This window comes from Cygnus atratus, chromosome Z (assembly GCF_013377495.2).
Source record: "Cygnus atratus isolate AKBS03 ecotype Queensland, Australia chromosome Z, CAtr_DNAZoo_HiC_assembly, whole genome shotgun sequence".
In the NCBI taxonomy this organism is placed as follows: domain Eukaryota; kingdom Metazoa; phylum Chordata; class Aves; order Anseriformes; family Anatidae; genus Cygnus; species Cygnus atratus.
In genome coordinates, this window is record NC_066396.1 from 2692810 (window position 1) to 2977051 (window position 284242).

The 284242-nt window shown below is 53.0% G+C and overlaps 1 protein-coding gene across 26 annotated transcripts; it reads right to left on the reverse strand.

Moving 5' to 3' along the window:
* Positions 1-6531: 6531 nt before the first annotated feature.
* Positions 6532-144831, reverse strand: CTIF (cap binding complex dependent translation initiation factor). 26 transcript variants are annotated; one of them, XM_035559909.2, is made up of 15 exons: positions 144726-144778; positions 138442-138661; positions 134359-134595; positions 115477-115689; positions 111550-111633; positions 100463-100603; positions 95871-95944; positions 95051-95155; positions 92483-92558; positions 66974-67050; positions 44229-44670; positions 42122-42451; positions 24211-24366; positions 11945-11998; positions 6532-10494 (listed from the first exon to the last, which is right to left on the reverse strand). In XM_035559909.2, the coding sequence occupies exons 4-15, from the start codon at positions 115654-115656 to the stop codon at positions 10279-10281; spliced, it is 1935 nt and encodes a 644-aa protein (XP_035415802.1). In that variant the 5' UTR covers positions 115657-115689; positions 134359-134595; positions 138442-138661; positions 144726-144778; the 3' UTR covers positions 6532-10278. The 26 variants fall into 26 exon arrangements, with proteins under 26 accessions (XP_035415802.1, XP_050572130.1, XP_050572134.1 ...); XM_050716173.1 differs by lacking the exon at positions 138442-138661 and having other exon boundaries at positions 100481-100603; positions 144726-144812; XM_050716177.1 differs by lacking the exon at positions 138442-138661 and having other exon boundaries at positions 42122-42421; positions 100481-100603; positions 144726-144795.
* Positions 144832-284242: the final 139411 nt, after the last annotated feature.

A 284242-nucleotide genomic window follows, 5' to 3' on the forward strand; every position in this document is an offset into this window, starting at 1 on the left:
GCCATATCCCCTGCCCACCACTAAGGCCAGGGCGTGCTGCTTGCCACTGCCCCATAAAATGACCTTTGGCACAAACCTTTGGCAGCTCTGCAGTCCCGTTTCCAGACCAGCCACTGCTCTGGGACCCTGTTCTGCACCCAGCTCTGCTCGCAGCACAGGCAGGATCTGGGTGCGGGCCCCTCAGCCACCAAAAAACGGGCAAATAAATCCAGGATTTCCCTGGCAGAGGGGAAAGGGGGGATCTGGGTGAGCAGGCAGGCAGTGGGATGCAGGCGGGAATTCCCTGTGGGATGCAGGTTGCTGTGCCGACCCCACACCACAATCCCCCCTCCACATCTGCACGGGGGCTTCTGGCCCTGCCGGGGGGCAGCCGTCGTCTTACCTCCTTCCTCCACCTTGTCTGCTTCCAGGAGGAATCAGGGTGGAATTGCATGTCTCAGGAGCGGGGCTGGGCGGCTCGAAATGGAGCAGGGGCTCCCTGGGGGCTCCCAGCCTGCCCACAAAGCCGCCTGGGAAGCAGCTCCGCGATCCTACCCGGCACCTCGCAGGCGAAACAAAGCAGCGAGGGACACGAGGACCTGGGATGACCCCGCTGGGCAATGCCTGCAAGCTGCAGTTCCTTGGAGGGGGAGCGGCATGAGAAAGTGGGTCAGGGCTGGAAAGGGAGCGAGGGACCTGTCCCACACCACCCCGAGTCTGCAGGGCGAGGTGGCCACCCGTGGGTGGGCGATGCAGGCACGGGGCATGCCCCTCGCGGGACCGTGGAGGCACACGGGATGGGGCGTGCACCATGGCTCTGCGGGGGCAAACCTGACACCGGTCACCCTCATCCCACGCACCAGCGATCCCACACAGCAGCGTTGCAAAGTGCTCCCCCGGTGAGCCCCAGGGCTGAGGTGGGGCTGGGGTTTGTCACGCAGAGGGTGGCAGCAGGGGACAGAGGCCACCGGCTGTCCTCCGGAGACCCCGGCTGAGCGCCCTGCGGCGGTGCCCGGCCGTCTGGGCTCCCTTCCAGCCTCGTCATGGGACTCCCAGCAAATCCCCCGGGGCAATCCGATCCGCGGGGCGCCGGCACCTATCGCCCTGGCACCGCGGGTTTTCCGTGGTTCAAGGTGCCAAAGTTCATTGATAACGGGGCCGGCACCTGGGGCGCGCCGTGGGGTTGTGCCACCACCCCTCGAGGGACGGCACGGGGTGGCTGGAGAGGTGGGGCAGAGACACGGCGCTAGGGGCATGAGGGCACTCTGCATCCTCCGCATAAAATACTGAGTCCTGCTGCCGTAATGGGTCAGGAAAAAGAAATGACCCTCATGACACATCCTATGGAAATGAAAGAGGTTATATCGCTGCTAGTGGATGCTAGCAGTTTTTGTTTCAGGCAGCAGTCAGACTTGATGATGAAACTCTGTCTGAAGCCTCACGGAGACAAATTACACGTTTCCCAGTAGTCCTTGAATGGCTATCAAATGTGTCATAGTTAGGAGCCGGCCTAGAGGGACTTTTTCTCCAGTAGCTCCCATTCCAGGAAATGAGTCTGCCCCGTGCATTCTCTAAATTTGTCAGTGATCTTGGAGGCATCTTTGTTAAAATTAGAGCGCTTTGCTAAGGTTTCTAATAGCCCTTGAGTAATCGAGGAGGTGAGACAGCCAGGCGGTGAAGCCTCACGTCCGGTCCCAGAAGAGAAGACCGGCTGGGTGGGAAGTGCCGGGAGCAATCCCATTGCACCGGGGGCAATGCCTCGCTGGCCAGCCCTCCGACGGGGCTGGCAGGGAAACCCCCACCTGCAGCACGAGGCATTCGAGCACTATCCACCAAAAAAACACCAGAACCTCTCCACTTTTCCCCTTTGCCCTCCCTGGGCTGGGCCAGATGCAGGCTGAGCTTGGGGTGGGATGGGGAAGGGCTGGGAAGCCCCAGAGCAGATGTCCAACGTGAAACAAATGTGTGTTCGAGCCACCACATCACCGTCCCAGGCTGGCCTGGAGATGGCTTCACAGATGTGGCACATCAGCGCTCATTGTATTAGGTTTGCTTTGGATTTGAAGGCACAGGGAGATGGGCTGCTTGTCTTTTGTGCATTGAAAGGGAGAAGGGTGCCAGGGAGATGCGTGGCTGAGGTGCTGCAGGGCTGCTCTCTCCAGGGCTCTGAGGTCTGGTCGAGTGCCACTGGATGGAAATGCTGCGAGGAGAGCTTCTCCCATGACCCTCCAGCATTTCCCTGCGGACGAGGCTGCCAACGCCAGCAAACTCACAGAAAGAAGTTAAAAAAAATCCAGTGCCCCCCCCTTGCCTCTCTCCCCATGAACTCCTTTGACCTTGGAAAAACCAAAGCAAAACAGGGCCGGGTTCAGACTCAGTTCACGTTGTAGATAAAGTTCAGCCTACTTCTAATTCTGTCCCGGCGGTTCCCACCAGAAAGCAGGCTCCGGCACGGCGCTGTGTGGGACAGACAGTCCTGGGGCTGGCTCCCCTCTGCCAGCACCCCCTGTCCCCAAAACCCCACCACCAGACAGGGCGCCCAGAGGGGACAGCAAGCATACTGGCCACCCACGGGAGCATCTCCTTCACGTGGGGCTGATTGTCCCCCGCTGTGTCCAGCGGGGCCACCCTGGGCTGTGCCAGGTCTCCAGGAGACACCTTGGTCAGATGTGCCTTCGCCCAGCCTCCCTGTTTTTTTGTTTTTTTTTTCTTTTTTTTTTTTCCTTGCTCCATTTGGTCCAGCACCGTGGGGACAAATAGGTGGAGAGGAGGGGACACAAACCCAGCACGCCCCAGGCAAGGTGTTTGCACCAGCAGCAAGCATTAAAATGGGAGAAAGCTCTTGTGCAGGGTGCTAAAATGGAAATATAGGGACCAGGGATGGTATCTTGTCCCCCCAAAAGAGCATGGGTGTGGGGACTGGCACAGGGCAGCTCGTGGTCCCCGAGATGTCCTTGGCTGGGGAAAGGGACAGCAGGAGCTGTGGTGGCCAAATGTGCCATCACGGAGCTGGGAGGGGACAGGTTCATGCTGTTTGGAAACACGGGGCAGAGCAAATAAGGATTTAAGTTACAGGACAGGGAGCAAACGGGGTATAAACGGGTAAATGGGGCTGAAAAGTCAAACCTAAGGGTTATTTAGGATTAGCACCTGCGAGACCCGTAAGCCCCGGCAGCACCGCTTGTAAAAGTGCTCACAGAAGCAGCAGAGGGGCAGTTTTGGATAAGGAACATACAGAATAAACATACATTTGGATAAAGGACATACAGTGTGTCTGTGCAGCGACGACAAAAACAGCAACCATGAGGCAACCTCCACATGCTACGCAGCCACTCTCCCAAATGCTTTTCCCTGCCTCCCCAAAAATAAGACTGCATTGATCTCAGGAAATCGTCCCAAAACCTGATTTTCCAACGGTACCAAGCATGCTGCGTGCTTGTGCTCCACAAGAACTGCAGCCCAGGCCTGCGAGCCGGGGTTTGATTTCTTGCAATCGCTGTAAAACACAGCCCTGGGGACAGAAGTTACCTTAGCTGTAAAACAATACGCGAGCTGTGTTTCACAACCTTTGCTGTCTTTCTCTCCCCAGAGCAATATTTTAGAGCATTTGCCCTCAAACCAGTTTTTCATAACACAACACGTGTAATTACCAGCAGACAGGTTTTTGTAACCCATCTCCTGACACACCTTTAATCCTCTCTGCCCCCCGCCCCCTCCTCCTCCAACCTCTGCTTTACCAAAATGGGGCTCTTGCAGGCTCGCTTTTTGAGCTCAAAATCTACAAATCTCAAAAAAGCGATCTCAGAAGTGCAGTCTGAGCTGGCAGGGAGCACTTCTCACTAATTTTGGGTAACCGCTGGGACGTGCAGGGCATGGACGGACAGCAGGAGATCCCCCCTCCTGCGGGGGAGGATTCGGGGGATGTTATCGAGGCAGGGGTGGGGAGTGCTGGTCGGGATCAGGCCGTGCTCCCGGTGCCCCTTTCACGGAGCAGAAACATTTCCCGGGAACGCTCGATGGGAAGTTATTGAAAAGGTCTGTGCTAATAAAGTGAAAACACTTTGTTTAAATGTTATTGCTACAGCAACACAACATACATTGAAACGAGGCGCTTTGTTTGGTGAAAAACTCGGACGATTTAGGACAGAATGGAATTTGGAAATCTCGGCATTTCTCTTGAGAGGGACTGCGCATTTTTTCCCCATGAGCGCTGTGGCATGGCTGCAAGCGGTGCTAAGGAGCGAGCCGGCTCTCACCCGGCGCTCTGCGAGGCACCCGCTCAGCACGCAACCCGCCGAGACCCTGCCCCCGTGCTCATGCTCAGCTGCGAGGACAACCATCGCAGCTCTCCGGGAGCCCTTTGCATCTCCAAAAATGTTTAAATCATTAAATCACATCCCTGGGATGGGATATTAATTTTTTTTTTTATTTTATTTTTATTTTTATTTTATTTTTAATTTTTTTTTTCAGAAGTTAAGCTCTAGGCATTAATTCAGAAAAGTCCCGTGGGCTGGGATAGACACGAAGCCTGGCTCAGTAGTCACATTTAGGTAGCCACACAAGGCTTTGTAACTGGTGAGCAACAGTGTAGGGTCCAAAAGGAAGAGGGCATACAGCCTAGTGGTGTGTGTTATTGTTGTGCAGGGGCCGTACAGCCTGGCGGTGTGTGTTGCTGTTGCACCCTTGTTCTTTTTGTTGCACCTTTAGGGCATGGTCCTTCATATATGGCAAAAACACTCCTCGTGCCCAAATTGCCGAAAACCATCAGGAAGCTGCCCCAAACTTCCCCCCCACCGATCAGGGTGACTTTTGCAAGGCTCTGCGTGCCTGCACCCCAGGCGAGGTTGCACACCCACGCACGTGGGTGCGTCGGGACGCCCCGGCACCACGCACATGGGGAGCCGCACGTGCAGACGTGGTGCCTGCGCTGGCCCCAAAGCCCTCAACAAAACCCTATTTTCTGCAGGCTTTAAGACAAGGCTGGCATGGCCGAGCTCAGCAGGTTTGAGCCCAGCCACAGCGGGGATGCTGCTGTGGTCCCCACCGGCTCCCAAGGCTCCACACACCCCAATTCCGACGCAAAAAAAATGCCGGTCACAGCTCCGTCTCTGTTACCGAAGCTGAAGCAAGCTGCTAACAAACGCAGCCCCGGAGAAGGGTTTAATTACAAAGGCAGCGACTGCGGCTGTCCCACCCTGCCGGCTAATGGCCTGTTTTTACTTTTGCCAAAGCAATAATCATTTAAGCTACATTTCAGCTCACAAACACGGCAGCAGCACCATTATGTTAAGTGTGAACTCGCTTTGTCACTTAGATGGGATTTGTCTTTGTTATCCATTTTGCCACTAGCACGAGCATTTAAAAACTCCACTCATTACTCAGTATTAGAAGTAGAGCTGCTGGAAGAGGAAAACATCCCTGTTATTTTGCAGGTTTGCCATGCTTTAGGAAAGCAAAGCAAACTTGCTGTGATTCATGGGGTTTCTTTATTTGCTGCTGCCTGGGTTTTTGGCAGCCGCGAGGAATTCACAGAAATATTCCTGCGTCTCGAAAGCTTCAGGCCCGCAGCAATGACCACCAGTCTGCTCCCAAGCCTCCTGTTTGCTGCATGCTGTTGTCTCACCGAAGACACCCTGGCGGCCCAGGGCCTGGCTCTGCTTTTGGCTCGGCTGCCCTGAGCTGAAGCTGGTCAGGATGCTGCAGCGGCAGCGAGCACAGACCTGGTCATTGCTTCCCCCTGCACCACCCTCAGAAAAACCCAACGCAGACCAGTTTGCAGAAGGGCCGAGCAGGCTTTGCATCACCTTCCCCATGAGGACACTCAACTCAGTATCACTTTACACCTGTGGATGGGAAAACAACAGCAAAAATGATTATTTTTTTTTTGCTAGCTGTGCTCCTGACGAGGGACCGCGCTGCTGCAGACGTGCTGGTACAGGAGACGAGCCCCGGCCAGCGGCGGGACCCACCTCCTCCCACCCGCTCCTCTATTTATTCTGCAGCCCGGCCGTGCTGCAGCGAGCTGCGAGCACACACGCACGGTCACGTACGGCCTTTCGCAAGAGACAGCAGGCTTCTCCAGCAGCAGTAACTGGAGCACCTGCAATTTTCTGGCCGTAGCCCGGGAGCCCGATGACACAAACCACTCACCTCGAGTGACCTGCGGCTCCCTGGGCGAACACTCGCATTTCAATTAGCTGAAAACCCTCTCTAATTGACTCCGGCTAGGCTGAGACGGGTTTTCCAGGGGAGACTGCTTAGAAAAACCACAGGTTTACATTTTTTTAGTTTCTTTTTCTTAGCAGGTTGCATCGAGTAAAAGACGGAGTGGTCTGCTCCGAGCCATGATGCACCGCGGGGTCAGTCCCATCCCTGGTGCTGCGCGGTGCTGAGTCACCAAATGGAGCTGCAGGATCAGACCCAGGGGCTCCGTTTCGAAGCAGACACCACAAATGTTTTTTTTTCTCCCTTCATCCTTTGTTCCAAGCTAAGCAAAAGTCCCCCCAGACCACCAAAACTGACTGCATGTACCGACGAAGAGATGGGGAAACGTCAAGCTTTAAACATTTATTACTCAGATGATGCGTTTTATAGCATACAGTGGGTTTGGATGTTCTATAAACAAGACTGAATTGCCACAAAGAGTTATTAGCTCCCTTGTTTTAACAGTCTCTGAAATGCTGAAAACGATGAGTTTTTGTTTTCTCTAGTATGAAGATCTAGTCTTTATTCTCCCCAAAACCTTTCTCCTTTTTTTTTTTTTTTAAGCACTTAGTTTAACAAACATGATTAAATTAAAAACGTTGCTTTTTCAAATGCAAATAAATACATTAAAAAATGAATTGCTAGCATTAAATCCATGTTCTGCAGGACACCATAGCCCCGTTGGCCATCAACAGGACTTCGCAACCCTTAGAGTTGTTTCTCCTGAAAAATACTGCAAGTATCACCGGGACTGGCTAACAGCTAACACCAAGAAGAGCAAAATTTGTGTAAAGCCATAAAATACCCAGCGGGGAAATAAAAATCGTATTTCAGATTTTGAGAGACTTCCAAGTGAGGGATGTTATAAAAATAAGCAGGAAAATAAATCATAAGTTATTCTGACAAGTTTTCCTTCAAAGCCATCAATCATGCCAAGAATAGATACTAATTAATCTCCTTCGGGGGAAGAGGGGAACCAGGCAAATCGCTTACTTTGCCTTTTTTCCCCCATTCTCATTTCACCTCCGTACAAAGGAGACTTCTCCATACAGGAGGGGGTCAAATCCCTCATGGGGAAACCAAGCAGGCCGCTTTGTGGGCAGCCAAAGCCTCCAGTTTGGCAATGATTTGGCTGGGAAGCGGGGAACCGGGTGCTGGGAGCTCCGTGGGGAGCAGAGCCGGTGGCTCCGGGCATCACCACGTCCTTACACCAGCCCCAGGTTTGGCCTGACACGGATTTGGCCAAAGGAGGGTGTTCTGTCCCCAAAATGCACTGCTGCCCCCACCCCTCCACATTGCCTCGCCGGTGGCATCTTCCCTTCCAAATACCATGGGCTTCCCACCGAGGGACTGCAGGGATGCCAGTGGCAGCACGTAATTCCGGGGGAAAAAAATACTTTTTTGGTCAACATCTAGATTCTCACGCACCAACAGAGCGACTGACGTACCGAGTTACCAAGCGGTGAGTGGCTGGATGAACGGACCCTAATGGCGGAGACAGACGACAGACATTAAAAAAGACAGATTTCACAGGAAAGCTATTCCACGGGAGAAATCCCAGTGATGGAGGGCAAAGCCACAGGCCGAAGCTCCTCCGGGCTTTTCTGTTTTTCTTTTTATTTTTCTTCTTTTGCTGCGTTCAGAGAACAGGCCCCAAGGGATGCGGAGCGGGATGCGGGGAGGCTCTTCTGGTATTCAAAAAAAAAAAAAACCCAGCAAAGCTTTTCCTCCGTTCTTCTCCCCAAAGCCTGACAGAGCAGCAGCACCTCCCTAGCCCCCGCTACCTCATTAATGCTTCCGACCGGTGGGGCCTAATTTACACCGATCGACCGCATGCAGCTCGCACATCAGAGGCTGTCACGACACTAAAGGCCCCTTGACAAATTGTCCTCACCACGGGTAATTTCACTCCGTTTGCTCAATTTAAGCCCTTGCTCCCCCTCCACTCCCCACACGCCTCTTGGCCAGGGCCAAGGCTGCTCCGGGGCTGCTGGCGGCGACTTTCCGGGCTCACACCGACATTCACGCCTCCACTCCCTGTGGGGCTGGGAAGGCCAAGAGCAAGGGCACGGCCCTGCTGTCCGACACTGACAGGCCTGATGCAGTCCCTCTTCTTGCTGACACCTCTCGGCCTCTCTGCTCTTCTGTGGCAGTGCTAACATGGCTGCCGGGCCTACATCCCCAGCCCAGGGATTGGCCTGTGCAGACATGGGCCGCTGAAGCTCCTCTTTCCAGTTCCTTTCCTCGTGCTCCACGTGTGGATTAGAAAATGTACCCACAGACAACCTCACGAAAAGTTCAAGTTGTGCCGAACCACACGGCCAGGACGCTCAGCTCCTGAACACGTGCACGGGGAAGCCTCCTGCCCCTCGTACGCAGGCCTGCAGCTCCCTAAGGCACCCGAGATCGGGATGGTAGCGCAGGGTTGGGGCTTCCTCTGCTTCTCTCCCACCTCACCAAAATGAGCAGTCAGGGATTTCATGTGGACATCATCGGCAGAGAAGAGAACTAGGAAACACCGAGTCCTAACGCCTGCTGGTCGCCACTCACTTGCCATCCATACTCAGGACACTTCCAGCTCCGCGGGGCAAATGCCTCCCCAAATCCACCATCATCTCCCCATCTCTCCCATCTCCCCATCTCTCCCTTCTCTCCACCTCTCCCTTCCCCCCATCTCTCCCTTCTCCCCATCTCTCCCACCTCCCATCTCTCCCACCTCCCATCTCTCCCACCTCCCCAGCACCATCCCAGACACCCAGCATTCAGCAAAGTGGGGTCCCCCCGCTCCCCGCCTCGCCCTGCTCCCTCCGAACACGTCACCCTGCGCTCGGGGACACGGCACCACTTACACCAACCAGGGCACACAGCTGCCCCTGTACAATGCACACCTACAAATACTGGATTGGAAATGCAGCCAGTTAGAAGCCAGGCTCAAAACCTGTATTTTTGGCTCTTCATCGTTTTCCTCTTCTTTTTTCCCTCCTTTTTTGCCATGCACTTCTTGTCTTCTCTCTACTGGTTTCCCAGGAAGAACATCAAGTCTTCATTTCTCCATTGCCCTGTACATTACTAGGCCCAACTACAATGGGCCTGGTTTTCAAACCTATTATTACAACCATGACAGTAATTACAATAAAGCACTCTTTCAACGGAAACAAAAAAAATTACAAAAAAATAAATGGGTTATAGTTTAGTGGATGGGGGATGCGGTGGCTTTACCAGCCAGAGCAAGCAGCCCCAGAATCCCGTGTTTCTTGGAGCTCCCAGCTCAGGGCACACATTTTTCAGTTAATCTGCGAGGTTACTGGCAAGACAACTGTGGCTATGTTACTTCTACAGTGGCTTTTGGGCTCCTTAAAAATCCTCCTCCTACTTCAGCATCTTCACGTAAACCATTTGTGAGCTCGCAGGAAGGCGTCACTTCCACGTCTCCGCGCTGATCGCAATTGTCCGTTCACAATAAAATAAAATAGAATAAAATACAAATGACCAAGAAAAACAAAACCCAGTGCAAATAAGAAAGCCATCCTGCTCGCCGGTTGGTGTCCGAAGGGGCGGCGAGTAGACGGAGGGGAGGTGGGGGAGCAGAAAGTCGAAGACAAGAGGAGGAGCGGGGGGAAATAACGAAAGCTCCGCTTGACAAAAGCCGTCAATTATGAGCGTCTGGTGTAGTGTGTGTCGCGCTTTGTCCTCCCGGGACATCTGCTGCGTGCTGTCTCCTGCCAGTTGGCCAGGGCAAGCCCGGAGGACGGTGTGAAAACAATACTAGCCCCCACTCGGGCTCGCTTTTCCAACTCGCTGTCTTCTTTCTAAAGCCAAACAATAACCCGGCGGGATGCACTGCTGCTGGAGCAATGATTTCATAAAAGAAACCCTAAAACAAAAACACGGCAGGGAAGAGGGGTGGCACTTGGCGACACAGCTGAAAAGAAACATGCTTCTCCCTCCCCACCCCACGAACATATTCTCAAGCATGCTGGGGTTTGTCTGCTTAGGTATTTAAATCAGAAAGGCGCTCGCCGGGCCGCGAGAGCCGGATCCCGCTAAGGTGCATGTCGCCTTCTCGCCCCTTCCCACCCCTCCCTGCCCTGTCCCTCAGGCTGTCAGTTTTTGGATTGTCTTGTTGTAGTACTGCGTGATGGTGGGCGTCAGCGGGTTCCAGTTGTTGGCGTGCAGCTCGATGACCTCCAGCAGGAGGGACCGCGTCAGCATGGACTCGGAGGGGCACAGCATCTTGTCGCGGGCGATGGCCAGCAGCTCCGTCATCATCTCGGGCAGCTGCTCCTCCAGCAGCCGGCCAGTGCTCTGCAGCTGTCGGGACAGAGGGGTCACAGGCGGCACGTTAAAGCGCGAGCTGCCGCCACGGCTTGTGCTACCGTTGTGTTTCGGGGCGGGGGGTGGGTGAGGGTTGGGGGGCAGCCAGGAGGGGAGGAAAGCTGCTCGGCACCGCCGAAAATGTGATGCTGGCAGGAGGGCAGCGGGACGCGAGCTGCAGGTGCTGCCGTGTCACAGCTTGCGGGCATGCACCGAGCCGACTCCAACAGCAGCGAGGCAGTATTTACACAGTAGGGCTGTTTTCCAAAAATATGCAATATGCAGCCTGCTCTTTTTTTTTTTTTTTTTTTCCCCCACATTTCACACTCCCCCAGCTTTCCCCCAGCCGGGCGATGCTGTGATGCTGCTGTTGGTGAGCTCCCCGATGCTGCCCAGAGCTGCGCGCTACGGGCGAGGATTTCGAAAGCGCTCGCGCTGGGCTGCCGTAGGAGTGAGTGGTTCAGCTCCCACTGACTTCAAAGGCGGCAGCACCGGGTGCTTTTGAAAAATCCCACCTAAAAATCAAGCTATTGTCAAAACAAAGTGCGCGCTGTGATGTGGTATCCCTGCCTTTTACCTGCTCCCTCATTTACGCGCTGATTCACAGCTGTCAGTGACTCCCAGTCATTAATCTGACTAAGCAGGGCTCTCCTGCATGCATAACAAATCCTGCCTGCCCTTTGCACAGCGCCTGGGTCTGCATTTCCACCCGTCGCACCTCTTTTCCAAGGATGGCCAAGTGCTTTTAAAGCAGAGTAAGCCCCAGAAAACCCCACCTCAGAGCAGAGAGCATGAGGTCTCCATCACGCGAGGCTCGCGAGGCATCAGGGATTTAACGGAGAGTTCTCAGAAGTCCTGACCTTAAAAATGCAAACTCTCCTCTTCAGCCGCCTGCCGCTTTGCTGAATTTCAACCATCCAGCTGCAATTTTGCAGCCTACTTCAACCTCTCTCTGCAAGGCAAGCATCAGTCCCCACGGGCCAATCACTTCCAAAAAGCGAAGCTAATGAAACTTTGTAATTCCACCCGTGCTATATTTGTACCAACGTTTCTCTGCAAAGCTTTCTGAGCACACCAAGCCTCTCTGCGGGAGCCACTGCCACTGCATGAGCAAAGGCAGCGTGATGGAGCCTTTGCTCCAATACAGGTGGTTTTGTGCTTAAAAATACCGCAGGGTGACATCTGAAGGGATCTGGAAGAGATTCAGAGGAACCGGGACGATAGGAATTAGTTTTGTGGTGGGACCCCAGTGAGCAAATTTGGTTGCATCCATTCACAGGCATTGGAAGCACAGAGACAGAGCCTCCTCTCTTATCCCATGGTGCTGTCTTTTGTATTTGGGTGTAACGCAGCTAGGTGACATGGCTCTGGGTTTGGGCACATGCACAGCCAAGGACAGAAGGGGCAGAGCAACGAGGAGGGGCCGGTGCCATCAGAGCTTCCCTACCTCCATGGAGCAGCAAAGCACGGCGTCCTCCTTCACGTCCTGAGATTGCAACAACTGCAAGAGAGAGGAGAGAGGGGGTGAGTGGAAATGCGCGACCTCCTCCTCCTCCCGCTGGACCTTTTAGATTAACAACTTTCGGGATACATTAGTTTAACAATGCTTTTTTTCGTCCCCCCGGCAGGCAATGAGAAAATGCACTCGTTCCACGTACGCGGCCAGGAAACACAGCCCTCGGATGACCGTACCCAGGCAGCAGAGCAGCGTTTTGGGAGGGCAGGGCAGTGCTGGGCTCCTGCCCAAGGGCTGCCCGCCCACGGCCAAGCCTCCCCGTCCCACTGGGACAGTCTCCCAACAGCCACAAAATCACCCGATGGCAGAGTGCTAACGTCCGGCGCGCTGTAATTAATACGGCTCCTTCCAGGCTGATTATATACGGTTGCAAGCACAATGGTTCCAGTGAAACTGTTGTGTCTCAGGTGTAAAATTTTCTTCTGGAGCAATGCTGCTTGCTGAGAGCACGGGATTTTCCCCGGTCCCTTCTCACTCTCTCTGTCTGAGGTCTCAAAGCAGTGAAGGAGGATCTCCACCCACATTTTGGCATATTGTTGGCTATGTTTTTAGCTGCTTCCCCACTTCAGGAACCAACTCCAGGCCCTGCTCTGCTTTCTGTGAGCTTTGCATTGCAAAGACAAGCTTGTAGGCTCAAGCAGCTTTCAAGATAAAGCCCAAACGGTGCCGTAAGGTCTGACCATGATGGTGTGGGATGAGGGAAGATGCCTGTGCAGCTCCCAGTCTACCAGTTCCTTGCTGTGTTTTGACATCTTCCTGGGGCTGCTACCTCGCTCTCCCCTCTTGTTTCAGACCTGGTGCATGCGGTGAGGGGGCAGCGTCCACCTGGCAATGGCAAAGTGCAGGAGCTCAGCCTGTCCGACCCCACAAAACCAGGGGCCACGAGCAAAACCACACGTATTTTTGCATAACATGCTTCTTTGTTGTCATCTTTGCTTTATGACTTTGTCGTGCGCACGAAGACGCCGTTTCAGGCTTTCTGCTCGAACCACAGGAGATAAAGCATGGTTGTTTGGGTTGTTTTCCAAGCAGATAAAAGCTGGGATTCTCAGCCAGCCAATGCAGGGAGCTGGGGCGTTGTGAACAACGCGCTATCGCGAGGCGGCCGATAAAATCACAGGTGCTGGCATGCACTGGACGCATGCACTAAACGTGCAGAAAATGGAGAAAAATTGGGAAAACTGACTTCACTGTGTCTGAAATTCATCACGGAAAGGCATACTTGGGAAAAGCGGCTGGACTAATTACAGCTGCCCATGCACAACACGGCTCAGTGTAACTGGATTTGTTCCGAAGTCACACTTCTTGGTTAACACCGCAGCTCTGCTGCTCAGCCTTAATTGTCTCTCCTTCCCACTCATTTTTTCCTCTTTCCTTTCCTTTACAAATAAACGCCAATTTGTTTACAGGCCCACAACCACTGGAAAAAGCTAGGAAAAAAGAGGTAATTCAAGGAATTAACATCGGTCTCAAAGTTTTGCCTTCACGCTCTTCTGCTTTCTGCAGACAGCAGTTTGTTTGCTTTGAAGCCGATGTTTACGGCATCTGCCTGAGCATGTGGTCCCGTCGGTTTTATCTCGCGTTAGCCAAAGGTCCAGCCAGCGCTTTGAATACAGGCAGCAGTTCCCCCAAGTTTATCTTCCCGCTGAGTTGTTTGGAAAAAGTTAGTTAAGCCCAAGCCGCATGCTCCAAGATAAGTTCTCACAAACAGTTCACAGATACTTCTCAAAAAAACATGAGATTACTTTAAACCCAACAAAAAATATATATATTTCAACCAGGGACAAATATAAACAGGCAGTAGCCCAAAAACATGCTGCTGGGGTGTTTTAATGGAGACTGGCTTGTGAGCGTGGAACAGAGCAGGGCTGCAAGTTAACACTCACTCATCTCTCCTAATTTTGGTATTTGCTAGTGAAGCACATAGCATGAAAATTAAAGCAAGAAATGTGGAGTTAAAGAAAGCTAACAGGAAGAAGACTGAAGAAACTGATGCTCTCCTCCCATGGCTTCATGCAGACATACTCAGTTTGCAAACTGGGGGAAGATTTTCTAACTGCTGAGGCAATTAGGAAGGTCCCATTGTGGTCTGATTCCCGTCCTTCCTCTGCCACGTTCTCCTCGTGTGGCCCTGGTCTGCCCTGGTGGGACGTGGCCAGGAGAAGCTGCAGCTTCACTTGGGCTTTCCTTGCCCCAGCTTCCCAGCCCCGGAGCTGGGACACTCTTGCCTGCTTCAAAAAGTGGTCGTGTGGGTGAATATGTCAAAGACCGTCCAAGGTGCAGTGATTTGGCTAAAGGGCATATTTGCCTTATCTACCTGTGGCCGAAAGGAGACTGCAGCCAGATGTCACTCCCCGTCCTGCCGGGATGTCCCTGGGACAGCCAGGTCACAGCGGCAGGGCTGTGCCAGGACGGGCACTCCTCAGCTACCAGGGACACCACGGCCCTGCAGTCCCGGCTTTTGCATGCTCAAAACCCTGCAGTTGTAATCTGATTTACATTTACTTAATATATCTTAACATAAACAGGCTGTACCTATTAACTTAGCGCTCCCACATCGGAATTATTATTTATTTAAGTATTTATAGCCGCTCCTCCCTGCTGCGGAGATGTGCCCGTGCCCCACCAGGTCTCTCTCCAGCAGGTTCCCACACCTTTCACAGAGTCACAGAATCATCTGGGTTGGAAGGGACCTCCAAGATCACCGAGTCCAACCTCTGACCTAACAAATCTTTGGCAATCTTTCGCCCCAGCTGCCCAGCGCGGGCGAGGGAGGTGGGGAAGGAGCGCGAGGCAGAGGCAGCGCAGGTGAGCGCTGCTCACACTGCTCGGCTCAGCCTGTAATCATCCCCCCGAGGCTCGGGCTGGCTGCGAGAAAACTTCCCTTTGCTCTCCAGCCGGTTCCCCGTATCGGGCGAGCGAAAGAAGCAGTTCCTGCTGGAAAGCAGACAAAGAGTCTGCTCGATTTCCTAAGAGCGGAGGCTGCATGCCAGAATCTGCCCGGCCAGTCATATAATACCCAGCCTCGGTTGCGAAAGGCTTCTCACTTCTGTTGCTGGTGCCGGACTAACAGCTTTGCAGACATCCCTGCGGAGGGAGGGCTCCCGCTCCCGAATTTCTGCGTCCCGCTGGGCGATGGGTGCTAAATGTCTTCATGAAAATAAACCTGAGGGGCTGTTCCCGGGACTGCGGGGGGTAGCAGGGGGATGAGGATTGCACGGGGCGCAGGGTGTTCTTCCCCCAGTTCCTTCCTCTGCTGCACTCCTGAGGGAGATGAGTCTTTGCAAAGGGATGTCCCACGGGATGGGTACGCAACAGTGCTCGAGGGGGCAAAGAGGCCCCAAAACTGCAGCTGGGCTTCGCCACAGAGGCCTGGCTTGCTCCCTCCAAACAGCAATGGACTCGCACGCAGTCAGTGCAGACCCCCAGGAGCAAGCCACGCTCCCCAGTTACACATACCGCAGTTATTTGGGTTCATTACCAACTTTCTCCAAAGACGGACAGGGCCGTGGAGAGGCTGCAGCACTGACGTGGCTCTCCCACGCCGCAAGCAGGACGGAGAACCTGCCCTGCAGTCCCCGCTTATTGCCAAACCACGCAGGCTGGATCGTGCTCTGCAGCTCTCCCCACCGGGAAGGGCAGTGGGAGCAGCCGAACGTGTACGCTGCCCCCCACAGCTGCAGCACCATTCCTCCTGCGAGGCACAGCACTAATTACGGGATGCGAGAGCGCTTGCACAACGGCACAAGCAACGCTTGCCGCAAACCGCCTCTTAGCGTGCAGTGTTTCGTGAGGCTGCGGCGATGACTCCGGTGTGAAAGCAGCGAGAACTTTCCCACCTCCCGAAATATTCACCCAGAGCCACGGGATGGCTGGGACTTCTTGGAGAGAGGTGAGAAGGTGGAGGAGACATCTCCTGGGGAGCAGTGAGTGACTGCAGTGGGACCAGCATGGTGCAAACGTGTGCTCTGCTCGTAGCAGCTGCTGGGGGCTCACGGCACTGGTGGGATACGGGTCAAGGGCTGGCAGCCCCCTCCTGGAAGCCCCACGTCCTGATAGATGGATCCTCCTGGCAGCAAAAGCCCCCCGCAAAGGAGGGGCTGCACTTCCCAGGCTCTCCGCAGAAAGACATCAATAGCAATTTGCTGCTTTTCCAGGGGCCCCTTATCGACCTACTGTCGCAAGTCTTTAAGGAAGATGCCTGCGATAAGATCCATGTGCCTCCTCTGCTGCTTTGCATAGGGAGAGTCACGCAGCTCACGGAGCTAAAGGGGATTGTTACAGCTCCAGCTTTCTTATTGTCACTAGGCACAGGGTGGTGAAAACAGCCAAGACTGGGGAAAATGCAGAGTACATATGAGGGTGTGGGGGATGAGTAATTACAAAACACTCTACCAGCAAGGCCAGTTTACAGGATTTCTACAATCTGCTCCCGTCAGAAGTATCAGTTCCCTGATCCCGGGCGTCGGTGTCAGCTGGGCTGACCCGGCACTCACCAACAAACTCTGCCGGTGCCACTCTCTCAATGGGGTACCGAGTGCCAGGCAGGGCATACCCTGAGCTAGGCAGGTCAGGTGAGGCACGACCTTTCTCTAGCAAAAAAACAAGTGAGATCTTGGAAAGAGAAGACCTTTTGAAGGCCACTGTCACAAGAGGCATCCTCTCTGCTGAGCCATTTGAGGCTGAGGTTGCCCAAACGTGAAATGTGTTTGGGGAACCTTTCCCTTACGGAGCTGATGAGGGGGACGCAGAAGGCACACTGCCTTCTCGCCCAGCCCCACTGCACTCTGTATCGACAGCAGAGGGTGAGGCTGAACATGACTTGAGAAAACAAGAACAACCACCTTAAAAGCTCAGCCTGTGGCCTCTGGGCTTGTTTTGGTGAGGTCTGCATGAAGACAGGTAGCAGGTCCTGGGGCTCACCTCATCAGGCCAGGCTGTGTCCACCCTGCTGTAGCTCAAGCTCACCATGTCCACACCGTCCCTGGGGAGGGATAACAGGAGAACCCCAGCTCATGAGGCCCATCTCACCCAACTCTTTGCCATCTAGCTTTGAGCTGTCCACTGGAAATGATCCTTCTCTCCACATGGCCTTCTGCTCCTGCAGTGAAGGTTTCAAGCCCCCTGAAGATGCACGAGGTGCCACCAGCCCTTGCATCTCATCTAGAGGTCCCTCTTCCCAGCTCCCTGACAGGAGTGGCCAGGTCTCAGCCCCTTAGAGAAGATGCTGATGGCAATTCACACTTGCTCTGTTAGGAAGAGGCTACCAGCACGGGGCACTGCTGGCCCCACGAGGAGCTACGGGCTGGAGCTGCTCCTGCTGGCATGGCTGCCATGTCCACGGGAGGCTTTTCCCTAATGTATTTGGGACAACCTGAAGGAATTGGCTTCGTGGCACCTACTTGTCTTACAGCGACGTGCTGCTTTTAGCCGAGGAGGAGACTTGTGTTCTCCTATTACCCAACCAGAATTCCCTGGGAGGATGGTAAGCAGAGATTAGTTTGTTTATTGCATCAAGTAAACCAAAATGTTGGTTATCCTCCTTGTCGGGCTCCTGAGGAACTCAAACAAGAGATACTTAACAGCAAATTGAATTAAGGCCAGAGGAACAAAACCCTGTACCCAGTCGTGGGAAACTCCTCCTACTCCTTTCCACTGCAGACAAGGGAAACCATGAAACATGACTCTCGCTCCCCGGATCTGGAACAGCAGAAGGGATTCCTACGAAGATGGAAACCATTAAAAGGCAATTACTGGAGACAATGACGAAGAAAATCTGGTCACTCACCAAGCCAGCCAGGGCAGTCCGGTGGCTCCCATTAGGCACCCAGGCTGGAGGTGGGGGCCCTCACCCGCAGGACCACCGGGGCTGCCCGAGCGGGACCCCGAGGTGCGCACGGACAGAGCCACCCAGTCTGCGCGCGCGGGACACCGAGCCACCCAGACGGCCGGCTTCATCCTGCCTGTCTGAAGACATAATAACCTTGGGAGCAGAGGATGTGATCTCATCCCAAGGGTCCGGGGAAACACAAAACATGGAAAGAAAAAGCGGCGAGACCATCGCGCTTGATTGCAGAGGGCTCCACCCTTGCCCGCCGGACGCTCTGCGCTTTCCTGGCTCTTCTGAGAGCGCATGGCGGCAGACGCAAATAGTTGTGTTTACATCCAGCTGGAAGGGCCTCGGGAGCTAACAATGCCGGGTACGGAGGGCGAAAGACAGAAACAAAGCCATGCGAGGAGGAGGGACCATCCGGTGAGATGGTATCTAGCTCCGTTTCTTCCCCGACGTAACTGCTTCCTCTGCCTTCTCCGCGGGTCCCCGAGAAATGAGGATGCTTCCACACCTCTCCTGCGGGGCGAGGGGACACTGGTGGTCCTGGCCATCCTTGGTGGCCTCAGCTCTGCCCTAAATGCAGCTCTGCATGCAAAGCTGCTCCAAACACGTGCAAGTCAGAGTAACTGTGATGGAAGGCTACATGGAGGAGAGCAAAGCCCAGGCTCTGTGTATGGGAGCACATTCTCTCCTTGGAAATTGTATCTCTGGCACGAGAACCCTCCCCTGTTTAAAATATGCCACTGCGGTTTTCATGCTCACCATCTAGGGCCAAACAAGTCCCACAGCTTTCTAAGAAAACATGTTTCTGTGCTCAAAACACTAAGCCAAGCAGCGGGGCTAAAACGCATCACAAAGACCTTGTCAGTTTGGTGTCCCCGTCCCTTCTCAAGCAGCATCTGCCCTCGAGGTCGGATGTCTCGCAAGTGCCCACCTCAAACGTTCTGGCTTGTCCCTGGCCAACGTGGGGGAGCACAAACTGGAAGAAATCGACTTTCATCATGGCTAAAAGGCGTTTGTCCCCATGGTCCGAGGGGACACCAGGGAGGACACTGCATGGGGACAAGGTCAGGCGTGGTGTCTCCTCTTGGGGCTCAGCTCAATGACTGGCACAGCTTTTTAGGGGTAATGACTGAACATTGATTTCCTCCTTTCTCCCCACGCCCAGTTCCTCCTCTATCAGGATTTATTTTGTTGTTATTTTCTCTTGTCAGGCCTCGTGGAGCCACCTGGGCAGCAGGGTGGCACAGGGTCAGGATCCGGCCTTCTCGGTGTACGATAAAGAGGCAAATCCTGTCTCGATCCCTGACTGGGAGCATAATCTCAAAATCCTAGCATCTTATTATACTGTCAAAGACCCTCTTTTGACTCAGAAGCCTGATGCTTTTTAAAAAGTGAGAGAGATTAAAATAAATAAAAAAAAACCTCCACGTTAAAAGATACAATTTTCTTTTCCAAACAGCACCACCCTCCAGCTCGTCTGGCTGCAGTTGGGAAGGTTTTTCCTCTCTTCCTCTGAAGGAGCCAGTGAAAAGGCAGTGCCCTCTTGAAGTTCAGACGTTAATTACCGTGTTAGAATATTTTTCTAAATTACACAGTATGGCCCCAGGAGATAACAGGCACTGAGAGAAGGGAGGGGAGTGGATACCAGTCTGCATGCTGCACCGCAGGCTCAGACGTGGGGGAAAGGCAATTAGACAGGGAGTATTTATCCTCCCTGCACCACCACCCCGAGGCTTTCAGTTAGCAGCGCGTACCAAGGCAGGGAAGCGATGGGACCGTGCCAGGATTTCAAACGATGCTGAAACGGGACCGTCTCTGCCAACCAGACTGGAGGCAGGAGACGCTCCTGCAGAGGAGCTACTGTCCTGCCCGCCGCCAGCCTGCCCGCTCTGCTCCCCGATGATTCACCGTGCCTGGACGCTGCCTCCAGCCCTCGGGGTGGGCCATAAGAACTGCCAGCGGTGCAGCTGGGTGCCCACGGGCCCCCGATCAGCGGGGATGCTCGTGGTGACACGAGCCGGGGTGTCCTCCCAGCCCCGGCAGCAATAAGCGCCCCGGGACGGGGGGACCTCCGCGGGCTGGTCCTGCAGCCGCAGCCTCCCGCACAAGTAGCTAGTTCTGCGGTTTAATTAGCCTGTGATGAGCTGCTTCCTGGGATCTGCTCTGAACCTGCCCCGACAGCCCCATCTGATGCACCCAAGGGTGCCGAGAGCGGGATGGTGCCGGAGCAGGGCTGCTCCCTGTCACCTCTGCAAGTCCGCGGTTGGGAAGATGCAACGGGAGAAAGGCAGATCTTCACATATGGGGAATTACGGGCCCACCGGACCCACCTCAGGCCCTGGAAAAACCATGGAGAAAGTCATCTTCAAACATATTTCTGGGCACATGAGGGAGAAGAAGGAAACTGGCATGGATGCGCCTCACCAGCTTGCTCACCTTCTGGATTTACGGATAAGGGACGAGCACGGATGTATGTTGCCTCGATTTTAGCAGGGCTTTTGGCTCTGCCTCCCACAGATTCCCATATCCGAGCTAGGACATCAGGGGCGGAAAACCAGGTAAGTTAAAGACTGGCTGGACGGTTGGGCTCGGAGGGCTGTAGTCACTGGGTTAAATCCCAACTCCACCTGGAGGCCAGTAACGAGGAGTGCCACGGGGTTTATCCCGGCACCCGCCCCGTTTAGCATCCGTATCAGTGACGGAGGAGGTGAGCAGCGCACTCCTGCCATGCCTGCAGGTGACACCACGTCAGGGGGACCACTCGGCGTGCTCGAGGCCCTGCCACCCCCAGGGGCCTCAGTGGGCCGGAGCGAGGAGTCAACAGGAACCTCGAGGAGTCAACGAGGAAAAATGCCAAGTCCCGTGCAGGAAACGAGCACGGGGCAGGGGGAAGGGTCGGGATCGGGTTATTATGGGGTAGGAGGGAGGCAGAGCCCACAGACCCTTGTGGGACCCCAGTTGGCAAGGCGCCTCGAGGAAGCCCAGCACCATCACCGCCTGGCACCTCTCAGCTCCAGGCCCTGCAAGCCAGTTCTTCCACCTTCTCGCTCCGCTGCCATAGGCAGCTGCTCGGGTTACCTGGATGTAAAGCCAGGTCTGTCTGCTGGATGGCGTCATAAAAATAAACAAATACATCCAAAGCAGCACTCGGCACCGAGCACCTTGGCTGGGAGCTGCTCCTGCTGGCAGAGGGCTGGCAGGAAGGTGGCAGCTCCCAGGCCCAGAGGCACCGCCTGGGTTGGCGTCCAAACAACATCCCATTGAGGATGGGATGGAGACGCGGGAGAAGCCAAACCTCCCAGCAACACTCGTCCGTCCCTCCGTCCCTTTGGGGATGAAGCGGGGAGGGCAGTGAGCTGGGCTGCCCGCACCAACCCCACTGAGCACATGCAGTCGTGGGTAGTGGGGTGAAGGACCAGACCCAGTTAACAGCAGATGACAAATTGCATTACTTATTATCTCAACTCAAAGTTTACAGGGACAAATTTGGCGTGGTTTTGTGAATTAAAGCGAGGCCAGAGCTGGGAGACCACGGTGGGACATCCCTCTTGGTGAGGCCGCCAAGTGTGGGAGTCAGGACAATTTCCTAAAAATGCTAAAAGCGTTTTCATCGAGGCAGACAATGGACTCAAGGCAGAATGTGGTCCTGCAGGACGTCACCACTGCTCCTGCGTTAGGAGAGCCTGGGCAGCACAGCCTGGCCCGGGGGAGAGCCCTTCCCCGGGAACAATGCCCTCCTCCAGCTTCCTCCCAGTTGCCCCGGGCGCAGAAGGATGGATGGGAGGAAAGCTCTTTCTCTGATTTACGTTTAACCTCAGCGCCTTATTACTCTTCGCACAAGCTCCCCATATTTGATGGCTGCAATATCCTCTGGTTCTCACCCGAAAAAGGGCTCTCCTTTCCGCACTCCCCAGCCGCCTGCGATGCCAGCCTTTGGGCCGGGCTTGGGCGACCCATTCCCCTTCTCCATCTTTAACCCCATACACTGTCAATCCAAAGCACCACACAAGCTTACTGGGCTCTCTCAAACCATTTTAAACAATGGCTGCATCCTCTTCTTACTTTTCTTGGCAAACCGTCTTTGCCTAAAATCCCAATGTTGTCCCCGCTGTGAATACACCTTCCTCTCTGCCTGCACACCTCTTGCCCCCAAACCTCCTAATGGTGAAAATGAAACACTTTTGGTTCCTGGGGGTTCAGCTCACGGGATGCCCTGTCCCCAGCTTGGACACGGTGTTAATAAGCTTTTACTGGGGGGGGGGAAAGGAAAGGAGCTGGTGAGAGGAAGTTTTGCAGGGGGAAGGGAAGAGGCATTCCTGCTGCAGTCGTCAGGCAACTTTCCCCTTCCTCTTGCTCACTCCCTTGCTGACCTTTGGCTCAGCCTGCCAAAGCTATAAAGGAAAAGGGAAAAAAAAAAAGAGACAGAGAAACTAAAAAGCAAGAAGAGCTGAAAGGACAGGCAGAAGCGCAGAGATGTTATCTTGCCCCTGATAATGATTTATCGTTAAAGGATGGGTGGATGGAGGCAGGGAGAGCTAAGCGCAGCTGCAGCAGCACAGAGGGAGCCACCGACGAGGAAGGAATCAGGGGCGAGGGGCTGAGACTGCACGTGGGCACGTGTATGCTGATGAGCAGGAAGGGGAAAAAAACATGAAGAGCACTATTAAACCTCTCAAACCCATCCTGAAGCAATCGAGGGATGCCCACAGCTAGTGGCCAGTCCCAAAGTGGCCGAGCCACAAGGACCAACCCAGCCCAACTTCATGAAACCCACTGAGGGACGTGTGTCCCAAGTGCCTGCTGAGCTCCAAAGACACCAGCTGCAGCGCTGATGTGCTGGTGCACCAGCACAGCAGAGCATCAACCCACGGCAAGGTGCCTGTCCCTGCTGCAGGACCTCACGGGCTGGGGACGGGCTGAGCGGGGTGAGGTGGGCTGAGGGACCTCAGAGCACCTCTGGGCCCTGTTCTGGGCTGGCCCTGTGCGACAGGATTAGCTGAAATGGCAAAAACCAGCAGTGGCGGCCCAAAAAGCCAGCCCTGAGCCATTGAATGGGAACAGCAAGAGTCAGGGTCCCAAGTTTATGCACGGCATCTTGGTATAATCAGTAAAAGCTTTTTATAGAGCTGTTCTGCAGCAAAAAATATCCCCAATATGTGAAATTCGCGTCCTTCAACGTGTCCTTAGATCGCCGCCGTGTCCCCGCGTAGTGGCAAGACAACGAGAACGACTGTGACAGCACGGTGAGGACAGACAGGAGTTGGGAAAAATCCTGGCAGAATCAGGGCTGGGCTGTGTCACGGCTGTGATGGGAAGTCGGGGAGAACGGGGGCTCTGCCAGACACCAGGATCTTCCCGATGAGGTGACACATACTGCCGTGGGCAGAGATTTTGGGGAAGTTCCACTATTCTTAGCACCCCTCTCCCACCTCCTCTGCTCGATGTGTGTGCCTCATCACGACGCCCGGACACTTTCTCACTGTTACAGTCACTGTCTGTGAACTCTACCCACAGCATTACTGCGCAGGCAAAATGTTTATAGTGTGTTTGCATTCAGAGAAAACTTTCCATGCATGCAAAAAGTCATTACTGGCAACTTTTTCCCCTCTCCCTCTCCTTTCCTTGCCCAAGGTCTAGCGGAGAACTTATTTTGCAGCGAGTTATTTATGGCCCGACAGAAGTGCTACTGACAAGTTGAGACTCCCAGCTCCAACCCTGGGCGATGAGACAGACTTCTGCCTAAGAAAGTCCTCTGCAGGCAGCAGCAGGAGACAAAACCACCTTTAAAACAGCATGGAGGAAAGTCCTCTCCTGCTCTTTTGAATGTTAACACTTGAGTTTCATTTCTTGTTTGTCCCCAGTGAGGCTTTTGCTCCCAACCTGAACTATGCTCACCTTATCCATCTCTGAAATGTCCCCAAACCTGATGGCAGGGCTGGGTTTACGCTGCATTATGTGGTCCCCTATGTCACTACTCCCTCTCTCTTTCCTCCCCTCAGTCTGTCTCATCTACTCAGTTGGCTTCACTGCTTTTAAGAAGCTTTCTTAGCTCCTTTGGTGGGGATTTGCAGTGGTGGGATTTGCAAAACTAAACATTGGGTTTGCAATCCCAGTCGTCGGGCTTTGCAAACCCTTTGACAAAAGGGTCCTGCTTGGAGCATGTGCTTATTTTTTTAAGCAGAATTACACCAGGCAGGAGGAGCCAAGTGTCCCTGCAGGCATCAGTACTCTTAGGGTGAGAAGTGTTTGTGTGGGTAAAGCAAACATTTGGGAATCACACAGCACGTATCTACGGATCATGGGCACTGCAACTCAACGGCTTGTCCCGAAGGTGGAGAAGGAAAACCTCCGAAGGCATTACCTCCCTGAGGCAGGTATAGATGGGGCAGACGAGGACTCGGAAGGGCTCTCCGGTGCTGCTCCTCATGGTGCCGAAGACCTCGCAGAGGAAGGTGATGAACCCCAGCCAGCGCTCCACGTCCCGCTGCTGCAGCTCCTCCCGCATGGTGAAATCCTTCTGCAAGAGGGACGGAGACAACAGGCTGCATCAGCAAAACCGCACCGCCAGGGGAGAGGCAACGGCTGTCTAGATGGAGAATTAGGAGGAAATTGAAACTCAGGGTGGGGGGAGGAAGACAGACAGACTGACTCTGTAGTAACAGCGGGGAGATTACTCAACGCCAGCGGAGTGGCTGGAATTTCAACACGGCCAAGCCACCAGAAGCAGGTACTGTAGAAACAACGCCAGCCTCTGCAGTGACTGCCACGGCCTCCCCCTGCCCGGCCCTTCCCCTTGAATGGACCTGGGGACTCTTTGCCCTGTGCACAACCGAAATGGAATGAAAATGACCACAAGTGGCTCAAAGGCAGTGCCTGGGGGATGCGATGGATGCCGGTGGCTTGGTGGTCCAGCATCTCCAGCAGAGGTAGCTCCGAGCTGGTGTCGGGCCAGGGGCTTTCCGATGCTCTGCCTGCTCCCTGGGGTCTCACAGATGTACAGCAGAGCCTGTCTGCCTGCCCACACAGGAGGAGATTAGGGGAGCACAGAGCTGATATTAAAAGGTCACCCTGCTCCAGAGCTGACGGTTGCCATGACCAAGGATTATGAGGATGACGTGTTTTATGGAGCAACACCGGGAGCGAACGAGCTGGGAGGCAGCTGCCTCCCCCACCAGTCCTCCAGCCAGGGAGGAAAAAAGGGTTTGCCCAAAGGCAGGACATGAAAAGGGGTACGTGTGTGTTGGGAGCATGTGGCAACGAGCAAGGAGGAACAGGGGAAAGCAAATAAAAAGCTTTCCAGAGGGCACCACCACCACGTGGGATGGCACCAGAGCGTGCACAGCGCTCGGAGCCGAGAGGTCTTCCCTGGGCTCTGAGCGATGCTGCGGAGCCTCTCGCATGACGTCCCACGTGAGCTCGCTTGTCTGTCTCCACAGTGACCTTTCCTCGGTATTAAAAATCAGTAGGCACTAAGCAGGGGAAAATCAGAGAACAGGACAAGTTCGTTCTCAACAGCCCGTGTTCCCAGCACGGCTTGCACAACGTCTTAAATCCAGCAACTAAATAAATTACCCCGTATCTTTTTCATCTCGGTTTATTCCTACTGCCCGAGACAAAAGGCTTTGCTGCTCCCAGTGCTCCAACCTGCAGCTGCACTCTGCGGAGCCAGAGATGTAAAAGCCACCACACCAAAGACCGCTCTCATGCCCCGGACAACACACGGGAGCTGTTCCTTTTGAAGCAAAGGTAAGTAAAGCAGCTACCAACCAACGCCAGGCAAACGCGCAATGGTTATTTTCATGACACCACTGTATGCATAGAAGATCCAAGAAAGGAGCTATTTATATGTTTCACTACAAAAGGAACAAAAAAAATATATTTGCATATGCAGGAAAAAGACTTGTAAAATACCCGAGCCACTTATTAACCAAACAGCGATGACTAATTCCTCTCTACACCCATTTCTATAAGGCAATTGCCCAACTGTGTCTGCGACTGAAATCAACCTGCAGCCAAACACTGCTGGGCCTCTTCAGGCTCTCCGGGGGAGTTTGCAAAGCTCTTCCTTTCGTTACTCAGCTGGTCCCAGGCTGGCAGTGGAGGAGAGATATTTGCCAGCTCAGGTTGTCACCCCAGGGTTATTGAATTGCTCATTGTGGAGTCTTCACTTGACATTCAATGGCAAAAAACAAACAAACAAACAAAAAAAAAACGCGAAGAGAAATGTCCTCCTGACTACCGAGCAATTAAAAAAGCCAACGAGAGCATCTCGTGCCCCTTGACTGTGCCGAGGGAGCCTCCAGCCCTGCTCCTCCACATGGGCACTGCAGCTGGGTGCCAAGGCTCTTCCTCCATGCCCTGAGACCTCCCATGCCCATCCTCCAGCAGGGGCCGCCTAAAAAATGCCCGGGCATCACATATTTTGGGATCCCTGGTGCACACCGGGGAGTTCCTAGCTGCTCGGGACAACCACACCGGGCTTCAGGTGGATGAGCCAAGAACAGGCAGGGGCAAAACCTCCCCGTGTATGTGACAGTCCCTCCATCTCCCCTGGAAGCCACCCTAAAGGAGCCTTGCAGGTTAGAGGAGGGATTTATGGTGCCGACGGGTGGGTTTGTTGCCAGCTCCAAGGCTGCCAAGACAAAGCGCGCCTTTCCTGGCTGGCGCTGGCAGGGTGCTGCCGTTCGCTGGAAGCAACCCGCGGCAGGGCACTGGGAAGAGAAGAAGCCTCTCTGTGCTATCAGCTTCAGGCAGAGCCTCAGCCTTGCCCAGAAGAGCCACCGTGACATTCCCATCAAGGCTGGGACAAGAAGCAGCCAGGGCACAGTTACTTACGTGGCTCCGTCCGCTGCCGAGGGAAGCACGCTGAGCATTTCAGTGACATGTCACCTCCGAACAACTTTACTTAATGTTGCCACGGCCACGTCGCCAGTGCCCCAGGACCCTCTCTGCAGCTGAATAATCCGTAACATCCGAGATGGAAACCTCGGCAGGGCTGAGGCAGGACGACGGCAGCCTCCAGCAGCAGACAAAGCGCAGGGAGAACATTTTGGGTTGCGTTAGCAAGGCTCTCCTGCCACGGCTCTGCGTGGAAATGGGGAAAGCCTTGCTGGAAAAGCCATTAGCAGGTAGTCTGGGCACCTGCTTAGACAACGGGGCTCCACCGCTGCCTCTGGCTGCGTGAGCATCGCTGCACCCTCGTGCCTGCTGTGTCCCTCTGCAGAAGGAGGGATGATATGGGTTCCTTTGAAAAAGCAGGAAAAGCACCTTGCCAGGGGTAGGGATTAGGTGTTTTGGACCATGTCTGTCTACAGGCAGGAGTTGGGCTCCCCAGGAGCCAAACTTCCACGGCAGCTGGACTCGCCCTGGGCATGGAGAACAATTCAACCAGGTCCCCAAGGAGCTGGCCACCAAAACTGATGAGCTGGACCAAGGCAGTGGGAGAAGGGAAGAGCCACGGGGCTGCACAAGTGGACACAAAACCCACGTCCCATGCTGCCGCATCCATCCCACAGACTTTTGCACAACTGAAGTGGAGCAAAACCCTTCAGAAACGGGCTCAACCCAGACGGCAGAGCCACTGCCCTGCCCCATGAACTTTATTTGCTCCGAAAATGCCTCCTGGAGTTATACAAAAATAACCTGTGGATTGGCCTGCCCCATGCTTAGGTGGTGAAGTCAGTGCAGTAAGCAAATTATCTTTCATCAGTTTGGCTGTATTTTTAAACACAAACTGTATTACTAATTTGGGGGTGCCCCGGCCCGTAGATAAGCTGAGTGCATTTACTGGATGACCTTCCTCCAGCGCCTATAGTTTAAAATAAAATGTATTTATACCAGGTAGCAGGACTGGCCTCACTTCTCCACCTGGTTTGGGAGAAGAGATCGTTAGGAAACCACGCAACAAGCATGGGGATGGCAAGGAGACCTGCAAAGAGGCTCAGACAGGAAAAGTTTGGGGCACAACCCAAAAGGCTGAGCACGTTCTTGATGTTGGGACCCTCCATGCATGAAGGGTAAGCCAGGGGTGGCCCAAGCCCATGCGCCGCAAGGATGGGCACACCCTCGGACATGCCTTGCATGGCAAGGAGTCCTGGAGCTGAAGCTCCTGCCGAGCCTCTGCCAGCAAGGGATGCAGAAAATGTTGGCGTGGGGGTTGCCACTCTTGCACCCAAGTCAAGGCCCTCTCCTCACCTGGATGCACCTCACGCAATACTATTGCTTCTTGGCCCAGGCATGGCATCTCCTAAAGACCAGGCCCAAGCCCTGAGGAGAGGAGAAAAACCCCTCCTGTGCTCCTCTCCTGCTGTTGGTGGGCAGCAGCGTCAAGCAGGACGAGGGGCAGCGCTGAATTTTGACCGTCGGACCTCAGCCCTTGCTCCAGCACCGACAGCTGCAGCCAAAACCCATCCCCGGGGAGTTTGCCACACTTTTTAAAGACGAGTCCCAAATAACTCTGCCCCAGAGCTGGGCCCACCGACGCATGGCTGGCTGTGTCAGCAGCGAGTTAGAGGGCAAAAGTTTACCACGGGATAAAAATGAGAGTTAAATTTAAGCATCTCCACCTTCTGATGGAAAAAAAACCTACACATTTGGGCTTGTTGCTCTGTAAACACAGGGCTCTTCCTCTGGCAGCTTTGCTGTTTACTCAGTCATTGTCAAGGAGGCAGGAAATACTGAGTCAGAAATGCTGCGCAAAAAGAAATATATAATGCTTGGGTATCGGCGATCGGCGCTGTATAAAAAGCCGAGAGAGGCTGTGCTAAATGCTTGGTCTTGCTGGCAACGTGCTACGAAAGGTTGGAGCCTTAAAGGGATGCGTGGAAAGGGCCTGAGATAAATAAAACGGGTCCAAGGAGCTCCCAGACGTGATGGCAGCAGAGGAGATGTCTGCTCCCTCCCAGAGCGGGATGTAATTTAAGTAATTCTCGCACTTAGGTCCCGGCTTTGGTCGAGCTCTGGAGGCAGAGCTTTGGTTTTTGGGGAATACAGCCCAGCTAGATGAAAGACAAAAAGAAGAAAAAGAAAAGCAGAGCTCACAGCTTCCGAGCAGAGAGCAGGGCTTGGCAGTAGCAGCACAGGAGGCTGAGATTTATTTTCAGTCCTGCGTGGGCTCCCATCACCTCTGTACCCTTATTTCCTGGCTGGCAAGTGGGAACAATTTACTCATCTTCCTCTGCACAGCGCTTTGGGGTGTGCGACTGAGACATGCAAATTGTAACAATTATTATTGCTCCAACAAAGGAGCTATTGACATTTAAAGCAGATAAACCCTTTAAATTACAGATGACACTCTGCACCCAGCCTTGCAAAGGTCTGGGCTTCACCCAGCCATGAGGCATTTCACTCCGACGGGCTTTCATCACGGCGTTTCCTCGAGCTGGATCCACAGCCTGGCGAGCACGCGCCCATCTCTTCTCGGGCAGATTTGGCCACTTTGGCCAGAGCAGCAAATGAAACCGGTGGCCTTCAGCATGGACCTGGCTTCTTCTGAATTGAGCGACAATTCTACAAGACCAAAGATCCTGCAGCTGTTGGATAGACACATCTCGCAAGGAGGAAATTTTAGGGTTTTGCCTGCTCTTACTGCGGAAATACTGCTTATTCCTCTCGCATGGAATTGGGCAGGAAGGGGAAACGAAGGTTGGAAAACTCCCAGCTCTCCTGAAGGTTTGCTGGGAGATGCCAGGCAAGCTCCCAGCATCAGCAACATCCAGGAATTTTAAATTCCTCGGCTTTTGGGGTACCTATCCGGATAATCACAGACTGCAGCCAACAGCAGCGGGGGGTACTTTCCATCTGCATACCCAAAATAATGCCAGCACCCCAAAATGAGGAACTGAGGGGTCACTTGAAACCCGTGCCCCTTTCCCTCTGCCACCCCTCCGTCAGGTCCCAGCCCCGGGACCACCTGTGTGGTGTGGGTGTCTCATGGCCGCCTCAGCGAGGCTCGCAGTTCCCCGGTTAATTATTAATTCAGTCAAGTTTTACAGCACCCGAGGGGGAGCCTAATAATGGCTTCGCAAACAGAAGAGCATTGCTGTTAATCCGGTAGTTGCTGGAGATCCTGGAGCACCGTCTGGGTGGATGCTCTGGGGGGCGAAGTAGCCCCGTCTGGCCACGAGGAACAGCAAACACCATTCAGCAGTTGTCCTGGCATAAGAATCTTCTCTAATGAGCCTCCGAGAGGACGCACGGGCTGCACAGAGGAGGCAGAGCGGGAGGGAGGCAGCCCAAGTACATCCCACACCGCTCTCCTTTCCTCTCGTGGAGGGAGAAGAAGCAGCACTGAGATGCAGACGCCGTGTCCCAAGGGTCAACTGCACAGCATCCCGTTTCGGCCGCAAGACATCAGCATTGTACCTCGTTACTGCAGGAGCATTTCCTTCAGCCAATTTTCAAGTGGGATAAGGCGAAGAGCACAAACGCTCTGGAAATGGATAGAGAGAAGAGGTGGGGGCACGCTGGGCGCCCCGATTGCTTCACCGGAGGGTGTTGGCCAACCCGTCCTCCAGCGGTACCCCGGCGACGGAGCTGTCTTCCTCCTTACTTAATTTTCTCTGTCGCCCTCCTACCCAGCCCTTCTCTGGGTTAAGGCTGGGCTCACGGACACCGGTGGGGTGCTAGCTCGGCTGGCTAACAGCAATTTGTCACTGCTGCTGAAAGCCCTGCGTCTCCCACGAGCCTGGACCCGGCTGGGACAGCTCATCTGCATAAGGAAGGTCTCGGTGACGCTGAGACACACAAATTAATTGACTCGCTGGGTTGCCTTCAGAGCAGCTGAAGACTGTTTGACCTGACCTGACCCCATGGCAATGCCCGGAGGAGGCAGCTCCCCTCCTCAGGCTTGCTCCCCCGGGATATTTCGGAAGACCCTTGCCTTGCATTTCAGTCCCCACTGCTCCACGGAAAAAAATGAACATAACTCCCCCCAGCAAGCATTAATGGACTGCTTTGAATTGCTGTTACGGATGGTTTGATGGGACTTCTCCAGCCCTCCTCCGTGCCGGGGTGAGGTTGGAGCCCCAACACCATCCCTGGCATCCGCTCAGGGGCCACTTCTGTGCCTGAAAAACCACCCATGCGGGTGTTTTTTTTTTGGGGCCAGCTGGAGCTTGCCAGCAGGCTGCATTCTTATTTTAAGCTCCACGCGTGCGATGTGGCCCCTTGATAATGCAGAGGTGCCAAGGAGTCTATGGGGACGGGCCAAGCCTGCAAAGAGAGCCATGGGCACCGCCAACGCCGCCGAGGGGGCAGGCATGGGTGGGCGGTAGGGGGTCATTCCCCACCACTCTGCTGTTTCGAGACTTTTAGGACTTTCTGCCTCATGGATACAACCAAAACCTGAGCTGACCTCGTGGCACGAAGCTGCGAGTGCAGTGCCATGAGCAGCCTGCATCACATCCAGCACACTGCGACGCTCGGGCAGTTCGTGCCCCTGCTCACAAACCCCAAAAACCTCACCAGGTATGAGGGCTCGGGATCTCTGAATGGCCCCGCTCTCCCCAGACTGCACAAAATCCACGCCGTAAAAGTAAAAAATTGCGAAAAGGCTTGGGAGCCCACGGGCAGCCAGCCAGCCTGGTCCGAGGATGGGATTTTCCCCCCGTCTGCCCAGAGTCTGAACCTTGCAGGCGAGGAGGGAAGGGGAGGGGACGGGGTTAACAGGCTCCCAGCCGGAGATATTCGAGGCACCCAGAGTTCGTGTAAAGTTTCATGCCGGGACCCTTTTCTAAATTCTTTTGGTCATGGGAGAAAACGCTGCAACTGTTTAGTCTGCAGGGAGGCGGTGGCTCTGGCCCAGCACGAGGACGTCGCTGAGCAAACGTGCCAGGACCAACAACCCCCTTATCTCCTCTGCCACCAACTTTTCACCCATCTCTCACCAGCACGGCCAAGGGCATGGGCACGGACCCGTGGTACCAGCACTGGTGTCCTGCTGGTGAGGCTGCTCGGGGCTCCCTGGGATGGGGATGAGCCACATCCGACAGCCGGGGCCCTGAGCTGAAGTACCAGTCTGCTAAAAAGCGTCGCCATCCAGCTCTGTTTACACAAAAAATCGCAGAAGATCTTTCTTAGGGGGTGATGTTTACAAATCCTTTGAAGCCAGAGAGCTTCTACTATAGAAAATGCTGTTTTGGCTAACATTTTTTTTTTAAAGGATGTAAAAGGATCCGCTCTGCTGGCCCTCTGTAGATGTACATACCCCACACACACTGCAAGCTGCCTGTCCGCGTGGGAAAAGCTGAGCTTTCTTTTTGAAAGAGCCGGGCTGAAAAACTGCAGAAAACATGAACCACAAACCCCCTCGGTCCCTCCAAACTTTCTGTCTTTATAGACACGCTCGTGATTACCACGGCACATTCTGCAGTGTAACACACGGCGTCCTGGTGGAGCCTCTCCGTAAGAGAGCAGACATCAGGGGCCGGGATGTTAGAGAGACGTGGGGCAGCACACCTCACCCCTAGCAGCGAGGCACGAGCAGCAGTTTTGTCTCCCCAGCCCGGCACTATTCCCCTACCACCGCGGCTTTGTGCTCTGTATCCAGTTTCACTTCCTGGTGCTCCCGGACCGGAGGCGATATCGCGGCGCTGGGTTTCCAGCGCTGCTCCAAACGCTCCTCCCACCCCCTTGTTAACGAAATAATGTGCAGAGCAAGTGTCATAAAAAATAACAGGGGAAGAAAGAAAAGCGCAGCAATTTATCACTGGGAAGGGAAGAGGAAGCGTGGGCAAAGCTGATCACACTGTTTTTGGGTGCTCAGCAAACAGGGGGAGGACGGGGGCTGCACGGGACGCAGCACGTTGTGCCCAAGGGTGAAGGCAGAGGATGTGTCACGGCGGGGTGGCATCGTCCAAACGTCCTCTGCTTTCCTGCGTCCTCAAACCCAACTGCTGCACTTCGCACCGGTGTCAGGCCTCATTCGCTGGCCAGGCGTGGGACACAACCTGGAACGCCTCTACCGCACCTCATCCCTCACCCGCACACACCGCACGCCTGGTCCCACGGTCGCTGCTGCTGGAGCGAAAAAAACAACCCCGGGAAATTCCCCGTGCCACAAATGCTTAAGGCAAAATAGCACCAGTGCTGCAGCGCTGCAGGGCTGTGGGGTTGGCAGGGGTGTCAGCTTGTCCTGCAGCGCTTTTGGGGGGACATCAGGGCAGCTGGGTGAGAGGGGACGGGGCCGTCTTCGTGCTCGCCTGGCCCCAGGAGGAGCTGGCGAGCTCGAGTCCCCGCAGGCCGTCTGGGCTTGCACAGGCATTTGACCTCGGCTCGCCGCAAGCCTGCTCTTGCAAGGCAGTACTGGGGGGGTGGGGGGGGCTGCAGGATGGTCCCCACACAGGGCAATGCCTCGCGGGGTGCTCACCCCGAGCCTCCATCCAGGGGGTGCAGAGCCGCTGCCGCCAGCTTGGAGCCACCTCGCAAGCTCACCCCTGTTTTCTGTGTCCCCACTTTGTGGCCGGGGGTCGGGGGGGGGGACAGAACAGGCACCAGGAGCAGGGATTTCCCAATCCCGCAGCCGCCAGCATCTCTCACCCCCCGGCTCGGCGTGGCTGCAGCAGCCTGACCCGGATTTACGGGGGCAGCGGGGAGCAGATGGGCTGGCAGGCTGGTGCGTTAACGCCGGCTGAGTCCCGGGGCTGGCAAACCACGCTGCCGCGTCCCGGGGACGGATTCGAGCCTTTTGAGGGACAAGGGGTCCCCCCTGCAGCGCAGCCACGAGCCGATGCCAGCTTTTCAAAACTCCATCCAGCCTGGTCAAACGGAGGGAGAGAGGCCCTGATGAATTTCTTTGCTTTGAGCGACTGGATTTTGAGGCTTTAATTTTTATTTTTTTATTTTTTCCCCCACCTGTCCTAACAAAGCATCCAGGCTGGGGGGGCTCCCTCTCAGCCCTGAGCGGCCGGGGCTGCAGGCAGGCTGCACAGCCCGCAGTCTCCACCTAGAGCCCGGCGCAGCCTCTGCTCAGCGCTGCATCCCTGCGCGGGGGGCTGGCCCCTGTCCTGGCCCTTGGTCCCTCCAGGGTGACAGGGAGCCAGAAGGAAGCACACGCAACGTATTTACGGAGCAAAGGAGGCCACTGGTGTCTTTTAACCATGTGCTTGAGCAGTGCAAGATAAAATCTTACCGGCGCAGTGAATTTTGAGTCAAATACGCTATTCTTTGAACTCCTACGGCTTTTTTTCTGCAACTTAGTCCTGCTTTCTAATCAATCTCTCAAACAGTAAACTCCACAGCGCCCTGCTACCCAAAACCGAACACCTTCCCCATGTAGAAGAATCGGTGAGACTGCAGCCCCTGCTGCCTGGTGCCTGGGGGCTCCGGTCTGCTTCCCTGCTTCCCCAAAGGCTATTTGTTGCCTTTTTCTTGCACACCACTAAAGCCCCACATCCCAGTCCTCATCCCACTGTTAGTTTCCAAAAAGTGCTGATCCCTGGTGCATCCTCTCCCTGTCACCCTACTCCTCCCAGTTCTCTCCGCTTAGAAATGGGAAAGTTGGAAGCACACAGCCTGGCTTTTAATCCGGGGCTCCCCAGTAACTCCCAGACCTGCCTGGGACCTTCTGCGAGCAGTTCCCGTAACGCCAGCACACCAGCTCACTGCCCAAACTTGTGCAGGCTGCATTGAGCCTCAATGAGGATGCAAAATAGAATATTTCAGAATTGCGGCGCATCTTCAGAGACACTCCAAGGGGAAGGGAAGGGAAGCATGGCGAAAGCGTGGCTGATGCTGATCCTGCTGGGACTGCCTGCACAGCTTGCACAACAGCACGCGTGTCAGCACACATACACACACATACATACTACGGATATACGTGTGCATTAATTTAGAATTGCCTTTGAATTCCCTGGGCATAAATAAAACAAATCCCACCTGCCAAGCTCTGGCTACAGGGATTTGCATCTAGTAGGCAAGTCCCACAGCCATTCACAAAACCAGGACAGGGCTGCCAAGATCAGTGCAGAAATGCTAGTGCCTTTCAGCATGAACCATGCATATTGCTTCCACATCCCCATTACCACAGCACCCACACACTTCACCATCTTTGGTGTTTTTATCCTCCCAACCCAAAAAAGTGCTCCCACCACTGGGAGGTTAAGTCATTGGCTCAGATAAACAGGGAGCCTGCAGGAGAGGAGGGATTTCAGCTCACTCCACCCAAATCCTTGTGCTCAGCAAGGTAAGTGGGAATTAGAATCATCTAGGTTGGAAAAGGTAATCAAGGTAATTAGAATTAGAATCGTGTAGGTTGGAAAAGAGCTTCCAGATCACCAAGCCCAACCAGCAACTGTCAGTCGATTCTCTGGTACCTAATGCCTCAACATTTCTATCCTGAGAAAGGATTCAAGCTAAACTTTACTCGTCTATCCTCTGCCTCGGCTGCCAGCAACAGGTTTATGAGCTTTGCCACCCTCCTGGCTAAACCCCTCCAGAAACAGCTGCCCTGAGCATCTCAAATCCATCCCAGTCCACCAAAACACAGGTGTGACCATGCCAAAACCCACAGGGTCTGAGTCAAGTTTTTAAAACCCGAGGGAAGCAGGGCACCAAACCACGGAAATGTCATTTTTTGGGCATCAGGAGATTGCACTAAGGTGACTCATTTGTATCTCTCAGAACCAATTTCTGCGTTTGAGCAAGCACCAGGCTGATGAGCATGGAAGAAGCCCTGTGTGGGCATACAAGAGAGTATGTAAAAGAGGATGCAATAGGGTATGTGACTGGGTATGCACATCCCAAACCAGGGCATGCAACTGGGTATGCAGCTAGGTACGTAATTAGGTATGCAATTGGGTATTTAATTAGGTATGCAGTTGGGTATGCAATTAGGCATGTAATAGGGTATGCAGTAGGGCATGCAATGGAAATAGTCCCGGCCACTGGCACCAAGGCATCTCCAAAGACGAGGACACACCAGGCTTCGCCTCTGGGTGCACGTGTGAGCCCTGCAAGGGGCCGTGCTGGGCTCTGTGCAGGGATGTGCCTTTCGTTTCTTCTTCTTCTTCTTTTTTTTTTTTTTTTTAAGAAGGTATCAGCCTTCTGTTTGATGTGTTGCTGGCCGCGGTTGCTAAGGGGAGCAGTGTACAATTACAGCCCCAGTGATGTCCTCTCTAATAATATACTTCGCTATGCATAGCTCAGATGCAGACACATCTCGGCTATAAAGAGCACGGAGATTTGAACAGAGGAATACTCCAACTTATGTTACATGCGAAGGGTCTGTGGCATGTTGCTCAACACCTCCCCACTGCAGAAAAAAGCGCTGTGGCCAGCGGGAGCCAGTGACTGAAACTATGACAAGCAAAAATCTCTTGCAGGAGGCTTCCTTGCAATTTATTAATTGCACAGGGATTTGTAGAGGGGAAAAGAAACCATGCACATATCCACCAAGACATTTTTCATGCCCCTGTCCCTCCAAGGTCCCCAGTTCAGCTGCGTCCACCCCAGCGGCTCGTGCAGCCCAAAATCACTCCTCATACCACACTGGTACATCAAAGGACCCATGCACAAAGGAACCATGGTTTGTTTGTGGACCTGGAGAAACAGAGCGAGTTCGTAGCTACGGTTTGGGTGGAAAGGAGAAAAGGGGGGCAATTGCCCCCAAGAGGAAAGCGCAAAGGCAACTGGTGCTGCTTTGCACCAGTCTGCTGCAGCTAATGGTTCCCTTGCGAGTGTCTGCAGCCAGATTGGGTGTCTCAGACTGAACCCCAAAAAACAAACTCAATGAGGAGAAATTCAGAAACCAACACCAAGCCTAGGGCCAGTGGCATCTCCCCACGGCTGATCAGCCTGCCCCACGGTGGCCCTCCCTGCCATCCCAGGTTCCCAGCACCCAGCTTCAGCAGCAAAGCTGAAATCCGGGACCGAAACACAGAGAGAAGGAAGAATTCAAACCAGGGTTTTCCCGGCCTCAATCCCCTCGTTTCAGGCCAGGACAGCTGCCGTGTGTCTTTTGCAGGTGTAGCTGCTCCGTTCCCAGCCACGGCCGCGAGCTCTGCGAGGGCACACGCTGCCCGGGGAGATGCTCTTTAGCAGGAGCTGTCTGCAGGGAGGGGATGACACGACAGCATTCCTGAGCCACGGCGCTGGCATCTGTTTTGGGATCAAAACCAGTGCCATGAGATAAGCTGCGAACATGTGCAGCCCCCGGGCGCAACCGGTGCGAGCACCCCTCCGACACGGGCGTTTGTCAGCAGCTGAAAACATAAGAGGAGCCAGGTTAAAAAGACAGTTTGTTCAGCAGTGCCTAAGGGAGATGCTCCAGCCTGTGTCCGGGGGCTGAGCTGCTGAAATTCACGGGCATTTTGCTCCTAGAAGAGGGACAAACAAGTCCGCTCAGCCCCTGCAAAACACGAGCATCTGCTGGTGCCATCTGGGGGGTGAGCGGCTCGGCCCCAGCTGGGGGGATCAGCTGGGGGGGGCACGGTGATCCCGATTTATCACACCCTGGCAGAGTAATTCCCCAGCTCGCTGGTGCCCGGCGAGCCGAGCTCCTTAGGTCCAGGGATCGGATTAGTCTGAAAGGTGCTGCAGAGACACAAATCCAGCTCCAGAGCAAGCGTTTTATTAGAGTTTTTTAATTAACGGGAAATTATCTAGAAACGGCTGCTGGAAAACATCTGCCTGATGGTGGAGAGGTCAGGACCGGAGCTGGGCGATGTTAGATTTTCCCTAATGCAGCCAACTCCCACGTTTCACAGCTGTGACACGTCTTCTGCGCTCTGTACATGTGTCTGTCTCCTGCCAGGGCTATCAAGCCTGAATGTGACGCAAAAAATGCTGGTTTGGGGCTGACCAAAGTATTTCATAAATCAGTGTGAATGGATCCGATTATTTTGGTTGGAAAAAGAAACTGTGTTTGGAGGAAGTCAAAATGCTTCCCTCTCAGAAATGAAATGTTAAATTATTTAATTTCACCTAGCGCTGTGGTTTTGATTTGTACTGATCCGTGACCTTTTGCCCCATCAGGATATTTTTAAAAGATGTGCAGTTTTGGGTGGAGAGACCCCCTTTAGATTCATTTCTCTGTGCCCTTGCACGTGAGAGCAGCTACCCGCACAGCCTGCTCGCTCTTTGCATTCGATTCCTTCGCAGCTTTCCGAGGCAGACGCCGCGCTCCCTCCCCGTGCACCGAGCACAGCGAGGCTGGTTACACGTTCCTGGGAAGCACTTAGGGACTCTCTGGAGAAACGAGATGTATTATTTATGCTGCACTCCAGCCACGGAGAGCTGAATGCGAATCCATTCATTACGGCACGATGCTGCAGCGTAACACAGCTCACTGGGTCTGCTCATAGGGGCGGCGGTGCTGTGACAAGAGGGCAAGCTGGAAGGGTCTTCCCCAGCCCGGGGGGCTGCTGTCCTCCTCTCCTTTTGGGTAACGTCCTGCTGCTTCTGGCCGCTGCTGCTGGACCCTGCTTTGGCTCTGCTCTTTCTAACTTTTTTATATCCTTCAGCCAAACCCATCTGTTGTGTCCAGAGCAATCAGAAAAGCACTGTGGAGTTACCCTAGCTTACAACAAATACCGATTCTCATTATTTTATTTTGCTTATTCTTTGCCTGTTTCCCTTGTTGCTGAATATCACCGTCATCCAAGACCAAATAATGACACAGGTTCACCCTGGCACAGCTGCTGTAACAGCCTGCTGAGCGGCTCCTGGCTGTTTTAGTGGCATTAGAAGACAAAAGCAAGGTGACGCTGCTCTCAGGTCTGCTCTGTGGCTTCTGACACCCCTCCGGGGTCGGGATAAGCGGTAACAGAAATGTGCACGTTTCTCCTTGTAGGCTTTTTCCAACATTTTCATGCACAGGGCTAAGCCTCCCAGTGCAGTGCACAGCAGCGCACTGAGACACACGGACAGTAAGGATCCCACTTGCTCCTGAAGATGCAAGGAGAAATTCCTGGTAACCCTTCCAGGGAACCCTGCGACAAACGGGTCACCAGAACTCGTCCCTGTTTGGTGATTTCATCTTTACAGAAGGCCAACACCTGAACTCGCTGTCCTCTCCTGCTGCACACAATTTCGCTCAGCTCTGGTGCAGACACCGGGATATTCCCCGAGAACCTATTTTTTAAAACGTATCTTTAGGGCAAAATTATTTCTGCAGCAGGGCGATTACGTGACTTAGGCGCAGTTCTGTCGGCGGTCGAACTGCCTGAGTCATGCGATCTGCGTATCAGCTGTAGAGCCTTAAAAACCTCTAATCCCAGGAAAAGGAAAATAACCTGACATTAAAAAGCACTAATATTTAAAAAATGACAAGTGTATTGGGCTGTTATGTGGTGCTTAGCCATAAAACTGAACTTAAGAAGCCCTCCTCCATCATGGCCAAAGGAAATCAAAGAGACGGATGGTTTCCTTGAGTGTCTGGTGGCCACGGAGCTCCCTGCCCACAGATGCTCTGGCTGACGGGTGAGGAAGGACCCATCCTGCTCACCTCTGTGCGTCCTAGGGCAGTGCTGCATGCCCACACTCTCCTGCTTGCATGCCCAAGTCCATCCCCAGCTGTCTCTCAAGGGCTTGGCTGCAAAAGATGCTTGAGGAATGGTGTTCTCACCTAGCTCTGCAATGGATTCAGGGATGGATTCAGAGGGTGCTGGTCACTGTGCACGGCAGCCACCCACTGGGGACGAGTCGGTGCCAGGAACTGCGTGCCTTGGCTGCACTCCTGCCTTGCATCAAGACCACATCTTCCTCCTTAAAAACAGCTTTCTTCCCCTTAACAGGAGACAACAGCTTGATTTAAAGCCAATGAAAACGGGAGGAGCAGTCCTGTGACTCAGGCGCCCCACTTTCAAACTGCTTTGAAGGGAGCAGGAGAAACGGTGGGCACGGCTGATGTGCCCCAAACACCAGTGCACGCCTGGTGAGCAACGTTTGGGATGCTTGGATGCCCTAAATGACACCCCCATTACCTGGATCTGCTCCTCAGTCTGGGTTCAGGGCACAGCAGTCTTGGTTGGCTCAGGACAAAGACACAAAGTCTGGTGGGAAGGAGAACTCCAGCCCCACCAGCAAGCTGGGGCTCTTGATGAGCTGCCCCTGGACAGGAGAGCCCCGAGGAGCTGCTGCTCCAGTGGTGACATGCAGAAATGTTCTCACCCCTTCTCGGCTCATCCAGCACCACAGCTCCCAGCAGCTCCACGGGGTGAGCACTGGCTCTGCTCTCCCTGAAAGCCCTGCAGGGAACAGTGCTCCCTGCACGCCTTTGCATCTCGCTAGGCTTCGCTTCCAGCAGATTAAATCCCTCCCACTTGCTTACAAGTGAAGAGCATTTGGAGGTATCCACCTTTTCCCTCTCTCTCTTTTAGCTTTACATATATAATCATGTTTTGGCCTTTGCAAACTTTTGGAGAGAGCCTTTGACATTGGTCTTCACAAGAGGATGCAGACTCCTGTAATCTGGGCTCTGATCTGAGATGAGAGAGCCTGGGATCAGACCTTGCACCACTGCGGGTTGTTGCACAGGCGGCCTTGTCTAGAGCACTCAGTCTCTCCACATCATCCCTTGCCTGCTGTAAAGCAGGAGACAAAGCTCTCACCCTTCTTGGAGTCACATCTCCTCAGACCTATGTGCAAGTCAGATCCACGTGGGCTTTCTAAACCCAGCTCTACCTTTCTGGCTATATCCTGGTTTCCTCCAAACACCTCCCCTAGCATCCTGCACGCCTGTTCTTTGTAGTCACGTAGCATCTCCCTGCTACAACATCATGTGGAGCTGCAGATCCTCCTCTCATCACCTTCATCCCTTCCCTCCTCATCCTCAGCCCTTCCAGCAGCTACCGTTGCAAAATCAAGAGCAGGGGCTCAAATGAAAATGTCAAGAGATTTGAGAAGAAATACAAGCTGGTTTTTGTCAGGCTTGTTTATGAAACTGCATCGGCTTGTGTAAAGGAAACAGAAAAAAACAGCTGAGCACCCTGGTTGCAGGACCCAGAATTACTGCAAACGAGGGAAACCACGGCAGAGGGAGATGGAAAGACCTGTCCAAGGTAAAGACTGATCACTAGCAGAGAAAACTTAAGCTGAATCTGGTAGACAACCAAACCTACCAGACAACTGTCTACCAGCTTTCCTCTCATTTCCATAGGAAAATCCATTGCTAGAAACATCTTCCTTAAAATATGCATTTCTAGGCCAAGTTTCCATTTCTGGAAAAAAAAAATAAATCCCAGTATCCCCAGTGAGCACCGCTGCTCTGGATGCTGCTGCCCACAGACAGCGACGTCAATGAAGGTGGCAGAAGACGACAGCTTCTTCCCTCCCATCCCTGTAAATACAGCTGACAGCCCTTTGCCTGCTGATCAGACATGAGAAGGTATCTGGAGAGCAGGAAGACGTCTCCTTCCAACACCTCCTCCACGGCAGGACCAGAAGCACGAGTGGCAGCCACACGCTGCTTGCCCAAAAGCTGTGTTTGGCCCCCACCAGGTACACACGGGCACAGCAAGGAGGGCAGGCAGGTGTGCCAAAAAAACAGCACAAGGCTGGACACCGAGCAGTCACAGAGAAACGAGAGCTACTTGTACGCATGTGCTGCAGACGAGCTGTGTGTGTCAGCAAGTGGCCAAACAGAAATGCAAATTAAAGCAAAGATGCAAATTTGTGCTTTCATCTCTGCACGCCCTGTCTCCAGAGAGGCAGAAAGACGGAGGTCCGTGTGACACCCTCTCCAGAAAGCAAACCCCCACCTCGGCTTTGCTGTTGCTGGTGGTTTTTGGAGCAGAACAACCAACAACCAGCGCTGCCTATCGCACTAAGCGAGTCACTCAGAACAATTAGAAAATACACAAATTATTAATGTCCAGGGTGCAATGAGAAACCAGGAGCAAGCTTTTCCACCAGGTGATGCGGCCAACAGCCTTCCCGGGGACCATGACTTAACTCGACACCCGTGGTGCTGAGAGGTGGGGGGAAAGCAGCAAGAGAGCCCAAAAGAGCAGCAACGACCCCTCACTGTAAGGCCAAGCTCACTTCTCTTCATGTCACGGGGATGCTGCCACAAGCAACCCCCTCCTTTCGCAGACGGGCCCTGCCGTGACATACCGTGTTTCCACGTACAGCTCCTGAAATGGGAATGAAGAGCAGCTGGATGATGTAACAACGTCTACAGTAACCATTAAAGGTGGGAAATGCAGAAGCACTTCCTCTTCTCGTTACCTGGGCCTAAAAGGAATTTGGTAAAAGCTCAGCCCCTGCCCAAACGCACGGTAAGACCTGGCGGGGTGAAGCTGCAAGCGCCTAACCAAATTATTTCGTCTAATTACCTGCAACATGTTGAGGAGCAGACTCCGGAATTTGGTTCCTTCCACCATAAAGAGGGCCATTTTGTCACAGAGCTTGGCTGCTGTGGAAGCAAAGCTGCGGTCTGTCACCGCTTTCTGGTAGATGGTCTTAACTATCTCCCCCAGCATCTCCTCAGAGTTGGTGGAGTTCTGGGCCTCCTCCATGAAGGTGGTGAGCTTGGAGTCAACATCACTGCTGTTGTTCCTCATGCTGTTTAGGATTTCAATTAATTTGTCCATTTTGTTCTTTTCAGGGTTGGTGGTTTCAACCGTGACTTCGTCCTGGTCCGTGAAAAGGGAAAGACAAGGCGTCTGTTACACAAGGAGAAAACAGATGTATCAGCCCTTGTCCTTCCACAAACAGCAAAGGGGGAAAGGGGACAGGGGAGACATATAAACAGACCTAGAAAAGTCAGAGCATCCTCTAGAGGTACAATGGTCTCAGCATTGAAAGACACAAGTGAGTGAGTCCTGACCCAGAAATGTGCCGTTTCCCCATTTCCCGCAGCACGCAATCCCAGAGTCTTCCTCCTCAGCTCAGGGAGAAGATGTGCTCGAGGGCTCTGAGCCAGGACGCCAAGGTCAGATCACCCCGACTGCCTTCACAGTCTCAGACAGGTTTCTGGCCTTGTCTGCTCAGCTTCCCGTCTGGAACATGGTAATAATGGTCATTTTTTTGGCCTCTCTTTTGAAAGTGCATTCTTGTTAGCAAAATGCTCACATAGCAATCCCACAGAAATATCTGCATTTTAATGCATATTTAATGATTTAAATTGGGGTCGAAGATGTCACATGTTCCAGGCATTAGAGAAACTCCTAACTTTTCCATCTCTTCCCTGTCACACATTTTACTTCATGTCATTACCACAGAACTTACTGCTTCTTTTTAAACATTTCATTAGGCATTTGTCCCTTCCTCCACAGCATAAGGCATGCATCCTGCTTGCTCTGGTCTGCTCCCTTCACCTCCCATGGTTCAATCTTAAAACAGATTATACCATACAAACCTGTAGCAATTGTTTGGACAACTGCAAGGCCAGCCGGCAGGAGCTATCAGGAGACCAGCAGGGTTGACTACACACATCCCAGAGTGGGTGCTTATGTGATGTGTTTCTTACCAGGTTATAAATTCGCAGGGCATACACTGCAGTGAACACTCTGAAAGTCTTTGCTGTACTTCCATCGCTTTAAATAACATAAAACTAACTAACAAAATCTTTTCCTCACCCTCAAGGCACAGACATAAATAGTAAATGCACATGCATTCAAAGGTATACATTTCCAACGTGCACTCCCATGGAACTGTGTATGTTCAGGTTATTTTTGATACACATTTCGAAAATCTCACTGGAGATCCCCCCACGAATGCATTTTCCAGTCTGAAAAGAGAATCTCAAGAGAAAGAGTCTGGGTTGCACAGAGGGCAAGTGGAGATCTCTGAGTTCCTCAGAAATCTGAGGCTGAATGTTGTTTGGATTCTCCTCCATCACTTGCAAGCAATAGCTTTGTTATTGTTGGGTTGCTGGAAGGAAGGGGGAAAGATAAGGGAGTTTCAATTCATTACCGAGATAAATGGATATCAACTTTAAAGTAGCTGACTACAAATACTCAGCATTCAGAAGTCAAAGCTTGGTATTTCGCTCCTTAATTGCGGAGAGACGAATTGCCTTTTTTAGACCTCTCTGCGAGGCTGGTCAGCTCTGCCGAGTGGAGGCAGTCAGCTGGGATCAGCCGCCGGGGAGTCAGCGCCTGCGTTGCAGCTCGCACGTGCCCCAGCCTTCCCCGAGGGTGTTTGCAGGGATAGGGACGAGCCCCCAGTCCCTCCTGGAAAATTGAAGCTGGCAGCAACCTCAACCACAGAGGCAAGCTAAGAGCCTTATCACTGTGTCAGTAAAAAACCTCCTGAAGAAGCATGGGGACACTTCAAGAGAAGCGTTGATACAGGGAGATTAAGATAAGTTGGGTGCATTTCACGGAGAGGTCCCTTGAGCCCAGCCCACCCTGTATGGAGTACGTATGGCCCACCCTGCATGGCCAGCAGCCAGGCTCTTGGAAAAAGGGTAAGCCCAAGTTCCCCTAAGAGCAGTACCTTTTCTTTTAGCCTCCTCCGCAGCCTGTCTTTGGAAGACTGGAGCAAATTGATCTTGGGTCTCTCCCCAGTGCGCTCGTGAATACTGTCTCTCCGCTTGGTCTCCGGCTCCTGGATGTACTGCTGGGACTGCTTCTCCACCGCCTCCGGGCCCCGCTGCGTCTCCGACGGGCTGTGCACCGTGCAGACGGAGCTGTCCTCGATTTTCAAATTCTCAGTCTCTTTGGCGTTTCTGTGCGTTTCTTTGTCGTTGGGCGAGTGCTTCTGGTTGTGGTGCCATCTCCGGTTCTGGCTGTAGCCGTGGTGGCCCGTCCTGCCTGAGGAGTGAGGGGCCTGGCCTCCTTGGTAGAGTTTCTGGTGGTCCCTGTTGTGTTTGGTGCTGCCTTGCTGATGATCTGCGTGCTGCTGAGACTTGTTCCCACCAGGAAGTCTCTGCTGTCGCCTGGGAAGTAAAAGAAAGAGGTCACTATGTCCTTTTTTTGCACGGACTGGTAGCAGAAGGGCAACAAAGATGAGGTAGGTCTTTTCTGAGCAGGCACCCGTAACCATATTTACTCACAAAATGGCTTCATTCATGTAGTGTCTGCAGTGTCATGGAAACGACATAAGAGCAGACTACCTAATGATCTCAGCCCTCTGCATTCATATAAATTACTCCAGCAGCACCGTCTCATAGCAACTAATGGTTCTAAACCCTGCCGAGCCGAGCACCTACATCAAATGCAGCCTTGATGGAGAGAAGGAAACAAACCCCAGACTCAAAGCCACACGACACCTAAAAAATCCCGTGCTACGCTACGCCATGCTTGCTTGGCAGGTCGGTGTTATACCAACTGGGCCAGCACATCCGCCTCACCAAACAGGCTGGCCCTCGGGGTGACTCTCCGGTCACCCTAGCACAAAAGAGGAGCCAATTTAATGGTACCTAACATGACCTACTACCAACTAGCATATTTCAGCTGAAAGTTTTCATGAGTAATTGGGTAACATGACTGTGGTTCCCAGGAAAAGCTGCCCTGTGCTCCTCTGTGAGATGAAGACTTGCTTCCACACTAGACCAGGGAAGACTTGGTTAGTAGCAGCAGCAGCCGGAAGTCAGGTAGGGAAAAAATGCTACAGGTTATGTTTTTCTGAAGTCCTAAGTTATGTTTTTCTGAGTCCTCCTGATAAGCCTGGCCCACAGCATCACTCCCCTGCATGCCACCTCCGCTGCACCAGCTGGGCGTACTGCTGTGCTCATTCACAGCACGCCGTACCAAGAACTTCTAACAGAGAAAGAAAAAAGCTACAAAGCAAACTTCCAAGGAAAAGAGGTGCCCACACCAAATGCTTTTGCCCCTTCCTCTATTTCCCTTCTGCACACCCTTCATCATTGCTACGCAGGGGATGTGTACGAAGAACCTGAGGACCACGCTCGGCTCCGGCAGCACGGGGAGCCAGGACCAGTGGCTCTGGATAGGAGGCAGTGCGAAAATGTGGCTCAAAGCAGGCAGCGTGGACATTCAACAGGCACAAAGAGGAGGAACAGCCCGTGAGCATTTGCTGGAGGGACTAGCACGGCTCGGAAGCCAGCTCTCGCCCCTCGCTGCAGGCAGTAGCTGAGACTGCAGGTCCCCTACAACCCCACAGCCGAGTGGAAGAAATGCTTTGGCAGCCTCTTTGCTGTCGCATCCAAAGCTCGCGTCGTCTCCAGAAATACGCCTGGCGTGACAGGGCTCCTCAGAAGCAGACACCGCTGCACCGAGCTGCGAAAAAACAGCCCAAGAGCGAGGAAACTTTCCTCTCGCTCCCTCCTCCAGGAAGCTGGAGTGAGAGGAAATTCCTGCCAGCAGATGCGGCCAGAGTGTCTTGCACCCTCCCGCTGAACTTGGACATTTCAGATTTCCACACGGGCTGCGAAGACAAGATTATCAGGGCTTGCAACACACGCATACGTGCACAGAAAAAGAGCGAAGGAAGTTTAAAGGTCTCTCGTCACCCCGAAGGGCAAGGCTTCGGGCTGCTGGCGGCCGCCTGGTGCTGAGCTCCTTTGGAGTGGGTTAACCCCGAGGCACCGCGCAGCAGCGACCGGCTTTGTTTAAAGACCTTGGCACGGCGCTGGGGCTAGCCCTAAGCGCAGTGGCAGCTCCCTGCGTGCCTGCTGCCTTTTTAACGCTTGGTATTTGCTCGGAGAGCACGTGGGATGCCCAAACGCTCTGCTCCTTACAAGGCTCTTGGGAGCAGCGCCGGGGAGGCGCAGGGCAGCCTCTCCAGGGTCCCACGAGGCAGAGGCAGCAGGCATCGCACAGGGCTGCAGGGGCCACGTCCTTGCTGGTTTTGCAGCCGTCACAATCCCCCTTCTGTGGCTCATCCTCACCCCTCACCCCAAACCCCCACCCCTCTGTTTGGGTGACGAGCTCCATTAGTTTTAAACGTCCCACGCAGCAACTCGTTTTATTTTCACGGCCGAGGTCTGCGCTGCTCAGCTAAGTGGGCTGGGGCGCAGGAAGCGGCCATTCACAAATACATTGCCATGGTCAGTGGCTAAACCGTCCCCAGCCTGGCCTGCCAAACCACGCTGCCCCTCAGATCTGTATTCCTTGGCAGCCACGGGAGTTAAAAACCTACTTTGCGAGGCCAACTGGCTCTCCACCACAAAGAGCGAGGGCTCGTGTTTGGCCAAGGCAGGCCCAACAGGCTTGTTCTTGGTGGCAGTGGAAGGAATTTGTGTTTAGTCTCAGACCATTGAATCCGGTTTTCTGAGATATTCAACATGTTTTTTTGCAAGCTGAATGGCAGGGAATTAAAAAAAAAAAAAAAGGAGATGGGGGAAGCTTTCCTGTTTGCTGGAGCCTACAACCATTTTATGAGTACAGATTCTCCACATAAAGTTTTCCTGGCATTTCTTTGTTTCCTCCCAGTAACGCAATCATATAAACTGCTTTATAAAATGCATAAAGAGCAATGCTTATTAAAAGGGGAATGTCAAAATAAAAGTTAGTTATACCCCTTATCTAGCTCTAAGCCCTCACATGCTTAAACGTGCAAGAGTTTTGCTGATACAACTGAGCAAAACCTTTCTGTGGTTTTGCTCTTTCGTCTTCAATATCAGAGTTTAACTGTTTGGGTGCACTTCCAGGCTTGGCTGATCAGCCAAATAGACTGTCACTGTATTTAGATTGCAGATATTGCACAGAAATGATAAAAGCTGCAAGCAGATTCAGTTTTAATATAAGAAGGGGTAAAGCAAAATGTCTGGAAAGGACCTGGGAGCCAACCTAGCCTCTTCCCACCGCCATAAATTCCTGCAAGAAATGTGTGAAGGGACATTTTTTCTCAAGATAATGATACTATAAACCCAACAGTTTCTGTTTAAGGGCTGTGAAAGAACAAAAAAAAAGAAGTTTAACAGAAAAAAAAAAGACACATCACAGTTAAGTCAACGTGGAATGTGAAAGATATTCAGTTTGGGGCTTTAACAACAAGACAGGGAGAGCAAAAAGCAGCTCTGTTCCCATACAGGATAGCTGAAAGGCAAAATTCACATGGCAAGGGGCACAGCAAACACAAATGCAAACCGAAGCTCTGCAGTCACTGACCACAGGACGGAAAACACCAGAGTTAAACGTGTTAGGAAAAAAATGCTAGAAATAAAAGGCAAAGGAAGGAGAATGGCAAACAAGAAGCAGTGTCCGTGACTTGGCAGCAGGCTCGGGTCTAGACGATAATCCAGCATTCAGGCAAAGACTCGTTTTGTGCTATTATCTTCCCAACACCCCAGTGAAGAAGAAAAGCCAAGAAGAAATAGGACTCTCCGCAGAACAAAAAGCCAAAGGAGGGAGAACGGGGCCCAGATCTCGAAACTCTTTTTTTTTTTGTCTGCAGAGCGTTGCAAGGCCTGGCAGATTGGGACGGCCGGTCCCTGCTTCCAGACGTGGCGGAGGTACTCCCAGGGCTGAGACCCCAGGAAGGGGGATGAGATGGGAGCCCCTCAGCCCGGGTCGCAGTCTGGAGCTCGCTCTGACCTCTTGCTGGGGGTGAAGCTGATGGGAACAAGCTCACGCAGGAGCGCACACACGCAGAGGGTGGCTCGGCTCACTTGGGACAAGCGGCCGCGCTCAGGTAACCGCGCCGTGCGGGAACCCAAAGGCACTTCCAGACCCAGGGCTTTGGGCTTGTGGATGTCCATCACCTGGCTCTGGTCCTCCACCTGCTGCCTGCACAGGGAGCAGCACCAGGAGGCACCAGGGCAAGGAGAAGGGACAAGTGGTGGACGTGAAAATGGGGATCTCCCACCGCTGTGTCCCTCCTGTTCGTTGGGACAGGGGTTCCCAACCTGCGGGCTGAAGATTTGGGGATCCGCGGGTTATTCTGGAGGGTGCGCAGGATGTGCTGGTCCTGGAGACAGCAGCACTCTCAGTGTGGGAAGATGCGTTTCGACACTGGCAGGAGATGCTGGCTGTCCTCCTCACTCAAACCCCTTTGACCTTGCTCTTAACACTGCTGATACAGGGCAGGACCAAACACTGGGGGGGGACCAAGAAGCAATCCTTGAAATGTGGACTCTTGGCTGAGGCCACGGGACAGCCTCTGGTCTGCAGGAACATCCTGTGGAAGTGACTTCCCTGGCAGCAGCTTAAGCACCAGTGACATGGGCCAGCCGTGGGGACAGTGCCGCACTGCTGGCATGAACCACGGCAGAAGGAGCCCTGGCACCTGCACTACTTTCAGGGCAGGTTTGTTCCGAAGTGCTGTATTATGGTAGACGAGCCTTGGTAGAAAACTAACCTCCTCCACCCTACCTCACCCAAACGTTTTGTTAAAATGCCTGGGTGGAGACACAAATCTTCCTGTGATGATGAGCATCAGCCTCTTCCCAAGCAGAGGAACTCCTAAAAACCTAAACAGAACATGAGGCCCCAGGGAAAGCAGACAGGCATCGAGGGACGTGGTCATCCCTTTGCTCTGCAGACAAAAAACCCAGCTGCTGTTGCCCCGCTCACTCCTGTGCTCCACTGTGTGCAGCACTATGGTCTCCTACCTGTTGCCCCTGTTTTGTTTCATGTTGAATTTTCACTTACAATTCTGATTCAGCTCAAAACTCCCACTGAGTTCAGTGGGACTGGGAATTTGGCCATCAGTCAACATGGAAACTAAAGAGACGTTCAGAGTCACAAAGAAACTGCACAAGTACTAAAAATCAAGGGGAGACGATCAGGGTTGCCAAGCTGGAAGCAGGATTGTATCGTTTGTGCTATTGTTTCTCCACTGATTTTTTTTTTAATTAATGAAATGAGATACCTTTCAACAGAATTTAGATCTGACAAATGTTTGCTCTGTTGGAGGAGCCTATGCAAACAAATCTATGGCTTCAGCTGTCTCGGTGATTACCAGCCTACGTGCTCAGAAATACGGGATTCCTGCAAGTTGTACTACATCGCTTGCTCCCAAGGAAAGGGGCTGCAAGGCACAAGGCTGGGGAAAATAACTCCAGACACGTGCACAGCTGTGGTCTAAAACACAGTTGCTCGCTCCCGTCAGCCTTGCTCATATCCCTAGAACTAGACAAGTCCTGCGAGAGCCCCCACCGCTCGTCTGGCATGTCGAAAGCCAGAGGACAACGCGGGGTTACATTCTCCTGGTGGTTGCATGGAGATTTGCTTAGGCAATTCCTGTAAATACCGAGAGGTACGCGGCTCTATCTCAAACGGCACTTCAGAAATTCACCCTGCGGTGCAGAGCACTCCGTGCGGTCAAACAGACTGAGATACTGCCCGCGGGCTCAGGGACTGGATGTTCTGGACATCATGGCTCTTGCCTTTGAAGAAACTGCCTGGACAGCAGGCTATCCCTCAGTCCGAGGCACCTCTCCAGGGGACAGACCCTCCCGGGCATGCTGTGCTCCTTGCAGGGGAGGGACATGGGTTTTGTCCTGCTCTTGTGTAGCGCCTGACAGCCGAGGGGCACGACCAAGGCTGGCCAGCAATTAACAGCTAACACGTACCTACAGACACCTGGGCAAGAAGCTGAGAATGAACTGCAGTGCTGTGGCCAACGCCAAACCTTCCCTTCACCCTTCCGGTGTGTGAATGGGCACGTTCCTCAGTGCGTTTTGAGACAGAGGGTGTATCTCCATCCTTTCTTCTGCACAGTCAGTTTCTTGTTTCTGTACCAGCAGAGGCACCGGAGTGTGATGCTGAGCCTCGGGAGTATCTCATAGTTGGCATTCCTATTGCCACGGCTGCAATTAACCAGGAATTGCCGTTACCCACATCAGCCACAGCACCAGACGAGTCGGCACAGCTCCTGGAGAGGTGCACCAGAAGCCTCCTTTGCAGCAGATTCTCATGTCCCCCCCACGTACTCTTGCAGAGTGGCTGAAGGCCACCACAACCCCTCTACCCCAGCAGTGGTGTGGACTATGGTGAGGTCTCAGACCTCTTGATTATGGGGTGCACCAACCTGCCCTAACCTGCAGCCAGAAACGCCCATTGGCACTGGCTTTGGACACCTACAGGACGTTGTGGCTCAAACTGGAGGGCTTGAAGGATCCCAGGCAGGACCTGGTGGAACGGTACAGCATCTAGAACTGGTCCTGGAGGTCCACCTCTGCACTGGGAGCATACTGGCAATTTTGCTGTTAATCTGATGAGGAAAAAGGTCTGAATTTCTATTTTTGACCCCAACCGCTCCCCAGAAGCATTCTTCACCAGGCCTACTTCCACCAGAGGCCCACTGGCGCTGTATGTGCACGTATAATGATAACTCAGCGTTACGCACTGCTATCGCTCGGTGCAGGGAACTGCTTCCTACCCCTGCTATGACCGAGAGTGGGAAACAATCAAGTAAGCTTGACGGTTCCACACAATTTAATCAAAAACCTCAAAACCCCACAGAAAGCAACAGCCACCAGCTCCAAGCATGAAGAACACAGGACTTCTGTGTGTTTTCCCTTTGGCTTTCTCTCTCAAACTGGTTTCGCTTGGCTCCAGTTTCATTTTTGTTTGCATTTTTCTCGGATGAGAAGGGAACAAGATGTCATGTTCACTTCTGAAAACAAAAATGAAATTACTCACACTTCTTTTATGCCTTTCTGTCACTAAGGCTGAAGTCTATCCCATCACTAGGAACAGCCCAAGTGTCTGGAGGGACACGGCATTTTGGGAGTGCAGAAAATCCACCTGTCAAAATGTGTTGATCAGGTTCTGCAACCATCTTTGGACGTTTGAGCTGTAATGCGTCTTGTAGGTCTCACACGTACGCATCTCTGAAAACATGCGATGAACTCTAGAGGACTAGCACAGCCAACAAAAACAATGTTATGTGGGTAGAGATGTTTTTGATGAGGCTCACAGCAAAAGCATCTGGCTGCTGGGAAGAGCATTACGAAATCTTCAGAGAAGTCCCCTACCTGGGAACAACTCCTCTCTTTGCCACCTTGGTTCTGGGGCACAGCTGCGGCAGACAGCCCTCCCTTGGGCCTGAACATCACGTCTTTCTTTGCTAGATACGATTTTGTTTGGCCTTTACAACAAAAGTAGACACATCATAAAAGGAAAAGGCAGTGTTGGAGGGCTTCAGACGGGGAGCCCATGCAATAATCTCAAAAAATGGTGTAGGAGGCACAGTTCCTCATGGAATGCCCTATCTTCTGCCATGGGATGACGACTGATTTGGCCTTCCCAAACACAGAAATGGACCTGATTCCTCCCTGCACCTTTCTGCAACATCACTTCACACCACTCGGCCCCCATGCTGCTCCCACCACGGTGGTGGACACCCCACCCACAGGGACCAGTCTGCAGGCTGGTGCAGCAGTGACAGTGCTGTTGGGCTGAAAGGACATGGCACGACGACCATCCGAGCAGACTCAGCAAAGCACTGAAGAGCAAACTTGTCTTCTGCTGAAGCCCAAAGAAAGTCCTCCCATGCTGCAGTGCTTGGCCGCACGGGCGGCCTGAGTCAGCTGTTTTCTTCTAAGCTTCATGGAAACGAATCTTCAGGAGGAATTTAAGTAGCTGTTTTGCAACACCAGCTTGGGAAAGACATCCCAAGTACAGATGGCATGTGAGATAGCTCCAAAACAGCTCTTTAAGCGCTTTGCTGGATCTCCCACAAATCATTAGGGACATCCAGACGGAGGCCCTTGTTGCACAGAGCGAGCGACCAGCTAGGAAGACACCCCCCTGACTTCAAGGCTGTCTGCCCAGACTGGTGTAGAAATCACTCCAGTGATTTCATGTAGAAATTGCTCGGAAATGGTTTTCTTCGTAAACTACTTTGCTTGGAATTATGCTTTTGGATTCTTACTGTACTGTAAACATTATAGCAAAAATTACATGAAAACCATAGGAAAGTACAGTGACAAGGGAATTAACCCATTTCACTTGAAGTAGCTTAAAACTGAAATGCACAACCACAGTACGCAACGTTTCCCAAGAATCTGCTGAGTGCAGATACACACGGATCCCAGACTACTGGTAGGAATGTGAGTCGAGTGAATATAGATTCATCTTTTACTGCTTTGCAATAAAAGAGCTTATGTCTCAGACTCCAGGCTCCCTCCTGTAAAAATACACCAAGACTGACCAGTTATCCCGAGATCAGATAATCCTCAGAGATATACAACTTAAACCTGTGCCAAGATGCACGGGCTCCCAGACACAGCCCCGCTCCATCCCTCCGTGGTCCTGTCCCCAAAGACACATCCTAAATAGCACGCCCCAACCCCACCTGCTGCCGTTCTGTTCAGCTGTCTTCCTACAGACCTCTGTGACTCTTTGACCCGCAGCAAGGAAACATCCTAGGTTTTTCCATATCCTATTTATACCAGCGCTTTCTAGTGAAGAAATAAATGTCTTTCCTCTAGAAGCTAAAGCAAGATTTAACATGAACTCCGACAGGATCTCCTAACAGCTGTCCAGACACATGAGCTGACCCGAAGTCCATGGCAAGCAATTACTTCCGACACGGGGATCTGGTAAAACACCACCCCAAGCAACAGAGATGCTTTGGACTTACATGTGCCAGAAATCTTTATCAGGCACTTAACAGATTTCTACAAAAATGACGTGGGTTGCTGTAGCATTTAGTGTGGAGCTTTGGGAGCTAGCATTGATCTGGATATCGACTAATTGTAACCCCGTGACAACCCCAAGGCAGACTTTCCCAAATGGCATGTGTAAATATGTATGTCCCACTGTCAAAAGAAGAGTTTCCTCCTGCTCTCCCCATCCCTGCCTCCTCTCCCATGCTACCACTAATGCTGGTGAGCTGCGCCAGGGAATTTACTTTCCCTTGGATGCGTTTTGCAGTCTGGCCGCTGCCGGGTTTGGACGGGAACACGCGGCCTGGGGTGAGGCACGGAGCTGGGTCACCTTCTGCAGCTCCGGTGTAGCATCGCTGCTGGCCCTGGCTGCTCGGGCACCAGCGACGCCAGCTTGAGATGGGGAACTGGGATGATGCGGAGCACTGGGAACGGACTCCCCTAGCGCAGGGCGCACCAGTGCTTCAAAACCCATCGCAGGGATGCCCAGAACGGACGAGACCTCCGTGGCCCCACGCACTTTTCCTGTGTTAGCCCCAGTGACACACGCAGAGAGGGTGAGCTGGTGCCTGCTGCGGGCAGGCTGAGCAGCCCGGCTGCCCCAGCAAACAGATCGAGCTCCAGGAAGGACGCGAGGGCAGAGCAAAGGCAGTTGTCTGAAGAATCGCCCACCCAACCTCAATGACTGGATGGCCCCACAAAAAAAGCCATGCCACCACAAAAAGGGACAGCGGGGGAAGAGAGCAGAAAGGAACGAGATAAAGCTCCTCTGTCATCAAACCATGACCAGACCGGAGGAAACCCGCTCACATCAGCACAGACATTTGTGTTGCGAAAAAACACTGCTGTGAGAGGTGTTTCCTGCTTTTGCTTTCACTCTGCAGTGACATGTAACAACAAAACTAATTAAAACAGGTCAGTTTAAATGAAAGAAGCCTCTTGTCTACTCATGCCCAGAGGCTGTAAGGCCAAATAAAGACATTATCAGAGAAAGAGTAGATGTTCAGTGCCTTTGTGCCTGTTATCGACCCCAGCACCGTCCTAATCAATCCAGGGACTGTCTTTCTCACAGATGGTCCCTTGGAGACAGACTGCTGTGGCTCTAGCAGGAATAAATGGAAACGAAACAGTTAATAAATATCCAAAAATAGAGTGTAGTTCACTTCTTCTTCTTCTTTTTTTTTTTTTTTTAATATGGAGATGAAAAATCCCTGGGTGATTTACGTGCCAGCAGAGATATTAGCTGCATATAATAGATGCAATATTTTTAATACTAATATTTTGGGCTGAGACAAGAGTGGGAATGGAAAGTATTTCCAGTGCCTTGACTTCTTTATTTTGCAAACATCAGTTGCTAACTGGGGTCAGACAGAAATATTGTTTCTGCAACAAGAGCCCAAACAACTCGAGCTGGCAACTCCTTCACGCACCGTCCCTGCCAGGAGGCCCCGCAGAGCTTCGGCACGGCTCGCAGGGAGGAGGGAAGGGTGGCCAGCGCTCTCCGGCTGCACATTCACGGTCAGGTGAAAACAGAAAACACGTAAAACAGAACCATTTTCAGCCCTGAGGAGCCGCACCAGAAACACTCCACCAAAGAGAAAGCCATTTCAATAGCAGATGGGTTTCCTGGTGCAGGGGAACCTGCTGCTGTATTTCCTTCCCTCGATGCTGGCAGGCTGAACCAGCCTCACGGAGACGGGTACGTTTTTGGGCTGCACAGCACGACATCAGCAGCCTCTAAGGGTGTGCTGATGGGTGCTGGGGGAAGCTGGTGGCCAGGGGTTCACCTCTGCTTGCCCACAGGATGAGGGCTTTCCTGGCCAAACGTAGGTAAGTCACACCATCACCTACACTGACATGACCGGGTGCCTTGGGGCGATGACCCCAGAGCAGGTGCTGCTGAATTTGTTGATGGTCTCACTTTGGAAACTGCAAAGCCCCTTTTGAATGCTGACTCCCACATTGCTGGTACAAGCGGAGAGCAAAGGCAGGCACAGCACTCTGAGGGGCTAACTCTCGTGATAACAAAAGGACGGTTCAGAATAAATGAAAGGAGATGTTTCTACACTCAATACACATTTAAATCGATATAATATACAGTGTATGCACGCTATATGCAGCCAGGCTATAGGTGCTGCGAGCACCAGCAGTTCACACTGGTTCCAAGAGCACACTGACATAAACCCCACAAAGAAAACCCAACAGGAGCTACTGGGCACAAGCGTGGCCTCGCCAGTCCTCCAGCTGCAAATTCCTGGAGAAGGGGAGAGCGCTGCTGGGTGCCAGCCTCGGACGTATGCTGGGCAGGGAGCGGGGTGCTCCGGCGTGACCAAATCCAGCTCCCTTCTGCTCGCACGGACCCCCCTCCGGCTCCAGCCCACTGCCACCTTCGCTCAGCTGATGGCAAACGGGAAAGTGCTGATGTGCAAGGCACGTGCCTGGCCTGTGGCACGCGTCCGAGAAGGCCAGCCGTCTCGGGGCTGGGTGCAGGATTTTCATCGTAATGCACTCTGCGCCTACAGCCAGGAGCGCAGGCAATTACCAGCGCCCGGCTCACGTGCGGCCATTCATTAAGCCGCGGTAACGCAATCACCCAGCTGAGCCCTTTTAGGAACAAACCGCCGAGACAGTATTGCCCTCTGGGGACCTGCAGTTCGGAGAATTAATTTAGTGTAATAACTCACAGCGATGTTGCGGACAATCAAAATGAATGAAACGATGATCTGTCTCCGAATTGCCTGTAACTAACACCTCGGCTGATGCACGGCTCGTCCGCAGCCCCGGCGCGGCCACGCTTCCCGAGGCAGACGTGCAGTTATCGCCGGCTGCTTCCTCGCTACTTCTCTGTGTACGACCTCTGCATCCTGGAGGACCCCTGCCTCGAAGACCCCACACCTCCGAGAGGGTTTCTTCGTGTGGTTCTCCGAGATGTGGGGCTTTGGCCACGCGGCTTCCCCAGCCTGTTCCTGAATTGCCCCTTCAGTGCGGGTGTTCCTGGACACGGGGCCTGTCCTTCCCCGCTGCTTCAAGGTTTCTATATCTTCAGCAGGACAGAGCCTGCTGACTTAACAGCACCCTTAGGTGCTTCTGGCTGCTAGAAGCCTTTTTGCTCTTGCTTGTGTCGTTGCACTCTTAATACTGTGATTTAGCCAGATGCTCGTACCGCCTCCCATCAGTGCAGACAGAGACTTACTTCTGTCCTTAAAAATAAGGAACTGGTCCTAAATTTGCTGAAGAGAAGGGCTGTCCCACAGACCCCCACCACCAGGCTGGCTCAGCTCCTCGGCGTGGGTGGCCGGGACACCCCTCGTGGGCTTGGGATGCTTCCCCTGTGTCCCCAGGGAAGGCCTCTGTGGTGGCTCCGCGTCTCGCCACCGGCTCCCAGGAGGGCACGGAGGAGACAGGAGGGCACGGAGGAGGATGGAAACCTGATTTCCAGACACTGCTTCGGGGGTTCAGCCCCATGTGCTGTTAAGCCTAACTAAATTACACTTGGAAATACTACTGAGAAGGAAAAGGGTGTTTCAACCTTTTCGGCTCCTTCCCTTCCTCTCCCTTTCTCCTGTTCCCAAACTATTTGCAGTAAAAGCACTGCAAATCATTTCGCTCGACGCCGGTTTTCAGCAAGTTCATCTGAAACATTTCGTTTTGTTCCAGCGAGGAACAGTAATTCTGCACTAAAATAATGTCTTGATATTGTTGCTGTCGTTGATAAACATCCTCTCCACTCACTGCAAACCCCTCAATAAATGGCCCTGTAAGAACAAAAGACATTTCTCTATTGTTTTAAGTTCTCTTCCTTTCTGAAAACCTCAATTAAAACAGTGAAAAAGCAAACGCGTCAGTTCTATACTCTGTAATTATGAACTCATTTCTATTCACTCTCCCAGCAGGAGAGATTTGTACTGCTGACCTCTGAGAACGGGTTTTCGGAGGCTTTTCCAAAATCTCCCAGCATTAAAAATGACACGTTAATATCATCTGTAAAACACGTTCACCTTCACATTCACCCAAAATAGCTTGCAATCTTAAAATCCATGGTGAGTGACATTCCTGGGACTATTTTTATTTGTGAAACATGCACTAGCACTGGCCATGAATAGAACAGCATGGGAGCGGCTCTGGAAACAGTGCAACTTTAATGACGGCGTGAAAAGTGCATGGATACGGGCCGGCAGCTTGTTGCAAAGAGTTTTCAAATAAATACCCGGCATGGCACGCTCCTGAGTGATGCTTGGGGCTTTTCTTACCAACCGTATCGATATTCCCAGCACAAAAACTACCTGTCTGGGGAGGATGAGCCATTGCGATCCCAGCCTCCTGCTGATACGGTGCTTGTGAAGACAAGCGTGGAGGTTTTTGCTTGGTAAAATCCCACCGAGAAAACATTTTGTAAGACAAGATGTTAAAACAATGAAGTTATATTTCTATTTCTGAGTAAAAAGTGAAAAATAAGGAGGCTGGACAAGACGGAGAAGCAGCTTTATTTAAGAGATGAAATAGCAGATAAGAGGCTGATGTATGGGAACTCAGAACCAGATAGTCGGGAATGCAGGACAGCAGATTTTCTTGTAAAGTAAGGCAGTATTGTCCTTTAAGCACAAATTAGACAATAGGTTTAATATTCACATGCAGAACTACAAGCCATACTACTCTAGGGTCCATTCCTGACCCTCCCATGATTTCAAGCACACGCCTAGGTGTATGTATTTCTTCTCGACATTTAGGACCAAATCCAAGCACGCATACATTCACACCACAGCTTTGACAGACCTGAGGGTCCAAGAGCTCAATGAGCATTTTCCTAATCCCACCTGACTGCAAGGGTTTGGGGAACTCACACATTGCCTGAAATGCAAGTGCCAGAAGTGTCCCTGCAATGCCTGACCTGAGATGCCACCACCTCGTCGCAGACCATCCCCTGTCTTAGGACACCCCCGATTCATAAACTGTGTGCCCACCCCCAAGTTGCCCACCAGAGGAGAAGAAACACTCAAGAAAACGGCACTCATTGGTAAGAAGAGATTTCCCCTCCATGGGATGGGAGAGGACGGGATGCTCGGTCTCAAGCCTTTGTTCTTGCTGAAGGGAGAACAGAAATCCCCGACCCAGTGCTTCCTCCAGAGTGAGGTGGTTTGGTTCAACTCCTCCCACAGCTCTTTGTTTTTCAGACTTCCTTGGCTCTGGTCAACATGGGAAGGTGAAATAAAGCAAGGAAACCTGTTCTTGCAAGATGGCCAGACTCATTTTTCATTTGCAGGGGTGAGAAGATCTCTCAGCGTGAAGCTCTTCAGGGCTCTCCAGGCCCTTGCCATTGCCACCTTCGGACATTCCCGCTTGGGCCCAGGAGAAGGAGAATCCTCCCTTCTCTCCATGCACGTTTCACAAGGACTGGTGTCTGCCAGCTCCTTGCATGGACTTCATGATATGCTCTGGCATCTAAGATCACAGCTGTGATCACGGAGGTGAATCCCAGGTGTTTTTGGTAAAGGTGGGAACTGAAATGAGGTCTCCCATGTCCTCCGCATTGGACACAAGAGCAATCACTTTCCTAACCTTCTCCCTAGCTGTACTCCCACCATGAGCTCCCGCTCACCATTCCCTAATGCTCTAAAGAACTGGCAACAGCAGAAAAGGACAGAGAGAAGAGCTGTCAGGGTCAACGATTTACTGTCCACCAGCCCAGCCCCTGCTGCCACATGGGAGAAATATACTTAAAAATACTAAGTTTTGACGAAAGCAGGTGTCCCTCCACCTCAGACACCCACTGAAGTTCTCCTGGATTTTTTGCTGGAGCAATTATTTTGCTTCCTAGGAAGTAACATCATAAAACCTTGAGCTTATCCAGCAGGCCACTACATTGCTGTTGAGCTTTCATAACAGTAAAATGTTCTGTCAGTGGCATGTAAGTCGTTCAATCAGCTGCAGAGATGGAGAAAAACAACCTGCAAAAGCCTCCTGATGCCATAAAGTCTACAGGCAGCTTGGCAATTCACGTTTAATTTAGTCTGCAGGACAGGGGTCACGTCAGTCGCCAAGATCATAAAAAAAAAGAGAATAAGAAGTCTTGTGTTGTACAGTTTTTATGTAATGACAAAGCCACTCTCAATAGAGAGGTGGCAACCCTGCAGCTGGGAAACGCACCCGTCTCTCTCCTGCCACTGCCTCCTGGCATTAAAAAGAGGGAACAATGAAAGGAAAGGATTAAATTTGCTTAGATGAGTATCTTTTAACCCTTTTGTACCATGCCTTTAGCTAGGCACACAAGGATGATGGAGTGTATATATGAATCTCCCAGCCCTGCTCATGTCAAGTGTGTCCTCTTGAACTCATACATGTTTTTGTTTTTTTTTTTTACTTTTTAGGCTACTCTTGAGCCCACAGAGCGCTCCAATATTTACAGGAATGCGTTTTCTTCGCATCACGTGAAGTGCAAACCCCTCGTAGTTGTCGTTACCACTGGGGAAGGAGCTGTAGATGTGGCATGGCCTTGCACGGCGCGTTTTCCAGCAGGACTGCAGCCGCACCGTCTGCCTTCGGGGGTGACTCGGGGCTGGGCACACTCTCCTGGCTCGCTCAGCACCTCAGGGCTTAGTGCTGGCCGCAGCAGCAGGAGCAGAGCAGCTGGGTGGAAACCCCCTGCCACCCCATGCAGACCGAGGCACAGGTGACAGTCAAAGCAAACTTCCCGACCAATGCTAAACACCAAGGGCTCCACTCGCTGCTGCTGCTCTGCTGCTTTAAACACACCACTTGGGTGATGGAAAAACCCCTTGCATGCTGCTCTGGGGGCAGTGCTGGGCCAGGCAAGCGGCTCTTAGACGAGCCAGTCCAGAACCGATGCTAGATACAAGCTCAGTTGATCTTCAGATGGCTTCTGCAGAGCTGTGTGACCTTCTGCAGGGACTGCTGCACGGGGATGCTGTTGGACCACCACAGTCCTCCCGCGCGTCCCACTCACCGAACCCAGAGCATGCTGCAAGGGCAGCGAGGGGCTCCCCAGGAGCCAAACCACCTCGAGACCTCAGCTCCAAGAGGTCCCTCTTGATGAGAAGCTGCAGTGCAGCCCCAGCAGCTCCACCCGTGGCTGAGTCACCCGCAGCGGATGCCCGCGGGTCGTCACGAGCCAGCTTTTTGATCACTCAGGGGCCGCTCCTTCAATGGGGAGCCCGGTGAGGTCTTTGTTCTCAGCTCCCTCCTCCTGGGAGAGGGGTGCCAGCGCCGTGACCCCTGGCAGAGCCTTCTCCTTGATGCCTGGAAGGAAGGGCAGCGGGGCCGGGCAATGCCAGCGTGTCTCGCCAGTGTGGCTCTGCCAGGAGGAAGGGGCTCCTGCTTGGCTCCTCCTGATAGCATCTCCATCCTGCTCCATCACTGCCTTGCCCGAGGAGCAGCAGATGGGCTAACTGGGTCCCAGAGACACCCGCTGTTTGTATGAACCTGCCTGGTAGCCTGGTGAGAAGGCAAGGTATTGGGGTAACTAGAAACACGGGAGGACCTTGTGCATTGCAACCCCATCCGGTTCCTTACTCCTGTTACCCCCTTGGTGGCAATCAAGGCAGATCTTAATCTGATTCCCAGTTTTTATTAGATGGCCGCTTGCTTTCCATGGTGATGTGTGTCCTCAGCAGGAACAGCCCTTCTCCCCCTGCGCCATGTACCCCGGGTACCTCGAGAGCACCCACATCCTCTCCAGCCTGCCTGGCAAGGCTGCACAACCAGAGATGTGCGAGGCACCGTTTCCTTCTCCGAGCTTTAAGTCTGTTGTTCGCTTCCCGAGGTGACTCTGATCCTCGTATGAACAAACAACAACAAAAAAACAAGCAGAAAACTTCTGCTTTACCTCTCCTTACCTCAGATCCCCCCTGCTGAAGGCTCCAGCATTGTGCAGCCCTGCTACTCTCATCCCACCGTACCTCCTCCCCACACGGGGAGATTTTGCCCTTGCAGGACTGGGTTGGGCAGAGCTGATTCCTGTAATATTTTATTGCAGGGTAAAGTGGTGGAGTGCCCTTTATGGTGTTTTGAAAGGAAATTGTACAGGAACAATGTCCCGGGCAGTGTGGCTATTGAAAACCCTTCACAAAGGGAGTTTGCCACAAGAGGAAAAGCAGCTTAATCAGTTGAACTAATCACCGTAGGTGGTTGAGAGTCCCTGAGGGTCTGTAAAATCAAATATAATGGGAAAAGAAATATACCACAGCTTGCCTGCGCTCCTCGGTGGAGCCGCCAGCGGATCTGGGACGCTCCCTGCCTGGCCCCGAGCCCGCCGTGACCGTCCTTTGGGCTGTCCCCACGTAGCACCACGCTCACCCCAACACGAGACCCCGTCCGGGGCCACGTGGCCGAGCCCTTGGGATGTCCCTCAGCGAAGTGGTGGCCACGGAGGAGACCCGGCCTGGTGTAATGGGGCTGGGGACCGTGAGCGAAGAGGCAGGGCAGGGGCGCCCGCCCTGCTGCAGTTACCCCAGATGACCCCGTTTTTGGCGTGGGCGCGAGCAGGAGGGGTCAGCGGCGCTTACACAACCCTTGTGCTGCAGGAAGAGGAAACTGTCCCTGACAGCCACCCGCGGCTCTCTGGGGAAGGGAGGATATTTCTGCCTCCCCCAGCTCTGAATCTCATTAAAAACAAAAACAACGACACCAAAAAAAAAAAAAAAAAAGAAGAAGAAAAAAAAAAAAAGAAAAAGAAGCCAGACTGTTTTTTCCTGATCATTTAAGTGGAAAGCCAAGTTAACGGTAGGAAGCAAACTGGGACAGTGCAGGAGAAAACTTGGGGACATTTCTGTAATCCTGTTATCAAAGCAATAGGTATTTGGGGCACGCTGATGGGGAAAGCTCCCACCCCTTCACTTCGTGTATCGTCCAGACGGGGCTGAGCCTCTGCTCCAGCTCCTTACCCACACACAAGGGCTTTCTGAAGGATGGCAGAAATGCTTCTCCATCCGAGAGGAGAAGCCACTCCTGCAGGTGACAGTCCTCCAAGGACTCCAGGGCTGGTCCCTCCAGAGCAGCCCCTCACTGTGGTCATCCCAAAGCCCTGAGACAGTCCCAAGCTGCATATGGAGGAAGCACAAAGGATCCACATTTATATTGAAAATAGGAATTTGGATGCCTTTTGGAAATAGGAGACCGATTAACTCTGAGGCTTTTCCTCCACCCTCTCCAAGCTACGGGGCTGTGTTCCCCTCTGTAATTCTCTCCTGTCCTTCCCTCTAGACCGACCACCAAAAGCCGTGTGAGATACCTGCCAGCATCTATGCACACATGAGGATTTCCTTCCGCTAAGGAAATCAGCCTGATCTGACCTTTGAATTGAACAAGGTGTGAGTGAACCAATATAATTATCATGGTGCAAACTTTTTAAGAGTTCCCCAGCAATCTCTTCCTGGCCCTCAGAACAAATGGTCCCCTTCCTTAGGTGACGCAGAACAATTTCAGCACCAGAAGACCAAGAAGCGGGTACAAACTCACCTGTCTTAACCCTGCTTTGAGAGAAAACCCCAGAAACTCACATATTCCTTGTGTATCCTAACCAGACTGGGCAAGGTTTTGTACCACTCCCTTAACACTGGCCCAGGCAGTGTATCACAGACTTGTGTGAATGAGCCTCAGGGCCATGGTGTTTGGCCAGCTGGACCTCCATCCCCAAACGCAATGTCCTAGGAGGCCACAGAGACTGGAGGAACCCTGTGCAGAGATGGGACGGAGGTGAGGACTCGAGAAACGGGTCCGTTGTGCTCTGTATCCCAGTCCTATGGGACGTCAAACCAAAGTGCCTTTAGTGTTGTCTAGGAAAGGTGGGTCTTGTGGTAGTAAACAGTGGGTTAGCATCTGGGAGAGTAAAACCTCATTGGTACTCAGCACTCGCTCACATGGACATCCACAAAACCTTGTTCCCGCTGTGCTCCTCCAACGATCCCATTAAGCAGTGGTGCCCTCTGTCGCTCCCATCCGACACAGAGGTGACACTTAACGCCTCGTGTGTCCAAACTGATGGAGAAAACACTGGGGGTGGGATTTCTGCCGTGTAAGGTGGGGAGAGCAATACCCGGTCTGCTTCCCTGCTTACAAGCTCCTTGCCACCCCCTGCACGCTTTTACGAGACCTCACGCAATCAAGCCCCGCACCAGATGTGGCTGACTCTGATCGCTGTTACCGAAAATGTGTCAAACAGACCAGAGTCAGTGCTCCTTAACTGGGTAAGTCGAAGCCTGTTTTAACACCTTTAATCCACTCTTTCTATTTTACGCAACAAATGAAGCTTGCATCCCATGGAAAGAGTACTCATGTAACGTGAAAGTGTTGTACATGCAAAAAGAGAGCTGTGGGCTGCACGTGCACAGCCAAGGGCATAAATGCAGCTCTTCCTAAGACTGAGTTAGAAAAGCTTTTTTTTTTTTTAAAAAAAAAATCTAATGGGAATAATCACCTATAATTTTAAATCCTTGTTTTATCAGGAACTCTGCCGACAAAAGGTTTTGGAAAGCTGCACTCAGCTCTTGGGGCAACAGGAGGCACTCACCCAGACAGTGGCACCCGGGACATCCAGATGCGCTGTCCCAGGAGCCACATCGGGCTGTGCACCGTGAAGCCACGGTCCTGGGGAGAACTGGGCAGCAGCAGTGAAGATGTGGAGCCCTGCGGGGCCTTGCTCATCCCCATGGGCTGCCCGGGGCACACAAGGTGCACTGAGGGGACCTGTGGTAGGTGAGGCACATTCCTGCGCCACGCAGTGACAGCATTTCCTGAGGAAAGGTGACGGGAAGGAAGCGGGGACTTGCCCTATTTATAACGTGGCCGGACACGAGCGTCATTTCACATGAGAAACAAAAGGTGCTTCGCTGGCCTCAGGCCTGGCCCCTTCTGAATTTCACTGTCTGTGAACAAGACAATTTCGCTGTCTGTCTCTGTTTTACAGAAACCCATCAGCATCACGCACAAGAACGGGCACGACAAGTTTTTCACAGCTCATCAACGAAGCTCGCAAGCCGGACACGGGCGGCTCTGGCAGAGCAGCCGTGGCTTGGTTTTGCAATTTTGTGTCTCTCCACCTCCAGACGACGTTTAAAACAAAAGCCCGTAGCTCCCAACTGTTTCACTGGCCATAAAACCTCTCCCCCGCCATCCACAGAGCAGAGGGATATTCATACCACCTGTGCAGCTCCACCAGCGATGAAATGAAGCCTTTCTCCAGCAGCACGATGCCTGGGATATTAAGATAATAGCACTGCAATAAAGTGTGAACAGCTTTGTAACCAGTTTGTGCTCCAACACAGTCTGGCATTTAAGCTGCAAAACAGTTTCATTCAGCAGGACTTTTTTTTCCCATTCCCTTTTTTTCCCCTATTTCTACAATGTTTTTCACATAAAATAACCATTCTGAGATCTCACTTACTGCTAGGAATCAGTTTTAAGGAGTGAGTGCTCTCCAGGGGCACCTCAAGCGGCACCAGAAGTTCAGGCAGCCGAAATCCCCTCCTACCCCAACTGCACAAGAGGACCCCAGGTGCTTAACACTGTTCGGTCAAACCCCCCAGCACCAAACCATGTGGGGTGAAGGGGCTGCTGGGGTCCCCTTCTTGCCTTTACAATTTGCCTTTTTGGCTTAAATAATTATTTAAGAGACTGTTGTTTTGCTCCAGCTCCCTCTACCCATGCTTCCTAGCTTTCTGCAGTTAAAATAAGCACACTTTTCTTTCTAAGCTTTGATGGGCAGCACTGCCAAGGATGGCAGTATTTATGGGGGACCTGGGCAGCTCTGTATATTCTCTGCCCTTTCCATCTTATTTCGTTCATGACTACTTCGGGCTGAAGCAGGCCCACATCTCCTCCTGCATTCTGCCATACTGACCCAGATTGAAGGCTTTTAAGCAGATCCTTGGGTTTTGTCCTAATCCATCTCTCCTCCTGGGACATCACCCTGGTCCCCTGCAAACCCTCGCACTCATTTATTCGCTCTGGGCTGTTCCTCACCAGTTTGCATTTTGCAGCACAGTGCACTGCAATGCTATGGTTTGCGTTTTGCAGCCCTGCCAGGTATCAGCGTGGAGCTTCAGGCACGAGACCCCTTTGCTCTGCAGATGTTGTCTCCTGCAGCAGGGAGACCTGAGCTCCTCTGTGGTGGAGAAGGACATGCTTTGAGCTGGCAAGTCAGGCTGGAAGCAGCAAGCCCCAGCCTCTGCTGCCATTTCTAGGGTGCTAGGGGCTCCAGAACAGTGCAGCGATGAAACCAACCCAGCTCCCTCTTGCAACATCAGCAAACTTAAGCTTGGCTTCAATCCCCTTTCTGTGATCACAAGGCTGCAACCCAGCACAAACAAGATTTTTTTTTTCCTAAATCACAAAATTGTCTTTTAAACTGTGTATAGTGAAAAAAGGAGGGAGCCCCAGTGACTGCTGGCCGCAGCCTAGTCTGGCTTTCCTCCTGGCTTGCGACTGCCAGATCACAGCAGCAGCACACCAGTACCGTAAGGGATTACTCAAACTCCCCTCACCTCTGTCACTCGGTTCTATTTATCCCTGCGAGACTGCTTTGCTTAAACTGAAGAAACTGTAAAGCCCTCAGTGGTGACATGAGAGCAAGCAAAACCAGACAGAGGGTGATGATGAAATGCTACGCCATAACCAGATTGCAGAAATGACACATTGAACTGGAAAACAGAGTTTTGCTGGAGCCCCAGGGGATGCACAGGAGGACCCTTTGTAAGACTCACTCACTGCCCACAGACAGTTTCTGGGCTATCTGAGCAAGCTTTTATCAGTTGCTCTGTAAAACTCATGGAAAACAACCCAAGCACAGAGTTAACAGCATCATGGCTCCTTGCAGGCTGTTAGCAAGTTGAGGAGTGATGGCTCTGAGTCATCAGCTTGGAGATTTGGGGACGTATTCTGCCTGCCATTGCAATCTCTGCAAGACTTCCCCCCAAAATGAGGCCCCAACGAGGCATTGCAATTCAGTCTATGATGAACCACTGGCTTCTCCTCCTCCTGTTCAATAACACCAATCCTGCAAACTCCTGGTTTTGGAAATGCTTTACTGCCCTGGCTGTGTTGTCTCTAACACAGCAGAAGAAAAAAGCTGCATGTGCAACTGATTCCCTCACTCCCGGCTTATTTTCACATTTAACCATAGTCACGACTCCTATCAAGGACTCTAGATGCTCTCATATAATTAAATATGCAATTTACACAATTAAATATACAATTTACCCAATTAAATTAACTCAATGGATTGAAACCACCAATGCCACAGGAACTCAGCTGCCTGCCTATTTAGCACATCCCCTCATTCATGTAGAACGGCATCCGAGGCTTGCTGCAAACCCCTCTCAACCCATTTTGCAGCAAACCCTGAAAGTCAGCAAATTTTGCTTTTCAATGGAAAGAGAGGAAGCAAGTTGCAGGGACTCAAAGCCTTTATATATAATGTCTTGCCATCTGCCTCTTCTAATGAAAGTGAAGGGATCTGGCTATGCTGGAATATTTAAGGAGAAGAGGAGGTCTGGAGCAATACAGGACATACCCCAAATTTCAGACAAACTGGAGGGACAGACAGACAGCATTTTCAGGACGTTAGTGCTCCAATAACAGTTTTTGCATTAATTCAATGGTGACAGCCGCTAAACAGCAATATTGTTCAAAGACACTCCATGAGACAGTGGGAGAAGATGTGCAATGAAGAAATGAAGGCTAAAAAAAACATTAAAGAGGTTTCACCTACCTCCGGTCGTTTCTCCTCCTTCTGAAGAGCTTTTTGGTATGTGCGATTTCAGCTTCATGAGGCAATGGATGGTAACCCTGTAACACAGAGGGAAAAGCAACCATCAATTCCAAGATACAGGAGGCATCGATATGTAGGTGCTCAGAGTAAGACAGAGCTGTGTGCCCAGAGTGTGAGGCTAATTCAAGAAAATGTTCCTATCTGCAAATCCTTACAAAACACAAACCAGGACAATACCTCAAACCCGAACAACACTTTCTTCTCCATTTCTACTCTTCCTCTCTCCACTTAGGGTGCCAGGTTACCTGGCTCTGACTTGGGATGTTTGTCTGGTGAGAGGGGTGCTGTATTTACCACCTTGCTATGGACATCAAGGCTTCATTAATATCAGCAAAGGGATTCGAGGCTCCTGGTCAAAAGGCACTACGCAAGTGCAAAGTGTTATTTATTTCCCAGGGACTACGGAGCTGTCATAGCCATAATGATTATTATTTATGTAGCATTGTACTTCCCAGGCTGGCAATAAAAGCCTTGTAAAAGTCAGTCCTTTTATTTCCACAGCGATCTATCTCGCCGTCTGAGCTGGAGCCGCGGCTGGTGAATCAGCCTGTGCGAGGGGCCACGGGGAGCAGTAAGGTAAGGGCAAGGGCTGGGCGGGATCAGTTCTCATAGAGCAGCAGCTTTGTCACATTGGCATGACAACACTGCCTGCAAAAAAAAAAAAAATCCCTCTCCATGCATGGATAGCCTTAAAATTTACAGTTAATTTTAGTAGTGGTTACGGGTACAACAGTATTTTGAGATCCTCTGGTGGAAGATGTAACAGAGGAGAAAGGTTGCTGTGGATGGCAAAAAGTCTGAGACCAGCAGGGCTTATCCTGACCATCCAGCCTGGAGAAAGGCACCCCACACCTACTGCAGCAAACCCACAGCTCCTCCATCTGTGGAGCCTGCCACTCTGGAGACCTTCACCCTTTGAGATTTGAAGCAATGCAGAAGTCACCAAGCCCCTGGGTGAGTCCTGCTGCTGGCTAGCCTGCCCCTATTTCAGCCTTAAGTTGAAGTTGGAACCCTGAAGTTTCAGGGTTGAAGTGTGTTTTTTTGTGAAGGTGGTTTCCCTCCTAACTTTCTTTTTCACTTCTACTCTTCCAGAGAAAATCACCCCACACCGTAAGGAGCTCTCCTCACGCTCCCTGCACCTTGCCACAGCCCAGCCTTGACTAAGGAGAGGTAGGCTGGGGACAGCGAAAGCCGGAGGCCTGCTCTGTCTGGGCTGCGGTGAGATTATCATTTGGTTAACTGGGTTTGACTGGGCTTTTCCTGCAGCCAAACACCTTATAGTTAATTCTGGGTGGCAAAACAGAAGCACAGAGACCTCCCCGAGGAGCCCCCGGCCCCTCTCTGGGCAGCCAGGCACAGACGTGCGGCCTGGCGGGTGGGGGGAGCCGCCGGGGCTCCGCTACGGGCCCAGGGCCTCTGGGCCTGGCCCTGGGCACCACCACAAAGAGCCCGGACACCACTGGAACGAGCCTGGAGATCTTTTATGTCAAGCATCTTGAAATTATACTGAAGCTATTTCATTACTGGGGCCGCAGTCTGAGACCTTCTCACCTATTTGATCACTTCTCGTTCACCGATTGCACAGGAGGAGCTTAGTATCTCTGAGATCTGGTCCTCCGAAAATTCGCTTGCAATTGGCCAGGGGGTACCAAAGCTAATGGTAAAAGGAAGGAAGGGAGCAGACACACGCAGCCCAATCGCATCAGCCGTACTAGTTTAGGAAACGAGGCTAAAATTAGCACAATACTCAGTGAGACTGTTTCCAAATGTTGTACTACCACAGCAGGCTAAAGCTTGGGGTATTTTGAAGAACTTAAGCCGCATCGCAAAAACATGTGCAAATACAATTACCCTGAAAAACGAAACCGTCTCCGCAGAGCACGAGCACCCAAAGTACCGATTTCCTACGAGCGAAGCCTTCATTAAGTGTCGGGAGCTCTAGTCCTGCCCATTCCAACCAGAAACCATAGGCAGAGCCGTGCACGGCTGCGTGGCCTCCTCGCAGCATGCCGCTCCTCCTCCTCAGCCCTCTGGCGTCCAGAGCACAGGGCCCGGGTGTGAGAGATGGGTTAAGGGCACAGGAACATGTCTCCTAACCCAAGGAGCACGTCTGGCTGCTGCCCGTGCCTGAGCAGAACGTGGCGTCCCCACTAGGAGAAGCAAGCATCTCCCTTCTCTGGCCGAGCGGTTCCCTTCCTTAGTCCAAGCCATCAGACAATGTTTTGGAAAAAAAAACGTCACCAGTCCCTACTCTTTGTCTATTTTGGTGCCGAAGCAAAGCTAAATTTGGAAGGGAGAAAAGTCGACTTTTTTTTGTGCAGCAGGCTGATGTAAAAGGAAATATCAGCAACTCCCAAGAAGGGCGGAGTGCCCGGCCAAGTCGAGGGCGCTGGGTGGGTGGGTGCGGGCCAGAGTCCCAAGGGCACAGTAAATGCATTTATGACATGGCTCTTTGATTTGTCTGGAGGCTGTTCCCCACCACAGGTCACGCAGCACGGCGCTGGAAGTGCCTTTAGCAGAGCTGGTTCACTGAGGACAACACGGATCTGAAACACAGCTCTTCCGTTTTTCAGCAGTCTGGCTCTTTATGACGCTGAAATCCCCGAGCAGTACCAAAGGGATATGCTTCACCAGGCAGATGACCACCCTCTGCCCTGCAATGGGTCTACAAGAAGTACACCAGAGGGATGCTCTTCGCTCCTGCCCGAGCCAGTAGACAGCAGTGAGCTGAAGTGCCCACGGATTTCACACACGGGTTTGTGACTTGTCTGTGGGCAGTAAAATCACATTTGGTCTCTCTCCCACAGCGGTTTTATTTTGATATTTATTCACAGGTGGCTTGAGAACATAACAAACAACATTTCAGTGCTGCTGGTTCTGGAAGCGAGAGGTGTGGGAAAAGCAAAGAACAAGGAGTCCATGGTCTTCGGAAGCTCTGCTAACAGAGGTCATTTTCAATCTTGGAGCAAAGCGCTCTGCGGTTTACATGGTGGTAAACTTGGAGCAGAACCTGAGAAGCCCATGGGACTTCTAATGTATGTACGTGTATGTCAAAGTTAAATTACAAACATGCACACTGCTACAAGAAAGGCCAGCAACTCTGTGAGAGACGGACCAGCCTGCTCTCTGGTCAGTCCCCTAGAGATCAGCTCTGATGTGCATATTCTTTTTCAGATGTTTTTTGGAAAGCAGCTCTTGGAGAAGAGGTGGTGGTGTCTGGCAAGCTTAGGTGACTGTCATCTGGCCAGCTAGCAGGCGCCAAGGGAAAGCTGTCCTTTACCTCGACTGCTGCAAGCAGGCAGCAGAGCGGGACACCCCTGCTGGGTGCTGGGAGGGACACAAGGAAGAGGGGCACAGCCAGTGAAATGAGGGGAAATGGGGAGTTTTAGAGCGACCCTTCTCTGGGACAGAGCTTTTGTGCTGTTTTTCTTGTGCCCCCTCTGCACCATCACCAACTGAAGAAGTTTGAGGAAAGCACCAGCTCTGTCTCTTTTTATGGATGGCGGCAAACCCCACCACAAATCACAAGGCCAAGTTTAAGGGCATTCCACAAAGGCTTAGTAAAAATATACGGGCATATTAGAGTCTGGTGTTCATTGTTTTATCTCCATGTTGCTGACGCCTGCCTGATGCAGCCTGACCCTCAGATGCCAAACCTCACCCCACAAAGTGCCCTTCTTCACCGCTACCCACACCATCAGCCTCTGCTGCAGCTGCTGAACAAGATGCTCACAGCCCCGATACAGTCAAGTGTAGGCAAAGGTGACCCAAAAGGGAAACAGCATTGCTGAAACCCAGAGCAAGCAGACTGAGAAAAGCAGTGGGACAGATGGAAACATCCAAGGCTGGGGCAATAGGAGAAATAAAAGAAATGATCTGGCCGTATCGCAGTATCGGTCCACACGAGCTTTATCTCAAAAGCCTTTGTGCCCTCAAGAAACATCTCCACCCCTGCTTATCTTAAGCAAATGGTGGCAGAAGGCCTGAGCTGAACAAACAGGTTGTTAGGCCGCCAGTAGACGCCGCTGGGAGCTTTGCTCCGTTTTATTACACCCAAAGTTCAGGGTGGGATTTATTTTCGGAGGTGGTGGGAAGTGACGGGCAAGGCTGGGTTTATGGCAGCACTGAGGACACTGCCTCTGCAACAGTGGCGACAGAAATCCTGTGGTTGAAGGCAGGGCCAAAAGCTAAACAAATATTGCAGCTCCAGAAATGATCCACAGAAACCAGCCCAGAAACTCATGACATATCCTGATAAGGTTTCCATCCACCTATATGACAGGTTATTCGCTGCAGGCCTGGAAAGCCTGCGACAGAATGGACTTATTTATCTAAATATGTTCAGCCAACGCTGAGCACGTTCAGGGTCAGGCTGCAAGGCATGGACCAGGTGGTGCCTGCATGGGATGAGCAGCATGGGGACATACCCCACCAGAGATATCCCCATCACCTCTGGGGCCAGCATTTCTCAGCACCAGGGGCACTTTGAGCAAAGCCAGCTGCTGGGAGACCACTTGCCAGCACCTCTTCCCCTTCCAGGAATTCCCACAAAAGTGTCCTGCCATCCACTCTCCTCTGACATGAGGGGAATTTTCTACCTCTTGCAAGAAGAGGGCTGTGGCACAACCGAAAGCCTTGACCCGATTTGGAAGCCATGGAAGAATACCAAACAATGGCAGGAAGGGGCCTGTAAATGATTTCCTCTCCGTTAAAATTTAAGTGATAAATCTGTTCCTTCAAATTGCAAACTATTCATTTTTCCTGGAAGGTGCTCGCAATATTAGCTGCTTCTGAATACGGAATCAATCGGTGCTTCTTTTTTTAATCAGGACTCAAAGCCAACTGAATAGAAAGTGCAACGATTTCACACTGTGCTCCAAGCCCAAGGCGAAAGGCGGCTCAGTCGTTACAGCCCTGCGCTGTGGCGGCTCTCCCATCACGCAGCACGCACGGCACAGCACACGTGGCTTCTGGCCACCCCCAAGGATGCTTCTTCAGTCTAAATTCAGCTGTCGGAGCACAGCTCCTTGGGCTTCACCACCACCGAGCCCTGCATCAGCGGCGGAGGAGGGATGCTCCGCAGGGCCTTGGGAATAGGACGTGCTCGCCCGATGAATCATGGCACGGTGCAACACGCCTATCGAATGGGAGGCATAGGAAGTTGTTTCTTGGGAGATGTCCCAGTTTGGAGGATTTCCTGATTAACTGCATCTTTGGGGAGCGTGCCATAAGTGTACATTGCCAGCAAAGGCTGAACGTGGAGCTGCAGCGCGATTCGGTGGCGAGCACCTCGGAGGAGACTCTTATCCCAAAGAAAGGGTGGGGATACAGATGAGCAACGACTGTGATGGCCAACATGATGGCCACAGCTAAACACCACTCCTTCCTTGGTTATGATTAAAAGCACCGGGCCAATTTCCTACAGGGCTCTGCCCTCCCACATTGCCCCAAGGGTGCAAACTCCTGTAATCCCATTTGCTGAGTGTTAACGACAGTTTATATGGCCCCTCTCCCAAAACCGTGGGCGTTTTAATGAATTACAGACTCCACGCACACGCAGTCCCAGATCTGAAGAAGCATCACTTGGACTCGTCTCTTCCCACCACTTTTCCCCAGCATTTGCTATCAGCTCCTGGCAGAGTGGACATCCACTAGGCGGACGATAGCGCAGACCCTGGCATTAAATACTTGGGGGCAGCTTCGTCCCACTGCAACCAGCCCTGGGATAAAACCAAAGACACAGAGAAGGGCAGGAACAGCCCGTTGTCAAGCTGCCCATGTGAGGTGAAGGATGCAAATGCAATTAAAGCGTTAGAATAATTAGGCAAAGTACCCCCAGTGAAATGCACCTTGAACCTTCCTGGGTGCCATCTGCTGATGACTGACAGCAAGTTTTCTGGGCTCTGTTTTAAACGCTCGGCCCTATCGCTCCTGAATTACATATAATTTCCAGAATTATATATAAAAAACGGTGAGAATTATATATAAAAACTTTGAAATTATGCACAAAGTCTCCTCGGAGGAACCGCAGACACATGGTACCCACTGGCACGACCACGCTGGGCAGGGGCAGCAGCAGGAGCTGTGGAGCGAGGTGCACGCTGGAAGCATTGATGCTGGGTGCTCCAGACACACCGACACAGACACACGGTGCCATAGGAAGAGTATAAATAACAGACAAAAGAAATCCCCTTTGTTACCAGAATCCGCAAATCCAGAATCAGTCACAATCTGACTTAGGAAACGGAGTTTTTCCCATGTTAAAGCAAAATGGGAACAATACTTCACGAGTGGAAGTAACTTTAATTGTTTTAACTGATGTTATTTTAGTGTTGTTTAGGTTTATTGTTTATTTGTATGTATTTCCTCTATCCCGGTCATGCTTAAAAACAAACGTTACTGTCAGCAGTAAAGCGTCCCATCTGTAAATAAATGCATTTATCCAGTAAATACAGATACAACCACAGCACAGCTCGGAGTCCTTAGATGCACAATATTTAAATAATCGACATTAGAATAAACAGCGTTGGTGACCTGGGTTTGCTTTCCCCTGGAAAACAGAGCCTCTTTCAGCTATTATCGGGGATAAATGCTGCCCGCATCACGTGGGCCCTGCTATTTGCTTTGTGGTCTGCTCAGCTCACTCCGTGCAAACACTACAGCATCAAATTTGGCACTAACCGATGGTCTCAGGGGTGACGGATTCAACTTGCCCCCATCCTGCTCCCTTCAACGGGGGGTTCACCGCTGGCCGGCAGGCTCCACGTCGCGCTGGGTGACGGGCACAAAGCTGCTCTGCTGCAGGCTGGAGAGCTCAGGGCACAGACTGGCTCCCGGCTCGCCCAGGCTTACCCTGAGAAAGGGCCGTGCTGCTTGGAAAAGCCTTTCCTACACTTTGCTTGGTGCTGCTAATTTGGGGGTGAGGGAGGAATTGCTCGAGCTGGGACTTACAGTGTTGTGGTGTTGCTATGGGGATATTTGTAACTTCAGCTATTTCGGTCCCTCTGGGACCATGCATTTCTTTGAAGTACACTCCTGCTCTGTATTTTTCACATTCCCAAGTCTGTTTTTCCCCATCTCTTGTCCCCTTCAAAGCCTACAGCCCCCAGTCTGTGGACGTGGACGTGCTGATCCTGCCTCCCCGGCACGGTGATCGCGCCCCAGCACCTCCCCGCTGTGTGTCGCGGGGCTGGTGGCACGAGGAGGGCCTCCCTGATGGATTTTTGGTGATCTCTGCATGGATTCGATAGGACATCAGGGAGTTCTGGAGCAGAGCCCCGGTCACCTTCTACCTTCTAGAGTCTGTTGAAGCTCTGTGCAACCACCAGCTATTTTTTTTGGTACAACGCCGCCTGGCAAAAGCAGCTTCTGCCCCACGTGCTCACCTCGGCGTTGCTCTCAGAAGAAGGTAGGGTTGTACCCAAGTATATTTTCATTTCACCCTTGTTATTAACAGAAGATTGCACGAATGGATATGAAAAACACGCAATCCCCCAGAACCAAGTCCCTGCAAACCTACCCAACTTGGGTGGACCAGAGTTTCAGCTCACGCTCATGCAAACTCCCTGGGACAGTCCAGCAGCAATGAAGGCCCTTGACTGCAGACTGATAACTTCATAACCTTACGAACAATAGGTGGCTGCTCTTTCCTTTCAACATGGTAGAGACTTTCTCACTGTGCAGCCCTTGGCACTACCCTTTGGAGGTGATCCAAACAGACTGACTCTCACCACCCTAAGACAGCAGGCAGCAGTCAGTAAGTCAACGCGCATTTCTCTGCTCTGATACCTGGAGAGGGGAGGCAAGTGGCCTCAGGGAGGTGGCTTGTCTCACCGCCATCCCTATCGCTGTGATCCATGCACTCTGACACTGAAGTCGAGGGGAATTTCACCACTGAATTCAATGGGGTCGTGACAGTGTCAGCCCCTTTTGGTCCACCAGGCTAAGCCCTTCTCGCAGGCTCAAAGACGGCACCTCCCTGGCTGAAGCAAGCTGTGCAGAATGTCAACGTCCTTTCCTTCTTCAAGGCCCTCGTATTGTCCTGGAAACATTTTCACACAATAGATATTCCTGTTTTCAGCCTCCTATTCCCAAGACACAGCCAACACATTTTCCCTGGGACTATACTACAAAGAAATGGTTTTTCTCCATTCTCAAGTCTCCGCTTAGTCCAGCTCTGTGGGAACAAGTGAGGGCCCCATGTCACTGCCACCCTAGCTCAGAACATATCCTGGTGCGTTAGTATCGATTTAATCCTATAAAAACCTCATTCTTCCCTTTGAAAAGTCCCACTTGTTTGCCCTGACCCTCTGCTAGCCTACTGGTACTTTGGACCTGGGCAGAAGAAACTGTTTCTTGAGTCTGCTCCCTTGCAGGATCTTCCCGGTATGCATCAAGCCCTCCAAATCCTCCTGCTGTAGTGGGTCTTAATGTAGGGATAAGTACAGAAAATGTTATTGTATTTGAGTATCAGTCATCCCACCTCGTTTATTAATTACACTGGTGGTTTTTAACTGGTGCTTTGCAGACCTCTGGGAGCCATGGATTACCTTGAACAATAAAACCAGTACAAGTAGGTAAAGCAAGTTTGTAGCTGCTTTGCAGCAGTCTCCAAATGTGATATTTGTAAATGGATATAGCATTTCCACCAAAAGAAAATCCTAAAAAATGTCTGCTTATCTAATATCTACTAGAGGACAGGAAGCAAGACAACAGTATCTGCTCTCCCATGTCTTGCAAAGGATGAATCTCAACCATGACAACTCTAAAGATACAAGGAAAGCTCACAGGCACCAAAGACCAGCCTTTCTGCCAGTAAAAACACGCACTGCGAGTATTTTGTGATGGCTGTCAGGAGCTGGGTGAAACCCATTCAATTCATTTCTCATCGGCCCAAGTGCCTCCAGGCTGTATTTCATCAGAACCAAGTGGGAACAAAGAAGAACCAGCGACCAGCAACAAAACATGGCAAACAAAGCATGCCACCCCTCCTTGCTGGGGTGTTTTTAGCTCCTTCACTTGGGTGTACGAGCCCTTCTTGCTGGCAGGACTGGGCACGTGGGGTGGGCAATACGGGCGCTGAGCTCCAAAAGTTGGAGAGCTCTGAGAGACAGGTCACAGAGAGCTGTAAGACCTTAAACGAGGTTGCTAAGTACTGTATCCAAACTGGTTTTAGACATCCCTGCCTCCATACATCTCTCTGCCCGCTGTGCCCAGGTAGAGGAGGAGCAGGGGGTCCCTTCCTCCTGCCTGCACCTCCGCTGCGGAGGCAGAGCCCGGCATGGCTGCAGCCTGCCCTCCCGCATATCAGCTCATCTGATGTCTGCGTGGGTGCCCGCGTCCCCGCTCTTGGCAGCCTCGGCCCCTCTCTCCTTATCAACGCCGAAAATACTTGCTTAGGATCCGTGGCCTTTCGCCAGGCAGAGCGCCGCATGAGGAGCACAACCGTCTCCTCCGTGCCTCCAACAAACCCAGGCAACAAAAGCGAGGCTCTTCCTCAAGCGCAGAAAAAAAAAATAAATTAAAAAAAAAAATGATAAAAAAAATTCCCACCGGCTAAGAAAAGCTGGAGGTTAATATAAATTCCATGGGTTTGAGGGGGAAGTGGAGCTGCATTCAAAGACTCGATGGCTAACCACGCTTCCTTCGTCTGGCAACTGTGCGCTCCCCGAGCAGAGTTATTGAGGAAGTTAGACGAGCGCTATATTTGTTCCAGCTGCAGATTTCCCTTAACCCCTGGTATTGGTGTTTTCAAAAAAACAGAGCTTGTTTTCTGATGCTGGCTTTTCATTTTCATGCACGCCACGGCCACGGCTATTAGCTTTAATCACTGCCATCCATAGATTAAAAATAATGAAAAAACCTCTGCCATTCTAAGAAGTCCAGGCTGGATGAGCAAAAGGGGGATTAAAACAAGGCTATCAGGAATTAACTTGGAACAGGAAAGAAGAAGATAAAGCCATTATAAAAGCTTGCAGTAATACAGGAGTCCTTTTTGTTGTAAGTGTTAATGCAGCCATGCAAATTCCTACCAAGATTTATTAGTTGGGTCATATATCTGCCTTGCTTCCTCTCCTAATGATAAAATCAAGGCTCTTTCACTCCACTAGAATGCTTCTTTCTCTCAATTAAGAGGAAAAAAATTGTATATCTTTTCCAAGACTGTGTTTATGGTATGCATCAGACTACCTGCGAGGCTGACACCTTCAGAAAAACGACGTACGGAAACACTGCCATCAAGATACCTGGTTAGAGACTAAATTGTTATGGTTCTCCCCAAAAGGCGAGTGTGCTGCTTTCGGTACCGTCCCCTTCCATCATCCCCATCCTGCCAGAGCTCTGGCTGTCCCGGGAAGGCGCAGCACCCCACTCTCTCCTGACTGCCTCCGTGGTCCATCGGCTCAGCAGAGCATCTACTTTACCCGAACCCGCTCCCGAGTCTGCCGTTTGCCTTGGCCCTCGGCCAGCAAAGCACTTAGGCACATGCTTAAAGTTAAGCACAAGAGTAAACAGCTTGAAGTCGGTGGGACTTAAAATTAAGCACATATTTCAAGGATTTGCTGGATAAGGGCCTTAGCCCCCGTGCGCCACGTTTAACTCGGATGATTCTGGGCTTATTGGCTCCCCCTTTCCCGGGCCGCCCTCCACCAGACCGGGCAACAAACCATTTCTGTTTTGCCACCACGCTAGAGGTTGGCTTTAAAGAAACCTTGTCTAGCCTACGGGCAGAGTATGCTTTTCTTTAATTATACCTGCCTGTGAAATACCTTCCAGAAATCCCCACCCAAACAAAGCCTCAGGAAAGGAAATAACGGAAATTCTTGATGGTTTCCACGGGGGAAGCGATCCCAACCAGTGAGACGAGGCGCACGTAAGATGAGGCTGATGACTGTTCCTACTGTACGCGGCTCCCAGCCCAGGGACACTCCCTAAAGGACCAGGAGAAACCCCGCTGCTGTCCCTGTCCCTGTCCCAAGGCGGGAGCCTCCTTGAAGCTGGCCCCTGGATGTGGCTCCCCGTGCACGTTCAGATCCTGCCTCGCCACTCTGAAAAGCCTCTCGGTGGACGCACGGGGAAAGAAGAGGCACGAAATCCATGAGACCACCTCGCTTGTCCCTGTAGGGAAGTGCAGCACTCGATGATCAATCTTCCAAGAGGCCACACAGCTTCCAATGGGCTAGAGGTCTCCCCCAGACTCCTGCTTGATTCCTTTTGTCTTTCACATGAGCTTTTATACTCTTTTTCAATTGCATCTCTGCTTGCTAGGGCCTCAGTGGCTGTGGGCAGGCATGCAGTTCTGGCAGAGGCAAAGCCCTCCTGCACAGAGGCAACCACCCCAAACAGGCAGCACAGAAGGACATGGAAGACACGGGCAGAGGAGATGAGCAGAGGACTGGAAGCCTGGACACAGAAGATGAAGGTTTGCTGCTGATTTCCCCAGAAACAGGACTGCTCTCATCAAGAAGCAGCAACCTGCCCAGACTTGACAGGAGACGTATGGAACATCACCAAGTCCGACTCCCCTCCTTTCCCCTTCCCCATCCAACTCACTCCTAGCCACCCCCTGCTGCGTCTCCATCTGCTCGTCAACACTCAGTTCTTCCCAGAGCAGTCAGGGCATGGTCATCTGATTTGCTTGTGCTAGGCATATCGATGGCACTGAACAATCAAGTAGCTTCGGAAAAGCACTTGTGAAAGAAGCCTCTATTACCCTATCCAAATTTTAAAAGACTCTAGATGAGCACCAGATCTTCAGCCTTCTTCTGCACTGCCAAAAAAACTCTTTTTGTCCAACCTTGCACCAGGTTGGCCCTCAGACCTCCCAAAAGGGCACAGCCATGGGCTGCCACACTTGCCCTTCCTGAAGCCCGTGACTCTCAGAAGTCAGGACTGGCAGAATAAATTAAAGTACTGCCTTGCATGCAAACCTCGCCATGAAAATATGCCAAACAAGGCGATCTGCTTCTCCTTCAGACAGGAACGGCAGGATGGTCAGGTAGCCAAGGAACTCCACTTCCAACACAGCAGGTTCCCAGCCTCGTGCACACTTCCAGCCCTCAGAGCTACTTGTGAAATACTTCCCTGGCCTCGCTGGCTATGGTCAGTTGTGCACCATTTCCTCTTATAGGCGAGGAAAAGTGGCAAAAGAGCTGTATCTTGTAAATCTGTTACACTTCACCTGCTCTCCTCAAAGGTCAGCGTAGCCCATTCCATTATCATTCATTACCTGTGTAGCTACTCTGTTTGGAAACACAACCAAAATGTTAGATGCTGGATGTAGAGACCAGAAAGCTGCTCCAGTACGCGGAGAAAACCAGTACAGCTCCAAGGCTGACAGAAGAACTCATAGCTTGCTTACTTTTACCTTTGAATCATGGGCATTTGTAAAAAAAAGAGTTTAAATAACAAATATCTAAGCATTTATAAATTGAACCAAAGACACATTTCCATTCAAATAAAGGATCCTTGCAGTGCGTGTAGCCACAACCCACTGGGGTCGGTGGGAGACCTTGCATTTCTCCCTGGCCATGAGTGTCCCACCATGCCCTCCAGATTTCAGACAAGATGTGGTGAAACTCTCCCGATCTCCCTTGATGGCATTGTGTTCTCTGACAGCCTTCTGCCACCGGGCTTGGCTTCGTGTCAGCCCCAGGACACGCGGCAGCCTCTCGGAGGCTTTGCAGAGGAGCAGGACCCAGGCACGTGCAGGCGGAGGCAGGCAGACCCCGCTCACAGTGACCGCGGGGCTCTCGGGACCATGTCAGGTCGCACGTACGTTTGAAGCTGGCCACCCTGTCCTCGGCAGCGAGGTGCAACCTCCTACCGGCGCCTTCCTCCTGTGCTCGCAGGGCTGATCTCCAGGAAAGCTCTCTAGTGTGAGGAAATCCTGGCCATCGCCACTGAAGCGTTATCGACACGGCAGAGGAGATAATAACGACAGGAACTGCCTTACGGCAACATCACCGCCGTGATTCATGCGGCTGCTCGGTGCCAAGGTCCGGCGAGCGGTAACGCGGCGAGAGGAGGTCGCACGTGCTGTTAGCTGGTTATTGTGCAAGAGGAAAAAACCAGAGGTGTGCTCCTAGGGTCTGATGAGCATCAGCCGCTCTCGCCCTGGCAAATGAATCAGGTTGGCGGCGCACAATATTGTATTGACTCACTGTATTGACCCCACCTTCCCACGGGAGGCCACAGATCCCTTCTCCTACAGGGAGGTAGGTTTGGCAGCTAGCGTTTCGGCTGTCTCGTCGACATCTGGAAGAACCATCACCACCCACGGTGGCAGAACCATGATGTCTGCAGTGGGGTTGGGGCTGTTGTGTGAGCCTGGACTCACGAACAAACCCACAGGAGGCACAGCAGCCCTGACACCTGCGTACAGCCCCGGCCACAAGGAGATGCAGGTGGCTTTGATGACCACCAAAACCACAGAAAGCACCACGTGGAAAGCTGCCGTGCCTTCTTCAACCCCATCCTCGCTGGAGGTGCCCACCCCACCGGCACGCGGGACGTGCGTGCACTACGAGCAGCAGAAATTCCCCCACCTTGGACAACCAGGGGCACAGAGGAGGCGAAGGGCTGGGGAGACACAAGGGCTCTACACGACCCTCCGTGGGGATTTGGCTGCTCACCGAGTGGATGCAGGGGAAGAAGCTGCCATGGCACCACGGAGGAGCACCTACCCCAAAGCTGGACATGGTGACGGGACAGATTTTTCCCTCTGTGAGAAATGCTCATGAGTGTCTTCTCCAACAGGCTACCGCTACACCAGAAATAGAGCGCCCCAGAGACTTCACTCTTTTTTTTTTTTTTTCTTTTTTTTCCCCTTCCAACTCAGTATTGCTACACTCGCAGAGCTGTTCAAGAGTCTCTCTTTAATGTCACATGTGCGGCCAAAGTCCCTCAGGCCCCAGCAGAAGCAGCCTGGGATATTTGCACATACCCCTCACAATGGAAGGAAGAGGGTGTAGGAGGGAGGATCAGGCTGCTGACCCCTTTATTGTTCTTGGGCCAGAAGAAAGCTTCCTCCTGGCTTAAGAACCACGGCGCTGAAAAAGTTTTCCAGCCAGAGCGAGTCAGATGGAGTCACTGGGGGTTTTTTTTTGTCTCTCTCCTTCCCCTGCCTCCCCCTTCGGCCAAGCGACGGGGAGTCATAGGGTTGTGCTCCATTCACAAAATACCTGCTGCACATCACGTAGTCCTTCCCCCCGGCGGCGGGGAAAGGCGCTGGAACCCAAGCAAACGAAAATAAACCATTTTTCTCTGCAGATTTGAAAAAAAAAAAAAAAAAAAAAAAAGAAAGGAAGAAAGGACCCTGCTCCCAGACTGACGCCTCCAGCGTGCGCGCGCCGGGGAAGGGGTAGGCGGGGGGAAGCGAGGCGACGATATGAAAGAAAACAAAAACAGCAAATTCTGCTCAGAAAGGATTAAATGGAGGTTTTCCAAAAAAACACGCCGCCATTATATAATGAGGCTTAACTCGGAGTCACAGGGGTCACGCGATGCAGCAGACTGGAAAAACCAAAGTGCAGCGCAGCCTTTCAATTGTTAAGCCAACCACAAAAACAGAAAAAACGATATTGCGATTGTACAACAAGGTGGCCAATGGTCGTGTTTCCCCCCCAACCTTGCTCTCTCTGGCCGAAACGCCCCGTGTAGCCTTTCTGACGGCTGGCACTGATCGGCTTGGCTTCGCCCACGCCGGCGAGATGACGCCATCCGCTCTCTGGGAGGCAGCTATTGAGGGATGTGCCGAGCACACATCGATCTGTGGGGAGCCTGAGCTCTGCCTGGGCCATCCAGGGAATGAAATCCATCAATCAACTGTCTTTCCAGGTGACAAACTGCACGCAAGGAGATGATTTTATTATTATTTTTTAAACGCGTTGGTCACATCCAACAAACCAACCTTGCCGCTGGTGGCCAAGCACCCACCTAGCCCCTAAGCCATCCGTGGCTCCCCAGAGCCTTTCAGAGGGGCCTGCGGTACGACCCCAGCCACCACCCTGAACCTGGTGCAGGGCAAGGGCACTGCCTGGGCCTGATCCTGGCTCCACGACACCTGCCAGCCCCCTGGGACTGAGGCTCCTCACCCAGCACCTGCAGGGGCTCAGTTTGCAGAAGTGGCCAGCCCGGATCCAGCCTCACACGAGGTGAAGTCCTGGGTGTTTTATTAAAAACTCTGTTTCTTCCTATTATGTTTAAACATTGGCTCTTTGGGAAGGGCAAGCCACCCATCCACTACCTTCCACGATCCACGCACCCCAGACCGCAGCAGCAGGGAACCCGGAGCAATCTTGGGCCCGTGTTTTCCTCTAAAATATAACAAGTACAAATCTATGCTTCACTCCTGAATTTTGAAAACTGGCTTTGGTAAAGATCATTATTGCAAAGTGAACAGTAAAGACCATGACAGGTCATCTCAGCTCTCAGGCTGCTGGTTCAGGTCACGTCCTGGGAGCTGCTGACCCCAAACCTCGCTCTTCTTACCCAGTGATACACAGCAAGCCAAACTTGAGGAAGCTGGATTTTCATATTTTATTTATTCACAGCCCCACGTGGAAGGCTGGCAAAGCTTAAGCATAGGCAGGCCCTGATCCTTCATAAATAATGTCGCCCACGGGCGTGTGATGGAGCATCAGGGGCTCCCTCCCCAGGGCCTGCAAGCAGCAGCAGTCAGTGCCTGGTGCGGTATCTGCTTGTTTTGCTCAGCCGAACGGAAACAAACTACTCCTATAAGCATACATATTTTCTTTCCGTTTGGACGGGCCGCCTGAAAAGAACATACAATGAGAAATGAAATAATCAAGAGGACCACAAAAGCAGGAAGAAATGAAGCTTTATCATTCTTCAGTGGTTTCTCTGCTCACACATTACAGGAATTAAGAAGAAGCAAAAAAAAAAAGGAGAAAGGAAAAGAAGAAAAGAAATAGAAACCCAACAATGAGCAGTTTCTCCATGGTGGTACCAGCAGGTAAAAAAAAAAGAGAATAACCCTGCCTGGCCACAGGACAAACGGCCACCAGGACAGCATCCTGTGGCCAAAGGGCTGGGCAGCCCTCGCCTGGCTTCTCTACAGCCCCTTGGGGAGACCTCAGCATCATCTCTGTCCACCCCACCCGTGGTTCTCCATGCAGATGCTGCAATGCATGGCACCCAGGCCACACGCACACTTATATCACACCCCTCTCACTGTTCCTACTAGCCCAGGCTAAAGCCTGCAGCCGCATCCCGGAGGTGGCACAGCCTTCTCTTCCATGGACTGTCCCAAATCCCAGTGCTCGCCGGTGCTGCAGCCAACTAAAAACACGAACAAACCCAGAAGGTATTTAAAAGTGTAAACTACAGAGAAAAAAAACAGGGACAAGAGAGATGCAGGAGTAGAAAGGACCTCTCAGTGACACCGCATAACTCCCTTCAGAAACAAGCTTTATTTCCCATGAAAGGGACACGCAGGCGTCACATACAGTAATGAAATCCCCTGTTATGGGACAATCTTTGACCGAGCCACCTTGTATTGCCATAAACGCTTCTCCTGCCCCTAGGTACCTATATTTACACCCATGGTCATATATACATCTCCCCAGGCAGCACGGCATGTTCGGCCGCCACACACGAGGGGATGTGCTTACCTGCTGCCTCCAGGCAGGAAACTCGGCTGCTAACAGCTTCTGGTCTCATTTATTGTGCCGCTTGCTATTTCCATAACATCAGAGGAAAGGCAGCAGAAGGGGGGAGCATCTTCTGGTCAAGAATAAAGTTTTTAGCGCTACAGGAAATATTAGCCTCCTATTTTGTCAGACACGGGCTGGTGGCATCCCACGTTAGCAGAACTGCTACAAAGAGCTGTGTTTCTATGCTCCGTAGGCTCCTCCGCCAACGGGGACGTGTGCACGTCTCTCTTCTTTGGTATGTCGACTTTTTAGAGAGAAATTCCTTCCTTCCCTTTATTTTATTAAAAACTCAGGCCTCTCATGCAGAATGGGGAAGGGGATTAGGATGTGGAAATAGCCAAGCCAGGAGAAATAGCTGCTTGACCAAAGAGGAACTGAACTTTTATTTGGGATTGTTAGTAACCTGGATTTATTATTATTATTTTCTACTTCTGCTACTTTTAACAACTTCTTAAACTTAAACGCTACTCTACAACTGGCCTCAGGAAAATACTCAGCAGAATTCATGGCAGCGCTAAGAAAGACCTCTCAGATTTCTAATGAATCCTTTGGGAAAACAAGGGAGAAAGAGATGTAACACTATTTAGAAGTTAAAATAAAATTCAGGCAGGATTTTGGGGGCAGGGAGTGATGTTACAGTGTATTGAAAGGACTGGGAAAGAACAAAACAAAACCTTTCAGGCTTTCTTTAGGTATTATACAGCTGCATAAAAACAAACCTTTTTTGAAAGGAAAGTCAGCTAAAAGCCTGAGAAAAGCCTGGGTTGCTCTCCACTGTGTTCAAGCCAGAGTTCAGTGTGGTGATGTTTTAGAGCCTCGGCTGCCTCTTGGATTGTTATTTATACTCCAGTTCCAGTCCCCATATACAAATCAGTTAATTCCCTGGAAGACTGCGCTTCTCAGGTTTAAAACTACTTGCGAACTCCTTAAAAGCAAAATAAAGCGTCTTTCTTCGCTGTCCCGCCAGGAACACTTTCCCATCCAGCTCTCCTGGCCTCTCCGTTCATCTTGTGGCCCCTGGCTGTGAATCTCTGCTCCAGCTTGGGAGGACTCACACATTTTCTCTCGCCCATCCCTACCCGCCCAGCTTTCCCTCTCTCCATCCTCTCCTCGCACCAGTGCTGTAGATGTCTCCTGCAGGGCTCCTCTTCTTCCGCACCCACCCAGCTCCTCCAAAACCCACCACCTCCTACTGGTGAGCCCAGCCTAGTCCTGTAACTCAGCTGCTTTGTGTCCACCCTTCCATCAATCTGTCCCAGCCTGCAAAGCAGCCCAAACCCCATTATTCATCTTTTATTTTCTTTAGTAGAAACCAGCATCTCGCAAACTGGGGTCCGAGGATCAGAGACGGTCCAGCTGTGGACGCCACCATGGTCTCCCCTCCCTCCTGCTGAGGCGGAAATGTCCTTCCGCATGGTTTGGGGACAATGGGATAGATAAGGGACAGAGGGATTAGTGTTATAGTGTTCAGATGAACACCCGATGTTCAACAGGGCAGCAACATCTTGCAGGGAGAGTGAGGACCTCTCAGTACACATGGCACCATTCTTTGGTGCGAGGAACATCATATAAGACTAAGCCCTACAAAACAACAAAAGTCCACGTTTGCAGGAGCCCTGAAATGGGCAAAAGGGCACGTTTGACAGAAGTCAGATTTCCAAGAGGAGAGAAGGTGGCATCACGATGCAAGCAAGGGAGACGTGCTGTGGGGCACGGCCACCCCCTGGGCAGCAGCTCCCCTCTGCAACAGGGGGTGTGGGGCATGGGCAAGGTGATGACGAGGACGAGGGGTGCACAAACACCTCCAGGTTTTAATCCTGCTTTTCTCGAGGCCTCAGTTGTGGTGTTTCTGTGCGGAGCTGCCCACGCGGCAGAGGAACACCTTCCCCATCCGTGGGCGCAGCGGGATGGAGCCGCAGGAGGGGTGCGAGACGCTTTGGAAACAAGCCTTTGGAAAAAGCCCCTGCTTCCTCTGCTCGGAGCTGGTTTCGGGGCTGTGCAGCGATGCCGCAGTGCCCTCTAGTGCTGCAGGGTGCGCCAGCCCTGTCCCCGTCCCCATCACCACCAAGCATCTCCGCTGGTGGCTCCCCAAACATCTCCGCTCCCCATCGCACGGCCAGCCTTGTCAGAGCGGCTTCACCCTCCGTCTGCCAAAATCTTGGCCTCCTGCGACCCTCAAGGCTGCAAGATAAGTCAAAGTCACGCTCGCCCTCTCCACTGACAGCCCCAAACCTGAACCCAGACGACCCTACCAGGACACAAAGGCACCCCAACTTCTCCTGTGCTGGCAGGAGCTTGCTGTAGGTCTGCCACTCTCCAAAAAACAGGGCAGCCTGGCCCCAACCCTGCCCAACTGACCAGTACTGGCTCCAGAAATTGTGTGTTTCATCAACAAAATTGAATCCCTGAGCCCGCCTATTTAGGGAGAAACCCCCGTGAGTTAGGAGCCAATATCACTCAGCCTGTGAACTGGGTGACAGCCAGAAAAATAAAAACCAGCCCAGAGAAGTGAGTCTACCTCATTTCTGAGAATTGGAAACCAGCTCTGAATCCTGATAATAATAATAGAAATGTCAAAATCCTTGGCCATTTCCCTGGTGTTTCATTTGTGCGGTGAATAAGACCATTAAATGGTACAGAAGGCCATTATCGTCTGAAAAACCCACTAGAAGACCTCCTCTTTTCAGCAGATCTGATAAAAAAAAAAATGGCTTTTATAGCCTGGCCTGGGGCTTAGAGCAATTGTGCTCTATTGCCAGAGGCGAGGCCCATCCCTTACCCTTACCAAGACCTCCAGAGCTTAATACCTGCACAAAAGATCAGCCCACCCTGGTCCAGGTGTCTCCTGTCTGGTTCCTCGGCCACTGGGGACCAGGCTGAAGGGGTTACGGGTGACCACGGTGGTGTGCTCTCAGCCCACTCCTTTTCCCAAGGAAACGGTCATTGTCAGTTGGTTAAATGAAACAAAGAAATGGGCCAGGGTAAGAGGATATCTTACTGGAAGTCACAGCAAAAAAGGCTTTTCTCAGCCATGGAGATCTGACTCTCAATACGTTGTGACCTATGCTCAACCCTGGCTCTCTGACAGGGACTTTCCACAGCGGTTTGAGCAGTTACAGTATTGGAAAGACCCTTGGGAGATGGGAAGCTGGCTTGTGAAACTAAAAACCTCCTCCGAAGGCTGTGCCATGCCTACACGCTGCTGACGGAGCTGGGCAGGGTCTCGGGGTGGTGGGGAGAAGTGGGGCTCCCAGGCAGCCAGCACGGCTTGCTCTAAGCGCTGGGTGGACACATGGAGGCCTTCAGTGTTACCCACAATGAGCACGGGGGGGTATGCAGCGCAGGGGAGATTAGGGACACACCATCTGCCTGGGTCCCAGCTCCGTGGGACACACTCAGCCTGTTTGTTCACCCACTTTTGCACGAACTCTTGCAGTTCCTAGGGTGGGCACGCATGGCACGGCTACCCAGTACGGTGGCAGCTCCCCGCAGAGCCTCCTGCACCCCCAATTCCTCCTCTAGCTCCAGTGGAAAAGCAGGCAAGCTTTCTGAAGCTGTAACCCCCAGAGCACAGTCCTGGGTTTGCTATCTCACAGTCTGGCTGGGCATCAGAGCATGCAATCCCTGCATATGCTGACAGATCTCCGAGACGCATTTGCTGGGCACATTTTGATCCTGAAAAGTGAGAGCATCACACTCTTCATCCTCCTGGCAGCTAGGACATCTCAGAGGTCTCCTACAGGAACTGCTGGCTAAGCAGCGTGAAGTGTGTTTGCCAGAGTGCAAGGGAGGGCCAAGGAATGAGAAGATGCTTAGCAAACTCAGACAGCCAGGAGACATCATCCAAAAATCCTGCTCTGAAAGAGGGATCTGGGCTGGCTAGTGACGTGGCTAAAATGAGAGCTGCCCAGGGACATGACTGAGTGGTCCTGGAAACCTCATGACGCAGTAGAAACAGGCAAGAGGGGGATGAGGAGGAGATAAAGACCCCAAAGCCACTGTATGGAGAAGGTAAATAACCCCACCCCACCAAAGAGACCTGTGCCCCTGCCACCACCAGCATGGGAAGGTCAGGATCTGCACTGCTCCGCCGTGAGCCTCACACCAGTGCCAGACACCAAGCTTCTCACCCCACACAGACAGTGGCAGCACTGGGACTGCTTGTCCGTGGTTCACCCTTCTCCCCCTTGACACCTGGGTTAGCCCGTTTCTCTTCAGGCATCTACCATGTCCAGATGTGTCCAGACGTGCTCCCAGACAGGGAAGGGACGTGGCTATCCTCAGAGAGGCATCATCTGACCTGCTACAGGCCTCTATGTAGAGATGCAGGGAATCACACTCAGACGTGTCCGCACCTTCCCTATGGCAGGAACCCCAAGCGACCAGCCCCAGTGACACTAAATTGTAAGATCTGGCCTGAAAGTACTTGTCAACGAGGAGAGAGTAGGCAGAGACATGTAGTAAGTGCCTAAATTCAGGTGGGATCCCAGCACAATCAGGAGTCTTGGTGCTGCTGAGCCTGGTTTGGACAACGTCAGGAATACAGTGGCGCTGTGAGGAACACAAGTTACTGAGTCTGCATTTTTCCTAAGGAGTTGCTTTGATGTTTCTCACCCAGCAAGGAAGCTGGAACTATAGCTACAAGCAGACTGTTATAATTCCAAGCACATGACAGAAAGGGTAAAAAAAATAAGCAAGCAAGTAGCAAGGAAGGAAGTAGAAAGAGATGAGCTGCAAGGCAATTAAGATGCCAAACGAAAAGACACCAGCGTTGCCTTCTAAGTTAATCTCATAGCACCAGTAAAGCCCAGTACCCCTTCCAGAAGTGCCACGTATTTTTTACCTCCGAAGCCACCAGACCAGGAGCAGCTAGCCAGTAAAGGCACGGCTGCACCATTCAGAGGAGGGCAGACCCAGCCCGGAGGCATGTGTCCAGCAAACCCACAGCCAAATGCTGCAAGATGCCAGTCCAGAAAGCACTTGGGATGCATCCCAAACTTCTCTGCTCGTGTCTGTCAGCATTCACATCCTTCTTGAGCATCCTTCTTGAGCTACAGCAGCCTCCCAGGGAAGAGATCTTGTAGGACATGGCCCCTTGGGTTGTTCTCCCAGTGGAGAGTGTGGCAAGGGCTCAGTCTGAAGGCTCTATATAGGATTGGGGTGACACGTCCAAGCCTGAAAGCCTTTCTCAGCTTTTGCCAGAGGGAGAAGAAGCAGAACTCGCTGTGTTAGCCCTCCCCATGACATCTTGCACGATGCAGAGCCAGTTACGTGGTCTCCTCTGCCCAGCCAGCCGACCGGCGAGGTGAGTAACGGCAAGGCTGGGGAGACCTGGCTCTGCATCTGAGCTGTGCCTCCCTGACACGGCAGACGAGCAACCCTCCCTGGAGGGCCATAAAGAAAACCACATCTTATGAATGGGGAATTCTTATCTTCAAATTTTCTTCCACAGCCACTTTTTGGCAGTGCTTACGTGAAGCAGTGCCCAAATCCAGCTACAGACTCCTATGAGTAAGGAGGGACGAGGAGGTTACAGCCAGGAGCTGAGCCAAAGCCATGACTTCACGTGCTCCTGGCCAGCGCAGGGGCAGAGCAAAAGGCATCGTGTGAACGAGGTGCTCCAAGTGCCCCTTGTGCCCCACCCGAGAGGCAGAAGAGGAGACCACCCCAGGCACGACGTGCTTTATAACCGCTTTCCAGCAGTGCCAGTGTTATCCCGAGCATTGTGCAAACACAAAGGGCGGCACAGGGCTGCTCCCACTGCGTTTCACGCCAATTCCTTCGCTTTTCGGAACCACCGCTGCAGAAGATTTCAAAACAACACCTATTTACCGGCAAAAACAAGCATCCCGGTTGAGCCTTGAAAAGATGGGGAAAGGAGGAAAGCTTAAAAACTGCGGAGCAGGGCGAGCCCAGCAGCGAGCAGGTTTTCCTGCCTGCACACTACCACGAGATGGCAGAGCGCACCGCGCCGCCTCGGCTGCCCGCAGCATCTCAGCAGCCAGTGCACGTCCTCCAGTTTCAAAACAAAAGGCTGGGGACAGGCATTTCAGAGCTGTGATTCCGTGATTTTTCTCACAGATAGCGATGAAGAGAGAGGCTTTGGAGAAGGGTGTTTTTTTTTTTTTCCCCCCACCTTTTAATCACCAGATAGGCACAGGCTTTCCTTGCAGTGTTTTGTCAAAATACTCCTCAGAGACTCCAGCAGCAAAACCCAAGTATGGACATCGATGTCCACACATCCAGAACATTCTGCCCCACCCATCAGTGGGGCACTGAAAATACGAGTACAGATACGGACCCATGCGCATTCTGGAAACTATTCCTAGTTTCGTGCCCTACGTGAACCATACCTTACCAAAGGAAACCGAGTTTCCAAAGCAGCCCATACGCAGGACTCACAACCCCTCCGCAGCTTGGTGCTCTTAACTCTGCGTTAGCTGCTGAAGCACATTTGGCAGTGCAAAGCCTTTCTCTGAGTGGCTCCACATCAAGGGGGAGACGGTGCTAAAAGGAAGTCCTAAGAGAGGAACCAGAAGCAATCAGAAGGTGGCTGCTGACAAGCAACCCATGAGATCTTCAAATACAGATGGAACAAGGGTTTATGCTTCTGCAGCCTGACACGTCTCTTTTCAGGATATGAGACAAACATAACCACAATGTGGGAAAGGCCCATGGAAGGCGAAGGATTTTCTTCCATAGGCTTCCACTAATATTCTTCCTCATGATCCCACGTACTGTATGCCAAAGAGCCATTTCAAACAAGAAACTGATAAAGAGCAGCACAATCACCACTGGCATTGCATGATCGCATTCAAATCCAGTTAACAATGACACGTCAGGATTAAGCCAGCTGTCAGTAAGCATTTCACTTGTCAACGCTGAACAAGATAAATCCTCACCAATAATGACATGGCTCCTAGTTCCCACATGCACTTATGACTGTACATGCCTAGGTAAGCGAGTCTCCAAAATAATGCTGTATTTTACTACTCTGCCCAGAGGCACAAAACACCAGATCAGGTGTTTCCTCCACGAGGTCTTCCAGCTTAGAGTCACCACACTTACGATTAAGATCTGCAAGAAACACAAGGCAGCTTTGAGACGTGATTGCAGCTGCTTGTATGAGACAGAAATAGATCCCCCTTCGTTACAGGTATATATTAGAATTAATTCACCGGAGTCAACGAACTCAATCTGTGTTACAACAGGATGAGATAACCAGGCCAGGAGGAGCTGGCTTATTTAACAGTTGTTGATTACGAAGGAGGTTAAACTAAGAATGCCAGCTCCTCACACACCAAAGGTAAGAGTTTCTTCCCCCAAACAGCCCACGCTCACAGCAGCCTGCTGGTGCAGAGCCCTTGGCCAGCAAGGGCTGCGCTCTGCACCGTGCTGCCCTGTGCCCACAGTCACTCACCATGCTGTGTCCTGCCCCCCTGCCTGCACAGACCACCCTGCCGTGCCGTGAAGGGAGAGCATCATCCCGAGGAGAAGCCACCATCCTGAGGTTCAGCACTTCCCAGTTTGGTTACCCTGTGTGACCTCCAGCAAATCCCTCACCCTCCCTGCGCACAACTTGTGCCCTTCCTCTGCCCTCCCGGGGGACGAGCTCATGAGTAAGAGTACTTTCCAGAACAGGGCCAGGGTTCACCAAGGAACATTTTAACCAAAAGCTGAAACACAGCACGTGATGCTGAACACGGCTGGTGGCCCCTCAAATCCAATCTCAGTACATCTGGAAACTCCCTTTGATTCTCCGTGTAAAGCATTTCCAATTATTCCCCAGGGAAAACAGCCTTATTTTGCAGAGTTACTGGGGTCTTTATCAGCTGGCCCTGATTATATTTTTTTCCCTGTGACCTAAAGTCCAGACAGACCGAGCACATATGAGAAAACAGCTGCAGGCAGTGCTTCTGCGTGCCAAAGTCAGCAGCATTTCTCCCTCTTTTCACTGGTTCACGCACTTATTGCCAGCTAGCTCACCCAAAAGAAATAGCGATGCAGACTGTCATGTGCCTTGCTGGATGAGCAAGGCTTCTCCTCACATGATGCGCGAGCAAGAATCCCGGCGAGCTCTCTGCTCAGCATGCAAAAGGGCAGCGCTGCCCCAGCACGGGAGGTGCCTCCGTCCTTCCCGCTGAAGGGAGAGAGGAGCTCAGAGGTGCCTTCAGCAGAAGCAAGCTGAACACCTCAGCTCCCTGGAGGACTGGGACACTGGAAAGTGAAAAATTAAGACACTGACAAATTAACCTATTCAACAGCACTGTTTACCTGAAGGCCTCACCCTGCCATTCCCCAGCACTTGAGCACCAAAGGTCATTTAACCAGAACTACTGAAAAGTGGCTGTGGAGACAGATCTGGAGAAGAAACAGGCTGGAGAAAACGGAGTAGTCATTGCATCACACACACGTGCATCCCATACGGGAAACATCTGGATCGACACACCGTCACTACTGGCGCCTTGGCAGCAATTTACTTTGGAGCTGTCAGGAGGCTTGGTGCTTTTCAGAATCTCCTTTCCTAAAATACGAGACCTGTGTGTACGTGTGTATATATACGTGTATATACACATGCATATGCATGCGTACACTTTCCTCAACGTCTCACCTCCCAACAGAGCCTGTGCAGTACCAGTGATGTTCAAAGCAAGTCTTTCTGAGACCAAGGCACAGTTCTCTGACTGCTCAGTCCAGGCAGCCTGCCCACCTCCCAGGGGTGGTTTTGTAAGGAGAGGTCGTGCAGGGAGCTGCCGCCTTCAGCCTCAGCACCTACCTGCCACACCGGGAGGACTTTCTCTATGTCGTTCAAGTTGATGCTGTCACCGTCCTCGTACTTCCCTTTTCCGATCCTGCGGCAGGAAGAAAACAAACAAAAGCATGAGAAACCTTGCTGGAACCTACGTTAGTGCTCTATTATGGCACATGGGGAAGATTAGTGCTTACTGCAAAGGACCCTCATAAAAACAAAGAGGCTCTCTGAAGCAAGTACGTTGTGTCTCCAAAACACTCCCACGTGGGCGCAAAGCCATTAATACCAAATGAAATGCTTTTCCCAGCCCTATCCCCTGCACTAGCGACTACCCATTTGCCACAGCATTAAAATGCTTTTGGTAATACCCGCAGTGCGAAAACCAAAAGCAGCCCTGAGCAGTAGTTTTAGACGATTCAATTCCCAGACCGAGCAAAACTAAACAGCCCACCGGGAAGAAAAAATGGGGACAGAAGAACGTAATGAAAAACGCTTCTTTTGAACCGCTGCTCGTTTGTCAGTCTCCACAGGAGCTCCCGTTCCCCTGCTGGGAAAGGTGGCGGCGAGTAAGCACAAACACAGATCTCAAACAGGAGAAAAGTGGTAAACAGCAATCAATATGAATGCAAACATACATTTCGAAACACAAAAAAATTAGGGTGAGAAGCCAAGTATTAACAGACCAAGTACATAGTTGACAGGGTAAGGATAATTAGCCAGCTTTGCTTGGATCAAGAAATGAAAAAAAAAATTGATCACATAAAGTCTGCTACTAGCTGAATGCAGAGAAAATGAAAACGATAAAGAAAAGGTCAGTACACATTGTTCACCTGCATTTACAAAGAATTTGGGTAATTTATTATGCACAAATGATGATGTATTTTGTGGTCAATTAGTGACAAGATATTGACCAACAACTCACAGTAGGCAGAAACTTTGAAAGCCGCAGGTGCAAGCATCCAGTGTCTTTAAGTCCAAGGACAACTAATATTGGTGGAATTACAGGAAATGTAAAACGGAAGACTGAAATGTGCTAAAACACCAAATCTGAAAAACAACAAGCTGAATGGAAACCTGCACAGCCCAGCGGGGCAGGCCGCAGACTTGCGAGGTTGTGGAGGAGTGATAGGAGACTAAACTGAAGGCAGTGGAGGACTGGCATTTAGCTAACGCCTTAATTGCTTTATGAAAAATCAGGTGTGCTCAACAGGTGACTTCCATCACAAATGAAACTGCTGTTGTACGTAGCAGGTGTCTCTGGCAGGACCACCTGGCAAGTGCCATGAACCACAGAGCCATTACATCTTATTTTACAGAGGGCCCCTCGTCCCACGGTTCAAAACTACCTGTAGGGGCAAACACGAGCTGTTGCCTACTGAGGCACTTAGAGACTTTGAAATTCCATGTTACTCATGTTGTTTTAAATATTCTGAAAATTGTAAATCGTAAATATTTACAGTGCAGAAAAAAGCATTATACGGTCATGTGAGTTTGCCTGTCATAAACTGGTATGGGAGCCTCCTGCAGGTGCTGAGCCTGGGCCGGGGTAGGATTGTGAGCCCGGACTGGTTCATACTTTGGCACAACCAATTTACCAACAGAGAAATTTTGCTGAAAGATTTCTATCCCTACGCCTAAAATGGCACTGAGAAGTCATTTGTAGCCTTCCCAACCCCATCTTTTCGACCCAATCTTATTTTTATCATCCTCTGTGGGCAAGAAATGACTAATCACTAGGAAAAAAAATCAGAAAAAGAAATTACTAGATAAAACATGGACATGGCACTTCCTCTATTCCTTCTTTACCTGAGATGTGCAGCGAGCTCCATCAGCAATGAGTTGAAGCCTTGTCATAACTTGGGATAACAGAACAGGTAACACTGCCTGTATCTGTGAACAGCACTGCCAGTGCATTAAGCATCAGGACCGAGTGACAAGGAGAGGGGAAACCAAGCTGAGAGTGTTTCACAAGTGGCAGAATCTGCAGAGAAACGATGGCCTCTGTCTCAGCAGCACCAGTGAATCTCTCGGTGTCCGTATGCACGTATATATAGCCTGACCAACACACAAAGAAGAATCCAGAAGAAATGTGAAAGCCCCAGGAAGCTGTAACCACCAAGATGAGCTGTTTAATGCTCTTGTAGTTACACGCCTAGCAGGTAGGGAATGAACATTTCGATCTAGATGGACCATGTTGATGCTCTGCTCTTCCCTCAAGTCTTGCTGGGGAGAAAAACAAAAGCCCTTTCACTCGGGATTATGATCAGGATCTTTCCCCCAGTATTCAGAGATGCTTAAATCTACGAGACATAGCTTAGATCCAATATGGTTTAAAAACTGAACTCTTTCAAGCAATGCAAAACACAGCAAACAGCTCTGCTCTAGCCCAGAACTGGTTGATAGAGGAGCCAAAGAGACTGATCGTGAAGTTCTCAGCCCCAATATATGGTGAACAAACACGTCTTTTCCAGGTCCTCCATGTGGGCTATGCCACCAAGCCAGCACTCCCACTGCAAAGGAGAGGTTACACATCTTGATGCAGAGCATCACATCACTTATCTTGGGATAAATATGCACACACACAGTACTCACCCTTCTCTGTCTATGTGAGGCAGCGGGTGTTTGGAGGTGTTTCGGAGCTTCCTGTGAAACTGCGTGAAATCTAGTTTTTCAGGCTGCAAATCCCACGTTGCACCGCTAGGAGAGGAAAACCAAGGAGAGAGAAAGAAAATGAGTGCCCTACTAATTAAAGACAACCTTGCTGAAGAGCGGATGGCTCACACAAGCCTGCAGATGAAGAACGCTGGTACTTTGGAGGCACCGCTCGCTGCTGCAGAGCATGCTGCCACAGGCCTCCGACCTTCGTACTGCTGCGTTACGCTAAACCCATAGTTTTGATGTAGACTTATGATGCATCATGACGCAGCATACACCTTGCTAGCTGCACTTGCTTTTTATAGCAAGGGGGTGTTGCAGCAGATGCCGGTCCAGTCCATGCAGTGCAGATGCTCTCTCTGCTCTAGGGGCCTGGAGCAAGTCCCAGGTGGGAACGCAACTCCCGCAGTGCTTCAGGCATGGCACACAAAGGCATACAACCAGACAGAAAGCGTGTTTCACTGCTCAAGCTGGGCAGCACACTTGCTTTCCCCACGCTGAAGCAGCAGCTCACAGCTGCCTCAGTCTCACCAGAGCTGCTCTGAGATGCCCACAAATAATCCTATCAGTACCTTTTTCAGATGTTTGGGCTGCAAACCTCTCCTAAGCAGACACGATGCTTTGAGTAGGTAGTTTGTGCTTAGCGCCACGGACTAAATGGTGAGGAGGAGCGACGTGAGGCCAGCGCCCAGCCTGGCACCCCCAGGACGGGCACACGCACAAACCCCCCTCTCAGAGCGCTTTCAGATCAGCTTACCTGAAGGAGTCGAAGGTGTTGGCAGCCCAGATGTCGGTGCCCAGCATGTCGAGGGAGCCCTCCTTGTTGCCATTCTAGGAAGGAGGGAGAGGCGGTTACTTGGCAGAAGGTGCCCAGCCCTGCCCAGCCTGTCCCGTGCCAGCCAGGAGGTGGCACAGCTCCGTGCCCAGCCTTGCCACCTCCACGCCAGCCCAACACAGCCCCCTCGCTCCCCACAAGAGCACGCTTTGAAGGCAGGGAGAGACACACGGTTTCGGCCTTTGGGACACAAAGCCGTGGATGACACAGAGCAGACAAGGCGTTGGTTGATGTTGGCCCCTTACTTCTATGCCCCCTCCACAGTCAGCGTCGGCACAAGACCTCCAAGACCCACCAAGACCCAGTGGGCAGGTTGGCATGCTGGCCACAAAGATGCTCAGCATCACAGGAATACAGGCTGCTTGAGCTGGGAAGGGACCTCTAAGGGCATCTGGTCCAACCAAGGTCAATAAGGGCCACCTAAAGCCAGTTAGTTGCCCATGGCCACATCCAGATGGCTCTAATATCTCCAGGGGTTGTCACCAACAAGCACAATGAAAGCCAACCATGAGCGATGCACGATGCAGAGCTGCCCAAGGACCCTCCAAGCACCTCTGGATTTCACCACGGTGGTGACTGCTTCTTCAAGGACTCACGGTGACACGACCTGGCCTTGCTCTGTCAAAGTCTCATGGTAAGACATAACCCTGTGCTGAAACTCCTGCCGGCAGCGAGGACTCCAGCTGCCTGTGTCCCCAAAACCTGGCGTTTCAGAGGGGAGGGCACACGGTGCATGCAGGCTGTAGGTGTTAGAGGCTGGGAGGAATTGCTAGGAAGCTGCTACACAAACCGTCAGAAAGCATGGTGCTGAGCTTGCAGGAACATTTTTTTATCCCCCCGAGAAGCAAAAGCCTTACAGTATAATCAGACGGGAATTATGAGAAGCCTCCAACAAACCACAAAGTGCCTTTAATTTTGCAGTGCAGCTGCTTTTTGCAAAAAGAGCAACTCGAAGGAACAGCATCCAAAGCAGAGACCCCAGACTGCTTCTCGTCCTTCACAGCCCCTTTACACACACCAGCCTCCACGTACCCTCCCCGCAAGAAGCGGGCTGCCCTTACTGAAGTATTCCAGCCCAAACGGTCCAGCTCTGGCTAAAGCAGTGCTGGAGAACGCGGCTCCCAAACGCTCCCCATCCTACGATTCCCAGGGGACACCACACAACTGGACTCTGCCAAAGCAATTCCAGGCTGCTTTCGGCCACAGCACAGGCACAAAAAGCAGGTTTGTCTCCTCATACCCATAACACCCTCATAACAAGGGCCCATCAGGTACTGAGAGCATCTTAAAAGCGGCCAGCCATCACAAGCACGAGTGATTATACACACTACCCTGCTGTCGTATTTCTGGTGGCTCTCCTCAAGGCTGCTGTTTCCAGTGGGCAAACTATATTTACCACGATCACACACATAAAATCATGATAAGCTGTCATGCAGACAACAATTATCATCAAAGATCAGTATGAAAAAATATTTCTTCTGCCCACATACAGCTTTCCTGAGGAACTGCTGTTTCCAAATATTAATAATAACCGAGCCACTGGAAAACCATAAAAATCTGAATGCTTCTCAGTGAAGTCCCAGACCCCAGTTTGCCATGAAGTAAGGTGCTGTTTCCCAGCAAGGACACACATTGTCAGTGCACGCCACAGGCAGATTACAGAGCCATTCCCAGCACAACAAACAATTTAGATGACAGATACTCAAACAGGCACATTGCTCCCTTTTTTTGTTGTCTCCTTTAAGTGGTGTATGGATTATGATTTTGACCTCCAGCGATCTGCAGGTCAACATGTCTGCACAGAAATAAACTACGAGTAAAGTATAAAACTCCCACAGACAATTATGGAAGCAGAGATTTTATTTTAAGCAAACGTAAGCAAAAACTCTCTCACCAGGGAGAGAAATTAATTCTCTAAATACTTAAAGGCATTGTCATGCAGCATAATGAAAACAGAGACGTCCACATCTTTATAGCATCTTTAGTCTTTATTCCTTCTTTGGTCTTTACCCAAAGAAGAAATACCTCTTCCTGCAGACAGATTCATTTCTCCTCCCATTTCTGCAGACATTGGATATTTTAAGTACCCGTTAATGAATGACCTACCATAGGATGTCCTAGGAGTTCACTATTGTGGCTCAGGGAAAAAGTGCGAGAGAGTGTGTAACCAGTTGCAATGAGGATGAGATAAATCAGCCACAACAACTTTAAACAGCCAAAAGCTAGGATAACACGGGGACGGGTTCCTAATGCAACAGGCTGTGTCATAAAGCTGTTGCCAAAATTCATCTCAGCGCCCCTTCTTGAGCCCTGAGACAAAGCAGTTAGCAATGAGCCTCCGGAGCTCTGCCTCAAACCTGTCTGGACGTGGCTGGGCCAGCCCCGATTCCCAGCAGCTGGTGGGAACGCTCCCTGCGAAGTGGTGCAGGAGGTCAGATGGGTGCAAGCTTTCGGGCAGTGGCTGGATGCTCCCACCCCAACCGGGCTGCAGCTCCCGGCCCTGCCACACCACGTCCCCATCACCTCTGGGAGATGCTCCAGGTGTCGGCCTGACTCCACAGGGACGGCGCCGGGGCCGAACGATAACGCAATTTGCCATTAAGTCGTGAAGTCACCGCGGCCGTTTCGAGACAAACGCCCTTGCCACCCACGATGACCGCCTTTATCCCGAAGGAACAAAGCCCAGGCGAGCTGCCGAGGGAGTGGGCAGCGCCTCAGGCAGGCAGCGCATTTGCTAGCCAGCTCCCAACCTGGCGCTGGGACTCTACAGTCAGGCTTTAAAAAGGCCAATTCTCAAGTCCAGGGGAATAAAATAAAAAAAAAAGTATTTAAGAAAAGAAGTTACTTGCTGTCAGTTCCCCCAGGACTGCAATTATAACAGTGAGCAGTTTTAACTTGAAGCTCCCCGTGACCCAACCCTCAGCTTTAGATAATAATTTTCACTGCGAAGGGGTCAGGACTGCTAAAAATTAATTAAGCCACTAGGAATGACGACTGGGAGAGACGGTGGTGAGGACATCACAAGTGCTCAGAGGCATCCCAGCTTCGGTAAGGCAGCTCCTACCCCCAGGATGGTTTAAACACGTTTTCATAGCCTGTGTCCTGCAGACCCGTGAGCACGCCCAGGTGCCTAAAACCTGCACCCCTCACCTCCCAGCCCCTGGGAGTGCACACACAAGCAGGGACGGAGCATGCCACCAGCCCCGTGGACTCCGACTGTTCATTTATGCATGCAACTTCAGCAAATTCCCCGCAAAGTCGGCACTGAAATGCGTGCGGCAGCCTTTCAAAAGCCAGCTCAGTGTAACACCGGTTTCTCTCGCCACTCCTCATTACCACTCTCCAGCAAACCACGACAAACACAGAACCATGCTCATCACCCCACGATTGCAACAGCAACTCCTCACCATGCTTTGCATTGATGTGGAACAGCACCAAGCGGTCGGCTGAGTCTCAGTGCTGTCTGTGGTATGTATTCAGGGATTACCCCGTGTCATGCTACTTTTAAGAAGGATTTTGAAGTTGTACAGATTCCCCCATGTTTCCTCCTTTTCAGCTGCCTACAACCCGTGAATGCATTTGGTAAAAAACAGAGAAGAGCCCATAGATACTGAGCTGTCTGAAAAGGCTCTGCTTGAAGGCTTTTTGTTGAAAAGCACCAGCTTATCAAAACTGAGAAAAACACAGACCTTTTAAGCAAGTCAACGCTACCCTTGGTCAAAGACACAGGGGTATGTCGAGCCTCATTCCCCCCACAAAGGTCCATGGTTTTCCAGCAACAACCCACTTCTGCAGGTCAGGGAGGCTGTGCCTTCCTCCGTCCCAGCCCCGATCTCCGCAGCACCACTCACGATTTCAGACTGCTTTCTCAAGCTCTCCAGGATGCTTGAGATGGATGGATGGACCAGGAACACTAGCCCAAACCTCCCAAGCCTGTCCTCCACTTCTGGTACAACCAGTGTTTGTGTGTGCAGAAGTAGGTCCCTGCTTGGATTTCAAGCAGGGAATGGCCCCAAAAACCAAATCAAAAAGCAAATTCCCCACGGATTTTGCATGGCAGGAAGGTAACTCCCCTTCTAGCCCTGCTGACGGCTCTCACGGAAAGCAGCTGGACTCAAGGTCATCATTTGTCACTGCCCACGTGGTATTCAGCCATATACCAACTTCTAAAGAAGACTCACCAAAAAAAATAATTACAGGCATCTCTTCATTTCCCCGAATAAAAGCACTCCAAGATTTCAAGTGAAAAAAGCACGATTCCTCTGCACTACGCCAGCTGGCTCGAGACCCCTTTCCCAACAGCAAGGCTCTCACCACGCTTGGACATCCCTGGGGGCTGAAGGACAGGCAGCTACATCCCTCAGCAGCCAGGCTGTGCACGAAGCAGGTCGGTCTGGCAGGCACACTGCCCCACGGCCGGGCACTCGCACCCTACATGTAGGCACACACACAAGCCAGGCCATCGGCAGGACGCCGGCGACGAACGGCAAGCACAGGACGCAGTTGGCTCTCACCGTGGCCACCAGGAGTACCTTGGTCGGTTGCCTGAACTGGCTGCTTCTGCCGCGGCTGCCAGACCTGGATCCAGACCCACATCTGGAGCCCGACCCCGGCCGGGATCCTGCGCTCCCACCGCTGCTGTGATCCCACTCTTCCTGGAAACAACAAACAGCCGGCTTTAGTTTAGGGCAACGCTGTCGTGCACCCACAAAAACCACCGAGCTGGCAGAGCTCGAGCCCCCAGGCCACGTGGAGAACCGTGCCCATGCCTAATGGCCCTGTTTGGGGGTTTCTTTGAGCCCTTTAATAGGACTGGATGAAATTTGCTCATACTTACACCTTGCAAAGAGATGGCATTGTGGGAGGCTGAAATAGTGATAAGATTTGGCTCTAGTGCCCTAGTTAACTAGAGTACGCATGGGCAAAAATAATACTTACCTCCTATAGCTTCATGATGATTAGTTATGCATATTCAGCAACGCTACATCCTCTAAAACTGCTTATATATCCTTAAACCCCTCAAAACCCAAATCAACTCCTCAATTTGCAGCCTTTCAGTACTTAGAGGGTTCCTATAAAAAGGATGGAGAGGGACTCTTTACTGGGGGGAATGGTTTTAAACTGAAAGAGGGGAGATTTAGATTGGATGTTAGGAAGAAATTCTTCACTCAGAGGGTGGCGAGGCACTGGCCCAGGCTGCCCAGAGAGGCTGTGGGTGCCCCATCCCTGGAGGTGTTCAAGGCCAGGCTGGATGGGGCCTTGGCCAACCTGATCTAGGGGGAGGTGTCCCTGCCTATGGCAGGGGGTTGGAACTAGATGGTCTTTGAGGTCCCTTCCAACCCAAGCCATTCTATGACTCTATGATTTTTTCCCTCTGCTCAGCCCGCGGCTGGAGTCCAGCTATCCATACACCGGAAAATACTTGGCGCTCACCAGCCTGATGTTACCTGAAAATACTTAACCAAGTAACTCTTTTTGCCAGTTAAGGGCTTGTCACATTAAGGGCCTCACGTTCTCCTTTCCTCTCATCACGCTTGCCCTGCTGTCAAAACACGGGCAGGTTTCTTGTTCAGTCAGCAACCCCCGGGGCAAACTGAGTCACCCCAAAACCGGAATGACTGACCCAGCCAGCCAGGCTTCCCCAAACAACACAGAGGTGCTTGGAGAGAAAGGGCTTTTTGTGTCAGGGTAATTGCTCCTACAGCCGTCCTCGGAGGCTTGCAAAAGACTTTTGAAGTGACCTGCGATGATTAAAACACCCGAAATCACAGAGCAAGCAACATTCGAGCTTCTGGCTTTGAAAATGTGGGAAGTGAGAGGGGCAGTCTGTGTTCCTGGTGTGAGAGCTGGCGTTTGGTTCTCAGACACACGCTGGGGTTACATGAGTGCTGGCACTGCCACCACTACGGCAAGGACAGGGGCGCCCTGGCCTTCAGGAGGCAGCAGGACCCACTGCAGTGTAGGACATGAGTTTCTCTTTGTAAGTCTGGGTCGCTGATTCCGGAGGATTGACCCAAGGTGAGGGACGGGAGGCAAAATGCACCCCGTTTCTGCACTGCCCCACTGCACCTTCTCCAGCCTCAAACACAGCAAGTCCCCAGCAAGCTCAAACATCTTCTGGTTGCTGCAGCCTACGAGCAGTACCAACTCTGAAAGACGGGGAGGTCAGCTCATTTTCAGGCTGCATATAGATGAAAATTGAGGAATTGTGGTTATTCCCACAAAACGTTGCCCTAACGGCAGAAAGCACCTTTCCGCCCCACCACAATTTGGCAATCCAAATATCCCGACGGCTGAGAAACACCGAGTGACATGAATCTAAGGGAGTTGTTAAATTGGCATGGAGGTGGAAAAAAAAATAATAAAAATCAGCGTGAACTGAGAGACACGGGGAGGTGGCCACTTTGGGAAGCCCTGGGAATGAGCAAGCCTTGCAGGCATCCTGGGAAGTGAGAATAATTCGAATTTGACACAGGAAAAATACAAGCACCGACTGAAAAGGCGGCTGGGAGAGATGACTCTTCACCACCCAGCAGTTCAAAGGCTTAGCTACCAGTTTACTGTATCCTACATACTGAGCATCTTGCTCATCTACATCTGAAAAATGTCTGTGCCAAATGCTGCCATGGGAGCGAGCCAGCATATGCACCCTTCGCTTTAAAGGAAATGTTGAAAATAAGCACTGCCATTTGGTTGTATTTACCCAACTTTTGGTCATGGTTGCCTGCAGACAACCTGAAGCTAGGCAAATGCCAGAAATGTGGCCGGCCCCAATAAAACCCCAGTGAGAAACAGGGAGATTGGTGCTATTGTGCACCGACGTCTGAAGGCACCAGACAAACCAGCAGAAACGTAATGAAGCATTTGGGTAAAACCATGGATATTGCTCTTACTGAACGTGTTTGTCTCCTGGCTCTAACCCATGGCCTGGGGCCCTTCCCTGTTCACAATTCCCCACTTTCTGTGCTTTCTGCCCTCCTTTATCCGTCCCTCTTAATATTTACATTTAAAAATAAACTAATTTAAAATAAAATCTGCAACCCCTGGGAAATTTCAAGAACTTTTGTTGAAGACAGTCTGATCGAGTGCAGCCTAAATACATCATGCTCAAACTCACCGGCACAGCCAAGATCAGGATTTTACCTGACTTTCTGACTAATTGCCCAAGCTGAACAGCTCTCTGCTGCTACCAAAGCAAAAGCTCCTCCACCAGCACCTCTCCTGGGCATTTCCAGCAGCTTTGTGTTCTCCAATAAAGTCTTGTGCTCTCTGCAGTCCTCTCTGCAGACCTTTCTGTGCGAGCAGCGAAGCTCGCACCGAGCCTCACAGGTGATGCTGGAGGAGCATGCAGGTAAATCTTCCCTTAAAAACCAACCATGCAGCAGCAAAAACCCTCCACCAGCATCGCCAGGCACAGCAAAACCCTCCTGCTGCGTGGCGAGACACCGCGGTGTCACCCTCCAGCCAGCAGCACGGCCACCGACCTGTGTCCCATGCATTTTTGTTAAACTAACACAGCAAGGTGCACGAATAAATTTGCCTGATAAAAACCTCAAGAAATGGCTGTAACGGCACAGAACTCCCTCCCTTGTCTTCGCCTCCTGACAATCCAATTCTCCCAAATCCAGCCCCATTGCTCCTTGCTACGCATCCCCAGAAGACCAAGACTCTCCTCGTCTCTTCCCACACCCCAGAGGCCCCTGAGCTCTTGCTCCCAGCTCTTACCCGGACCCCAGCTACCTTTCTAGGTCCACACTCACCGCCAGGAGAGGGGACCTCTGCACCAAGCTCTGGGGCCTGGAGGCAAACATCGCCCCTCCAGAGCGCGATTCCCAGCGGCTGCTCTCGTCCATGCAAATCCCTCTGGCCAAGCTCTGCACCCCCTTGGGAACAGTGAGGCTTCCGCACATCAGCGCTGCCAGACACCCTCCTTCGGAAACTAGCTGTCAAATCTAACATTTACATTTTAATTAGCAATAATCATATGTTTCACTTACACTGCAATTTTCACCTTTGCAGCTCTTTGAGGTATGAACTAATTAATCCCGATCCCTCTGCCAGCTCAAGACTTATATCTTTCTCGTGCTTCAGTGCGAGTTTGAAAATCTCATTTGCAGAAAAAAAAAAAAAAAAAAGGATAGCTTTCCCTGATGAGCAGGCAATAAATGGAAATGCAGAAACCGCCCACGTGGAGATAAGGACGGGCAAAGTTCACTCTGCTGGCAATGCCACGAGCTGTAAGTGGCCTGAAGACAACGGTGCATTCCTGGAGGGATTCCTGGTCCAATTTACACAAAACCCCCCAAATTCGATGCACAACACTCTCAGGCTCAGGTAGGCCAGAGGAAAGGGACTTTTTGTGACACAAGAGCCTCAAGTTCCAGGTCTGAGATGCCACCCAGCAGTTGCGTTAGAGCAACATCTTCCAGTTGGGCAGAATTTTGTCACCAGACTCCAAGTGTTTCAGGCAACATCTCCCTGCTCTTCTAGACCTGTTCTGGAACATCCGTTCCAATTTTTCTACAGGAAAAAGAAATATTTATAATAGAAATAATGGTTTTAATAATTTTGAACACAACTTTTAAGAAAAAAGCTATAAAATATACTGCAAATCTTTTAGTTGGAACAAATTTCCAGCTTCTTTATTCTCAGTGTATTGCATAAAGTTCTAGAACAAATAACAAACAAAAAAGAACAGAAATTTCACCCTTATGAAAATACCATGCAGAAAAAACAACCACATACAAAAGAACACGTAGATATACCAACAGAGATTAGGAAACAATTCAGCTTCCAAGGAATTTGCGTCTTGAGGTGGAGTGTCTCTTGACTGCTTGATGTCTGATAAGGGGGTGCTGGGGGTACCGGCCACAGAGCCACACTCCTGCCCCCTGCTATGCAAGTCCTCTGCAGAACACCTGAGCTGGGAGAACCAAAGACCTAAACAGAGACCTCAGCACAGGCACTTCGGGAGCTCGACCCCCCAAATCCAGGCTCCTAAGCACACTGCAGCTGCCCCCAAGAAGCCTTATGCTGGTGAAAAAAGAGTGTCCTCTGCTCCATCAGGGTGCCTGCAACCAACAGAGCTTCGAGGAGGAGCTGAGCCACGGGGCTGAGGTGAGGGACATAGCAGCACCTGTGTTTTGGAGCTCTACCAGTTTCTGGCGGAGCATTTTGAGATGCTGCAAGGATGGGTGAAGAACAGCAGAGAACAACCCCCTGCAGGGACTGGTGCCCAGACCTCCGACCACCTCTGTGCCCGCAGGTACCCAGGGATGGGAAGTGTCACATCACGCACTCAACCTCAAACATCTGTTTTTTGAAGCAGGTTAAAGCTGGTGAATAATTGAAACAAAAATCCATCAGAAAAAACAGCCCCAGATCTGGGCAGCCTCCAACAGAGATGCTGATGGGTGCCTGCAGCAGGGTCACTTGTGCCAGCACAAGAAAGTGTCCAAGCATCAGAAAATAGCATTTTGCTCTGCAAGTCTCTAGCATATGATGATGAGCCATGGGGCCAGATCCAGCCAGCGCTCAGTACTGCAGCTTCGGTACTGTGTGCTTCTCCATCAGCCACTCTGGCTCTGTCCTCTCATCCCCCAGGTATGTGTCCACCTTCCCTGGTCCTCCCCAGCTATGGTACCTGCTCACTGCTTTGGTGAGGGCACAGCAAGACACTTGGCACAACTCTGGACAACATCACGAGATGTGTTAGCCAAAGATGTGTTAGATGGCTTGTTCACCTGCATGGATGAAAAGGAGATGGAGCACTGGAAGCACTCAGGATGGCATCAAGCACTTTGTGCAGGCCACAGAAACCCATCAGCAAGCCCTGAGCCTCACAGGAAACAGCTCCCACCATCCCTTCCCCGTGCAGAGGGCACAGACCTGCACAGCACAAGCACCGGGGGAAAGCTGGCTGTCCTCTCCTCCCGCTCTGCCCATTCGGCACAAACGGTGGCTCAAGGTAATGAGACGTCCTCCAACCCAAGCCACCGATGACACCAGACCTTGACAATGCCTTCCTCCATGCTCTGTAAGCAGCACCAGTTCTTCTAAAGCTGGCAGCAAAGGCGAGAAGCATTTCACTCACAGCCCTTCCGACGCCCAAGGTGGGCACCGAGGAGCAGCCCTAAAGCTACGTGCATCCCACAGACTCCCCTGCTCCTAAATCCTTCCAGTCTGAGACGGCAGCCTAACCGCACGAGTTGCTTCAGAACTTCTCTACATAATTCTACGTTCAGAAGGGCAGAAGATTAGCACTGAGGTGGAAATCCCGTTTCATTTACCACCAGCCAAGGACAGCACGGTGTAGGCAAACACAGACACAGCCCCTTAGTCCCCTCCTGGTGTGAGCTGTGCTCATTGCAGCCCGCTCTGCAATTAACCCCATTTTGCAGAGCACATCTAGCCCGGCCCCAGCCTGCAGGGGGATGCTGATGTCCTGAACTGAACAGCCCCGTGGGCCAGATGCTGAACCTTGGGGGTTTCTGGCTTACTCTCCTCCCTTCCTTCTCCACACACCACTGATGCACTGCCATGACACAGATGCTCTGGACAATGAATATCACCCTTAAAGCAGCCATTGAACTTGTACAGCTGAAAAGCGGAACCAATCTGCCAGGAGAAACACCACAAAATATAGGAAGTGACAGAGCAAAGGTCCATCTAGCCTTGCATCTTGTGTCCACCAGCAGTCAGCTGCAGATGGGAATGCAAAGCGCACGGACCCAAAGGTCACGGTGACCTCTGCCTCCCATACATTCTCGGTATATTCATGTCCCAGATGAACATGGATGTTGAAAAACCTGGAGAGCACGGAGAGCATAAATCAAACAATACACGGCTGTTCCTTTTTAGAGGGCGCTGCTGACTCACAAGGCGGATCCCAAACACGAGTCCCAGAGAAAGCTACACCTGTACATCAGCTAAACGATTTAATTCCTTTCCCAGCAGCCCTCCTCTCGGACCAGAACCGAGCAGGGCTGTGCTCACTGTACGGAGGGAGTGTCACAGCAGTCACAGACAGAAAGCCATTACGAGACGGGTTTTCTCAGGGCTGCTCTTTGATCATGCGCCGGTCACCTCACTTGGAGATTTAATTTATTTTTCTGCGAGGCAGGGCTACAACAACCTGTTTTTCACTGGCACAGCCCCAAAGTCACTCCCTGCCTTTCGCTTTCTCTTTCTCTGTTGGAAGTGAGACAAAGACAACTGCTGTGTCTGTCCGCAGCCGCCCGTCCCAGCAGCTCCTCAGTAGGGCAGCCACAACCAAATCCAGTGGGAAAGCCAAGTCAAAGGCCAAAAACACACCAGAAAATCAAATGTTGGTCCTCACTCTACCTGAGGATGACCGGCATGGAATAGCTAGCCACAATACTAGTCTCCTACCTGCCAAAACTAGGTGACAACATGCACATTTTACTGCCTGTAATACGCAGCATTTGGCACCCTAACAGCCTTTCTAGCTGTGACTTCATGTGGTTGGAAGCCAAGTGCTCATCACCGGAGGGGGCTTTGAGGTTCAGGTGAGCCACACAGAGTGACCTACGGGTTTTAAGGGGATCTCCTCCGATCCCACCCCAGCACAGCAGTCAGACACCTCCCTGTGTGCAGGCAGGTGAGATGTCCTCTCCCTCCAGCCTGAGCTCACACAGCATGAGGCCCGTCCCGGGAGGCCACCAGCACAGCACTCAGCAGCTAAGTCACGGAGACGAGGTCTCACGGGAGATTAGCTTTGCTCTGGTGGAGGTGTGGGAACTTCTCAAGCTTTTATTATTAGCAAGGCTTGGGTGCAGATACCTGCTGCCAACAACACGGGCTTCTGCTCGGTGACGACGGGGGACAGGCACCGCGGGGAGGGACGGGCCTTGCCAGGAAGGGGTTTCGGCCTTCCCTCTCCCTCTGCCCGGAGAAGCAGGATAAACCCTCATAAGCTCTGGTTTTTATTAGTGCCCTTTCCGTGAGAGGAGCATGGGATGGAGCTGCTGCCAGGCCTTTCATGTCCGACAGCCCCGCTGGATCCCTCAACGCATACCATACCGGCAGCCTCTCGCTTGATGAATTGCTCTCAGAAATGTATCAATGTTTCCTACTTGCCCCACAACGGGAATGCAAATAGAGTATTTATATAAAATCTTCCCACTAGGTCTTTTTAGGAAAAAAAAAAAATCCCAAACATGAAAAGATTTGAAATGCTTCCATTATCTAAGCCTCCCTCGCTTATAGGGGCAACGCGGAGCGCAGGCAGGATCCAATGCACACCAAAGGAGTGGTTCTCACCCCACAGGCTGAAGGACCTCTGGGGGGATCCCCAGCCCCCAGATGCAGCAGGGCTTAGTGTTCACAGCAGGGAACGAGGAGAATTAGGGATGAGCACAATGAAATTATGAGACTGGGCTTTTCTCAGCATGCCAAGAGTTCCCAAAACGTATGCCACGAGGTCCTGCGTGAGCACAAGTTCCACGGTGTGATCCTTTCCTCCTCACAGACTGCCCAGAGAACAAAAAGGACGTGAATTAACGGTTTCAGGGGAAATTTTCACCATTTCTAAGCAACTGCAGGGTGCTGGCCTAGGGGCACTGACCCTGATAGTCTCACAGCTGCTAATAGCAGCTGCCTCAGCGAGGAGTGTGAGAACAGGACACGTGTGGGGTGGTCTTTCCCAGAGATATCAGAGAACCTCAGGGGAAAAAAAAATTAGGAATATCCTGGACTGCAGGTTGCATTAGGACACCTTATTATTACCCTTAAACAGGCACATTGCCCACAGAGTGCTCTCAGCCCCTTGTGAACCCACTTGTACAACATCCTATGGATGCTTATACACACACACAATAAATATGTACAAATGTTTATATAAATACACAGCACACCCATACACTGTTGCGGGAGGGAGGGATCTCCCTTTCATTTGCCTTAACATCGCTAGATACTAGAGACAGCAGCTTCAAAGGCACCAGGTACTTAGGATGCTGAGGGGGATTCCAGTCATCGGCTCCCCTTTAACGTTTGGGAAGCCAATTACTTTTGAAAATATGGCCCTGGATACTCCGCCTTAGCTGAAAGGGAACAAGCTGCTGAATACATTTTCAGGACTAACCTGGATTTCTAAACAAATGCCCTTTCCAATCACCAGGGTAGAACAGCGCGAGGTACGTCGCGGTCACCGACACATAACACACATTTTCCACAGTAGCTGAAGCCTACAGGAATCTCACATCCAAGTATTTTTCAACTAAAACTGGAGCCTATTGCACAACATGCAATACAAAAATCCCAGCTGGAAATAAAATATGAAAATCGAGAATTCTATTTTCCAAGAAAAACTCTCAAAATCCATAAAAAATAGCCCTGAAAAAAAGTTAACAACATCCCTCGGGAAATAATTAGCAAGCTTTTTTCCCTGGCAGGTTGGAAGAGTGAGTGATAATTTACATGCTAGACAAACATCTTATTAAGGTGTTTTTTTTTTCTCTCCAACGTTTAAAGCTACCAGTGAAAAATCCAGAGCCAGAAAGAGTAATAAACTGAACTGAATTCTCACCAGCAGTGTTTCGCTTGCATATCACTAACAGAAAGAGAAATATTGCCTGGACAGAAGAACAATAGCTTGCAGCTCCTCTTTGGTGCCAAGGAAAATTTGTTACTCGCTGTTAAAGGAAGCCCATCATGGAGAGAGATAATTATTAGCTCTGCTGCAGGCTGGGAGAGAGCCCAAACACCGGGAAAACAGATCAGGAAGCACAGCTTGGGCATATGCGGATGTTATTTGTATATACAAAACAAGCTCTGCATCAGAGTGGATCAAAAGGGTTTAATGCCCAGGAAAAAAAAATAAAAATAAAAACGGAGAGAACAAAAGGGAGCAAGGCAGAGTGCAGATGAAGGATGCCCCACTCATGCCGGCAGAGCGATGCAGTGCACGGGGAGCCCCACCGGCTCTTGATGCCATTCTCTGACGTTCCTCACGGGGGAAAAACCCAGCCCTGCCAACATCCCCGGTGGCCCCAGGAGGCTTGGAGGCGGCGGCGAGCCTCCCACCTGAATCCCAAGCAGCCAGCCATGGTGCCACGCGGCGGTGATAGCAGGGAGGGAGCCTCGCCGAGGCTCTGCTGCGGCGCGTTTCGGCAATCAAAGCTGCAAGAAGTCGAATCCCCCATCACGTCTGCCAGCTTCAGAGGCTCGGCTGAAGCGGCGTCTGCGTACAGCATGCACCTTCCCGTGCAGTGAGGTCTTCCTGTCTTGTCTTTGGTACGTGCAGATGTTTGTAGGCAGTAGGATGGCAAGCAGGGCAAGAGCACCGAAGTCTCTCCAAAATGAGATTTCAGATGGGATGAGCTACCTTGCCCTTCCCTTCCTCCTGCCTGCCAGCTCTCCCTGCCCTCTCTCTGCTCTCCCCTTCCTCACCCTCAACGGAAAGGGATTTGTTAGCTTTGTCCCAGTCCCTTGGTGCTTCCCCTGCTGTGGGAGAGGGAACCCAAGAGCCCCAAGGCCAGAGCCCCGTCCTGCAACTGATGCTGCTGGAGGATCACCCCTAAAATATAAGGATATATTTAGGAGCTGAGAAGGTTGGCCTTATCTCACAGGGTTTTGCACTCCTTGCTTGTTTCGTGCCATGATGTAGATTAAATTCCTGGTTGATACACTTCACTGAGGTACATATGATCGCCAAAACCAACTTACACCCAGCTTCCACTAGGGCTACCAATGCCAACGCAACGCGGGTTCTCAGGATTTGGGGGTTTGCTCCTTTTCCCACCTCACCCTCCCAGCGACGTGACCCCCTTCCCTGCACCACCACCCCTGTGTGCAGTGAACGTCCCAGCAGACACATAACCAAGAAACAGAGCTCCACAACACTCCCTTATCTCAGCAACATCTCTGCTTCCAGCTCAGCCTTCCTGCTCTACGCAGCTCCTGCATACCGGTGTGATGAGGAGCTCTTCAGAAACAGATGGCACATCCCACTTTCTTTTCTTTATTACCAGAGAAACACGTTTTTGGATGGAGCATCCATCAGCACACTGGGAGGCTGCTCATCTCCCATGGCTTCTGTAGGTGTGGGCTTTTGGAAGCAGACCCGAGGGATGAAGTCTCTCACTGCACACCTACATCCACCTGCAGCTCCTGAAGGGCAAGAAGCCGAGTGCTCCCCTGGGATGTGTCGGGGAGAAGCCCGCTCCCTGTGCCCCAGGCAGTGCTCCTGGCTGGGAGATGGGTCAGCAGCTCGACACACGCTCCTCTGGTCCCCAGCACCCGAAACCTGGAGCAGCCTTCTACCAGAGCTTGCGGGGGCATTGATAAACAGAGGCTGGGTGGCACACAACCACACACACACACACACAGGGGTGCACGAAAGCCAAAGGATGAACGTGCAGCCACGTCCCAGCCACAGCATCCCAAAATGCTGCTCCTGAAGCGTGCGAAAGCAGACTCTCCATGCTTGGTTTCCACCAAGCCCACTGTCCTCTAAGCCCTCCAAGAGGAGGAACCACCACAACGCTGAACTGGCAGCACGGGCAGGCTCAGTGCCCCCCGGGGAGACACAGTAGAAGAAGAGAGGCAATGCCTGGGGAGGAAGAGCTAAACACAGCCCTACCTGATTGTGTTCGTGAGACGACGAGCCCTTCCCTCTGGATGGGGAACAGCTGCCATCAAGCTGCTCACTACAATCCGCCGTCCACTGTAAAAGGGATAGAAAGGCATTGTGTAAAATAATAGCCGGGCAGGGGAAACTGCTGTGTCGGCCCACAGCACGCAGCAAACACCGTCCGGGCCAAGGGCATCACCGCTCGCCTGCGGGTAAGCGTGTTTTCAGGAGGGACTGTTGGCAAAAGGCAGCGTGACTCGTGCCCCTGGCTCTGCCGGGACACGGCGCAGCCCCAGCCTTCCCTCCGCGGCACCATCTCTTTTTCCAGAGAAACAGGGCTCCCTTTCACAGCGAGGGATGATCTCAAAAGCTTTGGCTGGGAAACGCTGCACCCGCGGATGGCAAACGGAGGAAAGATTCATGAACAATTGCAGGAAACTCCCGGAGAAGCTGTCACCACCGAAAGCTGTGAGAGCCATCCCCGCACACCAGCCGCGGTGCCGCGGGCAGCCGAAGGGCGCTCTGCAAGAAAAACACCCCCTGCTTTTCCCCGCAGGCTCCAAACCCGGTGGCCTGGGGCCAGCACAGCCTGCCCACCTCGGCTGCACCTTTACAGAGGATGAGGGGGATCAAAAAAGGCGATGCTTTTATTTTTAAATGAGACGGAAAACAGTGCTGCAGGTTCAGCCAAAACATTGCGCCACAGCTGCAGCAATGCATCAGAACGTTTCAATTTGGGGCCATTTGACACCCACTCCACAAGGAAAAAGACACCTAAAATCATTTTGATTTCCCTGCCACAGCTTAGACCAAACCTTTTTGACCATTCCCATTTCTGAGGTCTTTCATCCTGGGACTGTCACCACGTGTGTGGCCTCATCCCATGGAAAATAATAATAAAAAAAAATGGGTTCCATCCAAACAGCAGAAACAGCAACCAACCGAGAGCTTCCTGGCAGGCACGGATGAAGCCATGGAATAGGACGAGGAGTCAAAAAGCCACACAAAGTGATCCCCGTGTTGGAAGGGCCGTGCCAGGCCCTTGGCAGGCTGTTATAACCCACCTCTGCCTCGCGCTACCTCTCTCATGGGCTGCTCCCCCGACGTGCAGCCCCTGTTGGCACGTCGGAGCCTTCTGCAGGGCTCTCTGGGCACAGGGAGCAGCTATTTGGGATGCAGCACCTGATGCATCCCCTCTCCGGCACGAGGAAGCATTACTGCAGCCACAAGGAAGCGCTCTGGAGAGATTGAGGAACTTGCCTCAAGTTAAAGATTAAGTCGCCGGCAGAGCCTTGCAGTTAAAACAATTTTCTTGGTCTCAGTCCAGCGCCTCAGCCATAAAGCCATCCTTTCTCCTCTGGCTCTCACTGAAAGAGAGCCTGCTGCCTTCAGTCAGGCTGGCAAACCAATGCAGCCCGCGCTGGCTCCATCGCAGTTACTCCAGCAAGGGGCAGGATACGTGCCTGTTTATGGCTTGCTCTGATAAGGAGCAATCAGGAAGAGAAAAACAGAAATAAACGATTCCAGATCACTTCTTACACAGATCTGGGCTATTGGGCAGGTGGGAAAGCAAACACTGTTTGGAGACAACAGGTAATTCCTTCTTAGTCCATCCCTGAAAGCACGGCTTGATAAAAGCAGGTGATACATCTAGAAACTCAGCCTCACTTCTTGTCCCATGTGCAGCCCTGAGTAATATAAAATACTGCATTTCCCTGGAGAGTCACACAGAAATCTTATTTCCACATAGACACCCATCATCTGAGGTACAACCACATCTAGCTGCTTAACTTGAGATGCCTTTAAAAGCAGCGTAATTAAAAGATTCAGTGTTCAAGTCTTCTGTTACTATCTTTCTTTTAAAATAAAATCTGATTATCTTTCAAGGCAGTATCCCTGGAATTGACATTAAAAAAAAAAAAAAAAAAAAGAAAAGCAGCTTCTTTCATTCAGGCAGGCCATGGAGAAGAGTCCCCATTTTCCCCCATTTCCCACAAACACAAGATGAATTTGTTTGTGGCAGCCAGGGGTCCACATCTTAACGTAAAAACTGTAAATGGGCCCTCACGAGAATTAGCAGCTTTTGTCCTGAGGACGCAGAGGGGGACGCAGGCTCCAGGGCAGAGGTTTGGGCAGACCAAACCCCATTTACCAACCACGCTCCCATCTCACGCTCAGTCCGGGTGACAGCTTTTAAGTGGGTTCCCGATTTCATTTACCTTTTCCTTTACAGGAAAGGGCAAATCAGGATGAGTTTTTTCTGCTGCTCAGAGTTAAGCCTCTTCTGAATTGCAAAGTGGTTATAAAACTTTGTCTATTAATTTATTTCTAATTCAATAGCGTTTCTCAACTTGACACGTTAAGTAAAGCAGCACTTGCCTGTCTGACCTGATGCCCCTCCAAAGCATCACTTCAAACGCAGCCATTTTCCAGCCTGGGGTTACAAAAAAACGCACCACTGAAGTGCTCGGGATCACTTGATTTTTAAACGTATTTTTCCCCACTTGCAATGTCTTTGATCGTCGATTCGCAAAAGACCGCTCTTCAGCAAAACCTATTCTTTAGAAGGTTCCTTTTGCTGGTGATTTCTTCATGGCAATACATAATATAACACGTAAAGCACATCCCATAGCGAGCCCGGCTTGGGAAGAGGTGCCCTGGCCCCGCTGCAGCCATGGGGCAGAGGGAATCCCGTTAGCCACACGGTGCCAGTGACTGAGAATTGCTGCCCAGTCTTGGGGCAAAGGGCAGGGACTGCGCCCTCCCGCAGGACCCTGCACCCCATCCATGATTAAACACCTCCAGTCCCTTCTGGAAAGCCCTGGCAAGGCTCAGTGGGAATTGCTTTGTTAGTGAAGTGCCCCAAGGAGGGAGCGCCTATCCTGGCTTCAAGCACGTCGTTCTTACCTGGTCCCCAGGCGCAGCATGCACATGGTTTATAGCCTGCACCCGTTCTTCTGCCACCCTGTAGGGCAGGAAAGCAGCGTGCCCACCATCCCACAGCACGGACCCAGGCTCACTGCAGCCTCACGAACCCAAGGGCACGGAGCAGAGCCCCCCAGCTCCCTGCATGAGCCCCGTGCCGTTTGGCCATCCCATCTGCAGGAGCGCTGGCTCCATGATACGGAGGATTTCCCTTGGGACAACAACATCAGTTCAGGAGGTTTAATTTCTCCTCGTGTTGGAGCTAAAAAGCCAATTTTTAAAGTTGTTTATTTTTTGCTCCTAATGACACCACCAAACCTCATCTCCCTTAAGCGATCGCTCTCATTGCTGGGTATTTGCACCCTCTGTAGCAGAGCAGTTTGCTTCTCCGACACAGCACTCACAAAGCAAGCAAACAGGTTCTTGTACCAATTAAAACGTGCAGCAGCGTGACACGCTGTTAGGGGGCACGTGGGGCTTTTGACTGCCTTTAGCACCTCTGTCTCTTCACTAACATCCCCATGCACATGGAGAGAAGCAGCACGGGCACACAGGGATGTGGGAGCGCTTCTCACTATTTGGATCCCCCCCTGCTGGGTCTCTGCAGCTCTTCCTAAAGCTGACGGGATTTTTTGGGTGAAGCAGGGTGCTGTTTGGGTCAGACTCCACTCGCATGCACCCGCGCCCAAGGGACAGCGTGGAGGTGCCACCCCAACAGCACCCACCGCTTCCAGACACGTGCGCCCTGCCAGCCCCCACGTGCAGGGCAGCCTCTCACCAGCATCCTTCACTTGACACAGGAACCCCGGAGAAGCCAAAAAACCTCACGGCAGACCCCAAGCCCACTTCGTGACAAATACAAAACACAGTCAGCAGAGCTGGGGAGTCCTCGCACCTGGCTGAAGCAGAAAGCTGCCCCAAATCCATCATTTCACTGCGTTTCTGCGCTAGGAGAGCTGCTCTGGCATCGCCCAGCCCCGCAGCCCCCCTCAGCCTGCGCTCCCCACCCACCTGCGAGATGTTGGACTGCGTCTTCTCGCTCTCCCCGTCCCCCTCCGTCTTGTCGGCGAGCAGCCCCTGCACTTGGTACTCCAGCACGTAGCTGTCGATGAAGCGCTCCAGCTCCTCGATCTCCTGCGAGCGGCTGCTCCCCGCCTCCGAGGAGGCCGACGCCACCGACGAGTTTTCCATCACTGCAGCTGGGACAGCGGGAACGGAGGGGGCCTGGGAAGGAAAGAGGGTGGAAATTGAGTCCTCGGCCACCTGCTGAGCTGTGCCTGCCTCTCCCGCCAGCACAGACGCCCCCTTCTTCCTTCACAGGCGTTCTTCTCCCACCGGCTCCGAGGGACTCCCTTTGCGATACTGCACGGGGAGGCACACGGTACAGCCTCCCAGAGCCACCACGTGCCGCAGGACACACGGACACCAGCAGACCCGCTCCGGCGCCCCGGCTCACCCTGCACGGTCACATTCAGAGGCTCAGCGCATCCACCAGCAAGAGGCCCATCTTGTGATCCTGCACCTAAGGGCCACAACAACGTTTGCCTATCCTCACACCCAAAGCTGCAGAAAACCTCTATAAACACGCCCAAGAAATTAACAAAGCTTAATTCAGAAGCTGGCTGCACTGGAAGGGGGAGGATGATGAGCTTCGGGTTGTGGCTGGGGAGGTGAAGCTGCAAGGCTTCTCTAGGACCGCGGCAGTGAGCGAGGTGCTGAGTCAGCAGCGCGCCTGCAAGCGGTCCAGCGAGGAGGTTTGGATGCGGAGGTGAAACGGCGATCACACCAGAACCTATTTTTAAAGCCTCCGCCTGTTAAAAATGCACTAGAAAAAGGGAAAACATCCTGCAGAGCACCACGGCGCGCTCTGCATCAGCCGGCTGGCTGGCAGCCCCGGAGGAAGCCACCGGCGATGCCGTGCCCCGCGCAGGGACCGCATCGCCCCGGGGACGCTCTGCCTCCCCAGGGATGCTGCTCTGTGGGGGGCACAGGGACTCCGGGGGCTTGTACCTGCAGGCGTGGCCGATGCCAGGGGACTAGCAGGTAGCCCAGCCAGGATGCACGCCTTCAGAGCGGCAGCAGCCGTGCGGACCACCACGTGCTCTCTGTGCAGATCTTAAACGTGTTCTTACGGGTTAGAGTCAGAATACGAACAAAGGAGGAAAAGGCTGTGCAAACACAAACAGATGCAGGTACCGAATTAAACCACCGGCTCTCAGGGCTTGGTTCAGCTACCTAACTGTCCCAACGGCCACCCGTCCCTCCAGTTCCTGCTCCAGGAGCACAGCCCTCTCCTAAAAGCGCACATGCAGACTACTGCTAGCACAATAAGAAGCCCATTACCCAGGGGCTTACGTTACAAACCCTACTGGGAGAGTAGGATAGTCTCGTTCGGGGCACAGATCACCTGGGAATTAGGAGCTGTGCTGCAAAACAAAACCAGAGCCCTCTGCATTCCCAGCAATAACGCCTGCCCCTCTCCAAAGCCACCACATGCGGACGGATGCACCCCCGCGTACTTGTACGCCTCTGCAGGAGATGCCAGGGACTGAGCTCAAACCCCTTTTACCTCCTTTGATCCACAGAGGAAATTAAGAACTTCGGCAAAAAGATCCCGCAGCCGTCCCCCAGCCAGTGAGTGAGGACGTAAGGAGCCCAGCAGCTGGCACCCAGACCGTTTGAAGGGCGTGCATCTACTGAAGGGAAGCCGCTGAAACCTCACACGTAGCGCCACCGGTAAGGGCAGCTCTGAGGGCATTCGGGTGGATCCTCCTGTGGTCACCACGCGTGCCTGCCCAGTGCATCCCTCCCAGAATACTGATCTCCTTGGAAAGCCTGCCAGCTTTGCTTTCTGACAACAGGCCACCTCCTTCACGTCACCGAGATGCCACCTCCCCTGGCGCAGAGCGGGGCAGCTGCTGAACAAGCCACGCCGCCAGCAGGGCCAGAAATGAAAGGCACGGGGAGGTCCTGCCGTCGTCTCCTCAAACAGGAACTGCACCAGGACACCTCTGCCACGATGACAGCGGCCACGGACGCTTCCTCAAGAGAGACCAGGGTTTACACGACTCCCAGAGCACAGGGAGGAGTAAGGAGCTGCCGCTCATGCATCCAGCGGGCGATGCCGACCCCCCAGCCCTCCCTCTGCCTCTTTCCTGGGGTCTGAAGCAGGATGGAGCAAGCAGCCCACCAGATACTCAAACACCACCTTCCTCCCCGAGCCACCGTGCCCCTCTTCCATCACACGACCAACAGGGGAGCTTCCAGCCCACGCACCTGACCGTGCAAGGAGGCTACTGCACAACACCGAATCACTGCTTGCACAACGAACCCGATGCTCCCATGAAACACCGGATTTTGTGCATGCACACTCGTGTGAAGGACCCGCACGGCTGCAGGATGAACCCACGGCGGCTCCCCCGGGAGGTGTCCCCCCCCCCCCCCGGCACTGACCCCGGCGGGAGCTGCTGGGGCTGCGAGCAGCGCCTCGTGCAGCCGCAGGCTCCTCGTTAATCACACGGCAGCTCCGCATCGCCCAGCCTCCGGGGAGCCTTGGCAAATTAAAAACGGAAGCGGCACGGGGAGGGGTTGGCAATTACCGGAGATCGCTCGCTACAGCTGCGAAATAAACATGACAAAGTCTGAGCACAAATCTCCTGTAATGGCAAACGTGTTTAGCTCCCCCAGACACCCCGGGAGCAGGCTCCGGGCATCCTGGCCGGCAGGCGGTCAAACACCAGCAAAAGCCCCAGGGGAACATAGCCCCAGTTTCCCTGACTCAGGAAGGCAGGCGGCCACGATGAAGGACCATCAAAGAAGGGCCATCAAAATTCAAGCATTTTGCACACAATGCGAAAACTGAGGAACTTGCTGCACGGTGTGGCCGGGGGGCGCTGCACCATGAACCCATCGACGCAGCCCTGCAACAGCCACAGGAGGGGAACCACACGGACGGAGCCCTCCTCTGCCCCGTGCCCTGCTACTCCTACAGCCCCTTCTGGGGAAGGGATGCGAAATTGCATCAACCGGCTGTCAGCTACTTCTCGTGCAGCTGCAAAGCCGCGTGGTGTTTGCACATGGCTGTGAGCATCCGGGGAACAAACGCGTCCCTATTTCTGTGGCTGAATGCCGCTCACACCTTAAAGAAACCACCAGGCTTTTGCACCTGGGATGGGAAGGGGCATTTCCGCATGAACTAAGCGGGATTTAGGACCAGAGTCTTGCAGCGAGGCTCGTGCTCCTCCCTCCCTGCGGGTGGCGGGGTGAGGAACCGGGATCTCCTGCCGCACGGAGGGACACAGATTTCATCCCTCGCCCTCCCCTGCTCCAGGAGCCGGTATTTACAGCCTGGTTGGAGAGGAGTATAAAATTACCAAGCAAAATCTGAGTGAGTCACATGCCATCCGGAAGGGAAGAAGAAAAATCTGTCCCCAGCTCGTGTAATTTCCAGCTCCCGAACTCTTTCTCATCTGTCACTTCGGAACAATTGCGGCTTCATTTGGAAACTGCCGAGAACGAGCAGTTCTGGCCTAAGGATTTCGTCTGCTCAAGGAATTATTCCCAAATGTGCCCAGACTGTCAAAAAGGCTCATTATGTAGATCAATATCACACATTAGCTCCCGAACAAAATCATGTGGCATGTTAAGAAGGAAAAAAAAAAAAAAAAAAGAAAAATAAAAAAAGAAGAGCCCCAGAGAGCGCGGAGCCCCGGCGGAGGGCATGCTTCTCACCCCTTAGCTAATTAGTGCCAATTATCAAGTGGAAAGCACCAATTATTAAATAGGAAGTGCTAAAGAAATTGTCAAGACCTGAGCTGGAAGCACAGCACGTCCTGGAGGGTACGGCAGTGCACGGAGGTGTCTGCACATGGGGAAGGGGATGGCTGTCACCAGCTTGGAGCGGGGCTCAGCCAGCAGGGCCCCAGGGTGACCCGTCCCCAGGGCCACAGCAGCAGGAGAGGGCTTTCTGCCTTTTTTTTTATTTATTTTTTTTTCAGGTGATGCTGGAGGGCACGGAGCCAAGGGAAGGTCTCGCTGGGTCGCTGCCCTGGGATGCTCCCCCACGTGCCCACCAGCGCTTTGCGCATTTGCGACAGGAGAGATGGACTGAGAGGGAGCGGGTTTGGCCAAAGTCACAAAGGGCAGCAAACAAGCCCAAACCTCGTATTTTAGACATTGCAGGGTCTCCAGCAGAAAGCTCCAAAGACGAGTCATTTCCAGGACCTCCGTCTCCCTAAAGGAAACCAGAGCTCGGCAGTGGAAGCGCCCCGTGTTTATGGTGATGAGTTACCCCCTGCGCTGGGTTTAGGATCGTCACTGCACACAGAGCTCCCTAGAGCAGGTGTCCGGGCACTGACAGCAAAGCGAGCTGGTCGACAGCTCATGCTCACAATAAAATAAATGACCAACAAGTCGTGGTACGTAACCTTTATGTGATTAGTCTGCGTGGAGCCGGTGTGAGTCACGTAACGAGAGGCACCAGCACCCCGCGGGGCCGTCGTCGTCCCCCCGACGGCTCTGTGACGGGCTGGAGCCGCTGCTGACGGGCTGCTGTCACCAGCGTGGGTGTCAGCGGAGAGGCACAGCAGCACGGGCACTGCCTGGCCTTGTGGCACTGCCTGCTGCTCCCAGGTAACTCACGGCTCCGAGTTTTCTGCGTCTGTCCTTCAGATTTCCCTTCTGACCCCGCTCCCTATAACCGGGCTTCTTGGTCAGAGCACGCTGACCAATACAGCAAAAGGTTAATTAATATCCAAATTCAGCAAAAGGCTATCCGTTGGACGGATGCGAAGTCATGCTTTGGACAAGGGGCTGAACTAGAGACCCCCTGAAGTCTTCTCCAACCCGAATGGTTTTACGGTCCTGCGAGATGACGTTCAAGCACTGCACCATTCATCCTCCTCTGCTCTCTCTGCCTGCTTCATTCTGAGCTGTCTCTCCCATTCCAGAGAGTCTCGATCCCAGTTATCACGTAACCGTCTTCCCCACCTCCACCAGAGATGTCCCAGCGCTCCCCAAAACGTGCCCAGGTGAGGGCTGGTTTGGCTGCCATCCTCAGGAAGCCTTTTCACGCAGGGCTTTTTCAGCTGGTATTACGGATTTCTGGGCTTTGCCAAACTCCAACAAATGCAAGATGAACACGCTTGGCAAAACAAAACCAGAAAGCAATCACAGGCTCACAGAGGTGCCGCTGCTGGTTCCTGCGAGCCCTGGCTCCCCACATGAGCCACTCTGGAGCTCAGATGGTGACCCTTCCTCCTTGCAGGAGCCACCTCGGGACGGGAGGCAGCCAGCTCAGTCTGGACCAATTCAAGCCCCCCAGCAAAGCTTTGCCCTCCACGTCAATGTCTAACTAAAGTTAAACCTTCTCCCTTTCCAAAATTAACCCCATCCAGCTACCAGACAGGGAAGCACCTCCTCGCTGCCCGCTTCTAGAAGCCACCAGGACGTTTCCACATAAACACAGGGAAGACTTCCACCTAAACACAGGTAAGGCATGTCACTGCACAAACAGCCGCCACCACCGTCACCGTGCCCACCACCGCCCCAAATCACCGTTTCTCCTAACGGCACGACAGCGCGGAGCACCAAAGCCCAGATGCACGGGACATGGATCACGTTGCTGGTTGTCCCGTCCAGGTTTCTCGGGTGGCTTTTGAAGATCTCCGAGGAGGGGGGACTCCACAACCTCTTAATGACAACCTCCAAATGGGGCAGGTGCCACGGGACCAACCTTCCCCACGCTGTACGGGTGAGTCACGTCTCAGCCTCCCATGCCCACCACAGCAGGAAGGGAGCAGGTTTCCCACCTCGCCTCACCCTCGAGGCACGTACAAACAAGAGGTTTTGAACAAAAACCCTAGGCCACATTCAAGCAACAAAGGGGCTGATGCCTTCACAAACCGAGCAAAGGGATGTGCTTGTGAGCTCCTTGGGGAGCAGCCGTCCCTTGGACTCCTGGTGGCACAGTGCCTGCCGCCCAGGATTCCCGACCCAGAGGTGTATCCTATATGGTAATTAACAGGGAACAACCTCAAATCTCTATTATATTTTCCTGTCTCCCTGTCCTTTGTCAAAGCACAAAGGCTATAAGCTCTTGGGGTCTGCAAACTACCTTCCAAACCTTTGCCACAAAGCCCAAGCCCTGCTCGTTGTTACCACAAGGCAGGGAACCAGCAGCAGAAAGAGTCTATAGATGTGCAAACCCATTATTATGACTTAGTAGTGATTAATAATAATTATATACTACAATGAAGTTAATAGCTGTTATTTTAAAGAGTGATCTAAATGGGGTTCCTCCTTTAGCCCTCCAATTGCGCAGTTTTAGCCTTAATCAGCAAATAAGCTCAGGAAGAACGAGCATTTTTGGGCAACCTTGGTGTTCATCCAGCAGGCAGGGACGAGGCAGCACCCACCCAGCAGACCGGCCGACCCCACAGACCTGCCCACGGCACCAAGCCCACCTCCAAAAGGTGCTCCAGGCTTGCGTTCACCTTGGGGAACCAGCTCCCGGGGAGCAGGGTCTGCAGCCCCATGGAAACATCGTACCCCGAAGTGAGGAGCGGGGTCAGCATGTCCAGAAAATGCTGGCATGACAACCTTGTTAGCCAGAGCGCTGCCCACATGGAGATCTTCCCCAAACCAGTCCTTGCTCCTTGCCAGAAAGACAAACTGTCCTCCCAGCCACGAAGCCAACAACTGCAAGCCTTCCTGATCCTACCCAAGGCCCAGCCTGGTGGCACGTCAGCCCTAATGGCAGCTGATAATGCTGTCAGCAGCTTCCACTGAGCACGCAGAAAGCAAATGACTGCCTCCAGGCTGCCTTAGTGCATAGAAAACACCATTCTGTTATCAACTGGTGGCAGGTGACCCGATGCAATCACGCAACCCACCTCCAACTTCGTTTTCCATATCGAAGCACCACGCTCAGGGAGCGCGCTGAGTATCTGCTGTTCCCATGGACATCTTGCAAAGTGACGGAAATCCCACGGCTCGGGGTGAGGACAACTGAAGCTGCGGGATTCAGGCTGGGCAGCTTCTCCTGGGCAGCAGAGCCACCCACACAGCACTCCCGGGCTTGTCCCTAGCACCCAAAAGTCGTTTGCAAGGTGCCCGCAGCGGTGGCACAGCTTAGGGCCGCCCTTGACGCACCTGGCTCCAGGGCTGTGCTCCCCGCAGCTCGCTCACTCCAGAAGCACGGGAAGCAGGCGGCGCCACGAGCTTTCATTTTTTGCTTTCACAGGATGCATGCCGCCTGCCTAACACACTTTCTCACGCGTGATGGGTTTCTTGGAAGATTCTGGCACAGGAAGAAACAGAAGCATCGCGCTAACGCGCACACACAAGCAGCAGCAGTGTGAAATGCATTCCTCACCCCCCCAACTACATTGCCTGGAGTTAATGTGCACTTAATACCAAAATCTAGGCAAGGTGAGTGTAAAAGAGTTCAGGCAGAGCTCCCGAAGGCAGTACTGAGCTTCTGTGGACTTCGGCACCTGTATCAAAGCCCAGCAATGAAAAGGACTAGCAGCCACCAAACCCAGCAAGTGGCAACTGCGCAGCCCATCCTTCCAAACACTTGGCCACAGCTCTTCAGACATGGGATGAGAAACTCACGTTAAGGTACCACGCCTGAAAACCTGCATCTCTCCATTGCTTATCCTCCAGCAAAGTGCTGAAAGAGTTCCCGTGCTGCTCCTCCAATATGAAAACGGAGGGCAGGAGGAACAACACCCAGCCTGGCACACGCAGGACGCACGCTCTCTTGCTGATGGTCTCCCAAAAATCCCGCAGCAGGTCAGCCAGCATGGCGGCAAGTAGCTGCGAGGCAGGCTCTGACAGCCTCCAGAGCTGCTCTGACAGATCACTGGAAACCTTTTTGCCATGTGGGATCTATCACGCCGTGTTTTCCCAGGAGCAGGAGCTGCTTCCTATAAAAGGAAGCTGCGGTGCAAATTCTTCACGTACCAGCGCAGCCACCTCCCTCGCTGCCGAGAGCCTGCTGCAGCCGGGCTTCCAGAGTCCCCGTCACCTTCCTGTGTGGTTTTTACTCGTTTTGGGAGCAATGCAAGCATTAACCGTGGCACCTCCTCTGCAGGAGGACCCTGCTGGCTGCATCTCACAGCCACGCAGCTCGCGCCTCGCTCCAGCGACGGGAACTTACACTCAAGGCAAGCTTTCCCAAAGGGCACCCTCGTACCTTGGAGGTCCTGGGGTTACGTCCTCAAAGTCAGCAGGACAGCCCCAACCGGAGGTCCCATGGCTTCTTTCTGTCAGTGAGAGGACTCCCTCCTTGCCTGCTCACACTTCGTGTTGGGGCAGGGCAGAGAGGCAGGGCGCTTGGGCAAAGCCTCCCTCACCCCGCGTCCACCGTCTTGCCCAAGCCATATTTCAACTTGTATGGTTCTGGCTATTGTCTGGCCTAAGTCCTTGAATATTTTGTTTTATGTCTGTCTCTCAGCACTCAGGTCAGGCAGTAAAACAAGCCCTTTCCCCTCTGTCATCACTTCAAGCATGGTATAAAGCAGCCAAGAGGCAGGCACCAGACCCAAGTGGGCTCCCCCCTTGCTGCTGCCGGTGCCACGGCTCGGGGCAGCAGTCCTGCAGCACACCGGCCTCCCCAAAGCTGCAGCCAGCACAAGGGCAGTGTTTGGGAGGACTCACGGCTCCACGTTTGGGGTCCAAGCTCCTGCCAAGCACCACGGCCCCGCTGGCTTCCCGCAGCCTCCTTTTAGCAAGCTCCTGCGGCAGCAATATTTTCTCTCCCCTAACCCGGCGGATTTCCGACAACGAGCGGTTAGCAATGCGTCTGTCTCAAACGGCGAGAGCATCCTGGTGAAAGAAATGAGCAGTTCATCGCTGCTGCCAAGGGCTCGCCTCGGCACGGAGCAAACCGTGGGAGCAGCTCCCAGGGGGCAGGGAGCAGGCAGGAGGAACCACCGCAGCTCTGCCAGCACCGACGCAGCATCACGTGCACGGTTTGGGTTTGCTGCTCCCTGGCTGGTATCATCCTGGATGACAAAAGGTAAAGCACAGCAATACAAACCATTACATCTTGGATCTAACCCTTTTCTAATTAAGCTCTAAACACCTTGCATCGACCGACTGCTGCTGGATCTAGCCTCGGGCTTCTCAGATACTTGATGTACCCACGGCTGGCTGAGCATTTTATGTATTTCATCATCCTTCCAGGCTCGGGTCTGGTTTCTGCTACCTGGCGATGCAGAAAAGCCCGAGTGACAGGCCAGGCGCCCAGCAGCTGCCACGTTTCCATGCCACAGACGTGCCTGGCATGTCACGGAGCCAGCGGATGCCACGGCAAATCAAGACGGAGCCATCTCATTAAAATAAATGCAAATAAGTGTAAGTGCCAGCCACCGGGCATCCCCAGCTGCACCCTGGTGCCCTGCCTTGCAGGGAGCCCTCCTGGCAGCACTGTGGGGTAACCCGTCACCAGGATTTGGGTTTGGAAATACCCCAAAATGGCCCGGGATGCAGACAGGACTAGCTCACCTCGCCTGGCTTCTCCGCCAGCTGCAAGCAGGGTTACGCCGCTCGCATTGATGCCACCAAAAGCTGCTGACCCTGGTAACAGTGAGCAAAAGCCAGGAGACTGCCAAGTGCAAAAGGCCAGAGAATCTGACCCCAAAACAGCTGTCTTGACGCAGTGATCCAAGGAGGAAGGGTGAGGAAGGCAGAGGAAGCGAGAAATCCCTCGTTCTCACCCAGGCAGTGATTTACCGTGCAGCTTGCTTCACTGCCGTTAAGACACCTGCGGTTAGGAGGTGGATTTTTTCCCCCTGTTGAACAAAACCAAAACCTCTACACCTTCAGAAACAAAAAGCCTTTTGTTATGTCAAATCTGTGCACTAGACGCTTTCCCAACAGATGCGCTTCCTTGCCTGGGGGGGGGAAAGATGTTACCTTTGGTTTGTGATGGATGTTGTCAAGGAAAAGAAAGGGAAAACCAGCCCACGACCAGTGCAGGCACCTCTGGGTCTCAGGAGGTGAGCGGGGGTGGGTTTATGGGGCATCTGAGGGGAACATCAGTCCCACCCTGCGGTGGGATGCTCCTTGACATGGGGCAGGGCTGGCTGGGCATCGCTCTGGCTATGGCATGACGGCAAGGTGCGCTCCCCGGACCTTGCTTTTATACAAAGACAATGCATGAAGATACGTTGGAAATTCTATTTCTAGACATGCCAACAGGTCACAAAAAAGAACCAACGGCCCCTGAGTCAAGAACAGCCTGAGTTTTGTTACGTACACGGGTGGCTACGACAAGCCGTGACTTACGATAGACAGGATCTGTTTTCACGTTCAGTTACTTCTACTAAAAGCTATGGAAACAAGAGCCCACGTCACACCTTATTCTTGTTATTTTTCACCTTTCCGCAGGAAAGGTCACCAAAAGAAGGGAAGAAAGAGCAAAAATGGAGCTTTCACACGCACTTCTCTTTGGAGCTGCACTGCCTCTCCTCCAAGAGCTGAACACCACACACCGCGCTCGTACCAGCCAGCAGGCAAGGAGGCAGCACCATCAGGCTTACGTCTGAAGAGCGTAGAACGAAGGGACATCCTCCTAGCATGCTGGAACCCTCACGGTGCCAAACCCCTCGTCCAGCAGATCGTGTCCCCCGTCCCAGCACGCCCCGTGGTGACGACCGAGCTGATCCCTGTGGTTTGTGAGCACGTTTCCACCCCGTGCTCACCCACCGGCACGTAGGGTCTTTTGCAAACAGCCGAAGGGAGACCATAATCAGGAAGTAAATCTTTTCTTTTCAGGCACTGAGGCAGCATAATGGGCACTTGTGCTGTGAAAAGCCCCGTAATCCTAAAAGACACATCCAACCCGGGCTGAGATGTCAGCAGGCTGCAGCAATCCCTGCAGCGGGGCGCTGCGGAGGGCAGGGCTGGGGGCAGCAGCACCCCACGGAGGGAGCTCCATCCCCTGAAGCCCCTGCTTCTGGCACCCCCCCGATATGAAGAAGGCACAAGCCAAGAGCTTGCAAAGACAGGGGAAGGAAATAAACCGAAAAAAAACAAAACAAAAACAAAACAAAAAACCAACCATGAGCAGCATCTCCCACTTCCTACCTACTTATCTAACCTTCTGCTGGGGACAGGACACGTGGCACGGTGTCTGACCCTCGTGTATTTGAGCACAGGTGTTTGACCAGGACCGAGCTGGCAGCCAAATCTCTCCCTTCCCCGAGGCTGACGGTGTCCTCCTTAGCTGCTCCCAATTCCTGCCACGGTCTGGACGTGGTTCAGGCAGCAGGTCGCCACCCAGACAAGCGATCGCATTTCAGAGAAGTGACATTTATTCCAGCCAGGTGGGCCATCCCAATGCAAACCAGCACCACCTGAAAGGCTCGGCTTTGCCATCACCCAGACCCCTGGCATAAATCCTCCCTGCATAATGGGGAAACGATGGTTCAGGATCCCGAGCGAGCCTCACCCGGCCGAGGCTCGCTGCCATCCGCAAGGTGGTGGCACGCACAGCAACTCCTCTCCACGGCTCAGCTTGAACCAACCCACCTCGACAACGTGTCCTTCAAGAACCCAGCTCCGCAAACAGCAAGCAGAGAAACTCCCCGGACAGGAAATTTAATGCGTTAGTGGCCAGCCACCAGCCTCGGTTTTGAGGCTGCAGGAGCATTGGTTTGTGCAATCGCTTCCAGACTCGCACTCGGCGGAGCAGCCACCGTGTGTCTCCCCAAAAGCCACCACGTCCCCACGGTGCCACCTCCAGTGGCAGGGGGCAAGCGAGGGGACAGGAGCGATGAGCAGCCTGCTGAATCCCGGGGGCAACGATGCTGCAGTTGCGTGGCGACGTTTATCGATAGCCCAGGGGATCGCTGGGTTTGATTGCTAAAAGGTAAACGAAGCTCAGCGCGGGTAAGCCCCAGCGGACAGGAGAGGGACAGGAAGGTGTCATTAATATGAAGCAGACGGAGGTGACAAACAGGTTGAGCGCATTTTGCTTGTCAACATCGTTATTGCCGCTAACTGGCTAGGAGCACGCACGTCCCCACAAATACGTCTTTGAGGCCGTTCCTTCATCGCCTGCAGCCCCTGATCCTGGCAGGAGGCAGCGGCAGCCACCGCTGTCCCCGCAGACCCTGCCGCGTCACCCGCTGTCCCAGCCGCCCTCGCACTAGATTCCCCTTTCCTACAAAGCTCTGCTTCAGCCCCAAACCTCCCTTTTCTCTCCCAACACCATTATTTTGGCATGCACGGGAAGGGCTTAGCCACCCAACCGGGGTGATGTGCCACCCCGAGAAAGGTAGTTCCAGGACAGCATGAGATCAACCCCTTTGGGGTTGATAGGAGTGATGAATTCTGTTAAAAACTTGGATTTCCATTGTTAAAAACTTGGATTTCACCACGCTGGCCTGTGCCCAGACTCAGTGCTGAGAGGCTGCGGTCAGGCCACCAACAGACAAACCCCACAGACCCTGCAGCGGGGCGGACACACAAAGCTGCACGGACAGGCATCGCAGCTTCCTAAAAGCCACGGGGTTTAGGTTTGGTGCTGCTCACGCCAGTAGCTCCCTTCCCAGCAGGGTCAGGGGTGCAGCCTGCCCTTTGAGCTTCCCACCAGGACAGGACCCTTGGCAGGAGGACACCAGAAGCAAAGGGACTGACGTGGGGGTCAGGGACTCTGCCACGTGTTCACCTCCGTGGTTGGGCTGGCCGAGGTAAGCGCCCCAGCAGACATGAACCAGCAGCTTTTTTGGCTTCGCACTCACACGGACGTGGCTCGTGGTGAGGAATGGACAGGCAGAGCTGTCACCCTGCCCGGGCACCCGCTCCTTGTTTGTTCGCTGCACAGCCGAGGTCAAGCCTGGCAGGCCGGGGAGGAGGCAGCTCGGATCGCCTCCAAGCAAACTTTGAGCAGAAAAAGGAGCATTTTGGGAAATGCTGAGCAGCCTAATGTGGGTGACACCTGGGATGGGTGCTGCCAGCCAACTCCGCAGCTGCACACTGTGCCATCCAAGAGAAGCACGCAGTTCAGAGCACGGCTGGAAGGTGCTTACCTGCCTTACCCAGGGAATGCCCGGAGACAGCCCGAATGGGCTGCCTTCCCTGGTCACTACGGCTTTTTGCACATTTTGAGCTGTGTGTTGGGACAAGAACCCCAAACTTGCCTGTTTCGGGGGACAGAAGAGCTCACTCCCGACTACTTCTGCAGCCACACGTTGTTTCACGGGAACCCGAGCACCCGCTGCACGCCAAGCCCTGTGCCCAAAAAACCCAGAATCGATTTTGGCCTGCAAAGAACAGCCTCTGCCCTCTACGTCACGTGCCGAGAGGCTCTGAGGGCATGGACAAGCACCATGAAGCCCAGCCACAGCAAACATGCTGGGGATTCGGAGAGGCTTGGTGGGAGCAGAGGAGCACCAGAAATTTGGTCCTAGTTTCAGAGTGCTTCTGGGGTACCTGCGATGAGTAAATACCCAGCAGCTCAAGAGAAACAGGACAAGAAGGCACCAAGTTTTTTTTTTTTTTTTTCCCCATAAACACAGCCTGGCCAGGAATAACGCCAGAAATAGTTATTTTGATAAACATGCCTCATGACCGCACCAGATATGCGGTTCCTACAGGGCTGGGTGAGGACTGGAAGACCCACGACCACCCGCAGACATCCAAGACCAACAAGACCCACCTTCAGGACAGCTGTGCCCACCCCGAGGAGCCCCAACAAGACCCAGCCATGCCCAGAGCTGCTCCCCACACCGTGATCGGAGGACCTGCAGGTAGGAGGACAGCTCAGAGACATCCATAAGGGAGTTTTATGCTGGATTTTGTTGTCACCTGGGGCTCACAACAGACCATGCCCACGTGAAGGTTCACCACGTCACCGTGAAGTTCGCCAAGCCGTAGATCCATCAGGTACAGCAGCAGGGATGGAAGGAGCTCCTGCGAGGCTCTGTCAGCATCTCAGGAAGCTCCCTCCCGAGCCTCGCTGCCCTGGCCAACCTCTGCTTACAGCCAGGGATTAACAGTGCTGAAGTTAATCATAGCAAGAACGTGGCGGGGGAGGACCGTGACTGCAGCAAAGGGGAGAACCATCTGCAGTTTCAGCAGAAACGCTGCGGCAGGAAGCCTGCTGTTCATGTACCTTTGACCTCAGAGAGACAAATAAAGAGCCCAAACTATTTAGCTCTGGCTAAAAAAAGAACAGAAAAAAAGGTAAAGGGCAATTCGAGTGAAGAAGCTGTATTAATACCATATATGCAGCTCAAAAGGGAAGCAGCTGAGCTTAACGAGAGAGCGGAGAAGGCACTTTTGGAATAAATTACACTACATGGATGGTCGGGAAAACAAACCCTGCGCCCAGCTCCATGTTATTGTAAGCGATGGGAGACTTTACCAGAAAAGTGGGAGTGATGCTAACAAACAGCACTGCTGACGTAGTGCCTGGCGTACTGGATGGCACGCAAAACACGGGGCCTTGGTGCAGGGTTTCCCCACTCCCACTGGATTTTTCTTCTCCAGCCAGCAAACACAATGCCCTACTCCGTCATGGGGTGCGGTTTTGGCTTTCTAAGCAATTCTTCCCCTATTCTTCCATAGGAGCAGTCCTGTTAACCCCATGCAGGAGGAGGATTAAATCCTTCCCCCAGCCTTCGCGTCCCACACCCCGAGCTCAGGAAACCTTCCCAAACTCAGTTTCTTTCACCAGAGGTAATTGTCAGCCCTGTAACTTCTACCGATACCCCCCCAGTAAGTGGGAAGTTCATTTCCTTCTCTTTTCCAAGATGTGCTTCCTATTCCCTCCTGGAAGGGGTCTGAGGCAGCGCTGAGCTCGGTTAGGACTGGGAGTCCATGGGGACACCCTGCCCCAGACAAACAGCCCCCAGCTTTTGTGCCCTGATACTGCAGTGCCAGGAGACGTCCAAGCTCTTCCAGGACCACAGCCTGCTGCACAAGAAAAGAGAGGTGAAACCGGGCACCGAGCAGCAGACGTTGACTTACCCTACCCAAGATGACCGAAAAATGAGGACAGGACAGGGCAGGACCCCAGGGCCAGCCGTGCTGCACGGTTCAGCCTCCACAGCTCCTCTCCTCCAGCGCGGGACAAGGTTCGTGCACCTCTGCTGCCTGCGGTGGCTTGAAAAATCCCCTTTTGCAGAAGCAAAAAGCCGCAGCCATCAGCCCAGCTTAACCCATTCCCAGCGAGTCAGCACCTGGAAGCCACGCAGCCTCTGACGGTCACATTGCAATGATCAGAAAAAAATTAATGGCACAGAGCCAGAGAAGGGAAAAAAAAAAGAAAAAAAAACCACACACCACCACCACTTGCTTGCCAGCGACCCGGATTTGGCTTGGTGACTTTTAAATAGTTTTGGTCAAGTCATTTCATCCAAAACACTGGGAAGAAAATGTTGGAAGGAGTTCTTTCTTTCTGCAGGGTTTGGTATTTTTAAACAAAGGATTTCTGCTTTTGTTTCACAGTGATATACGCAAAGTTTCCACAGCTTTCCATTTAATGGTGTGAAAAAACATTTTCCTTTGCACCGGGTGAAGCATCTTCGACTTGACGTCACTTGGTTCCCTGCTTTAATGAAATCAAACAGCTCCACTCTGACTGACTGCAATCAAAACCCTCCCGTTCCTCACTGCCATCTTTGTTACCACAGTTTTTCTATACGCCAAGTAATTGAAAAACAGTCACCACCACTCATTTTTCCCACGGGCAGATATTTAGGAGCACTCAGAACACCTGAGGCTAACCTGGGGTACCACTTGGGGTCCCACCCGTCCCCAGCACGCTGCGCAGAGGGCACAGCAGTGCGCCAGCACAGAGCATGTCATTCAGAGCATGTGGTAGCAGTTAGGAACTTAGAGGAACCTCAGGCATGCATCAAATACGTCACTTTATTTTTTTAAATAGGAGGGAAATGGGAACACCCACATTCCCCCTCAAAGGGCAGGAGAGCGCACAGACCCAGCTATGCGGAGTGGTGGCGATGCAGGGGACCCTCCTGGGCCAGCTTTTTGGGGCTTTCCGCTCCCAGCAGTGTTTTTGGTTCAGCTTTTAAAAGCTCCTACACGGGCTGCTCCACCCAACTAGAAAATATTTACCCTTCAGAGGCTGCCTGACCTTGCACCAGACAACCCAGACGGCCGCAGAAACCCCAACGCAGATAAAGCCCTGCCGATGCCCCCACGCCGCTCCTCCGATCCCTTTCACATCAAACCAAGCTGAACTGGATACCGAAGAGGACGAGGCGGGGCGGGTCATAAAACAAGTTTTCAGGACAATGGTGCTGACTTGCCGTTTTTCAAGCCCTCTGCTAACCTCTGCTGATCCCATCAGGTGCTTTAACACGGGAGCTTAGCGGTAAGCTCTGCCCCTGCAAGAGGCACCAGGTTATAAGTGGTTACTGCCTGCCAGGCAGCTGCTGCTGGGTGTCAGGCCACACGGGGAAACACCCAGCTTCTCCGGTTCTCAGACATTTATGGATGAAACGAACTCACCCCAAGACGTGATGTTTTGGTTTTCTTTCCCCCCTTTCTTGCAGACTTCATTTCGTTTATCCACATTGAAGCTGCTGTTAAATCCTGTTGACGTGCTGCAAATCCCTGTCTTGCTGGAGCAGAATTTGGCACCTTTACGACGTAACCAGCCTACATCTGTACCCAAATCAACCCTTCTGCAAAGGAAAGGGGTCAGGTAGGGAAGGCAGCATCTGCAGCGGGAAGGGCAGGGCAGCAGCAGGGGTCTTGCAGAAGGCACAAAAAAAAATGGGTAGCGAACAGCCCTGCATCCATGAGCAGAGCAGAGGGACAACACATGATTTCTACCCGTAACACGGGCAGAGAGAGGATTTCCACGATGAAGACATACAGCTGGGGCAGGGGGATGAGGACAGGGTTGTGACGAAGAGCAGGACCAAAGGCAAACAAAGGCAGGGGGGCTGCCTGGAAGGCTGGGCACGTTGGAGCTCCAGGGCCAGCCCAGCGAGGTGCTGAGAGGTGCAGCTGAACCACAGCAGGATGGCCATCAGGGCCAGGAAAGGCAATTCACGGGTACTTCACTGTGTCTGGCTACAAGTCTGACTCTCTGGCTTGCATAGCTGGAATGAATGAGCTATGTTATTAAAAGAGAGACAAAAAAATCAAAGTGCAGCTTGGAGGAACTGGGGAAGCCTCGTGAGAGCCAAGGAAACCTGCACGAACTAGGGAAGAGCGAGATTATAATAATTAGGTCAGTTGGCGATAAGCTTTCTCAAATGCATGCACGCACGAGAGCACTGTGGTGTTTCTGGAGAGTGGCAGCATCCCTGGGTGGCCACGAAACCCAGTGAGAGGGCCAAGAGCATCACACAGGGCACCACTAAAACCAGCAGCACAAAGCCTCTCTGGCAGCCGCTCACCCCGCGCTCTGAGCATCGGCAGCTGCAGCACGGGAAACTGCTGGGATATAAGAGCGTAAATCCTTTGCTGTGAGCGTGGCTCAGCACCCAAGAGGGCGTGCAGTCTCCATCCTTGGAAAAGAGAGTCAAAGCTCAACTGGATGAGGCCCTGAGCAGCCAGGTTTGACTCTGAGGCCAGCCCTGCTCTCAGCAGAGCTCCCTTCCGAACCGAACCAACTCAAGGACGCAAGAACATCTTCCCTTACTCCAGACTTCCAGGATGAGGCCACCAGGTCTTACCTCCAGCTTAATGAAAGCCAGAAGAAACTCCTTCCCAACGGCAAGCACCCCGGAAGCCCAGGCTGAGCTTTCGGAGAGGTAACGCAGGTCGATGTGACAATGCACGACAATTAACCGCGGCAAGTGAAGGCTGCTGCTGCTGGAGGCAAGGAGCAAAGAGGACGGTCCCACACTGTGACTAATACACAGGGTACACACTCACCTTTCTCCACACAAAGAGACTGGGAGGCTTTGTATTATCCATCTCTTCCTTCCAGGTTGGTCTGACATCGGCTCTGCCCACCCTGGCAGCCTCAAGGCACAGCGCGAGGAGCTGGAAGGGCTCCAGAGCAGGAATTTGGCTGGGCTCACATCCAGATGTTTGACACCAGAGCAAGCAAACAGGAAGGGGAGACCAAAGAGGAGGATGCACTCGCTGTCCTGCCCCCTCCCCTCTCTTCCTCACCACCTGTACCAAGCAAGAGCCATCACCTGCCTCTGACACGGCCGTCCCAACGCCACAGCCCAGCCCCCGAGCCCCCGGGACTCCGCAGGAAGCAAACGTGTTACTGCAGGAGCAGGCTCCCAGCATTTCACAGTTTGCAGCCGCTAAAAATACCTACGCTACGCCTAATGGCAGCACAGCAGGGTGGCATCAGCGCGGGAGCAAAGCAAAACGCTGTTCTCCGGGGTTTATACGGGAGCAAAATTCAGAGCAGATGCTTGCACGGGGGTGTGGGGGACATCGGGCAGGAGCCTGGCTTTCGGCTGCCTCACCAAGCACCCATTTCTGCTGACATCCTGCTACGAGGCTGGAGGCAGCTGGCCAGACACTGCCCGTACAGCCTGCTTGGGATGAGCCACACAGACCAAAAACACGAGATGCTGCCGTGAACAAAGCCCTGTGCTTTGGGATCATCCCACTGACCCTCCAAAGACACCAGCGAGCATCTCCACCAGCCAGCTGCTCTTCACCCCAGAAGAGCGTCCTACAGACTTACCCACCTGCTTCACGCAACCACTGTTCCTGCACTCACTGCAGTTCGCTACCAAAAACCCAGCAGCCCCCTTAAACACACACACACATTTTTGCCACACTCCTCGGTGGTGCCAAGACCTCAGGCACAAGGCTCACGCTCAGCCTGCGGACTCCCCCTTTAGCTCCCCGAGCGACGCTCTCGTTTTGTGGTGTGCTCCAAGCTCTCTCCAGCACGACAGAAAGCAGCAGCCACGGTTTCTCACGTACCTCAAATCGGAGCTCACTGCTTTTTTGTTACAGTAATTGGCTGATCAAATGCGTCGCTTCCAAGCTGACGTTCCTCCTAATGTTTTAATCAGCAGATGCAGATGCTGAGAAGAGAGCTAATGTGGCCTGAGCTCAGTTTGAGCACAGGGTGGACGAGGCTACGGCTGTTCAGTCGGGTCACTGGCTGATGTGGAACCCGAGAGGAGAGGAGCTGGGAGCACGTGGTGGATGTGTGAACTGCAATAAAGCAGATAAACGGAGAAAAGTAAGTAAAAATAAGGGGAAAGCTCTAGTCAGAGGCTTATAACTTACAGAGAGAAGGCTTTATGGGCTGGTGCTCCCATCATTCTCAGCACTTGTGCTTATTTACTAGAGGCAGTTTAATTACACGCTGACCACCATCCCAAAGAGCTTCCTTCCGAAGCGCCTCCATCCTGTTACCAGCCTTCTCCCGCGTGTATTTAGGGCCGGCACCGCCAGCAGAGCCTCCTCCTCCTGGCACACCGCTCCACAAGGAGACGCGTACCACGAAACCTGCCTCCTGCGAGGTTACCACACCTCACCCCAAAACATCCAACTGAACTGGACGGGGCTGGTTCGGCGGAGATCCCAGTAAAGATCAGATAAGCTCTGGGTCCGCAGCTATTTCCTCCCTGCCGCACCGAAGTGGGGCCCTCAGATTAACACCTTTGCTGCCAACAGGCTGCATTGACTGATCGATCTGAGGACTCACCACCCGGTGTTTTTTGCTTGTTTGTTTGTTTTTAAGGAATTTGGGTCTAGTCCTGCGGTACCACCAAGCTGTTAGATGTCCGCTTACACGAATCTCCCATGACATGAGGCCTCCACCCTCCATTTCCAAAGGCCTTACCTTCCTTTTCTTCTCAGGCACCTGGTACAACACAGTCCCATAAAGGCACACACAACCCTTGGAGCCTACTGAGGTGTTGCAACACAACAAAAAAAGCTCGAATCTTGTGGTCACCTGAGCAGTTCTTGCTCAGAGCACGCGAGCTTCAACAAGGCTGTATGCAAGGAGTGTCTGCAGCTACTGATGCTCTACCTATGAAACCCTAAAATTAACAACTGAAGTTCACCATTGTCAAAGCAGGATCAAACTCCACTGCATGCAGACCAAGAGCAGGGATTAGTTAGGAAGCACTATTACCACAAAATACCAGATAAACAGTGCACAACCTCCAGCAACACATACACACACACACAGAAGACATCGCTCCAGCCAGAGACAACCCAGGAGCTGGGACTGCCAAGGGGAGCTGACCATGGGCAAAGGCACGGGGCTGCTGTCCTTGGGGTAACACCCCCAGCAAGGGCCATGTAAGTTATTCCTCCTGCTAAGAACACAGATTCCTACAACCTTATAAAGTAAAGGGATAATGGGCACGTGCCAGAATTTCCTAAGCAGGTCAAAACTGCTTCCTGGGTTTGAGTCTCTGGGTTTTGGAGGGGGAGAGGAAGGCTTCAGGGTAGACTGAGTTTGTTGGCTCCCCCCAGCTGCCTTTATAAAGAAGCAAAGGTGACTTTGCAGCCAGCTGTGCTGGCTTCCAGGCTAGGAGAACAATTAACCTGAAATTAATGCACTTTTTTTTTTTTTTTTTAATATAGTACATGGCATGCCAAATGCCTGGTATCACTCGGAGTGCAGATGATTTAGTGAGTCCCTCGCTGAGCAGCAGCGTCTGAAAGCCCAGCGGAGGGCAAGCGATGATTCCTGCTCGGTATTTAGCAGTCGGCTCAGCTCTGCCGTGAAAGGCAAGCTGGCAGCAGCCCTCCACGGACCGAGCCCCACCATCCTGCCATCCATCCATCATCCTCGCAGAGCCTTCCCGTCAGCGCCCAGGAGACCAGGGCATCCTTCAGCCGTGCTGCCAGCGCGACGGGAGTCACCTTCGCTCTCCCCTCCCTGGTGTATCCCCACCACCAGATGGCATCGATTTTCCCCAGCTCGACTAGGCGAGACCCCAAAAGCGAGCTGATTTACTTGGGGCTGCCTCTCCGCCGACGCCCGTGCTCATGGGTCCCTGGTTGTTGCTGCCCGGAGCTGCCGTGGGGCTGGTGGTGCGTCCTCCTCGAGGAGCGTGGTGCTGCTACCTGCCTGGCACGTGGGGCTCCTGTCGGCGGCTCGTCCACCCCTGCTGTGCCTTTCCCCACCCAAACGTGTGGCAGGGAAGTGGGCAGGCTCCTGCTGAATGAAAACGAAGCGCTCGTAACGTGAGGTGCGCGCGGAAAGCCTCGGCGGAGCCGGCGAGGGATGACTGTGCAAACAGCAGCAGAGGAAAGGCTGAGTCACTTCCTCCCCCAGAGCCCTAAATAGAGGCGAGCGTAAGGAAAATACTTCTCCGAGCTGACAAAAAAGGAACAGAATCCCCAGAAAAAGGGTGCCAGTAGTGACGGCAGAAAGGGGAGAGGCAGAAACGGCGGCCTCAGGTTGCAGCTGGAAGAAGAGCCGTCACGAGCAGGGCAGAGCATCCTCCCCGGCTCCGCTGGGAACTGGGTGCTCACAAATCACTTCCATGAGCAGCTCCAAGCCCTACACCCAGACAAGGTCACAGGCCCTCAGTGATGCCAGAATGCTGCCAGTGCGGACCTCCACCTCGTAGGGAAACTGCAGCGAGCCCAGCCGAGCTTTTGGGCCCAGACTTTGTCCATTCCCCAGTCTGCAAACACTCTCCACGAGCTTCTAGGCAGCAGCACACCACAAGCATTAACCATCACTGTTAGGAACAGCAGTAAAACACCTGATTGCCCCAGCAGGTACATGGCAAGGCTCAGCTCAAGGCCAGGGAGCCTGTTGGGACTGCGGGACCCCGTGGCAGAGAGGCAGCAGACTAAAAATAAACATGACACTGGCTTCGTGCTGCAAGCCGGGTGGTCACGAGCAAGCAGCAAGCCCTGGGAGAGCAGCACGGTCAGAGCACGGGCAGTAAGGTTGGCAAATATAAGGAAACACAGGACGACACGAAAACCCCCTGGCGCAGTGTTGTGTGGGGGTGCTTCACTGCTTCCCAGCTGAGCCCCTCTCCTGAAGGCACAGGGCCAGCTCCTGCTGCCCGCTGGGTGATCCCCTTCCCAGGGCTTTGCACCCATGTTTGTCTGTGCAGGTTTCCCCTTCCTGACCAGCACCACAAACACGGCCGGGGAAGCGTGGTCAGATGCCTTCCTGCACCTTCAGTCCCGCCAAGGACCTACAACTTCTGCCCTGCACAGCGCCAGTCGCAGCACCTCCCAGCCGCCTACTCGGATGCCAGGTGACGCAAAGAGAGATAACAAAGAAAACCCTACTGAATGCAAAGATTTGGGGCCATCCTCGCGTACATGTACTCTCTGGAGTGGATTTTCTTGTTACCGTTGGGTTCGGTGCCCCAGAGCACTCCCAGGACACCAGAGGCTGTACCGAGGTGCCCTGCACAGCTCGGGAAATCCCCGCTGCCATCTGATGGAGTGGACCAGGGATTGCTAATAGCTCCGGCCCCTTCTGCACACTCCATATAAAACGCTGAGCTGGCCAGGAGGAGAGACAGGCACCAGGACAGAGGGGTCCAGGCAACCATGAGGCTCAAAGCAAAGAATAACCCGTGGGGTAGCGGGGCTTACAAAGCCGTCAATAAACCGAGCCCCAGCACCGCTGCTCCTGCAGTGCGGGATCGCCATCCCTGGCAGCACCCCCGCAGCCAGCTCCTTCTTCCTTTTGTTCAGTTCGTATTATTTGCCTAACAAAACGCTTGCGAGGGTACTGCCTAAGGCACTCCTGAAAGCCAACATCCCGCCCGGCCCCAGCTCAGCTCCAGAGTGCTGGGCCACCCAGGAAAAACACAAACACCCGCCGGCAGCCCTAGAACAGAGCCCAGTTTCGTACCGACTCGTGACCCACATTCCCCATGCTCCCCGCCGTGCCTGCAACATGCACACCCACACCTTTCCCTCTCCCCCGTCGCCCCAGACCCTGAGCTCCCTCTGGGACCTTCTAGCCCCCAGCCCCGCAAGAAGCAGCACGTATCTGGGTTGGCTGCAGCAACACAAACCCCAAATCCCCTGTAGGTATAAGCGAGTTAACCGACCCACCTGCGCCCAGACAGTATTTGAGCTCACGACTGCTGCAGCCTCTCCTTGTGGTCAGGAAGAAATTTGGGTTTCCCCCTTCCACCCTTTTCCTTAAAGCATGGAAGATCTTATCTGTGAGACCTGCGCTCCTCCGTCCGATCTGGCTGAAATTAATCCCTGGGTTAAAAAGTTTCTGGAGGAATAACAAGTGCCGGCCAGGCTGACTGCACAGACCTCATCGCTGTAAACAAAATAATAAAAACAAAAAGCACAGAAATGGAAGCTTAGATTTGGAGTGGCTGTTGCCACTCGATAAATCAATCTCTCACCCCACGTAATGCAAATTTGTGTTTAAAAAAGCCACGTAAGTGTCCTCCTTCAGCTGAGAGCCGCCGGGAAGGAGCCGATTCCTAGAAAGATGCGGCGTGCTCCGCCAGCACTCCAAAAGCAGGGAGGGAGGGCAACCAGCACCCCGGGGTTTTAATAAAGTCCTGCACTATTGGTCTGCTGCAGGATTTATGGTTCAATTAAACGGATACGCTTGGCCAGGCTACCATCCCGCTGCCTGAGACGGCACACGCTCCAACCCTCCCCAAACCTCCGCTGGGTAGCCGGACAGTATCCCCCAAAACACTTGTCCCGGTGCAGGATTAACCCCGTCCCCATGAGCGCCGGGTGACCGGAGGCAGTAGGATGGAGACGGGTCAGCGGCCTCGGCATTAAAAGCCCCCGCTGCCGGCCCCTTCCCACGGCAGAGAACGCGGCAGCGGGGCGGTGTGGGAGAGAACAAAGCCGTCAGCACGGGGCGCGGGTGCCGGGGAAGGGGCATTTCCATCCCCGAGGCTCAGCGGGAAGGGATGCCGTGCTGCGGGGAGCGGGGCACGGCTGCTGAACGCGTGGTGGGAGGGAGGGAGGAAGGGAGGGGACACCCCCCCCCCCCCCCAGCCCCGCACCGTCCTCACTGCCCCCCAAATCCTTTTGTCTGCTTCCCCGCCTGCCGGCCAAGCGCTACGCGTACGTGCCGGCGTCCTGCCCGCCGCGGACGCTGCCGAGAGCGGCCGCAGAGGCAGGGAAACACGAGCAGCACGGCGACGGCCGGAGCAGGGCTGCGGGGAAGGGACAGCGAGCCGGCCGCTCGCTAGCAGAGCTTTCCAGAAGCGTGAGGTTGATTTCAGAGCTGCCACCAGGATCGGAGCTGGTCCTGAAAGAAGGGGAGGGGGGCGCCAGGCAGCACCGCGCACCGGGCTCCCACGCGGGTTCCCGCGGCGGCTGCTCCCGCTTGGGCATCGGTATCATGACCCTGCAGCCGTGTGCCACGGACCTGGCAGCCCAAATTCTGCTAATAGCGACGGGGTCTGTCCCCATCCCAGAGCCCGCGGGCAGGCAGGGCAGCAGGGCTGTCGGGGCGCGTGTTTACGGCGTTAGCAGCTCCGGTGAGTCATGTGCGAGCCGCTCGTGCCACCGCCGTCTCCTCTAGAGGGAGGGAGGCGAGCTCGATCGCAGACCAAATGAAGCCAGAACGATTGCAACGAAGGTAGAACAATGCCGGGAAAACGGCCCTCAAGGATCTCAGCAGCGCCTACAGGACCAGGCCTTTAAATGAATCCACTCCTGGGCTCAAACACATTAACCACTCCTTTATCCTCCAGCCAAAAAAATACAGGAGTTCCTCTCTGACAAGCCTTCACGACCAACTATTCTCACCCAACCTAACAGCCCCTCAAAACGACATCTAATTAATTTACTAGCTTGCAACAATGAAGTGTGGGAAAAAAAAAAAAAAAAAAAAAGCCATTTCAAAAAGCACCACGAGCCCCCTCCACGTACAGCTGTGAAGCCTCCAGCTGCAGAAATGATTGCTGCAAGTTTCGGGACTGCCGGCCCAGCTTCCCGAGCCAGAGAGCTGCAATCTAAGATGTCTCCAAGCCGATCGCCCGGCCAGCAGCTGCATTTCTCGGGGCGCCCCGCAGCTCCCACGGGCTTTCACCCCAGCTCCTCTGGCCAGACAAGGCCGAGCAGGCGTTAAGCACCAAACGTTTCCTATTATTAGCCTCCAGCTGACAACTGCAGCCCCGCCACAACAACAGTTCCTGCTTTCTTTTCCCCTCTTGTACAAACACCAAAGATGGTATTTGGGACGGCGAGGCAGGTATGGTACCCGAGTCCCCTTCCAGCTGCAGGGGGGACACCACGCCGCCCTCCTGCTCTGTCTCCTGCAGCCCAGGAGCCCGGTGCCCTCGGGATTTACCTCTGGCTGCGTGACGGGGATGCCTGCACACAAAAGCAAGCCCCGTCCGCAGGCCACTGCTGTGGGTGGGCTCGGCTGCACCTATGCTACAGCATGGCCCCACCGGTGACTACAGCACACACTTCTCTGCAAGACAAAAAATCCTTTAAAATTCATCTTAAGATGATTCCTGCACTGGAAAGCACTCAGAGGTGTTTCCACAGACCTCAGCACCCCCCAAAGCTGCTTGCTGGCAGCCCACACGTGATGATGATGATGATGATGATGTCCCTGCTGTGCAGACCCCAGCCCAGACACTCACCTCCCCACCGACTGCCCCAGCTACACGAAGCGGTTCTTCACAGCTCCTCCAGGATTTCCTGAGTTCAAAATAGATGTGTTTTTGGAATTAGTTACAAGGCATGGCGTACCCAGCTAGCAGCTCCCTGTGGCAGGCCGGGGAAACCCGTGGCAGACACGTGTCTTCTGCTCCGGCGTGGGGAAGGCAGCAAAGCCACAGCACAGGCTGCGCAAACCCATCCAGGGGAGCTGGGCCACTCCAGAAGGAAGAGGAATGCTTTTTTCTTCTCCTTTTTGCATGAAGGCCAATTAAAATAGTTGGGCGCCGGGGCGCATCCTCAGCCGAGCAGGGCGCGAGGGGCGGGGAGCATCGCCCAGCCGCTCCCTGTCCCCGGCACGTCCCGGGGCAGGTCCTGCCACCAAACCGATGGCATCCGACGGCTGGCAGGAGGAGCCCAAGCCGAGTCAGCCCGTGGCCGCAGGGCGGACGCCCTCCAGAAATTGCTGCACGCTATTAAACGCTCCTGCGGCAGGCTGCTCGCCGACAGGTAAGGCAGGATTTGGTCCCGCGGAGGTAGCAGCGTAGTTGTGTCACCACAGCTTCTCCTGCCACAGGACAAAACAATTTGTTGTTTGTTTTTTTTTTTTTTTTTTTTTTTTTCTTTTCTTGCCATGACTGCTACGTGCCTGGGGAAAGAGGAGGCTGCGGGCTGCCCGGTAGGAGCACGGAGATGGAAACGATGGCTTTCCTGAAACACGAGACTACTCCTCATCCACTGTGGTCTCTAAAGCCTCGGAGGTCCACAAACTAACTCGAAGGAGGCCCCAAAAACTAACACAGAAAAGCAAAGATCCCACATCCATTCCAGAGACACCATCCCCATCACCCTTCTGGGATCACTCGGTTGGAGCAGACCAACAGTGGCTACGCAGGACCAGCAAGGCCAGACCAAACGTGGGACAGCCCCAGGCGGACACGGAAGAAAAAGCCTCTCTTTCCAGCCTGGAAGCTGGCATTAGAAGCTCAAAAGCTTTAAGAATACCCAACGGCATCCCCGTTTCAGTCTGAACTGACCAGGAAATTTATTTCTCTTACAATCATTAGCAAGGCATCCATGTTACACATGACTATAGACATAAATATATATAATTTACACAAAATATAAATAAAACAGCCACTCTCACAAATGAGCAGAAGATTACTGGCTGGCTACACTAGCCCTTCACTTCTGATGACTCAGTAAAGCACTAATTGCACTCCGGTAGCAGAACCGTACCTTCTCCAAGGAGTTTCACAAGGACATCCCGAAGCTTATGGGCAAGTAGTGTCCATAAACACTTCGACATTCCGCAGATTTTCCAGACAGAGCAGTTGTCCTTTCCCCAGCCTGATGAAGAGCTACCCCAAACACACCAGCAGACCGTTAACTCTGAAACTTAACAACGCCACGTGTAACGTAAACGTCTGAACGCTTCTGCTAAACCGAAGAACAACTGCGTTTTAGGGGAAATGTTCTGACAATATGCTAAATGTGCCCCAAACAGCTCCTGAAGCATAGGATCTGCTGCCCCCAGCTTTCACAGAAGCCGCAGGCCTTGCTGTACGTTTAGGTGCAGCTCCTCACAAAGAGGCAGGACCTCACCGAAGGCTCGCCGTGGGGAACGTTTCCGTGCTTTGCGCGTGATCTGCCACAGCTCTCAGGAACCCTCCGCAGACGATTCCCAGCTCAGCTGTGCGCGAGGCTGACTCAGCTACAGGAGCAAGCATGTGAGAGCAAGCCAAACGCCTCAGACAGCTCACTCCTCGCGCAGATCCCTCTGCAGACACAGGGCTGGTGTTCAGTTCATCTCCACAATGGTTTCTCCAGCCTCCTGCAGCCCCGCATGCCGGGGAGCCCCTGGGTGCTGCGCACCTGAAACTCATCATTTACCACATCGTCATCACCTGCAGCATCCAGCCACTGCTCCTCTGCTTCCCTTTAAAAGCAACGTGAGATTTTATAAGCGATAAAAAAATGTTTCCTCGGAGCTGGACAACGTTATTAGTCCCACAGTACTCTAACTGTGACACAGTCAATTCTCAGTGCAGGCTCTGCAGAAGGAAGGCCCAGAGCTCACAGGGAAAGAGCTTTAAATACAAACTCAGCCCGAGCTGCCCAAAACAGAAAACACGCATATTTCTGCCAAAGAAAACACACTTAACATGGGGAAAACACAGGCTACAAATTTTATTCTGGGCTTGAGGGAATAAAACCCAGTGTAAGGCTTTGCTTTTGGACCTCAGGATCAGCCGAGTGCAGAACAAAGCCTTTGTGGTCGTTACAGGGAAAAGGAACATGAACCTACACCACACAGTGTTTTTTTTTCCGTGCGGTGAGGACAAAGCGTGAACATTTGCATGTCAGGGTCACAGAAACCGTAAGCAGGGCGTGATGCTTCCCCCTCCAACACGTGTGGCATCCCCCGCTGCGCTGCCAGCAACTGGATGCTCCGATGGCCCCCGCCACCAGCGAGCCTTCCTAGGTTTGGAGGTGGAAGGAGCATTAAACCACCAGAGGAAGAGCCTGGAAGCTCAGTACCTTGCGTCTCCTCCCATACCTTTTGTTGCTGCCAAGAAGGCTGGCTTTTACTACAGTGGTCCCGGTGCTGGCCGTGACTCCCAGCAGCAGTCTGCACCCATCCAAGCGACGGAGGAGGAGCAGCACACGGGAGCAAAGGCGGCACAGACAGACAAACAACCTATTTCAGTGGAGGAACCACTTCTGCGGGAAGGTCCCTGCCGCGTTCCGCCCCGATGAAGCCATCCAAGGGACAGCTGCACGTGCAAAGCCACCCGCGGGCGCGGGAGCTCAGCCCCAGATTTGCACCATTCCAGGGCCGGGGACACCCACGGCTTGCCCTCACAGCGGATTACAAGCCGGGAGCAAGCCGGCAGCCTCCGGCAGCCAGAAACACCACCGTGCGTGTCTCCCCGGGCTGGCATGACACACGCCATGCTGTGGCGAGCTCGGATGCTAGAGGGGCGAGGAAGGTTTCGCGCTGCACCCCTCCTCCTGTCAGCCACGCGTGCATCCCCCAGGGACGCCTCTCAGCCTCGTCCTCCAGAAAAACGACCGGAGGCGCCGATTTTTGAGGTGCTGGGACCCCAGGGCTGCCCGGCAGCCGTGCCTCCTGGCTTACGGCACCGCTCGCAAGGAAACCTCCGGCGCGTGAGCTCTCAGGTGCCGGGCACGGACCCGACGCGGGGCTGGAGAGCACGAACACCCCGCGAGCACGTGTCACCCCGCGGCCACCAAGGCCACGCACACCGCCGCCTGGCCCAGAAGGGAAGCCTTGGGTCCAAACCCTTGTCCTGCTGCGGACGCCACCGCCGCCCACCCGCCGCCCTGGCACCCAGAGAGGACCGGGTGCCGGGGTGCGTGCAGCGACACAAGGGGGGACGCGGTGCCATGGTGGTGGTGGGGGGGGGGGGGGGGGGGGGGGGACACAGAGATGGCAGGCAGGGCGAGCAGCGGGCGGAGGCCGCCCCAACCACCACGCAGCCCCAAACCCTTCCCACAGCAGCCGGGCTCCGTGAGGACCGCACCGCACCCCCGCACACACACGCACCACCCCCACGGCCAGAGCCGGCGGGGGGGGACCGGGGACGGCGACCCCTCCCCGAGGGCCCTGCGGGTGGCAGCGGGGCCCCCCCCCACCCCCGGGATCCCACCCCCCCCAGCCTCCGGGGCCCGTCCCCGCGCCCCCATTGACCCCCGGGACCCGGCCCCGGCCTTACCGTGGGCGCTGCGGCGGGGCAGGGGGCGCCGCCCGGCAGGCGGCCGGCTCGGCTCGGCTCGGCTCGGCTCGGCTCCGGCTCGGCTCCGGCTCCGGGAGGCGGCCGGGCCCCGCCGCCCGCCCCTCGCCCCGCCCGGCCCGGCCCCGCCGGCCCTGCCGGGAGTTGTAGTCCGGGAGCCGCCGAGCCTGGTGGCTGCGAGCCCCGGCCCGCCTCGGGGAGGCTCCCCGGGACCGGCAGGAGGGCCCCCAAAGCTGGGAACGATGCGCAGCCTTGCTGCGATTTGGGCATTAAATGGGATTAAAAAGGCCTCCCCCCGCCCCGCCGTGCTGTATTTTTGGCTGGGTGGTTGCCGTGGCAACCTTCTGCTCACCCGAGGGCGGCTGGAAGTGGGGAGCGCGGTGTTGGTTTAGCACCGGGGGTTCTGCTTTCGGCCTCTTTTTGGCAAAAAAAAAAAAAAAAAAAAAGAAAAGAAAAAAAAGAGCCACGTGGAATTGCGTGGTTTTATCCATGGACCTCCTGCGGTTTAATTATTAATCCGGCAGCGTGGGAGCTGGGCTGGGGAGAGGGAAGGCCTGCTCTGCCCTGCTGCTAATGCGCGTCTTGAAATTGGGATTGGGGTATTAAACCTGAACCCGATAACAGCTTGTCCCACCTCGCTATTGAGAGCAGGTTGCCCTCATTTGGGATCACGGCCCATAGCAGTGACACTCACCATGATCATGCTGATGTGTGTCCAGAATCACAAGGGCTGTGGGACTATCCCATCCCCATGCCCATCCCCATCCCCATCCCCACCCCATGCCCATGCCCATCCCCAACCCCATCCCATCGCATCCCATCCCATGCCATGCCATGCCATGCCATTCCATGCCATGCCATGCCATCCCATCCCCATCCCCATCCCCATCCCATCCCCATCCCCATCCCCATGCCCATCCCACCCCACCCCACCCCACCCCACCCCCATCCCCATCCCCATCCCCATCCCCATCCCCATCCCCATTCCAACCCATCCCATCCCATCCCATCCCATCCCCATCCCCATCCCATCCCCATGCCCATCCCTATCCCCATCCCATGCCATGCCATGCCATGCCATGCCATCCCATCCCCATCCCCATCCCCATCCCCATCCCCATCCCATCCCACCCCACCCCACCCCACCCCACCCCACCCCCATCCCCATCCCCATCCCCATCCCCATCCCAACCCATCCCATCCCATCCCATCCCATCCCATCCCCATCCCCATCCCCATGCCCATCCCCATCCCAACCCACCCCATCCCATCCCCATCCCCATCCCCATCCCCATCCCCATGCCCATCCCCATCCCATCCCCATCCTCATCCCCATCCCCATCCCAACCCATCCCATCCCATCCCATCCCATCCCATCCCATCCCCATCCCCATCCCCATCCCCATCCCCATCCCCATGCCCATCCCCATCCCCATCCCATCCTATCCCCATCCCCATCCCCATCCCCATCCCCATGCCCATCCCCATCCCCATCCCACCCCATCCCAACCCATCCCATCCCATCCCCTTCCCCATCCCATCCCTTCCCATCCCAGGGCTCATCCCGCTCCCCTCCAGCCCCTCGGATGTTCATGCTCAGCCTCACCTCCCTGCCTGCTTCTGGGCTAGCAGCCTGGACAGAGGGGAAATTGTGAGGGAAAGGGGCTCCCCATTAAAGGGAAAACGAGAGTTGTGAAAAGCTGGAGGTGGGAGAGGGAATTGAAACATCCTTCTGTCAAAGGAAAGATGCCGCGGCTGCTGTTCTGGGTACCATACGCCAGGTAATAACACAAGATGACTCAGTGCTTGGGAAACTAAATTGGCTCTTTATTAAAAGCATGTATTTAGGGATGTACAGAGGCGTCAGGGGAGTTTCTCAATCGCCGTAACACAGACAACTGAGGCTGGCCGGCTCCTGCCGCTGCTGAGCATCCCCGAGATGCTGGGCCCCGCGCGGGTAGGCCCTTGTCCTGCCAGGGCTGCTCCCAGGGCAGGGCCGAACACCCGGGGAGGCTGTCAGGAGCCTCTCCTGGCTCTCTGCAAATTCAGCACAAACTGGTGGATCCCAGCAGCCCTGGGAAATCAAGGTTTTTGCCACAGGAACTCGGCTGGGCTGTGACACCAGACCCAGCCCGCTCAGCCCGCTCCAAGGCCGCGAGCCACGTGAGTGCTGCGGTCTGGGTAACAGGCCGAGGCTGAAGGCTGCCCCCAGGGACACAGAAATATTTAAGACTATGGCACCAAAAAGATGCAGTGCCAAACTCTGCCCTCACCCTGACAACAACCTTTAAAATTGCTTGGCAGGGATGGGAACCCGCTGCTTCGGAGTGGAAGTACAGAGTATTTACAAAATACCTTGATGGCAGCCGTGATGTGCTGGTAGCCTGGCCCTCCCTTGCTAGCTTTGAGCAAACATTGGCTTCAGAGAGTAGCTGGAGGCAAAATTCAGCATCCTGTGTTCTGCTCGAATTATAGGTCCCCTGCGTGGAAAGCTCAGTTATAAAAACAGATAGGCACGGCAAAAAGAGAAGAAGGGGGTTCCTCTGTTCTTCCCCAAGTACCCTAAGTGTACGTGGTGTAGGTGGGCGATCCCCAGGCGTGCAGACACAGAGGTGCCCTCAGCAGGTCCCCGAGAAATGACCAGCCCAGTGCTCCCGCGGCCATCGAGTGCTCTGATGCTCCGTCGGCGGCTCCTGCAGGAGAGGAAACCCTTGAGTGGGGTCCGCAACCCCACTGCGCAGTCAGAGAGAGCATTATTCCGGCCGGGGTGCAGTCGGGTTGCAAGCAAATAGACCTCCTTTAAAAAAACAAATAATGGACTTACTGTGGGAGCACGGAGACAGACAGGGTCTTTATTCTTCCTCCTGGGCTCAGCGCTGCTGAGCCTTCTGTCTGTCCCTCCGAGGCTGGGAACGGGGCTCTGGCGTTTCCTCCTCTCACCCCCATTGCAAATCCTTTGGGATGAGATGGCCTCGCTGTCAAGCTGGGGGGAAACTGAGGCAGGGAGGCGATGGGGCGTGCGCGTGGCCGGCACAGAGCTGCCAGGACTCCCACCTGCATCCAAGTCAGATTTCGGGGCAGGGCTCCCACCGGCTGAGAAATGCTTTGCTGCGGCAAGAGGAGGAGCTGGTCTGGAGGTGCCAAGAGCAGGGACAGGCTCCCCCCTGCACTTCTCAGTTATTTTTAGAAGGGCATTTGTAGGCAGCGCAGCGGCCGGTGCCAAGGCTGTGCTCAAGTCAATGCCAAATTCGCTGGGAGCCAACGGAGGTCTGAGATGGGACGGGGTGGCACACCCGAGGAGATATTTCTTTCCTTTTCTCCTCCTTCCTTTTGCAGGAAAATCGGGAGCAAAGGCAGCTCGCCCGGTGCCCATCGATTCCCTCTGCGTTTCGGTCCCAGGAGCCCAGCAGCTGCCCCTGGGCTGGGCGGCTCATTGTGCAGCCCCAGCGCGCGCCGTCACCCGCTGCGACATTGCCTCTTCCCCCTCTTCTGTGATCAGAAGAGGGGGATATCCATCTCTGCTTCCCTTCTGAATCCCTCGTCCCAGTCCCTCCCAGCCCAACCAGTTCCTTCAGGCTCTCCATGCCACCGGAGACAAGGTACGAGCCAGAGCATTTGGATTCCCTCCTTGACCTCCCGTGTCGCTGAAGGTAATAGCCCTCATTTCCTGGTATTTCTCATAACTCAGCTGCATAATGGGGCTACCTGGACATAATTCACGACTTTCCCATCCTGATTTAATTTGCAGCTACATCTTGGGATTGAAGAGGCCATAGAAATGCAAAGCGTGGTTATACAGGTAAGAACAAATTGCTGCTTTTAAGGACTGCCACGCTGACAGCCCCGAGGAAACGCATGGGCATTTGCAAAGGTCAGGCTGTGCGGAGGAGGAGGAGGAGGAGGCGTTGCAGGGAGCGGCGGTGGGCGGTGAGGGCTCTCCTTCCACACCAGGCAGGGCTGGCCTCCTCCGCTGCCTCCGCAGGCTGACAGAGAGCATCCCTGGCAGCAGCATCCATAACTCCAGCTCTGCTGGCAGGAGGATTCGGTTCAGCCACCGACAACAGACCAGCTCTCCGCTCAGCTGGCACACGGCAGGCGCAGCGTGGCCGTGCCACGGGGTGCTGCTCCGTGCCACCTTCCCCCGGCACAGCCTCACGCAGCACCCCTGGGAACGTGCCTCTCTTCCCCTGCTTGCAGATGCGACTTTTTTTCCACAATCCCTTATTGTGGCCATTAATTGCATCAGAGGATCGCAATGCTGCTCGGAAGGGAGGAGGCACAAAGGCTGACAGTGGGGAGGGGATCGCGAATCCGCAGGCTGGGAGAAGGGGATTTCACCCGCCTTGGGCTGAAAAAAGCCTCCAGCCAGGGTGCTGGGAGCAGGATACGGCCTCACGGGGTGCAGGATACGACCATGCAAGGCAGAGGACTGCAGCAGCGCTGCCGGAGGAGTGCAGCCATTGGGCTGGATGACACAGCAGCGCTCTGCTCCCGATGCACAAAGGACGGGTGGTTTGGCTTGGCTTGGCAGTGCCGGGCCTTTTCGTCACTCCGTATCACGTTACGCACAGGCAGCTTTATCGACACCAGTGCCTTTAAGCAAACTACAGCCCGACAGGCTACCTGAATGAGGTAGCAGGGAGAGGGCGTCGCAGCCTGTGCCTGGTCTCCTTTAGGGTTCTTGCCTCACCCCGAGTTCCTCCAGGCGCTGGTGGGGAGGAGCAAGGGGCAGAGCGATGCTCTCTGGTTTGCCCTTCCCCACCAAAGAGGCTTTTTCCCCAGGCTCTCACCACACACCCGCTCACACCAGCATCCCAGCCCCTTGCTTCCCCGGCTCCTGGGAGCCCACATCCTCCCAGTCCCCTTCCTGCACCCTCTGTTATCTCCCCCACATCTTCTAACCATGCTTTTCCTGGCCCTGACTCACCTGCAGGCACAGAGGTCCCCCTTTTGCCCCAAATCCCCTCTCCTCCACCCGCCACCTGAGCTGCCACAGACAGGAATGCGGGTGAGCAGCAAGCAGCACTCCTGCACCATTTGGGAAGGGTGAGGATGGAAAATCGGCGTGGTTTGGTCAAATAAATATCGTCTGTGTACTAGGTGCAAGGGGGAGCCTCTCCAGCTGGCTTCACGGTGGAGGGAGCTGTGGTGTTCAGCCCCAGGGCTGTGCTTTGCCCTGATTTTCTCACCGCCCCCACCGAGCACATCCGTGCCACCAAATGCATCCTCCACTGCAGAATGAGGCCTTACTCCGGAGAAGGCTTCCACATGCTGGCAGGCCAGGCTGAGCAATGAAAAGAGCGCGGGATTTATCCTTGTTCTGCTAATAAAACAAACAAGCTTATCTTCACGTGGGCTTTGCTTCTTATCGCACCGCTTTGGTGAAAGTACGCCGGCGGGTTCAGCGGGGCCAAGGGCTGGGGACTTGGCCTCCCTTCCCCAGCAGCAGAGTGTGGTTTTGTAAAGCGGTACCCCAGTACAGACCCCTCTGCGTCCCCAGTAAGGTGAGTGGGAGGGAAGGGAAATGCCATTGCTGCCTGCTCACTGCAAAACCTCTCAGAAGGAAAGGGTTTGACACGTTCCTGCTTTAATAGGGGGAAGGAGATAGCAGTATCAGCCCACAAGCATGCCAGGCATATGACAATTATTTATTATTGTATTTTATGAATCAGAGCGGTGCACATTTATACTTAACGTGCCTGGACGTTATTGCTGCCTTCACTGAACCCACAGAAATCTATACCTGCATGTATACACGCTGTGAATAGCCTCCTGTGCACACACACACAAGGTGGAAGTTTACAGCTGCCAAATAACTAAGAACGTTCCCTGCCTGCCTCTGCTACCATCAGCTGGCTGGGGGCAGCCTGAGGCTCTGTGGGAGGCAATTCCCTCTTGTTTCAGAAACACCAGCAAGAAAATTGGGAACAAACAAGAAATTTGGGAAGATGCTGAGTCCGTCTCCCCTTGGGAGCACCATGGGGCTGGATGCCCCAACGCCTGGCTCCTGGGAATAAATATCGGTGGGTCTCTGGAGCTGGGCTGGGGATGAGCAGGCACGCCCCTCACACCAGCACCCATTCCAGTGTCCCCTCTTCTTCCACTGCTGAAATAAAATGTTTAATTTAACTTCATTGCTAATCTACCCTAATTAAAAAGGGCTAGCAGCACAATTAAGTGCACTCCACAGAGAGAACCTGCTTTCTTGAAAAGAAAGTAATCATGAAAGACCTGCTTTTGGACTCCAGATAATATAATTTCCAGCAGATAATGTTTAATTTCTGTGTAATAAACCCACGTTCCCCAGCTGGGCTTCCTTCACACAGGCTGAAGTGCAGACAGCCGTGGTAGCAGGGGACTCAAACTTTGGTTAGCAACTTTCAGGTGCTGGAGCAGAGAAGAACCTTGTTGATGAGAAGCCCGTGATGTTTGCCTTCCAGCTTCCTAATTTCTTGCTAATGGAGTCACAGCACGACTGCATTTTGCATGTGATGGCCATGTTAAGAACACTGCTCCTTTCTCCTGCGATGCAGTCGCGTTTCAGTGCCAGAGGAAGCTGCTTGCACGATAAGCCACAGGTCCACCCTGCTAAAGCTGCCAGGTTTTGCCTTCCCAGACACCCAATTCTGAGCTTTCTGGAGTGCTCACCTCCAGGACAGAAGTACAGAAATGCAGCAAGGCTCTTCTGGCCTTTTTGTATCACTGTATCACAGACCCAGGCACTTCTGAAAAAAACAAACATGAGATTTTAGGTTCTCTTTACCACCTGCCCAATCTCTGAGCATTTATGGGGCACTCAGCAATCACAGCAGGTAAAATCGTTTCTTAATGACACGTTTGATCCATTTCTGGATTCCAGCAAGCGGTAAGGAAAGGCACCAGATGTTGCCAGGGCCATGCCGCAAATCACAGGAGAGCAAGCTGATGGGAAGTGATGCCTCCAGTTGTAAAGAATAAAAGCCTGGCCAGCAGTGGAGCATTTTTCTTTCCTCCTCGGCCTTCCCGGGTTCACAGCCTCAAAGGCTATGCTCTTCTGTGCAGACCGGCAGGTGTAAAATGCACCGCCTGCTGTGGTTTTTGAATTCTGCTAAATACTTCTAAAAATGCCACGTGGAGTTCTAGCTTCCCTAAACCCCCCTCACGCTGCAAGTCCTGAAGGAAGAGGATGGCCAAAAGCCGTCAGCGCATCACCAGTTTCAGTTTCACCATCATCGGTACAGTCGAGATGCTGAAAATCATCTTTCCTGCTATAGGAGAAGACAGAATAATCTCATGCTATTAAATCTCTGCAGTAGACGGAGGTTGGGATTGACAAGAAATTGTCAAGAAATGCTGGGGTTCATGGCAGGACATGGAAGATGGACAGACTCCGTGGCAAACATTTAACAGCAAGCGTAATTAAGGGTGTGGGACCTGGGGCTGTGGTGGATTCCTCATCATCCCGAGTCTTTAATCAAAGCTGTTTCTTTATTTTTAAGTACTTAATAGAGGTTTCTAAAACAGGGTGCTGGAGCTGAAGCGGTGGCCGTGTCAGCGGGCATCGGGTGAGCGCATCCCGCCTGGCCCCGTGCTCAGCAGGTCTGATCCTGCTCGCCTTGGAAAATCACCTCTGAACACCCAGGTGAAATTTCTGGGTGTGCTCGGATGCCAAGGGAAGCGCCAGGCCTGGCGGCACGCCGGGTGCCATGGGGCTGAGCTGGTGAACAGCATGCGCAGAGCCCGCAGGAGTTACGGGAGGATGTCACAAAGGTGCTCATGGCACGGGGCACGGCACTGCCCCAAGGACCCGGCTGAGCATCTCCTCCTTGCTCTCGGCCACGCTGCCGTGCTGGAGCCAGGCCCGTGTCCATGGGAGTGCCGTGAGCCCCATCCTTCCCCTTCCCTGCTCCTAGCACCCCGACGTACTCAGGACAGCCGCGGGGACGTCCCTGCCGTTCTCCTGCCCCAGCGGCGCCGCATCCAGCCGGCAGCCCGACTCAGCCCCGCCGTGCACAAAGCGGGGCCTTTGAAACCATCGCCCTGGGCTCCTGCTGCAGCTCATGGAGGGGAAGCTTGGCAGTGGCTTGCGAGAAGTGTTGCCCGAGCCATTGACCTGTGCATTTTATATTGTGCAGCCAATATTTTGTCAGTTGTGTATGGCTTTGTGCAACAGCCAGTCTCATGGAGAGCCAGCTATGGGGGTGCTCGTGACCAGGGCGAGAGCAGGGTCCCGCGCCGTCATCCCGATGTACCAGCCGCCTCCTCCTCCCCTCCCTTTTCTCACCTTTGAGCATTTTCCAGCACCAACAGCGATGCCCAAACCCCATTTCAGGCAACCTGTCTCAGGCCCCAGCCAGAAGATGCCCAGCCCAGCGGGCAGGGGCTCAGCCTTCCCGGAGCGACCTGCTGTGCAAGCGGCCGCCTGCGCCACGGCTCCCAGCCCTGCAGGCTGCTGCCATGGGTCAGCCCCGCTCGCCCTCCGGCTTTGAGGCTGCTCTGGCTCCACAGAGCAAAGTCAGGCTGTACGAGCCCAAAACAGATGTCTGGGCACAGCAGAAACCATGGAAACATCAGAAAGTCATGTCTAATTCATGTTACAGCATCCAGCAAGCGGAGACGTGGGATGCTACGAGACACCCACGAGCATCCTCTGCTGTCTGCCTGCCACAAAGCTCGCTGCCCCCGTGACCTCGGCGAGCTTCAGGATTTGGGACACACAAAGTCAGCTGAATCCTTTCACATCCCAGGCATCCAGACCCCCTGCTGGGTTAACAACAGCACCATTGCGCAGCTGCTTCAAAACGCTTCAGTCAGTCATGCCCAAAGGCCAGGGTTTAATGTTTACCCTACAGGCTGGGGGGACAGAAAATCAGGAAAAGGGAAATATGGACAGTAAGCTTCGATATTCAGCTCCCGAACATTTACTGGTTAGGGTGGGGAAGAAGCATTTTTTATTTAAGTGAAAAGTCCACAGTTCTCCATGAGTTTGTTCTTGAGCAGAAGCTGGCATTAAAATGCAGTGAAATGTAGAATTAATACATCTATATAGGAGATAATATTTAATGAAAATACTAAATGTAAGGAAAAAAGTTCACCAGGCAAAGTGACACATTCAGGACAGGTTGTCTGTAACTGAACTGGACGATCGCTTCTATGATCACATCCTCTAGGAATCTGGAGCAAGCAGATCCCGTGCTCAACCTCCCTCCAGTCTTGGATATAAACAGGATGCCTCGCTGCCCCACGTTGGCTGCTCACACGGTGTCCGGCTCCGAGCAGTCCCCGGGCTGTGCTGGCAGAGCTGGAGGCAGGGGCACGCTCTCACTCTCCATCGCTGCCGCAGACCTGTGCACACTGAGCCCCAAGAAGTGACAGCAGCACGCAGCTCGTGCTGCCGAAGGAGGTGGGTGGATGTGGAGCTGAATAGCTAGCTCCCACCTGGAGCAGATGTTTTCAGAAACATCTTAAAATCCGGTGATTTTGGGGTCGTGGAGTCTGCTGTCGTGCTGCCACCACCGTCTTGGCAGAGCTTGATGCAGGTCCTGAGAAATAAAAATGCGATGTGGGTGAGCCCAACCCAGCCCCATGGCATCACTCTGGCACGGCCACATGCACGCTTGCCCCCTCTGCTTAGGGCAAACCCGAAGAGGCACCGATCCTGCTGCAGGGTCCTGCTTGGCACTGCCACCACGCGAGCGGTGCCTTTGGGCAGCACGCCCCTGAGGTTGCACGCCTCGGGTCATCGCCAGGTTTTGGCACCACAGCGCACGCCCCATGCCCCCGGGACTGAAAGACAAGCCTCGTTTTTTAACAAGTTCGGCAATTTTGGGGTGAGATGGTTTGGAAGGTTTGGGGTCCCAGGGCTGCCTGGGGAGGTAGGAGGCGAGCGGAGCTGGCACGCGGCCTTACCCCACCCGCAGCACGTGTAAGGGGCTGGAAAGGGGGCTGCGTGCTCTGCTTCTGCACCCTGCTGCTCCCCATCCCCTGCTCCTGCATCCCAGCAGCCCCCCAAATCCCCGCTCCCCCCATCCCCACACCCCCATCCCCACATCCCCATCCCCATCCCCGGCCCCGGCAGAGGCTGCAGGCAGCGCTGCGGCGTCACCTGGTGGCTGCGAGGGCTGCCTGCACACCAGCACGCCCAGCATCCTCCCAGTACCCCCAGCACCCCTACTGGGCTGGGTTGCGGCCCTGCCTGCACCCCCTGCACAGCTGCATGTGCCCCTTGCTCCCCCCCCCCAGCCTGCACCACCGGGCTGTGCGCCCCCTGCGCCCTTGCCTGCACTCAGCAGCAGCTCTGATCTGGGGAAAAGTTTGGGAAAGGAAATGGTGAGAAGGGAAAAGCGCTGGGATTGTGCTTTTCCCGGCCTCCCAGCTGCCTTCGTGCCTTTCTCGGGGGTTAGAGGTGACAGCAGCCCAAGCAGCAGCAGCACGTGAGGCGGGCGTTTAATCCCCTGCGGGGATGTAAGCACAGATCTGCTCTGATCCTGGTGCCCGCCTGGCTGGGACAGGGGTGGTGAAGCTCTGGGTGGTGCAGCAAGCTCTGCTCGGCCAGATCCCACTGGTACAGCCCCACGTGCCGGCCCTGGGGATGGAGACTGCTTGGGGAGACGATGCCAGGAGCAGCACGGCGAGGGCTGGCCCCGTTTTTAGCAACAGGGCTCATCTGGATGCAGCTCCCAACACGATCTCTTCTGACCACCCCCTCCTGCAGGTGCAGCCCAGCGCCTTCCTGCAGCCAGGGCTGGGGATGGCGCGGCAGAGGCACCCTGCAGAAGGACAGCTCGGAGTTTGTTTTAGCTTGCTGCTTGACCTCCTGTGGATGCCGTCCCGTTCCTCCCCTGGAAGCAGCGTTTTGCTCTCTAGGGGCCATCTCCTCACCCATCAGCGAGTGCATCTTCCCTGCCTTTAGTCTGAAGACTCAACGGGCAGAGCCCGAGCCCTGTCCCACTTCCCCTGAGCTCCACTTGCACTGTAAAAATGCGGTGAGAGGTAACAGGGGATGCAGCTCGTCCCAAGCACTGGCAGTATTAAAGTACGGGACTGCCAGAGAGCTGAGACATGGACACAGGGGCGAAGAGGGGAGGGACTGGGGGCAGCCAGGAAGGCCCCACATGCACAGGGGAAAGCCCAGAGCTCTACGCACCACGGAGGCCCCTCGGGCGTTGCGGTTTCTTCCCCAAAAAGCCCAGTCCGATGAACCTGCGGGTGGAGGGGGTCTGGCTGCCCCCGCTCCCTTTGCTCCACGCCGTCCCTGGAGGCAGAGCTGGGCTCGCCCCGCACATCCGCAGCACAACAGCACAGACCGAGCCTCCCTAAGGTGGGAGCTACGGGGGGGTGGTGGCCCTGCCCCGCACGGGGCTTTGGGCGCCTCCCAAAGCAGCGCTCCGGCGGCTGTGATTGCGCGGCCGGCCGCGGAGGGGTGCCAGAGGCTGGCGGCTGCGGCTCGCCTCCTGTGCCCGGCACAGCACCAGCCTCACCTTCCGCAGCCTCCCCTTCTTCACCCTCTCCTTCCTCAGCCTCTCCCAGCAGCTCCCAGCAGCAGCTCCGTGCTGGGTGCTGCTGGCCTCGCTCCCGGCCCTTCGGAGCCTCCCTCCTGTGCTGGCAGCAGGTGCCTGCAGCACGGCGGGTACAGAGGCCTCTTGGAGCAACCAGGGTTCTGGGGAGATCCCAAACCCGGCCTTCAGGGGGGCCTGAGGAAGAAAAGAGCTCCTTTCCCTTCTCCTTCTCCTTCTCCTTCTCCTTCTCCTTCTCCTTCTCCTTCTCCTTCTCCTTCTCCTTCTCCTTCTCCTTCTCCTTCTCCTTCTCCTTCTCCTTCTCCTTCTCCTTCTCCTTCTCCTTCTCCTTCCCCTTCCCCTTCCCTTTCCCCTTCCCCTTCCCCTTCCCTTCCCCTTCCCTTTTCCCCTTCCCCTTCCCTTCCCCTTCCCTTTTCCCCTTCCCCTTCCCCTTCCCTTCCCCTTCCCTTTCCCTTTCCCTTTCCCTTTCCCTTTCCCTTTCCCTTTCCCTTTCCCTTTCCCTTTCCCTTTCCCTTTCCCTTTCCCCTTCCCCTTCCCCTTCCCCTTCCCCTTCCCCTTCCCCTTCCCCTTCCCCTTCCCCTTCCCCTTTTCACTTCCATAAGGAATTAAAAACCTCACGTCACATTGCATAAAGGAGGAGCAAACCAGTCCCAGGGTTTATAGTACCCGCTATAAACATGGGCTGGCAATGCCCCAGCTGCAGGCACGGTGCGATGCGTGCACCTGAGAAACCCACCTGCCTTCCCCTCTGCTTCATTTGACCTGGAAGGGGAAGAACGCCTTTCCTCGGGCACATTTATTCACACACACCAATTTTAATGGTAAGCCCAGTTCCTGAGCAGAGGCATTGCAAAAGGCACCTCGCAAAGGAAAGGAAGAGCAGAGCCAGGCGAAGGAGCTGAGGAAAGAGGAGTGCAGCTGGGTGAATGCGGGCTCACGTGTGGGCAAAGACCCGCTTTATAGGATAAGTTTGCGCCCACAAATCACAGAACTGCTGCCAGTTCCTTGACCTCTGGTGTTAAAGACATGGCAGGATCTGCAGGCAATTAAATAAGGAGCCGGGCTGAAGCGCTGCCAAATCTCACAAATATCATAAGACTTACAACAACGTTACTCAGTCCCTGCTCCAGGGGCTCCGAGCACCGCATCTCCTCCTCCGCTTACAGCCCCCCTGCTCCCAGCAGCAGCTCGGTGCTGGCCCTCCTACGAGGGGAGGGGAGGTGTGGGGAGAGACCTGGAAAATATGAACCCAGCTTCCCCTGGCGGCTCAGCAGACCCAGAAAGGAAAGGAGCTGGGCGAGGGGGCTGACTCACGGGGTTTGAATGCCTGGGGCTGGCAGCGCTGCCTGCGGCATTTCTGCTCGAGTCCAGCCCGTGAAATCCTGGAGGTTTTGCAAGACACTGTTGGATGGTTTCTAGACCAGAACCGCGCTTCGGCTTGGAGAGCCCGCCCAGCCCTGCTGGCTGTGGGCTGTGACACTGTCCCCCCACCTCTGTCCGGGGACCAAGTCAGAGGGATTTGTGAAGGCAACATGAGCAAAACAGCCTTCAGGCTTCGGTTCACTTTGCAGACACCATCACCGGGCAATTTTAGGGGAGCTGCACAGCTGGGGGAGCTGAAAAATGCACAGGTGGCACCCGTGTCCCCATGGCCAGGCTCTGGCTTGCTTGCAGGGCATTGGGGCGAGGCTGGGGCTATGCCAGGACCCTGGGCGCTGGGTTTGGGGATCCCCTCGTGTGCTGCTGGGGCTGGGTACCCCAGCTGGGACCCTCAGGAGCAGCTGGAGGCACCGTCAGAGGGAGCAAGATGAGCTGGGGAGAAAACACTGGGCACAGACCCGCTACCTGTGTAGAGGATGGCTCGTGAAAGGGAGAGGCAGTGTGCAGGAGCAACCTGCTCCTTTTCCCCCAGACTTTGCCCTTTTCTGCAACCACGGGGCTCCCCAGTGCCTCACTGCAGAAACGGGAAGCTGCCCCAGCATTAAGGGGCTCCTAAATCCCACTGGAGTAAAATTTCCACTGGTTTGCCTCTGCTTTTTTTTTTTTTTAAATCTTTTGCTGGAGCAGCCTGCCTCTGCCCCTGCTGCCTCCGATGATGCACCTCCTCTTTATTCCCCTCTCTTTCTGCTCCTCCCGGGTCTCCGCAGCCAGCCGCTGCCGAGCCTCCTTCTCCGTGCTGGGGCACAATTAAAAGGCCGGGTCTCTTCCGTTTCCCATGGTGAGAGCCACGGGGAGTCACCCCCGCCAGAGGGGGGATTTCAAACCTCTGTGATGTGCCTCACCTCCGGTCCTTGGCCCTGCCTAAACTTTCCGAGCCCTTTCTTGTGGCGAGGAGGAGAGCTGCTCTTAGGATGCATCATCAAGAGGCTCGGGTAAATCTGGAATGCAGTCGCTGTTTCCAGCAGTGTAGGCTTCCCCGGAGCATTTGGCTGCCTCCTAATGGGAAAATTGTCTGCCGGGATGAGTCCCAGGGCCCAAAGCTCTGAGCACTTTCACAAACATTACCCCCCAGTCTACCATCTGAAGCAGGTAGGTAACACTTGATTTCTGTTGTTGTAGGAAAATAAGCAGAGCTACAAAGATCCTGAGCTGCACAGCACACCCACAGCAAAACTTCAGATCTCCCAGGCTTCTCGCCTCTGCCTTCCTTTCCCATTTCTTTCTGTTCACCGCAGAAATGCCGTATGCAGCTGGAACCCAGCTCGCGTGAAAGATGCTGTGTATCACAACCTTCCTCTGCACACCAGCACTCGCCGGTGTGACCTTGGTTAAAACTGGAAGCCATCCCAGAGCTTTCCTCTCCACTAATACGTTTAGAAGGCTGCGCCGAGCCTGGCAGAGCAGCGCTAACCTGCGCACGCACGGGGCGTCAGCAGCGATGTGCTGTGATATGTGGCTCAGCAGCCACGGGGCTGCAGGGGAGCAGCAGGCAGGGAATTGAACTGGGCGTAAGGATCCCAGAGTCTTCTCTGGACCTCGGGGAAAGCTCACTGAGAAATAAACGCCAGGCTGCTGGTCTGGGGCGCTGGCACAGGGCACAGACGCTGGCTTGGAGGGGCTCTGATGTGCTCTGCCGGTGGGAAGGGCTCAAAGACACGTCCTGAGCTCCACACGCTGATGAAGTGCCCGATAACAATTAGGAGAGGGACACTTTAGGCTATCAGGTCCCCGGGGAAACCACCTCCAGCCAGGCAGCTAAATCCCTGCGTCGCCCTCCTCTCCCTTGCTCGGGGTGGGTGCCATCTGATGACAAGACAGCTTCTCTCACCTGCTTCCCCAGCCCCTTCTGGGGGCTGGACACAGGGGAGGGGGTGCCCCATCCCCTGAAGAAGACCTGTCCTGTTCACCTCCATCCCTGCTGTCGCCATCGCCATACAAACAGCGACACAAGGAATGACAGAGACTGGAGGAACAACGCCCTGGGCACTGCCCCCTGCATGGGGAGGAGATAAGACGTATGGTGCAAATGCACCTCAAATAAGGAAGCCGAGAGCTCGGGCATAGCTAAGGAGAGAAGCGTAATGATATCCCACGCCAGCTGAGCAGCAGTAACTGTCCTCACCATCATCAGCTGCCAGCTATTTCTCCCTGCTAACTACTGGCCCCTAACCAGAGAGCTACGGGTGCCGAGCTCGTAGGCAGATATTACAGCTCTGCTGCTGAGCGGGATCTCACGTCTCCACAGTCGATCCCTTAGACCGCTGGGGATATGCGAGGGATATCGGGGTGCTGTCTCCCTGCAGAACCTCACTGGTTCCTGCAAAGACCTGTACCTGTAGGCACCGGCGACGCAATCCCATACGGACAAGCTTGGAGGGCTCTTCCACAAACAGGGCCCGCCTGGGAGATGGGGGGTGACCGACCCAAACAAATTCCCAGGCCATATGAAGTAGATTTGCAGGGGGCTTTTCGCAGATGGTGATTTATCGGTGGTGAGAGGCAGCAGCTCAACCCAGGCTGCATGCAGTTGTGCTGCTGTAGTGGCACACGGGTGTGTAAGAGCACAGAGCTCCTCCTCGGTGCTGGTCACACCGCAGGTGTCAGGGGCAGTGCAGGCTTTTACTCTCTGTAGCAGCAATAGGGACTCAAGAACCACCCCAAATCTCAACGTGTTCATTTCCCACACCAGTTTTGCCCCTTGGCCCTTTCTCCACGAACACCAGCAGCATTACCCCCAAACCCAAACCACTCGGCGTGCCACCAGCCCGTTCCTGGCTGTTCCAGGCAGGCCCCCGGCTGAGATCTGCTTGCCTTGCACTACTGCTACATCCAGCCGCAGAGAGGCAGCGCTGGGAAAGTGACACCAGTGATAATGTGCTTTACAATGAGTCATTAATAAAGAGAAAAGGGCTCAGAGGTGACAAGGTTCCTGTTAAGCTCAACAGCATTAGGCCTGTTTTGCTAAGTTTGAGAGATAATTGCTATAGTGACATGTTCACATTTCTGAAGTGCAAAAACAATAGTTCAATTTTGCAAATGTTAAGACATTTCTCTTGGAAAAAAAAAAAAAAAAAGAAGAAGAAGAAGGGGGAAGGCAAGAATGAATATCAGCTTGAGGAAATGAAGGCACACGCATCACTGAAGAAAAAACTCCCGAGCACGTTTAAAAATAGGAATAAGGGGGAAAATAATCCAGAAGGCTCCTGCTGGAAGGAGCACGTTGGTACCCGTGCTGCAGAGATTTCTCTCCTGAGCAAGTCGTATGGTGTCGGAAAGCCCCAGGGCCCCTTGAAGGACCATCTCATGGCAGCCTACACCGAGCAAAGGGGAAGCTGCTGCGGTCCCACCCGTGGCCATGCGCCCTCCTAGCTGCCACGTGGCGAGCCAGGAGCGGAGCAGGTCCCAAACCAAATCCCTTTGGAGCCCTTGTGCCAAGCCAGCTGCCAGCCACTCGCTCGGGGGGGGGCCGTCCTGGCCGGCTGCGTGCCCCTGCCCTCCTCTCACCCCACGCTGTCCCTCCTGGGACATCTCCTGCCCCTCCTGCCACCGGCTGGCCCGAAGAAGGGTCGGTGTGCCTCGGAGCCTGTCCGGTTTTTCTGACTCTACCAGTTGGCCTAATAAAAGATATCATCTCCCTCCACGCACGCCACTGGCTTCAAGCAGACCTTGCACGCAGCTGGCTCTGCCCGAGATAACCTGTCCCTCCTCCGGCTTGGTGCTTATCTGTGGGAACAGGGTGTGTGCGGCAGGGACCTCGCCTGGGTCCCCGCGTTTCCCTCCCTCTCCTGCACCTGAATGCGCTCATTGTTTGTGCGCCTTCATCTGTTGGAGGGGGAGAAGGAGGCCTTCGATGGATTGGGTTAAACAAGTTTTTCGGCTGCGTGCAGGTTAGGAGAGGCCACAAGAAAAGAACCACAGCCCTTTGAAGTCAAGCTGCTCCTTTTCTTTTCGGGGGTTGTTTTTGAATTCTGACAGTGAGTGATGCTTTCTCAGATCAAGATCAATTCACCAAACACAAGAACAAAGGCTCGCCAAGCACACCACTGGCTACGGGCTTGCGTGGCAGTGGCGTACCACTGACACAGGGCCAGGGGGCAGCTCCTGCTAAACCCTGTTGGTAACAGAGCAAGCCTTTCCTCCAGGGACTTTCACACTAAAAACAAAGGAACTGGGCAAAAACAAGGGCATTTAGGTGTCGAGGCGGCAGGTACTTTAGCAACACCTGGCTACGCTGATGACATTCAGTGCCTGAGAAGTCCTAGGGTTCAAGGTCCACAAGTGAGAGGTGTGATCTCCAGGCGTCACCGATCCCTGGGCAGGAATGTTGAAGAGGCTGCTGTTGGCTTGGAAACTTCATACTCATCTCTCGTTAGTCTTGGTGTAATTTTCTGCTTTCCTTTGGGTACAGAGAAGGTCGCTGGGCAGAGTCCATGGAGTTATGCAGAGTTTTGTTTAACGTAGTCTTAAGAGCAGGTACTGGATCTGCCCCTTCTGGATAAACACCTAGGCAATGAGCTGTAAACTCACACACTCCCTCTGTCTCGCTCTCTCCATCAATTAATTAATACAAAAAATTAATACAAAACAGAGAAGGAAGCTGAACAAGCCCCGCTCCAAAATTACCTGCCAGGTGGCTAATCTCATCGAAGCTGGGGAGGGGTCTGCAAGGTCTCCTCGAGCACTTCCAGATGGGTGCCCTAACCCATGGGCTTCTCTGCACCCAACTTCCCCTGGGCAGCATTTTGCCGAAAAGGATGAGCTCGTACACCGACGTGAAGGGGACAGTGCAGCCCAGATGCCCTGGAAGGACGGCTGTGCCTCCTGGCAGCCTGCTGGGGACCTGCTCCCCATCCTCAGCCTCTGCAGCTCACGCCAGCAGCCACGCTCCCATCAGCTCAGCACACATCCAGACCTGGGCTCGGGATTAGCTTTGCCTTCAGTCTCTGCTGCAAACGCTGAAGCTCAGCCCAAGTTGGCATTAGGCTGCTCTCCAGAGCTCTTCCCCTCGCCGTGGCCCAGATTTGCCCATGCAGACCTTGCTCGGGGTCACCTACAAGTGCGGAGCAGCAATGCCGAGCTCTCCTCTGAAACATTTCCATGCGTACAAATGAGGCTCTGCAGTCTGGAGACAGGCTGAAGAGCGGCATCAAAAAACTCGGATTTCTGCCAAACTGCCACCGGGTCTCCCCGTGGACATTTTGGAAATGCCAGGCCTCTTCCTTGGGGTTTTTGAAGAGCCTTTCTGGGATGAACAGCAGAGCCTGCGGAAAGGTTAGCATCCAAACAGCTGTGGAGCATGATCCTCTGCAGGGGACACGCAGCCAGAGGTTCGGTGTCACAGACTCTGCAGCTGTCCTGTGGCTGATGCAAAAGACTGTATTCTGAAAAGGTCAAAAAGGCAATTAAAGAGACAAGACCAACTCTTCCCAGTACTGAAGCAGGTGCTCAGCCAAAACATTCGCCTGCAAGACTGTATTTCCTTTAGGTTTATTAACCATTAAGTGTTTTTAGGGACAGGACCGTAAAGATAATGAACTGAACTACAAGTAGAGTCAGGATTCCTTCGCAAATTGTTCCCGTTGGGTTAGGCAAGTGTTTGAAAAGCAAAACGCTTTGTTATGATTTTTCTGCAACAGGAGACCCCGAGCTCGTCCCTGGCAGCTCACCTCCGCTTTAACTTGCTGGTTAAGCCAGGAAACCTGGCGCATTTCGGCAGGGAAGCCGAGCACAGCCACCGCCTCGGACCCGCAGCGGGGTGATTTGCAAGGACTTTCCCCTCTGCAGCAAAGCCAACCTGAAAAAATTCTGCTCTCTCCACGCTGACTGCTCAGTACATCACCGCAGGCTGCTCAGTCGTCCTGGCGCTAAACCAGATCAGTAACTAACCCAGGTTAGAAACAGCCAGTGGGGGGTTTTGGGGTGGGGGAGAGGAGCAGATTTTGTCTTGGGTCTGTTCACTGATTTGGCTCACCGCACTGCACACGAAGCGTGATCCAGCATGAGCCAGGGGGGCAATGCGGCGAGGGGGAACATACCCTGGGAGTCCTTAAACGGGGAATGTGTCTGGGAAAATGGGAAGCGGCACGGCACTGGGGCTGGCTCCAAGAATAGTTTGAATAAAACTACTTCAAGTGCAGTCCTATTTGAAAGCATTGCTTTTAGTCTTGTTTTGCAATGAGAGTTCTTTCCTTTTTTCCTTGGAACACTTACCGGTAATCTAAAATCTGCCAACTTCCAACCAAATGTAATATTTTGCTAATTCTTTTTTGGTAGGTGGCTGTGCGATTAGAGCCGAGGTGATGGAATATCTGTCGCTGGGGATCAGCAACAACACCGAGATGAGAACTGGGCCAGAAGTCACAGCCGGCCTCGTGCTGGGTGCAGCGAACGCGTGAGCTGAACGCCCAAGGTCCCTCCCAGCTCGGTTTTGCTGCGACTCCAGGGCAGAGCACATTTAGGTCACCATATAAATGAATACCCATTTTTCAGAGCTGCAACTTGGATGTTTTAAATTATAGAACAATGGATGTCGCACACTTATTTACCCAGTGTTTGTACCAAATCACAGAATTTAATGGAAATTAGCTGAAGCGCAGTGGAAAAACGGGTTATTAATGAGTTTATTAAAATGGCTTGAAGAATTTTCGCACGCTAGCAAGCAGTGCCAGGGAAAAGAGCAACCAGGTCTGCCCGAAACGATGCCGGCCAGCGCAGTACCAAGCAGTTTGCTCAGTCTGGGAGCTGGCGTGGACCCGAGAGCAGTGCCCCAGCGAGAAGTTTGTGGAGGGCCACCCAGTTTGTAAGGATGAGAGAGTGTAATAGTGTAATAGCATGGACACAGGTTGCTGGACGAACAGAAAGGGAAACAGCAGTTTGTTTAAAACTAGCTTAAATAAAGAAAGTCCTCTTGTCGGTGTTCTGACTTGACAGAGGTACACAGTGACCAGAAACGAGGTTTTTAGAACTAGTGGATTTTCACAACTCATTTTTATTCCTGGAGGATTTAAACGCACCTTGTTGCTTATTTCAATTGCCGGTTCTCTTCCCAGTCCTGGATGAAGAAGGCATTGAGCAGAGCTAGGTAGGTAAATGGAAATGAAGTAAACAGTGTCCTTGCATCTGCGGGAAAGTTAGCTTCTGTCAAAAGGTGCATTGGTACCTCAAGAAATCAGGGCTCCACATGCTCTGCCCTGACTGTGGCTGCTCCACTGATCCAGTAGCATTTGCAGATTTTGTCATTAAAGAAATTTAATAGTGTAGTAAGCCTAGGACTTGCAGGAAGCTGTAATCCTTCAGTTTTAAAGGTGTATGTAATTTAAATACAAAAATCCCCTTCAAGGAAAATGACACATTAAAAGTGATTTTATTTCTTTTTATCTGCATCCTGCTGGCTTACTACAAACCAAGTAGGAAATGGGAACGTCTGGTCTGTGCTCGCGGGAGGTCGAGGTCAAGGGGGGAACTGAGGCTGGGTCTGCTCCCTGGCCTGGGTGCCGGGGCATCATCTGCTCTGGCCGGGCTCTGGAGCTGGGCAGGGGCAGCAGAACATACAGAAAATCTCTTCTAACATACAGGAGACCCTAAAGGACTCCTGGGCAAGCAGCAGGATGGAGCCAGCAGAGAAGCCCCCAGGATCTCTCAGCTGGAGCAGAGCTCACCTGGCTGCGGCCCCATCCGCCTCCCAGACCCAGGGGCAGGGACGTGTCCGGGGGCTGGGCAGGGTTGGGGCTGAGGCTCTGTGTGCCCCGGCTGCTCCCAAATACCCCGTGATGCACTAGCACACTTGGCCTGGCAGGGAACACGGGCTTGTGCTCGCAAAGCTCGGAGCCTGCAGAGAGCAGTCATCCTCGCCTCTGCCTTCCTCTCCTCCCTCTCCAGGAGATGACATTCGGTCAGCTCTGGCGACTTCACATAAGCAAAATAAAGCTGTGTGTCCCTCCTGCCTCTCTGCCCCATGCCCACACTCCCCTATTACACCTGCTACCAGCGGCTTCTGCTGCACCCAGCAGCGAGCCCACGTGGGGAACTGGCAGCCGGCCCTCTGCGTGGATGAGCCTTAGGAGGACTCTCGGAAGAGTTGTGCTAAACTCTTTTTCTCCTGGAGGCAAAATCCTCATTCCCAAAGTACACTGCAGCCAGCTTACCCTGGCCTAGAGCCTGGGAACAAGTGACTATTGCTAAACTCAGACAGCCTCTTGAACTAGGGATGCTGCTCCGTGCCATTTCCCCCAGAGGCACTTTGTGTCAACGCCTCCGCTCCCAACAACCTTGCCTCCGCTGCATGGCAAAAGCGCGTTTTTGGCATCTGGTTTGCAGTGCTGTAAAGCAAGACAGCCTTCTTGCCAGGACAGGAGAGAGCCAGATGCTATCTGCCTCCGAGGCCACAGGGCACGCTGCGGGGCAGTGTCCAGACACCCAGCGCGAGTTTTAGATGGCTAAAACTCGCCCAGCGTGAGTTTTCAGCTTGCCCGGCCTCTCTGGATGGTGGATGCACCCAGGGACACAGGATCAGCCTCGGATCACTCACCCTCACCTCCACAGCAGCAGTTCTTGCCAGCTGCAAGTCCCCTGGGCACGCTGCTCAGGCATCCCTCCTGTCCTCCTGGTGCTGCCCCTGGGACGGCAGCACGGCAGCCGAACTCCGAGTCTCGGGCTACCGTCCCTGTGGCAGCTGTGGAAGAAATTCTTCCTCCGTGGGAAGGATGCTCAGCTCGGGAGGCGACCCGGGGGGCAGTGCCGAGGCCACCTACCTGTGCCACCAAGGGGAGGCGTTTCTGGAGGAGCAGGAGAGGACATCTGGCCCTGCACCTCTCACGGGAGCAGCTCTGTTGTTATTCTTTCTAGGCCGGCTTGTGCCACCCCATCCACAGATACCCAACAGCACCTACCTGTTTCTGACCCCGTTGCAACGCCTCCCACCCTCACCTCTGAACCCTTCTGCTCCCCCCATCTTCTCCCACCTCCCCAGCTCCTATTCGCAGCCCGGGCAGAGAGCAGGGCGTTAAGTCTGTGAGCGGCTCTGTTCAGCACATGCAAACCGTGATTTGCAGAGCTTATGACGAATTCAAAATTAAGCAAAATTTCCTGGAAGTGGCAAACGGTACTTTTTGACAGCAGGGCCAAATTTCATGCTCTTTCTCCACAACATGGAGGCTCCTCTCTCTCTCGCAGCAATTTCATGGAATTATTTGTTTTCAAAATCTGGGCAAAACACTGTGCTTTCCCCTCATTCTTGGAAATGGTCAGGATAGTTTGGCTTAAACTGTCCAGAGAACTTCAGCCTAAGGCAGACATCTGGCGTGGAAAAAAATTAGCCCAAACAATTACAGTTTGGCAAAGCTATAAGCAGAATGACCACAGTCTCCAGTGAGCTATTGCGCTGACGGATCTGGATGCGCGGGGGACTTGCACCAGCCGTGGGCATGCCCTGTAAATGCGGTGAAGCTTTAGGGTGCCCGGTCTTCTGCTGCGGTGAAAGACAGGGGAGAGCACAGCCACGAGAGGGAGTGCATTTGCCTGTTCTCACCGTGCAGCTCGGTCCTGGAGCCGCTAACTGCAGCAGTGTGCTGGCTTTTGGCCGTGCGCGGCTTCTGGTGCAGGCCCTGTGCTGTGGCCAGTCTCACCCGGGGAGAATTATGAAGAAACCAGCTAAGCACCACGGTATGCTTGTGTCACGTCCAACGAGCGGCCTGCCCGCGTGCCAGGCTGTTTCAACATCGGGCGTTTTGTTTCTGAAACCAGGAACAGTAGGTGAAAAGTTACACGGAGATTCAAAGGGATCTCAGCGCTGGTCCCCGGACCCTGAATCTGAGCACACGGATGGATCCTGAAGAGGACACAGAGCACAGGGTGTCTGTCCCAGCTCCTTGCAGCACCAAAGGAAGAGGGCTCTGGTCTTCAACGGCTTGACAGCCAGCAGGGGAATTCAGTCCACAAAGATCCTGGCATCCCTGAAGGCCCTGGAAAACTGTGGGCTGGAGCAGGGGACTCAGATCGCCGTGTCACAGCGCCCAGCCCTACGTGCACGCTGGGCTCAGGCCCGTTTTCCAAGCACCCAGCCTAGCGAGAGGAGGACTGCAATGCTCTTTGTGCTCCATGAGACACAGAGGGCACCAAGGCTGGTGGTGGTGGTGTTTAAAAACCCATTTGCACCCAAGCAAGACTGCAGTCGCTGTGTCCTGGGCATTTTCATTTCTCCCAGGGCTCAGGCCAAACCTCAGTCATGCAACCAAAGTGACCAAGTTATTGTACCGTAGGAGGTTACGGCCCATGATGCAGGCTGCTAAATTGTCCCTGCGAGTGCTCGTAGCCTGATCAGTCCACTGATCCCACCACGAACGTGGACTAAACCACACGTTCTGCCTTACAGCTGGAGCAGGCTAAGGGTTTACACAAGGTCGGCAGCTCCAACCCAGGTGGTGACGGAGGCGCTGGGCCAACAGGAGGGGTTGGAGCCGATGCACCTTGCCTGGCAGTTTGGGATGCCCAGCAGAGGGGCAGCTGCCCTGCTGAGCCGCCCTAGTTTTCAGCTGCGCTGCTCCGGGAGCCTGGTGCAAGCGAGCCTCGGCGGGCAGAGGCAGGGGAAGGTGCAGGCGCAGGACCGGCCACAAGATGGGGATCGCAGTGAATGCAAGAGGTGCTGAAAACTTCAGGGGCAAGGAATCGCAGCCCCAGACCTGGAGTACCCTCCGGGCACAGAGCTCCCTGCTCTGGCAGCTCAAACTCCCGGTCACCACCAGTTCCCCCAGCAGCCCCTGATGCTCGCTTAGATTATGGTGCAGGACAAGTGCACTCGGGTCACTGGAAAACCTGGAGCTTCTCCTGGTACAAAGTATTTCAAACACGGCCCTTGAAAGACAGGACAGAGCACACGACTCCTTACCTGGGAGAAGTCTCCCGTCCTATACGCCGCCAGGCCAGCAGATGGGCTTTATTCTCATTCCCCGTGACTTCCATCACTGACTTGCAGTCAAACTCACCGGCATCACATCCGTGGCCACGCAGGGCTACCGTGGGCAGCAGCACGGCCCATTTTGGTGAGGAGGACAGACCCGAGTGACTTGAGCTACCACACAACCACCACGACCTGCTGCAGGTGTAGGATTATGGGGCACAGCCGAGCAAAACCTCCTTTATTTTTTTCCCCCTTGCAGGGGTGGCACACAGACACGCTAGTCGTGGCGACTGTCATCTTGGGTGCGACCAGCCAGGCTTTTAATTGGCTTGCAGATGGTGTGACCTGGCCGTACGTATTATTTTCACTTAAGTTCATGTCAGCGGGAGCAGGGCTCTACTAAATTTATCCCCTCTGCTTGAGACGAACTGCACAGGCCTTGAAGGGTATTTTTAATGGTAGGTAAACCTCACCCACAAACAGTCTCTCATTTCAGGCCTACAAATGAGATATTTTCCAGTCCAGTTTAACTCCAACCCTGCCCCTTCCTTCCACAAGCCCCAAATGACTGTTTTCTCCTGATTCTTTGGTCATTGTGTAAGTGTGATATCCCTTGGCAGAGCCTACAAAAGAGCTCGGGAGGAATATGGTTCCTGCCTATTTGGCTCCTTTTAGGGTTAAAGCCAGGATGGGTTTTGTGCCTAAAGCAACATCCTTCACGCAAATGCCAGTACAACATAAATCGTGCTGGGCTCTGAGGAGAAGCAAATGTCAAAAATTAAGTTATTCTTCTGCTTGACTCACAAATCCAAGTAGCATGCAAATAAAGAGGAGCCATCTGTTCGGTCCCTGGGCCATTTCGAGTTAAGCATCCAGCCTCAGACCCGGCTCCCAGTTACATCGGGTCAGCCCTGCTGGCCGGCCTCCACCCGACGTGCTCAGCGGCGCGAGTGTCCGTAACCCTTCCCGCTCCTGCTGAGCTCAGCTGGCACCTTCTCCCCGGAGCTGCTTTCAGCAAGGTGTCCCTGCTTCCAGGCGGGATTTCAGGGCTTCTCCTGTCTCCGTTCCTCCTCTGCAGGCATCAGGCCAGGTTCCCCACTGCCCCGTGGTGCTTCAGCGGTGCAGCAGAGCGGCTGGCGCATCGGTCTGAAGTCAGACTCGCCACTGGTTTCGGTGGAGCCTGCCTGCATCTCCAAGGGCATTTTACTGTCGTCATTTACGTAGCTTCTGCATAGCACATGGAAAATGCATTTTTGGGGGGCTAAAGAGCATTCGGCTGGGGAAGGCTCTAGAGGGAGATGTGGTTAGGAGGGGGTTTGGAGTCTGTGCTGGGGACCAGTAGGTAACCTCTGAGAAGCAGTCCAGGATACGGTCATCACGTGAGTGCCTCTACAGCCTTCTCTGCTGCCCTCCTCCCAGCTGGTTCCAGTGATCCCAATTCCCATCTCTTCTCCAAGGCCTCCCTCTGAGCCCCCCCATCCCACCCAAACTGACAGAAAACCCAGGACAGCTCCAGGGGAACAAGCAGAGTCAGGCTGCTGTCGGAGCAGTGCATGGGGAGAACAGGAGTTATCACTGAAGGAACTCTCCCTGCATCCTCAGCGTATGAATAAAGGGGGAAAAAATCATGTCCAGCTCTGTCACTTGTTGAACAGGCAGCTCCGGACTAAAACCAGTTACCAAGGTATTGGAGTAGAGCAAATAATGTTACAATGAGAAGCGAAGGATGGTTAGGTTTCTTGGCAGAGCCCTGCACTTGAGCAGGGTCAGCACAGCGTGCTCAGAACCCAGGTGGACGCTCCAGAAGCACCGGTGGGTGCCTCCAGAAGCACTGGTGGGTGCCACCAGCAGCCTCTTCCAGTGGGAATGGCCAGGCACCCCCGGAACACGATGGAAGCCAGGAGCTAGGTTTGTCTCTCCTGCAGGATGGAGTGGGTTTCCACAGCTTGAGCTCGCCCAGCTGTGGGCTCCCTGTCCATGCCGCAGGGTGTTTGGGGCTTCGGCATCCCAACGGGATACCCCCAGGTGGAGAGAGCTGCATCACCCCCATCCAGGCTGGACCTAACCCAGACTGTGAGTGTCTCAACCCCGGCAAGAGCCCCACATGTGGTGTGGTGCCATCCCTCCAAGGTCTGGGCTTAGGGATTTCCCTAACAGGGCCTTGGAGGCTTACAGAGCTGGAATGGAGGAGACTCAGACATGCTGAAGCAACCGTGACCCACTTGCCGAGAGGGAGCACCAGGAGCTACAGGAGAGCTTTTACGATGTGACTCACCCACTGAGCTCCGTCTCATGGCACATTAAACCATATGAATCAAAGACTGAAAATGCAGGGCATGTCTTGCCCTACAAAAACACCACTCGACTTTTTAAGTAATGATTTGCTATTGATTACGTGTATGAAGATGAGGTAGCTCCCTACCTCTCCTGCCAGTCCCCACACTCTTGATCACATTACAAGCAAACGCCAGTCAGAGATGAGCCCTCTCTCCCAAAGCCAAGTTCCTGCTCTTAGAAGAGGATAAATTTGGCACGCCAGAACCCCCTGGGCAGACGCCTGAGCATGCTCGAGTTGACCAAACGTCTGCAGAAGTACAAGAGCAACAGCCATGGCGGTAAGACAGGGATGGCCGTATCTTCCTTGCCCTGTAAGTCACATACCAAGGTATCCACGAGTCCAACAGATGTAAGATGTACCTTAGGGAGCTCGGGTGGTCCAGAAGCAATGCATGGTCAGTAGACCCAGCGTGCTCGTGTGACAGGGCTCTGGGTGCTGTGGTGCCACCGGGTTCAGTGATCCTTCCTGGCAAGGACGGTGAGACAGGGGTGACTACAGACAGAGGTGACCAGGATGCACTCCCATGGGTCCTGAAGATGGTTGGCAGGGCCAGGTACTGGTAAAAAGGAACTGTCAAGAGTCCCAGGCAAGGTGAGGGAAAGAACTAGGTCCGGGGTCCGCTTGGGAGCAGCAGGAGACAGGACAGGCTACAACATAGATGTGACACAGGTAGGACTGCAGATGGGTGCTCCTACAAGGCAAGGTGTGGGTTCCTAGACCTGGGTGGAAACAGAGCCCCTGGACCAAGGAGCGGAGGACGTGTGGGCAGGGGAGAAGTTGGTCAGGGCAATTAAATCCAATTAGTCACGACCTGATGCAAAGCAGAGCAGGAAGAGTTGTGTTTCTATTTCATCCATGTCTCAGGCCAAGGTCCTCTTTGGTACGGGCCCATCTCAGGTTTGCCCGTGGCTGGGCAGGAGGAGAAAACAATGACAAGCCGATACGGGCGGCACCTTCTGCCTTGTGACACTCCTTGTCTCAGGCTGCCCCCTCCTAGCCTCTTGCCTGCAGTGCTGGTGAGTGTTTACCAGATGAAGGCGTGCGGGAGTCCTTAGCACACGTCTGTCTCGTGTCACACACTCTCTCCAAGGCCCATTTGCTGCAGTGGGCTTGGGTGCTTGGGAAGGCAAAATGACCTCGATGGATTTTTGAAAGCAGGATATGAGCGGGGGAGATCAGGGGGCAGCGTCACGTTGTTGCTGTCAGGAGTGTTTTACATGAGGTTGTTATTTTAGAAATAATCAGGTGTTAAACCTGTATCTACACAACAGGATAAAGCTTGAGGTTTCTCCGTACGGGCCAGAGGGGATTTTCCCTGGGGAGGCTTTCAGTCTCTTGCCTGCTGTGCTGGTGTCTGCCAGACCTCAAGCTTTCAGCCTCCCCAGGGAAAATCCCCTCTGGCCCCTTTGGAGGTTTTCTGTAGCTGGACTGCATCCTTCCTCTGGATGATGGAAAAGGATCCTTCTTCTGGTCCTTCCTCTCCAAAACCAGGCGATACAGAAGGCTCACAGTTTATTGCGCAAAAGGTCCCTGCGGTTTGCTGGGTAATACCCCCAAATCCTGCCTCCGCTTTCTGTTGGGAATGTACATTCCTGCATCAGCAGAGAAAAGTCACAGCAGCTGCTCCCTATCCTTTATAATTTAAACCTTCCCTTTAAATAAAACAATGCACGAGTAGGGAAGGATTTCCACTGAAATCAGAGTGTTTTGACCACGTAAGGCACTCGGAGTCAGATCCCAGGTTGGATCAGCGGTTAGCAGAGGTTGGACTCGGTCTCAGAGCAGAGATTTGATGTGAGTTTGCTCTGTCTACCACAGGAATCCTGGAAATGGGTGTGTTAAAACGCTGTAAATGTGGACATATGACGGGCATCGCCCACCGGGGTGGCTGGTACCAGGGGTGAAGCCTCAGAGGCATGTGGGTCGGGCTGTCAGCCTTCCTCTGGGATCAGCATCCTGCCAGCGGCACTCGGGGACCTGGTGGGACAGCACGGAGACGTGCCGGCGGGGCTGGCTGCCAGCGAAATGGAACCTAATTGTCCTTTTGGCTGGGTCTGGCTTAAAAAGAATAAATAAAGCTAAGCAACAACAGCAAAACAAAAGCAGAATTGCCCAAACAGCAGCGAACAAAATAACCATCAGTAAAACCCGCTGTTGGGACCCGAGTATTTCTTCTAGGGCTAGAGGGAACGGCCTGAAGTTGCACCAGGGGAGGTTCAGGTTGGAAATTAGGAGACGTTTCTGTCAGAAACAGTGGGTAGGTACAGGGACGGGTTGCCCAGAGAGGTGGAGGAGTCACCGTCCCTGGGGGTGTTCAAGGAAAGGTTGGACGTGGTGCCTGGGGACATGGTTCAGTGGGTGACAGTGGTGGTAGGGAACGGTTGGACCAGGTGGTCTTGGAGGGCTTTTCCAACCCTAATGGTTCTGTCACTCCTTGGTGCTGGGAGAAGCTGACTGAAAGGCTGATGTTTAGTTTAACTGTTGCTGCTATTCTGGTTCCGGCCTCACCGAGAGCTTGCCTCTCACAAGGCAGAGCACAGCGCAGGCAGCACCCTCAGCGTGCCATTTGACCGATCCAAGCCAAAACCGAGACCTATGGTGTAATTAATTTTTATTTTTGCTCGAAGACCGTAACCCCCGACCCCCTTCTAGTGACGGGACAAATAATCTGGCCGACAACCCCTGAGGATCCCCGCAGCGTCCCCGCTCCCCCCGGGGGCCGCCCGCCGCCGCCGGCCCTCAGCGCTCTCCTCACGGCACCCCCCTGAGGCACCGCCAGGGGGCGGGCCCTGCTCGTAGGCCCCTCCCACCTCCCCCTCCCCTCCTCTCCCATTGGCTGCGCCGCCTGTCCGTCCGCAGCGGCGGGGAGGGGCGGGGCCCCCGGGGCGCCCCGACGGGGCGGCGGCGGCGGCGGCGGCGGCGGCGGCAGCGGGGGGGGGGGGGGGACGTTTGGACGGGGAGCGATCGGCGCCGGGGGGAGGCGGGGGCAGGGCGGGAGCGGCACCGGCACCGCCGACATCCGGGCCTCCGCCCGCCGCCCCGAGCCGCCGCCAGACGCCGGCCCCGAGCGCCGCTCCGCAGGTGGGTCCGCGCCCCCACCCCCCGGTCCGTCCCCGCTAATTAGTGTCGTTAATTAACCGGCGGGGAGGGTGGGGTGTGTGTTGTGTGTGGGGGGGGAGGATTCGCCGTCCTGGGGTGTCACCGGGGTGCGGCGTCCCCCCCCACTTCGCCCCCTCGCCCGCCGCTGCTGTGCCACCCGCTACCCAAGCCCCCCCACCCCCCCCCCCCCCCCCCCCCCCCCCCCCCCCCCCCCCCCCCCCCCCCCCCCCCCCCCCCCCCCCCCCCCCCCCCCCCCCCCCCCCCCCCCCCCCCCCCCCCCCCCCCCCCCCCCCCCCCCCCCCCCCCCCCCCCCCCCCCCCCCCCCCCCCCCCCCCCCCCCCCCCCCCCCCCCCCCCCCCCCCCCCCCCAAGGCTGCGCCCCCGACGGCTCCGCGCCCCGCGTCGGGCAGAACCGAGTCCCCGCGGCCCCCAGTGCGCCGGCAGCCCCCGCAGAGCCCGTCCCGTATCCCCCCGTCCCATATCCCCTTGTCCCGTATCCCCCGGTCTCGTATCCTCCGTCCCCCGTCCCCCCCCGTCCCGTATCCCTCCATCCCGTATCCCTCCGTCCCCTATCCCTCCATCCCGGATCCATCCCAACTTACTTATCCCAATTTATTTATCCCGTATCTATCATCCCGTATCTGTCCCATTTATTTGTCCCATATCTATCATCCCATATCTATCCCATTTATCCCATATCCATCATCCCATATCCATCCCTTTTCTTTGTCCCTTTTATTTATCCTATAGCCGTCATCCCATATCCATCATACCTGTCCCATTTATTTATCCCTCTTATTTATTCCTTTTTATCCCCCTTTTTTTTAACCCATTTGTCCATCATCCTGTATCCATCATATCTGTCCCATGTATTGATCCCTTTTATTTATCCAATGTCCATCATCCCATATCCATCCCTTTTATTTACCCCCCTTATTTACCCCCCTTATTTACCCCCTTTTATTTACCCCTTTTATTTACCCCTTTTTATTTATCCCTCTTATTTATCCCTTTTTCCTATCCCTTTTCCATTATCCCATTTATCCCTCCCATTTATCCCATTTCTTTATCCGGCACCACCTGATGATCTTTTACCTCCCCCCCTGCCTGTACCCGCTGTGCACAGGGACCCCCCCCGTGTCCCCCCCAGGTGCCACGGGTGCGGATGCTGCTTGTCCCCCCGTGTCACCGTGTCCCGTGGGGGGGTCCCCCCATGTCCCATCCTGCCACTGTCCCCCGCTGGCAGGAGGGGATCCCGCAGGGCACCCGGGGACCCCCTGCCCCGAGCCCCCCCCCAAAAATTGGGGCTGGGGGAGCGGCGTGCGGGCGCTGAACCTCCTCGCCGTGCTGCCCGACCGATCGCGCCGCTGAGCTCCCTCCCGAGATCGTTACGGCTGCAAAAATTGATGGCACAGCAGAGCCCTTTATTAGCGACATAACTTTTCCTCCTTTATTTTATTTTATTTTATTTTTTTTGAACGCGGCACAAAGGGCAGAGCCTGCGCCCGGCCGTGTGCTGCGGGCACGGTCTGTGAGCAGCCCCAGCTACCTGCCGGGGGGGAGCGGTGTGTGCGGGGCTGGCCGGTCCCCTCACCTGTGCCTCCTCGCTCGCAGCCTGCAGATAGGTCTGTGCTGTTCCGCGCCTGTAAATAAAAGTGTTCAGTGGTGACTGTAATGCTTTATTCCCTGTCCTGCCCATCCCTGGGTCTAGCAGCGGCTGCGAGCTCGTGCGGGGCGTTAACGTGGTGTTTTGGTGTCAGATGGGATCCCCTGCGGGAAATCCCTCGGGATCCGGGCGGTGGGGTGGTGGGTTACCCAGGCGGGTCTCCCCCCGGTGTGACACTCCCGAGTGACAAACGTCGGCTGTTGGTGCACGCTCCCGTCACGAGCCCCAGCTGGGACAGCCCCTGGGCACACGCTGCCAGGGCTTTGGGGCGCCGAGGGGCGGCTCAGCCCCAAAGCCCCAGCTCCTGGCAGCGAGCAGATCCCCGGGAGCTGCAGCTCTCCCTTCCAGGAGCAATGTGAGGCTTTTTGCCTTTTGCTGGCTGTGCAGAGGCTTCGGGGTGTGCGTGAGTGCACGGGCGAAGCGGAGGAGCGAGCAGCCCGAATGCTCTACGCGGATGCGAGTGTGCACGTACGGGCGTACCGTAAATCAGGCTGCTTTGGGGCCGATGTAACCCTTCCATTAACGGGAAGACGGGAGGCACGGCTCCTGGCGTTTCACTCTCTGGGGCTTGCCATGATGCGGATCCCGCGGCCGCCCCGTGCCAGAGCGGGCACCGCGAGGCACGCAGAGCAGGTGGCCTTGGGCCAGCCGCTTGGCTTCGCCGCTCGGCCTCCGTGTCTCCACAGCCTGCTTTCTGCCAGCCCCGTGTCGGTGCTGCACGGCATCGCCCTCCTCCCGGACCTGATTCCCTTGGGGATTTTGCACCCTCTTATTTTTGGGGACCTCAGGGCGTTGTGTGTCCCCTGCCCGCGGTGGCTTTGTGGCACCCCCGTGACCGGTGGCACCTCTCCTGGGCGCTGCTCGGACACCGTGCTGCGTGCCGTCCGGAGGGACGTGCTCGGGGAGGCTGGGGGTTTGTGGGCTTGAACGTGGCAAAAAAAAATCCCCTCCTGAGTGGGACCGTGCATCAGCTTGGCTCTCGTTCCGAGCTGGGAGCCTCCTGCTTGTCATTACGGGGGAGCTCGGCTCGTGCTGCCGAAAGCTGCAGCTGTAAGGGCAGGGCAGCTGAACGCAGCTTGCGTAACCCGTCCTAATTAGGAACCCACAGGCGAGTGGGGTGACGGGGCTGTCCCCCGTCTCGGCGGGGGCCAGCTCCGGGAAGGCGACTGCGCTTTTAAGCCCGGGAAGGAAACGCAGCGAGCGTGCGAGGGGTGCTCCTGGGCAGGGCCGTGCTGCTGGTGTGCCCGCGCCGGGTGGCAGGTGAGCATCCCCGACCCGCCCGGCACCTGGTCCTTGTGTCGGTGCTGCCAGGGATGAGGATTTTGGGGTCTGTGAGCGCCGGGCAGTGGGAGAGGTGCCGGGTTTTGGACGTTTCTACCTCCTGCTTTGCGATCCCGGTCGGTTGATACAGAGGTGTTTTGGGGTGAGAGCTGCACGAGTGCATCAGGGGTTCGGAAGCAGCGTCCCAGTGCTTCCCAGTGGGAAGCGGGGGCTCAGCACTGCCCGCGGTGTGAGGAGGAGGAGGAGGAGGAAGGGCGCTCCTGCCCGCCCCGGGGAGCCCCGCTTCCTGCCCCGCTTCCATCACAGCCTGGAAGCAAAGCTGGTTTTGCCGGTTAGAAGAGATCAGCCTGGAGATCGCTGCTTCCTTTCCTTAAAAAGAGGAGACGGAGTGGAAATCAAAGTGCCAGTGCGGGCTCCGGGTCCTTTTGCCCGCGGTGAAAAGCCTTGGTGCCCGCGCCTGCGGTGCGGGACTGCTGCTGGTGCTTGGGGACCCGACCCAGGGAAGGGTCGTGGTGCTTGGGGGCTTCTGGCGACCACCCGGGAGCCCTGTGGCGCTCGGGCTGGCATGGGCCGAGGGGGATGTCGTGGAGCTGGGAGTGGGACGACCCCACACACGTGCTTTTTTTCCTCTCCCGGCCAGCCCCAAGCCTCTGCTGCAGCCCCGGTGGGGAGCAGCAGGGCATGGGGACCTCGGTGTTCCCGCTTTTGGTCCTGTGGGCAGCCCCTCGGAGCAGCCCCTTGCCCCTCGCCCAGGCTCATGGCTGCGTGTAAGCTCTGCAGGGGCTTTTGAAACACCTAATCCTGGAGTGGCAACGAGTGAGGAGCTCCTGGATTTCCTCCCGAAACCCTAGGCAGCTCGGCTGGCGGTGGTGGTGGAGCGGCGCCCGTGCTGCGGGGAAGAAAACCGAATTACCGGGGTATTTAACGGGCTTGCTGCTGTGAGCTGCTCAGCCGTTTTGCCCGGCTGGAGGCTCTGCGCTTGCCAGAACGATGTGCCCGAGTACATGTTCGGGCAGCTAAATATGCGTGGCTGCACCTCCAGGCAAGGCAGGGCGCTGCGGAGAGAGACCGTGCTGCCTTCGGTGGGAAGCTCCCGGTGCTTGGTGCTTAGGAAAACCAAGCTCCTCCTGGCACCTAGTCTTTAAACACATTTTCTGAAGCCCCTCGCCCTCCTGCCTTGCCCAGGGCACCTCGGGGAGCGCGAGGAACAGCTCGGCCCCAGCACTGTCCGTTCCCTTCTCCCGCGAGCCTGAGTGAGGGATGGGTGACACTCCGGCAGCTTATACAATTTTTTTGGCGGCTGTCCCCTAAAGTCATTATTCTGGGTACATGGTTTGTTTGTTTATGCGTTTTGGTTTTAATCAAACACCATGCCTTTTTTTTTTTTTTTTTTTTTTTTAATTGTGTCTGAAAAGCTCTGGGGCTTCCGCTCCCCTCCCCGCTCCCAGATGGTTGGCTATAAAAGAAGGAAGGCTCCGCACAGGAAATATTAGAATAAAAAAGGAAATATTTCGGTTCTGTAATGAATGAAGTTTGGCCTTTCCAGAGAGGATGTGGGAGAGAGGAGGGGAAAAAAGTGGCAGGTGTGTTTGGAGGGAAGGGTGTGCCCCGCCGTGTATTTTAAGCCCTGCTGGTTCAGTGCCACTGGTTTCACTGCGCTCCGCTGAAAAGGGATCCGGGTCCCGGTGTGCTTTTAATCTCATTGTGTCCAGCTGGAAGAAACAACCCTGCCCGTTCTGAATCTGTTTCAGCTCGTCTATGTAATTAGCTCCCGGTTCCCTGTTACCGTAACTGGAAGGAGACACACAGGCTTATTTACTTTAGCTGGTTGACCTGAAGGAAAATGCATTTTTTTTTTTTTTTTTTCGGAGGGTGTAGCAGGCAGGTTGGGAGCTGGGGGGGGCACTGCTTGCCCTGCAGCACACCCCCAGGAGCAGAGGGAGGCTCTGCACAAGAGCTGGGCTCAGCAGAAGCCCCCAGAGGCGAGGTGAAGCCCCCTGCTCCGTAGGGAGCAGCGCTGGAGGGTTTCTTGGGTGTGCTTGTCGGTCCTGTGGGGAAGCAGGTCACCGGGTGGGAAGGGAGCTGCACCCAGGACATCTTCACCCAGGACATCATCGCCTTTTTGGCATGCTTGCTTGGGTGCTTGGGAGCTGGGGTTCTTCTTCTCTTCATTTTTGCTGGGGTTTTCCCAGGGATTTGGGGAGATCTGGTTCCACCAAGCCTTCGTTCCCCACCCGTGAAGCACAAGCCGTGATGCTCCTCTCCTCCTGCGTGGTCTGTGGAGGTGGTGGTGTCTGCTGCTGCTGTCAGACAGCACATTGATAGCTCAGTCCTGGCTGGCACCTGAATGAATAAGCGCAACACGAAAACATAAGGAAAAAAAAATATTTGCAAGAGCAGCGGGTTGGAGATCCTAAGCTTATGCAGGGCCATTCGTCGGAAATGGTGCCCAAATGCTCTATAAACTTCCGCGTGCACACAAAACGCTGCTCGCAGCGCTGAAATGTGGCTCTCCTCAGGCTGGAGGTAGCGGCAGCTGGTTAATAACAAAAAGACACGAGGGTTTGGGACCCGGCACGCAGGATTACCGCCCCCGCTTGGAGCTGCGGGGAAAGCTTGGTTCAGCGAATAGGATGAACCCCGCTGGAGACTGGCCAGGATGTCTTTATGAAAATCCACCCCCTACGAACATGGTGTGGGAACTTTATTTCCGTCTGCCGGTGGGCAAAGCCGGCAGTTTTATGGCTTGGCTGAAGGTTGTCACCTCTGCCAGCCAAGCACCCCTTTGGGTTGCGGGGTGACGATGCTCCAGAAAGCCCCAAGTTGGCTCAGGCCAATAAATAAATAAAAAAAATGGCCCAAAATTGGCCTGGTAAGACAAAGGCATGCCTTGAAATCTTGCTGGGAAGGAGAAGCGAGGCGTGCCGTGGTGCTAGCAGCCCGCAGAAGGTCGGCTGGTCCGAGCGAGCGGTAGGCACGCGGGGCGTTTGGGGTGTATTTTTGTGCTGCTTCACGTCGATCACACATTCAAAACAAAAAAAAAAACACAAAGTAAAACTAAAAAAGGGGTGGGCTGGCACACCGTGACCTCAGACAGAGCAGGGTTGGGCCTGAGGATGAGGTCCGGCGGAGGTGGGCAAGCCGGCTGCCGAGTGCAGCTCGGGATCCCGTTCCCCTCTCGGCTTGCAGAAGTCAATCACTGTGACACCGAGCGGGATGCGAGGGAAAACATTCTGGGTATTCATTGTCGCTTTTAAGCATCCTGATTGTCAATTAAATAGAGGAGAAGGGAAACATGACGGATGATAGTCACTTAAGTTGCTCAGCGGGGATTTGTAGCCGGCGCGGTTATTGCATTGCCGTCTGCCAGCAGTGCAGCAGTTGTCAGCCTTGCCTTTGCTAATCGCCCCGCTCAGAGGCTCGCAGCCTGGTGGCAGGGCTTCTCCTCGGGCTGCAGTTTGGCGCTGGAAACCTCAGCCTTCTCTCGGGCTTTTTCAAGTGAGAACACTCCCTCCGAGCAACTTCTGCAGAGTTACTGGGGCAAAACCGTCGGGGCGCTGCGCCCTGCTCCCGCGGCATGGCAGCACCAGCGGGTGGTGTTTCTTCATCGCCATTTCAAATTATAAGGCTATAAACGAGCCCTTTGATAGCGCGCAATTAATATCGTGATGCGGGAATTCACCGGCTTCAGGTCGTAAATTTAAAGCGCCCCATAAGAGCGATGGGATTTGCAAAATAACACCAATTTGTACATTAATTTAGTGTCTGTTCGGAAATTATTCTATGGTGCCTCTTCAAAATGTGAAAAAGAAAATGTAAATCTGACTTTCTGTGGCGTTGACGGTGCAACCTGAGCATCTCACTTGAGCAGCTTTGTGTGTACGTGTACAGACATACGTGTATGCTTGTTGTACGCCTCTCTGTGCGGATCACACTAAATGCCTGTATCTGTGTTGTATTTCTGTATTTATCAGCACACTCACTCTGTTTTGGCAAATAATACTCTAAGCTTTTAAAAGGGAAGGAAGTCTCTGATGGGTAAACTTGCTATTGACACGGTCTCTGCTAGGAATCGCACTCTGTACACAGCTTTTATTACCTCCCGCCCTTCACTGAGGTTCTTCTCTGTCTCTGTCTTCTGTTATGGATCGGGCTGGCAGCACTTAGGGTGTGTGTGTGAGTGATGTTGCTCGCCTGGCTAGCCCATCGATTTCGGGAGCAGCCCTTCTGCAGGCTGTGTGTGCAGGGTTTTTCTAATCCCGCTGGCTTTACTGGCCCTCGAGCTGTGAATAAACGCCCAGCAGTCCATATACAACACCCGTGTGCTGGCTCGGCAGCTTGAGTGTGCGGTCCTGGCGGAAAGCAAGAGGCAGGCAAACCTCAGCCACGAGTCTGCAGCGTGTTTTAGCAGGCTGTGCCCGGAGCCCGGAGCCCAGAGCCCTTTTCTCCATCCGGGCTCTGAAAGTCGGGCTTGTTCGAAGGCTGAGCTCTTACCAAAATCCCATCGTGGGGGGGATCCTGCACCATCTGCCTGCTTCTCCAGACGAGCACACCTGAGCCTTTGCCCGTGGCAGGAGGAGGATGCCCCGGAGCAAAGCCCCGTCACCCCTTGCTCTTCATGTCGTGGTCCATATGGAGCCTGGGCTGCTTCCCCAGGACATAGGATCGTTGTTCTGGAATCATTAGGGTTGGAAAAGACCTCCAAGATCATCCGGTCCAACCATCCCATGGTTGCTCACTGACATCCCAGGACATGCTTGCTGGGAAAAAAAAACATACAATCTTTGAAATGTTTGTCCTGGGGCTGAGCCAAAGTGCAGGACCGCGTGGTTTGGGGGAAACAGAGGAAAAGGAGCCGCTTTTTGGATGAGAGCCTCTGGGAGGATGCTGCTGTGACAGCCACGGGTCCTCCCATCCTTGCTGAGCCTGCTGCCGGCACACGGAGCCAGACCGTGGGGGCTGTGCTGGTGCTGCCCGGGGCTTGCAGCGGGGATGGGTCACTCCTGGGAGGCACGAGAGGACGTTAAAAAGAAATAAATACCAGCCCCCCCCCCCAAAAAAAAAAAAAAAAGAAAAAATCATAGGAGGAAATTAAAGCAACCTTCCAGTCTTGAGCTAGTTTCCTCTGTTGCATTTTTTGGCAAGAGCTGGCGCGGCGGTGGAGGGGAAATCTGCTGTAACTTTCCATTGTCGCTGCCCGCCGCGCTGCCCGGGGATGCCGGATGAAAGGGGCCGAGGCCGGGCAGGGAGGGAGGGTGGGAGCTGGGTTTTTTGGGGAGATAACGCTCCCCTCACCCCTGGGCCACGCGACGATGCCGTGGGCTGCGCGGGCGGCTCCGCGCGAGCATCCCTCGGGACCCGCTCGGGCGGGGGGCTGGCGGTGCCCGGCCTCCCCTCGCCCCCGCTCTGCGTTTTGGCCCCCGTCCCTATTGTCTCTCGGTGCCTCCCAGTTGCTTGGCAACCCCGGTGCTGTTAATGGGGCTTCGTCATCCCCTCCCCGTGTCCTCCTCCTCCTCCTCCCCGGGGTTGTCCGCAGATAGAGGAAAATGGCCCTCGCTGCCTCCTGGCCGCCTCCCCGGCTGGTCCCGGCTCCTTGCCACGGGTGTCCCGAAATCTGCATCTCCCTGGCTGTGCTCTGCCTGGCAGGCTACATTGCTCACAGGCATGGACGGCAGGGAGACGCTGCCCAGAATTTTGGGCTCCTTGTCCCCAGGTCGCCCAGCCCAGGGTTGAGCCCCCTCCTGCTCTCCGTTACCCCGAGTCCTTGAAGCCTGCCCGGTCCTACAGAGCTGGCTTCAAATCTGGGAGTGGAATCGGGCTGCTAGGAGGCTCGTTTCCTCCGACATCTCTTCCCTGTGGACTCTGCACAGCCGTGTCTAGAGGTAAAATCGGTGCTGGAAGAAACGTGTGCCCTCCGAGCCGATGGGGACGGCTCGTCCTTCCCACCCACGCGTGTTATCATCGGGCAATAAAAGTGTTTCCATTGCATCTTTGTGCTGGGTGTGCCAAACTTGGCACGAAATGCTAAAATGCTTGCAGAGGGGCAGGACAGGGTCTCCATCACCCTTAATTCAGGCTCGGCTGTCTTCCTCCAGTTAGCACGTGGGATTCAGGGGGGTGTAAGGTGGTGCTCTTTGGTGGAGGTGGGGTTAGGCCATCTTGGAGGTCCTTTATGGGTAAAATCCCATGAATTTATTAAAAGCTGTCTGGGATCTGTGAGTGTTTTCAGCCCGTGTTTCTGATGGAAACCTGCAAAGGAGCTGGAGAACGGTCTTGAGGTCGGGAGCAGAACCTGGAGACAGCTCCGTGGTTTGTCAAACCGGGAGATCGCCCCATGACGAGGCCTGAATTTAGAAACTGCATGCATGCAAAAAGTGAATCTAATTGGCCAATTGCATACTAATTCATAGCAATTACACATGCAAATTAAGGTGCATAATTTTGCATTCGTTCCACGCAGGCGTTTATGCACAGCATTCCTGCAGAGTGCTCGGACGGCTGCGTGTCAGCTGTGCTTGTGGACGGGGATGTGCTGGGGATCGGTGGCAGCAGAGGTCGAGGGCGTGACGTGCTCAGGCATGAAAACAAACCCATTTTTCCACGGGATCTGGAGAAATGTGTGCTTCCCTTCCCCGGGAGAACTGCTCCACCTGTAGCTCAGCTCCTTCGACGGCTTTTGGGGGAGAGCAGAGACGCACGAGGGGTGTCCCTGAAACTGTTCTCAGGGCTTCTTGTTTCCCAGGAAGTGCTGCTTATTTTCTTTTTCATGTTTAAAGCAAAAACAAAAACAAAACCTAATGACCGAAGGGGCTTGGGTTTTGTTCTCTGGAAACCTCTTAGACTTTTTAATCTCTGCCGAGTGTGTCATGGACTGGAATCTGCATAGGTCTGTGCATGCTTCATTCTTGCCTGCTTTGCCTGTCTGAAGAAGTCGCATTACATGCAGCTTGCTGCTGGTGCTATCCAGATCCCCCGTTATTGCTTCACGCTCCGCAGCCTGATCCTGGATGTAAATCTCAAGTCTCTGTTTTGACTTTCAGCTCATTGCATCCTGAAGCTTGTGCCTTTACAAGCGGTAGGGCTGTACTAATGATCTTGAAAAATGTTTCCTAATCTCTGTCTGCATCTGCCTACTTAATATATATGGGTATTGATGGTGTGCAGTGAAGATGCTTGGCTATGCATTTGGCTAGCATGCCCGTCTTACTGCACAGTTATTAACAGCGGGGTTTTCTTCTGTAGGCAATCCCAAATAAATGACAAGACAATTTTTAGGCGCATCATGCCACCAGATAGTAGGTATATGCAGCAGTTTGCTTTGAAAGTGTTTTACATCTGTTCCAGGTAGACCTTCCACTTGGGAATCCAGGTTGCTGGGTAGTATTTAGCGTGTGTCTATGGGGCTTGGAGGGGAAGGAGTTCGTTTTCACCTCCTCTAAAATAATCTTAAAATAGGGAGGGGTGCTGCATGCAATACAGCCGTGGTTGTGATTTGTGGGTGGCTGAAGCTTGATGTGCCTGGAAACCAAAAGGTAAGGAGGAGCCCAAGTTCGCCATTGCTGCAAATCACCCCCCCCCCCCGTTACTATCATACGTTGCAACAATTTGTACTTTAAAGGCACCGTTTGTGTAAAGCTTACTCCTGCATGTTGGACTTACATAGTTTGGCAAGAGATAATTGCCTATTTGGGAGACAGAAAGCTAATCTTGCCTAGGGGTCTACTCTTTTTCTTAGCAAAATTGATGGTTGGTGGGAAGTGCCTTGCCAGTAATGAGTGTCTGAATAAGTCTGGAGGGGAACGAGTCGGTGGACAAAGTGCAGGTGTGGCTTGGAAAAAATGCACAAACCGCTCGTTTTTCTGCAGCGCCGGGTACCACTTTATCATTGGGTATTGCAATGCCATTGCGGAAAGCAGAGCTGCCCTCTCTCCTTTCATGCTGCGCCCCATGCTGTGCCGGGACGGGGACATCCTTGTGCTCTGTGGTTTTCGGCAGCCACCACGGCGGGTTCAGCAGAATGCGCAGCGTGCACCCCCAAGATATTTGCGGCCAGTTTCACTTCTCTTTCCCTTTTGCTCCTAAGCGTTCATAGGTATTTTTGCCTGTACCAGGGGATGGTTTCGTGGATTTCCAAATACCCCAGAATTCAGGCGGTGGAATCAGGCTGATCACTGCCATGCCTGGGGATGGAGGTGCCGTGGGTGGCTGGTGCAGCTGACGAGCACCCTGGTGCCTCAGGTCCACCGGGGGACCCAGGTGGCCGGGCTGACCACGAGGACTAAACCTCCCCCTTGGTGCCTCACGAGGAGCAGCTGAGCCAGGGGAGCCTCTGCCACAGACGCAGCGGGCTGGCTGGCCAGCAGCGCCTATAGGTTATCAATAATAACTCAATAATAACTCCTTGGGAGCATAAAGGAAGCGGCGCGGCAGCAGGAAGCAGCTTTTCTTTTGTGGGCCAGGATGCCAGCAGGATGATGGGGTGGGTGGCCGGGGTGCTTGGGGTGAGGGCAGGGTGTCTGTGCCTCCCTTTGTCGTGTGCTGGAGGCACAGCAGCAGGTTTGGGTCTTCCGTGGTGCCGGAGGTGCTCGGGAGGATTCTTCAGCAGGGGGAAAGGGAATCGTCTTTAGTCCGGGCTGAGCAAGGCAGAGCTGGAGCTTGCTCAGTAAAATGATGTTACGCAGGCTGGTGCTCCCTGCCCCGAGATGTCTGCACTGTTTCTGACCCTCTTCTGCCTCTGTTTCTGTTTTACAAAACGGCTGCAGTGCGAGGAGGCTCCCAAAAGCCCCCAGAGCCATCCCCACGCATGTGCCTGCTCCCAGCCCTCTGCTTTGCTGCCAGTGGCAGGACTGCAAATCAACCCTGCAAAATCAGGGGCAACCCAGACCAATTCTGTTCTGTCCACTGGAGATCTAGCTTTATTTCTTATCATGCTGACATGAGAGCTTAGAAATCCTTATCTGGGAGAGGACTAGGCTGAAGGTTTGGGTGCTAGCAGGGAAGCCCTCTCTGGGAGACTTGTCCTCATGCGGGCATCCAGCCTGACCAGGGCAGCTTGCTTGGGCTCGGCTCTGCTTTAAGCAGGTTGCTTGCCTTTAAAGTCTGCTACCAAGTGAGCTTGAGGTTATTGGTGGTGACAGGCTTGTTGTTCTTTTTGTTGTTGTTGTTGTTGTGTTGTTTTTTTTTAAAGTGTTTCTGAAACTTCAGCAGGATGTTAATAACATATACCATCCGACAGCGATGGAGATTTTGGTTCCTTTCCTTAATCTGTAGGAAAAGGGCCTTTGTGCCTTGCTCCTTGTGGGATTGCCTTTGTAGAGAGAGCCCTACAGGGGAGGGAAAGGTGGCACGGACACAGGGATGGTTCTGGCTGAGGAATAATGAGAGCTTTGCTCCTGTGACAGCGGAGGGCAAGATACCGAAACAACAGGAAAAACAGATGGAAAAACGTGTGACACGGCGGGGGCTTGGAGGGGGACGGGGGGCGGTTGGGAGGAGCTGCATGAGCCGCAGCTGCGGGTGAAGGACCTGGCTTGAGGTCGGGCAGCAGCTGTGGGATGGAGGAGGTGAGGCTGTGAGCACGGCGTGGCGGTGAGAGCCCAGGGAGCGGGGTTGGGGTGGGGGAGAGGTTGCCGAGAGCAGGAGAGGACGTGCCACCATGGGCACCGCGGGGGCAGCCTGCACAGGGAGCCCGGAGAGCCCCTACCCAAGGGGGTGACCAAGAACAGCATGTCTTCAAGCTCTTCTTTGGAATAACAAGGGTGACAAGTTAATTAATTTATTTTTAGGTGAGCACAGCTGGGGATCTGCCGAGCTCTGCTGGGCACAGCGGCGTGTTCCCGCTCGGCGCTGGCTTCCTGGCCATGATTTCTAGTCCAAAAAGCAGCAAAGCAGGCAGCAGCCTGGCGAGCATGAGAGCATGGGTCCAGAAATGGTGCTAAAACGAACCAGATGCTGCTCAGCCCGCGGTGCCCTGTGGCTGGCAGGGGCAGAGCATGGAAGCGGCCTCCTGTAGCCTGTGTGGGGGCGGGCGAGCAGTACAAGCCAGAATAATCCGTTTTTGTTTTTCTGGCTCGTTTTGGTCTCGCCCCTGGACAAAAGCAGGGCAGCACGGTGTGTCATTTCCTCCCCGGCAGCCATCCAGGGTGCCACCGTGGGCTCTGCCGCCCCTGCCCCGGGCACAGATTGCTCCTTGTTCCAGTCGTCCGTACCACCCAGGGCTTCCTTTCCAAGTTTTCTCACACCCTTTTAGAGCTGTGCAAAGCCTAAAAAGCCAAGTAACAGGGGAGGCAGGACGGGTGTCTTTAAAAATGAAGCGTTTCTGTGCTGTGCCGCAGTGGTGGAGATGGGGTCAGGGTGGCCCTGGTGGTGGTGCCCCACATGGAGGTGAGGTTCAGGGGTGAAACTGGAGAGTTCAGCCTCTGGATCAGCTCCCGTTTAGCAGCCAAGAGGCAGCCAACCGTGCACCCTGTGTATCGATGGGGCTTTAAAACCACGAGTGGTTGCGTTTCCAACCCATCGCTCCTGCTGCAGCGGGAGGAGGACCCATCCCTGGCTGTGCCATTGCTGGTGATGAGCCAAGCAGGACTCTTTGCCATCACCAGTTTGAGGAGGTGGTGATCGAGTGGGTGACCTAGAGGCGAGCAGCAGCTCATTACAGCCCTAATTTAGCAGATGATGACATGCGGCGTGTACTGGCACCAGCCTGAGCCCTCGCTGGTGGGCACGGCACCACTGTTAGTGCTCCCTTCTCTTTCTCTGCATTGTGCATTGCACAGAAGAGCACCAGCCCCAGTCCTCACATCGAACCGGGGCTTATTGCAGGCTCCCTTCTGCTGGAGTCTCTTGGTCTGGACTCCGGATCGCCACTGGAATGGTGGGGAGTGATCTTGTTAAACAGTAATTGGGTACTGAATTATTTAGCAGCACAATCCCTGTAGCAGCAACAACAGTGAACACTTAACTTGCAATTGTCTCAGCTGGGAAACAAATACAGGGCACTGCAAACTCAATGGAGCCCAGAGGCAGAATAATTCTTCAGAGTCGGTGCTTTAAAAAAGGTTTATAGTTATTTTGTCGATGACGGCCTCATGCAGCGGGAAGCGTATGCTAATCACTTATCAGCTGCTGCCTTTTAATTTGCAGCGAGGCAAGCTGCACTCTGCTGGCTTTGGAAGGGAAAGGTAGCAAGAACCAGTTGCCAGTCCCCAGGTTAAAGGCTGGAGTCTCCCCGTGGGACGATGGCACCATAAAAACATCCAGGTGGGAGAACAGGGCTTGTTTTCTGGGGATCTTCTCCCTCCAGGCTGGGTGAGGGCTGTTGCACCCCAAAAAGCAGAGTGGTGAGCGTTTGGGGGGCTCTGTGTGCACTGCAGCTCGCAGACAGCTCCCCGCTTGCTCCCGTGCTGGCAGGGAGGCTGTGGTTGTCCTTGCCTCCCTGCATTGCCTCCCTGCAGTCCTCCCGACACTGTGTCATCGGGAGCAGGATCCAGCCCTGTGATTCAGACCTTCCCATGGATGCATCTCAGGGAAGATTAATCTTCCTAATGGAAGCCGGGCCTCTGACAGCTGTGACTTTCAAACCTCGGTCTGTCTCCGTACCACATAAACCAGAGAGATCTGGAAGGCTTATAACTTCCCGAGCAAGTGATGTCTAAAGCAAAATAGTTATAATTAACTTCAAAGCATGAAACAGTTTCTGTCTTTAAAGCAAAACGCAAAAAAAAAAAAAAAAAAAATTCCTCCCTAGGCCTGGGTCAAAAATGAGTGTTTTTCATGTCACATTAGCTGTGCCTTTAAAAAAAAAAAAAAAGACTTGACAATTCTAAATTGTGGTAGGTAACTGATAATGAAGTTCTCACTTTCATAGGAACAGCCTGGCTCTTTCACTGGGGTGAGCTACTTGAAGCCTGTGTGTTTGGAAACAGGGTTATTGTTGTGTAAATCAGCATGAGGTGCCTGCTACTGCCACTTAATTGAAGCCAAGGAAGCCTTTGGTGAATTTGTGGAGGAAACAGGAGTGTGTGTGCTGCTTGGGTTTGGGGTGCAGGTGCCCCTTGCCCAGCCCTGTTCCTTTCCATGCCTGGCCTGCGGATGCCCAAAGGGACTCTGCACCGTGCCTGTCTCCCCATGTGCATCTCCAGCAGCGCTGCATGTGCAGAGCTCAGGCTCTGGGTGTTGCTGCATGCTTGGCCCCAGTTCTCTTCTGAAGCACCCCCAGTGCTGGCGATGCAATTCTGCCTCTGTTTTGTGCATTTTTGCATTTGCGGAGTTTGCATCCTGGGAAAACGGTGCACCTGCAGTCACAGAGATGCCTGTGCTGCTCCCCCGGAACAGCATGGGTCTTGCCTGTTGAGGTTAAAGCCAGCCCAGGTGGCACAGGGAAAGGCTGCAGCGGGCACTGACTGCAGAGCAGGGTGTCCTGCTCTTGCAGCCCTTTTCGTGACAACATTTTCATCGAGGTCCTCATTAAGGCTTGTAACTGGGGATCACGAGCAGAAAACGACAGGTTTCTGAGAATGTGGAAAATGCAGGCGGTGCATTTCCACAACAGGCAGCCCTCTTCAGCTGACGTCCCTGGGCCTGATCCAGCCCCCCTGCAGCACCCGCACCTTTCAGCGCTGATGGGTGCCCTGCCGCCCCGAGGACCACGCTACCGGGACAGCAGGGTCTCGGTGGTGTGAATAATCCAGAAAGCCCTGGGGAGAAGAGCAGCACCGGTAGGAAAAGCCCCAGCTGCTGGTGCCAGGTGCCCACGTGGTTCTCTGCTTTTTTTTTTTTACCAGCGGAGAAGCGGGGAGAGCAGGGCCCTGCTTCGGAGGAGAGGCTCCAAAACTTGTCTGCCGCGGAGACGCAGAGGCAAAGAAGTCATTTGTTTAAGTCATGGGAATCTTTTTTTTCCCTGAAACTGCCTCAGGGCTTTTGAACCTCTAGGGCTTGCAGTTCTAAGTGCAACAATTAAAAGTTTGGGATATTTAGGGAGCTCTGCATAGCTGTTTTTCCTCTTTCATAGTTCCGTCATACCTTTTAATTAATTCCCTTTAATTGCTTTTAATTTCCTTTCCTCCTTACTTCTCCCTCAGTATAACTAGCGCTGTCATCCTTTTAGTTTGCCTTTCAAGTTGGAGGCTCTGTGTTTGATTTCGCTTCACCCACGTCGTGTCTTGCAGCTATTTAATTCCTGGAAAGCTTCAGCTCCAGCGATTAAAATCTAAGTGGATTCAGAGAACCTAAAAGGATCGCATGCTTCATGGCTTTCTCTTTATTAACATGAGAGGGAAACAAAGCGTAATAAAAGATCCATCTTGCCTGGGCAAGGGCCACTTTCCATCACTTGTACTTTTGTGGTACCGTCACAGTGTGGATGTTCTTAGTCACCGGTAACAAGATAAAGAGCATCCTGCTATCTAGTGCTGGCGGGCTTCTGAGAGGGGCTGCTGGGATGACACACGGCCCTGTCTCATTCTGTTCTGCTCTCAGACGCTCAGCAGGGCTCCCAGGTGCCTTTGTGGGCAGCCCGTACCCCAGTTCTCCTTTCCTTTGGGGTTGTAGGACTGGGGCACGGCCCGCGGGCTGGCGGGGAGGGAAGCAGGGCACTGCTTTCGACTAGCCTGTTATTAAAATTTTGACATTTGTCTCTGATAGCTCTCATTCTTAATGTGCTCGAAAGGGCATGGTGCGTTCTGGTGGAGGTACTTTCCAGCCCAGTCAAAAATAAAAGCAAGTAAAACCGCTGACAGCCACCCAGAAGGGTCCTAGAGACTTGGACCCAGCCCTCAGCAGGTGGATATCAGCGTAGCTCCGTGGGGCCTGGCCAATGTGCTCTATCTGAACAGCTGTCTCGGGGATGGGAATCATGTGTTTAAGTTTTCTACACCCTCTCTTCTCGAGTGGCATCGCTATTGCTTTATCTGATCTACCTTCATTTCCTGCTCCTCCATTTGTAGTGGTATCTAAACACAGCACTGCCCAAACCTAGCAGGCCTTCAGGCCCTCCTTGGCAGCTTTCCTCCCGACTGCCAAAGGATGAACGCTTCCAGTGCTATCATTAATTGCCTCCAAGGACTGCAGGAGTGAGAGAGGGAAATGCTGAGCACTGGGCTGCGCTGGTGTCCGGCATCGGGGTCTCTGGGGGTGGTCTTGGCTGAAGTGGTGGGGGCATCTGCGAGGATGAGGTGACCAGTGCTGTGTTTGGATCACGGCAGCCATAATCCTGTCTGGAACTGCCCCTATTGCCTGCTTCATCCTGTAAGGCTGTGTTGTGCCTGTAAAGCCCCTGAGGAGTTAACGCTGGGGTTGTGGTGGAGGGGAGGGTCTTGGTGGGCTGTGCCTGGGGTAGGGCAGGCTTGTGGGTCAGCACTATGGGGGCTGGGGAAGGAAATTATTTGGGCTAATCTAGGTGCTAGAGCGGAAAGAAACAGCTGAGTTTGGGTGGAAAGTATGATAATAGAGTGAGCAGCGGGAGGAACACAGCCCTGGGGCTTACGGGTGCCAAGAAGAGCGGCACTACGGACAAACAGACCTCTTGCCACCAAAAGGACTGACTCACGCTGCCGAGGAAGCTCAGCATGGATTATTGCTGTCCTGCTAGCAGCCTGAATAGCAATGCTGGCAGTAAAGCAGCCGACCCCAATCAGAAGCCCATTTTGGTGGGTGAGACCAGGGAGGGGGGCAGGTGGGAGATGTTCGGTGCTGGGCTGGAAGCCGCAGGGTGTGTTTTTGGAGCTTGAAGCATGCAGGAGCTGGTTTCTTTGGCTGCTGACATCCCTTCTGTAGGGTGGTGCAGGGCTGTTTAGGGGACCCCTGGTAGGCAGCCCCTCGTTGACAAGGGAGAAGGGTTACGGCACGTACCGCCCTGTCCAGGTGGGACCCAGGGTGGCCAGGAGTTGGTGGCAGCTGGGTTAGGCCCCAGACTGTCCTGCCCCCTGGTTTGGGAGCCCAGGCCTGAAGCAGCTCAGGAGCAGACAGTCACCAAGAGGTGGTGTTTTGCAGCGAGCTGATCTGAGGGCTCTATGCCTTTGCATCTGCCAGTGAATTACGCCGGTGAGAGCAAACCTCCCGAGGTGCTGAGGTGGCAGCGGCGCACGTTGCTGCAGTGGCTGAGTGGCAGTCACTTGGGAGCTTCCAGGTCCCCATCTGTCTGGGCATGTCCTCGTGCTGCCATCAGGGAGCCTGGGGACAGCAGCTGGCTGCAGGCTCAGCCCGGGTCCTGAGCACAGCACCTTCTTCTCGGGACACCAGGGAGCAGCTCGTGCACCTTCACAGCATCCTCCGCCGATCCCCAGGGTGTGGTGAGGGGATGCGTGTCCCCCGTGTGGCACTTCTGTCCCCAGTACAGGCCCCAGAGGGAAGTTTTGGGGAGCCACAGCAGCCGAGGCGGACCCGTGGCCACTCATGCACAAGGCAAGGCGCTTTGTCCTCCCAGCAGGAGCCGGGTCAGGTTGTTGACCGTGCATCCCTTGGCACACCGCTCCGACTCCTCCTGCTCCCGTCTCAATAACCCGAGGGCCGCGGGTTGCCAAGGCCTCCCCGTTGCTATAGCGAGGCGAGACAGGGCCGAGCGCTGCCTTCCTCCACCACCCAGCTTCTCCTAATCGCACCTGAAACGCACGCCACACATTTCACCGAAATTAATATTTCATGGCCTTAAAAATAAAAAAATAAAAATTAATTATCAAGGCATTTTCCTGTTGAATCAACTTAAGAGTCTCTCCGGCTGGAACGAGTTTGCGGCGCTAACTGTGAAGTTAAAATATTTGTCTTCATAAACGTGTCACCCGAGCCGTGCTCTTCCTCTCGGGGTAATTAGTGCAAGGCATGTTAGCCCAATCAGCAAGGTGCCTGGGAGACACAGATTTGCCTCTCGCTTCTGGGCGTGGTGAGGAGATGATTTATTAAACGGATTGGAGAGCCGTGAATCTGGCCAGACCTCTGAGCAAAACTGCGGCGGAAAGGGGAAGAAAAAGAAAAAAAAAAGGTGAAGCGTTTGCAGGCAGGGTTATTTCAGCAGAGTCGGTTGCTGACTTTGAGGCATCCTCTGCCGAAGCTGTGCAGACCCAGGGAGCACCCAGCTGTGAGAGGCAGTCCTGGTTTTAATTTGGTACACCTGGGGACTTGGATTGCTTTAATAAGAATTCAGGTGAGATATTGCCCGAATGCAGGCGTGTGGCTTTGTGGGGGAGGCATGCTGTCCTTTCCCCCTGCTCCTGTTCTTGGGGTTAAAATGCTATTGGGGTTAAAGCGCTATTTTTGAGGCTGTGAAGTTTAACCCTGTAGGGCCTGGTACTGAATGTGCTCTGGAGAGGAACCTGTGCGATCTGGGTGCCTGTGGGATGGAGGGAAGGCTGAGGCAGCAGCGTGATCTGGGATGTGAGGCTGTGTTTTGTGTGTGTTTTGTGGGCTGGGACAGCTCTGGAAGCAGAGCATGTACTCTCCAACCAACTCTTCGCTCCCAGGTACCCCAGGCCGTGGAAAGAGGCAGAGGACATGTGTCCCGTGGGAGTGCTGGACACGATGCTGGGGGGTCACTTCCCAAAGCTCATGCCTTTGCTGGGGGTGTCTGTGTCCTGTAGACCTCTCTGCTCTTGAGATTGGGAAAATGTGCAAGGTGATGGCCCTGTGCTGTAGGAGAAAGACACCAGGTCCACAGCTGGTGGCAGTGGCAGCCTGATGAAGATTTTCTTCAGCTGTGGGCCTGTCTTCGGGTTTTTCTCTCTGAAGTCCCCTTCTGCTGCTTGTGCCCCATCAAACACTAGTGCAAACCACCAAGAGATGACAAGCGGTCTGAGCAAAGTCTCTACGGTGTCTTGCCCCTCAGACATCATGTAGGGCTCTCAGCTTACCGCAGCTTGCCTAAATTGGAGCAGGATTTGCAGAAGAGGTGTCAGATGTTGGGCAGATCTCAGGTTAATAACAGAAAGGGGAAATCCAAGTGATGCTCTTTGTGGCCTGGGGAAGGTCTGGTGCCCCATCCTTTGAATGGATAAATGTGCTCTTAAGGGTTGAGATGCATTATTTTTTTCTCTCTTTTCTCCAACGGAGAACCTCAGTTTTCAGTGAAAATTCTGAAAACAGGTCTCCTCAGCAGTGTTGCAAGTGGGCTGTTGTCAGAGATCTGGTTTTTGGTAGGAAGCCAGTCCTTAGGGGAGGTTTTCTGGCCGCTCCCCGTCAGTCCTGCAGCTGGCGCTCGCTGCTGTTGGTGCTTGTCTCCGACTTGCCTTCCCTAGCTGTGAGATGGAGCTGCACTCCCCCAGATGTGCCGAGGCGTACAGCTGGAGGGGTTCTCAGAAGAGCTTTCCCTTAACTTATTTCCAGGATTTGCTGTAGCAAATGCTGCTCACCGTCAATTCCCAGGTCTGTGGCTGCTCTGCTTAAGCAAGCTCAGTCCCTGATGCTCTCCGTGCTCCCACTACTGCTTGTCTCCTCGCTGCTCTTCTCTCCTGGTCGGGCCGGGGAGCACCGCCTGGTGCTCTCCACAAGTTTTTCGTTAGCTCTGTCATGACTTAATCTGATCATCATTCAGTGGTGATGGCTAAATGGCACGGAGCGTGCTCAGCGCTAATCACTTGCAGGAGGTGTACGGAAAGGTTACATCCTGTTGGTAAATGTCGTGCCCTCTGCAGTTCAATCAGGGCTGGTATTTATGTGATCGTGCTCCCCCATGCCGGCTGGGTGCTGCTCTTCCCAGGGAAATCCGGGCATGTTGGTGGCAGCAGGATCTGACCCCCATTTCTGGGAAGTTTTGGTAGCTTCTTCCCTGCCCTTTTCCTGCAGTCGTTTTCCACGGCTGCCTCTCGGGCTGCAGCTGTCACAACAAACATCCTTGGATTAAAACAACACTGAGGCAGCAGCAGCTCTCACTGCACCATGATGTGGTCAGGGAGCAAAGCACGGCCTGGTGGTGGCATCGCGGTTAGTGCCCCAGGTAGGCAGGAGGATCTGGTCGGTCCTGGCCCAGAAAATTGTTTCTGGTTCAAGTCCTGCTTCTTTTTGGTGGGAAGCACAGGAAAGGAGAGGCAGCCTCCCTGGGCACTCACACAAAGCACTGGGGCTGAGGAGCACCCGGGGAACCCAGGAAGCTCATTAGGGCAAATGAGCACACTGCCTTGTCTGTCCCTGGGGCTGTCAGAGGGGCCCTGTCCCTGGTGTGAAACCCACCCAGAAGAGAGGAAAGCTTTTTTTCCCAAAAGCCCAGCAGACTGAAGGCATGATTGCCTATGGCAGCACAGGGTTTGCTATGGGCTGCAGGGAGAGCAGGGTGTGGGGGATTGTGTGAATCTTGCTTTAAAGGGGACTGTGGGATGTGCAGAACTTACTATGTGCAGTTCCACTAGGTGATCTTTGAAGGTCCCTTCCAGCTGGCCATGAAACCTCTCGTCCTGTTGGTTCTGTTGGTGGAGAAGTTGCTGGTCACTGGGCCAGACAGCACAGCTGGTGATGTCTGTGGGGCTTTGGTGCCCTGACCAGAATTTGGCCAATTTTGTTGTGAAGTGCAGGCACTCGGCAGCAGCCTGACCTCAGCCCTGGAGCTCCGAGTTATCCAAAGCCCGGATTTCACAGAGAAATTGCGAGCCCTGATACTCGCATCAACCCGGCTGCATATTATGTAGTCCTCTAAAGCCATGGGCAAGGCCGGCGTTCGGAGGCTGCTTCCCGTGACTCAGAGGATAACTAGCACTTGTCCGCACTCACCTGGCCTCCTTGCTAAAAATGAGCAGGGAGCAGTCCAGCGGGTTGTTTCCTCTGAAGATGACTTCTATTTTGGTAAGGTTCGTCTCTGATTATGTGCCGTCAAACCTCAGAAATTCCTAGCTGCCTGTCCGCTTTCTAATTATATATATATATATATATATTTAAGAAACGGGAGAGGAAAGGATGGTAGTCCTCTTTCAGTGGAAATCCAGAAATACAAATACAAGAGCAGGTGAGTTGTGACGGACTCCTCTCGCAGGTGAGTACGTGTGCCTGGATAGCAGTGCGGACTTGGTGAGAAGCACTGTTTTTGGCAGTAAGAACTTTGAAGCTGTGTGGCAGGCACGTGAAAATACACGGAGCTAAACAGACCTCCTGTGGGTCGTCTGTTGTGCTGCGTTTTGCTAGGAATGCAGTTTCCTTAAGAGGAGGACTGTCTCTCTTTACGTTTAAGGCCTGCCATGCTGTAATTATCGTCATAATTTCAGGGATATTGCCCCTTTTGTGGTGCCCAAGTGGGAAACCGTGAACTCCTGGCAGGAGCAGCCTGTGGGGGTTAGCGTTGGTTTGGATTTACATCCAGGCAGGAGTGCAGGGATCGCCCCTCGGTGCAGTATGAAGCAAGGTGATGGCTGTGTGAGCCCGCGAGCAGACAGCTCTGCAGGGTGACAGCAGAGGGATGTGGTGTTAGTGCAGGTCCAGGGGGACAGGGCTGCAGCGTAGGATAAAATTGCTCGGAAATAATGGGAAAAATTATTGGGAGATAATGGGGAAAAAATGGGATGTCGGCATCAGCTGTGGTGCTGCTGCTGCCGCCATGTCATGGCAAATCCCTGTGCTTGCCACACAGCAAGTCAGCTTGGGGAATGAGGTGAGGTGGAGGCAGGTGGCTACAAAAAAATGATCTTCTTGACCAGAATTCCTCCCAGGTGGTGGGGTACCCCTGGGGGGCCCTGGGTGCTTCCCAGCTCTGCCACAACCTGCCTGGATGGCCACGGCAGGCCACGGCAGGTCTTGTGTTTCCACTGGGAATCGCCTCTTGGCTTTTCCAGGGCAGGGACTGTCTTTTATGTTGCAAGTAAACCAGCAGCAGCTTGCCTAGCATGATAATAAATGCCATCTTGGCTGTGTCTCTGGACTTCTCTGTAATATAGATGGTGAATTGTAATGATTATGGCAAAGTTGAGCCGATGCTAAAAGCCGGTAGGCTGCAAGTTGTTGTGGTTCTTAAGATCTTTCAGCCCCTTAAGGAAGGAAACATCAGAAGGTCTGCACTGAAACGGCCCTGGTTTGCACAAACTATCCAAACTTTCAGATTGCTGCCTCGTAAAACTCTCACAAAATATATGCAAACTTCAAAATAACAGATGTCTTAGATTTTTCTCTTTCTTCTCAAATATAAGGGACGCTGAAGTTTGTTATTTTGACCTTTGCAAATTTTATAGGAGGCAGTGACGAATTTACATGGGTGGGATAATCATCTGGAAGGAAGGAGGTCAGTGAAAGAGGCTTTTGGGAAGTGAAAAAAGAGACGGGGAGCATTAGACTGCTGTAATGCAGTTAGCCCAAGCTGTAGCCGAGGCTCGTCCAACCCACCAGGATGGGCTAACATCACTGCCTACGATCCACCCAGCTGGCAGCGGGTGGGAACAGCTCCAGGAGGAGGACGTGGGGTGGTTGGATGGGGCAGAGTGAGGGAGGAGCGCACAGCTCGGCCCCATCTGCCAGGAGGCCGGGCTGAATGCTGTGGCTGTGTTAATTTCTGGTAATGAGGAATAAGTAAGGAGATCCAGCTGTTGGGTTGGTGTTTCAGAGCAGGAAGGGTTGGAGTTCATGCGAAGTGACTCAGATCTGAGAGGGAGAGAGGGTTTATTCTCCCTTCCCAAATCTCGTGGGATCTCTGCAGTGGCCAAGAGGACAGGCTCGTAGAGAGACCCGTGACTCCCATGCCAACAGTTCAGCTCAGATCCGGTGTGCAGCTTGGCTCCGTCACTTGGACCAAGATATTTGAAGCTTCTTCCAACCTGGTTTTGATGGGCACCTAAATAAGAGCAGGAAGCCCTGTGGTCCTCGGAGCAGGACAGCCCATGCAGGTGGAGTTCAGCCCGTCGATCCACTCATTGGATTCCTGGTCTTCTTCCCACCTGGGGGAGGGAGACGATGCTTTTCTACCAAGCTTTGGGAGGCACCTGGTAGAGCGCAGCTGTGACAGCGTGGAGCTTCTCAGCAAAAATATAGGGGAATTTGTCATCTACCCCTTGTAGTAGTGTCTCTGCTCCTTATCTCATGGGATATTTACCTCCTCGGCAGTGAGTTTCAGCTCTTGCAGCCTGTGTAATGACAGTCACCTGCTCTGTGAAGATGCCCAGGACCTGACCTGAAGAGGCTGCAGCATGGGATGTCTTGCAGGTCTTGTGAACGCACGTGCAGAGAGCGTGGGAGGTCGGGGAGGGGATCTGTAAAGCCAACTGATGTGCGGGCAGCAGTCATTGCCGACACCGAGGGCGTTCTGTGCCAGTCCGTCTGCACCCGGCGCTTTGCTCCTCGGCAGCAGGGTGGGAGGTGAGCCTGTTCTCACAGTGCCCTAGCATATAGCTGCATTTCAGCTCAGAGCAGGGCAGCTGTTCTCTTGCAGAGAGCAGACAGCATGGCCAGGATGTGCTCTGGCGTGGGGTCCGGAGCAGCCCTGAGCACAGCACATCCTCCTTGCTCTGTCCCCGTCCTCGCCCTGCCAGGTCATGCTTGTGACCAACCTGCACTGTGGGTGTGCTCCCGGGCACCAGTGGGCTGCAGAAAACAGCTCGGCAGTCCTTTGAGCTCAGAGCTGTCTGACATTGGAATGACAGAAGGCAAAGCCCTGGTGTTGGCTTCCCCAGGTCCTCTGGTGTTGGTGTGCAAGGCTCCCACTGCAGCCAAGCACGCCGCGCGCTTGCTGGGGTCCCCAGGAGGGCACCGCAGGCACATCTGAGTGAGCTGCTGGCTAAAATATTTGCTTTTTTTTTTTTTTCTGAAGCCCTCCGTCCCTCCCCTTCAAATCCTTCCTCTGCTCTCCATTTTCTCCGCCAAGACCCTTTTTCCTTCTTCCCACCAGAATTCGCTCCCTGTCAAGCCGCACACTTCAATGCTCAAGATAGATACAAACCTTATCAGGGGTCCGGGCACCTCCATTTCAAAACGCGTGTGAGGCCTGTGATCACTTCTCTGACGTCCAAAAAGGCTTTTTCACAGCCATGAGCAGTGCTGGGGTGCGGCGTTGCTGAATGCAGGCTGGTGCCCTCCCTCCCATCGATGCGTTTCCCAAGCCTGCGCTCCCAGCCCCGAGCAGCCCGGGTTTATGCCAGGTTACGAGGGAACAGACTGCAGAGCCCTGGCTCCCCACCGCTCGCATTTCATATGGTGTAAGTCATCCTCGCCAGGCAGCAGCCCTCATTTTGCCCTCATTTACAAGGGTGCAGCTGGGCTCAGCGTTGCTGGGAGCGTCACCCATGCACGGTAATGGAAGAGCAGTCAGGGTTTTTAATCACTTATTCCAAGTGTAATTCCCAGACCATTCTGAGTCACGTCAAGAGCTGCAAAACAAGGCGTCTAGCATCCCTCCTTCGCACTGGTGTCTGGTGATGGTGATGTAGAGCTATCCCTGCTGTGCCTCGCCCAGCCCTGTGCACCGGGCCCTGGCTCTGCACCCACAGCCTGGGGAAAACGAGGCGTGCAGTGTGCTGCCTGGTAGGGACAAGAAATGTGAGGGAAAACCGGAGCAGCACGAGCACCTGGCTGAGCCCAAGGCCAATTTGCAGCAATGAGAGTGAGTATGGCTCTTAAAAATCGTCTGGGTGTGGGCATCAGGTGTCACTTCCACTTGGCTCAGGGTTGTGTCGCAGGTCTGGGGCGTGATGGAAGGCACACGCCAGCAAGGAAGGCAACCTGGCAGTCAGGGGAGGTGTTGTGTTATAGGGGATGGCCTTGGAAGCTGTGGTTAAGGAGGCACTGCACGCTCCCCGCAAAGACACAGGGCAGCAAGCGCAGATATATGGCCGTCAGAGAAGGAAGAGGGAAGCAATTAAGCTGTATTGTCCACACAGCCGTGCACCCTCAAGCTGGTCAGTGCACGGGGGAAGAAAGCCTTTCCTGGCTGTGCTGTCGCTCTGTGCACAGTGTAGGGCCCTTGCACATAGCTCCCGAGGGCCCTGTGCCACGCGGCTTGGGCTTGGGGCTGCGGCTGCTTGAAGCCTTAGCTGTGCAAGTGGGAAATGAGACCGTGGAAGCAGGAGGCAGGGCGCAGATCTTGCAGCCAGCCCCCAGGGATTTTACAGCGAGGCGTTGCAGTCGAGGCTCTCCTTGCCTGTCTTTGAGTTTGAAGTGAAAACAAAACGGCTTCCAAGATAACCTGGGATTTCAGGCTGGAGCAGACTGTTAGAGGCATCCTGCTCTAGGGCTGTCCCCAGGAAGGGGGAATGCGACTGCTTAGTGCAGCGAGGCACCAGGGCCAGCCCTGAATCTGTTCTGTGAGAGCTGCTGTCAGCCCGGCAGGCTGGGCTCCAGTGGTCCTCAGCGAGCTGTGCACCAGAGGAGGTTGGGTTGCTGCACCTCATCGCTGCTGACCTGCTTGGGAGACGAGGCTGTTCTATTTTACTTTATTTTATTTTGATATTAAAGACATCCTTTAAAGAAACGTCAGCTCGCAGGCTGTCACTTTTATGATTAAAAAAATTACAGCCACTTGCCTGGGGTGCATTTGAGAAAGGCAAGGAAGAGACTATTTTAGATTAGTAAGTGAGGGCTTAATTAATTTTCATTATTTGCGTAACAGTGTCCTCTAATTAATAGCTAATGGGCAGCCTCTGAATTAATGCTGGAGTGGGGTCTCCAGTGATGCCATTAGAGACGAGTTTTTTATTGCTAGGAACTGAAGCTTTGCTTATTCTTTCTAGTAAATGTAGTAACCAAAAGACCCAAAGGTGTCTGGGGCAGTGGCAGGCATTTTTAGGGGCAAAAATTCAGCTTTCCTAAATCCTGCTGCCCACTCCTGCATGCAGTGGGGCAGGACTGGACTTATCCTTCACCCAGAAGGGGGAAGAAGGAGGCAGCAGTGCAGGGGCTGGCCGGGGACAACGCCTTGCTAACCAGAGGGTTGGTCCTCAAGAGCAGCCGGTATCTTCTTCAAGTCTTTTGCTGGGCTGCTGCTGCTGGCACAGGCCAGCCAAGAAGATGCCCTTATGCTTTAATCTGTCTGGAGTAGCTTGTAAAGCAGTTGCTTGTATCGTGGCCGTGTCATTTTCCCTCCTGGCTCTTCCCCGTAAAAATCTAGCATGCTGTCATTTCACGTGTCTGTTCTTGAGCTGGCAGATATCTTACTGCTGGTCTGGAGGCATACAAACTGTGCTTGTCTCAGATCTATGCTGGAGGGTGATATCTCACTCTCAGTATCTTTCTTTGGCTCTGTCTCCGTTTCTCTCTCCTTTTTTATGCTGTGGTTATGCCAGTGTTTGTGATAACAACAGGATTGGATTGCATCAGATGACTTGAGGTACACGGCTTGGCTTAAAGCAGAGAAAAACAGGTGATAAATTCTGGGGTGGGAACAAGATAGAGGCTAACCCCTTAGCTGGCAAAAGCGGCTTCAGCTGCGTTTGTTGTACAAATAACGTCCTGGCAGTAGCTGGAACACAGATCAGGTTCAGTGAGATAGGTGCTGTGCGAAGAGCAAAAAGCAATCAGCATCCCGAGGAGCTCGCCTCGTCAAGGTGAGACAGGCAAACGGTGCAGATGTAGGAAGGGGAAAGACAAAGCACTGGAACACGATGCAGGATAACTGTTCTTAGGTTTTCTTCCCCACCGAGCTGCCTGCCCTGGGACTGTTTTGCCCATTGAGAAGACCCTCGTCTGGCAGGTGGTTAAGCAGTCATCCCTGCACGCTGTTGTGCACTCAGAATTTCCCACAGTGATAATCCTGCTGCCTTCAGAGAGCTCACGTGGACGTGGCCTTGGGTCTGTGTTGGGATTTGCACCCACTCATACCAGCGGTGAGCGGGGACCTTGGAGCTTATTTGCTTTTCTTTCAGTTAATCCTCTATCTCTCTTCAAGGGAAAGCTCCTGATATCTACCCTGTAAGTGTTTTCACTTGTTTTCCAATGAACCCCTGTGAGATACCATGTGCTTTGAGCTCCCACTGATTGTGCTTTGAGTTCCCACAGATATTTCTGGGAGCCAAGGGTGTTTGTCGTTACGCCAGAGCTGTATGCTCAGGATCGCTCGTAGTCAAGTGTCAGTGCCCATTTACACCTGAGGATCTGTGGCTTGCTAACTTTTTTTGAGTGAGACAAACCTGATGTTTTGAGTGATGATTATAGGCTCTGACAAAGGGGAAGCATCGTTCTGACAGACAGCAGCTATTTCAGAAATAAATGACAAAAAAAGCAGGTCATGGAAGTCGAAATGTACATTTTTGTTGCATGTGCAGTTCTGAACAGTATCTCCTCACCAATGGTAGCTCTTCAAAGAGGAAGCACAATTTGGCTAAAATTGCCCCAAATGAGGTAATAAAATTATACTCCTGTGCAAGGCCCCATTATTCACAAAACAGATTTGTTTGGATGCAAATTACTGCAGACCTTTCACTGATACAGTGGGGAAAAGAGAGAGTTTTCATGAGCTTTGCATCAGTACCACAATGTGGCTTCCGAGCGGATTAATACTAATGCAGCAGCCAAATGCTCTATTAGAGCCCATTTGTTCTCTATTATGCTCCGCGGACTGTCGCTCTTTGAATGAAATCTTGACAGAGCTCATCAGATACTGCTTACAAGAAAGCCCATTTAAATAGTACCTTCAACCTCAAAACGGCTTGCAGCACACGTGCCCAGGACCCCCTCCCAAAGCCTTGAGCTGGACGTTGTGACCAGACACGGTGCTGTCCCTTGGGCAGTTGCTCCTTCAGGCAGCTGCTGCTCATTTGTGGGATGTTTCTGAAAACAGCATAGTATCAGCGTGAGAAAACACGTGAGCAGTAGGATGCAGGGAGTACCCACCTGAAATGATAAGGAGCTTTTCTGTGAGTACGGCAATTAGGAAAGTTGCCAGCCCTGATGATCAACAAGGTTGGTACTCATTCCTGCAGAAAAGGAACCTTTAATTAGCACGAGTGCATGGGACCTCCATTTCACACCTTGCTTAAGAGACTACGTGTGCACCAAGCCTTGCAGGCGCCACCTTGGTGCATTGGTTCAGTGCTGACCTGTGCTGGCGTGCTCAAGAGCTGTGTTTTCTGCACCGTGTTGGGTTTTGTTGGGAGGATTCTTGTTGAAGAAAAGCCCAAACCTGGCTTTGTACTGACAGGTTCTCAGTTTAGGAGTCCAGAGAAAAGGAGCAGCTTCCTTAGGACAATAGTAATGCCCTGCTTCCAGGAGCCGTGTATTTCCCAAGACGTTGTTCTTTGTTTGTTGTTCATACTTCAGCAGGTGAAGAGCCACCTTGCTTTCATTTAGTACAGGATGTTGACAGAGCTTCAGGAAAAAGAATTTAAAAATCCACAGAAGGGCAGGGATTTAAATGCAGAAATGTATGGAGAGCGAAGAAAAGGCTGAACGCAAAGAGGCTTGTTCTTCTGCTGTCCCTAACCTCAGAAGGTGAAGAGGTAAAGGGATCCAGAGAAAGGATAACAGGAGAGAAAAGCAAAATATAGATCTGCGTTCTTCTATGGCGGTAATTCTTTCTGCAGCTGCCTCATAAAAGCACTGGTGTTTTGTCTTGCTCTGTGTTTCCTACCTCCTGTGACCGTGCCGGGGTACCTGCTTTTATATGGTGGACAAAGGCCGTGCCGTTGGCATTGAGCCGCGTTCTGAGCAGGTCTGCACCTCATGTGGATTCACGTTAAATAAATAGCTTGGCTCGCTCAGGGAGTGAGTCAAAAGAAGGAACGGAGCCTCCAGCCTACAGGCCCCGTGCTGTGCACGCAGGCGTATAAACATGTAAGTTATTCTTTGGTCTTCAGTTCAGCGCAAACCTCTCGCTGGAGAAGTCGGTGTTTCAGATCTCCTGCAGCCCTGTTCGGGGTCTCCACGCAGGGGGCGAGGATATACTGGGTTTGAGCTGGACCCGTTAGAAATCCAGGTGAGTGGAAGTTTGTGGTCTGTCATATGCGTTTGTCTTTGCTTTGTCGTCAGTGCGAAGTGCTTTCAGCCTGAGCAAGGCACGGTGTTAAAAAGTAAAACGGGAAAAAAAAAAATCTTTGGTGCTGTCACAGGCGCAGTAAAATGAGGATAACACATTGCCAGCTGTAGGTGACCATACACGTGGAGTTCTTGCCATCGGAAAGACCTGGTACCTCGCTGATGGTGCTTTGGGACGGGTTCTTATCTCCTGGGCTGACTTACTGGAAAGCCCTTTGCTCCATCAGCCTCCCCAGGGAGGTCATGCCAAAATGGTGACAGCTTAAAGCCTGATGCTCTAGTTTTTCCTTTTGCCACTGCCTATCCAAGCTGGCTTGAAAACAGCGCCGTATCTTCTAGAAACATGGTTGTGGGGATCTCCAGCCCATCAGAGAGGCTCAAATTGAGCCTTGCAGCTGGCCTGGGGGCCCTGCTAGCTACCATGCTGAGTGCCCCTCGCAAGCTTGGGTGTGATCACGACTGTGTCCCCAGAACCCTTCACCAAGGCCTTTGGCTGCTGCATGTCCCTATCAGCAGGAGTATTACTCATCTGAAGAGCAGTTGCTAGACAATACCCTTGGTTGTCATTGCTGGCTGTTCTTGTCATGCCTCCAAAGCCTTGCAAATCAGTCATGGCTTGGCATGGTCGCCAGTGTATATGAGGAGAGATCTACTGAGAAATTGTTTTTATTAAATGTTAGTGCTAGCAAATAAATAATGTTCCCTCTATATTGTGCGTGGGGAGATAGTTTTCTCCCATGCCTTCAAATCTGGTGATTAATAATAACCATTAATCCCCATGAATGACAGCAGTATATTTGGAGCGAAGCACATGTTAAAACAATTTGAGAGAATGTTGTCAGGTCATAGGCTAACCTATTCTCTTCATATAATATTTTCATAAGGTATAAATATTTCTCGGCTTGAGACATTGGCTGGAGATCCAGTTTAAAGAACAAACAAAGATGGATCATAAACAAGGGCATTGGTGGGGTCTCAGCATCACAGCCTGAACCAAAACCAAACTGAACTTCCAGCATAAATTCACTCCAAAAGTTGGGTTCTGGAAAGACAGAACTATTCATAAGCTTAAGCTGAATTTGGCAGCGAGATACGTTCAAAATCCCTAGGGAGAGTTAATTTATTTTTAATGTCCAGGCATTACATTTGAAATGTCAAAATGAAATGTGTCATTTTGGAAATGCCAAAACACTTCTTTTTGACATCTTCTCAATGAAGCTTTTCAACTTTTTGTTTTGAAATGGCAGTTTTCAGTTAGAGTGAGGAAAGGTTAAACAACATGGTTAAGTGACTTGAAAGTGAACAAAGACATTGCATTTTGATTTAAAGAAAATGTGGAGGGGTAGCAAATTTTTGTTGTTAGCTGTTCTTTTATGTACAGCTGAACCCCTTTACCTTTCCCCAAAATCTGTTTCCAATTGACCCAAGCTATTCTAACTCCTACTTTTAGCACAAATAGGAAATGTCACAAGATTAAAAAAAAAAATCATTATTCCCTCTCTTCTAGTTCCTGGAGGGCCCTAGTTTGGAAATGGTGAAAAACAGTGATTGAAAACCCAAGAGGGAACAGTCAGAAAATACTCAGAACAGCCTTTTCATATCTGGTGATCCTAAATACAGTACTTTTGTTGGGCTAAATGCAGAAAATTTAAGCCAGCGCTTCACATTTTCCACCCCTGGATGCCCGTGCCCTTGCTGTGCATGCTGCAAGGGTAAAGCCCTGCGCGTGGTGCCCCTTTGGTGGTGGTGGGAGCAGCATCCCTCACCTGCTTCTCCTTACAACGTGCCCACGGGCTTGGATCTCATCTTCCTCCTTCCCAGTGAGCTGAGGAGGGTGTCCCTGCTCGGCGGCTGGGTGCAGAGGGATGGACAATTTTGGGGAGGAAGGAAACAGTTGCAACCTCCCCCCCCCCCCCCCCCCCCCTCAAATATATATATATATATATCTCTCTGACAGGGTTGTACAGAAATGAGTCTGCTGCTGAATTTCAAAACCAGAGCATGAAATCCTCTGCACTTTTTCTTCCCCCCTCTCTAAGCCATCCTCTGGAAATCTGTGGCGGGGATGCAATTCTCTGTCCTGTGATCCGTCACTCCGGCGAGGCAGAGAGGAGGTGGTGGTGGTGAAATGCTGGAGGGCTTCTTACAGGGGCTCGCAGCAGCGGGGGCACTGAGGACGTCGGAGAACAAGGGTGGATACGTCCGCTTCATTCACCCTAATTAACAGGCGAAGCTTCAAAATGCGTCCCAAAAGCAAGTCGGGGGAGGAGGAGGGCTGGACAGCCCGCTCAGATGGCTGGAGAATCCCCATGGCCACCGGCGGCACGGAGCTGTCAGCGCCGTGGCGTGCGAGATGGAGCTCGGAAACCCCCGGGTGAACATTTCGCACGGCGTGGCTCTGTAGCTGTCATCCAGCGCCGAGGTTTGGGAATAGCCATGTGCGTGGCGATGGCAGCATCCCCATGGCTTTTGTTTCTTTAATTGCTAACAGGCAGGCGTTGCTGCTTGCGACACAGCCCTGCGGTGGTAGGGGCTGTGCTACCTGCGGGACGGCTCCGTTAGTCTCCTGCCTCCTTTCCCGTCTGTCCCTTTGAGCTGCAGGAAAGCTTTGTGGCACCTCCAGGGGAACAGAGGCATTTGTTGGGTGCCGTTGAACGTCCCATCTAATGAGAGTTGTGAAATGCAAACCTTTGCATAGCTTTGGAGCAGGCTCTGGGAAGGCTCGGGCTGCAATGGCCACTCCTGAGTGGTCTCAGCCCTGGTGGGGTGCCTGTGCAGTTATGCATTCGGTCAGATGAGGTCAAACTAAAAACGAAATGTGAAGCCAGTATGCTGGAGTTTGTAGTTTCCCTTTGCCAATTACGTTTTCCTGACTTGCTTCAGCCTTTGCAGCATGCTCAACTAGGGAGGATTTGTGCACTTCCAAGACAGACTTAACTAGCACGAGATTTTTGTAAAGCTCATTTAACAGTGAGGTTGAGATGGGGAAATGTCACCAAACATTTCCTTGGTTATCCCTACGTGTTGGTGTAGCAGGGCTTTCAGATGGTTGCCCATATGTGGGGAAACATGCTTTTTGTTACTCATACCCAGAAAAGGGCTTACTGTAAACAACTGTGCCTGGAAAAGGCAGCTTGTAGCTCTCCTTGCTGAAGGGCCCAGTTCAAAACTTGGTCTAGGCAGTGAAGCCACTCACGGTGGCATCAGCAAACTTGGGGTCTGGTCTAGAAGTGACCCGGGGAGCTAACGGTCAAAATAAGGCAGATCTTCATCGTTGTTCTTCTTTCCCTTTGACCGCTCTGGCCCTAATTCTGCAGACAGGATGAACCGTCCGTTTTGGGGTTAACGAGGATGCTTGTGCCCCATCCTGCCCAAGTGTTCGACCAGGGGTTGTGGGCAGCTGCAGGTGGAGCCGTGGCAACCTCAAATGTCATCTGGCCTGGGGACAGCATCACGGCTGTCCGCTCCCTACGTCTGTAGGTCTGCGACCTGCCTCTTGTTCCTGCTTTCCAAACGTAGCAGTGCAGTATTTGTGCTGAAGGAGTGCTAGCTGGTCTGGCTGAAAAATAAAACCTCAAGCCCATGTCTATTTAGGGTGCCTGTGATTTTTCTTTATATAGTGCAGATGGTGGGTGCCTGTGTGGCTGTACAAAGCAGCGGGGCACGCTGCGAGATGTTGACTGTTTCTTCATGTGGGCACAGCGGGGTTTCGGAGGCCTGTGCAGCAGTGTGCTTCTTTTTACGGGAGGTGTCTCCAGTCAAAGCAGGTAATTTGAATTTCTCTGGTGCCCTGGTATGAACAGGCCCTGGTACAAACACAGATAGAGCCAGTGGCAAGGCTTTGGCTCACACCCTTTTTTTTTTTTTTGTGGGATGCGTTTGTTATCTTTCGAGATGAAAGGTGTCCCAGAAATGTAAACCACTGATGAGCCATACTCCTTTTAATGTAAAACAGTAATAATAGAAGCTATCAGGCAGTTCCATTCATCCCTGGAGGTCACAAAGCACTCCATAAATTGCACTTCAGCCTTTCGCATTCCAGCTGCTGAGTGTACCGAGATACAGCGGTGTGAGAATAGAAGAAATGCTGTCTTTGGGGCCGCTGCTTATGTTATCCGCAGGTTAATGTGAGCGTTTCATATTTCCCTTCACTCCCCCTTATCCCAGTCTCTGATCTGCATTGATCTGGGGGCCGAGTTCAGCCTGCAGCAGCCCGTGCCTTTATTTCTGCTGGGTAACACCAGCCAACAGAGGCCACCTCGCTTGTCCCCCTGGCCAGGGCAGAGCTGTTGGCCTGGCCTTTGCTCACCAGGCAGCCTGAATGCCGTGGCGATAGATGTGAGGCTTGATGCAATGCTGGCTGTTGCCTCCCTGTCCTTTCCTGTGGCCAGAGGGAGTGTTTAAGAACAACACCTGGCCAGATGTGGTGCTCAGATTTCCCTTAGCAGGCTCGATTCCCCTCCCTCTGCTCCTAGCCGGCCAGTTTGGGTTTTCTCACACAGAGCAGAGTTTTCAGCCACCACTGTCGTGTTTCTCTTCTGTCAGCCGCGCCTCCTTCCCAACCGGCATATCCAGAGCAAGCCAAGGACGAGATGAGTGTTTTGGAAGGAGGGCCGAGTGTGCTTGAGCTCTGGTATGCCTCCCTGGGGACCTCCTGACTCGCAGCACCGCACACGCACCAGCTCGCTGGCGGCTCCTCTGGCCCCGTCCTCGTGTGGGAGGCGTTTGGCCAAGGGGGGAATGGGAGCCCGCAGGTTGGATGCTGTCTGTGACCGCACACAGCAGCCTGATTGATTTTGTAATTTCTTTGGCAATCAGACGGGACCCTTCCTTAGCACCGAGCCGCCCCTGTTTCTCCCGCTGCTCCTCCGAGCCTCCCTCCTAAAGGCAGGGCAAAAAGTGAGGGGGTGCAGAGGTGCTTGAGGTTCAGCTGGCCTCTGAGACTGCTGTTTGCTGGTGCCCAGCCTGCAGTGATATCCAAAATCCGAACGGGGCCACAGGGAGCCCAAGGAGCGCGACCTCCATTTGGGCGGCCCAGTCTGGACGCGTGGGTTATTTTAAAGCGGGCGGGTGGCGGAGCCCGCAGAGATAAACACTCAGGTAATCGCTTGGGTCCAAACCGCAGGCCACCTTCTGCCATCAGAGCAATTTGGAAATCAATTTGATGTCTGGCGGGGAGGCGGCGAGGCTCTCTCAGGAGCGGAGTGGCACGCTGGGTCCCTTCGGCGCTCATTAGCATTCAGGTGGCAGCGCTCTGCGTAAGCCGGAGACTGGTGCCGCTTTTTCTGGGAAAGCCATTAGAAGAAATAAATTAAAGGGGGGAAAAAAGTAAAATCAAGCATTACCGATAATTTCCTCTCGTTAAAGGTAACAATAGCACAGACCACAGCCCCAGCGCCAGTCTCAAACATGGCTGGCTCCTGGTTGGGTTCCCGAGACAGCCAAGCAGAGAGCACACCGCAGAAGTGATGATCAAATAAGAAAGCAAATGAGGCTCCCCCCTCGTTTTTAACAAAAGCAGGAATGGGGCCAGTGGCGGAGTGGTTTAGCTGAGCAGTTAGAAAATTTGAGGTCAAAGGCTGACATGGCTATTGATGAATTTGAGGGTGATGGAAGAAGAGTAGCAGACATTACGAGTGGGCTGCAGGGACTGAAACATGAAGCAAGATTAAAAGAACTTAAGTACCTGGAGGTACTGTGGCTGCGCGACAGCAAGGCGGGCCGTAATTGCCCTGCAGACTGCCGAGAGAGACAGAGAGAGGAGCAGAGGGGGGCAAAACGGGTGTAAGGCAGAGGAAAGGGGTGGAATTTGGGCTGTTTTCCCTAGATGCTGAGTTTGGCCAGGCTATGCGGTGCATCAACTGCTAGTGCTTTTTTTGGTTATCTCTTCTTGGTCATCTCGTCTTGTATCGCTCCATTTTATACCCCGCTGCTCCCCATGGACCCACAGCTCTTTAGTGAAGGGCCGGATTCTGCTCCCTGCGCTGCTCTGTTGGTGGGGAATGGTCCCATCTGAGGCACTTCCAGTGCCTGCTACTCAGTGCTGTAAAGCAGCATTGCTGGCATAGGGTTCAAAGCCCAAAGGAGCAAACCCTTTGAAAATCTGCTCTCCCCTCTGTACGTGGGGCTTACTGGGCAGGGCGATGGTATGTTGCGGCTCGTAGGAAAGCATCTCCACTGGGAATAGTCAGGTGTCAGGCTCGCTTTGCAGCTTGTCTTTCAGTGGTGTCACTTAGTGGCTCTTCCCGGACAAGTCTGCCTGTTTTCATGAAGAGTTTATGAGCTTCATAACTCCCTATTGCCATACCTCCCCTTGAAACTAAAGCAGAAACAATGACCTGGGCAGGTGATGGACTGAAAGATGTAGATGCACAGACCTACACGTGTGCAATAAACCTTGCTTCTTTACAAAGCCAAGCTCAAAGTGGATCCCTAAGCACTGCAGCTGCAAAGTTGTCTTTGGATCCAAGTGTGGCAGCATCTCCCTGAGTCTGGGGCAGAACTTGTCAGCTCTCCTGCCTTTTACCGACCGCTTCGGGGAGTTCAGCTCTCAGCTCTGCCACTTCCCCTTGATTATCAAGACTCACTTTTTCCAGGGGATTTTTTCCATCACTGGACTGGCAATGGGAATGGATTGGAAGCAGAGTCCCCCATAGCCTGTTTGTATCATGCTTTTCCATGTTTGCACTGGAGCTATACCGTTTTTTAGCTTGGCTTCCAAGGAAACAAGTCTGAGACCTGTCTGTTCCTCTGTTCACATAGCTCTCCCCAGTACTGCGTGATTGATGTGGTGGCTGAGGGTCAGACTTGGTGGAGGGGTAGCCAGGGTTTGAAGCTCCTAGACTTCTTGAAAGTAAATGTTTTGGTAGGCAGACCCCACTAATGACTTCAGTGAGGAAACACCTGCAGTGTTATTAGGCACCTGCAGATGTGCCCCAGCACTTGGGAGAACCATCAACCAGCGCGTGAACATTATGGGACAGCAGAGAATCTATCCAGGAGCCAGATCTGATCCTCTGAAAAATAGCCCGTGTGAGTACCACTGCTCCCAGCTCAGCTGCCTTCACCACGTGGGGCTTGCGAGCTGCAGGTGTTCAGAGCTCTGAAAGCCTGTCCCTGGTTGCCACCCGACTGCAGAGGCTCTTTCCACGGGTGGATGCTTTGAGCAAATTAGTCCTAGGGGTGCCTGCAGTGTCTGTATAGCCAGACAGTTCTAGGATAAATCCTGGACCTAATTCAGGGCTGTCTGGCATCTCCTATAGTCATTCAGATTCTGCAGAGCAGGGACAAAAAGCAGCCAGACTGATGTTTCACTGCGAGGCACTGAGGGATTGAACCTTTTGCATGTGTCTGATCCAGGCAGACATGAGTCTCGAATCAGATAAAAAAAAAAAAAAAAGACTTGTTAGTTCATTAGACATGACTAAGGGCTGTTTGGGTTAATGGAAAAGTTGAGCAAAGTGTAATTGTTCCTGCATAAATAGCACACGGAGGAGCGATCGGAGGTGAGGTGTATAAGGTGTTACGGGTGCACATATAGCATTTAGGGGAGCAGATAGGCCAGCGTGGCATTGCACAAGGAGGGAGAACATGAAAACAAAGCTCATGAGCTTTTGTGCTGCAGGAGGGCTGCCGGTACCAGAGCAGGATTTTGTTTTTCTGCCCATTTGCTTTATATTGGTGCATTTGACGAGGTGCTGCGTGCTCCCAGCGCTGCTGCTGCGCGCTGGCCGTGGCTGCGTTTGCCCGCGCAGCGGGTGCAGGGGGCATCCACGTGTCCCCGTGCCGGTCTGGGCTGTGTGACCTGCTTTGTGAAAAGGCCTCCCAGCCTCTCCTAAGGCGACACCAAGCTAAATAACCCAGGGGACAGCCACATCTCCCTGCAGGCTGCTGAGCCAGCCTTCAGTCTTCAGGGCTCGCCGCGGGGCCAAGCTGGAGGGATTGGAGGGTGGGCGGCCAGCCGGGCACGCAGCAAAGCCTCAGAAAGGGAGTTGCCTGCCTTCTGCATCCTCCTCCATACCCACCGTCCGGTTGCATGGTAACACAGCCCTCGCGTTTTGCCTCTGCCAGCCTCTCGTTTAACCCCTGGCCTCCGCCACCAGCCTCCTTTCGGTGCTCGGGCTCACTTGCCCAGATCCAAGCAGCAGCCGATGCGTGGCGGGTGCGCTGCCTCCTTACCTGTCTGGGAAGGGGGCAGGGGGTGGGAGGGAGACCGAAAAAGAGCCAGGAGGAGTCAGAAACGGGCAGGGATTTTTGATGTGACTGCTCAGGTCCTGGCTCCTTCATCAAGGTGGGAGGGAAGGCGTGGGAAATTCCCGAGCCACCATCGGTGCGACACCATCTGCACCGCAAGCGAGGACTTTATTTGGTAGAGTAAGTGTTATATTGACACAGGAAGACATACTTGATGCAGCAGCAAACTGACCGTGAGATGGAATAAAAATTTTATGCATCATCTCTTTTCCTTTCTTCCCTTGTACACCTAAAGCACACGTTGCTGCTGCCTGGAAGGGTCTGGTCTTGGCACCCAGGTCATTTTATGATTGTTGTTGCTGTTTTCGTGGGAGTAGAGTGATTTATGTGCATCTTTGCAGATTTGGGCCGCTAGATAACATCTAACTGCGCTCCCACGCATGCCACCACAGCAACATCCCATAACCCCTGCGTAGAAAAATATTTCCTTTTCATTGTAGCAGTAAAGCTGGAAATTCTTAAAGGATGATGGTGCAAAGTGCGTAACTCCCACCCAGGTAAATAAAAGCCAGGCACGTTATTCTTTCCAGGACCTGTTTGCAAAGCTGCTGGTGCATGTGTCTGTTTCGGAGGCTCTGCCTCTCCAGAGATAGGCTTGGCCCTTCGTGGCAAGCACTGTCCTAGTGGCTTGGGTGCAGCAAGGGCTGAGCAACCTTCCAGTCCCAGGCTGGGCTTCAGCTTTCAGGTGGCCAAACCATGCTGGGTTGGTGTCCCAGCCCGAGGCTTGCCAGGAGCAGGGTTCAGCTCCAGAGCGTACTGTCACCCTTGATAACACTGTGGGAAGTTACGTGTAAAGAACAGGAGACCCTTTAAAGCTTTTTGAGGCCAGGCGGAGACAGGGGAGGAATAAAATCAAAATAAAAGACTGTTTTGTCCCCCAACCGGCGCAGCAGCATTAATGAAATTCTACAGAGGGCAGAGGGAGGGCAAGCCAGCACAGTCAGCAAAAATGAATCTGGACGGCTGTAACATAAATATCAAGGGGGCTGGAGGAAGCTGGAGCCATTGCCCTGCCCTGTGCCATGCCAAGCATTGCGATTTAAGACCGCGGTGTCCTAGTTAGGGGAGCAGCCGCCCGCACGTGCATGCACGCACACACGCACACACACACACACACACGCTCATTTTGGCAAAATCTGTCCCCTGCCCAGGGAGCTCCGGGGCCGGGGAGGGGGGGAGCAGTGCCCTTGCGTGCTTTTGTGGGGAAACCTGGCTTTGGCCCCGCTTTGGCTTTTTTCCCCTTTTGGCCTGGGGAGCTGCAGGTGGCACAGAGGGGCTGCTGCTCCACCAGGGGTGGCCGTCCTGGTGTCAGGGTGCCTGTCCCCTGCCCTGCCTGTCCCCATCTCCCGAGCTGCCCTGCTCCAGCACATGAAGAGCTCCGTGCTCCCATTTCCCTGGCCTCGCCGCCCCCTCCTCTCAACTCCCTGCTGCCTGCAGCGCTGTCCCTTTGCTGCCTCCCATGCCCCCGGTTGCTGTTTATCCCTCCCCGTCTTTTTCACCCACCCACATGCCCAAACCCAGAGCCTGCTCTATTTCGGGAGCCGCTGCAGATGCAGCGGTGCTCTGGCTTTACTGTGGCTTGGACTTGGAGAAGGATGGCTATTTTTTCACTGCAGCCATCTGCTGCATAGAGATCATGGGTGTAAGCTGCGACATTCGGAGCCCGATGTCCAGAGCCCCAAAGCTCAGGGACGTTTGGATTGAGGGTTTTGGTCTCTGCCCTGCATTTCTGATCGAAGGAAACAATGAGCCCTGGGGGCTCCCCTCCCAGGAAGCTGAGGCTCCCAAGGAGAAGTGCGCACAATGCCAGAGGAGCACACGGACTGCCCGGGGCAGTCTTTGCGTTCGGACCGTTCCTGTCGGATGATGTGTGATCCGGATCCAAGTCGGGGAAGACGCCGTCCCCGTCTGGGCCTGTGTTAGGATCCCCTTGTCCACGGAGAGTGCAGATGCAGCCCCAGGGGAATTAAGTGTTCTGGCTCCAGCTTTGCTTTGAGTGCTTGGGTACCATCAAATTTAAGGCTCAGAGTGAGGTCTGGGGAGATGGCGACGTGAACACGTACAGCCAAGGCTGTGTGGGCAGAAGGCAGAGGGAGCAGAGACCCTTGTTGAGATTTCCACATCTGGCTTTAGGTGAATGAGACCTGGGTCCCCTCTCCTTAGCATGCTTTGAGTCCTCAAGCTTTCAGAGTTCTCTGTTGCAGGGGAACTCTGGGCACAGTTTTTCCCTGCCTGTGTTTATTTGCTGAAACTTTCATCTTTGTTATTACTGAAATATCCAGAAAGAGCCATATTAAATCTTTCATCTGGCTTGTGCTGATGCTCCTGGCAGAGTGGTAGCCGTGTAGCCCAGCTGAACACACTGAACCGTTCCAGCTCTTAGCTGCTAACTGGAGCCAGGTGGAGATATGAAGCTAGGATTTCCTAGGGCTGGATTGTGGTGGCTTTGCTTCTGTATTCAGCTTGCATTCAGTGGCTTTGGCCATCAGGCATCCACATTCAGAATTCATAGAGCAGCAGCCCCTGCAAACCTGCTATCATAACGCCCAGCATCTGTAAGGCAGGCTATTTAACATGAGGGATGTTTCTTGTAACAGAGTTAAAAGAAGCAGCCAAAAGGGTAAAATGCAGGTGAAGCGGAGGCCATCTAACGATTCACTGTTTAAAACTCCAAAAAATATCTTCTGCCTCTAAAATCTCATTTACTTCCCCCCCCCAAACCAAGTATAATTAAACAGTAAATCAAAGGAAATAATTAGCAGTAAGTGGTATCCTTCAGAAATGGAATTGCCATCCTGTTGAGGAAAACAATAAAAACATCTGAAAATATAAAAATAGCAACTTAAATGTAGAACCATAATAATGCCAAAAATTTTGAGGGACAGTTTGCTAAAGGTGTAGAAATCACCAATAAAATATTTCCAAAGCACAAAAAGCAGCCAGCTAGGAAGTCTGTAGATGGCAGCTAGAAAGGGAGTGCTGAAAAAATACGAGGCTTTTGCAGAAATGTCATATTAATTATTTGCATTACTTCGTTATGTAGTATCTTGGAAGGAGTCCCCCACCAGAGCCCTTTTTATGGAGAGCAAGTAAAACAAAGTGTTTTAAAGATGTGTTTTACTGGAAGAGATTCTAGAACAAACCAGTGTAGAGTAACAGATAACAAGAAGCAAGCTGAATTTACCCAAGAGCTTTAAAAAAATTCAAATTTTCCATCTACCACTTTGCTACATAACTAGGCAAGGGAACAGGAGGACAAAGAGGCAAAGGCACTACTGATTTTTAAGCAGGACTGGTGGTGGGATCTGCAGCCCGTTACTTTTACTTCTGTACCAGGCATCTTTGTTGAATCTCAGGAGGTGAATTCATGGACAGATGAATAAATATGATATACAGAGGAAGAGTCAACCTGAGTTTTACAGAGTGAAGTCATTCTTCATTATCTATTCAAGTTCTTCAAAGAAGACAGGAATGGAGAGAAAAATGACCCAGTCAATATCGTGTCCTTGAATTTCCCCCAAACTTTGGCAGCGTCCCTTGCCAAAGGCTCCTGAAGAAGTTAAGCTGTCATAGGACAAGTGTTTCTTGTGGATTAATAGTAGTGTAAAAGACAGAAGACAGGGGAAAAAGGGAATGCTCGTTTTTCACCATGGCTACCAGGGGAATCCTGCAGGTATGCACGCTAGTACCTGAGCTGTTCAACACATTCATAAATGATCTGGAAACAGGGGAACAGGGAGATGGCAATGTGTATTGACTTTGCTGAGTTATTTCAGGCACTTGAAACTACAGAGAGGTGTGGAAAGATCCAGTGATACTGCGTGACTGAGTGATGGAACAGCAAACAAAACTCAAGTATGTTGATTAAAGCAAAGCAATGCACTCGAGGAGGTAATCCCCAGCTACTCATGCACAGTGACAGACTCTTGATGGACCCGTACTGCGTAAGAAAGAGATCTCTGAGTCGCTATGGAGGCTTCTTTGAGATGCCAGCTCAAACCTCTGTCGCTGTTGGATAGGCAAAGTGAACATTAGGAGTTGTCAGGATGAAGGCTGAGGAGGAAAGGGAGAACATCAGACACGTTACCAGACTTTATGGTGCAGCAGCCTCTTGAGCAGTGTGCACCCAGACTCAGGAGTGATGGAAGCAGGGAGAGCTGAAGAGTTTCTGGAGGAAGAGGGGGTAAATGGATGAGGCCACTTAGGGCTGGAAAAAACTTGTCTGAGGAGGCTTTATTAAGACAGAAATATCAAACCGTGAATGGCGTGGAGAAGGGGAGCAGGGAACGGTTATTCATTGTCTCTTTCATAACACAGAAATGAATGGCTGTGAAATGAAATTATTTGGCAGCGCTTTTAAAGCAAACAAAAGGAAATAGTTTTTCACACAGTGAATAATTAAATTGGGGGAGCTCATTGGCACAATGTATTTTGGAGACCGAAGGTGCAGAAAGGTTCAAAAAGCAATTAGACGGGCGCAAGGCCCAGAGAGGGCTGCTAGCTCTAGGGTTCAGATCCAGCCTGGGAACATCTCGCATGTGGATCAGGGAGGAGGCATCTCTGTGTGCTCATACCTTTCTGTACACTTCTCTTGCCTAGGTCATGCCAGCTTCTGTTAAAAACAAGAATTGGGGCTGGCAGGTCCCTTCCTGAACGTGTATCTTCTCATCTGAGTTGATGTGCTGTGGTCCCGTGGGGATCACCCACCTCTCACAGGGTTTCCTACAGCTCGGCTCAGTCCTTCAGTTCCTTGTGGTCACCATGTTCCTCTAGCTGCAAATGCCTCCTAAGGCTGTGCTCTGAGACCCATGGTGTGTAACCCTGTGGGGTTATCTTCCTTGTAATCATCTTGCCAAGTGGGAATTTGAGATTAAGGACAGATACTAAATTCTGTGTACACCCAGATGGGAGTTCCGTAGGAGGCCCTACCGGTCATGCTTTTGTCTCTTACAGCTATGTCCATTCTCCTGCTTGGCTTTTCACACTCTCCACCGATCCCTCCTCCTGTTTCTCATGCTGGAGAATATAGCATCCATTGAGCTGGAGAAGGATGGTTTGGCCAGCATGTGCAAGTATGAGCCCTGAATAAAAATACCACTTCACCCAGCGAGGCTGCTTGCCTGTCTCTGGTGTTCAGTGCCACACTGGACCTTGTCGTTCTGCAAGCTAGAGGCTGGCAAGGGGGTTGACCTTAGCGGAGGAAGGGATTTTTGAGGGCATTCACCATTGTTCTAGTGCTTTCATCTTTTTGTTATTAAAAAAAAACAGCGTATAGCATTTGCCAATGCGAATTTGCTGTTGCATTCACTGGGAGCAGAATTAGCTCAACACTGGCGGTATTTGGAGCCCCTGCCAACCTCAAAGGACCTCATTCAGTATCCACTTTGTTTCAACAATTAGCAATACGAAAGAGCATCTGGCATACAAATTGTGTGCTAGGACAAATGCCCAAAGTGATGTCCTGTACTGGCAAGCAACAGTTCAAAACAAACAAACAAAATATCTCTTTCAGTCAGAAGATCTGCCACTGGGATGTCTCCAGATGCCTGTACACTGACACAGTACGTTTTTTTCTCATGGTGTCCCTCCAGGGCTGGCCTGTGCAGCAAGAAGAGGTGCTCTGCCCCGTGCATCGGTAGTTGATTACCAACTTCTCATCACGTCCCGCGTGGCTATCTAACGTGCTGTGCCTTTGCTCTTGTTTTAGCAAGGTGGCAGCCAGTAGCAGGGGAGAGACGAAGAATATTTTCAATGTTTTCTTAAGGTACATAGAAAAAACAGATTTTGGGGTAAATATTAACTGAAGCATCAATGAAAAAGCAGCTCTTTTGGCTCGATGGAGAGACTAGCTTTCACAGGACAGCATGGGCTTGGTTGATGCTTTTGTAGTTGTCTAAAGTGAGGTTGTGCGAGTGGTGGATTTTGAGCCAGCAGTGGTTGACCGATGGACCATGTAGATCCTCGTGGCAGGGATTTTGGGTGGTCAGCCTGGGTGCTGAGGTTCCCCGGGCTCCCCCAAGGAGCCCTGGGACAGCGAGGTCCCCTCTGTCACCTCTTACTCCTTGCCGATGGGCTCCCTTCCCTTTCCCCAAGCTACCCCAGCGCTGCTGGCACAAGGCCGGCCTCAGGCCCAGCTGCAGCCATGCGAGTGGCAAAGTGCAGATGCTGATTTTCTGACTTGTAGGGGCTGGCCGAGCCTCCTGCTGTCCCTGCACATTGGCACAACACGCCGTGACCTCCCGGCTCTTGGCGTGGAAGCTGGGGTGAGCCACAGGGCTGGGCAGGGGGCAGCGTGGCCTGGTCGCTGGGATGTGGCGCGGCCTCTGGGGGCTGCAGCAGTCGGAGGCCAGCCTGTTGCCTTGTCCTCCCTCTCCGGTTCTTTTTGGGCTGGAAATCCCAAAGGATCATGCCCTGTGCAGATGGGCTCTGACCTCGCAGCTGCCCAGGTTGCTCTGTCGGGGCAGGTAGAGTTGGGAGGAATTTGCAGCGGCACTCAGCCCTCAGGCGTTTTCTAAATTTAAGCGTGATAACTGCTTTTTTCCACTTTACAAACTAGCTGAATCCTTCAAATTAATAGCTCGGGGTTGTGGGAAACTGCATTTACTTTGACTTGAGGTAGCCTTAGCTGAGCTCGTTGGCATCTCTGATCCATCCCAAACCTTCTGGGCTCAGGGAATAAAAATAAACTGGTGATAACAACAATCCCTGTGTTCCCAGTGAAAGACAGAACTGGGCAAACAGCAAGAGTTTGGGGTTTTGATCTTGTAGCTTTGATGTGATTCATTGGAAATAAATGTGCTACAACTTTAAGGGTTTGCCTGCAGCTAAATATAAGGGTGTGCTGGCTCCACCCTGCCGCTTTGTTAGGGATACAGGCATTTATTTTCTCTAGTGGGTTTTGTCTTTTTTTTTTTTTTTTTCCTACTTTTTTTTTTTTTTTTGGTGAATCTCCACCATGACATAACCAAAGGTCTCACAGAGCAGCCTTTGAGCATGCAGCAGAGATACCTCAGAGACTAAAGTGTCGTTCTCTCCACGGCACGTGGAAGGGCTGGAACCTAAGGAGCTCCAGATCTCACCTCTCCTGTGAGTACCGTGCGCTCCTGGCTGGCGGGGAGGTGATGGCAGGGACCGCGGTGGAGGGCTTGAGAGCAGGACTTGCTGTCTTCACCTGCTACTCAGGAGACCCCAGCCTGGCTTCTTGTGTGCCAGCAGCAAGCACACCAGGAGCAGCTGATCTTTGCCGGGTCGGGGATGAAGGTGTGGTGGGTGACTCTTTTCCTACAGATTTTTCAAGTGAGGACTCGGTGCATTGGTAAAACTCAGAGAGGGGGTGGCAGGGTGTGTTTTCAATCAGCATTTAGTCAGTCTGAGTTTAGTCTCCAACTTTCTGCTTTTGAAAGAGAAGTTGGTTTCGTCTTCGTTTTCTATAACCATCTATTTATTTTATTGGCTTTTTCAAAAAACCTGCATTTCCCCTGGTGCATGTCCACCTGTTTTGTATAAGCTGCCGAAGGTCCGAGCTTTTGCTCAGTTTGTGCAGAGCAGATTTCTTTCAACAAGCCAAAAGAAACTACAAGACTATATACTAAAAAGGGCAAAAAAACCACATGCTGTGCTATTTTGGTAGTAGCAAATTATGCGTTCTACAAATTACCATTGGTTATGAACACAGTGTGTCTGTCTGTATAACAATGTCCTGCTTTCAGATCACCACTAATACATTTAAAGTTATGATAATACCCATTGAAATCCAAGCGTCTCCTCTTTTCCGAGATCTGATTTATTCCTACCAGCAAATGTCAGATGTAAGTAGAAGTTTTATGGCTGTATAATTCACACACTGTTAGGCATCTTATTAGGAAGGACTTGGACTTTTTAAAAAACGACTTGATGTTGTTCCTTAAATATATAGAAACTATTAGTTCCTTTTTCTCTTCTTTCTCTTTTTTCCTCTTTTTTTCTCTTTTCTTTTCCTCTTTTTCCTCTCTTTCTTTTTTTTCCTTTTTTCATTCTTCCTTTTTTTCTTTTTTCTTTTTATTCCTTTTTTGTTTTTCTTTTTTTTATCTTTTTTTTTCTTTTTTCATCTTTCCTCATTCCTTTTTTCTCTTTTCCATTTTTTTTTTTGCTTTTCTTTATTTTCTTCTGTTCTTTCCAGTGAGGGGCAGGTTAAGCTGACTAAAAGATATCACCTTTTTATTATTTTATAATGTTAATTTTTATTTGATATTATGGAATTAATTTAATTTAAAAGGTATCACCTTTTAATATTATTATTTTTCATTTATTGTAGATATTATTATTATGAATTTAAATAATGTTATGAATCACAGGGAGAAGAATTAATATTCTGTGATTCTATTAGCTTTATGAGCATCAGCTCTCAAATACCACTCTGAAAATATGGTGAGGAATGTGGTACTGTATACACATGGAGAGGTGGATTAGATTTGATTACATGTAGGAATTTCCCCACCTATAGTGCTGTGGGCACATCCAGCATGTGATACCTTACAAACTTTTTGCCAGCAATAATAAACAGCGCTGCTGCGTCGGGAAGATGATAAATGCCCAAATATCCCCGCACGTATTCCTTCCCCTCTCGCACATACGGAGGCAGGGCAGGCTCATGGCGCTGACACTTTGCGAGCTGCTGTGTGCAGATGAGAGTGGACAGCACTTTTCTGGTGAGTTTGAGCATCACAGGGGAACACCTGCCCCTGTGCCACCCCATAACCCAGCTGGGCTCTCCCTCCATCCACATCCTGTCACTAATTCCTGCTGCTGGGGGCTGCCAAGGCCTCTGTGTGTATGCGTGCATGGGATGGGTGCTGAAGCAGAAAACCCTGCAGGCAGCTTTCTCCCCTTGCATGAGCACCCTCTGCACTACCTGTTGGTGTCTGGCTAGGGTTTCTGCAGCATTTCACCCAAAAAAAGGCCTGTGCTTCTCTGCTGGGCCTTCTCCGGGCTGCTTTTCTGGGCTGTGCAGGGGGCACGAGGACAGCTGCTTTGCTGCTGCCTGGGGAGAAAACAGCGCTGCCGCCTTGATCCGTGCTGATGGATCCAGGCGTCGCTCCACTTTCATTAAATATATCAATGACGAGTTCAGTGGTCTTCCCCTTCTGTGCACATGGGTGCAGGGGAGGTGTGGAGCACCCATGGTTTTGGAGGTGCTGGCAGACAGCTGGCTGTGCGGGGAGCCATTTTAGGCAGGCTTTGTCCATGGCCATGCTGCGTGCAGGACTGGCTGGGCTGCACCCTCAGACGCTCGGGAGCTGCTTTGCATGTTGCTTCAGGTCATGAAACCAAAGCACTGCCTGGAAAGACAGATTGCCGCCGCAGCGTAAGCAAATCTATTGGAAACAGACAGCTCGCTAATTGACCCCGTGTTACGTGCGTGTCTCTCCACCCCGCTCCTGCCTTCCTGGCCAGACTGAGGAGGGCTGGGGCATCGCTGCTTTCTCAAGGAGGAGGAGAGAGATTGAAACTGCACTTCTGGGAGATGAAATAAAGCACCAGCAATCACTCAGGGCTCTGGGGCGATTCCCCATCATGCTCCCAGTTCCTATTTTCTTTTGTGTAATGCGAGAAAAACCGGAGTGACAGCCCCGGTGTGTGTGAACAGCAACACTGGGTGCACCACCACCGATGGTGGACACCTGGAAGTAGCCCAGGCTGATGATTAAGGCTTTATTTAGCTGAAAGCTCCTGGGAAGTGGCTTTGTGTGAGACCACGAGGCTCTCAGGAGCAGGCAGGTGGTGGCAGCACCCACATCCAGCTTCTGTCCCGTTTTGCTCCCAGCACGCTTCTCCCTCCACTCTGGGTACGCATGTGCAGTTCCCAGATGGACAATAAAAATGGAAAAAATGGGGAAAAAATGGATTAAAACGGAAAAAAAAAAAAGATATAAAAGTGGCCAGTGCCTCCCTGCAGGCTCATGTATGAAGTAGAGAACCAGCACCAGGAGGAGACAGCAAGGCATGGAGAGGATGAGGAGGGGAGGCAGAGCAGAGGGGTCCCAGCACCTGGGAGCAGGGCAGGGGACACCAGCATGCTCTCGGCTGTTGGCTGCAGTTCGTGCAGCCTCTGCTGAAGGCTTCAAGCATGGTCAGCCAACGAGGTCCGTGCAGACGCTGTGCAGAAGCTGAGGAGCCTGCAGCAGGTACAAGGGACCCACCACTAGCGCCACTGCTGGGCTGCTTTGGTGGAGCAGCCGCAGCAGAGACCTCTTCTCCCCGAGCAGGAGTGAGGCCCCTCTTCTCCAGAGCTGCCTGCCTGGAGGTGTCTGGAACGTGTGCGTGTGTGTGTGTAAACCTGTACCTGCACATCCCTCCACTTCTGGCAGCAGAGCCAAACTCAAGGATGTTTTGGTTTAAGGATTGATGAGCTGCAGCCCATGCTGCTCATTTGCACCTTTTCCATCCCCTAATGGAAGGGATGTGGAGTTCGCTGGCAAATTGAACAAATGCGCTATAGAGCACCTAAAAGGGGGGTGCGTGTGTGCGCTGCGGAGCAGGATGCACAGCAGCGAGCGTCAGCATTTCTAAGAAATGGCAATTCTCCTTTCGGAGCCTACGTGAACACCACTTTCCTGGAGTTGCATAATTTAAATCATCTTTGCTCTGTTTTGTCCTGTCCGTTATTTTGAGCTGTCATGTTAAGTGCCACGAAGACTCCTCAAGAGGTTTCTTTCTGTTTCCCTCTAATAATCGCAGAAACACGCACTGGTCCCATTGTAAGGGGCTCTCTCTGGCAGCTCTTAGCATTCAATTTGCTGTAGAGGAGGCACTTTGTAGAACAATAGGACAATCAGTGCTGCAGCAGCTCAAGTGCTCCCATCCTGCCCTTGAAGAGGCAGGAGGAGAGCGAGGTGGAATAGTGTTTTGACCATCACCGTTAATGAGTTCTAGGAAAAGCTTTGGTGGTGGCTCAGCGTGAAGGCACAACAAAGGTGATCCTGGCTTGCAAAAATGGATGCTTGCGTTTCCTTTGCTCAAAAATTTGTTGGGGTTTAGCTGATTGCTGGTGCTCTAGGGAGAGCGATAAACTCTGCTGTTCAGGGCTGGATTAGGGCTTGGAGTCTGAGTCCAGTGGCCAGGATGAAGGCCAGCAGAGGGAAAGCACGGCCCAAACTTCCTGGCTCTTTGAGGAGTTAGCAGGGTCCAACGATGGGTCTTTCCTCTAAGAGCAGATCCTTGGGGCTGTAAAGTACCTCTGAGGAAAAGGCTGGTGAACCACCAGGAGCCTGCTGGGGCTGAGGATCCATCCCTGGCAGTCCTGAACTAGGCGCTAGTCCTGAACTAGTCTCCTGGACATTGCTGGGGTCCCTGCTTTGGGCCAGAGCCAAACAAGAAGACTTTCTGGGGACCCTTTCCTTTTGATGCTGTAGTCTTTGTCTTTCTTCTGGGCTGTGTGAGGCATCCTGTTAACTGTAGGCAGGCTTGGGGCAGCGGTACCTGGTTTCTTGGGGGAAAAACATGACCTCCTACTGGAGTGAAGGAATGGCAAGTGCCCCCGTTGCCTGAAATGTCCAGCACTCATCGCCCCTGCACCCGATGTCTACTGAGAAATTGGTGGCTTTGTGCTGAGCTCTCCTTCCTGATTCTGCTCCAGATGCTGCCTGCGGCTTTCCCAGTTACTCGGTACTGCATGTGGCCTCTTGTGTAGGAACTAGACCTTTACTAAACAAAAAAAAAGTTAATTTTCCCCACTGAGCCCGTTGTGTTTTGCAGAAAATCACCTCTTAAGTAGCGGATCACGATGGTGAAGTGCAGAGAGGCTGCAGAACACAGCTTTTCTAGAGGGGCACAAAAAAATGAGGCATTGCCGTGCGAGCTGTTAGTCAGTGCTTTAAGCTACGTGACTAAGAGGAAGGAAAATAACTTTTCAAATAAGATTTAAAGTAGAAGTAAATTTTGATTTAGAAATTGCACTGTGCACATGGAAGCCCGGGACAGGTCACTGTGGTTCAGACCATGAGCCTGTGTGATCCTGAAGCCTGCTCCATGCAGGGGTCAGTGCCAGGTGTTTTGCATTGGTTTTACGTTGCTTGGTGCTGTGTTTCATCTCTCCTAGCCACGTTGCCTGTTGCTTTGCTTTCTTGAGTCCAGCTGGAGTTTTCAAGGATTTTTGTGGCCTCAAAGCCCAGAGCATTATTTAACTCTCTGCTAAGGCACCAACTTTAGGAGTGAAAAAGAAGTTAAAAAATACTATTTAAAAAAGTTGTTTCTTTAAGGTGATTTTTGCTCGGTCCCATGTGGTCAAGGGTGTCCCAGGCTCGTAACACCCTACTTAATGTGTCTCTGGGGAAATCCCCATGCAAAATATACCTTTGCCCGTTAGCGTGGCCTGTGAATCCACCCAGGTGCTTTCCAGGTCCGGGAATTGGGTGGAGAGCTGCAAATCTCAGGAAAACTGCCATGACAAACCGCGGGCTTGTTTGGCCCGAATGGTTATGGAAACAAAAGTTGCAACCCGAGCCTCGGAGCTCTCCCAGGTAAAGAGAGAAGAACCCAGTGCGTTTAGGAGAAAAGCAGCGAGCTGGCAGCGCCGGGGCAAGGCACGGTGCGGGGACACCGCGAGGAGCCACGCCGCGGCCCTGCCTCTGCCCTGCGGCAGCCCCGGACAGGCCTGGCCCTGAGCTGAAACCGTGGCGAGCAGAGAGCTCGCCCTCCGGCTCTTCTGCGGGGGCGAGGAAGGTGGATTGTTTTCCAGCGATGAAATTTCCTATTGAAAAAATTGAATGCTTCCTTGTCGCGCTTGTGAATGGGACGCCCGCGAAGCTGAGCACACTGGTTCCAATTACGGGCGCAGTGAGGCCAAGCACTGCAGTCAGGCAGGAATTTATACCTTTTCACAGGCACTTGAAAAGATAAAACCTTTTTTTTCTTTTTTTTCTCCTTCTTTTTTATTTTTTATTTTGTTATATATGTAATGTATTCAAGGCAGGAGCACAGCCAGCTGAGCTCTCTTTGATTTGTTCTCATGTTAATATTAAATGTCTGAAAATGTGCCTTAATCGCTCAAATTAGTCAAACTTCTCCCTCTGTTAGGCCAAAAAGATGGTCCCAAGGAATGGGTGCTCATTCCTCACCCCCCTCCCCACCACCTCCAGGGGTGGCTTGTTTATGTCTGGGGCTTTCCTGGAAGCACATCTGGGATTTCTGGCTCTTCTCCTTGATGTCCAAAGCTTTCACTCCCTGGGCAGGGCTTCCAAGTGGAAGGAGATGTTTCTTGGGATACACAGACGTAGGAGCGACTGGGGGGGCAGGCAGAACCAGTGCCTAGCAAGGATGAAGGACAGGAGTGTCATTAAAAACCAGAAGGGCACTCAGGTGATGAGGGCTTGGGTGCGGCCTTTCTGCACATGCTGAAGGGGACTGTGGCAAGAAACCTGTGGTATGGGGCACTTTCCCTTGGTCTAATGGATCGTAAGAAGCCCTGTTTCCAGCCGTGGGGATTTCCTGATGCTGTAGGGGTGTGCCTGTTTATTAACCCCAGTGGTCTTCCACAATCCTTCAGCAAGGAGCTCTGCAGACCCACTGTCTGCTGCAGGGAAAGCCGCCGCTGTTTGCTTGTCCTGAACCTCAGCTAGCTTAATTCGGTGACCCTGGGTGAACGAAGGGAGCCTGGTGGTGACCATAAGACAATAGGATTAGCCATCCTAGCACTCTGCCCAGCTGAGGGCTTGTTTGGTTCACTGCCAGGCTGTGAAGAACCCGTGTCCTCCAAGCATCCCAGCTGAAGGGAACTGGGAGGGAGCAGAGGCCCTGGTTTTAGGGGCTCGCTCCTGGCCTGCGGTCTGTACGGGTAGAACATCAGGGAGATCATACAGCTGCCTGAGGGCAAAAAAGGCTGGCTGGTGAAGGGGAAAGGAACCTCTTTTCAGTTCCACGCACTGAAAGGAGGCAGGGCTGCTGTACCTGGATGTTGGGGTGGGCTGGGACCCCGCAGCTGGCAGCTTTACTTGCAGGGGGCTCAGCCCCAGCGCTCCTCGCCTAGGCAGAGCGCTGCCTGCCCTCTGGCACCCGCTGTCCCCGCGGCTCTCAGTGCCCGCTTTTCAGGCACTGCCGGCTCTGACTGCTGCTAGCTGGCAGCGCAGACAGCGCCGCAGGCTCCGGCTTTGCATCCTGCCCTTTGTAGATATCCAGCGTGCCACAAAGACCTCGTGCAGTGGTCTGGTTTGAATGCGTGCGCAGGCGTGTTCCTGTGCACGCTCCGGGCAGGCGGTGCTGCTGCGGTACCAGGCTGTTGCTTCCCCACACTGCTCTTGATATGTAAAATGAGAGCATGTGTCTTTGTTATTGTTTGCATTCTTGTGTCACCTACAGGTCCCACTTTCCTAGGTGCTGCACAAAGCCACAACAGAGCCAAAGCCTGCGCTAAAGAGATTGCGGTCTGAGACAAGGGGCGGCAGGCATGTAGCTAGCTGGAGGAGATCGAGAAAATAATGATCCCAAATTGGCTACAGGAGAAGTCCCGGCACACACCGAGCAGCTTACAACACGTGGAAATGTTGCATACGCGTCTATGCAATTGCAAAAGGCGGGCATTGGTTGTGTTATTGGGAAACAGAACATGATCGTTAGGACTGAGTGAGAATGGGAACACCTGGAGGGACAGAGTTAAGGGCAATTATTCAGCCCAGCCCTGGCGTTTCTAAATTTTGGAGAGCTACCCTGCATAATTTCATCACAGATTTTTATACAGTTAATTGGCAAGCAGTTTGATATGCAAATAAAAACATCATAAATATCAGAGAAAGATTTGAAGCTGTGCTCTCCACTGCCATGCTACAATCCTTGCTTTTCTGGTCAGTCTAATCTGCTCGATTACTCCTTTCATCTTCCTGCGTTTTGAAGACGTGATATCTCTTTCAAAGAACATCTGTCAGACATTAATTAGCTAATTTTTCTACATGGAATGAAAAAGCAAGGGTGGGGAACCCGCAGCCCTGGGATCAGATGTGGTGCCTGGCCAGGTAGTTATTTTGGGGTAGCATGGAGATGTGAGATGTGCGGCCTGCACTGGGTCTGGAGATGCCTCCCTGGCTCTCGGCAAGGAGCAAGTTTCCTGCCAGAGATATGCAGTTCATGCGAAGCACTGAAGGGAGATTTTCCTAATGTGGGTAATGGAGCATCCGTAGCAGACACTGTCGAGATGTCACTTCTAGACCCTGACCTTTCCAGATCAAAGATGCTACAGGCAGTGATACTGAAGGATGTTTTTAATTCAGAAGATTAAGCTTAAGTAGCTTAAGAATGGGAGAAAGTGTGGATGGAGTCAATATTTTTATGTTCAAGGACGATTTGAGAGCGTAGACTTGTTTGCTGGTAACATCAAAGATCCCAGCGAGCTTGGGACGCCCGAGTGGTTCTCATCTAAAGAGTTTACCCTGAGAGCCACGTCCGCTGGGACTCCTCACGCTGTGAGCTCGGATGGATGCCTTTTACTATCGCTGTAATTTTAGAATCAGATACATTTCACGCAATACAAGGCAACACGAATGTGTGGTTTACGTCGGGGGAATACGACCAGGTGTTTTATCACTACGGACAGCATTTAGATTCCAGCTGAGCTGAAGAGGAGCTTAGCGTGCCCTTTGAGGGCCAAACCCAGGGCTGCCGTTAGTGCAGCTCCAGGTGCCGAGGAGTGAGACGAAGTGGGGCACCTCACGTGTGGGTGCAGGAGTTCCCAAAGGACTCTGGCATCCCAGAGAGTGTCAGTCAAAGCGTGGGGTTAAGGGAGATGTGTCCTGGCAAGTGGTGATACTGGACAGAAAGGTCTTCCTGTTGGCAGTATATGTATAGCAATGAGTTCTCATGGGAATGGGCTTTGGATTTCCTCTGATTGCACCAAAACTGTGTATGATTTCCACCATCTGTCTTTACCACGTGCATGCTTTATTTTTTATATTTTTTGCTTACTGGCTTCCAGTCTTCCTGATAATGTGCTGGGTGTGGGCTGCTAGCCTATTCCTACAGGAGCAGTGCAGCTGCAGGAACCCACCCTGCTGTTTGGCCAAAAACTCACGTTCTCATCCAGAGGCGAGGGACAAATGAGGAATCCGCGGTGGCACTAGCTCTTCACACAGCTGCCAGCAACCCTGGAGGGCTTCGTTCCAGTTAACCTTTTTTTTTTTTTATTGGTTTCTTCTCTTTTCCATCCTCCTCCCTGCCACCCCCATCCCACAGAGCCAATCCCCACCACAACACCAGCTCCTCCAGGGGCAGACAAGTCTGAAGGCTGCTCTGGGGCCCCCAGAGAGCATCTCCCACCCTGCTCCTCATGCTCTGCGGGGCCCAGCAGCCACTCACAGCCCCGTTCATGCCACCACGAGCCGGAGCTGCGGCCGGCGGTGGCAGCGGTTCAGGACGTGTGGCACCGCCACACGCTGCTGTCCCCCGGCAGAGCAAACCCAGGGTGTTTTCTGACAGCTGAAACAGGGGGAGGAAGGCGAGGGAAGACTTTCCAAGCTCTAATTACCCATGCCCCAAGGAATCAAGAGGCCTCTCTGTCCGCGCCCTCCCGCTGCGGCTTTCACTTCCCTCGATGGCAGCCTTCCAGCATCCACCAGCCTGTCAGGCTTTCTCTTTGCTTCTCTCACTACCTGCTTTATTTCCCGCCTGGGAAAAGCGAAGAAGCAGCTCTGGGTTTTTAATTTCTCCTTTTTTAGTGCTGTTTCTTTTCCCCGAGAGGTCCGCAGGAGTGGGAGGAGGCCTCGAAGATGGTAGCTGGTGTGATCAGTCAAAGGAAACTCCTTGTTTTTGTTGCCGGATGACACGACCTGTTGCTTCTTGTCATTAGGCAACGGGCCCAGCCTGTTGGTGGGTCCTGAAGGTTTCCAAAAATGCATTGTCCTCCTCCAGTAATTACAAAACAGCCTTGAAAAGGAAGGGAGAGAAGGATGCTTCTGATCAGCTCGGGATCTGGCAGAGCACCAGCTGTATGTCACAACGTATACGGTGAGACCTGCAGTAGGGTCACGAGACCGGCAGTGCTACACTACCAACTTTTGCTTGGGCTTGGGGTTTCTTTGGCTTGCTTAGTAGAATAAAAGCTGCTGAAAGGCGTGTGCTGAGCTCCTATCTGCTGTCTTCTGCTTCGAGCTGCTCCTGCTTGAATTATTCATGGTCAGCAAGCGATCTGCAAACAGCCCCTGTGATCTCGCTGTGTGCTGTGGGACTCACCTTGCTGAGGCCGGGGCTGTTCCCGGTTTCCTTCCTCGCGGCGGGGAGGCTGTGGGGATCCCGGGGCTGCTCACCGCCTGTTTGTGATTAACCGTGCCGCGATTTATTATTTATGCAACGCGATTTGTTCGGCTGGCCGAGGCACGCGGCATGATCACGGTTCCCCCCCTGGATAAGAGAGAAGGCTGCGTGCAAACACGTGTAGCTCTTGCTTGACAAATCCTGTCGTGTAAATAATATCGGGGAGCTGCTCAGCCTGGCTGCAGGAGGGCAAATGCCCTTATAAGTCGAGGCAGAGCTGCCAGCCGTGCTCCTCGCCCGGCGTGGGCATGGAGGGTAGGCAAGACTACACGCTGAGGCACTGCTCTCGTGTCCCCAGAGCTCGCCCGATGCGGGGGCTCGATGCAAGTTTGATGCTGCTGCACCGCAGGAAGGGCTGTGCCAGTGGTTCGTGAGCTCCTGGATGCGGTTCACCTGCCTGCCCGTATCTATAGGGTTTTACTGGGCTGTTAGGCGTTTTATGTGTTTGCTTGTTTTCCAATCCGTGTTATCGCAGCTCTTGTCTGTGCTTGTTTAACCTCTTGCGTGCTGCTGGCGTGATTGCACTGGTGGGCGAGGAGCAGGGTCTGTCTCCTCGCACACGCGTGACCTTCCTTCCCATGGGGTGTTCGTGAGACCCGTGTGGCAGTGCGATTCATCACCATCACCTTAATGTTTTTTAGTAACATGTTCTGATTCCGTCATGCAACGAGCTTTACAAAGCTGTTGAGAAAGGCAGTTTATGGGCAGGTGTCCCGTTTACTTTGCAATCCGCACTATTAGCAGAAGAGACTGAACATCTGCCTCTCCCAGCACACCCACCCCAGAGACGTCTGTGTGCATATCTGCCCCTCCAGTATCATTTATGTCATCCCAGTGAAATAAGTACTAAGTAAACCAGTCTGCGTTTTGGGATGAGGGCTGCGGTGCTTCAGGAGCCTCGTCCCAAATGGAGCTGGAAATGTTGTGATGCTCAGCAGAGAGCATTTTTCAGCAGGTTTTCGCATTTGCCACCAACATGGCGTGGCCCTCAGGTCCCTTTCCCCAGCTGGAGGGGTGGCACATGCAATTTGGGCTCTCCACTTTGGGTAAAGAAAGCTCAGTTTAGGGTATCCCCTTCTATACAGCACCCCTGAGGAGGAACCATGCCTTGCCCTCACCTACAACATTGCTGAAACACGGTAGTAAGTTTGTTAAAATGTCCTGCCTCTCTGCATTATAGAAAGAAGATTTTCTATTAAACCTTAGGGAAATTACCGTCCTTGTTAACTAGCGCAGAAGTAATGAACCACAGCAGGGTTACTCGAGAGATTTGGGCCATCGCTTTGTAAGACTGCATTGTTTCTTTAAATTAGAGAAATAATTTAAGCAAACAAACGAACAAAGAATTTCTGGAAATTAAAGCACAGTACAAATGGGATGATTTGCTCATCTTCTATTTAGTAGGAGCAGTGCCTTGAACAATTGCACTGCCGACCTCAGAAATCTATCCATGGTAACTAGTCACAGGAGAGAAAAATAGACAGTCTGCCACCAACTTGGTATTAAAGTTATATTTTCCATTTTTCCATGGTTGTGGGCCAGTCGGGGACTTTCCATGAGCAGTCATCATGACAGAAATCCCCTTCTGCTTTGTCACAGCCAGCGCCACTGAACAATGAAAGGTTTGAGCCTGGTTTTGTGCTGGGTTTGGCTTTGATGGGTTTGGTCCCGGTTCGGGTGGGATGTGGACGGGCTGAGACCTGATGGGCAGGCCATGGGGACCTTCTGCTGAACGCACCTGGCTGGAGAATGGGCATGCAGAGAACTTGGGCAAATGTAGGCGATGGTGTAAAGGACACCTATGGCCTTCAGCCAGCTCTGTCCGCACAGACAGCCAAGTCCATGCCTGCTGTTGCGTGCCTCCATGGCCACTGGTTCACTCCTGGACTAGGTATGGGGTCTGTCCAAGACCTGTGTAGCAATGTCGCTCTGTCCGTGCAGCTCTGAGCAAGTCCTGCAAGAGCCCAGAGGAAGGACGGAACAACACTGCCAGGCTGGAGCTCGTCCAGAAATAAATACACAGAAATACTGAGGGCTTGGTCGTGTGTTCCTCAAAAGACATTTTTGGAAGGGATCACTGTGCTTTTGTTCTTCCATTAGGCAAGTGAGGAGAGAGCATTGTTTTCTTCCCCTCATCCGTTCCCCTTATAGGGAAAGAAGAAGGAAGACTTGGCCACCCCCAGCCGAGCATCTCAGGGGACCTCAGAAAACAAAGGGCCGTATGGACAAGAGTGCTGTCATCCTGTCCCCGTCACGCTCTGCTCTCCGCCAGCTGCTCGGCGCGGCCGCGTCGGCTCGGGGCTGGCTTGCTCGGTGTCACCCCTGGCCTGCAGGCACAGGGAGAGGTGTTCCTCGGCTGGTTTCCTTTCTGGAACCTGGCAATCATCTCCAGGTTTATCGCTGCCGGTAGATTTGGCAAGGCAGCCACGGAGTTTCGTTTCTGCCAGGGAGGTGTGTCAGCTCTGGGATGGCGCTGACAATGTGTGCGTCTGTGTGATGGCTCGTATCAAGCAATACTCCTGAAAAACATTGCTTTGACGCTCCTGGATGTGGACCGAAGCTCTGTGGATACATCCATGCTAGTGTAGTTCCTCTCCCACGTGCCACCGGTGTCTATCCCAGCTCTGCAGAGGATGCCTGTGGGTTGGGGAGCACCTACCATGGCCGCGGTCTGCATGACCCTTGTGTTGGCTCTCCATGCAGGAATATTGAGCTAGCACATGGAGCTGGGATGGGTTTTTGAATTAAAGTATAGCATTTTTAATTAATTTTTTTTTCTAACAGAAGACTATACTAAGCCCAACCTTTCTTGTTTTGTCCAGGCTCCAAGGCTGATCCTGCTGAAAGCCCCTGAGATACTGACCTCTATGGGAACTGAGACCACTTGACTGCACTCAGCACCTTTCAGGATCGGGTCCTAGGTAATTATTGTAATTCTCTGCATGGATTATGGGTGAAATTTGATGTTCTGTGAGTTATGCAGACAATCTGCAATGATATTCCTACTTGTCCGTTCCATTAATCTATTAACCTGTTCTGGTTAATTGTTTTGGACCTCTTGACCTGAGCCCACCAGCATTTCATTTTTCCAGGGCTCCATGAGGGCGGTGGTGCCACACAAAAACTGACAGACTCATGTGGCAGGACAAAAGCACCAGGATTTATTCTGATCCTATTGGGATCATTCGCCTGCTGCAAGCCTCAACTTAACATATCCTCCTGCGGGCTGAGTTGCCTGGAGGCTGGTTGAAGCTGTTGCTGGAAGCCAGAAGCAGACTCCAACCAGAACTTTCCTGGCTAAACTGATTTTTTTTTCCCCCTGAACACTGTCACTCTGTAGATCAGTGACTTGACACTACAATAATAACCAGTGTTCCAACCAACGTTTCCAAAGAAATCATGACTGCATCACCTCCTCCCCCCAAAAAAACAAAACAATCTCCTTTACTTCCAGAAAGGGAATTTCTCGATCACCGTTCTGGCAGTGGGCACAAGCAGTTCTGCATGGGAAGATTTAACTTGACTTGCAGAAAGCTGTAAAAACAATTAAAACAAGTTTTCACTCCCATCAGAAGTAATCAAGGGCTGAAAATATCAATGTTTGTTGGAGAGGATGCCTGTTCAGATCAGAGTTACAAGGCCTCAAAACCTACAGCTGCATGAGCCTGTTTTTTACAGTAATTCTGGCACCTGCAGAAAAAAAAAAAAACAAACTGTGAAAATACTTCCGTGGGTACACAGGAACCGTAGTCTCTTCTCTGAATCTGGCCTCATTGTTGTGCATCAAATGTCCTCGTGATTTTTAAATATTTGCTCCGAGGTAGGTAAATGGACACCAAAGAGCCGAGGGCCAAGCTGTGCCCTGCTCTGCATCCTGGTGGAGATTCACTGGTGCCAGCCCAGTGCCTTGCACGGGAGCACGGGCAGGATTTGCTCCAAGGTTCCTTCTTCCAGCCCATCGAGGTGAACTAAAGCTCAGGATGAGAGCTTGAAAAGCGCAGCTCTCATGGATGAGTTTTCAGAGAACTGAGTAAGAGTGAAGCCAGCAGGATGCTATGGATGTTACTCTGAAACTCTGAGGATGAATGATTTCCTGTGGGGCTGGCTTCCTGAGCGAGCTTATATTCCTTATTAATTCTGCATGCTGATAAAAGTATCAGCCAGCAGAGGGTTATAATTTTTAACCCCATCTGTAGGATTCCTCCACAAAAAGGTGGTTAATAAGAGCTGGCTTCCCACTGACTCCAGCGGAGGTTAGCCCCCAGCTCTCAGGATCAGCTTTTATTTCGGGGGGAGGAGGCGCAGCGCTGCCTGGAACAGAGCCCCATTCTCCCGGCGCACAGCTCTGTACTGTGACATTTTCAGGACCTGGGCCTGAGGACTTTCACTGGGCAGTTTCCTGTTTCAACAAACTCCATTTCAAATACTCTATGTGCAGCATTGTGCGGAACATAAAGAAAAAAATAGCCCATATCCTTCTCTCTTGACAATTGTGGTGGAGGGTAGGGAGCTGAGATCAAGTTTCCAGTGAGGAGGGGGAAGACACATATTGAAGCAGGCTCAGGAAGTGAAAGAGAGGAGAAAGAAGAAGGAGAAAGGAGGAACGCGTTCACCCTCAGGGCTGCGGTGCGGTGTTTTTTCCCATCCACCCTGAATTTGTGGGGACGGGGTGCTTTTTCAGTGCCTCAGCTCACATGCTCTGTGTTTAAACTGCTGCTGTCAAAGCTTTGAGAGTAACTAAAACAAAAATGTCACAGGTCAAATGGATGCTTTCCAATCGCCCGGTTTATTAGGAGTGCAATGTAAATCCTCGGGAAGGAAATAAACGGCCAAACATCCACCACCCCTGGTCTGCGTCCCCGCGGGGGGCTGCGGGTTGCTGGTCCCATGGGCATCCCCATGTGTGTCCAGCATCTCCTCCCTGCCAAACCTCTGTCCTGATGTGACTGCATCAGGTTCTTGATCGGGACTGGATCCAGGTCCCTGGTTAGGAGCATCAGGGTGAGGTTGCTTCAGGTGAGCACAGTTGGAGAGAAAACAGCTGCCTGGAGTCTGATCTCAGGCCACTTCAGCACATCCTCAGCTGAGGTCTGATGCTTGCTGCTGTAAAATCGGAGGATTTGGAGAGGCATGAAGGGAGCTGATGGTCTGTAGCTGCCCAGCCCTGGCTTCTGAGGCAGTTGCAGGGGTGGTTTTGGCAGTGCTGCGGAGCAGGGACCCAGCACTGCCTTCTGAATTCAGCGGCTGTGTGCCCCCTTCCATGGTGATTGCACGTGTGCCGAGCCAAACCAGCTCTGATTTACTTGTGAAAGCAAAAGTGTCACAAATATCAAAGTGCTTGCATTTTCTACAGCGTCCCCAGAGCCCCAGGGCCTGGCTGCCCACTGTTTCATATACCTCCAGGGTCTTTAATGAGGCAGTCACAGCAAGAGGTAAAAATCCATCCCTAAATTCCAGGTGAGTCAAAACGGAATAGAAAACGTTGTTCTAGCTTCTCCCGTCCTCATTCACCTGAACATGCAGACACAAGGGTGCTCGCAGGGAGCGTCGAGGCAGCTGTGTCCCCAACACCACTGCTACATGGGCTCAGCGCAGCTGGTTGTTCTTCAGTTTGTTATAACCTGAAAATAAAGGCAGATAAAGGCAAAATGTTCTGGGAATCATGCCAAGCCAAAGGCACTAAATTATTGAGAGATACGTATCTGGATAACGGATTTATGCTCTTTAACAACTTTTAGAGAAAATAAGGTGTTTGCAGGATCAGATTGGGATCATCCTGAAAAATAGAGCTCTCTGTATAAAACTGTATTGCTGTTATTATTGTTATTGTTTTAATAACAATAATATATCCTCAGTGAAGCCACATATGAGAATATTATTTGCGTAGGAACTGGAAATGAACATGAAATGATCAGCATATTTTTTAACAGCACTTTACAAGTCACTCAGCATTGGAGAAGATACAACTATCCGTCAAACCAAGGCTTGGGGATAAAATAATTAGAAATCACACAACCATAGCAAAGGAAGATTAGCGCTAAAATTAGAAGCCATAAAGTTGTTTTTAGATTACGCTGGAATCTAGGCAGGCTGTTTTATTGAACAGTGTTCCTTAAGAAAACGCAAGGCGAGAGGTGTGAATTGTCTGCGTTTGGCTGTGTGGCGATGGGAATGCTAGTGTTAATACTCGGTGGGATGATCCATGAAGTAATTTTCAGGGAAATCCTTAGGGAAGACAGTCGATATGTGGGCAGGAGCAATGACAGCCTGCTAGAGGTGCTGGGTCCTGGGAGGCTGGTGTGCTCCTACTTCTGTTTCAGTGCCCAAATGCCCACCTTACACCCATGTGGGATGGCCGGGGTGGGTGCAAAGGGCCAGCACCCACAGGTGCAGCGGGTGCCACAGTGCTGGGAGCCGAGCTGGCTGCCTGTGGCCAGGCAGCAATGTCAGTGAGTAGCCCACGTAACTGCACCGCTCCATGCATCTGCTGGAGCTCCCTGTGCACGAGTGCTGATGGTGTCCTCTATCTGTCCTGGAGGATGGATTGTATTTTGGAGGTGTGCAGCGCAGCGGGACCCACCTTTACTCTCAGCTGTGCATCTGCGCGTGGAGCTGTGTGTCTCTCCGCTGCTGGTCTTCAGCCGCAGTACACCATTAGTTTCCAAGGAGCTGCCTTTGATTAACACCCGTGCCAATTAGGCCTATTGCCCAGGTGTATGGGCAGGTGGGAAGGAGCTTGCCAAGGTCACCTGCTCTCCCCAGCTCTCCTGGCTCAAGAGAGAGAAACTTTTAATTTAGGGGAGAATATAAATCTCTTAAAATAAAAGGAGAGCTGCTGTGAATTTGAATTTTAAACATGTCTGTGCTGCGAAGCACACCAGTGAAAGGCAAAGACCTTGGGGCTGTGAGGCAGAAAGCATCTCTGATCCTTCCAGAGTGCTGGTTCTCCCAGCGCAGGCATGCAGCATGTCCTCCTCGGTATTTATGCTCTGGGGAGTGGTCTGGTTTTATTCTGGGCTGATGGTGCTGGGTGGGGAGGAGAGGCAGGGAGCGGTGCTGGGGACCGCAGCTCAGCGCAGGCGGGTTGGTTTGTGCAGCCAGATCATCAATATTTGGTCATCGTGCCTTGATTTTGGCAGGACTGCTCCCTCATGTAAAGTTGAGCATGCATTTTAGGTGTTTTAATGCTACAGAGTGGATGTACAGAACATGGAGCTCAGTGGGGGCTGTTTCAGAGAGGGCACTGTGCATTTTCGTAGCTGAAAATGGGGTCTTCTCAGAGGTCCTCTGGCAGAGAAGGACCAGGAAGGTCTGTAAGTGGGGCATGTAAACCCTACGTGGTGTGGAGGTGGAGGATGAACCATTGTTTGTTGTGTCCTGCAAACACAAGAGCTAGAGAAAAATCGTGAAACAGTTGGGCAGAAGCCTTAAACGGCAGGAAGCACTTTTTCATAAAAGGTGTAATTAAAGCGTGGAACTCGTTGCCACAGGATGTTGCGGATGCCAAAAGTAAAAGTGGCTTCAAGAACCAGTCGGGGAAACTTGAGGACTGAAGGTCCTGACGGACTGAAGGTCTGTCGAGGGCTGTTAGTGTAGCGCTGCAGATGCAGCCGCCGTCTCTCTCTCCTGGGCTTCCCTCTGAGTCCAAGTGTGAGAGCCAGGAGGATACGGGGTAGCATCGGCCAGAAGAAGATGAATACTTGGGTGCTGGTGCCCTGACACCAAGAGCAGGAAATTTCTGGAAGAGCAATGTGAACTCTGTGGAATGTGCTGTCTAAAAGCAGCTGTGGTGAAGCCCTTCACCTGGTGCTGTAAGAAGGAACCAGATGAACGCATTCGTAGGTTCCCTTTTGGCTATGAGCACCCCCTGTGACCACACTGCAGTCCGTCTGTCCAGCATTTCCTGTCTGCCTGCTCCCCCTGGGACAACCCTGCAGCAGCTCTGCCTTTGGGAACACAGGACAACTCCCAGTTGTCTCTTTGTAGCCCCAGAACAGAGCCTCAGGAAAGTCCGGCAGCAGGACTTTACTAATTCCAACTAATGACTCCGAAATACTGAATTATGGGAACAACTGGGTACCATCAAAAGACACAGACAAAAGACGTGCGGTAAAACACGCTGCATTGTAATATCAAACGGAGCTGAATTTGGTCTGATAGAGCACCTTTCGTATTCAGTGTGTTTCAAAGCACTTTGCAAAGTAATGAGCTGAATGCTGGCAGTGGAGCTGGTGGAGCAGTCATTATGTGCCTGACAATAGCTCTGGAAGCCCAGGGAGAGGAGATGTTGGCCAGGATGCTGGGGTTATCCCGCGCTTTCCTTTTTTTCGGTGCTGTTAGATCTCTAGCGAGTGTTTGGACAGGAGGCGGTTGGACAAGGGCTGGCTGCAATTCCTGCCTCGTCCCGATGTTTCTGGCTGCCCAGCGTCTGTATGGCAGCCATCCCAGCAGCAGGAGCACACAGGGCTGGGCATCCGAAAGCTGTGACCCACCGGGGGTCAGAAGTGGTCCCTGGGAAATCACGGGGGGAAATGGGAGTTGTTTGGGGCGGGGTAGAGGAGCTTAAGGATGGGCTGTGGGGTGGGGAGCTGTGTTATTCTTTCCCTCTTTAAACTTCAGAGAAATCCTTGGGTTTAGCTATGGATCTGCTCCTCCGCATCTCTTAGAGGGTCGGGCAGCTTAGCCTAAAGGAGTGGGAAGGCCACTCCGTGCTGCAAAGGGCCTTCACTTGGAGATATGCACTCCTGACCAGCTCAGTTTCCCTGCCCTTCTTTTATCTCTGGGGAAACGGAGGTGGAGAAACATCTTGTGACTCGCCCGAGAATCCCTCTGTGCAGCTGGGCATAGACCTTGGCCTCGCAGGTCGTGGGTCCGGTCCTCTAATCTTGCGGTCTCCGGGACAGTCTCTTGAAGGCCCACACATGAGTTCAGCTCTGTAATTTTAGCCAAGCCAGAATAGCATTTCCACAGCTGCACGAGCAGAACTCTTCATCCTGAAACCATTTCAGTGGCCGGGAAATGCATCTTGCCCCTTGGTAAGGGGAGGAAGAGGTTAATTGTATTTTTTTTCTTTTTTTTTTTTCTTTTCTTTTTTGGAAAAGAGGAAATAAATGTACCCACCCCGCCCTAGCGGGACCGCACAAATCTGTCAGCCCCGGCGGGTGGGGGCCAGTGGCTGGGCTGGGTGAAGGAAGCAGCCGGGGGAGGGAAGGGGCTGGGGGCATGGGTGGGGGCTTGGATGGCTGCCCGCAAACCCGCTGCTGCTGGGCTGGGCTATATTTGGAGCCTGGGCTGTAACGTTGGCTCCAGAGCCATGGGCACTCATGATGAGTTATCCCTCCAAGGGGCTGGCATGAAAACCCTGCAGCAGAGCCCGGTTTAGGGCCAGAGAACGAGGTCTGTGGTGAGGATGGAGATCCCCGACATTGCCCCTCATGACTGGTGTCCCTCAGGATGCCAGCTCCTCACTGACCAAGACAGCCAAATGCCAGCAGCCCCTGGCTTTGCTGGAGGACAGCGTTGGCCTGGCTGCATCGCCCACATCCCCACGGAGAAGGGGAAGCAGGCTGAGAGGCCTTGGAAAGGCCTCTGGGGGCTCCCCTCGCTCCAAGGCCTCTGGGGGCTCCCCTTGCTTTCTGGGTTGGGCTGATGCCATCGCAGGACTTCCTCTCAGAGCCTGCATCCTGCCTGCTGTCACCCCAGAGTGGGGATTCGATGTGTGCCAAGGCTCTGCTTTCTGAGCAAAGGGGCCTTCGGCTGCTGGTTGGAGTGGTGGCAGCAGCAGGCGCGGGTCCTGCGTGGACTTGTGTGGGTATCGCACTGAGCGTTCAGAGCAAAAGGCCCACCGTTATAAGTTCCTCTGGGAGGAGGTTACAACAAAACCAAACTGTGATGTAGGTGAGCTGCAAGGTCAGCACAAAGCAGTAGGGCTTTGTGTGTGGAGGAGGGCCGGGCTGAAGGGGAAGGTGATGTTGGTCATATGAGATGGGTTTACATCCTCACATCCTTGATCCAACCCAAGGAGTACTCTAGGAAGTCAAGACATGGGTGTGCAACCCCAAGCCAGCCCAGCTTGCTCTAGGAGAACATCCGTGGAGCCTGGCTGATGTTTTCCAGCTGAGGGGTTGACCTGCTGCCCTCCCCTTAGCTGCTGGTTGGGGAAGATGGGGTGCTGCTGGCTGGGTGGAGAGAAGGCTGGCTGCCCTTGCCAGCACGGCTCTGGGGCTCACCCCATGGCCCTTGTCTGGATTTAGCAGCATGGGTTTCCTCTCCTCCTGTCTGGGACTTGCAGTGTGTCTGAGCTTTTAGTACCACGTCATTCTCTCTCCCCACATCCCACGTCCCTGTCCCAGATGTATTTGTTTAAGTGGCTTTAATTAACTTACTTTTCCTGTGTGTGACAGCTCCTTAAGGTTTTGGTAGCTGTTTTCTGTCCTTCCACAGTTGTCACTGACAAGTAGCACTTTCCCTGCAGACTGGCCTTCAATCCTACCATGTTTTTCCCTGCTCTGCAGAATTATTTTAGCATACTGTGGGGAAATGGTTTCCATGTGAGCCTTGTTACACGCACTCAATTGATTATTAGGTGTGATTTTCCTGATCCCTGCCTGTATCTGTGAGGACTCTGAGCAAGTGAGCCAGAGGGGCGTAGAGTGATGGTTCAGGTCAGATAGATTTATCTTCTCAAGTGACAAGACAGATAACTCCGGAGTGGCATGGCTACAGGTGTTATCATTTGGGTGTCTCCTCAAGAGTGAAGGTTAATGTCTTGCCACTACTGATCCATCACTGCGTTATCTGTAGGATTTATATGTCTTCTTGTGCCTCTCCAGCAGCAGTGGTTTCACATTTCCGGAGCTAAGATCTATGTACCCCCTCCCTGGCACAGCAACTGCAGCGGTCACTGTCAGTGAGCTCCTGCTCTCCGTGTTTCCGCGGCTGTGTTATGTCAGGAATAATCCCCGCTTGCTGCTGTGCAGTTTTGCATTTCCCTGGTGGAGGAAGGTGGGATGGGTGGGGGCTTCAGGGAGTGTCATCTGAAGTGCAGATGCATCAGGCAGATGAAGGCAAGACAGGCCCTCACCCTGTCTTTCAGAAAATCCACCTCAGAAAAGTGAGCAGGAGAGTGGCAGGGAGCAAGGAGGGACTCCAATCTTCAAGTGAAATCTCTTTAAAAAAAAAAAAAAAGCAATAAATCCAACAAATTAAAATAAAAAGGCAAGTAACATGAGTGACAATTGTACAGTATCAGATAACACCGCATCCTGAATTCTGGTGGGATAGGAAATATGAAGCAAAAATCACTCAGGTGCTTCTAGACAGCGATAAGGAAAGCAATTCCCATTTACTGGTAGAAATAAAATAAGAGGTCCTGATAAACCCTCCATGACTAGACTGGATTAGGGCTCTAGCTGTGAAAATTCATTATGGGCATGCAAAAGAATGCATATCTTGTAGAGCTAAACTGACTGCAAACAACATTTATCTGGAGAAGCGCCGATTCACTCAGAATAAATAGATTTCTTTCAAAGGGGAAGGGGGAGAATCTGTGGGAAAACCGTATCTCTGCCTTGTCATTTATTATGCAAAGAAGTCTCACACCTTTGTAAGTCATGAAGGATGAGTTTGTGCTGAAAGAGCGACCCTAAGCTGTTCCAGCAGCTCCAGAGCCAGGCTGGGGTCCTTTGCACATGGTATCAAGAGCTGATGATTTCAGGAGGGGTTCTGGTAGGACAAGTGCCAGTCCTCATCAGCAAGGGTAATGCAGTTTGGTCTGACATTTTCTGAGTCCATTACTTTATATTATTTCTTATTGTTCATTGTACTTTATCTGCCCTTTCTCTGTGGGAGTGACTTTGTATCTGGGTCTCGAGCAGAAGGGAGCCTGTGGCTTATTCTGCTCTGTCCTTGCATGTTTGGTTCTGGTCCCTTTGGTATCAGTGCCGGTTAAAGCCGCCAGCATCTCTCTGTTGGCTGGGGCTCAGTGAAACAGGGCGTGCTTGAATTCTAGTTTGCGGTTGACTGAGATGGTTGTAGGTGGCTGCAGAAGTGCTTACCATGGTGTGCAGGGACCAAAATGTGATTTAACATCTTTTGTTCTAGCAATTAAGTAACTCAGGTGCTACTTTTAGAAATAGAATTGAGCTGATAGAACACACAAACAGTGAATGAAACCTTGATGCTCCCTCCGGTGCTGAGAGTGTTGAGCCAACATTGAATGGAAAAACAGCAACAACAACGACAAAACAAACAGAAAAAATCTCTAGTAGCTTTTTTTTTTTTTCTCACAAGGAGGTTTTATTTTTCTGTTCTCTATTTTGAAAAAGCTCCTTATGAAACATTTGGCCCCAGTTCGGTACGTGTGAACAGAGCTCCAGAGGTGGAAGGCTGACCCACAAACCCACAAACCTCCCACTGCCGGGGAGGCTCTGAGCAGCCTGGGACAAGAGGTCTCCTCTCCAATGCATCAGGAACGTCAAGGGATGCTCGGAGAGCAGAGCAGACAGAGGGGACATTGTACATGTTTATAAGCGGGTTGTAGGACACAGAAATCCAGATGCCCTTTGCTACAGGAAAGCACATTCACAGGACTTGCCTAAGTGCTTGATCCCAGACTTCCCACTCACCTTCTCCACCGCAGCCAGCAGAGGTATTTGCCCTGATTCTGGCTCTGCTGATCACCACTGCCTTGCCTTAGGAGTCCTCCTCAGTAGAGGATGACCTTGGTGTGGGGAAGCAGGAGTGACCAACCACCCAGCACCTGCTGCCGCCGAGGGGGAAGGAAAAGCACATTCACATTGACCATCGCTTGCATCACCCACTTCTTCAGGGGCATTTTGCATTTGTGTTTCACCCTCTGCATTTCAGCAGCGCTGGGCTGGCCGGGCTCTTGTAGTGCTCCAGAGTGATTCTGCTAATGGGATCTGACCTGATGGCTTTGCATGTTTTAAGTAAATTAAACACAGCTGCTAGGAAAATACAGCAACCTTAACAGCACCATGGCTCCGTTGTCTGCATTGTAATTACAGCAGCAACTGCCTGGAAGTTCTACTTTCTGGTTTATTTTTAAATAACTTCTGAGCTACCCTTTGATCAACTGCTCCATCCCCGAGACCTTCCTGTCCTCTTCCTTGTTCTGGGTTTAACCCTTGAACCTCAAGCTCCTTCTTCAAGCAGCCATCTCCTTACAGTTTAGTCTGTCACATGTGCGAGAGGCTGATTGCAAAAACGATGTGTCGCAGATTTTCGTAGCTCCTCTCTGAATACGTACTGCAGTTTTGAGCTGGAAGTGAATCCGGGGAGAATTTTAAGCCAGAGCTTATGGGATGTATGCATAACGCAGACATCCAGACAGCAGTGTTTTGAGGCTGCTGGGGAAGTGCATCTTGAAATATGCAGCTTTGCTTATGGCTTCAGCTGAAATCCTTTGTACCCCTTCACAGAGATGGACTTTCTGTCACCAAAAAGAAAAAAAAAAAAAAGCACATCAATGCTTTAATCAGAAGCAAAAGGAGTCAGTTTTATGTAGGAAGCAAAACTAGGAGCCTAATTAATTTTCCCTCATCAACCCATGAGTGGGACCCATGCCTGCAAGAGCAGACGATCAACTCTCAGCACTGGCATAGCTGTACGCTCCCTTTCATTAACAGCCCACACCATCTTCACTACAGGGTCTGCAGGGCTCAAATTTATGGAGCAAGCCCAGCCTCAGTGAAGTGACTTAGGGTTTTTCACTGGAGCCTGCAAATGGGCTCAAAGAGCTGAATTTTAAACGTGTCCCAGTGCAGGGAGGGAGGCTGGCTCAGCATCGCAGGATGGTGGCCCCACCTCAGGGCACCAGAGCGCAAGGTCCCCAGCTGCACTCAAGGGCTCGTCATATTTGGTTCTGGCTACCCGTCATCGTGCCAGAAATGCGAGCAATTAGGTACGTGGGATGAGCTGGTACGTGGTATGAGCTGCCTCTGAGGCTACTTCCAACACGACTGGCTTGTTTTCACAAGTCATTGGGTGGCCGGCTGGAGAGCGAAGCGGGTGCCCAGGCACTTGATCTGAGCAAAAGCACTGAGCGAGTGTGATTGGGGCTGTAAAGTTTATGAGATTCTGTGTTTTATGGTGAATTTTAAATTGACTTTGCAATCAGGGTACATTAGAGTTTTTAAAGGAAAGTCAGTGTGATGTGTTGCAGAACACAAGGTGGTAATTTCCCCTGTTACATTGATGCTATCAACAATAAAGAATGAAGCAGCTGCTTCTCAGAGGATTGGATTTTTAATGCATTCGATTTATATAATTTATAGACTATTATTTATTACATGGGGTTTTTCCCCCTTCTGCTTCTCCAAATGGCTTTCCCTCTCCCTCCATTATTAGGGCAATGCAGTGTGATCTTATCTAGCACTTTCATCTGCAGATTTCAAAGCCCTTTCCAAATACGCCTGACGTCATTATTTCCATGTTTTACCCAGGAAGGGAAAATGGGGGGCTAGAGATGGGGAAGGGTGTGAGCCCAGAGACATGGTCAGGGCACTGCTCCTCTGGCATGTCTTGGCTCTGCTCGCTGCTGTCTGCCTGGGCTGGGAGGGCTGGGCCACCTCACTGAGTTTTTTGCTGGAAAGCCCGGAACCCTGCAAGCCATGCACCAGCTGCCGTCACAAGCCTATGAACCAAAGCACCTTTTGACCACACACAAAAATGATTTGCCATCAACGACAACAATCATCTCACCCTCCCAGGCGATGCAACAGCCACGTGTGGCAATGCACGGTAGATGTGCCTTTTTGGAGTTCCTTTGCCAGGTGGGGTTTTTGAGGGGAGCTGGGTGACTTGGTTACCTCGATTCCAGTGGAACTCTCTGGAAGTGAGGCTCAAACTCCCTCAGTTGACAGAAATGGGGTTTCCAGCAGAGCGGAATCTTTTCTGGCGAGGTGGAATCCACCTGTCCCCATTTAGATACCTGGACTGTAGTCACCTATTCACTAGCTGCCTTTTCCATCGACGAACAGAACAAAGCACAATTTCAGTGGCGTGGTTTCCCTTTTCCTGAGGGAGATGTCCAGCAGAGACCAGCTGGCTCTTGCTGTGGCTTCTTTCCTTTGCCAATGAAGGGTGTCAAGCTAACTAGCCCACCTGGGGACATTTCTCTGCAGGTACATGAGGGCTGCATGCGAGAGCTATCATTTAATCACCATCGGGACACCTCCAGTGCTTAGGCTGGGATGGGAAGGCAGCACGTCATAGTTTTCTCCTTGTCTTCACTGAAGCCAGGGTGTGCTCTCATTTCTGTCTGACAGCATGGCAATGTTTGCCTGCAGCTCCTTGCCTTGCTTGCAGTTATTAAGCTTGCTAGAGGAAGGTTCTGGTCCCTTTCTGATGCACTAATGCAGGCAGCTCCTCAGTGCATCTGGTAACGTCAAAGGCTCTTGAGAGTATGAGGGAAATGGGCAGTCCTCTGCGAGGGGAGCATGGGGTCAGCCAGGCATGAGGGGAGATCCGAGATGAATTCTTCCCCAGACTTGAGGCTGTTTGTTAAAGCTGAATCACAGGGCAGTGGCTCTATGATGTTTGATTTGCAGGTATGTCAAGATGAAAAAAAAAAAAAAAACTGATTGCAGTGGTTCTGGGCATTTTAGAGTAATATTTGATGCAAATTTACTGAAGATGCTGTAATACAGCCTGTAGCAGTGTCTGCTTTTCAGATTAACAGAGGGCTTGCAAACAGCACTTTGGAAGCAACCTCCAAGGTCATTTGAAAATGAGAAAGTCCCATTTGGTGAACGATTGTTGACATTGGCTTCAGCATCAGTTGTTCCTTCTCCTTCCTTTGCTAAATTTATTCTCTTCAGTGGTACTATGGGAGAGACCCACAAACACTGTAACTGTGCCACTCATCACGGCAGGGGCCTGAGAGTGCAGAGCTGGAGGGCATCTCCTTCTAGTGCAAAAGGTTTGTTATTTGGGAGCTGTTGGAACTTGGGGCAGCAAGGAGGAGGGCTGCAATGGAAGATTAGAGCATGAACTAGGTGCCCGATCTTCCGTTATTGTCAGTGGGTATTTGGTCAGTGCAGTCCTGGAGCCTGGAGGGTGTTTTACGCCGAAGTAGGTACGGATATTTGAGTAACTGCATGGCTCTGCAGACATACAGATTGCACTGACTCCGTCCCCACTGCCTGCAGTAAGAGCTGAGACAGCCAGCACGCACGTAGGTTGTGATTCAGGTGTCTTAATCTGGAGCTGAATCCCACCCAGGGGGTCAGGGACTGGTGCAGATTTATCAGGTTGTCCCCCATGCAATGTGCACCCCAGGAAGAGCACCGCATGCTGCTTCAGGTGGGATAGATTCGGGTTGCTGGCTGGTCAAGGCTAAAGCAGGCACGCGCATTTTGGGGGACAGTCCATTTGGAGTACGTCAGTGCTTGTTCTGTTGAGGGCTAGGGCTGTCCCCAGTGTAGACTACCTCGGAGAAGGCAGAGAGACAGGCAGAGGCTCCCCTGCAGAAGCACGTGGTGTGAGGGACAGGCTCACAAGTGAGCTGATGTGGCATGTTGGTGATGCAGACAAGGATGGCAATTAGAAACGTCATGTCATATCCAGGAGGGTGTGTGCGATTCGTCTGTAAACCACCCCAAGAAGCCAAAAGCGACTTTGTGGCTGAGAGGAAAGCCACAGGCAAGCCTGTTTGCTGCACAGCTTTTCATCTCTTGTGCATTTTGGCAAGGAGAGAAGGAAGCCTGAGCTGCTCCCAGCAATGCCCCGTCCCATTTGGTAAAAGGCAGGCTACCAGGGCACCACGGCGTCATCCCCGGCTCCCTGCGTGCTGGCTCAGAGGGCCCATCATGAGTGCGGTCAGTCACAGGCTCTGTTCTTGAGACACCTCTTCAAGGCAGTCGGTTAATGAAACTGTAGCTCAGGTACAGCTTTGTTTACACCAGAAACTCCCATTTATAGCCTCATCCCACAAGGATTCCCCTGAGCCTCGAGCAGTGAATTCAGATGTTGCGCTGCAAGCTGTTGTGTCCCTGAGTTCCCCTTGCCACAGGCAGAAGCAAGCTGCAATGCTGGCCTCTGCCTTTTGAGAGAGGAGACAGCTTTAAGTAGAAGTTAGAGCTGAAGCCTGGCATTGCCCAAGGGAAGCGTGGTGCCAGACCCTGCCCTGGTGCCAGGAGGAGGTTGTGCATCGACCTTCGCAGAGCCAGGCCGTCCCTGGTGGTCTCGGGCACGAAGCCAGGGCACTGCAGGTATTTGCAGCCTTCCTTGGGAATTTTGCCCAAAATAAATACAGCGGCACTCACCGCGTAGGCATGGTGACAGTGACCTGCGTTAAGCTCTTTGCCCCCTTGCTGATCACTTTTGGCTGTTTAGCAGCAAACGAGCCATTAGTCCTCAGCAGTGGTGGTTACTCATCAGCTAATGATCTGAACTGGGGCTGGGGCGAAGGAAGGAGTTCACGGTTAAGTGCACAAGGTCGAAGCGGCTGGATGCTCTCAAAAGCAGGTGGACTCATTAGGCACAGAGAAGTCCTGTTCTTGGGGCTGATTGTGGCCTTGGAGCCTGGCCAGTCCGCACTGCCGCGGTCACCGGGCTGGTCTGTACCGTGCTATGAAGTCACCTGTGCTCCGTGTTCTGTTTACTGCCTAAATATCCGTGTATTTATGGCCTGAGCTGCACGAAAAGGAGGAATACTGGCCATCAGAAAGATCACTGGTTGCAGTTTTTCTCTGCTCCTCGAGTGTGTGCACCCTGCAGTCATGTTCCCAGTTATTGAATCGGTTCGAGTGGTCGGAGCCCTGTGGTTCCTCGGTCCTGACACACTCATCCAGGTGTTGATCTGAGTTGGAAAACACTGTTAGCACTTCCCCCTGGGGGAGAATCCCATAAAAGCTGGCATGAGGTCAGGGCGGACACAACCTCAGCCTAAAAGGAGGGTTCCCACTTGCTTGCCAGTGTCATGGGCAGTGGGGACCCTGCTGCAGTAAACCCGTGCTGGTGCCTGCAGAAAGAGAAGACAAACTGCAGGAGTGATTGAGTCAGCCAGGAGCTGCTCGGGGACCTTGGGAAGAGGAGCCCAGCTGACCCGTGATAACGAGTGTCTCCTAGCATTTCTGTCAATCTTCTCGTGGAAAATTTACCAAGTGGGAACGCACTGCGTTTGCTTTGCCCTTGTCAAACACGGCCAATGCAGAGATTGCGCAAAATAAAGGGCCATTTCCTCACTTCGAGAGACTCCCAGATGACTGCACGCCTGTAAGGCCTGACAGAAAAATCCCGTTGTCCTTGCAGCTTTCAGTAGTGGGTGAGAAGCCCTCAACCCCAGCAGAAACTCAGGTGGCCGCGGTGGTGTCCCTCTCTGTCCTTACCCAGGAGCAGAGCTGGGTCACCACCCCTGGCTGTCCGGAGTGGGTTTCAGACCACGTTAACACAGCAGCTGCCAGTTGCAAGAGTCTCACACCCCCAGGCTGTGCTAAAACAGGGTCAGGACCCCAAAAGCACCCCGAGCTGCTCTCCTTCGTTATTCTGCCCACCCCCAGCCGGCCACTTTGTCCCTTGTGAGTCACCCACAGCCTGTGAGCGGCTGTCAGGGTGCCTTGTTATCTAATCTGCTGCGTGTTGGCCATAGTCACATTCACCTAACACCCCGCCTGGAGGTGTCGGCTCCCTCCTCAGAAACGCAGGCCGCTGTCTCCGCCGCTGGCAAGTGCAAACTGATGGCAACAAGCTGCTTTGATGCTGGGGTTTGGGCTTTTCCTAATCATGTTTTTCCCCGTCTAAGAGGGACGGAGGCCTTGTGCTGATGGCCAAGGCACCAGACACGGGCAGCTGATCACCCCAAAGGGATGAAACCGTAACGCTGAGCTGCCGGTGGGAGCTGGGACGGGTGAAGCAGGCAGCGCTGCTTGGACAGGATGCGTTTCTGGACTCTCCATCTCCCAGCTGTCACGGGAGATGTGTTACACTGGGTGGGTTGGGTTTGCACCTCCGGCACAGAGCACGAGGGAAGGGAGAAGAGCAGAGACACAGCCGAGCAGCCACGGAGAGCTGGCAGTAGGAGAGCAGGAGCACGCCCGGCTCGGTGCTCCTGGCAGGAGCTGTCTCCAGGGCAGGGCCTTCTTCACCAGAAGCCCAAACCTGGATCTGATGAAGGTTTTTGTGTTTTTCTTTCTGTTGTTTCTTAGGAAATGGTCACAGGCGCAAAGGGAGCACCGCCAGCGATTTGAAACGAAAACGAGGGTACCGGTGAGTACGCAGGTGGGCTGGTGGCTCCGCGGGGGGAGCAGGTTGCTCCGAGGAAGCAGAGGAAGCAGGACACGAGTTGAGGAGCACGAGGTGGCGGTCCTGATCCCGTCTGACATCTCAGGATCTCTGATCCTGCCCTTCCCTTAACGGGGACTCCAGCGGGAGATGAGGCCCCTGCTGTTTGTGGTGCTGATGGATCAGCACAAATCAGATTTAGCAAGAACATGATTCTGTTCCATTATAAATGACAGCAGTGCTAATTGCTGCTTTGTAAAGCTGTATGAGATACGCTTGTAAATATGTGTGTGTGTTCTCCGTGCTGCAGCGCTGGAAGAGGCAGGCAGCAGGTTTGTTCGCAGCTGCACAGAAGTGCGATGAGCAACAATATTTGTTAATGCTTTGAGTGCTTTTGGCTTTTGTTGTGCTTGGCCCTGATGCAGACCCAGTCACGGGGCTGGGATCTGGGTGACATTTCAAGGTCCTCTCCAGACCTATTTTCTGCAGCTGTCGCACAGGAGGTTGTGGCTTGGGCACTCGCCTCGTGGTCTCAAATAGGAAGAAAGGAGTGTCTTTTTTATCATCTGAGCTGGTTCAGACATGTCAGAGACAGATCCTGGGCTGGTGTTGCTGAACCAAGTTGTCTTGCATTGCAGCAGGTGGGAGGTTGATCTCTTTACACCAGCCTCCACTGGGTTACCAGCTGGTTCGTGCTGGCCGAGCCCTTGGTGGAGCTGAGCTGTGAGTCCCTGTGGTTCCCCATCATGGAGCAAATCCTTGCATCCTGCACTGGGCTCGGTGCTGCCCAGACGATGCTTGGTGCTGGGTTATCCTTGTATGTGTGTGCTGTACCCTGGGTGGTGAGGATGTGGAGGAACGTTGGCAGTGGTGCGTGGGTCCTAGGGAGATGCTGACTTTAAGCTCCTTATGGTATAAATATGAGCTTAGAGGAGAAGGTGGCATAGACAGAGATGAGAATGGGCTTTGGGAAAGACTCTTCTTGAGATGTTTAGCAATGTAGAGGCCCCTAATGGGGGTGTTTTTAGCCCATGTTACATCTGACCTAGCTTAGACATCCACACCAGGAGTGCTGAGAGCCCTGCTCCTCCCTGCTCTCCTCCCAGCAGAAGAGCCTGAGAGTGATGCTCTGTTCCCAGGGAGCACCCCCGGCTCCAAACAGCCGCTAATCAGGGCCCAAAGCAGAGGCCGAACTCCTCCATTGCTCCCACACCTCCCACTCTCTCCTTGTTGCCTCTGCAATCAGCTAGAAAATACCTCGGCCTGTCTTCCCAGGAGCAGCAACCCGCTCGCCTGTCAACCAGGGAGCCCAGAAGGCCATCGGCCGTGCCTGAACCATGGCCCTGGGGGTGCACACACTGCTGGGGAGCCCATCTGCTCCCCAAATCCAGCTGCGTCTCCTCCCCACACACCCCAGCCCCTCTGTGCAAGGATGGTGGATCTGGGGTATATGGGGAGCAGCACGGTCCGAGGCACTGGTGCGTGATTGCGGGGGTATTTGATAATGCTGACCTGGGGTCAATCCTGGTCCTGATCCTGATTTACACCAGCTGGGGTTTGGTCCCTCTAGCTGCAAGAAGCAGAGCTCTTACAATCCTGGAGTGATTCAGCTTATTAAACATCCGTTTGCTCTGTGCTTAGCATTAAATAATTGGCTCCTCAGCATATTTGACTTGGATGGTGTCTGGTAATTCTGCGAGCTATCCATCAGGCTCCACTCTCATCTCTGCGCTCCTGCACAGGCTTCCTTGTGTTGGGAAACTCTGCCTGGGGTTTACAAATAGATTTTGTTTCTCCTGCAGTTCTGTTCTCTTTTCTTTCTCTCTCTCCCTCAAAGGAGCAGTTTCGGTCTCCCTACAATTTGTGCAGATGCTCCAGTTGGCTGCGACAGCATCTTTCTGCTGACTCGGGAGCGATCGGTCCCATCCCCGCCCCGGCTCTGCTTCTGGCAGAGTCCCCATGAGAAGCAGAACCTCTCATTTCCCAGAAAGGAATAGAATCATTATCTCGACTGAAATAATTTCCTTTTCCAACCTGCAAACCGATAAACCATCAAATTGTTGGAGTTTCCTTATCGGCTCGAAGAATTTGTAGGAGACAAAATAATGACCTGTCAGCTCGCCTCCAGCAGGCCAGCTCGGCAGCACTGCGCCAGTCACACGCAGGACAAAACCCTGGGCTGGCTTGATGGTATTTTAATAAGGACACTTAAGAGGGCTCCTGAAAAGCCTCCTAAGCAGATGGGTAATGTGAGAGCTGAGACTTTCTCGTAACCCCTTGTTATTTTTGGTACCTTTAGGCTACTGCAGTATTCGCAGTTGAGGCTGTGGGCTTCTGCAGACTTCGAAGCAGCTGTGTCTCTTGCAGGTTTAAGAGCTGCTAACTGGAGAGCCATCAGCTGGCTGGACTTTCTGCAGGGTGCTTTTTTTTATTTTCCAATTTGCTGCAGGACCGACCCCTCTGTTACAAACATCTCCCTGCACAGCCTGAATGCTCCTTTTCTGAGTCATTCCAGAGACTTCTTTTGCTCCTAGGGTATAAGACCTGCAGGGAGAATTCAAGCATACAGGAGCGCACAGGGCTTCAACCCATTTAGGGGCTCTTCTGTCCTTACATTGCATTTTACCCCTGGATTTCAATATTGCCCTTTAAAAAATCTTTTCTAGCTCAACCTGTCAAGATTGCTTTTACATTGATAAAAGCAGATTAATATCCTATAATAGCACCCTGGTACTTAGGTAGAAACAGGTCAGTGCAATTGTCTAAAGGACAAAAACCATTTCATTTCGTAGTGGAAAGTGTTGGCTTTTGTATGGATGAATTTCAGTTAGCATCCCTGTCCTGGGTCCTGTACGTTATCGGACAGAGGCAGTCACAAAACCAGTGTGCTTGCAGTGTAAACAGGAAAAAGAAGACTGGCTGTAGAACAAGAGCTATTGGTTCTGTTTCACACATGGAGGAGACCGATGCAGGAAGGTGCAAGGTGACCCACCAAAGGCCATGTACCTAAACCTGCCGCAGAGGCAGGGAGATGGTTCTCTGAGATATTTGCAGTGCCTTCAACGCTGCAAATTTTACTTCTGCTCCCGGAAAGCCAGGGGATGTGCCAGCACTCCCTTGAAACTATAAGGCAAAAGCTTGCTGATTTCTGCGACTGTGCCCTAATGCCATTACTTTCCCTCTTTTGCAGATGCACATAATGACATTCATGGTCACACACACAAAATACTTTCATAAGGAAAACGAATCTGGCTGCAACTGGTTCTCGCCTCCTGCTGCGGTTACCTCCAGACCCCGGCTCGCCCAGGGTGAAATGAAAAGGGGAGCTAATGTAGCAGGGTCGTTTCTCACTGCTGAATTGGTCAGCCATCTATGGAGCCAATTTCTGCAGCTTTCAGTGCCATGGCAGACCCCTGGGTAATATTTGCCTGAATAGAGTCATAAGTGTTTAAGCTGCATTGCTAGGAATGGCTGTTTTATCCTATGCATCTGAGATTTCAGCCCATCAGACATGAAGCAGGTCAAGACTCTTATGCCATTGTGTGCATTATAGTGAACAGAACAGAATATGCTTGATAAAAGAGAGGACTTAAAAGAAATGCTTCTTTAGACCTGAAACTTTCAAGTCACACAATGCATCAAAGACCCCTCGTACAGACTTTGAAAGGGGCGAAAGGCATTACCTAATATTTGGAGGAAATGAATAATAAAGCGTCCCAAGTGCCTGGAAACTAATTTAGGAGTGCATATTGCACTGTATTGCCTCTGCTGGATTCGCTCCCCAGAAGAGTTGCTAACAAAAGGTTTAAAAAAAAATTGCATCGGGAGACCAACTTTTCTGCCTTGAAATGCCCCCTTTTTGTACTGTTTCCTGGTAAGAGTTACTTATGAAAAGATGAAATGCAGACCGTGCTGCAAACACCAGGTCTCAAATGAAGCTCGAGAGCCCGGAAGGTTTCCCACCATTCCCCAACACGCCGCAGCCTTTTGTTCCCCAGCGCTGAAAGCAATGCTTGCGATGCGCTGGAGCCAGTGTGCTAGCAGGGCGCTGAGGCCTGCATCCGCACGAGGGGCCGAGGCACTACCTGCTTGTGCAGTTCAGTGATGTCTGAGGGGGAAAAAAACCTGCCTGTGTGGCTTCTGCTTTTGTTCCAGCAAAAATGCCGTTGTCCATGGAGTGGAATCTAGATTGCTCTGTTGAGAACTGTGCAGCAGGATCTGGGAGCCTGGCACTGTTCTGAAGGTACCAGTGGCATTTCTGCTGTCCCGTGGATGCAGAAGATGCTGTTTCAAACCTGAAACACTTCTTATAGTCACTTGGTTTCTCAGAGAAAGCATCATGCCCGGAAATGCAGTGGTTCCTCATGTAGGGGTCTGTGCAGCCGGGAAGGCTCTTGTGGGACTCGAGAGCTGCAGAGTTTGGGTAAGGCCAAATTTTGTCTCTTATCGGGAGACGTAGGGCCTGGGCTAAGGGTGGCAGGGGGGAAATCTCTCCTGCTGAGACCAGCGGGATTGGGCTGACCTGGGATGTCTCTGTGACATCTCAGCAACAGTGCAGGACAGGGGGCTCAGTGGGGCGCAGCTTTTGCTCCTCGACATAACCTGCTCCTCCAAAGCAATGTTTTCCCTGAAGAACTGGGGGAATTGACTGTGAAAGGTGTCAAGGAAAGAGAAGCTGAGATCTGGGCAGGGCTCGAGAGATAATTATCTCACCATCAGCAAAACTGCCTGCAACCCACAGCCGTGGCCGGAGCAGGGAGGGCTGGCGTCCCCGCCGTGCCTGCGCCAGCCCCCACTGCCCTCGCTTGTCACATCACACTTTATTTTTACCATCTGTGGAGACGTAGTTAAATTTTAGTACTCTCTTATCTGCTTCTCCCCCAGGCCACAATTAATTGAGGCCAGGAGGCAGGCAGAAGCGCTCAGGCAATATTTACAAGAAGAAGGGATGTTAATGGGCCGCTTGGGCTGAGCCTGCGGATGGGGGACGGTGCAGGTGGGCAGCGACATCTCGGGGGGATTAAAGCCTCAGGGAGTTCAGCTTCAAGTGAAAGTGTCCAAGTGAATGAGACCCGGCCTCTCCCCCACCTCCATCCCATTAAACTCCTGGCGCTGGGGTGGGAGGGCGGCAGGGATTTGGGGTGGGGGGGTGTCTCGGAGTTAGAAGCTCATCAAATGCTGCAGGGCTGGGGGAGGGAGAGCATTTAAGAAAATGGTGTTTGCCCTCTCCAGAGCCCAGCCTAGCAGTCCCGTAACACTGGGGCTGATTATTTAGCATGCCTCCACTGCATCCTTAATGAGCAGAGGATGCTCAGTCGCTGGCTCTGAACGCTGATGCTCTGAGGCACAAAGCCCAGCCGGGAGATGAGGCTCGAGGAGAGGTGCACGGAGGATGACACACCGGCTTCCAGCCTTTCCGCTGAGATTTCCCAACACCACAGCACTAGGAGCTCCTCTGCTGCCTGCAGGTGAGCCGTGCTGGGAACACCCAGCCCCTCTTTGGCACCGTTTGGGAGCAGCAGCCAGAACCGAGGGTCCTGTCCCCTGGATTTGGCAGCACTGCAAAGGGAGGTTCGTGCCCTGCCTTAACGATACTTCAGCTCCCGGGGACTTCTTAGTCTTGTGCTTGGGTTTTGCGTTCTCTTCTAATTCTTATTGCTTCGCTTTGATTTTTGGTACCGTGCTGGAGGCAGCTGGGTGGGCAGAGGCAGCTCGGGCAGCACTAACCGTCACCTTGTGGCTTGACCTACATTTAGGAGGGGGCAGCGAGGGGCCGGACTGCGGCTCGCAGCCCTTGGCGCGGTGCTGCGAGCGAGTGGCGCGGCTGGGCTCGCTGCTCGAGTGTGCACACACGGCCGCGTCTGTCCAGAACGGCTCGGGGACACCCCGCACCACCTCTGAAAGCTGTCCTTGGGCAGGGGGTCGCCCTGAAACCTGGGCACCGGGAGAAGGAGCTCAGTCGGGGTCTTCTGATGTTTTTGTGAGGCTGCACGAAGCTGGAGGCTGCCGGGCTGGTGGGTCCTCCCAGGCCTGCACGGCAGCTGGGTGTTGCAGGACATCTCGTGCAAGGGTTCCCCTGGTTCGTGTCGGGGTTCCTAGGACATCGCTAAGGCAGGTAAGCGAGCAGGGATTGCTGCTGGATGGTTCTGGATTCTTCCTCCCATATCAGGTGATGTTTGCTTCTCTTCTGTGCGTGTCACCTGTGCAGTTGTCCTGTGCCTGGCTTGCTACCCATCGTGGAGAGCGTGAAAATCTCCTCTTATGTCACCCTGTTATACAAAGGCAGTAAAATAGGGAAAACTATGAAGTTTCTTTTTGAAACTTTCGCATCTCAAATGCATGGGGGGGGGGGGGGTCACCCACCCTCTGCTGAGCTGCAGCTCTAAAGCCCAGACCCTGCAGGTCTGCCGGTGGCTCTTGTGTCAGAATGGCTCTAGATAAGATGTTCTGCAAGAGGAAGTAAAGGGAAGGAGATTTATTCAGGCAGCTTGGCTGGGAAGCTGGCACTTTCCAAGCTCTATGGTCTTGGGGTGATTTCTGCTAATGAGACACTCGGACTGGACCTGTTGGCACGTCCGTGTGAAGGGACACACGCGCTGGGCATCTCCTGGGGCACGCTCCCTGCCAGCTGATAGCCCGTGTCATTTAGGAGAGGTTTCACTGCTCGCTGCCCGCTGCTTAGGGGCAGATCCAGGCCCCAGCAGAGGCAGGGGAGCTTTTCCACTGGCTGCAGCTGGCTCCATCCTTGAGAAAGAAGATGTGACACAACCTCCGTGTAACAGTTTATTCCTGGTGACAAGTGCACCTTCCCCGGTGACCTCTCACACTGCCGAACGCAGTGAATGGGATGCTGTTTCCCTCCTGGGCAGGCCAATAGCAGGGCTGTCAGAGCCAGGGAGCTTGCATGCCATTAGGAGAAATCCTCCCTGTGGTACCCAGGGGAGCTCGGAGCTGGTTCAAAGGGTTTCAAAACCCTGTCAGCACCCGTTTGGGGCTGCTGCTGTGAAGGAGGTCGTGGGCTGAAGCAGGCTGGATGTGAAGCGGTTGTGGTTTGAAATGATCGTCTAGGTGTGTCAGCCCTGCTAGAAGTCAATCCACTTAAGGGCTGCCTCTGGTGCACGGGACTGTGTGACCGGCCAGCTGAAGATGGGCATCCTTGTAGGCAAGGTGGGCACCCAGCTGGGCCCAGAGTTTTCCAGCCCTCGTCCAGCAAGGCAGCATCCAGTTCATCTGCTACCAGGGAGAAGGTGTGGGAGGCCGCAGGGAAAGAAAGAACAAGGGCATCCACCTCTATGCTGAGGTTGCCATGGTGTGTGCTGAAATCCCTCTGATGGCAGCAGAATTGTGGGGATCCACCCATCCATCCACCCACCCATCCATCCACCCATCCATCCATCCATCCATCCACCCATCTGTCATCCATCCGTCCATCCACCCATCCATCCACCCATCCATCCGTCCATCCATCCACCCATCCACCCATCCATCCATCCACCCACCCGTCTGTCTGTCTGTTTATCTGTCTGTCTATCTACTCAGATGGTTTCCAGACCGTGGGCATGAGGCATCCTTCCATGCGTGGATGTCTCTCTCTCGCTTGTTCTCAACAGATCTGACATTTGCTCGTGTCAATGCCAGCGACTCCATTGACTTCCACAGAGCAGGGTGCTGTGCTTGTCTTCCATCAGCAGTTCATTTAAAACACAGCCAGCTCCTGAGTTCTGTTGCTCCAGCTTTCTTCATCAAAACACCGTATGAAAGAAAAAAAAAACAAACCTAGAATACCAAAAGTGGCAAAGCCTGGCAAAAAAATGACAATGGTATGAACATAAAAAACCCTAAAACAACAACAACAACAAAACCCAACCAACATCCCAATCTATTCTGGTGAAGCAGAGATAAGACAGCCTCCCTTTTGTTTTGCAGTTCACAGGTATTGTTATTCACACCTGAGATCTTTTGCTGAAAATTTGGCATCATTTCTTCCACTTAGCTGGAAGTGTTCGTTCACCCAGGTGGCTGGAAGGCTGATTTAAAGTGGCTTCATCTTTTGCGGCTCTCTGAGAGGTGATCGCTGCAGAAGAGGTAGGGTCAGTGGGCCGGGGACTGCAGCCCGCTTTTCTTCACCTACCCCATCCACCGGTGAGAGCTGAATAGTTCTCTGCTAACAAAATTATTTATTTTGACCTGTCATTAAAGATACTCATGCAGCAGGGTGAAAGGTGGCAATGAGCTATGCTTTGTGAGTTTTACAAGCCCATTTTGTGTTTGTCTCAGTGGTGCAGGAGCAGTAAAGAGCTCCGTGCTAGTGCCTGTTATGATAAGTGAGTTTTGGAAGAGGGTTTCTGTCTGATAGTCCATCTAAAACTGTGGGGAAATGCCATTCCAAAGGCTGTTAAAACACAATTGCTCGCTGATTTACACAGTCAAGGAGTGCCTCTTTAGTATGAGATGTATGCCGAATAAAAGCAGTTCAAGTGGTGCTTTTAATAAATAGATAATGGAATGGCATTTTATCTTCTGCTTTAATCCATTATGTTAGTGTAAGGTAGCGTATCCCTCTGATAGATTTGGCGATAGCAGAACCCGAAAGTCGAACCGCTCTCTTTGTATCCCTCGGAGGCAAATTGCGCGCTGCTGGAAGGCACCGGCTGTGCACAGGGGCTTCTTGGCCGTGGTGACCACGAAGGGCGGGGACGGGCGAGCTGATGCAGGGACATTTCAGCCCTGCCACCTTGCTAGGTGTCGTGTGTCCAGGTGCTGGGGTCCCCTGAGCCCGCAGCTCGCCATGGCTTTGGGTGGGAAGGGAGTGGAGGAGCCAGAAGCTCCTCTCCAAGGAGGAGCCAGAAGGCTCCGGGTGGCCACAGAGCCCGGCGAGCAGCTGGCTGACGGCTTAGGAAAGAAACAGGACGCTTGGGGAGGCAGGAAAAAGGTCATTTATCTTGACGATGCTCATCCTCGCTCATTCATTGTTTCCGTCAAGAACCCGGCACTCAGCAGCTCCATGAATGGACCTAGTGTTTGTGCCTCCAAAAACAACTCGGTCCGGGGAAAAATAAGAGCTGCCGTCGTCTCCTGTCTGGTCTGCCGTGCTGTTTTTCCCCCGTTTTCATCCACTCGCGCCCATCCTGCCCTTGTGGTGGCCCCCTGGAGCAGCGGGGCTGGAAGGTGACCTGGCTGCCAGGAGGGGACCGCGAGGTGGCCCAGGCTGGCCACCAAGCCCTCCTTCAAGCCACGGCCACGCAGCAAGGAGCAAACAGGCTCGTGGCAGCCCCATCCCGTCCCACCCTGCCTGCCTGCACGGAGGAGCAGCCTGTGATGTGTTTTAGCTCCTCTCCTAATGCAGTTTAGCAGCTGGGAATGAGGAGAGCTGGCACCACGTCAACAGTGAGCTCTCCAAGGACCATCTGTGAGCGAAGGGCAATGAGAACAATTACCAGCCAGAGGAAAAAATCACCAAGAGAGAGGCTGGAAAAAGCTGGGGGGGGGGAGGCATTTAGCCAAGGAGAGGCAGCAAAAAGGGGACAGTAACATCTCTAACCTAATGAGCGGCCAGAAAAGCACGTCGGATGCTTCTCACCTCCCTATCTCGTAACGCAGCCTGCTGAAGGAGGCAGCCATGCCCGTGAGAAAACGCTCCCACAACTGGTTGCTTCTGTGAAGCTCGCTGCCGCAGGATGCCTCCAAAACCAGGAACTCAAATACGGCTCAGATACTGCATGGGAATGGCAAAGAAACCAAGGGCTATAAATTAGCAGGCAGACGTGAGATTTGGAAGGGGGATTAAACCTCCCCGTTCAGGGTTTATGACAATCCTGAGCTAGCTGGGGGTTGAGGGCACCTTTCTGGAGGCCCGGCGGGGGTTTGGTGCCTCAGCCGGCGGTGTTTAAGGCACTCGGTGGACCCTGGATCTGACCTAACGCTGTGATGCCAGGTTGCTTGGGCTCTTCACATCACTGCTGGCCTTGTCCACGCAGCTTTGCTCCAGGGAGCTCTGCCAGCGGGGAGAGTGGCTTTGAAGCTCTTCCCAGGGTAGGGAAGAAACCAAGAAAAGAGCAGATATTTCCTACAGCGTGAGAGTAATCTGGCTGGACCACTTGGTGCTCCCACAAAGGCTGGTGAGATGGCACGGCACGGAGGAAGGCTGCAAAATGGAGAAGAGGACTAATCAAAGCAGAAGGTGATTAAAACCCAGGCGAGGCAGCAAGCAAGGATGGGCGCGAGGCGGGGAGAACGTCTGGCAGGGCTCCATGGGGAGGGGGCAAGCAGAGGGAGGTAGGAAATGAAAGCAGGGCTGCGGTGAAGGTCAAGCGTAACTGCGAGGCTTTGGGAGCTGGGAGTAACGCTAACCGAGCTGCCGCGACTGCTGCTCCAGGGAGGGAGGGTGGGAGGCGAACACTGATGTGTTAAATGCGTAGAAAGAAATCGGTGTTTAAAGCTGTGACATTTGTTTCCCCGGTTTGGGGGTGAGGTCTGCATCTGAGCCTGCTTAGGCTGCTGTTAACAAGGTTTGCATTTTTTTGAGCCTCAGCGACAGCCTTCCCTGCTCAGAAACTCCCTGTCTCTGTAGTGCCTCCCGCTGAAATGGGAGGTGGGCTTGAGATGGAGACGCTGGAGCAGGTGCTGCTTTCCTGACCGGCCTCTTGGTCTTTTTGTGCCTCTTTTCTCCTGCGCTCCTGGAGAGGCGGAGGGTGCCCGCAGGGGCTGGACAGCAGGGCAGAGACAGACCCTTTGGGTCGGGCATCTCCCGCTCATAAACATCACCCACCCCTGGCCTGCTTTTGGCTGCAGCCCCCAGAACCCACCGCCCTCCTGGGGCTCTGCCCAGGCCTCCTCTTTTGGGGGGTCCAGGAGTCCTCCCCCGCCTGCATTCACAGCTGCAGAGGTCACGGAGTGAAGTCCTCCCCGTTAATGAGGCTCGTTAGGCTAACGCGGGGGAGCGAGAGCAACCAGCCGCCTTCCAAGACCTGCAGCTTAACAGGCGGCTTTGTCTCTGCCTGAAAAATGCCCACACCTCTCCCCATCCCTCTTCCAGGTCGTTGGAGCCCTTTTGGCTCCTTCCTGCAGCTGGGACAAAGCGGCTCCAGCAGTCACGGCGAGGTGCTGAGCCACCCAGCTGGCCGCCACCGTGCTGTGCCCGCTCCGGAGCATGGAGCACTACCTCGGAGGGAAGATGTTGCTGCAGGTTTTGGCTCCTGCTCCTCGGCTGAGCTTCCTGGCGGGTTTTCTCCGTGCCCACAAACTTCCTTTCTCTCTTTCCATTTGCAGCATCTTGACCTAAAGACCTGTGGCAGCAGGAGGAGATCAGGTGGAGATCATGGTTCTCCCCTGCTCCTGTAAAGCTCCTGATTGCCTTTTTGTTTCTTTGCTGACTTGGTCTGCTCCCGTTATCTCATGATGGGGGAGTTTTTAAATAAGTAGGCTTGGAGCGGCAAGGCCATGGAGATAAGCGCCATCTCCTGCGTGCAGATTCATTACCTGCTCCCGTCCGAGCTGGCAGAGAAGCGAGCCTTTTCGTTAATAAAAATGCAACACTGGGAATTTGTAAAAATCAAATTAAAGCACAGAAGGGCTTGAGAAAATGTGGGGGCTACAAACCAGTGCTGGAGTAAAACAGACTCATTAAAATACAAATTATTTAAGAGAACAAACTGGAATGCCATTATGCGAAGTGTCACTGACTCATTTTCGTTTCACTGAGTCCAGGCTAGACTTCGGCTGCACATGATAAATGAGTCCTTTCTCCTCCTCCTCCTTCCCTTTTTTTTTTTTTTTTTTTTTAATATGAGGGAAAAATACGCAATTACTGCTTCGGTGCTATTCAACCTGTTGAAAAATCATGTCCTGCTGGAGCAATCAGAGCAATCAGAGCGAAACCTTTAGGGAGCCCTTTGGGGACACCACCGCTCCGCGCAGCCGCAGCTCCCGGGCTCTGTGGCACTGTGTTGTCCCCGAGGGCAGCGGGGATGCACAGCGACACCCATCCCTGCATTTCAATGGGAAACCTCCAGTTTGGAGCTGGGCACGTCGGTGCTCTGCCAAAGCTCCCGTGAGCATTTCCAAATCCACGCCGACAAGCCGAGTGCTTACGCAGCAGCACCTGACCGCGGCACGAACCGGCGCACCCCGCGCCCGATGCTCCAGCCCCGGCTGGTTTCGCCTGAGTAAGGACTTTAAGACAAGAAGCCTTTGTCCGCTGTGGTTATTTTTTTTCCCCCCTCTTCTAAATAATTTGCTCTGGCTGCGCCGTCTGGAGCTGGGGGGATGTTCTGCCTCGTCAAGCGTTAATTGCAGCCGAAGAGAGCTGCTCGCCGTAGCCTGGCTGGGAGCAGAGGCTGAAGCTTTCTCTCCATGGAAATGTGTAGGAGAGGCTAAGGAAAACATGCTGGGCGCTGGGGCGGAGGGCGAGGGCAAGACAGGGTCGAGGCAATATCTTTTTCTGGGGGGCAGCTGTGCTGCGTGCCTCGTCCTGTCTTCGCCAGAAAAAAAGGGACACTCTTGGGCAACCCTTTGGGCTTGCCAAAACCCATCTCCAGCACACGGAGGGCAATAAAACATGCCTCAGTGTAAATGCCAGGGAGAGCAGCTTCTTGGTAAAAGCTGGGAATAATGAATAGCAATGCAATAAATAGGATTTTCTGTCTTAGTGCAGAGCAATGGGAACAAAGTGTTCAAGGGCAGCCACAGGGATTTGGGTGCTGCAGGCTTGGGTGCATCCTTCCTGATAAATCCAGGCAAAACAGAAGAGGCAACAAAAAGTGTGGCTCATTGAGGGCATGCTTGTCTTTTTTTGGGTGAGCACCACCAAATCTTTACCTCGCATCTGGGCAGCTGGATAAGATAGCTGCTTAGGGAGCTTCCCTGAAGAAGGCTTCACCATCAGCATGGCTCACCAAAACTGCATGTGGTAGGATTCAGGGATTTTAAGCCAAAGTGGCCTTTTGTGTCCAAGTTTGAAATATTTTGTAATGTCCAGCATTAGGTAAGACTTTGATTTAATGCCTTATCTCTTGAATTCACCTTCAGCAATAACAATGTATTCTAATCCTCAGCTCAGGTGTTGACGGATGGGGGCTGCTTGGGTTAAACATCTGGGGCTGGAATTGTTGACCCCTTTCTGTCCCTGAAGCAAGAAGAGTCGAAGGAGCCCTTGAGAAACGTGAGCAGTGAGTTCTCCATCACTGCTTTGTGGCGAAGTCAATGTAAATGCGAGGCCAGGGAGTGTGGTGCCATTATCCAGGGGTCATCTCCAGAGCACCAGGAAGTTGTGGAGAGCCCTGGGTGAACTCTGAAGGTTTAGGACACACGCAGTGGTGAACAGCCATCCGCAAAGCCAGGCAGATGGAAAAAATATGTTGGAGTCTAAATTCTTCCTTGAATGGATTTTAGGAGGAAAAAGGACAGGAGGAGGAAAAAATCTTGCTTTTCTGTTACACTTTTTCCCAGGGACTGGGGGATGGAGATGTTTTGATATAGCAACATGTCCCCTCATCTGCCATGTGGCTGAGCAGCCCAGTTCCTTCCAAGGCTGCTGCAGAAGCAGCAGGATGAGGGTCAGATACCAAAGTGCCCTTCCAGACCCAGGAGAGAACACAAACGAAGGAAGGCAGGGCAGGGAGGACCCTGCTCCTACAACCCAGCTCTGAGTCACAGAGGGACCTCTTTTGCCCCTTGATGCCCTCAAGGACAGGGATGTGGGCTGAAGTGCTGGCTGCCTTCCTCAGCCTTCCTCTTCGGTGCCTCATCACCCACCCGCTGCTTGGCTGCCTCTGGTGTTGGCTGCCTAACAGGGCTGAGCAGCTTCTGGTTTATTTTGTTTTTTTGTTTTTTGTTTTTAATGTGGGAGAGTAAAGAAAATAATAGTAAGGTTGAAGGCATGGTAGCACAATGCTGGCTTCAAGGGGAGTTGGTTGGTGCCCGAGAAAAAGGAATACCTGCTCAGGGAGCAGAGAAGTGGTGATGCTAATAGGATACTAATAGGATGGTGTAACCGTTATTGGTGTAACTGGGATGCAGAGAAGCTGTTTCATGTAGGATTGTTTAAGAATTCCTATTTCCTCTTGCTCACAGGTTTCTAGAGACCTTTTGGTTGCAAGGTTTTTGGTTTTTGGGGCTGTGGACAAGAACTGGATTTCAAAGTCTGAGTGCTGCCCATGGGGTTGCTCACTGGCATCTGTGTGCTTGCCTAGGTGTCACTGAGGCATTTGCCCACATAGCAAAAGTGCTGTGTTTTCCCCAGGGCAGCTGGGGCTCAGGGATATGAAAGGCCAGATGAAGTACCCCTGTACCAAAATGCTGGACTGAGCTTTAGTTGATTTGCTCAGGGTCACAAAGGTCAGCATCAGAATTCGGCCCCACTTGGAGCCTAGAAATGGCTGGGTTGGAACATGCACACTCACTTGTGCTTTGCTCATGGACACCTGTGATTTATCTCCCCTCCCAGGCAAACAGCTCTGTTCTTTCAATTTCTCTTTGAACACGCATTTTTAAGCCTCCGTGGCTGGTCCCTTGGCACCTCACTGGACGCCTCCAGCCCTGCGGTGCCCATTCTGGCTGGGCAGCACACGTGCATCGCGACTGTGGGACCAGAGGAAAAGGTCACATCTTCTCCTTCCGCCTCCACACACCTACAGAGCTTTCACCTGGGCACCCTTGCAGTGAGCCCAAAGCAGTAAAAGCTCCTCCTTGCTCACATTTATGCACCCGAGGCTTGCCGAGCGCAGCAGTGGTGACCCCAGCCAGCTGTTTGCCTGCTCTGCTCAGATGGCTGCTTGGCCTCTGCTGTTTGTGCAGCACGTAGCTGATTTATCAGCAGCGACGTTATATTTGCTTCCAGATAAGAAAACGCTGAATATTGGGGCTGGTATTGAGCCTTCTGAAATCCCCCTGGAAACAGCCCGACTCCCCCATGACAGCTATTTGCAGAGATCAGATCTGAAGCCCCTGCACATGTGCTTTATTGTTGTAATACAGTGCTCAGTTTTTAATCAGGATGCCATGCCACAGTAAATCAAATGCCTTACAAAAGCCTATGTATATTATCTCTAGGCAATTATCTTTATTAACTGAACTTGTAATCTGCTCGGAGAACAAAATCAGCTTTGTTTGACATGATGTGTTTTCCGCAGGTCCTCTCTGGCTGGCATTAACTGTGTTCCTGTCCTTTAATTCCTCTCTGGTTGCCTCTCAGGAGCGTCCCCATTATTTTACCCATGACTGATGCCATTCAAGCCAACCTGCTCCTCAGGCCATCCCACTCACCCATTTTGCAGATCTGCGTGGCATTCTGCATTCTTCCTAGATCTTCCCCTGTTTTCCAAGATTTATTAAAAATTAACATCAGCAGGGCAGAGAGCTTCTCAGCCAGCTGTTGGAGGGCTCTTGGGAGCAAGCTATCCAGGCCTGCTGATTTAAAATTGTTTATCGCTAGTAGATGCTGTTTAACAACCTCCTTGGTTACTAATGGACTGGAAAGTACTTCATCCTCCTCATGTGATACAAGCATATCATCCTGCTTCTTTCCAAATGCGGAGCAGAAATATTGATTGAACACTTCTGCCTTTTCTGCATCATTACTTTTCTCCCCATCTGAGCCTGCACTACTGATTTATACAAAGGCATTATAATATTGCCAGGATTATTTGCCGTCCCTTTCCATATGCAGCCGAACATCTTGTTAGCTTTGGGGCTGCAGCTGTGCGTGGAGCAGAGGTCTCCCTTGTGCTGTCTCCACTGCTGTCAGGTCCCTTCTTGGTGTGACACAGTCAGTTTAGGACCCTGTAAGGTGCCCGAGGAGCAGAAATTCATCCCCCCGTCATGCATCACTTTGCATTTATTAAGGAGTTTGCCATTTGCTGCGCAGTTGCCCATTTGTTTGGCTTGCTGTGCAGTCTGGCTCCCTCGCGGAGCTCTAAACCATCAGCTTCCCTGGCCTTCCAGAAAGGATGAGATTTGCCCCCAGTTTTTCTTGTCATTACATTCTACATCGTAATACCTCTTTTCACCACCCCTCTCTGTGCCAATGTACCAATTTTAGGTTAGTCTTTCATGGAAGTGCAACCCCTCATCTCTGTTTGTGCCCGCTTGCTCTCTCCCTGACCTGTTTCTTTCCCCCATCTTACCTCCTCCTCTTCTTCTCCTCCCTTTCCCCTGGCTCCCCCCTGGCTCAGGGCTTCTGAAATAATAAACTGGGGCCTCCGGGCAAGGACAGAGGTGCTGGGGCAGGGAAGGCCAGCCCATTTGTGCTGGGGCACCGTTATTGCAGAGGCTCCTCCTGCAGGTAGCAGAGCCCTGGAACGAGCATGCAAGTGCCTTCATCCCTGTCTGCCTTCTCATCCTCATCCTCTCACCCCTGGACAACTGGAGATTGCCTGTCCTTGTTAGCAGCTCGGCTGCTGCGGTATTGAACTCCCATGGGACTTCTGCCCTTTTAAATATCAATTTATTCCAGCGCCGCTTCTTCTGTCAGCTCAATCTCATCAGGGCACCAAGGCAGAATGGCTCTAGCTGAAGGCCTCCCTCACTGTCCTGGTGGTGAGAGCCAGGCAAGGAAATCATGGTTTTCCTCAGCGATGCTTTTATCCTCTTAATTGCTGCTGATTCAGCAAGGTGGGAGGCGGCGAGGGACTCTCACCTGCAATTACTATCGCTGCGTGCTCTGCACACGCTCGGGGGCAGCAGCCGAGGATGCCCGGGAGGTGACAGCCCAGCCACAGCACAGGCACATAGCTTTGGGTTTGTTAATGGGTTTGGCTGAGAATTTCCTCCAGCGCTGCTCGTAGCACTCCCCTTAGCTGCAACACCACACGTAGCTGGTAACTGGTGAGGTTGTTGTACAGATACCCTTTCTCCTGTGAGTCCAGTCTCGTGCTCTTGAAAAGGCAATGCAGTGACAAGTGGTGGCTGGAGCTAGGAGCTAGGGTCAGCTGTTGGGTTGGGTTGGGTTTCCTGGCTGCAGGATTTTGCTTTTTTTCGTGTTTAAATGTAGAAAAATGGAGCCTGGCAGTGAAGTCTGGGGGTACTGAGGTGTGGCGTGGGTGGCAGCAATGGGATGCTCCCAGAGGTGATTTGGCGTTTTGGCTCTGTATGTGCCAAATCTGGCTTGTTTTCCTGCAGCCTCTGCCTTCCCCAGAAAGGTTAAATATGGTGAAAAATGAACAAAAGGATGCCAAAGCAGGCACTGTGCAGTTGCATTCTGCTTTTCAGCTGCAAATGCCCCAGGCATCAATGCTGAGCATCACCAGCAACCCAAGAGAAGGCCCTTTGTGTTTGTTATATATTTATATAAATAAGATACATGCATATAATAACAATATACATCTATACCTAAATAGCACACCTCCAGAGCAGTGGCTTGCAGGGTGCATCCACACACTATCCCCATATTTCCATCCCCACAAGGAGGGGTGCTGGGATTCACAGCAGTTCCCAAACACCGTGAGGTGTTACAGTGAAGTGCTGCCCAAGGAGTTACGCAAACAGAGGGACTCTGAAACATCTTCACTTGTTTTGTCTGAGGGGAGGTCAGGGGCTGACTTCTAGCATTCAAGTCCTCGCTTTGGGCAGAGATTTCTGAGCGCCAAGCTTTATTCTGGCAGAAAAAGGCACAGAGGGGTTAGATGGTTGGATGCTGAAGCTAGGCACATTCAGGAAAAAAAAAAAAGATGCAAACTTATAGACTAATAAATTGCTTTAAACACTTCTAAGGATCAGGCCAAGCCCCTTACAACCAAGACTGCCGCTGCCTCTTTGTGCTGGGAGCAAGGGCCTCAGTGCAGAAGCTGCTGGGAGAAGCAGTTTGTTTTGTATGAAGCTGGAGGGCATAAAACTCCCTTGGGCTTGAAAATATTGGTATAAAATAAACTTGTTCTGGAGGCTAGATTTCCTATGAATTGCCGTCTGAAGTCCTTGCACAGTGTTAGGATGTGTGTTAAAATCCTGAATAACAGGGGCTGAGTATGGAGAGGAATGGGTGAAGGAGGAAAATGTTCTGCAAAGTTTGAAGAAGCGCGGAGCAGGGCACTTGGGGAGCGAGGAGCGAGCTCTGAAGGAGGAGGCAGCAACGACGGCGGATTGATCAGCTCTGCTCAGCGTTGTGTGCAGCGCAGGTCCTCCTTCCCCAGCGCGTGAGAGGAGAGGAAATAAAAGCCTGGCTTTTTCTAAGGAAAAGAATGACCCACGATGTCAATTTTCTGCGGAAAGAGCGGATGAATTCAGTGTTTGCCTTTCTCACTCCATCCTGCTTCAGCACTTGGCTGCGCGGCTGGGCTGGCCGGTGAGCAGATAATGAATCTGCCGAAATGTGGTTATTGATATCGCTGAGATCATTATACCGAAGGGTCTTGTGAGCTTTCCCATATAAAAGGGCATTTTTCAGAAGGTTGCGGTCATGACATAAACAGTTTCATTTCATATGAAATCTTGGCTGGCGAAGTCCTCAGCCCGGGAGCACTTTTTAAATACATTATCGGGAAGGTAAATCAGGTCAGCTGCATTTTTTTTTCAGCCAGGAGAAGCAAAATGGCTCATTTGCCTCTCACTATTAATGCAATATTCTGCAAGGACCTATGGCCTGATCTGCAGCTTTTGAAAGCAGATGAGATTGTTTCCACCTACATCAGGGAGCTTCTGCTAAGTTGCTCATTCCAGGGTAAGGATAACTTTCAGGACTGTGGAAATGAAAGCAGAGGGTGAGCAACACACGAGAGCCGAGCAGTGATGAGAGCCCTGAGGCTGGCAATTTGCTCAGTCCCACAGGTGGGATGATGTGGACAGACCCAGCGAGGCATCATGCCTGATTTTGTGTGAGAGCAAAGCAAAAATAACTGCTAGAGAAATTGCGACGCAGGGAACACATTTCCAAAGCTGCGTGTAGCAATTTCACCGGGGTGGTGAATTGTGCAAGGCAGTTTGAAGTGATTGCAATTGAAGTCAGCTGAAATCTGGAGCCATCACTAGGATTTAGATATCTGTCTCCTCCTCTGTCTTGTCCCCTGGCAGATTATGTTTGTGTCTCTTGGGTTTTTATCACCAATCTCACGTTTGCTCTGAGATGCTGGGAAGGTTTCTTTGGTGTTGGGGATGGTAATATTTGTAAAGGACATCTCTGTCCTTTGTCCAAGAAGCCCCTTGGACGTCTTTGGAGGCCTTCACTCACCCAGCTTCATCTGCCCTGGGGGTGCCTGGTCTGGGGGGTGTCAGTGGAGGGACAGGTACCCCCAGTAAAACTGTGCTGCTCCATCAGGCTCTGTGAGGTGACTCCACGTTGTGTCTTTTACTATTAATGTGTGCATACTGTGTGCAAAGTGAGAGTATTCTGAACAACACTGAAATAACTTCCACTTGTGCTTAGGATTCATCCTGTGGCCATTTATTTTTAGCAACCCTTGCCCAGCCCTGCACAAACACGAGCTGAAGTGGACCTGAAAATCCTTCTTGACAAAGAGGAAGGGAGGACTGAAACATTAAAAACAAATAAAGTGACCTGGCTCCTGCCTTCAGGCATGTATCATCTAACCAAGTAATCCAGCAATGCACCAGGCATTTAGATAGGCATGTGCTCAGGGAGGTAGGTGTGCGTGCACTTTATCTGCAGTGTTTTCCACTAGGAGCAGGAGCTGGTACCATTCCCTCCTCACACAGGGCTCACACACCCTGCGATGTCCTGGTGAGAGTGACATGGCCCCGATCGTCAGCACCGAGAGCAACCAGCGTCTCGGCCGTGTTGGTGATGTCTTTATTTTGGGAGAAGGAGAACCAACTGGTGCATTTGGCCTGCAGCACCTCCCGGAGGAGTGCCCTTGGCCCCGCGGGCAGGGCTGAAGGACGTGGGCCCACCAGGCCTCCTGCGTCCCGGCCTGTTCCCAGAGCTGGCCTTTCTGCCCCGCAGTGCCAGAGATCACCCTCACCCCCACTGTCCTCACATGCCTGTGCTGTGCACCACATCATTGTCATTCCTGTGGTGATTCCGTGACATTCAATGCCCCAGGGCTGGTGCTGGGCCCTGTGGGAGCTCTGAGAGTTCCACTGAAGCCATCCGATGGAGGGAGATCCCGTTGCGCAGCCTCATGTACAGTGTGTGTGTGTGTGTGTGTGTACATAAAGTATCATCCTGGCTGCATCCAACCCCATTCCCTCCATAGAAACCCAACCATATTCATTTCTCCAGGACACCCCTGGGCAGCACAGACGGACCTGTGGCCCTCACTGACACCAGAGCCTCATTGAGCTCCACCACAAAGCACGTGAGGTCCCGTTGGAGCGATCCGGTTATGGCCATGACGATTCCAAATGAGACACGTTACAAAATCATGGGACTCCGGTGAGGTGGTTTCAACAACAGACTTGGCCAGCACTCGTTTTCACTGATCTGCCTCTGAGCTCTGAGATTTTTGGCTGGGACTGTTCGGGCCACAGCCATCGGCCGTTTTGGTTCAGGCTCTGTGTAAGCGGGGCTGCCTGATCCGCGGCATGTATGAAGGTGTGAGCCAGCCCCTCGCTGGGAACAGCTCCTCGTCTGCAGCACGTGGTGCTGTTAGCAAGGAAACCCTTTTTATGGTTCATCTGCTCCCCAGTGCCCACAGTTGTATTTTAAAGATGAAAAACCGGCAGCAATGCGTGCACTTTCCTAAAGCAGATGGGTCGTTTCCCCATCGTCCTTCCTCCTGTCCCAGCTGAGCTGGTGGCAGCTCGGCGTTGAGATGTGAGGCTGTGGGCTCTTCCCTCCACTTACTTTATCACCTATAAAATAAGGCCAACATTTGGAAGCACTTAGGCACAGCTTAACTTTATTGTCTGGGTAGCAGTAGTGAAGTTAATGGGGATATGCACCATAGCAAACGGAAACATGTGCATGTGTGGGACAGACACCTTAGAGAAAACCTCGCTGGGCTTGTCAAAGTTTCCAGTTTGCAAGCAGTTTCTGTGGGATTTGGGAAGGGGGTATTATCTTGCTGGGTTTTATTTCTTACCAACATTCACCTGTATTTTTTTTTTTTTAGTGGCATGTTTTGACAATAAAATAAGGATTTTGAAAGAAAAAATATTTTCCTTTGAAAAATATGACTATTGCAGGAAATCTTACAAATATTACAAGAAATACACTGGAAAATATCTGCTGGCTCTCAGAAAGTTGGATTCCCTGAAACTGATTATTGGGCTCCAGCTAGCAAAAGTTTAAAACCGGCCTGAAAAACTCAGTTTCAAAAGGAAGCTGCAGAATTTCACAGAACATTTGTGCAAATGTATTCTTTTAAAAAAAGCTGGAGAGAACAAAACTGTGTCAAACTTAATTTTGCCCATGAAAAACTTTAAATTTGATGACCTCTTCATTTTCTAATTGGGCAGCCACCCTTTAAGCACTCTTTCTTCAGGACATCTTTCTATCCAATATACTCACAATTAGAGCTTTTCCCCTGGGACTCCAGGGCCGAACCGGGATTTGCAGCCTCTTCTAGGATTTCTTTTCCTGAGTGTTTTCTGTTACGCTTGCGATCTGCCCAGCTGAGGTGGGGTCTGCGAGAGCCTTTCCTTCTCTCCTTCCTTCTGCTATTGTTATTTCACACCCTGTTAGAAGCAGTTTATTCTCTCTTCCCTTACAGACTACGAGACCCGCTCATCCCTCCATCAGTGGTGATCAAAAACCAGGAACCAATTTCACATGGAAAATGGCAAATTATTTCCAGGGTTCAGTGGGGACCCATTTTCCACAAAATAGTCCACAGTGTTTTTGTACTCAGAGTCATTGCTGAGATGTTTCATTTGTCACTGTCTGCCCTCCAAGTGTTTTGCTGTATGAAAATGTTGGTTTTGGCTTCCAGGATTTTGGGGACATTTTTAATAAATGGGCTGGGGACATTTCCATACACACCGATTAAAAACCACCCTGGGAAATTTCACGACAAACAATGCACTTCAGTAGCATGGGATGGAAGTAATTGTTTCTCCAACAGATTGGCTTTTGCGGGTTGACAGGAGCAAGCCATTTTGACGGAAAAAAAACAGCTTTTGCGGGAAGAGCTGCTTGGGTCTAATTTGGAGCATCCCTGCTCTGGCTCAGGGTTGTTTCCTTCTCTCAGGCGCCCCTGCCCTTCAGTTTCTCGCAGCAAACACCCTCGGTCCCACATCTCCTTGGCTGCAGACCCCAGGGGACCGCCAAGCACGGGACAGCCGGAGCAGCAGCAAAAGCAGTGGGTGGCAGTTTGCGTTCCTCTCCGTGCCGCCTTGGCAGCCACTGGATGTTGCCCAAGTTTTGCTTTGCCCTTATCTGGGGCCAGACACATTGTTCGCACTGACTTCGTGTACTGATTTACCCAGACACTCCTTAGAAACCCAGCAGCCAGAGGAGCTGCAGATAGTGGTTTGGGTGTGGGGATGGAAGCAGCTTTTTTTTTTTTTTTTCTGCTGCAGACCAAGAGAGGGTGTAATAAGTTTCAAAAGTAAGCGTGCTGTGAGCAGGCAGCTCTCTCCAGCCGTGTCTGGGAGTGCCGGCCTGCCCCGGGCTATCTTACACTTGATTTTGCCTCGTGCTCCAGAAAGATTCCCTTTGTATAAACAATTTTGATTCGCCTTTGGTTGTGATTTGGGTTTTCGCATGTGCCTCTTTAAAGTAAGGCCAGCAGAAAGGTATGTGATGTGTAACTCGGTGTCCAGCTGCTCCCATCGGATTTATTGCCTTAACAAAAATCTGTATTTCCTCGTTGTCATGATACCTTTGCCAGAAAGGAACTAGTATTTTGTTACACGCGGTGTTTAACTTTGTGCTCGGAGGCGGGGCTGTTGAATTTGGGGCAGAACCTCCGGAACGAGCCAATTTCTTTGGTCTCTCCCAAAAAGAGAGCACTGGGAAGCCCACCCCATCTCACTGTGCATCCCAGTGCCCTGATGCCTTTGTGGCTGGGGCACACCGACACGGACAACACGGATGCATCCCTGCCCTTGCCAGCTGCACCCCACCCAACGCCCCGCTCTGAAGAAGAGGAGGGACCTGCACCAAATCCTGTTATTTCTCTCTCAACACCATGACCAAGCCCGTAGGGTTGCGTGCGCGCTGGGAAGCTGTGCCGGGCAAGGTCAGGCTGCATCCCCGCCAGCAGGGAACAATTCCTGCTCCACGGAGCTCTGCCGGGGCGAGGCGACACGCTCCGGTGAGCCGGGCAGCAGCGGTGTGGCGATGCCTCTGCCAAGAGGGCTTTGTGGAAGGGGACGGGCCCCGTGCAGGGGCAGGACAGGTTCTCTGCGGCCTCGGGGCCACCTCAGGTGGGCAGGAGGTGGCTTCCCGAGCCGGGCGCTGAGCGGCTGTCTGCACCGCCAGAGCTTTTTCCTTGGTTTTCTCTCCACGGGTAAGCTGAGAAGCCCCTCGCAGAGCACTTGGGAAAAGGATTTTGTGCTTCTCAAAGTCACTCAGCGCTTGCACTGAGTGCCCAGCTTGGGCTCTGATCCCCGGCACAGCGCTGCAGCTGGGAGCTTGTGTAAGCAAACCCGCCGCTGAACGTGCCTTGCCTTCCTCTGCGACCTTGCTTGGGTCAGATTAGCAAAAAAAAAGAAAAACAAAACAGAACAGGTTTTTAGTTAAATTACATACGTCTCTTTTCCAAAAGACAAAAGGATTTGACCTGGGTTCAGGCAGATGGGAGCGCAGCTTGCTGGGGATGTGGGGCAGGGCGGTGGGAGCTCACCCACGGCTTCCTACACCCGTGCCTGGCTGGGGGTGGCCTGAAGCACGGCCACACCACGTGGGAAGCAGAAGGGATGCGATAAGTCCGCTTGAAGAAAAATTGGATTTCAAAAAAAAAAAAAAATCTTTGCAAAGAACTTGGTGTGCTTGTTTAAAAAGGAAACATGAAAAGATCCTGGTAAAATTGGTCCACGTCCCGTGTGCTGTTTAGACCTTAATAGTACAGGTGGACGAGGAGGGCTCGGTGCCAAATACTTTTGGTTTAGAGGGAGTGGTGGGAGTGAATTCTCATAACCGCTCCTAGAAAGGCTTAACTTTCCTCACACAAATCAATGACAATCTCCACTCGGCTGCAGACACCCGGGCAGCAGCCTCGCCAGCTCCGACTACAACAAAGCAGCAAGTTTTATGATAGGCAGAGCGCGGCGCGGGGAAGGCGAGGGTCGGCACGCGGAGCAGAGAGGTGGGTTGGGTGCTGTACTTTTCCACATCGTGCCTGGTTTCCAAAAGATCCGATTTTTTTTTTTTTTTTTTATCCTTTCACGGCTTCCGCGGTTTATTTAAGTGAGGGGGAGCAGCCTGAATTTCATGCTCGGAGGCTAATCGTGTTCTTTTCAGAAATCGCCCCAGCTTGTTCAGCGATCCCCTGCAATAATCTATCACCATTTACACGCATTTTTAATTGCTGTTTCAACTCACCCCTGTGATCCTCGCTCCGATTTACTTGCTTGGTATCTTGAGTCTTTACCGAGCCCGGAGATTTTGGCTCCGTATCAACACCTATACAGTACGGCTTCTTGTTTTGCGGGGTTTCTTCGCAGGTCCGGTTGAGTTATTTGTTTGTTTGCTCTAGATAGGAAGGATCAGCGTGAAAACACATCTGCTAATACCTCCTGCTGGGTAGGCAGAAGGGCGCTGAAGGGGCAGGTGATTAATATTTGTCCTGGTTTTCCTAAGGTTAATTTTGTTCCGGTTGCTCTGTACGGAAAGCTTGCTGAAAAAAAATAAAATAAAATAGTTGAAATAGAAATATTTTAATAGCGGGTTGAAAAAAAAAAAAAAAAAAAAAGTAGTTGAAGCAGACTGCGTGCTCGGGCAGTGCGGGCTGGCCCTGCTGCTGGGCACGGGGCTGGGGCTGGGGCTGGCACAGCTCAGCCTGCCCTGCTCGCCCCCGGCCCCACGGGACACGAGCAGGGCTTCGTCCCGCGCCCGGGCATCCCGGCGGCAGCTCGGGCTGGAATCCCAGTCTCAGTCTGGAAGTTTTTGCTGCTTTTTTAGCGAAGAGGACGCCCCCGGATGGCATGTTTTACCCCGCTAGGGTTTAATATTTTTAACAGATCCTTGTTAAGCGTAAATCGCCGTGCTGTTTGAACAGCACAAAGTCCCTCCCCGGTTCTGGAAGCTGGGATCTCTCCACCAACCCTCCTGGGTGATTCCCAGAACCGCACCACGGATAGGAACAACAGCAGCGGGCTGCAGTTTTGTTTAAGGTTTGGCTGAATGAAAATCCGACGGGAGGAATGTGCTCTGCAGGGGAGGAACCGGTGCTCGGAGGTCTCGGCGCTGCTTTTCCAAGTGCGTTGCGTGTGCGGAAATGTTGCCTTTGTGCAGGGCCCCGGAGCTTGTCCTGCCCCTGCAAAGGTCGGGACAGCCACCGGTTCGCCTGGCTGCGATATTTTTGGGGGGATAAGTCTGCATGTGGTGGGTTTCCCTTCCTTTCTGCTTGGTGGTTGAAGACTGGGGGTTACGGAGGGGTTGTGCCGAATGGATCCGGCAGCCAGAGGCAGCGGGGACGCCGAGTCCCGGGGTGCAGGTGCTGGGTGACGGCCAGCGGAGCTCTGCCCGCGTCTCCAGCTCCTCCTGACGCACAGCAAACCTGGGGGCTTCTCGGCATTTCTCCTGGGGGTCTGCCCCAGGGTGGCCGAGTAAATATCTGCCTGCCTGGGGACAGCGGGGCTGGCTGGTGGGTGCGTGGGGGTGCACCCCGTGCCCCGAGCAGCCACGGTGGCTTTGTCAAAACCCATCTGTGCCTCCCTCTGTGGTGTCCTCCGCGGAGCGGTGACCTTACGCACTCAAGGCCTGATCCCGAGCAGGTTTCCTCCTCTGAGTCATCCTTAGATAAGCAGCCGGTTTAATGGAGGTGGGCTGCCTCTTGTAGGGAAGGGGCTGCGTTTTCAGGCTCTGTCTGTTCCCTCGTGCTCTCCATCCCACCTTCTTGACTTCCTTACAACGCATTTGGTCATACAAAGCCCTGCAGAGGACGTGTGAATCCTGTCCTCTCGATCAGGCAGGGTCCTACACCCACTTTCCACTGGTGCTCGGTGCTGTTTGCTCAGGTGCCAGGTGATGAAGAGTCAGACCTGGCATGTTAGAGCATCGAGCAAGCATCAGCTGTGAGAGCCTGGGGTTTTCCAGCAAGCCTGGGGCTGGCCAGCACCTCATTCTCTTTGCCTCCTTTGAAATTCCTCCTCTAATTAATAAATAAGTGGCAAGTTTCACTCATAATTCCAGAGCTATTGCTTTTAATTAAATAGCAGCTATTAAAATACTTCTAGAGTGCTGAAGCCTCTCTCCCCAGTGCGTAGTCCTTATCGTTTTTCCATTCAGTGTAACCAATGGAAAGGTTTTATAAATTCGGAAATCACTGGGAAGTGACCCCACAGACCTCAGAGGCTGGGCAGTGGGGTTTGGGGGGGTTTTTTGCCCTCGCTGAAGGACAGGGACAGGGGCAGCATCGGGATGGTGCAGAGGAGCCGATGTGGGTCAGCGAGGGAGCTGTGCCGGTTGTTTTCCTTTGCCTGCGAGCTTCAGAGATGAATAGAGGGAGGGGATGCGGGGCCGGGATACTTGTGCCGAGAGCGGTTTGGAGGCATCTTTACATTAGTCAGAGCTTTTTGATTCCTTACTGGAAGCGTGCGCCCAATGCCCGTTGCTCATAAGCCTGTGTAATTTTCAAGTGTTGCTCATGGGAGAAGCTTCCCCTCATTATGCATTTATTTCTCACGACTGTTTGATTGTTTTCTTCCTCATCCCTCAGAGAGATGTTCCTGCCCCTAAGGAACGGGCACGTGGTGGCCACAAACACTTTTCCAGGACACAGCTTTTCGGGGGAAGGATACCACATCCAGAGGTTTTGTGAGCCGTGGGGCGGCAGCAGCCAGCTTCTCCCGCTCCCATCCACCTTCACGTCCTTCCCTTGGTGTGTCCAGTGATCTGTGACCGTGTGTCCAGCTTCCTCGCCACAGCCAAGCCCATTGGCACCCCTCAAACGCCCTTGCTCCTCCCTGCAGCCCTCCCAGCCCCTCGATGCTGTCTGCAGGGTCAGCCCCCCATCCCCTAGGGGAACCCCTTTGGGATTGGGGCACCCAGCCCCTGCAGCAGAGGAGGGGACATCTCACCCCGTGGCAGGTCCCCACGGCCTCCGCGTGGGTCTGGGCGTGCGTGTGGACGTCAGGACCATCAGATGACATCCACCTCCCGGGCTGTGGGGAGGGGCAGCCCGGCAGCAGTCCCCCACCCTGCCCTGCCCAGCAGCGAACCAGTTTGGGAAGTGTCTCCGTGTTGCCGGCGGATGAGCCAGCCCGGGAGGAGGTAGGAGACCACTTTGGATCGAGCTCCTGGCACCACTGGGAGGAGGCAGGGTGGAGGGATGGAGGCCAGCCAGCTTCCTAGCTATGCAAACAGCCCACACCCATGCTCGGTGTTTATCCCCGCCGAGCCCGTCACCATGGCATCTGGGCACCTTTTGCCAAGGTGAGCCGAAGCTGATGGAGCGGATCCGCTGCCAAAGCCCCAGTTCTCCAGGCATGTCTCTGGGAGGTCTTCTGAGATCGGCTGGATCTTCCAGCACTGCTGGGGCGGTGAGAACTCCGGTGCTGTGCTGGGACTGCTTCCTCCGTCCAAAATTTGGGCCCTTCCACCCACGCGGGTTGGGGGATGCTGGTGGTGCCACCAGGAACACTCGGGGTTGTGGCGCGTAGCCTGGGGGACCGTTGGGGATGTATAAAACACCCCCCCAGCTTGCTCACCGAGCAACAAGCTTGGGCTGCTCTAGTGACCTGCTTGGGCCACATCCCCTAAAACTCCCTGCCCTGAGCGGAGGAGGACGAAGTAGGTGAAGGGACAGAGCTGGGACAGCTCTGCGTGGCTGGCACAGCCCCAGCCCAGCCAGAGGAGCTGAAAAAAAGAAAACAGCACAGAGAGAAGCGAGGCAGCATTGTGTTCCGCAAGGTATATAGCTGAAGGGGAAAAAAAAAAAAAAAAAAAAAAAAAAAAAAAAGGAATCTTTTTATTGTTGTTGAGCAATTTCAAAATGGGAAATTTCCCCTCCTGCCCTGGGGGCTGCGGTGCCTGGGTGAGTCACCTGCGGGAGCCGGGCTCCTGCCTGCCCTCTCCCTTCCCGTCTTTCTGTCCGGCCCGGCGGGGCGCAGCGGGGGATTTCTGCCTCAGCTGTGCTCCGTGCACGGGAACTATCAGTGTTTGTGAAAGCCGAGGCGGAGGGGTGGGACTGGAGACGTTGCTGCCTTCAAGCCAGGCCAGGTGGTGAAACTGGGGGCAGCCTCGGATGAATTTGGTGCTTCCCGTTTCCTAGGGGCTGCCTGGCTATTGCTCCCCGGCTGGTTTTGTATCTGCACCCACACCGCTCCAGACAGGACTCTGAAAGTCCTCCTGAGCGGGCAGCTGTGCCACGGGCTTTGGAAGCTGCAAGGGAACAGGCACGTGAAGGTCCGAACACCCCAGGGCGGAGGTGGTGATTTTCTTCCAGGGCAGCAAGGAGGTGTCCCGGAGACCTGGCTGCTCCTCTGGCCTCTGCCACCACCATGGGCTGGCTCACCTCACTGCCAGAACGCAGCACTTCCCTGCGAGCCTGACTTGGTTCACTTCTGGCAAATTCTGCCCTCTTAATCCTGTCTGGAGATAAATTAAAGAGATTAGCTCCTCTGTGCCTTAATTTCCCTGCATGTAAAGTAACTCAGTGATCATCTTCCGTGGGCCTTGCTCTGGTTTTGAAGGGACGTGCAGATCCTCTGGATGGAAGGTGGTGGAGTGAATGCCGAGTGTTATCTCAAATCAGGATCACAGCTTTCCTGCAGAGGGTGGTTTTACACTCGTGGCTGCAGAGGAGCAGGCAGGTTGCAATATTTGAGCCTTTCCACCGTCCACCACCGCGCACTTTCCAAACAGTTTTGCTGCAATTAATTACAGTGTAATTAAAGCAGAATGACAGTGCTAACTAAGGGCGAAATCTTGAGAAACAAATAGTGTTTGGGTTGATTCTGTAATTGCTCCGGGTTCCCCAGATACAAATTACACTGTCAGGGCTCCTGATTTATGGGAGAGCTATACACGCACAAATAACTCCGGGTGAGATCACGCTGCCTGCCTGCCTGCGTGGGCTGCAGGTTTGGGCGGCCGTGCCCCACCGGCCGTCCTTGTGGGTGACCCCAAAAAGGCGCAGGGCTCTTCCCCTAACGCGGTGAAGCGTCCCACGGCGAGCAGAGCGCGAGTGGGCCTTGCTTCCCTGCTCTGCATCGCTCCCTACGCTTCTCAGGATGCCTCCTCCTGGAGGTGGCAGTGCCACCTTTGGGGACACGGCGGGCAGAGGCCACCTCTGTGGGTCCAGGCAGGGGGCACGGCACAACCCAGTCCCTGGGGACCAGCTTTTTGCTGCCTGCAGAGCCCCTCGGCCGGGCTGTAGGGCAGGTAGGCTGCGGTGCCCGATGCTATCTGGCGGGCCCCTGATAAATAGCGCTGGAGCACGGTGACTCATCTGGTGAAGGTGACCCGCGGAGGGAATACAAAGAGGTTGTGCCCTTATCTGCCTCTCGGCGGGGGGGCGGGTGCTTTATTTCAGAGATTTCTTTCCTCCGCTCCGGTTTCCAGCCGCAGAAGGAATATCAGGCATTGTTGTCGCTGTTGGTGCAGGAAGTCTCTTTCAAGATTAGAGAAATGGAGTGGGTGTTTTCTCGCTTCTAATTAAGAGGAGAGAACTTGCGACTTTTTAGCAAAGGAGCCCTGCCTTACAGCCGCGCGGAGGTCGAGGTCGTTTGAGTTAATGCATTTCAGCAAACAGGAACAAAACCCCAAAGTATTCAGACGTTGCTGCCTGGCTGGAGATTAAAAATAGTGAGGTACGCTTCTAAAAAAGTCGCGAGACCGAGTTAAGAACAACGAGATGAGCTGCGAGCATCAATCCTCACAGTCAGACTACTCCAGGCTCATTTTGTACCTCGGAGGGCAGAGATCTTGGCTGTGGGTCCCCACCTCCCGATGTCCCCCCAGTGTCACACCGAGGGCATTTAGCCGAGCAGCGACCACAAAACCCCACGTTGCTCCTGCACCTCCTTTGCAGCAGTCCACAGCAGGCTTCTGGTGTAACTGGAAAGCCGTGCCGTAACTGGAAAGCCACGGTCTAACTGGAAAGTCGTGGGGTAACTGGGAAGCCGTGGCGGTTCACGTTGCTGTGGGCATCTTCCCCCGCCACGTTTTGGCTCTGGGTACCAGAGCTTCCCGGGAGCCCCCGCATCTCCCAGCCCGGGCTGGCAGCCAGGCTCCTGCTCTGGATGCCAAATCCAGCGCGGTGAGACAGAGAGAAGGAGCCCTTACGCTGATTAATTTGCGCCCGCGCTGCTCTTATCCTGGTTTCAAAGTAATTGTCTCTCTTGTCCACAATTTTCTCTCCTTACATTTCACTGCATATTTATTAGGTTTTGTGAGGCTATCTGCAGCCACATTAAACCAATTTACTCCTTGAAATGTCTGACCTTTGATCTGCCAGCCACTGCCTTTCAGAGCCAGAAAAAGAGCCTTTAATAACGTGTCACATGAAAGGCTCGCTGCAGAGCCTGTCACTTGCAAACCTGACTCCAGTTAATAAAGTATCGGATGAATCAATTATTGCCTAATAATTGTTACCTATATTTTTGTGCTAAACAAGGAGAGTATTTTTCTGCTCTTTCCCCGGCCGCTTTGTAATCTCCCATTAGATAAAACTAATAAGCCAAACGCATGTACACAGCTATAGCTAATATTTCTCAAGCAGCGTCTGCAACCTTTGTAGCCTCAGCTCAGCTCAGCTCCTGGCAGATGCAGGGACTCCTGCGGAGGTGTTAGACTATCCGGGGGCATCTTGTTTCAGGAGTTAACCGGCTGGCATGTGTGTGCCTCCTCTCACGGGGGTTCAGAGGTGGTCCCCACGTGCTCTGCCACGTGCTGTGTCCCCTGAGCCCACCCAGCATCCATCCACAGCATGCACGGGAGAGGAGAGGGGGGGTCAGCGGGTTGCAAAGTGCTCTGCTGGAGCTGTTCTGTGTGTTTTACAGGCGAGCACAGTGAGGCAGGGGGGTGTCGAGAGCTGTCCATCGCAGCAAGGCCGGGTAGGGGCCACCAGACTCTGCCCCGAGGACCACGCTGCTGCCTGCCACCTCCCAGCGCGCTGGGCACCTCCTGTGCCCTTGCACACCAGGGCTGGATGCCCAGCACCTCTTCCTAGCACCTTTCTCTGCTCACGGATAGAAAAGCTGCTGGGCTGCTGCAGTGGCCAGAGCTGGGAAGAGTCAATTTGGGTGGTGTGAGGGGTACCAGGGGTGCTGCTGGCACTTGGGCACAGCCTGCTCTCTGTGCTGTGAGAGGGTGCAGCTCCCATCACGGTCACAGCCACATCCAGCCACTGGGTACCTAGTATTTTACACTCTTGTCATGTATTTGAAATGACCAGCGTGTTATCTCCTACTGCTACGGAGTCGTTTAGCTCTCAGGGCGCTGCTGAGAGAAATGGAGGCAGATCTGGCTAAGCTGCTGCAGCAATACAGATTGGTGGCTGGAGCTGGTGGGATGCAGGGCAGCTCCCCGGGGGTCCGCACCAGCTTGTCGCAGCTTTTTGGCCTCCAGGCACATTTCTGCCCTGAACCCCAAACCATCATCTGTAGCATCGCACACTGGCTCTGAGAGCCCTTTTTTTTTTTTTTCCAGGCTGTGGGCTCGCAGCACCTGGTTTGAGCTGCTTTTTGGGGCGATGGGGAACATTGTTCAGGTCATCCCGGAAACCAGAGCATCCGTCAGTCCCCGGCGGCACGAGGCAGCATCGTGCCTTGGAGGCACTGCTCTCCTGGCAGGTGGAGGGGCTTCGCCCTCCAGATTGGGTTGGTTCTGCAGGGATGCTCCAAAGGCAGTTGTGCCTGGCCACACCACCCTCCACATCGGCCAGTGAAGGTGTCTTCAGGCTGGGAAGGCTTCTGCTCCATGATCTCTGCACCGGTGGGGGTAGGGGTCGGGTGATCAGACCCCACCTTGCTGTGCCTTACACCTCAAAGAGCGGGCACAGCGATGGCAGCTTTCGTCCTGCACCTTTTGCTTCCCTGCCCCAGCGGCTGGGAAATCCCTTCGCCTTGCCCACACGCCGCCTCCCATCAGCCTTCCCGGTGCCGTGAGCAGGGAGCAGCTTTCCCTGCCGGGGACATCGATCCCGCTGCTGAAAGCAGCAGCGAGGCAGGCGCGGGTTTCACGGGGGCGCAGGAGGCCGGCGAGGTTTAATCACGGCAATTACAGTTTCTGTCACCTGCGAGGCTCTCCGATGCATCACTCCGAGCCAACGCATTGTCCAGGAGCTCTGTCTCGCTCCCAGTGACATCTCGACAGGGCAGGAGCAGGCTCGGAGCAGAACAGGCGGGTACAGATCCATCCTGGGGGTGGCCTTGGCAACGCACTTTGGCATTTATGTATTATTTATTTGCCGTCTCTCACGTAGCTGCCTAACGGCACCAGCCTTTCGCGGAGCGAGGCGAAGGGCTGAGAAATGCAGGAGGCAGCCCAGGTCTCCTCTCGCCGCTTTGATCTTCCCAGGGTGACTTCTCGCTCGCCATATGGGGAGGGATGTGCTCCTGACATCCCCAGCCTGCAGCACGCCGCAGACTCTTGGGTTTCAGGGGAAGGGGAGCCATCTGCACCGCTCGCTAGCACATCTGTGCTGGCTTGGCTCGGCAAGGACTTGGTTGCGAGCCTGCAGGATTCGTCTTCAGAAATGCTGGTAATAATTGCCATCGAGATGGAAAGTGTTAAAAGCCGGGGGAAGAAGAGGTGAAGAAAACCGGGGAGGCTTGGAAGCACCACGGGCTGATCATTCTTTCCGTCACTCGGATGTGCTCTGAGAGCACTGACAGCGCCGGGGGTTTGCAGTCGGTGCTGTAGGAGGCTGTGTGCGAGGCGCTGCCCGTCCTGCGTGGGGAGGGAGGTGGAGGTGAACCTTGCTGGGGGGCCTCAGACCGAGGGATGGGTGGTGGAAGAGGGAGGGCAAAGGGCAGGGTGGCACAGAGGATGGCTGCCACCCCCGTGACATCTTCATTCCTCTCTAGATCTGTAGCACATCGCCCTTCCAGAGCCAGGGGTCCCACCATCCCCGCCTGCCCTTTGGTTTCACAGCCAAACCTCTCCCCGGGGCTCCCTGCCTCTAAAGCTCACATCAAAGCATCGCCCATCTTTATGAAATTCCAGCCTCGGATTCAGGTGATCCTGAAGCCCTTCACAAACCCGAGTTTCTCACATGCATTAAAGAACAAGCCTACCAAAACAGACCCCGTTCCCTGTCTCACCCACCTCATTTCGGGTGGAGGCACCTAACTGACCTTACACCGTCAGCACCAACCCAAGCCGTGTCCCGGGGGGCTCCACGTCATTTCCCAGCCCCGAGCCCCCCGGTGCTCAGCTCCAGCTCCCCGCCGTACCCCGGCCCCGTGAGCGAGGGGAGGCTCAGCCCTTTTGACCTCCAGCTTTCCTCCTCGGGAGATGAAGCTAATGCTTACTGCCATGGCTTGCAGGGATGCTGCTAGGATGAATTAGCTAATAGAGCAAATCTCACTTGCCTGCTCCGGCGGGGGAAACCGCCGTGTGGCTGAGTCTAATCTCGTTTACACGGGGCTGAAAGCGGTGCAGGGGCTTTGCCACTCCTTGGGTGGGAGCACCAGGATCCGGCCCCTGGGTGGCAAAGAGCCCGGGGTTTCGCAGGATGCAGATGTCCTCCCTGCAGATGTCTTCCTGCAGCAAAACCCTGCCTTCTGGGCCGAGGGGAGCCTCCGGGAGACCGCATAATTTCAAGGCTCGCGGTGCTGTCTCTGCAAAGGTAGATTTGGTTTCTATTAACGCGGGGATAATAGGGCGGAAAACCCGGCTGCAAGATGGCGCAGGAGCAATTACAGCGGTCGCTGGGCTACGGTGGCCGCTTCCCTGCAATTATCCCCCCGCGCTGCAGCGCAGCCCCCGGGGTTTGTGCACGGTGGCAAGGTCAGGGGCAGGAAAGCCCTGACGCGATCCAGCCCCCGGGGGCATCCAGCACCTGAGCGGGGCCGCAGTGCTCCTGTGGCTTGCTCCCAGTACAAAACCAGTTCAGTGGTGCTGGTGGGAGGCTCTGCAGCTTTGCACCCCTCGGGAATTGGCGCCTTGAGCTTCGCACGTTGCCAGCATCCTTGAGGAGGGTTAAGGGACGGGGATGGTATTGGGGTGGGGATTTGGGAAACTGGGGTATTTCCCTCCCGGTGCGCTTGTGGAAAGCCAATTTGCTTCTTCATCCCTCGGCTGAGTGTCTGTAAATATGGTAATAGTGTAACGGAGGGGTGCAGTGGGAAGAAATACACCGGAGCGAGGGAGATGCTCAAAGGCAAGCTACCCACAACGCTGAAAACAAAGGAGACCTTTCCTAGAGCTGTGCAGGTCCCGTGACAAAACACCGCACCCTATTTTACAGCGTCGCTTATGGGCTTCTCTCTCTTAATGGCAGGTTGCAGCTGAAAACGCTGTTTTGTGGGGGTCTGGGTCGCCCAGGGGTGCCTGGCTGTCAGGTGGGTGTGCTGAGCGCACGGGGGGCTCCGCACAGCTGAGCGCCGGCTGCCTTTGGCTGTCTTGACTCTCATTGTGATGGATGGTGTTGTGGGGAAGCGGTGAATGGAAAATATATGTCAAGGATAAAAAGTGATACTTAAAGGACAGGAATAAAGCCTTTCTTGTGAGAAGAGCCCAGATCCAGTCCGTGCTGTTTCAAATTAAGTTTTCGGTTTCCTAAAGGCAGCAGACAATGCTTCACTCAATTCTGTCCCCACTGTCATTAAAACTCGAGTGTGTTGTCTGGATATAGTATTTTGCCCTACCTTAAGAGCTCTAATCTTTTTAGGACCATTTCTCGTTGCTATCTGCAGACACTCGAAAGCCTTCTCGACTGCGGAGTGAAATACAATCCCTGTCTTCGGGAGCTTTACCTCCCCTTTGTCTTCCGCAAAGACAGAAGGAAAATAACCACTTAACAAATCTGCCATGTCTGAATTTCCCCCGTCCCCCCCTCCGCAGCTATCATTTGTCGCGGGCTGCTTTCTCCCGGTGCCACCCGCCTGTTGCAGGGGGATGGCAAGGAGCCTTTATTGTTTGCCGAACAATTCCCTGCAATTTGCTCTTCGCTATTTCTTTCGGGCTCCTTTAATCCTTTTCACTTGCCGCTGCTTATTTTTAGCTCGCGCTCCGGCTCGCTGCTTCCCAAACTGTTTATGTTTGGAAAAGCCCCGCTTTGCTGCCGATGGCACCTCTTCGGAGCGTGCCTGCAAAGCCTTCCCTGCCCTCCCCTCTCCCCGACGAGGCTGGGAGCTCGTGCCTTCTCCCGTTTCCATGTTTTCCTCGGGGTCTCTTTGGGTTCCTACAAGCCCTGGACACCCACTTTCCCTCGGGGCCAAAACCCTTTTGCTCTTGCTCCTGAGCCTGCTGCCAGGCGAGCCCTGCCGTGCCTGCTCAGTCGGGTGATTTCTTGTGTCCAAAGCGCAAACGAGAATCCCCAGCTGCTGCTGGGTCCCCGGGCGGAGGGGATGGGGCCGGGGGGCTCCTGGAGCAGCCCCCTGCCAGGCTGGGCTCGGGGCCGGTGCCGCTGTCCCCGAGGTGTGGGCGCGTGGCGGTCACCGCGCTCCGGCCCCTGCCCGCGGCCCCACGAGCTCCGGGCAGCCTCGAGCCCCGGGGTGAAGC

What these genes read in the sequence shown, in the direction of transcription:
- CTIF (XM_050716169.1), bottom strand. Translation starts at nt 115,656, where the DNA reads ATGGAAAACTCGTCGGTGGCGTCGGCCTCCTCGGAGGCGGGGAGCAGC. An exon ending in AACACCTTCGACTCCTTCAG is followed by an intron (nt 95,156 to 95,870) that starts GTAAGCTGATCT and finishes TTCCTCTCCTAG; the next exon opens with CGGTGCAACGTGGGATTTGC. An exon ending in TGCTCCTCAACATGTTGCAG is followed by an intron (nt 24,367 to 42,121) that starts GTAATTAGACGA and finishes TCCCTCTTGCAG; the next exon opens with AAGGATTTCACCATGCGGGA.